This window comes from Falco rusticolus, chromosome 2, assembly GCF_015220075.1.
Source record: "Falco rusticolus isolate bFalRus1 chromosome 2, bFalRus1.pri, whole genome shotgun sequence".
Lineage (NCBI taxonomy): Eukaryota > Metazoa > Chordata > Aves > Falconiformes > Falconidae > Falco > Falco rusticolus.
The window spans coordinates 30,453,868-30,717,116 of record NC_051188.1 but is presented as its reverse complement, the minus strand read 5'-3'; the positions used below and the strand labels follow the sequence as shown (position 1 = coordinate 30,717,116).

At 41.7% G+C, this 263,249-nt stretch overlaps 3 protein-coding genes across 10 annotated transcripts; all 3 read left to right on the top strand.

The window, feature by feature from the left end:
• Positions 1 to 20,363: 20,363 nt before the first annotated feature.
• On the top strand, positions 20,364 to 32,801 carry CYSLTR2 (cysteinyl leukotriene receptor 2). Of its 2 annotated transcripts, XM_037375958.1 has the most exons (3): positions 20,364 to 20,641; positions 26,416 to 26,597; positions 29,501 to 32,801. In XM_037375958.1, exon 3 carries the CDS (start codon positions 29,527 to 29,529, stop codon positions 30,448 to 30,450), a length of 924 nt encoding a protein of 307 aa, XP_037231855.1. In that variant the 5' UTR covers positions 20,364 to 20,641; positions 26,416 to 26,597; positions 29,501 to 29,526; the 3' UTR covers positions 30,451 to 32,801. The 2 variants fall into 2 exon arrangements, with proteins under 2 accessions (XP_037231855.1, XP_037231854.1); XM_037375957.1 differs by lacking the exon at positions 26,416 to 26,597 and having other exon boundaries at positions 20,366 to 20,641.
• A 96,827-nt stretch (positions 32,802 to 129,628) lies between these two features.
• FNDC3A (fibronectin type III domain containing 3A) lies at positions 129,629 to 256,743 on the top strand. 7 transcript variants are annotated; one of them, XM_037375912.1, is made up of 26 exons: positions 129,629 to 129,777; positions 148,622 to 148,750; positions 173,325 to 173,400; positions 199,894 to 199,970; positions 204,598 to 204,835; positions 207,382 to 207,654; positions 209,736 to 209,794; positions 220,561 to 220,718; positions 221,899 to 221,958; positions 224,039 to 224,177; positions 224,793 to 224,846; positions 225,465 to 225,589; positions 229,738 to 229,912; positions 230,541 to 230,627; positions 236,303 to 236,441; positions 238,184 to 238,252; positions 239,582 to 239,700; positions 241,648 to 241,753; positions 241,856 to 242,031; positions 243,115 to 243,228; positions 246,059 to 246,208; positions 246,292 to 246,575; positions 248,509 to 248,718; positions 250,109 to 250,275; positions 250,917 to 251,044; positions 254,251 to 254,571. In XM_037375912.1, exons 2-26 carry the CDS (start codon positions 148,649 to 148,651, stop codon positions 254,563 to 254,565), a joined length of 3,600 nt encoding a protein of 1,199 aa, XP_037231809.1. In that variant the 5' UTR covers positions 129,629 to 129,777; positions 148,622 to 148,648; the 3' UTR covers positions 254,566 to 254,571. The 7 variants fall into 7 exon arrangements, with proteins under 7 accessions (XP_037231809.1, XP_037231811.1, XP_037231807.1 ...); XM_037375910.1 differs by having other exon boundaries at positions 129,630 to 129,827; positions 254,251 to 256,743; XM_037375911.1 differs by lacking the exon at positions 129,629 to 129,777 and adding an exon at positions 129,879 to 129,992.
• On the top strand, positions 256,052 to 262,818 carry MLNR (motilin receptor). Its single transcript, XM_037376577.1, is given in 6 exon segments — positions 256,052 to 256,058; positions 257,005 to 257,287; positions 257,289 to 257,554; positions 257,557 to 257,650; positions 257,652 to 257,698; positions 259,558 to 262,818. Coding segments are annotated over 6 exon segments (1,014 nt in total). The 3' UTR covers positions 259,875 to 262,818.
• Positions 262,819 to 263,249: the final 431 nt, after the last annotated feature.

The following is a 263,249-nucleotide window of genomic DNA, read 5'->3' as shown; positions in this document are numbered from 1 at the left end:
TGGAGACTTGTTTTTCAGATTTTTCCCCTCTGCCTACATGGAGATATTATTGAACTGGAGATCTGAAATGCAAGCACCACTTTATTAAGTCCACCATCCACCTTTTTTGCCCTTTAAAATCAAACTGCCACAGTTTAGTTTTGTTGGAGCACTCAAGCTCTGTTGAGGGTTCAAGGGGCTGCAGGACTCCTGGGCTCCTTTCTGACACCAGTAGAAAGTGCTGGCTTGAAGACTGTCCTTTCTGCCAGTCAGAGACTTGTCACCTCTCAGATCATCCTTGACATATAATATCTCACCCACAATAAAACTAGCAAAGCCCATCACTCTTCATTAGCACCTGGTAAGGAGAGAGAGCAAACACTTAATAAATGTTTGTGACATTGCCCTCAAGTCTCACTGTGATGGCTTGGGAGCTGACATGTTGGACACACTTATATTTTTTATATTTTATATTTTATAAAATTACTTGCAATAGAATGGAACTGGAGGGACTATTTAAGGTGCCATATAATTTACCCATAGTTAATAACCAGAAACACCTGCATTTAAAATGAAAATACTGCATTTGAGAACCAGCATCCCTACACCTTAACTAACATCTCTGTACTTTATAATCTTCATCTCCCTGGATACTTCAAGTAGGCAGTGCTGTTACCAGTACACCAGACTGTGGGAAAGAAGTGCTGTAAGTGAAAAGTCTTCTAGATACTTCCTTAAATAGATGTATTTTAGCTATTTCTTGGTATTCTCCAGACTTTTTTTCTATACCTTTATGAGGATGACCATTTAGTAGAAGTTCTTTCCACTGGTAGTCTGGAAAGGCAAGCTCTACAAAGTGCCTCAAATACTACTTTCTTCTGGCATACGATCATTAGAAGGGCCAAATCCCAACTAGAACTTAATCTAGCTACTGCCATAAAAGACAATAAAAAATGTTTCTATAAATACATTAGCAACAAAGGAGGGCTGAGGAGAATCTCCATCCTTTATCGGATGCGCTGGGCAACATAATGACAAAGGATGAGGAAAAGGCTAAGGTACTTCATGCCTTCTTTGCCTCAGTCTTTAATAGTAAGACCAGTTGTTCTCAGGGTACCCAGCCCCCTGAGCTGGAAGACAGGGACAGGCAGCAGAATGAAGCCCCCATAATCCAAGGGGGAATGGTCAGTGACTGCTACAGCACTTAGACACATGCAAGTCTGTGGAGCCAGGTGGGATCCACCCAAGGGTACTGAGGGAGCTGGTGGAAGTGCTCAAGGAGCCACTTTCAATCATTTATCAACAGTCCCAGCTAACTGGGGATGTCCCAGTTGACTGGAGGCTGGTAAATGTGATGCCCATCTACAAGAAGGGTGGGAAGGAGGATCCAGGGAACTAAAGGCCTGTGAGTCTGACCCCAGTGCCAGGGAAGGTTATGGAGCAGATCATCCTGAGTGCCATCACATGGCATGTACAAGATAACCAGGTGATCAGGCCCAGCCAGCATGGGTTTATGAAAGGCAGGTCCTGCTTGACGAACCTGATCTCCTTCTGTGACAAGGTGACCCACTTAGTGGATGAGGGAAAGGTTGTGGATGTTGTATACCCAGACCTTAGTAAAGCCTGTGACACCATTTCCCGCAGCATTCCCCTGGAGAAATGGGCTGCTCATGGCTCGGGCAGCTGTGCTCTACACTGGGTAAAAAGCTGGCTGGAAGGCTGAGCCCCAAGAGTGGTGGTGAATGGAGTTGCACCCAGCTGGTGGCCGGTCACAATTGGTGTTCCCCAGGGCTCAGTACTGGGGCCAGTCCTGTTCGATATCTTTATTGATGGTATATTTTTCTAGTCTAACATATTAAGTTTAGGTATATACTTGCACTGTTACTAAAACACATCCTGAACTACACAGCTTCAGACAGCTTTCTCTCCACCACAGAGCAACCACCAAATACTCAGCGACACAGGATCTTTTTTTAACACTGTGGTTGTAACAACTGACTTCATCTAACAGATTCATGTCTGCCTCGGGAAGCACCAGCGCAGGAGCAAGACTGTGCTCCCAGTACCATCTCAAACTGGCTGATTCATGCTTGGAAAGAGATACAGGGAAGGCAGATCTGGCTGGGAACTTTTGCTACCTGTATGTGCTACAGGCAGAGGCTGCCCATTTGGGGGTGAAGTAGCAGAAATCTTTAGTGGTGGCAGGTTTGAGTGGCCTTTTACAGTGTGGCTGTAGCACTTTCATAGGCCTAGGGCACAAAAATCCTGTGTAGCAGCCCTTGAGGAGACACAGTATAGCCCTAAAAATTAATGAGAAGCCAAGGAAATAGTTTTTGTTCCCCACCCCTGCTAGTGAATGGAGTCACATCCAGCTGGTGGCCGGTCACAGGTGGTGCTCCCCAGGGTTCTGTGTTGGTGCCAGTTCTATTTAATATCTTTATCAATGATCTGGATGAGAGGATCGAGTGCACCCTCAGTAAGCTGGCGGATGACACCAAGTTGGGTGGGAGTGTTGATCTGCTTGGGGGCAGGCAGGCTCTGCAGAGGGATCTGGACAGGCTGGACCGATGGGCTGATGCCAATTGTATGAGGTTCCACAAGGAGAAGTGCCGGGTCCTGCATGGGGTCACAGCAACCCCAGGCAGCGCTACAGGCTGGGGGCAGAGCGGCTGGGAAGCTGCCCGGTGGGAAAGGCCCTGGGGTGCTGGTCAAGAGCCGGCTGGACAGGAGCCAGCCGTGTGCCCAGGTGGCCAGGAGGGCCAGTAGCATCCTGGCTGGTACCAGGAACAGTGTGGCCAGCAGGACCAGGGCAGTGATTGTCCCCTGTACTGGGCACTGGTGAGGCCACACCTCGAATCCTGTGTTCAGTGTTGGGCCCCTCACTGCAAGACAGACACTGAGGTGCTGGAGCGTGTCCAGAGACGGGCAGCGGAGCTGGTGAAGGGTCTGGAGCACAAGTCTGGTGAGGAGCGGCTGAGGGAACTGGGGCTGTTCAGCCTGGCGAGGAGGCAGCTCAGGGGAGACCTTACTGCTCTCTGCAACTACCTGAAAGGAGGGTGTAGGCAGGTGGGGGTCGGTCTCTTTTCCTGAGTGAAAAGTGATAGGACCAGAGGAAATGGCCTCAAGTTACACCAGAGGAGGTTTAGACTGGATATTAGGAAAAATTTCTTCACTGCAAGGGTGGTCAAGCATTGGACCCGGCTGCCCAGGGACATGGTGGAACCACCATCCCTGAAGGTGTTTAAAAAATGTGTAGATACAATGTTTAGGCACATGGTTTAGTGGTGGACTTGGCAGTGCTGGGTTAATGGTTGGACTTGATGATCTTAAAGGTCTTTGTCAACCTAAATGATTCCATAATGAGACAACAGTCCAAATTTGTTCCAGAATTAATGACCTTAGATTTTATTGACTTTCATTATTTTCCCATATGGTGAGGCCATGATGTTCAAGTGTACCAGAAATGAATTCATACTGATTCACTTCAAAGAACCTGTGTTACTGCATAGGTAAGTAATTTTGCCTTAAAAAGAGAGCCTTCCCTGTTCAGCCATGCATACACTAGACATCTGCAGAGTTTTAGCTTTCTGATTGCTTAGATCAAAGTCATTAAGCCGTTTCCTGAAGGCTTTTTGTTGCTTTTGCTAATAAGTTGCTAAGGACAACCAGCCTTCAAACAAAAAACATCCAGGTGGATTTCAGTAGATAAAGATTTGGTTTAGAGTAGGTAGCCCAGCTCCTCACAGTCAGATGCACTCTAAAATAACTCAGGCTGGTCCTTCAGCTTCTTTGGGGAATTTTACAATGATTTATGTAAGAAAGTCATTTGCACCTTGTAAACTTGGGGTTTTGCACGTACCCTGATTAGTGAAATAACACTCCATCACCTGACAAGAGGTGCAGCCACAAAGACAAGGCACAGAAGTGTTAGTTCAAGCCTTGCGCTGGAGTCAAAATGAATGTTACATCAATAAAATATGTGGTCTTTCAGATTGGATAGGCAAAGATGGATGGGTTATAAGTCTAGCCATTACTTTCCTTTGTGCACTTTTTACTAGTACTTCTGGGATACCTTACTCACCCCAGCTCCACAGGTTACCTTGGCTCAGGCAAATTATTCTTTAACTAGACTCCAAGCAGTGCCCTGTGTCAACAGACAACTGTTTGTGCATCACCAGAAACAAAGTATAAACCAGGCACCCTTTATATTAACAGGCATATTGTCTACCAGTATCCTGAGATTGTTGTTTTCTTTGTTGCAATGGAATCAAACAAGGTCATAGCCCTGGTGGTGGTCTCCACAAGTTCATTGCACTAAGGGTAAAAGGGAATAGGGACTCACTAATTCATTCATCACCATTGATTTGACATGCAATTTATTAATGTCTGCCACAAAAGCTTTGGCTGAGTATCTCCTCTCCTGGACATCTCCACATAGCTTTTCTCTCTTTTGCCTTTAATAGGAAATGTTTCAACCCCTGTTACTGCTGAATCAGTATGCATACTGATTGTGGTTTTGATGGCAGTGGTTTTGTAAAATCTCCTTGTAAACTACCCCTTGGGCAAGGTATTCATACTAAAAATAGGAATGCTCAGTTTCTTACAATTAGTGTTGGTGCCTTTGCTTGGTAGGCAATTGTTAGTACATTTTTCAATACCTTTTTCCTTTACTTCAGGAGCCACCCTAAACTGGTTTTGTGGCCAAGGAGCCTTTCCTTCAATTCAGATCTGCCTGTTTCCTCAGAACTCATTTTTTATTTACTCAGAAATCTGCTGTTTACCAACCAGATTGTGCTTCAATTCTTGTCCTGAATCTTTGAGTTACGAGAGAAGATGAGTCTGTTATATTAGGCTTTAATCATTCCTATTCTTTAGCTCATTTCCCGGACCTATTGCAATTCCCATGGCTACAGCTATACTAGTAATACGTGCGCTGAACCATTCTCTCATGCTGAGCTGAATAGCCTAGGTCCATTCTACAAAACTTTAACCCCTTCAATCTTTCTGTCTTTTCCAAAAAGCCTGTTGCAATGACCCTAGTAACTTCCAAATCATGCATGGAAATAGGGAGAGCACAGGTTGGCACTCCCAGTACCAGACTGTTTTAACCATTGAATACTGTAGACCATCTGGGAACATTTCTGGTGTCTGAGAACATCTCTGTGTATGTGTTATTTCACTCATAATTGTAGCCTATATTTCTTAAAATAGCAGTTTCGTAGACTCTTGCTCTTCCTAGGGATTTCTATTTGTCATATTCCTCAGTGGGGATTTTTCCAGTAAATAACATCTAAGTTTTATAATTTTTCTACTGTAAAAACTACTAGTATTTACTGCTTTTCTCAAATCTTGAATACACAGAGCCATTGGTGATTGCTGCCAGAACCTCCTCATCCTTGTATTTGAGAAGATCCCAGGGATGGCTTTCAGGGGGCACAGTACACTGAGGACCCTGTTGTCAGTCTTCCCCTGTCTCAGAAGCTGGGGATATTTCTTCGCTCACTGGATTCCCCCAGTGTACCCAGTCCTGTCCAGTTTACATGTGCCCCCACTGCCAGTCAGCGACACCATCATCTAGCATGTGGTGGTGGAGTCAACGCAAGGGGATCATTTCCTTTTCTCTCCAATGAATCTCTGCTTCTCTCCCCACTGGGCATCACATTTTGTCGGGACCTCCTTTAACAGCAGACATCCTTCCCTGCTAGTCTCTGCCTAGCTGCTATTTTCTTGCTTCTGCCTATGTGTTGCAGACTTTCTTTGACTACCTTCCCAGAACTGGATGAAATCCATTAACAAAACCATTCTTTCCTTTGTTTCCTGATTTAAGAAGTCACAAATCACCATTTACATGCCTTGGGTCTTGTCCTCCTGGGGGCTGAATTTTACCAGTGCAGCAAACAGATGCTTAAATGCAAGACAACCTTCAAAGGACCTGACTCTTTCTCCTTATGGATTAATCTGGGCACCAAAGGCCTCATCCTCCCCCAAGACTATTTTTCATGATAGAGTCCAAGGTTTTGCCAAGCCCAGCTTCACCAGCCTAGGCCCTGGAAAAGAAACAAGCATTTGAAATCGCAATAATCTTTCATAGCTGTGTTAGCAGCAGTCCACCTCTTTCTATTGCTGTCCGCATTTTATTCAAACTTTTCCAAACATAAGTGGGCATCATTGCTATGAATAAACCATAATTCCTACAAGAGAATTTCTCTTCTCTGTCAGTTCAGGTCTTAGTGTTGATCTGCGTGCTTTACTGTTCAGCCTGGAAGAGACACCTGCCTACCTTCCAAACCCTTCCAGTTACGGTCTGACAATTACTAAACATGTCTGAATTAATCATCTTGTGCTATTTTAAAAAAAGTAAATACACCCTTTTCCATTGATCCCTTTTGCCTCTTCCTGCACTTCATGGAGACCCCCTGCAGCCTTTCAGAAATCTCCTGTCTTTCAGAAATTCCCTCATGGCTTCCTTCCTTTTATTCCATGAAGTTTTAACCTCACTTAGGAAGGCATTTAATTTCCAAAACAGACCAGGTGTGGCCTAATAGTGCTTCTATAAAAAGAGATTCTCCTGCATCAGACATACAGCTTTTAGGTTAAAATTAATCCTCTGGCCTTTAAATTAAGGAATTAAGTCCTTTATTAAGTCCTTAAGTAAATCCTTCAGAGGTAACTTAATACTGAAATATTTCTATTTTAAGGTGGAAACCACAAGAAGTTGAATCTCTTCCCAGGGGTGCCCTGATATTGTATTTCCCTTCCTAAGCAGAAGGCAGTAGGTGCCTTCCCCCTCTTCCCTTCCCCAAGCTGTATATCTCAGAACTAGACTGTTTGCATAAGGTTAACCTGCTAGGGCAGAGATAACCTGCTATAGGGAGGAACTGCTGTAGCAGTGGTCAGTTTGCTCATCACCCATATAGACAGCTGAGCTCATAGCAGGGACTTGCTTGCCCAGTGAACCTCAAAATGCATCTGAATCAGCTTCTAAGAAATACTGGAGAGGTGTTGGTACTTGTGACCTATGTTTGGTAGGAAGCTAAGTATCAGGATCTCTCTGGCTGTACTTTCCACAATGCTCCTGGCACCTTGTGCAAGACCAGAAAGAGGCAGAGATGTACCAGAAAGAGGCAGAGATGTAATTCCAATAATTGTGTGAGAAAATGGTATAAAGAGGGAGCATAAAAATTCATTGGGAATAGAGGATACTTCTAGAGTAAAGGGAGCACATGCCAGACAGATAGACGTCATTTGAACCGTATGGTAATAGTGCTGTTGGCACTTAAGAAGGTCACAGATCTGTATTTAAATGGAAGTGCACATGGTTTGAGATGTAGGATCCAGTAGAGGAAAAGTCATGGGAACTCTGTGTTACTCAGTAAAGGGCAGGACAGAATATTGTAATATTCAAATAGGAACTGTGGAAGAACAACTGAAGTCTGGAAAATGGGACTGAGAGGCTAGGGTGGAAAATTTCCATGAGGATATCAGTATAATAGGTATATTAGAAAACTGACAGAACTCATGATGATATGGGAGGCAAAGTATTCTTCAAAGTTGAGGAGACCTGCGCTGATGGAAGAGCTCTGCTCTATATTACAGAAAACTGTAATCATGTTTACTAAATGTTCACAAAGCAAGATGGAAAATTTGTGGATTAAAATCCAGGTTTATGAAGAAAAACTTTAGTATTAGCATGTAATATATACTCATATTATGAGTGTGGTTATATTCATATTACATTATTTTCTGGTATATTAATGTTATCACATAATATTACATTATAAAATCACAGAACAGTTGTGGCTGGCAGGCACTTCTGGATATTCATAGAATCACAGAATGGTTTGGGTTGGAAGGGACCTGAAAGATCATCTAGTTCCACCCCCCTGCCATGGGCAGGGACACCTTCCACTACACCAGGTTGCTCAAAGCCCCATCCAGCCTGGCCTTGAGCACTGCCAGGGATGGGGCATCCACAGCTTCTCTGGGCAACCTGTGCCAGTGCCTCACCACCCTCACAGGAAAGAATTTCTTCCCAATATCTGATCTCAATCTACCCTCTTCTAGTTCAAAGCCATTCCCCCTTGCCCTATCGCTACATGCCCTTGTACAAAGCCCCTCCCCAGCTTTCCTGTAGTCTCCTTTCAGGCACTGGCAGGCTGCTATAAGGTCTCCTTGGGAGCCTTCTCTTCTCCAGGCTCAACAACCCCAACTCCCTCAGCCTGTCTTCATAGGAGAGGTGCTCCAGACCTCTGATCATCTTTGTGGCCCTCCTCTGGACTTGCTCCAACAAGCTCACGTCCTTCTTATGCTGGGGGCCCCAGAGCTGAAGCCAGTTCTCCATGTGGGTTCTTTCAAGAGTGGAGCAGAGGGGAAAAATCACCTCCCTCTACCTACTTGTCATGCTTCTTTTGATGCAGCCCAGGATACAGTTGGCTTTCTGGGCTGCAAGCACACATTGACAGGCCGTGTTGATTTTTTCATCCATCAACACTCTGCTTAGCCTGTATTTGTCCCTGGGGTTGCCCTGACTCATGTGCAGGACCTTGCACTTGGCCTCGTTGAACTTCATGAGGTTCACATGAGCCCACTTCTCAGGGCTGTCAAGGTCTTTCTGGATGGCATCACTTCCCTCCAGCTTATCGACTGCACCACTCAGCTTGGTGTCATTAACAAACTTGCTGAGGGTGTACTCGATCCCACTCTCCATGTCCCAATATGGACCACTGAGGAACGCCACTCATCACCGGTCTCTACTTGGACATCGAGCCATTGGCTGCAACTCTGTGTGTGTGACCATCCAGCCAGTTCCTTACCCACTGAGTGGTCCATTTGTCAAATCCATGTCTCTCCAGTTTAGAGACAAGGATGTCATGTGGGACAGTGTCAAAAGCTTTGCACAAGTCCAGGTAGATGACAGCAGTTGCTCTTCCCTCATCTGTCAGTGCTGTAACTCCATCATAGAAGGCCACCAATTTTGTCAGGTACAATTTACTCCTCGTGGAGCCATGTGGAAGATGCAGGGAAGAAAGAGCAGCAGACAAAAAACCAAATGTATTTGTACTTTTTGGCTCTGTCCACTAGGGAAGAGCCTGGATAGCTCTTCTTGCAGAGGATTTATCAGTGGACAGGTCTCAATTTTAACTAAAGATGTCTTGGAACAAGCAGACAGAATTAACATCATTGAGTCCGCATTACTTGATGTTTTTTATCCAAAGTGCACCAAAGGAGCTCCAGGTAGAAACTGCTGAATTTCTCACTGTAATGTATAACTTTGCACTTACAGCTGTCTTAGTACCAAAGGAATGGAAGGTAGTTAATGTGAAAAATGGAGCCACTAATTTGGAAACCTGGCATGTGTACTGGGCAATTTACTCGTAATGCTATTAAGGAACCACTGAGAATTAGTGGATAGGTGCATAAACCAGACATAGGGAGGAAGAACTTTTTTGTAGCAAGGAAGAACTTTTTTTTATAGTGAAGAAGAAATTTTACAATGGGAATTTTTGTCACACAAATATGTTGGACTCCTCTGAATGAAAAATTATGAGAATAAAGGAGATCTGGATTCAGCATACCTGGCAATGTTCAAAAAATACTAATCTAAATCTAAAGGAACCTTTAAAGCATTGAACAACTATTGGATAGAAGGGAAGATCCCTGTGTAATAATCAGGAGAGAGGGTAGAAGCAAATGATCAATTTTTAAGCAAATGATCAATTTTGAGAGCGAAAAAAGGTTGCTACTGGTGTGTTTCAGAGGTTTTTTCTGGGACTTTATTGTTCCACATAATTAAATAATCTAGAGAAGAAGGTAAAAAGTGAGGAGGTAAAATCTGAAGATGATATGCCAGATACTTTGCTATTCTGTAGAAAACCCAAGATGAGGGTTGACTTTGAAGAATTGCAAAAGCACCATAGAAGTATGAATAACTGAGCAATTAAACGACACATGAAATTTAGTAGAGACAGATGCAAAAGGATTCACATCAGAAGCCTCCTTGTCCAGCAGTTTTACCTTTAAAAATAAGATGGGGGCGGGGGGGCGGGGGGGGGGAGCTCTGAGCTCACTGCTGCCTCTCAAAAATGAGAGCTCATTGTATGAAGACCTCAACTTAGAGTTCAGGAGCAGACAAAAACCCCATGCTACTATACCACTCTGTAAATCTATAATGCACCAGTGTTTTCAACATTCTGTGCAGTATTGAGCTCCCCTGCTCAGTGAGTATTAACTCGGATAAGATTTACAGTTAAAAATGCACAACCCAGCATCCATACATGAAATTAATGTGTAGGCTGGGACTCTTCAGCCTGCCAGAGATGGCACAGGGATGTGGCAAAGGTCTACAAAAATCCGTGTGGCCTGGAAAGGGTGAATACACATTGACTGTACTCACATTGAGTTTGCAAATAAAAGGAAATCTTTCATGTATGGTAATGCCAGAAACCTGTATGTTGTCTTCCAAATGCACTGTGTTTTTCTGTACAGGCTCAAGGGGCCAACAAATGAAGTTAGTGGGAGCCATGTTCAGAATAAACAAACAAAATTGGCTCTGCTAAAAACAGTTGTAAGGTGGGAGAATACTTGGAAGTAGCTTGTAAGTTTGCTTAGTTCCTCTGCTTCTCTGTCAGCCCCGCTGGAGATTGGCTGCTGCTCTAGATATATCCTCATTCTGAACCAGCCAACATTTTCTTTGTATCTAGGAAGGTACAATTTTTTCCTGCCCTTCTTCAATACAAGAAATAAGAAGTCTCAAAGAAACATAACAGCCAAAAGGTTCAACAAAGTTGAAAGGATGTGATTTTCATGCAGGTAGTTCTAATGTAACCATGTACATATGTCTAACATACATGATCTAATTCTGCAGCACATATTTTCTATTATACATACTTCTGAAAAGGAACTTTTCTGTGCAAGATGTGGTTGCTAAAGGTTGACGTGGGCAAATTCATTGAAGAAAACCCCATCAAGGGTTATTAAATCTCCAGGCAGTTCTCCTGTCACAAATCCCTAAGCAAGAATTGTTGACAGCAGAAAGACTATTATGGGGAAGCATCACTACATACTTGACTTTTTATTGAACTACTTCACAGACATCTTTGATATGTCCCTGTCACAGGCAGGGTGCCAGGCAAAGTGAGTATTTTGACTGATTTTGTGTTGCCTTTCTTGGCATCTGATTTTCTTTTGCAACGATGTGAAGAATGTGTGTGGTACATCCATGGGTTTGATCCTCCAAAACCTGGCCTCCAAGACCTTTCGTTTGTTTCCTAAACAATGAGCTGACACCAGTATACTGGCTATATCAGCTCTTACAGTTTAATTTCTGACACCAGGAAGAGTTATTTCCAAGGTATACACAGGTGGTTGAGATGCAAGTCTAATTCTTATTGTACAGCTTATCATTCTCCATAGTTTAAATAAGGCTACCATTGTGCATTACCAGTTTGGTCACTGCTTTCTAGCTATGGTCTTTCATGTTGCTGGTGAACACAAGCATGGTCTGATGGTCACCCTACAGTGTGTTGATACATATTGGCCAGCTCTTCATCACTAGTTCCATTTTTTTTTTTTCTTCCATTGAATAGTTGCATAAAGGAAGCAAACTATTTGTATTTCTACAGCTGTGGTGTGCAAACATGTTGTATTTTATCTCAAGAAACAGTCAAACATAATTTGAATGGTATCTTTATAGATGTGAAACCTAGCTGTGGCTAACATTTCTTATGATGAAGCAAAGGAAGCTTTCATTTTAAAATATTGTGTTAGCTTTACTACAATTTGCCATGTCAAACAGAACAGAGCCCCTATCGCCAGTTTGCAAACTCTTGACGTAGTAAAACTGTGCTTTCAGCTTTTGGCTAATTTTAGCAGTTTAGTCTCACAATTCCAGTTCTACTATGTTTCAACAGTACAAGTAATGGATCTGTACACTAAAGAGATGAAAAAAAAATAATTAAACAACCCTAAAGGGGGAGTATGCAGTTCCCACAGCCAATTTGCTTACACTAGCAGATGTTTTCAGGATTGTCTGCAAAGGGAGGCCAAATTTTCTAGGGATGTGTCTGGGTGATATTGTACATAATGCTGCTAACCCTACTGAAGTATTTAAACAGAGGTGCAAGCAGAAGATACTTAGACCTGGGAAGTTAGCTTGACAAAAGAGTGTGGCACTGCTATACTGATATGAAGAAACTACTCTATAGCCCACAGAGATTATAGTGACCATGCTTGATTACCAAAAAAGAAAGTAAGACATGATACTATTGTTAAATTAGAACATTTGGGTTATTTGCTAGAATTGCCTTTGATTAGTGGTAAAATCAAAGGTTTAAATTGTAATGTAATGATGCTAATGTGATATAAGTGCTGAAACAAATTTGCTAGAAGTAATTTAGATAGCTCATAGGAATTATACTTACTATCCTACTGAATGCACTTAAGAGATGCTAGGAAATGGAAGTGTAGAATAGAGGAAATTAAGTGCAAAAGACTTATTAAAGATGTTCTTTGGAGCTTTCCTTGGGGTGATTTTTTTAGAGAGTGTGTCATGTAGTTCTATCAATGTTAAGCCTAAGGTTAAGATCCAGAAGGTAAGTAGATGACTTGATTTTAAAGCTTATCAACTTTATCTTGTTTCCTCTTTACATAAGCCTGTGACTTTTAGCATCACAAAATAACCTGGTGAAGTTTGAGCATCTCAAACAGATACAATGGACCTCAGTCTCATTCCTCTCAAGGGCAGGGGTACTAGTGATTGTAGTAACTAAGAAAAATTACATTGCTCAGCACTGAGAAATACAAAAGATCATTTTGATGGTCTGAGACATAATTTACACTGGTAAGAACCTTCCTCACCCCAGCACAGTGCCACATGTAGCACGTGTGGGCCAGAGGTCCCAGCAGACTTGGGAGGGGACCTCTGGGTTTGATGGATCTCTCCCCACATCTGCTTGGCAAGTGATGTTCTCATTGTGTGGAAATCAGTCTAACACATGAGAGATTCCTGTGGCAGCAATGCTTGTCTGATGCATATGAGGATATCATTGTAGGAAAGCACGAGATTTGTGTGAAAAAAGCTGTGAGATTTCATCTGAATTGGAAATCTGCTGATGACCTGCTGTGTATTTTGCTTCGTGTCTACCAACCAAGCAAGGCGTTATTAAAACCAGTCTAGTATGTGGAAAGCAAGGGTGGGAAGAAATGTGCTAGGCAAACACAGCCTTAACCCGGGAATCCAGTATCAGCCTTGTTGGTAGCCGAGTACAGCATGATGCCATGGAAAAGGAATGGTTACAGAAGATGTCACCAGTAGGGGAGACTACACTGACCGTTCCCATGGGAACCACTTCATCTGCTTGGGGATGTGGTTTTTATGGTGAGGCAACACAGATTGCAAACGTGATGGAGCCACACAGGAAGACATTTTGGCCCATGTCTCCACTTTGGAGTGGCTTCTGCTTTGCAGCCACGAAAGCGTGGTAGCTGGGCTTATGAGGTGCCTGGGTAGAGGGGAGGAGACTTCCTTCCATTCACCAAATTCACGAAGTACCCTTATGGCCTGGGAATTTGATAAATTCCTTGTCCTAAAATTAGCTATACCAAAGCTTCAGTTGCCTGGTTCTGTGGAGAGTCAAGCACAGCTCGCTAATTGTGGCACAGACAGTGAGTCCTGCTGCAGCTAACTAGGGCTAGAAAAAGTACATTTTCATTGTGTCATTCTTTTTAATGAGAAGTTAAATAAAAGCTGATGCAGGAGATCCTGGACAAGAAAAAGCTTTATTGTGTGTAAAAACTTCTGTACTTTTCCCCCAGTCTATTATGTGAAAAATGAGTCATATTTTTGACAGTAACGGATAAGAAAAGTTGTGGTTGAGGGACTTTGAGTACAAAGGGAGGCAGATGGACGGGTGTTGGAACATGCTGAACAAACAGCTTACTTAATTTTGTTTATTCTCTTCTAAAGTGCTTAGTTGCTGAGTATTGGGAATATTACATGAAACTAAAACCATTGTGCCAATTCTTCTCTGGTGGCATGCTCTGGATTTCAGGAGAATTACAGCTTTGGTCTTGTAGCAACAACAACAAAGTGGAAGAAACATCTCTGCTGAACAAAACTGAATTAAATCATGTATTTCCCTTCATTTTCTTCCTTCAGTAAAAGACCACAGCCTCTGCCCAGCTTGTCCTTATTCCTCATTGCACTGAGGACTCTGAAAGGAAAACATGAGATAGTTTAATCAAGACGGAATGAGCTATATCCCCATTTTGCTATAAAACCCATGCAAGTTTGACTGACGGTCACCCAGTTGCATAGCCAGCTCATGTCATGCTGCTCAGAACTTCCCAGACTGGTCCCAAGTACTAGCTGTGCTGGTGAACAAAGTCACCTGGTGACAACCAGCCACAAAGATGGGAGCTGAGGTGCCCCTGGGCTTGGTGCCTGGGCACATAGTGGGCTGACAGCACAGCCTGGGCTTGTGTTCTGCAAAGAAACCAAGAGTACAGACTTGAGCGTCTAAGGTAAAAGGTGACAATTGCATTCGTCAGCTCAGCATGGCAGCATTCCAGTGTGCGCGGTAGGGTGGGCTGTGTGTGGGAAGGATCCCCACAGCACTGAACGATCCCCATCCCATAACGGTGGAGGAACCCACTGCTGCAGAGCTTCCCCCTCCTTCTCTCACCCTCGTTACCACCGCATCCAGCCCTGCTCAGACAGTTCTCTTTTCAGTGTATGCCCGTAAAGAGGATTCCATTAAGTCATGCCAGAAAAGCATCCAGTCTGTGACAAAGATGAGCTTAAATGAATTCTCATTTTTATGTGGGAGGACACTAGCTGCAAACTAATTACAAAAGAAACATCTAATCTAAGCAGTTTTCAGGCCTGGAAATTTCATTTATAAATGGACATTTTTTACAACATATTTAATGACCCTTATACTTGGGCACTTGGATACTCCCCTAAAATTCTGAGCATAAAACAGGGACAAAAGGTCATATTTATATCTTCTTCAAAATCACATATATAGACTATCTTTACATGGCATTTTAAAATACAGTTTTAAAAGTATCAAATAGCACACAATGCCTTAAACCATTTCCCAAAGCCAGTAGAATAGAAAATGTGGCCAGTGAGATCTAACCCCACCTGAGTTTTATTTGAAGAAACTTTGTTAAAATACAGGACAAAAATTTAAACTTACTGTGTCAGGGACAGCCAGTGCCTGGAGGAAGAACCTCCCATGTGCTGTAGGGAGAGGCATCTCCAGCAGATGAAAGCCATCAGCCTTGGATGAAAAGAGCAGGGAATTTGTGTCCCCCACTTATTCCTATGGGTCCCTAAATTCTGGCCAACACAATTCAGCCTTGATGATCAAGTTCAACCTTTTTATCGAGCATGTGTATGTACATATACATTTATATTATAAATGCACATGCATGCAAATGGGTTCTCTGTAAGTGCTTGCATCTAAATGCACTCTGTGAGTGCATGCATATAAACGCATACATGCAGCTGCATTTATACCAGTTGTATATGGACATACACTCCAACACCACCACCACCACCCCCTGCCCCTACAGAGAGAGCACGTAATAGCACTGGAAACGCATTGGATAAGAGAGCAAAAGGACTACAGGAAAGAAAGAGAATTGCATGAAGATGCTGGGGTTAGGGAATGGAGCTGCAGCGGGGCACATTGTTGTCTCTGGTAAAGTTTTTGCTAAGTATTAATGATGATTACATTGATATGAAAGTGGATTCGGTGGTTGTTGGAGTTTATGTGGAAGGACTTGCAAGTTCTATCTTACAGTTGTGTTTAGTCATTGGATATAAGATGCAGAGCACCTACATCTGGCCATTCTGATTTTAGAATGTTGTGATTGGTTTTTATCCAGCTGTTGGATCAGAGGTATTGTAGAAGGGTCAGCAAAAAGAAAAGGAAGAAAGCTTGTTTTGCTTTGAGTTTCTGTATTTGTATGAATGGAGAGTTCAACAGAATAACGCAGGATTCACAGAACATTTAATATGACATGAACACAGACCAAACCACAAAGCTGTGTGCATGGGAAAATGCAGAACTGCATACATGTGCCTACATATGCAAATTACAAGTCTTTAAGAGACCAAAACTTAAGATAGAGATAACTAGATTTGTTGCCAAGTCCTTAAAATTATGCACTTCCATTATCCCATCAGTTTGCAATCCTGTGATGTCTAACACAAAAACCAGAAATAATACAGGTTGCAATTGCAGACTGTGCAGTTAACCAAAATACATAATGCAAGCAGAAAGTCATTTCAGCATCATGGTGGTTAGTAGGTGAAGAAATGGCTGCAGAAGCAGAGAGAGAGAGGTTTTGAAAGGTACACTACACAGAGAAGATAGAGTATACATGGTACGCTGACAGCCTTGCACGTGTTAGATCTAAAATGCTTTTAGCTGGTTGAAGAGGAAAAAAAGAAGGAGTTCTTTTTTTCCAGTCACACTTTCTGAGGCTGTCTTATTTAGGTTTTAATCAAAAAAGGCACTATTCTTTCCATTGACTTCCACGGACTTTAGATGAAGGCCTTAGAAAATGTATGGTATTTTGTCCTGCTCTGATTCAGTCTTTTCAGAGTCAAGGGTTGGATCGATTATTCTCTGGGAGGACCATTAATGCTTCCAGCTGCCATCAGCCTCACAGCTTTTGGAAAAAAAATCAGTTTTTCCCAAGGCCCATAGCCACCTTTGGAGGGGCTGGCAAAAACATTTCCAGTTTTAGTACTTCATACTTAAAAAAATAGTTAATTTTGTATGAAGACAACATCAGATGTCTTTTTCCATCCCACCTATGTATTAACATTCCTCTGCCCTCAACAGTATGTAATGAGAAACAGCAAACAATTAAGAAAGGACCACAGGCAATTAAAAAAGGTGTCATTACTAGCGTTGCAAAAGAAACAGCTTGAAAACCTTCTGTGCTTTTCCTTTCTGAATATTTCCTCTTAAAACTGGCCCTTCTTCTCCCCCCTGCTTCATGCAGCCATCACTTTCATCTTCCCATCTATCCAACCTTATAGCTGACAGCAGGTGAGCTACTAACACGGATGCTGTTTTTTTCTGGATTGCACAGAAAATGAATGTCAGCTTTGTAATTTTAGTCTCTGGAAACAGATATGTGTTAGTAGGCTAAGCTGCCGTGCTGAAGACGTGCAGTACTAAAATCCTCAGTGGAGGCAATCCCTTCTGTTTGTTTGACAGATCCATTTTTACCAAAAATATCTTGGCATGAAAAATGTGAAACTCTGCCACTGGAAGTTTGTACCTGCAGACAGTAAAACATTGATTGAGTGACTAAAAAAACACTGGAAAAAATACACAGGCTCCTTCATCTGGGTTGCCTGGTGTCTCACCGCAGCTCCCCTGGTGCAGGGGATTGCCATGTCTCCCATGCACAGTCCCCATGGCTGTGGGGCTGCTGAGCTACCTGAGCTGGTGTGCAGATGCATCCGTGCCACATGGCCTGAGGAGCTTACATGAGTCTGTTGGGCTGTGCACATGCATCAAGACTTGGGAGTCTTTCAGGCAGCTCTTGCCCCCCTCTGCTGAGTTGTGAAGTGGATGACAACCTGCCCAGCGAGACTGCAATGATGGAGGGATGCTCCAGGTAACAGACTGTCCCCAGATGCAGCTCACCTGACTTTAGGGTGACACAGTACTGCTGTGGGGAGAGGCCCAGCCCTATGGAGTACATCATAGCATGATGTGTGTTTGTGATGGCCAAGGTGCCCTATACAGGGAGTGTGGGAGACAGGCTCCTTGACTGGCACTCCCACCAGGTAGTGTTCAGCCCATGAGGACACTTGAACTAGCCTATAGGAAGTGCTGAACAGGGGAAGGAGAGTCTAAATTTTCGCTTCTACCTGGACTGGAGTGCTTATTTCAGATCTGAAGTTTGGCTTCTTCATGCATTTGGAGCCTGCAGTGGTGGCTTTGCTTGCCACCATGGGCTGGAGACCTCCTTTGTGGTGCAGTGCCCCTGGGCAGGGCTGGATAGGAGGTGAGAGTGTGAGAAAGGGGAAGAAAAAGTATGAGTCATCCCCTCCTGTCTTGAAACTGGGCTGTCATAGAGCCAGTAAGGTAAAAAGGAACAGAAACGGAGGCAAGATGGAGAGTAGCTGCACCCAGCGGGGTGGTTTGCACTCTGCTGCGTCCTTGATCCCTTTATGGGACTCAAAATTCAGAAACAATCTAGGCTCTTAGCTGTTGAATATGCGACATGCATGTTGCGTCTTGTGATGAAAGTCTTTGATTTTTCATGATATTCTGAGATGTCTTTTCCAGAATTACTGAAGTTTTTATTAGTAACAAATGTAATAAACTCCCCTCGGAAGCTGAGTCATCTAGTGACTGTCTCAAAAAAATCCCAAGCAGTCACTCTGGATCTACCTCGTCAGGTGCAGGGTGAGTTGGCAGCCAACCTCATTTATTCAAAGCCAGGGTAAAAGAAAAACTACAGAATTACTTTATAAAAGAGAGGAAACAGTACCGTCCAGAAAGCAGGGCTTTTAAGAAAGTGAATGTGAGGAATTATCTAATCAACAAAGATAACCATATCATACAGTGAAAGAGATGTTCTCAAAACACATTCAGGAAAATAAATTGTGATCAATGTCTAGCTTTTCCACACATTTTTGTGTCTGACCTTGTGTGACTGAAAACAGCCTGCCTATCAGTCCCAGAGCGATTATCGCTGTGTGCCATGCTATGGAGATGTCATCAGACTGCTGCTGCAATGCCTAAATTAGCCTCTGCCGGTTGCAGATAAGATGCGGTCTGAGTTACTTGGGCATCTCCGAAGCGAATGCAGAGGCCGTAGCTGTCCTCCGCCATGGCCTTGCTGAGTGAGGTGGTCACACCCCACGCTGCTGTGTGCCACACGTCACAGCTCCCTCCCAAAGGGCTCTGCCCCTGAAATCTGCCCCCCAAGCTGCTCATGGGGTCATTTCTACCTTGCTGCACTCCATATGGGCTGGGTGAGCAGAGACCTCCCGTTTCAGGTGTCTATGGTACCTACCTCAATGACCGGGCTGGGTTAGTGAGCACACACGAGCCACTCTGCAGGCAGGTGTTGGCACGTAGGGGAACAGCTGGGGTGGTGACCAAAGTGGCCAGTGCAACCACAGCTGGAAGAGGACACCTATCTACGGGCTTAGGTGCCATGACAGCTGGTAAAATCTAAGTTAGGTACCTGTGGTCTCAGGAGGATCCTAATTCACCATCACACTGCATCTTGAAAATTCACTTGAGGTGGATCTTTATCAGGGAGCTTTTTAAGCTTACTTTGCTCTGTCGATGCAAATGTAGGCAAATTTTCAAAAAAGACCACTCATGGATTTTGTGCTCACCCTGGGGACTGAAGGTGTTAGACTAATTCTAGCTAAGCTTTGTTTCCTATGTCCTTTTTTATGCCCATGCTAACCCCCTCCCCTCGAGCGCCTGCAAGCTGCATGTACCTCCTCTGTGGGCACAGGGATTTGGGAGCTCTGGTGACACAAGTCTTTGCAGCCACTGCATGTTGCCACCATGACCCTGCATGAGGAGCACACCTAGAGAACTATTCTGCCTGTTCTCAAATCCGTGTGTAAAACCAAAGTGAAGAGTGATAGATGAGAATCAGGCCAATGGAGGAGAGATTACAATCATTATCTGAAGCACTTTGGGGCATAGACAACTACAAGTGTGGGTGGCAAGAAGGTTTTTTTGGAAACTGCCGATCCACTGAGGTGCGGTAAGCAGCCGTTTGTGGAGTCCTAACCTGCAGCTGATATGAAATACAGCAGAGCAGCCAGAAAGCACATGACTGCTGCTGGTCCACCTGCATGTTTTGAAAGCATGGAGGAGGAATAACCAAGCTGTTGTTCCTGTAGTATGTATAGATACCTCTTTCACAATTGCAGCGGGCTCAGAGCACTCATCTGTGAAGTCAATGTTGCTCCACTGAGAGGTAAAACATTAAGGGGGAATAAAGTGTTCACTGCAGCTGCTTGCTTATGGCCTAACAGAGCTATGTATTCTGTTCCTATCAAAATAAAAGGAAAATTAGTCCCTCAGCTCTGTAAACTCAGCCTCACACTATGAGCTGAATGAGATTATACACCAATTCCTAGAACCTGCTTCCAATTTTGTTCTTCCTGTGATTTCTGCATGGCAAATCTGGGAAATAACCCCAGAACTTGCCCTTTCCATAATTCCAAGAACGATATCTCTAATGATTCATGTGAAGCTTATACACAGATGCCCTCTAATGTTCTGAGCAACCCTGATTATTAAAAGCAGATATAAAGAAGCGTGGGAGCAAATACAGACATCCAGAAAGCTTCCCAACATACCATGTAGCTGCAGAGCCTTTCATTGGATGAAAATTATGAAAGATTGCCATGTGATTGCTAGCACCACTCCTTGAGCTGAGAACATTTCTCTTTTAAGAAGATCTAAGATCTTTTAATCAGAATTTACTTCCCTTTCTTACCACTCATTGCTTTTCTGTGGCTTCTGCATAAATAGCACTTGGGTCTTGCATCAAGTTTTTGGGTTTTTCCTTTCCACTAACAAAACTAAAAGTTGTGAGCAACAGCAAGCAGAAGGAAATACTGAACACACCAGAAGGCACACAAGCTGAGGTAGGACAAGATTTGTCTGCTTCTTCTCGTGTAGGTAAAAATGGTTGCAATGATTAAAATACAATCTACTTATATTTCTTATTACTCGCAATAAGCTTTTTCCTTGCCAGAAGCTGCAATCATTGTCTAAACTTCTATGACAAAGCCAGTCTTGAGGTTTTTTTTTTGGCAGATAAAAGGGTGGATTTATGTAACTAGAAATGTTTGCCAGATGGAAGATAACAATCAAGTTGTGGATGTGATTAAGCAAGTCTTGTTTTTTAACTAGGTGAAAAATATATATTTGGTTTATGGCAAAGATTTAAAATAAAAGGTGTTAAATGTCAGGCTCTTGATTTTCCCCCCTATTATTGTGTATGTAGAAAGGTTAATAACATGCTATGTTTTGATGAATTTAAAGTTAATTCTAAATATTACCTTCTGTTACATTTACTCTTGGTAACGCTGCTCCTGAAACACAAGGTGAATGGCAGAAAGCAAGCCAATGGGAACTCTAAAAAAATGACAACTTCTGGGTTTTTTCAGAAGTGCAGTGGCAAATGCAAGTGATCTCCTTGCGTTTATGTATACATATATATATGTCTGTGTAGATATACATATATCAGTGATATATTCCTATTGGGTAATGAACACAAGACTGTGGTGTCTGGCATCCTCTTCAGACAACGGGTTATTGTGATAAATGCAGAGACTATTTTTTTCCTGGCATACAAGAGAATGTATATATTTATCACTTAACATAGCAAAGAACTATTTTTTGAATTAACAGCCTGATTTCCTTATTTTACTTTGTATATGCAGAACACTTTATTAAAAATAGGTTCTTTGGTAGTTCCTGGTGTTATAGTGAATGCAATGTTTCAGAGAAGTGGACCCAAGATCAGGAGTTTGGAAACTTTCATATTTACACCTTCAGCAGCAGCACCCCTCCACCTCATGTCTTCAAAAGAAGCATGTCCTTCTCTCCAGGCATGGCATAGAAATCGATCCTATTGTCTGTTGAGATGCTGGATGACTTGACTGCCATCCACTAGAACTGGGGGTAGCCCAAGGCTGCTGACAATTGCCACTTTCCCAGTAATAGCTTTTTGACATACAGGCTGGAATCTCTGTATTAATATCACTACAGGCATCGCTTTCACTTCACCAGTAGGAATTAGAGGTAACACAGTGAAGTCAACCGTGGTTGTTACACTGCTGGGAATTAGGAGCAAATTGTGACTGTAAAGAATGTGCTGGCAGCTCAGACTGATGTCCATCTAGCCCAGTATTCAGTCTCTGATGGTGGCAATGGGAAATGCTGGTTAGAGACAACACAAGAGTCTGATCACCTTCCAGAGTGCTTTCCCCTTGCATTTCCCCAGCTTCCTCACTACTGTCCATGGGCACTGAATACGTCCCTGCCCGGTCTTTTGTTTCCCATTTACTGTCCTTGCATCTGTCTGATCCTGTTTTGACCCTGCTGAGCCACCTGTCTGCACTGCCTGCTGTTGCAGTGAGCTCCGAACTCTGCCTGCTCCTCTTCCCTCTTTTATCTGTTTGAAAGCAGATTCTCAACAACTCTGCTGAGCACCCCACGCCTCAGTACTGCAAGACCCTATAAATAGCAGTGCACATTCACACTCTCCACCACCTTCATGACTCTGTAAACCCTGACCACATCCTTCTTCAGCCTCCTCCTTTCCATACCAAAGAGTCTCAGGCTTTTTAGTCCTTGCTGTGTTTCCTTGATCATTCACTTGCCCCTCTCTGTACCTTCTCTAACTCCGTAATCTCTTTTTTGGATGTAGGCACCAAAACTGCTCACTATGGGGATGCATGGAGATTTTATACAAGGTGATAACCTACTTTCTCCTCTATAGCATTCTTGATGATGCCCCTCATTTTGCTGACATTTTTGGTTGCTTCAGCTGCTGCAGCCAATGCAGAAATGACTTCAGTAAATAGTCCATAATGCCAATGCCAAATGCCCTTTCCAAATGTAACAGCCAGTTTCAAGTTCATATCATGTGGGCATGGTCTAGATTATTTTTCCTAGCATGCATCACCTTACATTAAAATATACTAATTCTCATCTGCTACTCCTTCAGCGTGGCATCTGCCAACCTGGATAACTGTCTTCTACAGGTTATTGATAAAGATATTGAATAAATCTGGTCTGAGTACCACACCCTATAGGACCCCATTGCTGATTCATTAAGCTCTACACTTCTTACCCTTCAGCCAGCTTTCAGCCCACAAAAAAACCATGCCTTCTAGGTCTCTGGCAACTTAGTTCCTTAAGAAACCCCCAGTGCAGAGCTTTGTCAAAGGCTTTGACAAATGTGGCTGTATAAATGCATACATATCCGTATATACAATATAAAATGACCATGGAGCCCCCTTCATCCATCATCCTCACAGCACTTCAGCAGGCGGGTGGGGCAGGATCTCCCTTTTCAGAAGATGTGCCGACTCTTCCTCAGCATACTGGCCTTTCAATGAGCTCAGTGCCTTCATTCTTCACTAGAGACCCCCCACAATGTACCAGAGGTGGAAATTGGTCTCAGTGGTCAGTAGCTCCCAGCACTGAGACAACCAGCTGATGGCCCTTGAGTTGTCCTCTCAAGCCCTTCTTGTAGATGAGAGCTGCACTCTCTGGTGGTGACACACCAGTCCCCTGGCACAGCACCTGATTGTAATGGTGGGTTATGTGCCTTGGCCGACAGTTGTACAGTTGCGATCCTTCAGGATACTCATATGGATGCCATCTGGTCCTGATTACTTATTGGCCTCTCCTTATTTGGTCAGTTTAATAATTCCTGTGCACATCCATTGAGTGGAGCTGGCTTCTCTGACCTGTTTGATGCATCAGACGTGAAAATACTCCAACATCTTTGGTGGGGAAGAGTGAATTCACCGAGTTTCTCTGCTATAGCCTTGTTGTCCCTAAGAGATCTTTTGCCACCAAGAAACTCTGTCAGTTCCCTAACAGTCTTTCATCTTTCAGCGGGCTTACAAAACTCACTGTCAGCCTGATCATCCTTTACCACGTGGTCTTCATGTTCGGTTGTTTTTTTTTTTTTTTTTTTTAATGCTCTCAGTTTCCTCTCCATATTTGATCTGCCGTGATGCAGGCTTCCCTGTTCTCCTCATTTGGACACATCTTCTGCTTTCTAAGTGGTGATCTTTTCCCTATAACAGTCTTGCTAATTGTTCTACTAATGGACATATGGACATCAGGCTTCATATTTATTGAAGTACCTATTTCTTTTGGAATGTAGGCTTCTAACACAGGTTCTGTTGGATTTTCCATTTGTTTTTCTAAACAGCCCACAAAATTATGTAGGCTTCTTCCTTCTGGGATTTCTTCTCTGTCCCACAACACTGCCAAACCTAGCTCTACTGTGATTGCCACCACAGGGCTGTCTCCACCAAAACCTGCTTGAACTAGGACTGGTGCAGCACTAAAGACAAAATGTAGAATAGCATCTTAATTTATGGATTTATTTTGAGGACCAATTATTCTAGGAATCAGGCATTTTTTGCATCTGGACATTACTTACTGTTCTGCAGCAGCATTGCATCTTTATAAATGCACACAAAATCTCCTGCTATTGCTGCCTGCTTTCGGCTTCCTGCTCTCCCTTAACATTTTCTAATTACTGTCTTCATCATGATGAAGAGTTTGGTGGTATGTTTTCATTATTGGAGTAAGGGGTGTCTGCCTACAAGAACCCTGTAGTGCTTCTCTTTAGCCATATTTTTATGCTGTTGCAAGTTGCATAGTGCATCATGCACAGTGGCACTCTTCCACCTGTGCATCCTACACTATCATTACCATAAAGCTGGTAGCATGGCAACTCAGGTTCCCATTGATTATTCTCTCTCCTGTGTGTCTCTGAAGTTCCCCTTGCGCCAGGGTTGTCTCATGCCAAGTCTGCCAGCTCCCCTATCTCGTTTTCAGATTTGAGCATGGGTGCAGAATTACCTGTAAGATTTGCTTTTGATCAGTCACTCAAGATAGCGTGTGTCTGGATTTGTGGGCCGTTGGATTTGCCTTCCCTGGTTATTGCAGTTGGGCTTTATTTCCCTCTTGGCTTTGTCAGAGGTGCACTGGATTTGAGTTCACTGCTCTCGCAGGTCTTGTCAGTCCTGGCCATTTGCTCTCCCATGCCCTTCAGCTCCCCTGTTGCTTCTAATTAAATACTCCTCTGCAGACCTTTCAGACTGCAGCACCAGCAGCTTGGATCCACTCTGGGTACAGTGCAGTCTCTTATTGCTGTATCGCTTGCCTTTATCCAAAAAGATCCATCAGTTCCTTACACACCTAACTTTCTTCCTTCTACTGCCTCATCCATGCACTGAAACACTGGGTCTGACCTGGGCCTCTGTCTTGCCTCATAGCTGAGCCCTGAAGAACCCACCTTCATCCTCGGTGCCCATGATGACCACAGCCACCACCAGCTCCTCTCTTGCGTCCCCAAGCGATCCACGCAGACATCTCATGAGGTCTGCTCCCTGGGCAGGCCTGCTCCTGCTGAGCCACTCCTGCCTGGAGACAGCCAGCCTTGTCCTTCCACCCCTCGCCTTGCACACACATGCACAAAACCTGGCCCGGAGGGGCGACCATACACATCACATGCCAGGCAGTTTACAGGGTAGCCCCTACTCTGCTGCTAGACTGCTACCTGCATCCCTAGCTTAAAATACAATCGTTCTGAGGCACCTTTATTAGTTAAGTATCTCCTCCAATGAAACAAATCTCCTCTTACTTTTGGTCTATCGGTTCCCCAGCTGGCTTGCACACCCATCTCTTTGTTAAGGGTGTTGGATTCACCTTAGGCATGGAATGTCTTTCTCTTATCCCCTAACTAAATCACACTCAAGCCAGGCTAAGATAAAAGACAAAATATTTCTTCATAAGAAGTATATGATTGATAATATGTATGTAATTTATAATGAAAGGTAAATATTTATTTATAAAGTTCATACTAATCAAGCTGTAAATATTTCTAAAAGACTTCATAGAGGTGAAGAAAAGACAAAATCCCACCCAAACTCCACATCTAATCTGCTTACATAGCATTTTTTTCAGAAAAGCCTCCCCTTTCCTTGCTTAGCTGATGTGCTCTCTCTTTCCTGTCAGGGTGGTTGTCAGAGCCTCAGGACATGCATCAGCTGCTTCTACTTGGTAGTTTCCATCAGGAAAACTCATATATAGAAAAAATCTACTGCTAGAGAGTTTCCATCAGAGAAATCTTGCAGTACCACTTCAGAGAGATTCTCATTTCAGATTGTTCCTTTCTCACACTCTTCCTCAGAGGGCCGTTAGATCTTAGCACCAATCTCCCTTCTTTTGAGGGACCCTATAGTTTCAGTCTCTCACCTCAAGCCCACCCTGTTCATTCCTCACCCAGGAGACCATCTGGACACTTGCTGAAAACAAAGTTTATTGCCTGTCCTTACGTATGTAATTTCTTCTGTTTATGTAGGAGTCATCTCCTAGCCTTAGCTGTCTAGTAAACAGCTCTTGGCTTCAAGGAGGCGTAACATTGTCCCCTTCCCCTCTGTGGGTGCTTGAGGTACTCCTGTGTGAAATGTATCTTTCACTGCACCTTCCTTTCTACATTGATCTGGGTGTTTGTGCTGGTTTCAATGGGATACAGTTAATTTTCTTCTTAGTAGCTGGTGCCATGCTGTGTTTTGAATCTGGTGTGAGAATAACGTTGATAACACACTGATGTTTTTAGTTGTTGCTAAGTAATGCTTACACTAAGTCAAAGACTTCTCAGTTTCTTAGGCTATGCCAGTGAAAAGGCTGAAGGGGCACAAGAAATTGGGAGAAAGCAGAGCCAGGACAGCTGAGGGGATATTCCATACCATAGAACATCACGTTGAGTATATAAGCTGGGGGGAGCTGGCCAGGGCCTGCTGATTGCTGCTCAGGGTCTGGTTGGGCATCCATCAGTGGGTGGTGAGCAGTTGTATTGTGCATCACTTGTTTTTTCCCCCCTCCTTTTGGACTTTATTCCTTTCCCCTTCTCTCTCCTTTTCATTACACTTGTCATTATTGTTATTTTATTTTTATTTTAATTATTAAATTGTTAGGATCTCAGCCTTGAGTTTTACCTTTTTCCCGATTCTCCTCCCCATCCTGCTGGGGCAGGGGTGGAGTGAGCAAGTAGCTGAGTGGTACTTAGTTGCTGGCTGGAGTTAAATCACGATGGTGTTATAACACAGTTAATAGAAGCATCTACATATAATTGCATGGGTTGTTCTTGGCCCTCAACTGAGGGCAGGCACCATGGTGGATAACAGCTTTCTGTTGAGGGCTCCAGCTTCTTTCTCTTAGACATCCCATAACAGCTTGAAAGTTTTCTTTGGACAGTTTGGAGGGGAATCTGAGAACTGGCTCTCTTGCTAGGTCTAAGGGTGCTGTGTTTTCTCAATTACACTTGTGCATCTAGTTTCCTAAATGTCTTTAGCTGGAAGGAGAAACAAGGAGCACAAAGTAGCTTTAATGGTAGTTGTTAGCTAGATAACCTCATATGAAGAGCCTGAGCAAAGTGCCTCAGCCTCTGTGCTTGTAGTGCGCTCCCCAGGGTGCAGGGACCCAAGGGATTTTCATCAACTGCATTTTCACTGCCCTAATCCTATCCTTCAGCAGACAGTGTCAGGCCACAAGCCATCACTCGTAGGGCTCAGCAAGGCTTTAAATTTATCCACGCTCCAAGTTCTTCATCCTCATTTGATTCCTCTAAGTCACAGGTTTCACACACAACAGGAATGCTTCAACAGGTGGCAGATCACTGGTATTTTCTTGTGTTTTGGAGTTTCTAAAGGCAAGGATGCTTCCAACACAGTCCTGACACAGTCAGGACTCTTCCCTTTGTAGTACTTTGGGTTGTGATGTTTCCCTGCAGAATGGGGAGATCAGATTCGATCACGAGAAAAGCTGCTCCTTGATCCCACACAGAAAACACCTATGTTAGACAGTTGCTTTGTACACAAAACCAAAACCCATTCCAATCTCCTCTGATTACAAAGGGTTTGTTCTTAGGAAGTATACCTTGTCTCTCCCTTCCATGAGGAAAAAGGATCTCAAATAGGATTTCCTTTAGGAGCACATGTTACGAAGCCTGGGGCTTTGCTGAGACCCAATATCCAGTTTGCCCACTTCCAGTCTTAAGCACTCTTAAGCTCAATAGATACGACTATTTTCTGAAGAGTTAATTTCAGGCACTGCAAGGATGGGTATGATGTTGGTGTGAGTGAATGTCCCCATTCCCAAGTTGCCATGCTCCCATCTCATGATGGGAGGGGTAAGTCTTGCTTCTTGGGAACCCAGTCTGGGCGATGCACTTCCCATGCTCCCTGTCACAGTTGGGCTGGATAAAAGGCGACTGCTGGGACACATCTGGTTGCTGTATTAAGGGATACAGACTCTGAGGCGCTACGCTGGAGATACCATGGGCTGCTCTGAACATAGCTCAGGCTCCCACAGCATGGCTCGAGTTAAATCAGCTGCCGTTTACAGCACACTGGGAATACAGCACTGAGTAACTGTGAGTCCAGAGCACCCACATCTAGAGCCCACTTTCCCCCCTAGGGAGACTCCACCTGTGCAAATAAATTAATTTAGATTTGTGAAGCCAGTGAGGTTCAGAATAAGAAAGGCAGTCAGGTATCATCAGCTTGTTTTCACTCTCACTGGGGTGAATTAAAAGCTTCTTTTTCATGCATCTAGAAATGCTACGTAGTTGTGGATTCTAGGCAAAAATTTTTCATGCTCCATCTTTAGAATATGTTGGCAGATGCAGACAGGGAATTGGTCCCACTATTAAACAAGCAGCAATACTGAAACCTTCCTTTCAAAATACTGCTAGCAGCGGGTCAGCTGAGGGAAGAAATCAGGAGTTCAGCAAGGAAATGGTTTCTAATCAGAAAAAAAAAATATTATTTAGAGTGTTTTAGTGATGAGTCGTTTTGATTTGATTGAATTACAGCCTCATAGGAGGAAAAATGTCACACTGTGAATACAGCCCATTTTTTCACAGGCCATTTTCATTAGTGCTGTAAATGAGGGCTGCCCTGGAAGCTGCAGTGTGTGTAGATGACTGTCTGATGCAGAGCAGTTGGGCACTAAAGAGGTTGAGAAAGCGGCAAATGCAGCGAATGCCCCACAAAAAGAGACATAGAAAGCCATGAAAAACTCAGAAGAAAGAAAAAATACAGTATAAGGAGGAAGGAGTTAAGAAAGGAACCATGCATAACTAGCACAGTATTTATGCAGTATTTAAGGTCAAAATGTCCTTAATTTATACATTCTGACATATACCAATATACCTTTTGTATTGCTCAGGAAAGTTCAGTAACATGCTGCCAACAACATACCAGAAAAATTTCACTAGTTCCAAAGGGCAAATCCACTTCTTTTGGCTTTTCATCCTAATCTGAAATGCAGACAGTGATCTCTTCTCTGACTGGTTTTGATGTTTCTGTGGCAGGTAGCTGGGAACTCAAAACCTCCCTGCTATGAAACAGCTGACAGCTAGTTGGTTTGTTTTGCGCAGAGCAGGTTAGAGAACTGCCATTAAAACACACACATAGCGCTCATCATTAAAAGGCAGCACTTTCATAGGCTGAGACAACAACCAGCTGCTGTAATACCAAAACTGTTTAGAGCCAACATGCGGCTTTACACCTCAAGTTGTGTATTTACTGGTACATCACAAGGAATTACTCATTAATGAACCTTTAATTTCCACTGCTGTCTGCATCTTGCAGTTTCTGCCCTCAGCAAAATGGTCCCAACTGACCCAACTCCCTGCCCAGACTGTAACCTAGCACTCACACCACTTCTTTTTACTTTGGCAGAAAGACGGAGAGCCTGACTCTAGACTATGAATATTTCCAAGATGGCACTAGATGAAAATTTCACTAACTCCTTCAACTGTACGATTGACAGCTTCAAGCAAGTCATTTACCCCATCATGTATCTCTCTATCTTCTTCTTGGGTGCTGTTGGAAATGTCCTTTCCATTTATGTTTTCTTCCAGCCTTCGCAGAAGAAGACCTCAGTAAACATTTACATGCAGAACCTAGCTGTTTCAGATCTCATGTTTGTGAGCACTTTGCCCTTTCGGGCCACATATTTCCTGCTGGGATCACGTTGGATATTTGGTGATATCATCTGTAGGATCATGACTTACAGCTTGTACGTGAACATGTACTGCAGCATTTATTTTCTCACCGTGCTCAGTGTGGTTCGTTTTATAGCCATTGTCTACCCGTTCAAACACTGCAAAGTAACCAACATGAAGTATGCCAGGATAATATGTGCAGCCATATGGGTCTTCGTGCTGGCAGCCTCCAGCCCTCTGTTAGACAAGGGAATTGCTGGGTACAGCAACCCAGTCAAGTGCTTGGACCTCCACCCCTCCAGCACACGCAGGCTTCTGATGATGAACAGTTTTGTCCTCATCGTGGGCTTTGTTCTGCCATTTTGCACAATCATTGTCTGCTACATCTTTGCCATCAAAGTGTTGCTCAAGTCCAAGACTCCACAGCGCAAGAAGGCAGTCTGTCACAAGAAGGCACTGTCAACCATCATCATCACTCTCATCCTCTTCCTCCTCTGTTTCCTGCCATATCACATCCTGCGAACTGTCCACCTGATGCACGGCAGCTGCAGCTGGGCCAACCTGCACAAAGCAGTGGTGGTCAGTCTCTGCCTTGCTGCCATGAACAGCTGCCTCGATCCCATCCTCTATTACTTTGCCGCTGAAAACTTCAAAGCAAGAATCAGAAGTTTGTACCACAGGTAGCTGATGCAGAATTGCAAAATTATATATGTATATGCAGTCCTGATGGGACATCTAGACAGAGTCCATTCTATCCAATGACAGAGGCTGTGTGGTGCTAGCCAGCCTGTGGCCGTGCTGCTCAGCAACAGGCATTTCTCGAGCAAAAGTGTCTTAGAGGGAGCTCATTGGGGATGGCCAAAACTGAGGCAGGATGATCAGAGGTCAGGTCCCTGGGTGTGATCCCTGGTCCTCTTCTATTTAGCAACGTAGATATACCTCTAGTGTTCACCCTCCCCAGGACAAGGAATTGAAATGGATTTACCTTGCTACTAGAGGACTTTTATTTCATTTCACAATACTCAACCAGAGACTTGAAGGCAAACGGCTCACCTGACCACCTCAGTGATGGCATCTGAACCTCTCTGTGCTCCGCTTCCCTCTGTGTGCAGAGGTGCATGGATCAGACACTGTGACACCCAACAGATTCATAGCACCCTGTCAGTTCCCTTTGCGAACATTGGCTAAAGATTTGTGCATAACAGAAATGTAAAGCATCGCTGGTACTTTCTGCTGAGAGCCAAACAGGAGCTGGCATTGGCTCAAGCTCAGGCTGTTCAGAAGGCATTAATATTTCTAAATTCTCTGCTCTGAGGAGGCCACCAAGGTATTTTGCTTAACATTTCACTGATTATCAAGTGAGATAATGATTTCAAAAAAACCCAGCATCAGCGTGGAGTCCTATGAGTAAAATGACTGCTGGCAGCAAGGGCAGGATGTGGGCACGTGGAACACCAGGCTGCACCCTGCAGCTGCTCACGTCTGTGCCGATTCCTTCAAAGTCAGCACGTTTGGGCTTATGCTCATCATTGCCAGTGCTCTTCTGAAAGCTGAGGTTAGGCAGCTCGGTTCCCATGCAGGGATCCAAAGACAAACTTTAAAATTATTTTGGTCCAAACAGGTAGCTACAGAGTGGCTTCCTCTGCACAGGTAAACCAGCCTGACAGCAAATTGCTGCTAAAGGCATCCCTAATCCCTCACTTCCCGACTGCTCCCAGGAGGAGCAGATCCCTTTTTTCCCTAGGATTAATTTCCAGTTGCTTTGAACACCCTGACATTAAACATGCACCAATGCAATGGGGAAAGCAGTAAGGCAGGAACAGGAGGAAAGATGGGCAGCAGAGGAGGCGGAGGAGGAGGAGGGAGGCTGTTTTGGAAAGCAATGGGGAGCTACACCTATGTGTACTTTGGAAAAATCTCACCACGTGGCTGCTTGCATTTTTAAGTCTCTGAATATTTTCTAAAATACATTTCCTAAAAATCAGACTGCTTGCAATTCAGTGAAAACAGGCTCCAAACTCAGTCTGACCACATTTAGAATTTGGTTTTATTTACTTCATTTTTATGTCATTTTAATAAAAAAAGACAAGAAGTTTTGTCATATTTTCCAGGAAAGCAGCCTGTCCCATATGAAAACTAACAAAAATGCTGAAGGCCTTCCCTCCCTAGGAAGTCCATCCAGACTTCTGTCTGTGAAAATATTTTCTCAATGCTCTGAACTTCTCCAGAGAAAGCACTTTATAAACTGAACACCCCAAACACATTTTTTTGGGTTTTGTTGTTGTTGGGTTTTTTTTTGCTCCCAAACAAAAATAACTGTAGCTAGCTATTTTCAGCTCTGTCTGAAATATGTAGAAAACAAATCATTGCTGGTCAGGTGAAAAAGTACTTGACATCACTGGGGAAGTCACATTTTTCTTGGTTATCTAAGGCTTATGTTCAATTGCAGAGTCAATCTATTTTGCTCACTTTGTGCTGCTTTGATGTAAGCACTAAATTTTATCGTAAGTCTTCACTAAAGTTAATGCTCCAAATCCTTATTTCAATAACTCAGTGGCATACTGAGAGCTGACCTAGTGATGCCATGTGAACTCCTGCAGTGCTTGGTCCCATGCTGTTGAAGGAAAAGGAAATATTACCACTGCTTTGCAATGGGAATGGCATCGAGATGGCAGACTGTGCAGAGAGATAGTGGACAAATAATTGGAAGGAAGGGGGCAAACTTTTTCCGTGGTTTTCCCCTGTCAGGAGTAGACCGGCACAGGGATAAGTGACAGTCTTGGAGCCTCTGATAAGATACTGTACACCTTAAATACTAAAAGGGAATGGAAAATACTAGCCACAGTCTAATCTCACTAACGTGTTTTTGTTTGTATCCATCCAGTGCACCCTATTATCAGATAATTTTGCATCTAGAGGATATAAGTCTCTCACAAGGTCACATTTTCTTTGTATTGACCAAAATACAACTTTGTTAGCAATTGAATTCACTGTCAAACCTGTGTTTTAATAAACTAGATTTACTAGTGGCTGAAGATATGTTTTTTATTGATTGCACAGCTAACAAGGAAGCTCCTCAGAGTGCAGGGGGAAAAAGACCAAGAAACAGATACTGAGTTTCTGTAAGTGGGCCATCATTTTACAACAAAAAAGTGTTTTTAGAGGTGTGAGAGCATCCAGCTGCCATCTTTACTTCACCAACAAAATAGGGGGAAACATCAGCCAAACTTTGTGGTGCAGATAAAGTAATAGATTTTTAAATTATGATTTACTTGCAAAAGGATTCAAGACCATCCTTGTTAGTGATCATCACATGCAGCTTTAACAACACTTGCATAACATGCCACATTCCCATTTACGGCCATTTCTCCATTTGGTATCCTGGCATGTCTCTACTCACAGAACTGAAGACCAGGGTTCTTCTCTGTGCAAGTATCATAGTAAAAAATATAGTAAAAAAATAGACAGCGTATTTATTCTGAAAAATAAACCTCCTGACAGTTAAAGTACTAGCAATGTCTCTAGGTCTCTCAAGGGACCACCTACCCCTTAAAAAGTATTTTGATATGTTTCCTCAGTTTTCCAGGAGACAAAATCTAAGAATAGCCATGCACATAGAAAGTAAAAGTAACTGTAAATGTTTGAGACTGAAGGAGACATAAGAACAGGAAATTGAGTTTTCAAGTGGCTGGTACCCCTAAGCTACAGCAAATGTTCTACCTTCATATGTGTGTTTTCCTGCCACTCATGGAAGCCCTGGTATTCCTAGGCAAAGGTAATTTTTAAAGTCTAAAGCTATACCAGAGACATAGAGACGTTTTCTGAAGTAACCTCACTGCAGCCTCAACCACTTGACCCTCAGCACAAGGAAAAGACATTCTTCACATTTGCTTTTTAGCCTTGGTTCAGGCTGATGTGTGACTATATTTGCCTCATAGAGTGGTGTTGCATCAGTCAGGGGAGCATCACATGACTGTGATTCTCCCCCTCTGCTCTTGTGAGACCCCACCTGCAGTACTGCCTTCAGCTCTGGGGCCCCCAGCATAAGAGGGACGTGGGCCTGTTGGAGTGAGCCCAGAGGAGGGCCACCAAGATCATCAGAGGGCTGGAGCACATCTCCTGTGAAGACAGGCTGAGAGAGTTGGGGTTGTTGAGCCTGGAGAAGAGAAGGCTCCCAAGGAGACCTTATAGCAGCCTGCCAGTGCCTGAAGGGGGCCTACAGGAAAGCTGGGGAGGGGCTTTGTACAAGGGCATGTAGTGACAGGACAAGGGGGAATGGCTTTGAACTAGAAGAGGGTAGATTGAGATTAGATATTGGGAAGAAATTCTTTCCTGTGAGGACACTGGCACAGGTTGCCCAGAGAAGATGTGGATGCCCCATCCCTGGAAGTGTTCGAGGCCAGACTGGATGGAGCTTTGAGCAACCTGGTGTAGTGGAAGGTGTCCCTGCCCATGGCAGGGGGTTGGAACTAAATGATCTTTCAGGTCCCTTCCAACCCAAACCATTCTATGATTCTATGATTTTTATTTTAAGCAATGCATTTTCCCATTCGTTTTCATGATATATCCTCTGTCTTCCTCAACATGCCTCCTGTTACCATAACTTATATTTTGGTTTTGCTCCTAAAAGTGTCTGTAGAAATGGGTATACATTTTGCTGCTCAGCATCTCCTTCTGAGGTGCATGTTCCTCTATGCTACAACTGCATGTTGTGCTGGCAGCAGAGCAGGCATCAGACTTTCCTCCCCTGTCTGAGGGCTGTTGATGCTTCTCTTAGTCCTTTGGGATGGGCAAGATAGAAATGACCTGCTCTCCTCCAGCTGATAGGAGTGGAAATAAGATTCATCAAAAATAACCAAATCTAAACATAGTCAGGAGGAGGCAGATGCTGTTTCAATAGTGATACTATCCTTGGGCTTATATTTTGATTTCCTGTATCATACCTGAGCCAGTTTAAATGATGGCCTGTGTCATATGAAAGCACACATTCTAGGTGACATCCGTTATTATATACGTAAGTGCTGGTTGCATACAATCACTATCCACCCAAGGATATCCACGTAGAGATATGCCTACGTGCAGCAGAGCACCTTTGCATCCAGTTCACACTCCACCAAGCTGTTTATTCCCTCCATGTTCATCTGAGAAGGTCTCTTCTTCCCCCATACTTAAGATATGGGAGTCTTTGGACACATTCGCCATTGAAGACAGGTGTGCACAGAACTGAATTGCAGGTGAGCTCAGAGCACTGCTTTTCAAGGCATAATCACTCTACAGCCTGGTTGGTTTGGGGTTTTTTTCCACTTTTATCTGAAAGGGCCCTTACAATTCCCCCCTTTTTTGTTTGTTATATTGGATAAGGTTAAGGCTGTGTGAACTGGAACCATCATAGCTTGATGGACAGCCTTTTATCATGGCTCACATCAGGTTTGTCAAACACAGTATACATATAACAATGGCCAAAACCCCTAGCAATATAATAAACCCACACATCAATATTTTTTGTATCACATCCTAACTTACTCAATGTGCTTAAAGCTTGTACAGCAGCAACACCAGGTACAAGGAAAGAAGCAGCAGGAAGATCCACATTATTCTGGCTTGTTCTCTGGCTCATCATTGGTAGGATGCTTGCGATCAGTTGGTCGAATGAGCAGAGCGAGGATCCACCAAGGGCCTCTATATTTTTCACGTTCAATAAATTATCATTTGTCTGCACAGTAGCTCAGTCCCAGTACTCCGTTACCCAAACTGTATACTGCATAGAGGTAAGCGTCATATAACACAGAGCTTTACAATCATATGGGGTCATAACATATCCTTCTGCAATGGCAGTGTACAAATTCACGGTAAATGCCGATTTGAGTCCAAAAATCTTTGGCTGAGCATCTGAGTTCTTTTACAGCTTCATATAGGAGTTGTTTTCACACAATTTGTTGCTCTACCTGGTAATGAACAGGGAATGCACTGAATAATTCCACACCTCTCTTTGCGTAGCCTCCTGTCTGCACTGATCTAAAGCACTGTATTATACTCTCTTTCTCCTGCTTTCAGAACTGCTTCAGCTCAAGTCTTTCTTCAGGTCTTTACAATAAAATGCATAGTACAATTTAAACCTACAGATCGAATCACAGTTGCAAAACAGCACAGAAAAGATTCAGGTTTTTCTCTTGCTCCTTGCTGCAAATACATGAATGAAATTCATACAGCCTCTACTGGATATGATAACCTACTGTTGCAAGAGGATAAATATGATTACCAAGGGAATGTTTGTTTCAAAAGACTAATTTCAGACAACCCACCAGAATGTGACAACTCACTCAGTTTTGCCCAAAAAGCAGAATCTGTGGGTGGGGGTGATTTCAGCTGTTTCAGTCCAAACATCCTTATGATTTTTCTGTTCCTGATTTTTCTATTCCCATATTAATAATTGACCCATGATTCTCAGCCATTCACCTACCACACTGCAGTGGGGATGAGAGCGCTCACATATGCATCTTCACATACCCACCTTCTCTGGTTCAGCTGGACTATGCCACTCTTTTGTTTGGGTTTTCTTCCCTTTTCTCTTTTTCTTCATATACCTATTCAGGTGCCATTTGGGGCATATGAAGGCACAGACCCCAAGTGAGATCCTTTATTGCATGCATAAGTGCTGGTTATATATTATACACAACCACTTATCCACCCAAATTCTGCCCCAGAATGTGCTTACATGCAGCAGAGCACCCTTGCAGCCAGCTCACACACCGCTGAGCTGTTTGCTCCCTCCATGCTCACCTGAGGAGCTCTCCTCTTCCCAGGTCAGTATTTAAGCTGTGGGAGGCTTTGGGCACACCCCCCATTGGGAGGCTTTGGGCAGCCCCTCGTTGCAGGCGGGTGGGCACAGAACTGATTTGCAGGTTAGTTCAGAGCACTACATTTTAAGGCATAATCACTTTACAACCAGGCACCCAGACAATGAACAAAGCCTTTTCTCAGAAAGAGCCCTTGCAAAGGCCTGTTTAAAAGGCAGTGTAAATGAAGCGCAAGCGCAGATTCTCTGGGAGAAGTTCAGTATTGTTTGAGACACTTCAGCTTTCCAGCCACCACCAACTGTGACCTACCAGATGATGTGACTGTCCCCCTGCGGCTATGCAGTCCTGTACCTCTCACACAGTTGTGCTGTGTATATACAGGAATCTTTCTGGACATCTGCAAAGACAAGCAATATATTTAATTACATGCAGCTGATGTTATATAGTTACATCTGTTCATCTACCAGTCAACAGCTTAAGGAGGTCAAAGGAATTAAATAGCTTCCTTTGTCCCAGATTCCCTTCTCTCCTTTCAGAAAAACCGGCCAGATTTCTACCACCAATTCTCCTCCTTTTGATTCTACAGCTGAAAGGATAAGGCTGTCTAATATGATGGCCAAAGCCTGGTCACTCAAGTCAGATTCCTGCTCACAGGAGCAAAGTTTGAGCCTTTATTTCTGAAGCTGAGAAATAAAGCTCTGAATCTTGGTCCACCACTAATATCACCCTATGTAGGGCTTGAATACTCAGAGGAGGGGCTGGCAGGTTTGCTTGTCATGTTTGCTGTCTGCATTTCCAGACATCGAGATGTTGAGCATGTTAACTGTTGGATGATATTATGTCTTCTTCTGAGCAGCTGTGGTAGATGCAGCTGGGGTGATTCACTCAAAATGGAGCTGTGTTTCATGACTTACAGAATTTTGGGGAAGGAAATCCCTGAAGAGGGATCTGCACTCTGTGTAGATTTTTCTTACATTATTGCCAGCTTTCAGTTCTGAAGGCAGGGAGTCTGACCATCTCTGGCCAGGCCAGCTCCAGGCTTCTTCTGAGGTCCATCCCAGAAAGCCCTCCACAGCAGAGAAATCCCTTCTTAAGCTTGGTTTCTCCTTGCAACTAGTCTCTCAAAAATTTCAGGATGTTTAAGGGTGCTTTGCTCATTGCTGAGATACTGCTCGTATGCTGCAAGTTAGCTTTATTTTTTCTTGTCAACTACATGGACAAACAATGTAGGAAGAATGAGAAAAATAATCCAGCTCAAGAGCCATCATATGTCTTCTGAAGGCCTTTATTACTGCAGCTGGAGCAGTCTCTTCTGGTGGTCACTCACCACTAAAAGAGAAAATATAAACCCACGAGAGGAATGTGAGTATGTACAGTGCTCTCAGATGGGCTTTTCATTTTATTTTTTTTCTTTCTTAATTTTGAATTTCACTGACCTGAAAGAAGACTTGTAAAGGACAATTCCCTTTATAAAGCTGCTAGCAGCAGCACAGGCACACCTACATCCTCCAAAAGTGGAGGCGGTGTGGAGAGGACACAGCTCAGTGCTGCTACATGAGCCTTTCACAGGTGCGTAGTCACTTGGGCAGTCTGTGGGCCTGGGTAGGAGCATGCATGTTCGTGGACCGTCCTGTTCCCTGGGCACACACTCCAGCTACACCTGACTCCATGCCAGCACAAACCCAGCCTGTGCATCAGCCCTTCCCACACCTTTGTGTCCTGGTTGCCATGGAAAGGAAAACCGAATGCAGAGACCAGGTGGGAAGGACATGCTCCAGCAGGTCACCAACGTGCATGACAAAGGGAGCACACCCAAGTGGTGTGTCTGGGCATACTACTTCACTGAGTTGTTAGTACCAGGTACAAGTTGATGTTGACCTCTTTCCACTTCCTTTCCCTTCAAATTTCTGATTGCGCTCAGGTAGTAATTTACGCTTGAGCTAGTTGGGCTGTGTAGGTGGAAGTTGCCCTGGGAAGTGTAAGAGTGGACGGGCAGATGGCCCAGCTGGGGGTGGCATAGGAGAACATGTTGCTTCATTCTTAGAGGAATGGGACATTCAAGGCAATGCTCAAAAACAGAGAGGCTGATGTCCACCTTCTCCAGGGTCTCTTATTTTACTTTCTTCTTATTTTACTTTCAGGGTCATCACAACTCAAATAGCAGCCTGTGCTCTCACAGGAAGAATCTATCTACAAGCTTGAAAGGAGCAAGATGAGCTCAAGGTCTGCTGACGTGGGCTGTAGTGCCTCCTCCTATTTTCTGACCACCTGATCTAAAACTTGCATGCCCTGTCTTTCTGGAGGGGTCCTGCAGATCTGACTCAAAATCAGCAAAGCTCAGCCACACATAAGGGTGTGACATGGGCAGCCTGGAAATGGGGAGAAGAATGTCTTCCTTGGGTTGTGCTATGGGAGGGGATATATGTGGCAATGCTGGAGTTTCCTCAGACACCAATTCCAGTAATCCATTTTACACTGGCAAGAGCAAAAAAGCGTTATTGTTGTCTCCCCCCAAATTATCTTGGGCTTCTCCAAAGCCATGAGCAAAAAGCAGTCCCTCAAAGCCACCTACCACAGAGCTCTCCCGTGGCCTAAAGCTAAGGCAGCACTTCAAATGCCCCTGGGTGGATGCTCCTCCTAGCCCATCACCAACTGTGCTGACATTAAGGCCACCAGCATGCTGATACAAGGACAGACAGCATCTAAACAAGCCTTTCCAAACACTACTCCCTAAGTACGACTTTTTCCCCAGCAGTAAGTGCCTTTAAAAAGCACAGGATCTCTTCATGAAAGCTCTTAGGCAATTGTGCCCTCTCAAGTCTTCTTCTAAAGCAAGACTGCACAAACAGCTACTCATTCAACCAAACCAGTAAGATCAATGTAGAGAAAACTACCCATAAACGGGAGCTCCCAGACCAAAATGCCCCCTTACCTATGTCCTCTCTTGGGCTAGTACACCTTGTTTCCACCCCTACAGTTTATACCCCATCTAATGACAGGGCCCATTGGAAGACATGGCTTTGGACACATGTTGACAGAGGGTTTGTATCTGGTCAGAAGATAACGGGCAAGGATGGCAGTCATTGCACCTCCTGGGCAGCTTGTGGGGCCAAGGAGCCCCTGACATCTGCCTATCTTCCCTGTGCCACTCCCCACCCAAACAGGCATGTGCCAACTTTCTTACCTTGACAGACCAATGGTTGGAGAACCAGAGGGAAGATTTTAAGCCAGGCATGACTAACACTGACTTCAAAGTGCACACAACTGCCAGTTTCATAGGGAACCAGGGTCATGGGGCAAAGAGAAACAAACAGTAAGGGGAATAATGCCAAAGACTTTCTCAGAAATCAGCAAAAAGCAATGAACTTACGCAATCTCAACCAAGAATAGATAGTCATGGCAACAGCTCTATTTCAGGACTAGTATACCAGGAAGAAGCCTCAGAAGTCACAAAGGAGTATGTCCCAGTCACTTGGACCATGCCTCATAGACAAGAACGTTCTTCATGTTTCATATTCATTACATTTCAAGATGTTCAATTTCTGGCTTGTAATGGTGCTAGAATGTATTTGCCTTCAGAGTGCCCATCCCGATTCCTAATTACTCAGTACACATTTATTAATCTTAGATTTTATATTTAGCATCCAGTACTTAAAGGCAGCAGCAGAAAATTAAAATACCTTAGCCATAATAATTAAGAGGGGTTTCAGTCATGTAGTGCATCAAGAAAAAGCATGTGCCTATATGTGTGTGTATATACATACATATGCAGGCACATACACACACTCACATTTATTTATTCATTTATTTTTATATGTTTATATATCTATATACATGACCATAGATCTTAATTTTCAAAGTCAGTGAATATATATTTGGTAATCAGTGCCAAACTTCTCAAAACTAATGTCTTATATAACCCTATTCCATTAATATCTCAGTAATGGATTTCAAAAAAGAACACATTCAGGACTAGACAGCCAATCTTACTTCACAATGAAATTGCAATGTCAATCTGAATTATTAAGAAAGCAAAACTTAGTCCCCAAGTGTTGTATCAAAATTTGTACCTGCTCTGGTGAACCCAGTTGCTCACTGGGGGAAAACACAAAAACAAACCCCAAAACATCTTGTCCTACATCTTGCTAAATTTTGCTTATCTTTAATAAAATTTCTACTTCCAGTTTCATCAGGACTCCCACTTTGGCCTGAAGTGATAGGTAAAACCTTTGACACGCTGTCTTTTTTAAGAAGTTGACAAGCTGTCTATTTTTCACACACATGAAAACCATGTGGAAAAAAATTCAAAAATCTCTGCTGACAGCTGTGAAATTAAGAACATACTTTTGGCCTGATGCTGGTATAGTAAAACAATGTTTCTTGCCCTATGGTGTGCAGACCGGTGAGATCCATAGGTCCTTCCAAGAGGCTACAGCACTGAAGAAAAAACATCAGATCTGCTGTCAATCAGATTAAATGTGCTATTGGGTGCTCCAGAAGAAAGCAGAAAGCTGTCATGAAGCATCATTCCCAAATGTGGACATGTTGCTTCCCCAAATTAAAATGCCGGTGTTCAGCACGTGCATTACCAGCATGCATAAACAAAGAGTGTAGAAGCAGCAAGGCTGAACATCAGGTTTTGAGAATTCTATGCAAGCTCCATTGCAGAGTGACGCACCCTGGCTGGGTTCCTGAGCACTGCCATTTGTGTCACAAGAAGAAAGAGATCTAGGAAAATGTCAAACCTTTCAATACCACACCAAAGAAAGTAAAGGGATTCTGTTGAAATATTTAGGACTTTTAACCTAAACCCACTCTTTCCCATCAAAGGCAATGTTCCCAATTACAACTAATTTATCATTGTGGAAGGCATCAGGAGAATTCCAATTTTTAAAGTAGAATGAAGTGATGAAAATGTGATACTCAAAAATAAATATGAAATAAAATTATATTGAAGACTCATAAGAAATTGAAATTGATTTGAAGGCCTATATAATCTTCCTCCAGTAGAAGACAGTATTATATCTTCTTCCCATATGCAAATGTATAAGAAGCAATCAAATTTTATTGTTTCAGAAAAGATGTGCCATAAGTGGAGACTGTAATAGAACACAGTCGGATTGTTCTGCTGCTCTGGGGACTTCTGCTCATGCACTGTGGGATTGCCCAGCTGCCTCTAGCAAATGTGGAAAAATATACGATGCAAACTGCACTGATGCTATATTTTCAAAGTCCAAGCAGGGTATTTAGTTAAGTGCCCCAAACCAGGCAACAGCAAAAAGGATGTTAATAATTATCTTAATTTCTATGGGAAAAGACAGGCAAAAAAGTAAATCTGAGTAGGGGGAGAACTGAGTATGAGGACTATCAGAAGGTCACATTCATGTGCATGGAGCTATGTCTTGGTGAGGCCAGATGCTTTCCTGGCCTAAGTAAGATTAATTAAAATTAGTAATTATTTAGACCTCAGTATTTCTGTACTGTACTGTGGTGTAAAATAAACCTGTATGGGATGGGTGTGGAGGCAAAGTCCAAAGTTTGAACCAGGACTGTGTAGCAAGCAGCAAGACGCTACCTTAAACAACAGGGATTTCCATCTTACAAACCACGCTATGATAGAAATCATAGCAGTGCAAAGTTCAGAGAAATATAACGAGGTCACATAGTGAGTATGTACATTTAAAGCATCCCAAGTACATCTGTCTATGGTCTGGTACAAAACTCCAGCACAGAAGATTCATCTTGGCTAACCTTGGCTGGAGACCTGTGTCCCAAGCAGGAGGGCAGTGAAGAAAGCCCCAGTATATTTTAAGAAAACATTCAGCACATTAAACGTGATATCATTTCCTCCCATAAAATATAGCACGTAATGAGGCAGAAATAATTTCCCCCAGATCTGCGTTGCAAGAAACCAGCTCCAGTTCCTTGACATTTCTCCAATGTGCCTCGTTGCAAGAACTGCTTCACATCAGGTCTCTCCCTCCAAGTGGATTTTGCTCTGTCCTTGTCGAGGTTGATTCCTCCTTCCTCCACCCATCCACAGGTTTGCTGCCTGCCCTGCGCTGTCTGCAGCCCCGTGGCTGCTGCTCGGCCAGCCGAGCCTCCCCGGCGCTATCAGCTGGTGCAGGTTTCCTGTGCAAACACCGGCTACAAGGGACAGATATTAGGTTGGCACTAGTGTCAGTCAAGATGTCTCCACCTGCTCCGTGAGCCATCCTGCAAGAGGAAGGCTCAAGAGTTGTCTGTATTTCCAATATTTGTGGTTGCTGGTGGTTTCCTGGTAAGCTAAGGGAAAATCAGCAGTGCTGTCTCCATTTGGCTGTAATTCAGAAAATTTCTTCTGGAAGCACCATGATGCATGAACTCTTTCTGTTCTGTCAGGTCAGCCCACAGGCAGACCCTGCTTTGTTGTGCCATGGAGCAGTGGTGATTGCAGATGGGTGACTTTAGCGATAGTTTCTTTGCAGAGCCCCTGTCTAAACCAGCTCATAATCATGGCATCACAGAATCATTTACGTTGGAAAAGACCTTTAAGATCAATGAGTCCAACCCAACTCTTTGCTCTGACTACACCTTGTGAAGGGGGTACTGGCTTACTGTGGGATGACTGGAGAAACCAGCGGGATTCACTGGGCTTCAGATGCCTGCAAGGGAGATGAAGAAATCTGGGCATGTCCCTCTCTATTCCCTACATAATTAGCAGAAAGAGATAGGTATTTCCCAGTGCTGCTTTGTCCCACCCTAATGTAGAGGATGTATGAGTTGCCCCTGTTGACATTAATGGTGGCTCAGCATAATTAGCTCAGTCCTTTTTTCTTATGTATAGCTACACTTGGGCAAAACAAATCCCAACTTCAGTCTCTCAGTTCTTGCTCATGAATACCACAGGGACACAGCACCGGAAGAGATCTGCTGGGAAATGGTGCTGTTCTGTTGCTCACAACAACATCACCGTATGTCCATGTAAGCAAACTGATCAGAGGCACCTGAAAAGCAGCTAGACTACTACAGGAAAATACTGGTTTGACAGTCTTTTTCCACATGATGGTGCTTTGATGGCAAGAATCAGTTTTCCAGTTTCCAATCTACATGTAGTCATGGTTGCTTCATTCATGTGTTGACACTCCCCTGTGCTTTGCGTAGCTGGTTTTCCCCATCTGAAGGTTATCTGCCAAGATATATTATCGAGGGGAAACATTTTTATTTTGGTTTTTTTTGTGAGGTTAAACACATCACATACTCTTGGCACAGTGTCTCCAGTTTCCTGATCACCCTGGTCATCCTTCCCTGCACCCATTTGAGGCTGAGTGCATCTTGCTGTACATGCATGTTCAGGACTGTACATTCTGTTTCAGCTCAAGTGAAATAAAAATCAACAATGGCAAGTTCTCCTGCCTTTACTGGGAAGAATGATAAATTACGGAACTGATAAATCTCCAAACAACACTGGATTTTTTCATGGTTACATGGTGCTCCCGGGGCTCATATTTGTTTGCCCTGTGGTTAGCTAGGATACTTCTATTCACCCTTTCTTTTATTTTTTTCCACCAGAGGAGGGTCATGTGTCTGCTTTTTGTCATGAGGCTTTATGGCAATGCCTATGCGGCTGGATAAAGATGAGGCCAAGCAGGCTGGACCAGCTCACATCCACTATCATGTAAAAGTGCCCTGGAGAGAACCAGCTGGAGCCCTCCAAAATGCAGTTGGGAGTGAAATAACAGGCTTGCAGAGAAGCAGATAATCAGATTCTGGGTTTAGCCCAGACTTCTTTTATCTAGAAATGTGGAGATACTCAAAAGAGTATGTGGTCTCATGTTTTGCAGTACTGAAGTTGCTTCTGATTTCCACTTCCCACAGGCTTTTTGACATGACGCAGGAGTTCTTTGCTTTATTTTTTTTACCATGTGCCTACTTTTAGCGATAAGATTTTCAATAATAAGGTAAAACAGGGTGAGTTTCAGGTCTGATTCTGGAGGACCCACAGTACAGCTCTCTCCAGCTTCTAGCTCCTTCCTCCAGCACTACTTGCTGTGACCTTTCTTCAGAGAAGGATAAATGACTTAGTTTTTCACTAGCTCCGCCTACCTACATCTCTTTTTCTCCCTCTTAAGTAGTGGTACTGACCAAGAGCTGATCAGTAAGTGTTCCCCAGCTTGAGGGAAATACCAAGGCTGTTTGCTTGCAAGTGACATCAGAGGATGTGGATGCCATCACACCAACTTAAGGAGCCTGAAATAAGTTCAAGCAGCAACAGGTCTATAAATTAGCTGGCAGGGACTGGCTTTGTGGGAAGACCAGTATGATCAGCAATGTTGAGGGGGGACTTTCCCATCTGCTGTACCAGCATGTGCACAAAATAAACGGTGTGAAGACAGAGAAGCAGGGGACAATGGAAGAGAAGAACATTCAAGATAGGAAAAAACAGTGGTGAGGAGAGGGGGAACTAGGAAAGAAAACAGAAACAGAAACTTTTTAGAGGAATAACTTACCATAGCATGAGCCAGCTTGTGATAACAGGCCTGGACTTTTCCCTGGGACAGCTCTCTTTGGCATTCCACAGTCTTGCCAGATGAGAAATGGGTGTTAGAGGCTGCATGAATGGCCTGTCCCAGGAGAGGAAGTGTGAGGAGTTGGCCGGGCAGACCCTGGTTCCTCGCTGTGACTGCTGGCAGCATGGGAGAGCCGAGGGTCAGGACCTGGCCTCGAAGAGCAAAGGGAAGGAAAGCATATCTTCCATGTGCCATACATAGGCATGGAAATGAGAAGTAGGGAAAAAAAGAAACAATGGGCGATACAGAAAAGTATGAACAAAAGAAAAGAAAAGGGACGTAAGAGAGACATAAAGGGAGAGAGAAAGAAAATCTTACTGATGAAGTCCGAGAAGGAAAGCCATTCAGTGACAGAGAGGACGACGCATGGTGCAGTTAGAGAAGCTGTATAGAGAAGCTTAATATATGTCAGTCTCACTATGGCTGCTACATAAACCCGGTATAACTCAGCACTTACATGATGGGAAAGGGTTGCATGTTAGAGGGGTAGAGAGGGCAAGAGAGTCTGAGACACTAGTCCAAAAGGGTTTGCTCAAATAGGAGCAAAGAGGAAGAGAGTTTAAGCATGGGGACTACTTGGTCTCAGAGTGAAACAAGAGACCCTGAACTGTTCTCTTTACTGACACAGAGGTAGATCTGTGGCATCTGGGAAAGGTTTGAGTTGAGGTACTGGTTACAACGGATATTAAAGTAAGGAGAGATGAAGCTGTCCTGGTGCACTGGCAGCCTACTTTGGACTATACTCATCACTATTCTGCACTGAGAAAACTCTGACACTTCTCCATTGTGTGACCTTAAGCCACTCACTTAAACTTACAGTGTTTCAACACCCCCATAAATAAAATGTAACAAGCACTGTGAACAACTGCATTACCTAAAACAGCAGCTGTAACAGTAATATTCCCATTCTTAATCTGCAAGTGTGGTGAAAAGGGTTTTATCAGTGTTTGGAGGATTTCAGCTGGAAGTAGAGCCCTGAGAGTATGAATAATTTTTTGGTCTTTTGTTGGTGCCTTGTTGCACCAATGTATAAACTCAGCGTAGCTCCACAGAGGTCAATGACTGCTTCAGATTTCTATAGGTAGAACTGAATACAAAATGTGAGCAGCCTTGCAGAATTATGAATAAAAATGAAGCAAATCCTGCTCCATCACTTAGACATTTAGATAGACTTCATACTAATAACCACTGCATGCAATTTGGTGTTGCTGAATAGATTTTTCAATGAAGCAATGCAAGTTTTTCAAATGCAGCCATCACACAGCAGCTGACAAGCAAACTCATACAAGTAAATCCCTAGGTACAGATCACCAGGCTCTTTAAATGATAAACTTTCACCTTTCTGAGCCAACACAAAACAGCCTATCTTCTTGCTAAAAATAGACTGCACCAGCAAATAGCATACACTCAAACTACACATTAATATGCAGAAAGAGCCCTCTGGGACTTGAAGACAAATACAGTCCTGTGCCAGTGCTGACTGATTTAAGGCTGTTAAAGTGATGCTCTTAAACAATTAAAAATATCTATGAGTCCTGTCAAGAGGTTCTGCCGAGCTCTTGCAGCTCTCACTATGTTAGAGCAATTCCATGGTGATTGGATGATGCTGATGCACAGTGACATATGGGAGTGGAGGTCTGAGCTCTTGCATTTCCAGTCCCCAGCACTCCAGAGAAAGGACAAGAAGAGAGGTAGTTGCTGTCAGTCAGAGTCCTTGCACAGCACAAGACTTGGAAATGTCAATGCACCCAGAAAGATAAAAAGAGCTGAAATGCACAGAAAGGACTCAAAACTCAGGCCACATTTGAGGAGGCAGGTCTTTCAGGATGACTATGGAGGATGAGCATCATAGTTTCCTGTGACACAGCATCAGCATGTGTTGGCTTGGATTTATAAGCTGCTTCTTTTAGAAAATTGTCCCAGATAAGTTCTCAGTGAACAGGGACTCTGTCCAGGCACACCCTGTAAAAATGGTCCCGTGCAGCAGCAGGAAGGTGAGATGGTGTGGTATTATCCAGCAAAAACATTCAGAGCTGACCCCAGCAGCCTAATCCAAGGACTACCAGGTGCCATGAGGTTTGGACCCAAAATATCTAGGCGAGGGTGCTGTGGGGATCCTGAAGAGCCTGGGTTTCCATGTTGCCTGCTTGCATTTCCAAGAAGCTAAACTCCTGGAAGGCTGTGAGGCCAGAGACCTTGCTGGTCTGTTTTGTCAAGCAGCCTCCACAGTAACCAGCAGCCGAATCCTGAGGGACCATTATGTTCAGGCTTTATTTCTAAGAAACCCTGTCTGCTTGTGCATGGCCTTTTTGCCTTACATGGAAATGAGCAAAATCGATCCTTCAGCAGAACTGGTTGCCAGAGGCATCAATAATGTGACCTTCCACTTACAGGACAGCACCTTAGCCTGACATGGCTTTCTTTTACTTCTTTTATATTATCTATACACATATACATATGTCTGTATATAAAGAAATTAATTCCCTGTGCCCTGTCCTAGCCTTTCAGGATTTGCAGCAGAGGCAAGATGCAGAGTCCACAGGACTCTGGCCACAAAGAGCAGCACAAATCTCCAGAGCTCCCCACTGACAGCAGAAAGAGGAACTCAGGCGCTGGAAAACCCCAATAAGCTGGGATGTGTCCACAGCTGAGGTCCCTCGGCTGCCTTTGGGGGCCATTCATTGCTATCTCAGAGCTCCCAAAACAGCAGCAGCGGAACTGGACTGGATGGGGGAGTCAGGCACAAGGGAAAGAGGCTGCACAGGGAAGCGAGACGCCATTTAATGTGATTTACTGCATTAAGTACCAACTCGTTGCAAGGGATATAGCGTGACCTTGCCTGCGGGGGAAACTAGGGTTAGCTGCGTCAGCCATTGCCCGGTGGAGCCAACGTGGGAGCTGCTGACATGTTTCTGGAGGGAGAAAACATACTTTTCAACTTATTAGTGATGGATTTCTTAATAGGCCAATAGCTGGAAAAGCACCCAGGTGAATAAAGAATCTTCATCGGAAAATTAAGTGAATGGGGGAGAGAAATGCACTGTTACTGTCCCTTCTGGGGTCATTTTGTTCTGGTGCTTTCAGTCATATGCTAAGACACTCTGCAAGGAAGACATACAGCTTAAATGTATAAGGCAATGAATTACTGGTTATCACAGACAAATCCCATTACCCACAGAATACTACCCTGGAGGAGAGAGGAACAGGATGAGCATGTTAGGAAACAGAGTTGAAGGACAAATCCTCAGCTGCTCATAGGTGACTCTTGTTACCTGCTCACAGTCTAAGGATTTTGAGGATACTCATGGGTACTCCCCAGCTGGAACCTCATTTAAAAGACGATCCAGTGTTTGAACACAGCTAACGGAGGGTGCAGCGGGCTGAAGGAGGCATCTGAGCACCTGCTGCAGCTGGTAACTGCATCCCAGGAACTTCCAGAGATGATCCAAGCAGAGGACCCAAGAGACTTATTGATGGGATCCCCCAGCAGCCTCTTTGGGCTCATTTTTTTTTCTGCTCTGACTGTACTACCAACACCTCTGTTTCTACCCAGCAGTATCAGCCCAGTATGTGCTTACCATCATGTGTATTTTTACTCTGCTTCACTATGAAAACAAAGTTAAAGGACCGTATCATCCGCCTGTCATCAGCCTGTCATTTCCCTGCAATAACTTCTGAATGTGAAAGCCACTTTTGACCACATTTGGCAACAGGGGATGAAGATTTTAAGAAATGGGTCTTTATATTAAAGGCATGTATGTTTTATAATGGTGTCGGGGAGATGAGAGACACCCAGATTCACTGCCCCATGGAGCAAAAGGCTGCAGCAGAGGCTGAGCAGTCACTTGTGTTGCCAGCTAGACCATCAACATGCTGTATAGTAAGGGAGACAGAAGGGTGTGGGATTTTTGTACTGGGAACAGCAGCAGGGGTACAGGAATCTGTAGATGCCACGGGAAAAACAGAGAATCAGTGTTTCTTCCTATTATAAAACTTCTTGTTTCCCCAGAGTACAAGGAAAAGCGACTACCTGGTAAAAAACTAATTGGGTGGAAAGTCAGGATGTGTTCCTGCTTATTTGGGATGCCACTGGATTTGGTGGGTGGAGGAAGCCTGGAAGGAGTTTCTCCATAGAGGTAGTGTGGCAAGGTCTCAAATCCTCCCCTTGCTCCCCAGCATATACACACACGTTCATATATAGACATACATACACAGAACTAAGGTCTCATAAGTGACAGTTCAAAATGTGGTTGTTGGTTGTTTTTTTTTTTTTTCATTTGTGGTGTATGGTTAGAGTCACACACATCTCAATATGCCTCAGCCATTCAGCATGTCTCTGTATGTTCCATCTTGCAAAGACCTGCCCACCTTCCAAGGACCAAAACTCAAGAATTCAAGAGAATAATTTGTTTGTGGTCTAAACAGAGAGAGTAATCAATAAGATCCTCTTCAAAGGAGAATTCCCTGGTTCTTAGAAATGTTTGTATGTTAGCCTCACAGCTTTTTCTCTCTCTTTTTTCTTTTGCCACACCCATGTACACATGTATACATGCCCTGGCAGTAGAATTAATGGAGACTTCCAAATTAAATTTATAAAACCAGATTAAGAAGCACTAACCTCCCAAGGAAACATCTTGGTTGCATAAAACAAGTGAACTAGGCATCAAAAAACCAAAAATGTCCAAATGTGCTCAGCTAAGCTTTTTCTATGGATACTTATACCCAGGTAAGTTCTTCACCTGCTATGAAAAGGGTACTTGATAATTCAACATGTTCATTAACTTGAAAAATTGCTATATGTGAAGGAACTCACAGCTCCAGATCACACCACACCTGGCAGATGAAGTGGCACCCAAGCTGAAAAGCTGCTGCAAACCTTTCTTGTATATTAGGATTTTCTAGGTGCTGAGTGAACTCATGTAAATGTCCATACACAAGTGCACGCTACCTCCTTACAGCGGGGAAGTGCACTGCCAGTCACAAGGGAGGGAAAGAACACAGCAGAGCAAGCCATGAAACAGGCACGGCTGGGCACTCCAGCTGCAGCCAGCCATTTCCCTGGGCACCTACCAGCCACATGGACTGAGCTAAGGAAGTCTGAGATGCCTAGGAAAAAGTTGTTGTAGACAAAAGGTTTCCTACAAGCATTTATTTCACTTCTTATTGCACAGCCATCTCCAAACTACCATGTCTAAGACAGGCATGGGACAAACCTGGCCTGCCAGAGACTTTTCAGTGGCAGGAGAAAAGTCTCCTAGGCATGAACCCATTCCTAAACAAGCCTGATGGTGCTCACCTGCCTGGTCATAGAGCTGTCATGTGGGGTTGCCAAGATCTCAGGGTGCAGGAAGCCCCCTTTCTTAACAGGTGCACACATGCTCAGTGCTCTCCTCCTCTCAGAAACAGCTTGGGTAGAATGCAGATCATTAATACAACCAGGCAAGGGTGTCTCCATGTCAATGAGGTCTAAATTTCCAACAGTGGTGGTACAAGGGTCAATTTAGTCACCCATACGTAGGGGTCTAGTGCCACTTAGAGGTCTTTCAACGTCATTGTGGGGCTAATAGACATGACAATAAGTCTTGGGATACCCAAGCTCATCCCGAATGGCACCAGGCATGACGGATGCTAGCAGAGACCCCCTTCTCACAACTGGTCAACTCAGTGACTCATTAGGCCTCTCTGGCTGTACTGACACGGAACTGTGTTTCATTTGTCCAAACATCCCTATGGAGTTATTTGTGGTGTCAGCTTGGTGCTGTTTTAAATGGTGCAAGATATCCTGCCTGGCTTACCAGGGCATGGGTCTACTGTTATTACTGTCATATCTGCCAGCTCTGACAAAGTGTCGTGGGAGCACAGGGCATCTCAGGTGGCACCAGGTGACTCCTGCACGTGGCTGGGTCTGGTAGCATAGGCACCTATGACATCAAATGGTTAAGGGAATTAAAATCAAATCTATTGTTAAAAGTTTTACTTTAGGACAATTGAAACAAATGAGTTATTAATAGTTAATTCAAGATATAAGTAAATTTGTGTATTTGAAACAAGTGAGTTGTTGTAAGCAGTTTTGTATATCCTGCTAAGCGCTTCGTTAAGCACCGATAAGTCCTTTGTCCAAAAGAGCCACTTCAAAAGGAAGCACCCCTACAAGATAGGTGAGCTGACTGGAAGCTCACCATGAGGAATAAGCTCAGCAAAAGCTAGGGGGAAGGTAAGTCTGGCAGGGGGAGATCTCGACCGCTGGACTCATTGGCCACCGACTCAAGAAATCCCCCAGACCCAAAAAGAAGTTGAGACTGAGCGTGCAAACTAATTAACATGAGAAGCAGGAGAATAATTGACAAATAGGAAACTGAGTACTAAGTAACGAAGGAATTAGGTAATTTGTAACCAATGAAGGATGATGTCTCTGTATGCTAAACTGTATATATAGCGTAAAGTTTTGACAGTTGGGGAGCTAGGCGTTTGTGGGTTACCTCCCAGCTCCCTACTTTGTGCAAACTAGAATAAAGGAGTAGAAATACCTCGACTTGGTGTGTGAATTGGCACTGCACACCAGGTAATGAGCCTGCCAGCAGGGCAACGCTTAGGCAGAGGAATCTAAACTGCATCTGGATTCCCCCCAGATATTTAAATCACAAAGAAATTTGCAACTTCTGCCAGTTTTCAGTACAGTTTAATCAATATCAGCAGGGCCTCAATTCAACCCAGAAGATGCTCAATCAAGTACTTTTTCTTTTACTACTTTTATTACATCCTTCCCAAATTAAAATCCACCAAATTGGATTGGCAAATTGAGCCATTACCTGCTAAGACAAAGAGTGAACAGAGGGTTTTGGCATTTGACCATCCAGGATCCTTCCCATGTCATTTGAGGAGATGAGCACATAATAGCAATATATAGTCACATTTTGTATTTCAATCACTGTAACAAATCACTGATATTACATCTGTATAGGTAATTGCTTTAATATTGATGTGTGCAACCTACCCTGCTCTGCCTGTACAAAGCTTCTATCGTTTTTACCCTTACTTTATTCCAGGTGACCAAATAAACATATCTAAAATAATTTTTGCCACACTAGTCCTGTCTTCCTCCCCTGCTAACTCTCAGTACCTGTTATTAATAAGCATAATGTTGCCTGTACAGTAATATCAAGTTTTATACTCATAAGCATCAGGCTTTCTGCTGAAATTGTGATCCCAGTACTTTGTGCTAAAATTTTGGTGCTGATACTTTGTGCTAGTTATGTTGCTCCACAATTACCACCCAACAGGAGGGTTTGGTTCAGTATTTCAGCACAGTCAAAGTCTAGTGGGAGATATTTATGTGCACCTGTTCTTGGCAAAATATCTTTCCTTCAGTGACTTTCTGTATGGCTGAGTTATGGCTCTGCCAAGCTCACATAGCAAATCCATTTCCGTCTTGTTCAGGGGACTCCTCAGGTCTTAGAAGTCCCCAGGCGTTTGCACTGAGTCGGGCCACCGTGGCCATGCAAAGCTCTCTAAGGATGTCTTTAATATGGGGTACGACAAAAATATACATGGGGGAAAAAGTACAATAGTCTGGCCTGCACAGGACAGTCTTGCCCTTAACTGCCTCCTTGACCATGTCTAAAAGTCCTTCAGAGTCAGAAAGGGTGAGCCGAAGTATAATGTAGGAATTTGCAGCAGTGGGAGGGTTAAAGTGAGTGTCTTTTCCCTCAGATAAATGAAAAAATAACCAAAAATATACAAAGATGTTGAAGTGTAGTTTGTGTTTAGATGAGACAACTGGGAGAAAGACCCTGTCCTGCTGCCTGAGTGGAGACCCATGTCACCCACCGAGAGGTGGAAGTGGGAGGCTTACAGCAGCTGGATGGCCTTTGCAGCTGGGACGGACAAGGCGACAGCCCACAGTTGGTTCTTGTCAAAGGCCGAGCTGCGTATAGACAAACCCATACAGGCTGAAGGAAGCAGAAGTAGCCCGCTGCCTTTTCTCACTGTACAGCACCAAGGATTTGGTTTTCCTTTCTTATGTGGGACTTGCCACAGTTGTCTTTTCTGCCACCTCCCCGCTGGAGAGTGCCAAACAGCCTTGCATGAGGATGCGACTGAAGGTCACATGGAATTTTTAGGTAGTGCAGAATGTACCTCCATGGCTGATCAGTAATGCTTCCCAGCTGGTGCTTTCTTTATTTGCTGTCTAAAAATGGGACTAACTCCTGCTGCACTTCGAGGTACAGGAGGTTCAGTCCAGCCAGCATGTTTTTTATTTATTAGTTTATTTATTTATTTATTTAACTCTGGCCCTTTCTTGTTGGCGTCCTCTGTTTCTAACAGCTTCCCTCTATACTTAAGAAACATCTTAGGTGAAGACATTCCCAGATCATCTGAATGGCTAGAACAGAAAAAGCCACAGGGCTTCTTCCTCTCCTCCTTTAACGGCTGCATCCTCCCTTCCTTTACAGATTTTTCCTGCCTTCTGATTTCTTCTCTCATTTCCCGGTTTTCTCCTCTTGTATATTCTCTAATGGCAACTGTACCTTCTTCCAGAGTTTCAGATACTGTTTCTCTGGCCAAGCGTCAAACCCAGCTCAACTCCTTTTCAACTTTGCATTTAATTCCTTTGACATTTGTTTTTGCATGTCCAGCCGCCATCCCAATGCAAAGTCTTTAAGATGAAACGCAGATCTTTTCCCTTTGGCCTTTTCTGCATCATCTATCATTGTGGACAACTCCATTTTCTTCTCTCCGTCTTGTAATCTGGACTCTTCTCTCCTTCAACCACACTAAATCTTGTCTCATTAAATCTTGTCATTTCTTTTTTAATATAATCAAGATCAGTCTTTTAATTTCTATCTCCAGTCTTAACACCTGATTCATTTTCTGTCCTTGTGACAATAAATTCCTGTAGTAGATTGACAGCTGGAATGCTGCTAGAATATTTCAGTAAGGGAATAAATCCTGCTGGTCTATATTTTTTGTTCAATCTGAATGATTTGTTGCTCCATCATAAACTGACTTTGTTTCATGGACAAAGCAGACCTCAGACACAGTCCTATTCTGTGTGGCTGTTAATTGTATGGTCAGTACTACTTTCAACCTGAGCTACCATTGAGCAAAATATCATATGGTATCTTGTATGTCCTTTGCTACTCCATTGCAGAGTCATCTGATCTGTTTTCTGCTCTACAGTAATTTCATGCCACTCATATGCGAACAAATTAATTCAGCTCATAAGGTCTGACTCTTCCCATCTAAATACTTTCCCCAATGGACTGTTCCCAGCTTGTGTTCTCTGAGCCACTGATGGGAGATGCCTACATGAAGAGAAAGGTCTTCTTTCTTTACTGGCAAAGTGACTCAGTGCTAGCCGTGCTCAAATGGGAAAGATGAGGATTTTTCTATGCTACTTCTTTGAGCTCTTCTGTGTGCACAATCTGTCTCTCTTCCCCACGTATTTTGTGCATTGCCAATTTAAACCTTTAATTATCTGAAACTCTATTGCTCGTGCTCAGTGGGTTTGCAGTGTGTTCAGTAGGAGCCACCTGGAAGATGTGCCAGTCATCACAAACACCTTTGCTTTTCAGTCACATCACTTACAAGCCAGCTCTTTAGGACCCCATCCTCACCTTCAACTCTTAGAAGCCCAAAGATCCCTGAATCTCATACATTTACATATGTATGATGTTATATCCTGCAGAAAACTAGTAGAGATGCTTCCCTTTAGGAGGTTTAAGTCTTCCTCACTGCAAAGTAGATTTATTTTTGTAAGTACTGGGATGGATTTTACTGTTTTGTCTCCTGGGAAACTGCAGCGACAGCAGGGAGGGAATGTGCATGCTGCTGCACATAATTGTGCATGTATATTTTTTGTGTACACACATGCACATATATACACATGTCTGTTCCTGCCAGAGGAATCTCCACCACATCTGACCAGCACAGGACCCACAACAAAAGCTGAACGTGCCTAATTCCTCTGGTTCCTCCCAGCAGAGGTCAGTGGTATCTTAGTTGCAAAATTGTGTCCAGTCTAACAAACCTGCACAGGGAAATGCTGCCCTGCAGAGGGGTGGTTTGGGCAGATTTTTACACCCATTGTTGGGAAATTGGGTATCAGTTTAGGGCCATAAGCACTTTACATATAAAATACTGCCTTAGCTTTTTCCTGAGAGGTGTATTGTACTTTCATTTTAGTAAATAATACTTTTGGTGCACAGCAGCCTCCCTTTCTCACTGGTTCTTTTCTCTCCTTTAAATTATATTATAAATATCACTTTGGCCATTGTGGCCAATTTAACATAAAGTTAGGAATTCTCAGAACAGTTTTATTTGGTACTGAGAGTGCATAATCTATTAAAAACTGCTTCACACAGAATCACAGAACGGTCAGGGTTGGAAGGGGCCTCTGGAGATCATCTAGTCCAATACCCTGCTGAAGCAGGTTCACCTAGGGAAGGTTGCACAGGGTCACATCCAGGCAGGTTTTGAATGTCTCCTGTTCAACAGAGGAGACTGTTTCTTTTCATGTTTTCTCTTCTTTTTTTTTTGCTGCAGATGTGAACTACGTAAAGTATGCTCTCTCTTTCATTATTTTCACCCTATTTTTATGCCTCAGCCCTCCTCCAAGGCTCATGCTGCCAATATAAAGTGTATCTCAGATACAAGAGGCTAGAGACCTTGTTTAATAAAGTGCATTGCAGAAGATAATTGTGTATTGTATTTTCCAGTATCTCTTTTTAACTCTTTCTGAAAAGCATTGCAAGCTTAATTTCACATTAGCTTTCAGTACAGCCCGACAACCAGCTCTACAACAGAAACAGCAAAGTACAGGTAAACGGGAACAAACTTCTAATTAGAGCTCGGTTTACCACTGTTAATTTATTTCAGATTTACCAACCTTGAACCACTTGATATATGGCAATGACTCTCTTGTAATTCACAGTTACTCATCATTTAAACAGCAAAAAAAGAGATGCGGAGTGTTTCATAGAGATTAACGACCATTTAGAGACCTGCCAAGACCCAATAACCTTGATTGATCATAAATTCGCAAACAACTGCTTTAGCTAGAGTTCATCATTGTTATTGGAAGCTGAAAGGCATGGTACCAAAGGTAAGATGTCTGTTTTCTCCCCACAGCTGGGTTCTGCAATGTGCATACCCTAAATTGCCCTGAAAATGCTGGGAACTGTCAGGGAATTGACTTCCCTTGTGTTAGCTCACCATGTTCCATTTTTATATCCCAACTAACTCATTTCTCTAATTTAGAGAATAACTTGCAGTACACTGTAGGATTATTTTGCCCACAGACTTCAACACACATTTCCAGTGGCAACATAAGGCACATGTATTGAAGTCTGCTAGAGTCTTAATGTCAAAACCAAAGACACTAAAGTTTAATCACCTATGGGTTTTTCTGCTTTCCTTCTTTGTGTGCTTTCCTTTCTGCTGACTTATATCTGTGTGGTGCTAGAGCTTCAACAGATGAGCTACCCTCCCTCAAGTAATGAGGACACTCAAGACAGAGCAGCCCAGGGCAGGCATAACCCTTGGGGACTAGCAGAAGTGATGCTCACAGCTGTCATGCAGCACATGAAGTGACCTCTAAATTAATGATGGTATCAAGAGCCATGAGGGAATCTAAACACTTCCTTATAATGGAGATATCAATAACCCAATGGCATTGGTTTATAAGGAATAAATCACGGAAAATCTCCTGAGTCCACTGTTAGGACAAGGGAGCAGCACAAGCTCAGGATTGTATTTTGGCGTGTCCCATGCTGGTTTTAGTAAGGCTGGTCCCTATGATGTCAGGTCTACCTAAACAAGGTGGAAGATCCTCTTTGTGGGGGCTTATACTGCAAATGCTTCTGCATTTGGCCTGACCAAGACCCTTCCTAGCAGAGGCTTCAGAGGAGCTGATGAAGGAGGAAATTCCCCCAGCAAGCTCCCTCACTTGCTGTTTTATTGCACCCTTCCTGCTGAACCCAAGGGAGAAGCAGAGACCACCGAAACAGAAAGAGTCTTTCAGTGTTGCATGAAAGAGCTGGAAAGCAGCTGGGAGAGCAGGGAGGTTGCTGGGCAAAACCCATCAAGCCCAAGGAGAAGCTAAAGGAGCAAAGGCCTGGTGAGAGGTAGGGAGTGTAATGCCATTGAATTTTGGTCATGCTTTTGGGGGAGGTGTGGCTAAGAAATCATGAGGCATGCAGGAAGGCAGGGAAGATGGTGAAGGTTGCTGCAAAAAAAATGGATAGTTTTATACCAACATCATTTATTTGGCACTGTTTAAGTGTTCTTGGGGTATCCCATATTTTATTGCAAATACACAACCAGTCAAGTGAATGGAAATGTGGATCAAGTGAAAAGAAAATATTTACTTATAATGTCTTCACAAAAAGATTTACTGGCCTGTAGTGCCAAAACCACATGAAGCAGTAAATGTGCAAAGTCTTATTTAAATGTTTCTCCTCAGATACACTCATTTGTCAGACTTAATATTGTGTAATCTCTCCCACATATACTTCTGACTCCTAAAGGAGCACAGAAGTTGCACCTGGAAGATTTAACCAGATAATCCACCTGAGCAGAATTAATGCAGACCTCTTCCCTCCACCATTTGCTAGCACCACGTTTATCCTTGTGGTACACATCCTGAGGAACTCTGAGAGATGGATCTTACTGTTGAGACGCTCTTTTCCCTCACTTGGTCTGCAGTTTCTTCTTCATTGTTACAAGCTTGGGCTAGGATAAAAATTCAATAGCAATGTTTAATAACTCAACAAACTTCAGCAGCAATGGAAGACTGATGGACAGAGCCACCTCCCTTCCAAACCCTGGGCTCAGCACCACTAAAGAAGGGAAGACACAGCCACCAGCTTCATGGAAAGAAGGACTTTGAAAAACAGCCTATATGTCTTCCCCATATACTGAATTAAGGTCCCAGCTATACAAGTGTGAAACTGGAATAGGCTTCCTGGGGAAAGTTCAGCCTTTTTTGGTTGCAGCCCCTGAGCTGTAAGAGCAGTGAAAAGATTACTTTTTTATCCATGATCAAAACTTCATCTTAAACCATTTAGGTTTCTTATCTACATGACTTCTGCTGGAAAGCAGAACTCTCTTCCTGTTATTTAATATACCTGCTTGAAAAAACACACCAGATGAAAGATTTCAGCAGAATTTCCCTCCAAGTTATCTTTTCTGACTCTTTCCTAATATTTCAAAAGGTGAACAGCAGCACTAAAACAAACTGAATTTTTGAAAACCGCTCAGCCAACAACTAGGTGTGTGTCCTCTTCATATAGTCGTCCCATCATAAATATACTGGCAATACAGCATAAATCAGAGAGGAAAGGGCTGTCAAAAAAAATCTAAAAATAGGATTCTCTACTATCAACAGTTTATTACAGCTGCAACTGTACTCCTTTTTGGTTGTTTTTCTGCAAATATTTTTAGGGGGTTTTCTGCTTGTGTGGATGGATGAGTAGTTGGGTGGATGGGTAGACAAATGTCTGGAGAAGGAATTTTATTCAAGCAAATGGAGATTTGGCATGTGAAAAAGTACATTCATGCCAGAATTGTTTTCTTGTCTTTCGTGGATAGAGACATAGACCTAAATATAGGTACAAATATGATTATTGGCAGAAATGTGAAATAAAAATGAAGGGAGTATCTTTCAGACTGATAGCATTGCTGCTTTGTCAGGAGGAAAAACAGTTATTTAAAAACTGGGACCAGCATACCAGGGAAATATAATGCCCTTTGTTGTGGGAGGGAAAAAAAAAAAAAAAGATTAAAACATTTTTTAATGCTTTGATTTTTCCTAGGCTTATTTTTCAGCTGTCTATATCTGAATCTGCAGGGTAAACCCAAGCACCAACATGACGACTAGTCCTGAGACTGGGGAGAGGGGAGACAGCACCTGTAGTGATTCCAGCGGGAAGAGTGGGTGATCCAGACATACCAGATGGCTCCAGGGCTGTGCCTTGCTGCACATATCCCTCAGTGCAGGACAGACTCAGCTGGGTCATTGCAGCAGAGGATCCCGCAGGCAGCTCCCACTCCATACCAGATTATGCCACCTGCATGGCCTTGCCTTACTCTGACAGTACAGCAACAAGTTCTCATGTGAACAGCCTGTCTGTTGGATGGCAGAAATGACAACAAGGTTGTTTTCTTGTAAGAAAACCCTGTAATAGCTTGAATGACCAGAATGGGGTAACCCTTTCTACAGACAGGGTGTGCACATCGTGCTGTGCCTGATGGGAGGCCAGTTTGGTGCTGCACAACTTAAGGTCCCCAGCATCTAAAGAGGTGTCAGGTTATCTATACTATTCTCTTTTTCTTTATACTATTAGGCCTAATAAATAGCATTTTAAATGATACTTCACAGAGTTTGAGTGCCTTTCTTACCGGGATCATAACAAACCAGCTAATGTGCAGGACAGGCAGCCACACAAAGAAGGCACCATAACGCGCACTGCAATAAACACACGGTGCCAACATGAAAGGGGCAGGGGACGGGGGCAGCTGCCTTCGCTGAGAGCTGGGCTTCGCTGCATGGTCGTGGCCATGGAGAGACGGGAAACTAGAGCCTGGCCTGGGAAGATCTCTTTGCTGGGGCTGGTCAGGGCATGTCCCAGCAGCCTTTCTCTCTTCACCGTCCACCCCCTGCGCCTGGGAGCAAGAAATCCTCCAGCCTTTTAAGCACTTGTAAAAGACATAAGGGCATTGCCCTCTGCTGGCTACTGCCGGCCCCATCGGGGGCCTTGCTCCCATGGACACCCACGGACCCACAAAGCCCCCTTTGCTTCCAGCCCTCTGCCTCAGTCTGCTGCAGACCTGGACAGGTCAGGTGTGGGCGGCCACCACCTCAGCCACCAGGAACTCCATGAATAATGTCACCCTCTGCATTTTATTCATTTATTCATTTATTTTTCTGTATTTTTTTATTTATTCTAAACAATATGGTTTTTTAACTTATTCATGGTTCACATTTGCTTAATCTGCCTGGGCTGGCTCCTCAAGTGGTGGAGCTGACGGATCTGGTGAGCACTTGATGCTCTATGGAGAATCTGGGCTGTGCCAGTTTTGGTCAAGGGTGTTGCTCCCATTCCCTTTTGTGATGAGCACGGCCCTGTTCATCAGGAAAATGGCTTGAGTATTGACAGAGGGAATGGGAGGATCATCCTGCTAGGAAGAAACAGAACAGGAAGATTTAAAAAATGAAGACTTAATTGTTTAAACTGCAACTTTATCCAGCTCTGTTCCCATATGGTAAGTGCTTGTGTGCCGACATGTCAGAAGCATCAGAGAAATGGTCAGACTCTGTCCATACTATATATTAATTATTTATAGTATGATATTTATAGCTATATACTGTTTATATTATTGATATTATTTATAGTATTTGTAGTTATGACATTCTATTATTTGTATTATTATAATTATTATTTTATTATTTATTATTTAATATTATTATTTTATATGTTTCTGGCATGGCTTGAAACAGGGGTTCTGAGAGCTCTGTCTCAGCTGTTCCCAGCAAAATCTGAGGCAGATAACAAGGCCGGAGCTAATACCAGAGCACATCCACATCCACTCAATCATTTAAAATGCTCATGGACACAGAATAGATAAGGATTGAAAACACATTTTGAGTGAAATAAAAAATGACAGGGTAAATGCCTGCATTACTCTGCCAGCTCCCGCACACAACCTGAACAGGGTGACAAGTGCCCCACCACACAGATTTCGTGAACAGAACCCACCTGCCAAAGTGCTAAAGCCAAGACCTGAGTGCACTGGGCTGGACTTAAAATGCAAATGCAATAGCAGCTGCAATGCGTTCTAAGCAAGTTGTACCAGCCTGCGGGGCTCTGTGATGCTGCAAAACTGGCAAGTGCAGAAGATCATCAGAAATAAGGAAAACTGGGAGCAATGAAGGGGCATGCGCCTTCTGTTCCGCATTCAAGGCTTTGCACCCACGCAGCCAGGCAGTTTGGACCAAGACTCCTCCACATTCATATACTGAGAAAACATGTATTTGTGGGGATGCACTTATGCTGGGGAATGTGTTTCCACATCAGGATAACTGCCTGCTGCAGTTTGTACCAGTTCACCTGCATCCTAAAGCAGTGGATCCTTTGAGGCTCAAAGTGATACTGAGGTTCAATTTTCTTAACCTGCCAAGAGCTTTTCCTCAAATTCATGCAGAGGTCATCAAGGAAGATCCTGGGAAGTTAAAAAAAGCAGTTGTTGGTGCAATATCTGTCTGGGCTCATGTTAAATCTGATTCTTTTGATTGCAGGTTTAAAACACTGGTGGGTACTAAAGCAAGCCGAGATCTGAGACATGCTCAAATTATTCTTTTTTGTCTGGCATCCCATGAAGCCCAAGGAGGTGCGTTCAGGTTACAGGACGCTGTGAGAAGCATGCTGCAACAAAGTGCCATGGTGCAATTATTGCTAACAAAGCAGCAGGCTCTGAGGGGCTTTCTGTTGGATTTTGCAGCAGATGTCCGACATTGCACATGCTCTGCAGTTACGGGCGGGGGGGCTGCAAGGGTCATTCCAGGTACCTCACAGGACAGCTTTTATTAAAAAAATCCAGTAGTAGCTGGGACATAGTATTGTACATGCTGTTCTTAAAATTATTCCTAGAAGGTATTCACGGTTGCTCACTGAGGTGTTGCATTTGCCTTACAATCACAGGTTTCTGAGCTCATATACTTCACTTTGTGCTAGGAAAAAGGTCTTGGTGTGGTTTACCGGGGAAAGCGCGCAGTGCAGAGGCCATGCCTGTGCCTTCTTGTGTCTTTCAGTAGGTTGGGGACAAAATCCACCCTGATACCAGGGGCATTGCCCTTTGTCTGCTGGGATAGCCCCCATTTAAAGCCCTCATGCCTAACAGGGACCTGCCACGTTGATTTGGTTTTGGGGCTCTGCCACGTTACTCTGCTAAGCCTAGGGGAGCAGGCTGTCACGTCTGCTGTCATTTCCTTTAGTACTGCTAGAAAAACCAAAGAGGGAGCTTCATAAAGCAAGCTGATCCCCAAAGGGCTGTGGTTTGCAAGGTATTTTGGTGCTGTGGTACTGGGATATTTTGCTTTATGGTGCAGCCAGAGCAGGTACTCTGCTTCGGGGAGAGTAGCGGGGCAAGTTAATTGAATACAATATTTTGAGCCCACATGCTCCTTCCCTGTATCTTAGTGCTTTCCAAACATAAGAATACAACACCTAGAAATCTCCCTGTCAGGAAGTCTTTTTATCCCTGTTTTAACAGCTGGGGCTTAATAGAAGAGCATTTGAGATGCCCCAATGAACCAGACCTGCCCCTAGCTTCTGCCCTGTGACCTGTGCCACTGCTGTCATGCCAAGGAGACATCTCAGACATGCTGGGACACTGAAAACAGGATCCAGTGCCTATGTTAGTGGGCTAAGCAGGGTGTTCAGCTCAAGGGCTGAGGCACCAGGCATTGGGTACCCTAAGAAGCAGAGCTCCCCACCCTGCTGTTCCCAAAGGGGGCAGAGGCTATGCTGGGACACTAGCAGAGACCACCTCTTCTCCCAGCACAGGGCAGTCAGGGCAGAAAATCTGCCTCCCCAGGGAAGTTCATTTCATCCACCTCATCTGGGCAGCAAAATGCAGTTTTGCATAGAGCACTATGAAGTCCAGAGCCAGCTCTGGAAGACAACCCCAGATGTACCACGTGAAGGCACATGAGCTCATAGAATCACCAGCTTTTGCTTTCCATCTACTCTCATTAAACATTTGTGACAAACTGGCTGTACACTCCTCCAGGAAAATGTATATTTTTTAATCTTGATATTGAAATAAAACAAAAATGAGAATGCAAACCTGTTTGAGAACTGGGAGATCAAAACCATGCATTTTTGAAGATGAAGTCCTTTTCCTTTCCAGTTCCGTCCCATCCCTCACCCCATCCCTGCCGTTAGTTTCTATACAAGGGGAAAATTATCTTTGGAATCAAGACAGTCCAGTTCCTTTTCAAATGGACACAGAGTACAGTGCTATTTTAATCTTTCAAGGTGTGCATTGTGAGGGGAAGGCAGGCAGAGCCCCGGCTCTCACCTGGCCCAGCAGCCCCTCTGCCCATGAGAGCAGAGACCTCCCTGCCTCCAGCACAGCTTACCCCTTTGGCACCCGGGGGACACTGTGGCCAGCGTTTTAAGGAGGATGCTAGAAAAGGCTGTGAAGTGGGTGGCCAGCCATCCCCTAAGCCATCTTTCACTGCTAATACCAGTATTGGTGAGAGCTCAGCCTCGAGGGTGTATAAAGAGGAGCGACGCTACACACGGCAAGCCCCGTGTGCCTTAGGTAGGGACACTGTATCGCTGCTGTGTATTAGAGACATCAGGTAAGAAATGAGCATGATCGATTGTTTCTAAATCAGGACTCCTCTGGGAGCGCTGTTCACCAGCTGCGATATGAGAGCCCTGATGCGGCATGGAGGCTTTCACCAGCCCCTCTCTGCCCAGGGACTGGTGGATGCCACTGGGCTTCACGATGAGACCCAGGACCTTTGTCTGCTCCTTCTGTCTCCAGCCCATCAGCCCATCCGCTGGTAAAGAAAGCTGCCTGGAAATTAGTAGTCAAAGTTTCTGCAGCAGAGGAGAGGCTGCTCTTGTGGATTTCCTCTGTGGTTTCCAGCAGCCTCTTGTTATGAATGTCAAATCCCTGTTTCCCGTGAAAAGAGCTAACAAAGCCTTCACATGGGCTGTTTGTTATTCCGCTGCTTTTTACATCCTTTTCTCCTGCCCTTTTGAATGGATTAAGAAACTGCCAGATACCCGTACCTGAGGGAAAACTTGGCGGCTCAGCTTATATGCAAATTCCACGTGTTTGTAATTCAAACTGTGTTGATTAGGTACAGTAAATAAGTATTGATTCCAACTAGATCGTTTATGTAACTAAGCAGCACAGCAGGAATGAAACATTGCAACTATTACAGCTGCGTGTGCAAATTACAGAGCTCTCATTTATTGGAATAGTTGAAATGAACTGCTCCTGCTGTGCTGATTAGTTAAATAAGCCATCAAATCAGAGAACATAACCATGTGCTGTAACACCATGCACAATCTGGAATTATGTAGTGGACTGTAACATTTGTGATTCATACAGTCTAGCCAACTCAAGGCAAAGAGCGATTTCTCTTATCCCAAACACATAAAGTGATATTTGTTCTCCACAAATATTTAAATGCAGTTAGCCTGTGGTGACTGGCTAGGGCTTTAGAGCGTTCGTGAGCATGAACTGCACAGATATTAAATGCCAGCAGAGAGTAGGCAGGAAAGATTTTGCCAACAGAAGCCACATCTAAATTCTAGGCAGGGCCAGCCATGGCCCTCATCTCCGCCAGATCTGAGTGCTGTCACATCTGTCAGGTGTGGCTGGTCCCCTTGCCCAGCTGGTCCCATAGGAGAGAATTGCATTAGGAACCCATGGTGGTTTTTGTGGGGGGTTTACTTTCAGCATTTTCATAGGCTTTAGTTATTATACTGACACAGCATGTTGGGGGAAAAAAGGCAGCAATACAGTTTGAACGCAGGAGTATGAAGATTTTTGATTATCCCTGCTTTTGTGTTCTTAGATGGTTGTTTGCTGAGGTGGGATTGCTATGGCCTCCAACTGGGCAAATCTTCTGTCTTTGAGAAGCTGCACAAGGGGCTGGCACCCTTGTGTCCTCCCACCCTGGTTTTGTGCTCTTTCCTATGTGTCCACTTCCTCCTCCATCCAGAGACCATTGGAATTCCTGCTTAGATGGACCTTTGGTCTGGCCCAGTAAGGCTGTCTTTATTCCCTCTTGGACTGTCTCATATGGAAACTGCCCTCTGCCACTTGCAAAACTTCCAAGTAGGAAAATGTGGAGAAAAGATACAGGGAACTGTAGAGTTCTGCATGGTTGGGTGACATTGGGCTGAGGACTGTGGGTTGCAAGAGGGACCAGAAATGGATGTAAGTTGGTATTTTAGGCAAAACTGGTGCAGAGAGCAAAAAAATGACCTCATGGGTTGTGCACAGCCCTAAGGAATGTGCTGGGAAATGCGCTGTCATGGCACACAGGCTTACCTGGGGGTTGCAAAGCGATGAGCTCCTCCTTCAAGCGTATCCTCCCTGGTTATCCTTCGCCCTGGGCTGCATACTGTCCCATCAGCAGAGGACAGAGAGGAGGGCTGAAGCACTGGAGGCCAGTGCCAGTCCTGCTACAGACTCAATGCTACAGAAGCTACTCCAGCAAAGCTGAGCAACTTGTTCCTTCACCTGGGTATATTTGCGTCTTTCAGGCATTTAACTGGATAGCCCACTACATTAAGCTTGGCAGCATGCTTTAGTAGGCTTTTGAGGTGATGCCCAGCAGTCATTGCACAGCACATGTGGGCGAGGCATGGTGTTGCAGGGCTGGGAGCAGTACACACTAAGCCACAACAACAAAACCATAAGGCTGGATCTGATTTTGCAAAATCTGCTGAGATATTTGGTTTAAGCCTTGCAGAGCAAGATGCAAGATGCAGGCTGAATATCAAGTAGAGCTGAGTTATATAATGTTTTACAATGACTGGTAAGATTGATGACCTGGAAAATAGGATTTGGCACTGCTGCTGGCAATTGGTGAGTGTGCTGCCGCTGTGTGCAGGTAACGGGGGGCTGTCTTGGCCAGGCTGTGTCTACCTCAAGTCTTGGCCTGGGTTTGCTCCTTCCCTATGCTGACATAACTCCTGATTTCAGACTGATGTCCTGTCCATGCTTGGGTGTTTTCCCCCTTTCTGTAAGCATCCTGTTGGATACCTCTCAGTGGCCCAGAGAAGGGGGTAAGACTGCACACCCATCAAGTTTGTGGATGGCAAGGAACTTCATTGGGAGGATGTGCTTCAGAGGTCTGCCCCAGCCTGAGCGCTTCTCTGGCTCAGTAATACTTCCCTTGCTGTGCAAAATAAGAGTTCGTATTTTGCAAGGCAAATCAGTCCTATCCTAATTGGAAGTCCAGATCACCAGGGAATAGGTCAAGCTTTACTTCTGAGATTCTCTGGGGAATTCTGGGGTTTGCCTTCTAGTCCAAGCCCATTTCCAAAGCAAATCAACTCAGGCTTAACCATGGGTCTGCACCCTAGAGTTGACAGGAAATGTTAACTCCTGATTTACATTGCCACAACCAGGAAAAGGATCATGTTATTGGTCTGTCAGCCAGGCTTCATGGACTACATCCGGACCAGATGACCTCCAAGAGATCCCTTCCATCCTGAACCATTCTGTGATTCTGTGATTGTATTTATTCAGTACCTTCTCACAGAAAGCACTCGCGATACTGTACAATACTGTTACAAAAGCCCAGTGCAAATACCAACTCCTGGATTAAAAACCAGAGGAACAAATGAAATGGTAGAAGAGACAGAGGTGAGCAGGAGGGTTTGTAAAGGGCTCAGCACTAGCAGATATTTCAATGTCAGTGAATTTCTATTACTCACCCTCAGTTCAAATCTGACACCAGAGCAGCATAAAAATGCACATCAAAAATCCTATAACTACAGTTTTGCCATACCCTTCAGAGTGAGCTTCAACACAGGTACCTCTGTATAAGGAAGCTGTTACAGGAGCAAAAAGTTGGAAGCAGACAGACCATCATTATTAACCCCTAATTACTGCCATGAATAAATAAATACTACAATAAAAATAAAGAACAATTTCTATCTAAAAGCATCCTCCAATTGATTTTGGCCATAAAAGTGTATTACAATCACGTAGATAAATTTGTAAAGGCAGAAATCCTGACTGGACCCTACGGGGAGCTCCATCTTGGGATGATCTGCCAAGGCACCTCAGAGCCCTTCCGAGCTGAACTGAAGTCAAAGTTTCCCACAAAGCATGCAAAAAAGTCAAGTCACATTTGCCTCTAGGAAGAAAAAAATAGTGGCTTTAGGAGTGAACTCTTCGCTGTGGCTAAAGCGAACAAGTTGCTGAGGGGGGTTATGTGAGGGCAGGAGCTTCCAGCTGGACGGAGGAAAGGAGAGGAAATTTCTGACATCATCCACCATTTTGGAGAGACTTGAATGAAACTGGTTTTGTGCCTGGATTTCCCATGGTCTATGAGGTGGAGGTGGCCCTCTGAGCTGTGCTGGGAGCCTGTGTTTCCTGGTGGTGGGGTGCACCCCCTCCTCAGCAATATGCAGTGCTTGAAGCACAGGCATGTGGGGGTGTCAGCAGCCATCCCAGCTGCCCGTAAGGCCAGTGGCAGATGTGCGCAGCAGCTGCACATCTGGAGAACTCCAGTGGGCCCCTCTCTCTGCTGCTCTGACTCCCAGCACAGCGTGGGTGGGAAACACTGTGGTAAGGTCATGGCCTTGCACCCTCTGTGCTCTGGCATAAAGCAGCATAAAGCACTTGGTAAAACACCACAGGCAATGCATGAAGTCAACAGGCTTATTTCAGGTAGCTAAAAGCAAACCTTGCTTTTGCCTCCAGGCATGAGCTCCCTCTCATTTCAGGGAGCACAGAAGAAAGACATGAGTCAGCTGCTCTCATCTCACATATTGCAAAATCCATATTATTCAGAAGGATGTCACCAGAGGAAAGCCATTTCAGAAACACAGCCCAAGTAAACCCTGGGCAGGGGGTTAGAGGCACGGGGGCTTTGAGAAGCAGAGGCGTTAAGGGGATCATGTCTGAGTGCCTCCCATGTGAGCCCAGGGGCTGCCTGGGGAGAAACAAACATAAAAGAGGCTGCCCACATAGGACCACTTTCCCTAGCCACCCTCATCCCTTCCCCTGCCACTATTTTACCACCCTTTCACTTTTTGCTGACTTTTTCACTTCTGCTTCTGACCACAGGACCTTCCTGTGGCCCTGCCTGCTGTATTGGATTCAAGCATCTAGGTACTGACTGGCTGCAGTTAGGCTGCCATCTCTTTTGTAGAACTGTGATCCCTAAGCCCTGCTGTAAAAGGGTGTTACGAGATACTGTATTTATAAAGAAAAAAAAAAAAAGAACAGGAGAAAAAAGCAGAGTATATTACAGTCAAGAAAATAACTTCAGAACTGTATGAATTCCTCAAGAGGAAGGTGATGATCATTTTAGTTTCACTAGTATTGCATATGCTTGCTGCCTCTATTTAGAAAGTGGTAGGGGGTGGCCTTGTCTCCTTTGCTATTTGTATTACCTGAGCATTTCCTACAGAGCAGACGTAGTTTTTCAATTTCATTTTACTTCTCATTTTTCCTCCCTGGCCCACTGGGAAATCAGTGCAGAAAGCACACAGCTGCGCACACGCGCCCAAGCGCAGTACACGGCGGGCGGCCGATGCCAGCCCTGCCCCAGGGCCAGGGAGCGGGGGCATCCTGGATGATTCGCACCAAAGGCTTCACCTTCCCCTGTGAGAAAAATGTTCAGCGGCAAATTAAATTCTGGAGATGGCAGATTTAGCCAAATACAGGCCCCATTTCAAATGGCTGCAAGAAGATCATGCAGTAGCTTTCCTCTGCTAGCATAAGCCACGGCATATCGCCTAGACCTCAGGCTGTATCCAGCCCTCTTGATCTCTTCCCTGTGCTTTTGGGGGAGTTTTGTGGAGCATCTTCCCTACAGAGAAGGAGGAACAGTATCTTTTGGCTTCTCAGGTCAGCTGCTGTTCCCAGAAAAGCAGCTTGTCCTGGACTGTGGCACCACTTGCAAGATTTCCCACAAGTGCCGGTTTTGCCTGGTGATGCATAGTGGCAGCTCTGGCACCCTCTCAGCACCATACCTGGAAGACAAGAGGTGACCAGGACTACATGGGTGAGGAGTGGGAAGGAAGAGAGATCCACAGAATGGTAAAGGTGACAGCTGTGGAGTTCAAGCGTGCAGCCACTGCTGTGGCACCCTCTGAACACGGGGCTGGCTCTGGGAAGCCGCTGAGCAGCCAGGCAGTGCAAGCACCATCAGCAGGTCTTCTGCAGTCCTCTTCCTGCCTGGTTCCTCGGAATATATTTCTCTACAGTGTTTTGGACACTACCACCTCCAACTTTTCTGCAGGGCACACAATGCCTGTGTTACCTAGCCTAACTGATGCCACACACAGAGCTCAGGACCCATGTGGTGCTGTGCAAAACCAGACTCACTGAGCAAGCCGTGACTCAGGAGGGTTTTTGCTTTTGAAGCTATTCAAAATCATCACTTCAAATGCCATCTCCGCAGCTGCAGAAGGGCAGGAACATGGGACTAAAGAGGCCATATGAAATCCAGGACAGCAGGTTGACATCTCCTGTTCCTTTACAAGGCTCCTGGTATCTTGGACCAAAAGCAGCAGGCTGCTGCTTTCTGCATTGCTTTCTCCTCTATCTTTTTTGCCTTTCACACACACTCTCCAATGGTGCAGGTTCCCTGCCTCTGGCTACCCCCAGCAGCCCTCAGGAAGCCCCAACAGCCACAACTGGCATCTGACAACCCTAACACTCCAGATCCTTATCTGCTGACTTTTATTGATTCTTCCAGCACCATTTCTGGGGCCCCAGAAATAATAATTGTGACTTGCCTGTAAGCAAAGGAGCAGTGTGAGGATTTATTAGGAAAAACTTTGAAAACAGAGGCAAAAAAAAAAAAAAAAAAAGGTCAGGATGTGTCTGCTAGCATGTAGGACAGAGCCAGATCTTGCAGAGGAGCATGGAAACTCACAGTGGGAGCTGGCAGAGGCAGCTGAGTTGCAAGTGTCACTAGGTTGAGTGGGGTCCCAGAGCCACAGCAGACCTGAGGTGACTCCTCCAGTTAAGAGAGGTCTGCATGAAGCATGAGCAGCAGGTACATAGGCTGCAAGTCCTGGGGCTCCAGGCTGGCAGGCTGTGAAGAGACTGAGTGTGCTGAGGATGGGCATGGAGGAAGAGGCAGGAGATATCACCCTCACTAGGGGCTGATCAGGTCCCCATCATCTGTGCTGGCTCCTGCCCCTCCCATCCCCAGCTCAGCACGTGCTGAGGTCCAAGCAAAGGTCTGATGCAGAGATCTAGTCTTTGGCCACCATTCAAGTGAAAGAAGTGCTGCAGGGGCCCAAGATTTTATGGAAGGGTGGGAGGCAACGTGTGAAGAGACACCACGAAGGAGGAAGGAAAATGCAGGTGAAAAGCCTGTGATAGAGCTGCAGGAGGTCAAACTGGGGAAAGACAGAGTCTGCAACAGCAGAACTGGCCCAGGCTGAACTGCAGGAAAATGATCTCTCAAAGTTAACCCAAGTTAACTGCTTTGGGGAACCACAGTCCCCTGTCATCAGTATCACTGCATTAGGCACAACATTTGGGTCCAAGGACTTGCATCTTTGCTGCTCTGATTTCTCTACTTTAAAATTAAATGTAATTATAAGTGGATGTCCGGTTAATTTCTCACATCACATAAGTGTTTTTTTCCCATGGGCTGCGTGACATTTACTGTTGACAGTGAGTTGTCCCCTCCCCAATCCTGCTGGTATTGGAGCAACGAGGAGATTTTGCCTCTGCTCACTTTACAGCTAAGGCAGTCGGATTTTGTTGGCTTCTGACACTTGGTATATTCTCAAGGCAAGTCATTTTGAGGGCCATGCTGCCTTTGAGTGGGTAAGTATGAAAACTTCCATTCTCCCCTTTGGTAGGAGCTTACTGCAATGCAGGACACCCTGACTTTCAAATAATAAGGTAATTGCATCATCACCTAATCAGTTGCCTTAGTAACAGATTTCCTAAATTTCCCTGTTGCATTTGCATGTTCATAAGTATGAAAATCAGACGTGGGAGAAGGAAAGGAAACAAAAGAAAATCCAAGGCTTTGTAGGATGCACTCCGTGATGGGAAGGCACCTGTAAGGCTGTTTGCTCATCAGCCTGCGCTTGTTTACTCACCTTTGTCGTGGCTGTGGCCCCCTCAGTGACACAGCAGCAGCTGGTGTCAGCTGAACTGGGGGGGGGGGGGCAAGCCTGGAAAATTACTGTCATCCTCCCTGCAAGGTTGGGTGGCACAGAAAGAGACACATTGTCGACAAAGCTTTATATCGGCAACTACCAAGGGAGAGCTAAGGCAGGGCTGGGAATGCAGCAGATAATGAATGCACAATTTTAAGAAAATATGGGGCAAAAAGGTAGGGTGCCAGAGTGCTGCTTATTCAGTGATGCTCAATTCAGCAAAGGTTACCTCAGCAGAGGTCATTTCCTTGGAATTTGCAGCAAGCTTTCCGTATCAGCTCCCTGCTCAATGCAGATTCAGATGGCCTTGTACAAGACTGCTTGTACACTTGGAGGAAGGTCTGGAGGTGATGCTGCTTGCTGTTTCAAGGGGTTTTCTCCAGGCAGATCCACTGGATCTCAGTAACTAGCAGCGTCTCAAATCTAACACTGAGCCTCAACAAGCAGCTTCAGCCTTTCTTGAACTAGCAGTAGATGAGGGACCATGCAGCCTGGACCTGGAAAGGCTGATTTCCTTCTCCTTCCTGGCAAACTTCACAGCAGAGATGTGAGTTGGGACTGACCTGGAGATAGTGGTGGGGGAGAGGGTGAAGTGCCTGAGCTCAGCACTGGGTGTGCACAGTACCAGCATCCAAGCCAGCTGTAATGGCCTGGAAGCAGCAATCCTTGGGGAAAGATGGGAGCTCATCCATGTGGGTACAAGCCCTGCTTATCCTGCTGAAGTCTGTGCCATGCCTGGAGATGGGGTGACAGGCTCCTCCCTGCCCTGGACACCCACAGCTCCAGCCCTCTAAGTCTGCGGAACCCCTCCCCTTCCCTGCTTGTCCTTAAAGCACACACTGTGTAGAGACACTGGAGGAGATTTTTTAGTATTCTTCAAAATTTTTGGCCTAATCTGCCTTTGAGGAATGAGCTAAGGGCACCAGTGAGGGACTGGCCAGACTCCCTACCTCACCCACTGCTGCAAGCACTTAGCTTTGAGACCTCTGTCATTCAGAATGAGCAACTCACAACGACCACGGAGGTATGTCTTGTTGTGTAAACGTGTCACAGTTGATAGGGCTGAGAATGAGCTCCAGTCACACATTACTCGAAGCAGTCATCTTGCTGCACCCGTCCTGTAGCCACCCAGTGCTGCTCACATGTGGGACAGGAGCAAAGCTGCAGTGGGAGGTCGGCAAATGCAGCAGAAACACAGCTGGCACGATGTGGCTGTTCTGAGTCTTGGTTTTGAATTGTAAGTTTAGTCTCAAACTGAATCATGTGCATGAAAATTAAAACATACCTTGCTAAAAGGTGCATGTTGAATACAATGAATTAAGAAAGCTCAGTATATAGAGACCACCGTAATTATATCATCAAGGAGTATCATGTACACTGTGCAATGCTATGATTCATGATGTTACAAGTAAATAACAGGAGATTAAAAATGTTCTTGGGTTCTCATCTGTAATGTAGCCCAGTTTAAGGTTATACTTATCAAAATTATCAGTGGAAAAACACTGTATTTCAGAGCTTCAGTGGAAAAACACTGTATTTCAGAGCTGAGTCACAGACGGTTACGCCGAATGAGAAATGAAGGTTTTGCTGGGAGAGCTGGGTGCTGAGACCATGAGCAAGGTCCTGGGGTATATCCAGGGACTTCCAGAGATTGAAAATACTGGGGAAAACATTACTGGATCTTTTGGGAACAGCTGTGGGAGTCAAGTTTATCCCCATTTTACAGATTGATTACTTGAATTCCTCAAGGGAAAATGGCAAGGTACTCCATGAGCCAGGAGGCCAGTGGAGCATATCCCTGTCCCTGCTTGGTCTGGCAGAGCACGCTGCCTTTGGTGGGTACCAGTACCTTCCACTCGAACGTGCAGCCCCCTCTCTCAAGGCATCACTTCTCTTCTCACACTGTGCCAGACAGGAATGAATTTTCTTTACATTTGTAAAGAAATGCTTCAACAAACAACTCTGTGTCAAGTGGCAGGAACTGTCAACTCTAGCAGTTGCTTTAGTAACTCAGGCATATACACAGGGAAGTTGCCTCACACAAAGATAGGAGGTGGAAAGCAAAATCCTGAACCTACTCACCTATTTCATCTCCCAGCACTGGAAATTGTAAGAAATCGTTTCAGTAATCCAGGCACAAACTTGTCATATAAAAAAGACAAAGTGCAAACACAGGAAACCTTGATGATAGGGAACAGGATTTCTCTGCATATTAAGCTGAAGGAGAAAGATGCTATACACACAATGGTTAATTTCTGAAATAAGGCCAGAAATGGATTTGTGTGTAAACAAAGGGAATATTTGTACTGGATGTTTAAAGAAACTTAATATTCTTATGATTTTTTCACAGCTAATTTCACAGAGGTAAAAAACCCCACCTCTCTGCTTTCATCCATAACAGCAAGGCATGATATCGAGAAGGGGAAGCAGGGAGCTGGCATGCAGGTGGACGACTTATCTGTGTAGCACCTGCATGAAGTCTTATGAGGAGCAGTACTGGCAGTGGGGAGAGTACTGATGAGCACTTTGCAGCAATGTCTATGGGAGAGCCAGAGATCCCTGCCTACGCTGTAGCACCATCCCTGTGGTCACTGCATGCTGGCAGACAGCCCTGCTGGTGCTCTACCTTCCCACATGGTAGAAGAGGCACAATGAAAGAGGACCCCCTCTCTACGGTTGCCAACATTCAGATTTAGACATCTGATTAAGAGTTTTCTTCCTGCTGGAGATGTTCACTACTCACTAGTGTCTGTCAGGCCTCTGAGTATTAGGCATCTTTAATAAATCTGAGCTCTTGTACAAATTCAAGGTGCTTAAAGGCACTGTTGGGACAGTGAAATGATCTCCTTTAGTGGCTATGCTGGCTGTGGATCACTGGATCCTTCCTTACCATCTTGATCTGAGGTCTACCAGAGTTGATTGAGAAATTCAGTGGGGTTTTGACCAGGTCTCATCATTGCTATTGCCAACACAAGTGACAGATATTAAACTGGTGAGGTGATGTTTTTAGTCTGCTTACAGCTATGGGTAACATGTTCATGCAAATAGGCCATAGTATTTGTGGACATGTTAAATCCATGAGGAAACTAGCTAGCATAACTGGGCACGTTTGAACTAACAGCTGAGACTGTCCTTCTAGTCAGCAGCGGGGTGTGAGGTCTGGGGCCAGGCAAGCATGGAGCAAGCAAAAGTTCTCTGGTTCCCCCTAGATCTATAGGGTTAAATGTGCCACTGCTGCTGGCTTCATTAACTAATGGAGACTGGGGACACCGCTCCAGCCAGTACAGTGTGCTGCTGAAGGTATGCAGCTGGGAGCACATGGCCAGCAAGCTGTGTGGTATGCTCCAAGGAAAGTCTTCCTGCCTTTTCCCTTGCTCCCAAACTGACTTACCTGTGAGATCATGCAGGTATCAGAAACTGGAACTCAGCAAGAGCCCACAGAGATTGTCCAGGAGAATGACTGTCTTCCCAAGTGCAGCACCATGACTGGATAGCCAAGGCAAGGCTGTCCCAAGTACAAAAGTCTTTCAACTCCGTGCAGCAGCTGTATTTGACTAGTCTTGACCTGAGGACAGCAAAAAGAACAAAACAGCAATAGGTTTCCTTGGGCTTGGGTAAAAGCTTTAGCTTTAGCTTTAGCTTTTTTTTTTTTCTGATGGAAACCAGGCCAGTTAATGATGTTACAGAGAGTGCTAACTTTGATTTCGCCTCCAAGTTTTGATTTCAGATACTACTCAACGTGTTGCTGCAGCTCTCTCTGTTGATAAGAAAGGACTTGGGGCCAGCCAGTGCTGCCAAGTGAACACTGAAGGACATTGTTATTTAGCTGCTGCTGACCCAAGGCTCTGCTCCAGCTCTCTGTTATCTCACCACAACCCAGTGGTGACTGAGGAAAATCTTGCTCACCAGAAACCTACCAAATAATGCACTGGAAACATAAAAGTGTTTGTCCTTCATGCTATTAAATGATCAGGGGAAAATCTCTTTTTTGTACACAAGGCAATTAATAGTTTCTGTATTAAACCATAAAATAAAACAAGAGTTTGATAACTAAAGTAATTTACCAACGCTCATTATTGTTTCATATACAATAAAGGAGATTACCGTAGAACAAATGCCAATTTGGAAAAAAAAACCAGAAAGGGATCGTTTCACCTTGCTTGTCCTTTGAAGAACAGCAGGGGTGAATTGACTGTTTGGAGGTGTCCCAAGCCTTCACCATCACCCAGATGCAGTTGCTTTTGGGAAGAGATGCCACAAACAACACAGCTCTGAAGCAGAGGATGAATGTTGCTTGGTGCTGGGACAGTGCTGGGAGTGGTGCACAGAGGCTTGTGTGCAACAGAGACAGCTCTGGGGTATTTTAAAAACTTTTCCCAGCTAAATAAAAAAAAACCTTGGAAAGGGAAGAGAAGATTCAGTATTCCTTATGTCAACCGTAACATCCAAAGCAGTTTGTATTAACCCCAGAATATTACATTGAACAAAAAATTCATATCCAGTGTTGTTGCACTGTATATGTATGATATCCACTGCTGGACTGTCATCCTGCTCAGCCAGAGAGGGGAACAGGATGAGGCCACTGGTGCTGTTTGTGTTTACGTGAGTGCTGGCCACATCTGCCTGGGTAGATCAGTGCATCCAGCTATGTGTGTGTGTGTTCTATAATGCGTGCTTCTGTGTGTACCTATGGGGAATACACGCTCAACCTTGTTACTTGCTGGACCTGGGCACTTGGACCTGGGACAGCCTTGCCTCTGTTGGGCTGCTCCCTAACAGCTTATACATTCCCCTTCAGCCTTTCCTGTAAACGAGAGGACTTTAGTGTCCCTGTGGATGTCACACATGGTAGTTACGTGTCCTCTAGGAGTGCCAGGAAAAAAACTAGTGAAGACTTCCCTATCGGAGGGGAATCCTAGGCCATGTGGCACACAGGTGCCTTCGGATGCTTGCCCCCGCTTCATGCAGGGAGCACCCAAGGAGGATGGAGCATCAGCGTCCCCTGCCAGTCCCCTGCCTGGCATTGCCTCAGCGCAGGAGTCTCTTTGGGCCCCTCTGAGCAGCTTATTTCTGACAGTCAGCAAAGTCCACGTTTGGGAATGGAAGTTTTAGTGAGGTCAGGCTGCAGCGAAACTGCTTTTCTGTTCCACACCACACAGACGCAAACTGACACGTGCTGCAAAGGATCCTTCCACTTTCCCCTGATTTTTTAGTGTTTTCTCCTTGGTTTTATCACTTGAAATAAAATTCTTATGGTAGGGGGGAAATATCAGTCCTATGCCTCTAAACCAGGCCTCCAATGCTGTTTGAAGCCATTCTGTTCCGTGATTAAATCTGGGATGGCTATTTTATTCATAATGAGCACGACAGGCTTTTTCTGTGATGTTTGTGCTTCTCCCTCCTCAGGCCCTCCTCTTTCAGGGCACTGACGTGGGTAATGATTTCCTCTCTGCAGGAGCAGAGTTCATAGCTTCATACTAGGAATAAACATGAAGTTTAGCCAAAGGTGAATTCATGACTGTAATTCATATTCTGAAACCAGGCAAGTCTTTCGCTTATAGACAAGCAGATCACATGGTTTCAATTGAAATTTAGTCATCAAAACACTAAGCATGACATTTGCAGAGTGGGATCCTAATAGAAGTGATGAAAAAGGAGCTGGGCAAGAGCTGAACCCCTCTGTCAGCTCCCTGCCCAGGCCATGCCTTTGCCAGTAGTGTCCTTGCCATGACGTAACCCTGCACCGTTTTCCTTGTTGAACACGTGGACTTCTTTATTTTGGTAAGTTTAAAAAGGCATGGAAATGAGATGCACTCCGTTTGGCAGGGAAGCTTAGGAGCTGCAGAGGCTGTTGAGTCACTTTGAAGAAAGGAAGCATGAAAATGAAAAGACAGGATGTTTCATCAGCTGCCAGTCACACAGGGATCCTGGGAGCACCTGAGCGGGATTACATATTTCATATCTGCAAAAAGGTGAAGTGTGCGTGATGCACTATGGAAAGACCTGAGAAGGAAGGAAATACCCTGCAGGAAAGGAGATGTAGCTTTGTCCTGATTAATCAGCTTATAAAAAAGGAAAAGTAAGAGAGTTTGGTAGAGGGAGGACACACAAAGAGTATCGAAAGGTTTCAGAGCCCTAGACTGTTGCACAGAGCAGTCTCATTCCTGCAAAGACACACAGTTAATGTTAGAAGTTGAGCAGCCCCAACAGACAAACCTAAGAATGCATTTATATACTCCCTGCCAGACTACAGCATCTGTTTGCATGCTTAAATGCTACCTCGGCAGTGTAGGAAGATGGACAACAGATAAGTCAGCATCTCCAGAAACCCAGGGTTGGGACTGATCACTCTGTGCTCCTGCACAAACAGCAAAGCTTCCCAAAGAGGCCTTGATCTCCTCTTACACTTGGATAGGTGCACAGAATAAACAGAGGCATGCACAGCTTCAGTAGTCACATCAAATCCATGTCTGAAGTAGCTCACATCAGGATGCAGGTAACAGGCAAAATCAGCCACCTACCATGAGATGAATCCTTTATCTGGAGAGTTACCAGGATTACAGATGCAGGTGTTGCCAGGTGAGCTGCAGACACAGGGAAGGCGGCTTTAACCGAACAAATGTGTCCTTCTTCCCCTTGCCTTTGCATGGCAGTGGCCCAGCTTCCCAGTGGCCTTTAGGAGATCCTCCCACAGGCAAGAGACAGCACATGTTGTTTCAGGTTTCAAGTGTCCCACGTCCCGATTACCTGATGAGTAAGTGCATGTCCACCACCCACTTGTCTGCTGCCACAGGGTACCAACAGCTGGATTTGCCCTGCCCTTTCCTCCACCAAGAGGTGTGTTGGTCCTTCCCCAAAGGGCAGCCAATTTTAATAGCACTTGTAGCATAATTCACTCTGAGACCTCCATCCCGCCATCAAACTGGACTGAAACAGGACAGCAGGTTCACAGGGATTTGGGGAGAAGGGACAAATGGGACCAATAGACAGCCAGGCAGATGGGCAGCCTCATCACATCAACCTTGTTGCTTTAACAAACCAAGCTAAAAATAATTACAGTAGGAGACAGACGTTTGAGAAGCTGAGAATAAGTCACAAATGTCATGTGAATCATAGGGCCTAACAGATAGCTATCTCAGCCAACTGCATTGTGTTATTCCTTTCATACACCTTCCTCAAGGCTGGTTTGCTCTTTCACTCCACCTACTTAACAGAAAGCTTGAGTTGCGCCTTTTTTACCTGGTCACTGAACACACCATCCCACCTTCCAGCCTGAATTTGTGGTGTTTTCTTGGACAACTTAATTGAAACAAAAAGTTAGACTGTGCCTCTCAGACAATGTGCTTTGGAAGCCAAGGCTGGACTACCACCCATGTTTCTGAAACCCAGTCTCACAAACATTGGTTCAGGGGTTTGCACCCTTTCATTATCTGCGGTACTGATGATATTTCTAGTGTAACAATTCATTAACCCCTTGCTCTGGAGCGAGGTCCTGTCCTGCATGGTGCTGGGGTTAGAAAAAGAGAAAGACTACTTCACTGGTCAAAATTCCTTGGTTGTTGCAAGATGGCTTAAATGAAGAATGAGGCTGAGGGTGAAATAGCAGTGAGCAAAGAACCAGAAAACATTCTGTGTATGCTAGGAAGTACTTGCACAATGACTTTTCTTATCAGCCTTTCACTTGGCTCCTTGAGACAAGAGGCAGTTTTTCATGCAACAGTCACCACCTCACTGAAACCCACAGCAACAACAGAGCTTATGTGTTAGTGCTGCATAACAGTCCTGACCGGTGCCTGGAGGAGACAGCCCCAGGGCTGCCCTGCAGGCTGTTAGAAGACAGCTATTACTGCATGTCAGGTGCATGCTGCATAGTGAACACACAAGCTGCACCAGCCTGTATTTTGATGTGGATCAAAGAAGGCACCTTTGAGCCACAAACGGCAGCAGCTGGACCTTGCTTTCCCTCTTACACTCCACAGCAGTTTGTTTTGTGGTTGTTTTGTTGACTGGAGGAAAGGAGGAAAGGGTCAGGTTGAAGGATCTTATCTAGAAGGTGCTGTAAAAACACAAATAAAGTCTGTGCTGCGAAAAGCTCACCAGTTAACACATCAGCGCACTACAGATGGATGAAATGTGATGAAAAGGGAAAGAAAATGGTGAAGAGATGGTATAGGAGCAGGAACAGAGAGATTAATTTAATTAAAGCATTTGGACGAGGACAAATAGGTACCTCAAGAGAGTAGTCCTCACATCCTAAGATATAGCGTACAACATGTCACATGAAACACTTTCTAGGCCACCTCTAAAAGGACCTTGGGATGCCAGACATCTGGCTGAATTAGGTGTGATGAATTGCACCTGCAAAGTCAAGTGGTTTAGTTGAGGGCACAGTGTGGTGGTTTCAGCCTTGTGGGATTTGGGGTGGATTATTAAAAAAAAAAAAGTATCAACAAGGGATTTCATGGTCCCATGACAAATTCCTGGTCCAGGGTTTAGGTATGACAAGTAGGTGCTGTGTTGGTCGAGGACTTTCCCAGGGTGGAGTAGAGCCACCTGAGGAGACTGAAGAGGATGTGCTATGGAGGAGAATATGGCGGGGGAAGCCCTGAAGGAGCTTCTGGAGCCCGTGACCACATCAGCAGCACTGGTCTGGACCTACTGCAGTGGCTATCTGGCAGTGGATACAAACCCAGATTTGCCCAGAATCTGAGGTTTTCATACAAATTTTCTTTTAGTTAATAAAGTGCCCAGCACTAAGCAGCGGTCCCTCCCCAAGCCATGATGACTGCTTGTGATCAGGAAGGGCATTGCATGCGCTTCCTAGAAACTGGCAGTTCCCATTAGAAACTAAAGACCCACTTTTTCGTTTCAACATCCCAGTGGCACGTGCACAGATGGGGAGCAGCGGCAGTGCCGTGCCAGCAGCAGGGGGTGAGGTGGAGGGAGCAGCCAAGCATGGATCCTAGGGAGAAACCTGTGGCCTTTCCCAGACTGACTTTTGTTTGCGTGACAGGACAGAGGAGACAGGGAGAGGCTGTGGTGACGTGTTGCTTTATTATCACCTGTGTGTGAAGGGCCCTCAGAGAGGCCAACAAGGTGCTTTGTCAGCAAGGGCAGGTCAGTGTCTGAGTTTGCCCACATGCTGTAGTCCGTTGGCATTGTTGCCTCTGCCCAGCTGTAAATGCCAAGCTGGCCAGGCAATAAGCAGGGAAAAGGTTCTTTCACCCCGAATCAGAGCATGTTGTGTCTGCCTCTGGCATGCAACCTGCAAGCAGAACTGGACACCCTCCCTGGACTCCTTGTTGCAGACAGGGCATGAGGTGGTCACCCACAGATTTTTGGGAGTCAGGCAGTGCTTTTAGGGTGGAACAGGTCCAAATGCATTTAGAAGGTTACCTTAGGAGGAGAGGACCTGCAGCCTACGATTGCATTTATGCCTAATGTGAAGGGAGCTGATGGGCAAATCCTGCTTATTGCAGGTGCAAAGAGAGAGGTGGGTCCCATCTGCAGGCACCACCAGTGTGCCCCACCACCATTGACCTATGCAGTGCCATCCCCACCAATGTCCCACAACTCTGACACATCTTCCTCCACAAGTGGATGTGCTGATGCAGGCCTGCATATCCATCACTTTGCCGCAGACCCTTACATCTGAGGAACCCAGAAAGCCTTTACCTGGCATCTTCCTCTAAATAAGGCATTGTCCACTTGAGGGATGGGAATGTGACTGACCTACACTGTACAGTCTAGTAAAGCAAAGGGAAGAAACAGTCTCCATATTAGGTAGATTCTGGTTTTCTGTGAAAAGAAAAATGAAAATATCCCCTAAAGGCCTTTCTTTGGTCAAAAAATAATCAGCCACTACGAGTTCCTAAGTTTCTCCTTTTTCTTTTTCCCCCAGAGGAAATACAGCTGATTCACTTAAATGTGAATTGGATTTACAGAAGTGCAAGAGAAAGGTTTTCTTAATGGTTCCTGCATATTTTTGTGTCTCATTGTAAGGATATCTTCTGCTTCAGCAGTAACTATCAAAGGACATAAAGCCAGAGATACAGCTGTGTGGTGCTTTGTCAGTTCTGTAACTCTAGTTAACTTCGGATGAGGGCACTACTACTGAAATGTAATAACAAACTACTGGGCAACATGACCTCCTGTTTCTCAAGTGATCAAACAAATCATTCATCTTTCTAAACTGAACCTAAACTGACAGCAACCTTTTCATTTAAAGCTAATTAAGGATCTCCGACTATCTAACATGGATGATGATTTTTTGTTGGTTTTTTCCCCCTTAATGAAATGAAAGTGGGTTTTATAATTTAAACATTCCCACACACTGTTGAATGAATGCAAATCTTTTCCATGATTATTCATGCAGCACAGCAGCAGGCTGAAACAGCAGTGTTAATTCCCCAATGATTCCTCCTGAACATATAGGGTGCATACAGAGAGTTACAGTAGCTCCTGGAGACGTGCCACAGAGGGCCTTAGTGCGCCAAGTCATGCACAGAGTAATAGGAAATGGCAGTGTGTGCTCCAGAGTTTCCACTCTAAAGCAGAGGCTTAATGTGATGGAGAGGCTGGAGCAACAAGGGGATGCCCTCCGTCCCCCGTCACACGACCCCGCACAGTATGCGCCTGGTGACGTTTGAGAAAGCAAAGCCTGGACTGTCGCACAGCTCCTTTCCTGAGTCTCCACTGTGTTTATGTCCATCCCTGCTGAGTAGCTGGATGAGGCAGCACAGAGGAAGGAGGAAGGTGGAAGAGATGGATAAAGACATGAGACGTGCCATTTTGAAAGTGGCAGCTCTGCCTGATGCAGCTTTGAGAGGCCAGGGAGCACCCCATCACTGGGAAGGCTGGGATACAAGGGCTAGTCACACCACAGGGCACAGCTGCCAGGAGGGTCATCATGAACAGAGTGCATCTTGTGTCATTGCCATTGAGTGGGTTTTGAAGAAGAGGTGAGGCTGGGAGGACAAGTGTGGGTCCTGGCACTACTGGTCTCCTCTGCTGGAGACCTCCATGCTGAGACACCACTGACTACACCAATGCTGGTTGCCTGGGTGGGATGGGGTGTTGAATGTCCTTACATGCAGATAACGTGATTTTCCCCAGCGCCATGCAAAGAGACACGAGCTCCCTTTATGGGCGGTGGGAGATGAGGACCGTACAGGTGAGTGGCTGAGGTCCCCCATCCAACTCCTGCAAGGCTGTCTCTCTCCAGGGTGCCCTAAGGAGCCTTGGCTCCCTGTGGCCCTTCCTTTAACATGTCCCACCACCCACAGGACTCCCCAAAACACCATGTTCTCCCACGTGTGGCAGCAGTCCTGGCGGGCATGGCCACCTCCCAGCTAGTCCCGTGGTGTCACCCAGACAACGGCAGGCTCTGTTCTTCTCCAGCACACCACCACACTGCCCTGGCTTTTCACATTTCAGCACTTCCAAATCTGCCCCCAGCAGAGACATCCAGCTTTGCCTTCACTTATGGCTTTGGAGTATCCATCTGAGGCAGAAGAGCACAGGCACACAGAGATTGTGTGTTTGTGGGTGAAAGGAGGAAGCAAGGATCCCACACATAGGTCCACCCCCTTCCCTGAAAAGAAGAATGTGATTCACTAAGAAAACAATCCTGGTGAGATTGCCCAGGTGGCATTTCCCCTTTCACTAATGAAAATCAAAGTTTTGTGTGACCACCTGGTCCAAGCTACCCAAGGGACATTGTACCTGTCATTTCTTTCATTTCCTATTAAATATACTGTTCCCTGCCCCATGCACAAAGCCAGACTCATGCAGCCAAGAGAAGGAGCTCTCTGCAGCTGGCCTGTGAGCCCAAGAATCCCCAGCAAAAGGATCAGGATGAGAAGAAACACAAGGATGTCCAAAAAAACCTGCATAACTGCTTTCCTCAAAGGCAGCTCCCCCATGAATGATGGTGGGAAGTATGGAAAATATGTGAAGAACTGTAGAAATGGGGGCATTCACAAGAGACTCGTCTTCTTGGTGATTTCTGCCAAAGGCGGAGTGTATTGGGTTTGTGTGGCAAGGTTTTGGTAGCAGGGGGCTACAGGGGTGGCTTCTGTAGAGAAGATGCCAGAAGCTTCCCCCTTGTCCGACAGAGCCAGTGCCAGCTGGCTCTGAGATGGACCCAACCACTGGCCCAGGCTGAGACTGTTAGCAATGGTGGTATCACCTCTGGGACAACATATTTTAGAAGGGGGAAAAAAACTGTGCAACAGCCTGCAGCTGGAGAGGGGAGTGAGAGCAGGTGAGAGCAATCGCCCTGCAGCCGCCATGGCAGGCAGGAGGGGCAGGGGGCTCCAGGCCCGGAGCAGAGGTTCCCCCCAGCCCGCGGTGAAGCCCACGCTGAGGCAGGCTGTCCCCCTCAGCCCGGGGAGGCCCACGGAGGAGCAGATCCCCACCGGCAGCCCCTGGAGGCCCCACGCCGGAGCAGGTGGGTGCCCGAGGGAGGCTGTGACCCGTGGGCAGCCCACGCTGGAGCAGCTCCTGGCAGGGCCTGTGGCCCCGCGGGGAGAGGAGCCCGGGCTGGGGCAGGTTTGCTGGCGGGGCTGGGGACCCCGGGGGGGCCCAGGCTGGAGCCGGCTGTGCCTGAGGGACGGCACCCGTGGGGGGACCCGGCTGGGGCAGGGGAGGGGTGTGAGGAGCCGCCCCTGAGGGGAAGGAGCGGCAGAGGCAGCCTGTGAGGGACTGACCCCAGCCACATTCCCGGCCCCGGCGCTGCTGGGAGCGGGGAGAGGGAGCGGGAGTGAAGTTGGGCCCGGGGACAAGGGAGGGGTGGGGGGAAGGTGCGTTTTAAGGTTTGGTTTCATTTCTCATTATCCTGCTCTGATGTGATTGCTAACAAATTAAGCTAATGCCCCCAAGCGGAGCCTGCCCTGCCCGTGAGGGTCACTGCCGAGGGATCTCTCCCTGCCCTCACCTCGACCCACCGGCCTTTCCTTACATTTTCTCTCCCTGCCCAGCTGAGGAGGGCAGCGGTAGAGCCGCTTTGGTGGGCACCTGCATCCTGCCAGGGTCAGACCGACACAAGGGGTTGCCGGACTTCCTAAGCAGGAGATTTTATCTGCAATATCACACTTAATAATCACAGTCAGAGGTAATTTGATCAGTCTACCTTGAATATCTGTATGGTTTCCACCTTCACAATTACCACAGCCATCAGTTCCATCATTTTAGAGGTACTGTGTGAAAAAATACTTTCTTCTGTTTGTGCAAATTTGCTGGTGGCTGGAGTCCCTCTGGTTCTTAAAAAGTTACAGTGTGAGAAATTGTGAAGAACCTCTACTTTCACCTTCTCTATGGCATCCCAAATACGATGGACCCTGACAGGATATATAGTTCTCTATAGACCCTCAGCTGCCTGTATCCTGAGGTGGAGACTCCTGGCCCACTTTGATTCTTTTAGTTAGGAAAACATTTTATACTCATTTTTGTCTTTCTCTGAACACTTTCTAGCTCTGAGACGGGCGGAACAGAACTACATCCTGTATTCACAATTACACTGCTCATTAAGTAATACAACAACATTTTCTGCCCTATTTTGATTAATTTCCTAAAAACTACCTTACAAAATCTACAAGCCCTTGTGCAGTAACACTGCCTTGACTTTTGGTAACAATTTCAAACTGCATTGCCTAATACTGTCTCAATCCACAGGAAACTGTGATGTGACTTTTCATTGCTTCCACAATTCCCATTGAAGTTTTTCTGCCCAACTTTCCCCTGTAGTGCAATCAGATAAAGATACCTACATTCCTCTAGGGAATTAACCTACATATTTCCAGTAAGCAAACAACCATCTGTCCCTATCTGAGATATGCACACCCCAGAGCATGCCTGACTGAACCCCGGGGTGGCCCATGACTCCCCTGTGACAGTCCTGAGCACTGGATATCACCACACTGAGGATGAAGCACTATTTTACCCCACAGGCACCTGTTGGTTTCATAAATATTAGCCAGATGTTGAAAGGAGTCCTATCCATTAAAAATTATAAATTAAATTCAATAAATGTATTTATTTATTTATTTGGAAAAGGAACAACATCTAAGCAAATGCGTCATGAGTTGGAATTAGGCTTAATGGTAGTGTTAACCTTGGTGATTGACATCTATCCTAGTACACTGCAAAGCCAGTCAAGCTTGCTGTGTCCACATCCATGCCTATATTTCCTTGTGTGCTCTGCTAGGCCATCAGAAGAGATAAATCCATGTTTTTCTGTGCTTCAACAGTTGAGCACCTCTGGTTCTTCCCCATTCAACTGCAGGAAAATGCTTTTGCCTCCCTGGGTAGAGGAAGGGGTCATGGGGAGGCACTGGAAGTCTCTCAGTGGTCTTTCGTGAAATACACCTTCCCAGTGTGAGGTCAATGTCTTGTCTCTGAGAAGGGCTGTCAGGGACTTCAGAGGAAGAAGCACGTAATTACATCAGACCATTGCGGAAATACTGTCTAACAGAAATCACTCCTTTGCTTCTATTTATTTGGAGCACAAACATGCCTCATACTGAGGATCCTCAACCTTTCCAGAACTCACAAAGGTTTTATTTATTTTGTAATCTTTGCTAATAAAACTAAGTATGCACATTATCCTGAAAAAAATCCAGTTTTCTTTGGATTCATACTAAATGCTTGGCCACAATGATATATTAAAGTTCCTAGAATAATGCAGCACAAATGTTGAAGTTTGCTTTGGAGTAGAATTTTGTAGCAGGGACCTACCTCACACAAACGTTCACAAAAAGCCTACGCAAATGATGCATAGCTCTTACACAGCACTTTTCCATAGACCTCAAGACTATTTGCAAAAAGGGTCTACATCATTTCACTTTTCTTTAAAACCAAAATGACTCATTTTTATCTAATAAATTAGGAATTCTATGTCAGACTTCTGGTTACCAAATATTCTACAAAGCAGATGAAATTATGGACAGTGTGACCATATATAGATCTCCTAACATATGTAGATCTCCTGGACATCTTTGCGGCGCGCAGCCTTACAGTGCATCCGCGCTGACCCATGCCATATCACTACTGGGTACTCCTAAGCAGTTTGTGCCCTTGTGGGAAAGAGCAGCCAAACACTGAGCTGTGCTAGCAAGAGTTCAGCCCGTAAGTAAAGGGAAGTTAAGACTTATCAAGAGCTTTTAAGTCAGTTATAATGTGAATTTTGCAATTTTCCCAGGTCCTCCCTGTTAAAGGTAACTTCCATATTGAACTGAGGGGCACTCAAAATACTTCATAATCTAGGCAAGATGCCCAATGCTGTATTTAGCACATCAGTTTAAAGGCAGTGTGAGCCCAATCTGTCTTTTATATAACCCATTGTACTAAATCCCAAAAGGTGGAATGAGGCTACTAGAATCAGCTGATACTAAGTGAAAATGTGAGTAATGCTTGAATGTTTCAGAAAATATATTTTTTCTCCATAGTTAGCAATGTATGAGTCACTCAGGCTCCCTAGCTACTGCACTGCATGAATGACTCAAAAATCCACCGAGAACAGAGGCACAAGCAGTTCTCTCTTTATGCCAGATTTTCTCCTTTTAAATCACTCTTGCTGTATCTCACCCACTTCAAAAAAAAAGGAGAACCTCTTTCCCTGTTACTTCCTTCCGTCATCCCCATGCAAGCCCAGATAAAACATCATGCACAAGGATGGTTGATGCTCATTGTCATTGAGAAAAGCACATGATATGATGCACTAAAGTGAACTCAATTCACCGTTTTTAAGAAGTGAAAATGTACATAAAGTAGTTGCTTTGCTGTGCTCCTCTAAAGTTCTTGGATGAGCAAGGACACTGCACTTTTAATCGTGTTGGACCCAAATTTTCCTCTGCAGCAAAGTTCAGAGGTCTTGGGGTCTTGGGAATTTTAGTCAATCCTTTGTTTGGGAGCAAGTTTTGAGTTCAGTTAATTGTGGCCCTTGAAACACCTTAGTCCCTGGACATCTGTATGATTACAAACTAGTAATCACTGCTTAGTTTAAATGGGATAAATTGCTGCTGAAAGGATCCATTTTAATTTGTACTAGGTACCTCCATCAGAACAACACTCTCATCCCCATCTTTAGTGATTGCTGGCCACGTGCCTGAACCCAGGTTCTCTCTGCAGAGCTCTGAACAGCTCTTCAGAGTCACAGGCAAATCTGTCTGTGGTGTCACGTTCCACTGTCTCATCACTTGATGCATCACAAGTCATTTTCCAGGGACTGAAAAATGGAGAGGGAGTAATCATGCTGGTCTGTATATTAGATGTCACTTGAAAAAATTTGCTGCATAATCTGGTTATTGCCCATTACCTCACCCCTAGGCTGATTACCAGCCTCTTGTTCTCTGGGTCACAGCTCTGTTGCAATGGCTGTGGGGTATTCTGGACAGTGATTGTTTCCTCTTCTCAAAATCCTTCTGTCATAAGACCAGTCTGACCCTCTGGTCACATAATGAAAAGAAGTGTACATGGTCATTTGTTAGAGCAGATCTCAGTAAGATGACCCACTGGTTTCAGTTCTGACGTTTGTTTCCTATTTACGAGAAAGTTACCAAGTTCAGAAGTAATTACTCTGATTTGTTTCCATAAGCCATTCTTCCCATTACGCATTTTTAATTCAGCTTTTTCAGAAGTTATTTGAGTTTAATACTCTTTGATTCTGCTAATCTTCAATGGATCAGATACCTAGTGGTCCCTCCCACCAAAAGCTTCATACTTTACCAGAGTTTGAGGAGCTTGTGCTGTCATTGAAAAAGAAAGGTTCCAGTCCTCAGGGCTGCAGCTGCTGCCTTCTGGATACAACATCTTTATACAGAGGGAAACAACAGCTGTCCAAGAGTCATGAACTCTTAATGCTGTTAACACAAAGTCTGTTTGCTAGGAATTTTACTTTGGAGTTAACCATTTCACCACTGGACACTTTAACCATCTAGAGCCAACAAAATGATCCAAGAATGAGGAAGTCTGCTAATTAGGCAGAAGCCTTCATGGCCAGACAAACTTAGTTTGGACGAGTCCCTTCAGCTTGCATAGAGCCTCTTCTGTTGCCACCACAAAACACAGCATTCTTCTGGGTCAGTTATTCTTTCTTTTACCATGGAGTTTCTGAATCAGTTTTTCTTCACAAGTCTCAAATTACGGACAAAGACCATTGATTTTGTCCTCTCTCTTGGCCGACCCAGATTAATTCCAGTGGTGTTCAGACATCTAATTCCGGGCTCAAGGTTATACTATAGTCAACTGAGAAAGCAGATAGCCAGAAGAAGCATGTGGATATATGAGGAGGTTGGGAAGAACCTCCACAGAAGAGGGTGTTGGACTTGTTCAATGTGAAGAAGAGAAAGACTGGAGGATTGTAGAGGAATGAAGGCAGTGGGTTGATTGACATGGATGATGTGCAGCTGTAGCTCATTCCCACTAATTGGTTAAATAGCACTGAGGAGTGTGAAAGGAGAGATTGGATGAAGGAGGAGCAGTGTGGTCTGGCCTCTGGAGGAAGGAGAAACAGCACAGACAGTAGAATCTGACTGATGGTAAAAGCCTTGTTGCAGCTTGCTAGTTTGCTTGTGCTGTAACATTTGGTGCCCTGTGTGAGGCAAACTGATTTGGATTACAACTACAACAGAGGATCTTACTGCTGACCCCAGCTATGTAATAGTATGATGCAGAGAAGATGGAGACAAACTCTTCTCAGAGGTGTACAGCAATAGGACAAGATGCAACAGACGCAAACTGCAAAAACAGAAATTCCATTCATATTTCAGGAAACATATTTCCACGATGAGGATGGTAAAATATTGGAGCAGGTGTTGGAGAGGCAGTGGCATCTCCATTTTTGGAAGTATTCAAAACTTGGCCAGACAAGGTCCTGAACAACATGCTATAACCGGATGTGCTCTGGGTAGGGAGTTGGACAAAAGGACCTCCAGAGGCCCTTTCCAACCCAGATTTTCCTATGGCTCAACAGTTCTGTGAGTTTGCAGGATACCTCAGATACTGAGCAAGAGTCAAAATCACCCTGTTAAGCTGCCTTTCACTATATAGTTTAAGAAATCTTATGCTGGTGATTTCCATACCACTAATAATGAGTTCTTCAACAAGCTAGTCGGAAGACAGAAGTTTAACTTTGTTTCAGGTGAGACCTATTTACTGTTTAATAAAAGTACTTTAGCCATAATGCTACCTGAAATCTTCAACAAGGTCTAAAAATGCTCCTCTCTTTCTTTTTAGCTCTCATGTGTCTCAGTTTTTCCTTGCTCATCATTGTACCAGTTGTATTATTTTTATACATAATCTCTTCCATTCATTAACTTCTTCTTGCCTGTTGGCAGCAAGGATATTTGGCATTGAAAATTGACAGAATACCAGTATATGTGGCCTTTTAACATGATTAATTAGTGTTTGGAAAGAACTTTATAATCAGTCAAGGGAAAACTGCAAGGCTGTGAGGATTAACAGAGAGGTCTTTCCCCTTAGTTCTTGCTTGATTTGTTTTACAAACAGTGACGCAAGTAACTACATCAGGACTCAGATTGGAAAGCCACTTCTTACTGTGTTGGATTAAAGGAATAGATCAGTGGAAGGATTTTTCTTGCTTCTTGAAAGATACAACAGCTCTGGCTTTCTCTATACATTTGCAGGCAACTTCATTCTCCATCAGCCTGTATTTTTTCAGTTAAATGCTTATCTGAAACACTTGACCAGCAATCTTAGAAAACGATGGCTTTCTCACTACTGTTGCTTTCAAAGCAAAAACTCACACAACCTTGTTTGGCATGTTATCTCCTATCAGCTCTTATTCAGCTGTGAAAAATGGCTTGAAAAACAACAGGAAACCAAAGAAAACATGATAACAAACAGCAGTGTGTCAGGGTTTAGGAAAGTGTGATTACAAGCACCATGGAGACCATTGTCAGGTCAGATCTGTCTTTTTTAATTAACTGAAATAGAAGGAAAATAACATGTTAACAAGATTAACAAATGAAATTTCAAATTGTAGGTGTTAATATCAGTATCATTGCCTGTTTTATCTCGGAAGATATCAGCCTAAGAAATAATCTTCTTTTCATTTTTAGTATCTATGTTTCTCCCCCCTCACACACACACACACCCTGCCCCACATCTCACAGAGGTTTGAAAATGTTCTGTGAGAGCCTCCTGAGAACTGGACTGGAACCGGCCTTCTTGTACATTAGCTCAGAGATCAGTTTCTTTCATGGGGAAGAAAAACAGAGCTTTTGTCTTTTCCTAACATACAAACGTAAAGATGTCCATACTAATTTGTTTCTGTCTCTAGAGCAAAATACTAGGCTACTACATGAAGCTTCTCTATTTCCTTTTGACATTTTCAGAATCAGATCATGGCAAATTTATTTAGGGCCAGGATGAATAAATATGTTTTTATCCCATTTTAAAGCTTCTTAGGATCTTCCCCTGGAAAGATGGAAAAGAAACAATCTTGGAAAGAGAGAGCAGATACATATTTCTGTGCGAAGGAGTGGGGTAGTTTTTTTCAGAATCTTTATTAGTGATTTGGAGGTATCTACAATCACTGTTGGCAAAAATTATGACTAAGCCGAGCACTGACTAACAGGTAAGTAATGAGGCAGGCAAGTAAGTAATGAGGAAGACAAAGCTTGCCGTAGAGACCAATATGAATTGATCAGCACATCAGTAACATTAAAACATCATTTCTAATACACTATAGTGAAATTAAAAGATAAGTGTGTGTTATTCAGTAAGAAGACAGATAAACCTCTTTCTGTATTGAGAAGTTCTCTAGTCACTATACATTTATTGGTAATGTTCATGCTTGTAATGAAAAAATAAAAGATGCCACTTGCAGCACTGTCAAAGACTGCAGTCCTGCCAACATTTATATGAGCCAGTGTGGAAACACTGAAAACTACAGAGAAGGAAAGACTCCTGCCCCTTTGATGTCTCTGCAGCCTTGGCCATGTCCTTAAGCACATGTTTTGGTGGGACTTTGTAGTCAAGAGCAGCAATTCTATTTCAGTCTCATCCACCTTTCCTATTCCTTTATCCCAGTTGGAAACAACTGGCAATTCATAACATCCTAGAAAACTTTGGCAATGCCCATGTAGATGCTAGTAAGTGCTCTTTCCACACATGCAACCCTGTTACAAACAGTCCCCAGTAAAAATTTACTTTCCCTGTGCTTTTTATAGTGCACCTGACAAGAGCTTAAGCAAAGACAATGTAAACAGCTATGACTATAAATCACCAAATTCCCCTAAATTAGAAGTCTTTTCTCCTAACTGGCTTCCTAGGGCAAAGGTATGTAGCAGGCTGTTCTCAGTATCAGAGAGTTAAATGCCTTCCTCCACCATGCCACACTCCCGATCCTCAATATGAGAGACACATGACATATACAAATACAGCACGCAGAATGTCTCATTGAAGCCACTATGAATAGAAAATGTCCATATGCCCTGTCAGTGTTTCAGTATTATTCAGAATCCTTGCAAATACTACAGGAACAGCCATGCCAACCAAATGCCAAAACATTACAGAAGAGGTCTCATAGCTGGAAGATTAATAAAGGCTGCCTCCTTCAAACAGATTCAGTGGCTGGCCAACACAATACCAAGCCTTTTCCAAGCCCTCAACCTCAGCATAAATACTGTAAAATAGATTTTCACACTATCTTCTACTACACAAGTGGGTTTGAAATAGACATCCCATCCCAGCAAAAAGTTCTAGAAACATTCATCTGCTGCCTCTGCTCCCTGGGCCCTGGCTTAAGGACATCACTAAGAAACTTCCTAACCTGGTACAGCCCTCAGACTGTTACCCATTGCTGCTCATTCATGGGGGTGGCCATGAAGCTGCAACACGTAGTCCAAGGGGAATCAAAAGACACTTCAGGGCCTTGGGATGGTTGGTAAGGGAATCTGGAGCACAGGTTATTTTTCCTCTGTCTTTTCAGTTGTGGGCAGTGACATCTGAAGAAACAGATGGACTCAGTCTATTGATACATGGCTCCATGGCTGGTATCACCACCATGACTTTGTATTTTTCAATAACAGGTTGGCTTACATGGCACCAAGCCTGCAGGGATCAGATGGGATTCACCTTTCTCAAAAGGGAAGGAGGTTCTTTGCTCATGAACTAGCGGGACTCACTGACAGACCTTTAAGTTAGGCTTGAAGGAGGAGTGGAGTAATATGAGGCTTGCCTGTGACAAGCTGTGGGACAACACACCAAGGTTAGAGGGACAGGATGCTAGCAAGGGCCTTCAGCCTGTTGCTCTGAGATGTGCTTTCTACACTAGAGCATGCTTGATGTCTTATGAAGATGAGCCAGGGGCTTCTGACATAACAGGAGGCAACAGGGAAACACCAGTGAAATTCCTCAAAGCAATTAAGAAGTGTTCCTCTAAGAAGATGACACAGCCGACAGCCCAACTGAAGTGCCTCTACAGCAATGCATGCAGCATGGGCAGCAAACAGGAGGAGTTGGAAGCCACCATGCTGATAGAAAGCTAGGACCTAGTTGTTATTACTGAAACTTGGTGGGACAAATCCCGTGACTGAAGTATGGCTAGTGATAGCTACAGGCTATTTGTAAGGGACAGGTGAGGAAGAAGGAGAGGTGGAGGGGTTTCCCTCTACATCAAGAATTGGATAGAGTGTAAGAGCTGTCTCTGAAGGATAGCCATGAGCAGGTTGACAGCTATAGGCAAGAATTAGAGACTGAGGCAACAAAAGGAACCCTGTGGTTGGTGTCTGCTACAGGCCACTTGATAAGGGGAGCCTATTGGTGAAGCCTCTTACTCCAGCTACAGGAGGCATCAAGCTCACAGGCTCTCATCCTGCTGAGGGACTTCAACCACTCTGATATCTGCTGGAAAAATAGCACAGTGAGCTGCAGGCAATCCAGGAGACACCTGGAATGTATCAGGGATAGCTTCTTAAGCCAGGTAATAGACAGCCCTAAGAGGGGATGCAATACCGGATCTGTTGGTCACCAACACAAGTGCACTAAATTAGTGATGTCGAGGTTGGAGGCAGCCTGGGCTTCAGTGATCATGCACTGGTAGAGTCTGCAGTCCTGCGGGATGTGGGTCAGGCAAAGAGTAAAGTCAGGACCCTGAATTTTAGGAAAGCAAAATTCTAGATGTTCAAGGAGTTAGTCAATAGGGCCCCAAGGGAAACTGCCCTCAGGGACAAGGGAGCAGAAGAGAGCTGACAGACCTTTAAGGATGTTTTCCATAGAGCACAAGATCTCTCAATCCCCAGGTATAAGAAATCAGGAAAGGAAGGTAATAGGCTGCATAGCTGAGTTGAGACTTGCTGGTCAAACTAAAGGGCCAGAAGGAAATGCACAGGCAGTGGAAGCAGGGACAGGTATCCTGGAAAGAGTATAGGGACACTGCCTAGTCATGTAGGGGTGGGGTCAAGAAGCCAAGGCACAGCTGGAGCCAAACTTGGCAAGAGATGTAAAGAATAATAAGGGCTTCTATAGGTACATAGCAAGAAAAGGAAGGTCAAAGAAAGCGTACACCTCTGACTGGCAAACTGGTAACAAGCAACAAGGAGAAGGCTGAGGTACTCAACAACTTTTTTGCCTCAGTCTTCACTGACAGACTCTCTTCCCACACTTCTCAAGTAGATGGACTGCAAGATTGGGAGTAAGGGAACAAAGTCCCTCGCACTCTTAAGAGAAGATCAGATTCGTGACCACTTGAGGAACTTGAACATACATAAATCTATGGGACCTGATGAGGTACATCCCAGAGTCCTGAGGGAATTGCCTGATGAGTTGCCAAGCCACTCTCCATGATACTTGAAAAGTCATGGCAGTCAGGTGAAGTCCCCAGTGACTGGAAAAAGGGAAACATTGCATCCATTTTTTAAAAAGGTAGAAAGGAAAACCCTGGGAACTACCAACCTGTCAGCCTCACCTTTGTGCCTGGGAAAGTCATGGAATAGATCCTTCCAGAAGCTACGCTAAGGCACATGGAGGACAGGGAGGTTGATTTGAGACAGCCAGCATGGCTTCACCAAGGGAAAATCCTGCCTGATAAATCTAGTGGCCTTCTATGATGGAGTGACTACATCAGAGGACAAGAGCGGTGGATGTCATCTATCTGAAATTCTGTAAGGCCTTTGACACAGTCCCTGACAACATCCTTCTCTCTAAACTGGAGAGAGGTAGATTTGATGGAGGGACTGTTCAATGGATGAGGAATTGGTTGGATGGTTCCATCCAGAGGGTAGTGGTCAATGGTTCAATGTCCAAATGGAGATCAGTGATAAGCAGTGTCCCTCAGGGGTTTGTACTGGGACCAGTACTATTTAATATCTTCATCAGTGACATAGACAGTGGGATCAAGTGCACCCTCAGCAAGTTTGCAGATGACACCAAGCTGAGTGGTGTGGTTGACACACCTGAGGGACAGGATGCTGTCCAGAGGGACCTGGATAAGTTCAAGTGGACCCATGTGAACCTCATGAGGTTCAACAAGGCCAGGTGCAAGGTCCTGGACCTGGGTTGGGGAAACCCCTGGCATCAGTAAAGGCTGGGAGATGAAAGGACTGAGAGCAGCCCTGAGGAGAAGGATTTGGTTGTACTGGTGGATGGAAAGCTGGGCATATGCTGGCAACACATGCTTGCAGCCCAGAAAGCCAGCCGTATCCCCAGCTGCATGAAAAGAAGCATGGTCAATAGGTTGAGGGAGGTGATTTTGCCTCTTTACTCTGCTTTGGTGAGACTCCACTTGAAGTACAGTGTCCAGCTCTGGGGTTCTCAGCACAGGAAAGACATGGACCTGGTGGAGTGGCTCCAGAGGAGGGCCAGAAAACATTCAGAGGGCTGGAGCACCTCTCCTGTGAAAACAGGCTGAGAGAGTTGGGGTTGTTCAGCCTGGGGAAAAGAAGGCTCCGGGGACACCTTATTGTGGCCTATCAATACTTATAAGGAAGATGGGGATAAACTTTTTACAAGGGCCTGTTGTGATAGGACAAAGGGTAACAGTTTTAAACTGAAAGAGGGTAGATTTAGACTAGATATAAAGAAGACTTCTTTTTACAATGAGAGTGGTGAAACACTGGCACAGGTTGCCCGGAGAGGTGGTAGATGCCCCGTCCCTGGAAACATTCAAGATCAGTTTGGACAGGGCTCTGAGCAACCTCATCTAGTTGAAGATTTCCCTGCTCATTGCAGGGGGGGTGGACTAGATGACCTTTAAAGGTCCCTTCCAACCCAAACTGTTCTATGATCCTAATATCTTGCTGGACTGACTGAAACTGAGAGCTCCCCAGTACAACCTCATGTTTGCTCTCCATGTCACATAGCAACTTACACAAACCCATAACACCTCACGCAAAGCTTCATCTCTGCTACTTCCACACATGGCTGAAATTTCTCTAATTACGTTCCTGACAACTTCATGTCACTAATTGTGCTTCCCATTCTAATTCCAGTTCCGTGCAGTGGAAGAACAGGAGCCACCGGGCACAGGAGCCCCTCTTTCATTCCTAGCCTCACAGAAAATATGAGTTGCAGAGGTTTCTCAAAATGTCTGGGGAGTCCACATGTTCCAAGGGTATTTCAGGGCATTGAGTCCTCACAAGAGTCACTGTACTATATGAAAGCAATATAATACAAGAGATTTGAGAGCAGTACATTGAGTGTATGGGGACTTCAGGAGCAATGCAGATGATGTCAATTAATATGACTGCAGTCACCACCACGGTGGTGACCCAGTGCACCCACCTGCCCCCAGGGTGAAGGAGCAGACTTAACACACAAGGTCACCAGGAGCAAGACAAGTCCTTCATCCCAGAAGAGGAGCTATTTGAAATGATCTTTCCTCCATGCCCTTCACTGATGATCCTCCTCTTCGGTGGCTGCACAAAGCTTAGCCCGGGATTTAAAATGAAGTCAGAAGGGCAATGTCCTCAGCTCCACCCCACAAACCACTGGCTTGATACACAAGGAATTGTGTATGAGCACATGTAAGGCACTTGAATGAGCCAAGCAGACACTCCCAGCAAAGTCTCCTAGTGCAAGCTCACAGCGTCCCACAGAATGACAGAGGAGGTGGACATCTCCCAGAGCTCTGGCTACCCAAACCGTGAACAGTTTTTCATGGGTGGATGGCTTCAAGACAAAAAATTAAGTCTACCTTTCTAGGTTTTTTTCCAGGTGAGTCTTTACTGATACATAATCTTTCTCCTCACAGACTCACACAGCATCTTGCACCTTTGCTTTAGCTTCATTCATTCTGAGCAGCATGTTTTTTCTTGGTTTGAACACACCATCCTTGTCTTCGCAGTTATTGTTGCCCTGGGACTCCACCACTGGCTTAGCTCTCATCTAGTGTTACAAAGGCACCAACTCTGGTTATGGCTTTATGGAAAGGAAAATGACTGACAGCTGCTTCCTTGGAGGCATTTTTGTTTTAGCAGGCTGGGAAAAATTCCTGAAACAAGTGTTCATTTCTTTATTACTAAAGTCAGCCAGTAAGTTAAGTGCTTCTACCAGTAGCTGTCTCCTTATTTCAGAAAAGAAGTTTTTTAACTTTGAGAATGAAATTCCATGAGCAAAGCATTTTTGGTAGCCTCATCTAGACACAGTCTTCTCCATGTAAAGCTTCTTTTTTTAAAAAAAATATAAATAAATAGGACCAAATTGTTCTCAGTTCCATAATTGCCAGCTGCCATTGAAATCAATAGGAATTATGTTTATATACCTGAGGAAAAATGTGGCTGTTGGTTCCTAGAAATGAGAGAAATTAATTAAAAATGGATTTTGGATTAAAAAGATCACAAGGATCAGCTGACTACGTGCTATAAAAAGGAAAAGAGCTGACTTAGAAGGCCTTAGGAATCAGGGTTATCACAGGAATTCTGCCAAGGCATTTATCTATAGTGGTAGATACTGCTATTTTGACTTACAAACTGTTAAAGAAATATAAACTGCTTTATTCCCTTGTCCCAGTTAGATTAGTCAAGTACTTAAGCACTTTATCTTTTAATTAATTGTATCAGCTAAGTGTATTTAAAAACTGAACTTCTGTGCAGAAATCCCCAACACGTTCATCACTTCTCGTACACCCCTCTTCCATCCACAGCCTGCCAAGCACTGAGTCATAGCTCCATTTTATTCTTCTATTCTTTCCATTTCTGCACAGCAATTACACAGTCTATGAGAAAATTGTATTTGTTGTTTAATCATCAGGGGGACCAGCCATTCATAAAAGAAAGAGACAGTAGCCTGTGCAGAAAGAGGATGATTTAAAGGAGGGTTGCAAAATGAGATTTGGTTAAAAATCTACTAAACTTAGTAAACAGAATATTTGGGAGCCATGGTGGAAGGTAGTATCTTCTGGCAGCTATTTTAAAAGAAAAATTGTAAAGGAAGAATACAGCTGCTCATCTCATGTTCATGGTGCCAACCTGCAAATTTTTTATTTTCCAAAACTTTGCTAGTCTAGAAGAAACAGAAACTGCATGTGACCATTGTTGTGGGTTTGGGTTGTAAAATAAAACTCAAAGCAAAGCCTTCCTAACCACATATCATATTGTTTGCCCATTGTGGATGGAGCACTACCAGTGGCTAAACACAGGGATGATTCCAGTCAAATGATTTCTCAACCTCATCCACACACTGTGGGTCTGTAGCAGCTATGCTTCCTCAGGCAGCTTCCCCAGAAACATAACCCTGAACTTATCCCTATTTACCACTGCAGGGTAATCCCTCCCTCCTGAGCGCTCGAATAGGAACAGAAAGGGAGATAGGAAAGTCTGGGCACACGATGTTCATTTTAACAAATGTTAAATATATAAAATCTGTTTTCAAAAGCTCCAAGGTTGGACAAATTAAATCACAACAAATCTGCTTTAGGAGAAGTGCATATTGCCTTGATGAAAACATAGGGTTTCAGGTTGTGTTTCACAGACACAAACATCAATTCATCCTAAAACTGTTCCTGACTAGACAAATCAAGTGCCCTCAGATAATGGCCCAAAGGAACATGCCCAAGCCATTCTGCAGGGCTGTGCAGGCAAGGCAAGCAGCACGTCTTGAAGGGTTGTGCTCAGGCTGTACTTGGTCCGTGATGAAGCACAGTGGAAGGACTGTACATGACAAACAAGTAAGCTCTTTACCTGGAACTGTCAGTGGAGTCACATCCGGGATGTGACTGCTCTCTTCAAGCCAGCGCTTGGGACGCTGTTGGGACTGAGCTTGCCAGACCTACCTGGATTCTCTCCCAGATGGTGCGGTGATCACCCCTTTCCCTTGCCACGGGTGCTTGCTGCATCCCGGCAGTGAGGGGTACGGGCCCCCTGTGAGCTATCCCAGTGCTGAGGGCATGATGGAGAACGGGCTTTCAGTGCACGCTGGAGGGACACGGCCCCGGTCAGACCCCATGTGTCTGGGAAGCCTGCTGCAGATCCATAGTTTCTTCAGCCGCTAGGATCGTGCAGGTTTAAGGTATTAGAGGTCACACTGCTATGGCTGGTTTCTGAAAGCACCAAGTTAGGACTGGGGTCAAGGCAAACCAGACAGGAGGTATCAGGCGGCGACAGACTAAAGCTCTGGCAGCCAGGTTCTTGCAGTTACAGCTTTAAGCCAAACTACTGACTCATGCTGGATGTGTGAACATGAGCAATGCAGTTGGCTTCTTGCTACCTAAATCAACGAAGCTGGAAGACTGAGTCATGGCTGGACCTCCCAGAATCCAGATACGACGTCTGAAGTGACCTTTCTAGAATAAATAAGTACAAGTTAGCCCGTTGCCTTTAAACTTAGCATGTAAGTGTTAGACTGTGCTAGAGAGCTACAGCGAAGAGGATGGGGAGAGAATGACATAAACTTGCCTTTCCTCAGCACACTGGGGAGCTTCTTGTAGAAATGAATGAGGACTTTTCTCTCTTACACTGTGGGAATGCTACTTTCATAGGGGCTTGCACTCAGCTTGTCTAAATATATACTGGCCTATAGCACAGAGCACATGAGTGTGTCCAGGACATTGGAAAGCGAAAAAAAAGCACAGAATCATGCAAGAACAGAGCCTGAAGTGGCCTCTGGAAGTCACTCAGGCTGACTTCTCTCCTCAGCCCCCCAGGGTTATCTTCCAAGTTAAATCAGCTGGCTCAGGGCCTCATCTAGTCAAGCTTTGAATACCTTCAAAGGCAAAGATTTGTGGGCTTTTTGAGCAACCTGCTGTAGTGTTTGACCACCTTCAATGAAAATTTTTCCTTAAGTCTAATCAGAATTTTCTTTGCTGCAACTTGATTTTCATCTTTCTTTGTGTTCCCAGAGAACTGTCTGGCTCAATTCCCTTTTGGGTTCAGAAAACGGCCCTTAGCTTTGTCTTCCCCAGTCTAATTTTAGCCCCCTGGCTATCTTAGTGGCCCTCGGCTGGACTTGCTCCAGCTTTTCAATATCTTTCTTGTACTGGAACCCTAAACTGGACACAGTAATTGATATGTAATCTCCCTAGTGCCCAGTAGACTAGTCTCTTCCCTTGGTCTGTTGGCTGTGCTATGCTATCTTCTCTTGCTATGTAGTCTAGTATTCATCCATCTCTACAAGGGTATGCTGCTCACATATTCATCTTGGGGTCCACTAGGACCTCAGGTCCTCTTCTGAAGAGCTTGCTGTCTAACCAGTCAGCCCTCAGCTTGAACTGCATATGGGTTTTCTGTTGCAGGTGCAAAATCATCAGGAGTAAGTCCATACTAATCAATATACCTATTGCATTGGTCAGAGGTGGTCCATAGTTACAGCAAGCTTTGGCAGCCAAGACAAGCAGTCATCCAGGACAGCAGACTGCAGGGAGTCACAAATGGTCACAATCCTGCTGCCCATTTTGTTTTTACTAAAAAAGCTTTGGAAACCTAGGCTCACCGCTGCTGAAGTTTGAGACATGTACATATGTGTGGATGTATGACTATTGCTAGGCAAGATGGGACTCCTCTAAAGTTACTTCATCTCCCGTATGCCTGGTGGCACCAGGAAGAGCAGGTGCCAGGGCTTTGCTGCTGGGACTCCATCCCAGCACGGCTCTTCCCCCTAACAGGGGGACTCATTCTCCCTGTGGCTCACACAAACCTATTCAGCAAACTATAGTGATTTAAATTATTATTGTCCAACAGTAAAATAACAATGTATAGATGCAGCGAGAAAATATATTCCAGATTTAAAGTTAGTTCTTCTAAATCTGCATTAAACAGCCATCTCAGCAATGCTGAACACTGTAAGTCCACTAACCTTGAAAAGTGCTGCATATGCTCAGCTCTCTAGATAAGCTGTGATATTCACTGAACTCTGCACAAAGCAAGGATTGTCACAATGAACTGCATGTGGAGGGCAGGGAGACTCAAAGATGCTCCTCTCTGCTGTTACTAGGCAGGGCACAAGGGCACTGAAATACAAGGCTCTGTCTGGTGAGCAGAGACATGCTTGACCCATGATCACAAGAAAGGGGACCACAGGTCAGCTGGATCAAAGATTTCCAGTTTTAGTGGTCCAGCTGGCTCCTGACTCTAGATGGGCTCCTGAGAATGACCCTGGGACTACCTGTGGCTGAAGCTGCTCCTGGAAAACAGGAGGAAAAGTCTGGGTATCACTCTACATCTGCTCCTCTGGAAGCTGAAATCCCTGTTTTACCCATCCTCAAATGAAACAGCAAGTCTCAGAAGTGGAAGAAATCTCTGGTTACTGCTGTGACCTATTACAAATTTCTGTTTACCTTCCCTGTAATGAGTCAGCTGTAGAGGTGGTGCAGAGGCAGAGTTTTGACACCTGGACTGTGGGTGTCCTAAGTGGATACAGATCTCAAGATACAGTCTCTGCTAAGGGATATACAGCAAACAAGTGGGCATTCAAAGATGCAAGCCTGCCACACACTGAGAATTACAGACAGCTTTCAGCATCCTGGTGATCTTTAAGACAGAGAGGGGAGTTATAGCTGGCTCATATGAAGCAACATGGGAATTAATTTCTGCCACAAAAGCAGGTGAGCGTGTCCTGCCAGCATCCAGTCAGAGAAGACTTGAGGAGAGGACTCTCTGCTGCCCATGGAACACAAGATAACATGAAGATGCTGGTGGAGATGCTGCCTTCTCCCTCTGGGCACCGTGAAGGTCTCCCTTTATCCCCTGTACTTTTTTTTCTTGAAGTGTCTTATGTAAATCAATGTTATGCTCCTGCTACAACCTTTAAGTCTCACAGTTAGATTACAAGCACCTGGGGCAAATTCACATGAGCCCTGCTCCTAATGTTAAGTCAATTAAAATCAAGTAATGCAAGGAACACATCTGGTCCTAGATGTTCATGATAATAAAGAAACACCATTATGCTACTCGTAATATAATTACTAAATAGCAATTCTTGAGATCACCATGTCAGGAAGTAGCCTGAACCACAAAATTAAGACCTTTATTTTAAGGTGGATTTCAAGCCTTTAGGGTCTGTAAATAAATAGACTCAATTTTCTGTTCAGCTTATTAAAAAGCAAGATCTTAAACACAGTACTGAGCCATACAGTCAGCTCTGCACTTTGAACATCTCCTCCCCAGCAACTCTACCAGAAATCATTACAAAGGCGGCACCTGTGGTTCTGGTTTGGAGGAACGATAAAATTAGGAGTGTGTGGAAGTGTTAAAACTGGGATACATCAATTCAGTAACACAGAGCAACACATCAACATCTTAGTGATCTGAAGCAGCTAGCTCAGCCTGATTCTTGTGAATTTAACTTAATTTGCTCACTTTGAGCTTTTTTTCCTTTTTGTAACATCTATGAATCATTGCGCCATCCAGAATGAATACCGACTGAATGCTTCCCTGGCTCAGAGATAACAGAGTTCCCTGCTTAGTCAGGAAAATGATTTCAGAAAAATCAATGGCTTTGCTTTGGTTACAAAATAAATTTTAAAAATAACAGGGTAAGAGCTAAACAGCTGGGGTGCCAGCAGAGGGATATTTCAGTCCACTGCCCTTTTTATACCAAGAGTTTGCCTGACAGCAATTAGATAAACATGTTTCTCAGCAACATCAAGTCTTAGTCAAAGTCCTACAGTCGTTTTTTCATCACTAAAATATAACAACCAACCACATCAGAGACTTCCTTGGGTCGATAAGAGAACCCCATGCACCCTTGCATTAAGCATCCTAATACAGGGCTTTAGCTAGGCCTGGCCTAGATCTGAAGGCCAGATGATCTTGACAGAATGATGCCATTAACTTTCAAAATGCTTACAGTCATCTACAGGGTGGAATGTGGGCATTGATAATTTTTCAGGCTGAGGCACAGTTCAGTCCCGCCCATAGACATTGACCTTGAGCAGCACGTGCAGGAATTCCGGGTTTCCCAGGTCAGGGACTCCCATGCTTTGTTTTTGGGGTGTCATGGTGTGGTGGTGGCAACACAGCAGTACTCCCTATCCTCCTCCTCTTCACTTCGTTTGATTCCAACTGCCAATATACTGCAGGAATATATCTGCAACACACCTTTTCCTTCTCGACTCTGTAGGAGGACCCTGCCAGCATTTATTTTTGCCTACACCGCTAGCAAAAGCAAAGCCTGGTGGGTTGTCTCTGACTCCTGCCCTCTCTTTAGGAATAAATGTGGGCTAGGAAGTTGTTCTACTTCCTCAGTACATATTGATTACACATATTGTTCACAAGAGGTTTTCTCCATTCTCTATGAGTTTAAACTGTGAGTCAAAATCACCTCATACTGTATGAAACCTGGAGGAAAATACTGGACATAAAGGAGGTCACACAGCTCAGAACAGGAGGCACTGCCTCCTGTGACTCTTCCTGAGACAGGTCTGCACAAGTGTACATGTGAGAGTACTTAAACGAGCACAAAACTAGTGCAACATAGGAGAGGAGACTTGACATGTAATCCCAGCAATTCCAGACACTCCTGAGGCATGAGATTGCCTTTCCTTGCTGAGCAGATGTGCCTGAAATTCTTAGAGGTTGGCATATAATAAAGGAGACACTCATTCCCTCCTCTCCTTACCCACATACAGTTTCTCACATGCTCAGGTGCATGATCACACCTTTGCTATGCACATAGAAGTAAATAAATGACCCAAGGTAATCTACCCCAGGGCTGAAATACCTTTAAGAAAGAGATCCAGCAGAACTAGTGATTAACACTTCTCAGCATCAAAGCATTGTGAGAGTTAAGGTGATGAGTTAAGCCTGTATGAAGCTCTGGAAACTGGTTGCTGTGGACAGAGCCTCTGTGAAGCACCTGAAGAAGCATCCATGACAAAGTACAGCAAATCGTGGAGCATTCAATAAAGATCTCAGCTGTCTCATAGGTTAAGCAAAATCTATCATTTTTATGTTGATTATTTTTCTAAGCAAACACAAATTCCAGACTTACACAGCAAAATAAATCCTTTTGTATGCCAAGTTATCTGGCATGCAGCTAAGAAAGGTCTGTGTTTCTCACAGCTCCACACCTCTGATGGAAGACTGCAAACAGCCTGCATAAGCAGCCTCCTTGAGCTCAAACGGGGCTGAAGGAGGGCACAGACTCATCACTGTGCAATCCCTGGCCTTGGACTGCCCCGCTTAAGCCATTCAGAAATGGCTCATTTTTGTCATCATTTTGTCTGAACACAACACATATAGAAGGCACTGGATTAACACCATCCTCTGGACTGTGCAGGTGATCTGGTGTTAACGCTGGCATCAGAAGTTCCCTCAGCTTGCCCTATAAGGCTACTTGCAGTCCTCGATCGGAGGTATCACTCCAGAAGATAGATCCACCCCTACTGTAATTCACTTCATTGAGGTCAACTGTGGCATTACCTTTCACCACGAGGTCACTAGCATTTCAAATGAATCACCTAGGCTCTTTTAACATAAGTCACTGAGCAACAGTAACTTGGTAAAATGTTCAGTCACAACAGATGTGGGCAGTGTTTGGATTAGTCATGAAGGATGAAAAGGCATCGTCAGCCACTTACCCTTAGAAATGACATTTCCATAGAAAATAAATGCAACTTAAAAAGCAATTGATTCCTTATATATGAAGGAAAGCCTCCTTCTAACTGAACTTTTGTTCATTGTGAGCATCAGTGAAGCCTTCACTGAAAAACAGCCTGCTTCATGCCCAAGGCAGCAAGCACCTCTCTTTGAGAAGGTTTCTGATATCCTGAAGTTGTCTTCTGCTTCCAGTGGGTCTGCATGGGAGAGCCAAAAAGGAAGGAAATGCTTGGTCCACTAACAGTAATCCAGAAAGAGCTGCCATCTGAGGGAAGCAACAGCTGAGCTAGCAGAGGTCAGCCCCAAGGAGTGATTATATTCCCATGATTTTACACACACATTCCCTCTAGAGGAAGCCCAGCAAAACCTGTCAGGGTACCCAAGGACAGCAGGCTTTTTGGAGGAATGGCAGGACTGAAGGGAAACAGAAACAAGCCTGAACAAGCAAACACATCCTTAAACTTTGATGCCCATGTTGATGCATGACTGAAAATGGACATCTGCACTACTGTGCTCAAAAACGGAGGAAATAATAATTAAAACCCCCCAAAACAACAAGAAGTTCCTGATGAAGTCTTGGCTGAAGCGTTTGCCAGCTGTTCACTCAATACTGGAATAATTGTTCCTTGCATGTCTTGGGCACAAACCCACCCAAAGGGGACTGCAGAGCAGGGGCCACAGAGAGTGGCAATGCACCAACCTCTGGCAAGCGTGTCCATCTGACCGCAGGCCCCTTGACATTTCAACACCCCTGTTGCTCCCTGCCTAACACAGAGATCACAGCACAGGGGCTATCATTTCTGTCTCTGAGCACCTCTATGCCACAGCTGCTCCCACAGAGGTGTGCCCCAGGAGAAAGAAAATTGATGGTGTCCACCCAGCCTATGTTTGTAGCCCACATTGATAATCATGGTGTGGACCACAGAGAAATTTCATCTGATCAGAAGCTTTTGCTCTAGAGGTGCCTAAGGCTCAGTTTTAAGTGGAATTTAACTGTGCCTCCTGCCATTAAAAAAACCAACACCAAAAACAAAAAGAAGAAGGACCACATGGACTCTCCAGGTGATCACTGCAAACTGGATCCTGTGAAGAATTCACTGGAGGCAGGTGGACATCTATAAAGCAAAATCATGGCTGGGATCTCACCCTTTGTGACCCAAATATTCAGTTAAAATGTTTTGAATGAAAAAAGTTATTGGCTTGCAGACATCAGTCCACTGTGGATTGAGGAGAATCTCCAGTGGCAAAAAGAAGCTTATTAAACAGATGCTACAGAATACAGCAATATGGAGCAGAAAGGAAAACAACATTACGAAATTACTTCTGTCTCAGATATCCCATACAGTCTTTACTGAAGTCAACAGGAATTGCACATGCAGCTCCAGGAGCAGGCACAGCCCATCAACAGAGTGTTAAAGCACAAGCTATGGGGAAAATAGAAAGGTTTGAACTCTACAATGACTAAATAATCACAGTCCTCACTGCTTTTTGCCAACAGTAAGACTTGCAGATCTTATGTGTGCAAAACCCCAAGCCTGACACCTCAGAAGAAGAGGGATTTTGCACCATTTCCTATGTGGAGAGGTGCAGCAGACACCCCACAGGCAGTCCCAGGCAGCAGAAGCAGTTTGGCACTTCCTCCCCTAATAGAGAAGCAAACACAACTATGTAGATTCAAACAAGCAATAAATAAAGCTTGCTCCGATTTTTGCATCTCAGACAGGGAAGGTTTATATTTCATGTAGTGATACTAGATGGCTTTATGCATTTTCTTTTGGGTTTTTTTTGTTTGTTTTTTTTTTTTTTTCTCCAGAGCAGAGGAAGTATTTATGGAACTTTTGCATTTAAACATCCATGGACTATGCTGACTGACACAACTGCATTAGATAGCGGTCATGTGTCATGACAAACTTCACAGCACTTTGCAAGATTAGCTGCACAAAGAGATCCTTTCACTTAGCACTGAAACACAGCCTTCTTGCATTTCAGCTGCTTGAGAGTGCAAGCAACATTTAACCATGACCTCGGATAATAAATGAAACGCACTTCCGTAAAACTGCCAGTAGAGCTACCAGCATCTCCAGTAGAGCTACCAGCATTTTCTCACACCACGGCGCAGCAGAAGAGCTGTGAGACTGCAGCATGCTCCTGGCCCACTCCCCTGGCAAGTAATGCCACCCAGCATTAGCTACAACTAGGTCATATCACCTCACTGCAGAAGATGACAAGGTCAGGGATATAGCCGTGCATATAGATGACACCAGCTCAGCTGATACATGGTAATTAATGAAGCCATCGAGGGAGCTTATATTCAGGGTCCTGGTTAGACACCTGTTTAAAGAACCACCTTTCTGCTCTGTAGGGAAACAGTGGCCCAGTGAAAGGTCTGAGAAAGAGACAGGGAGTTAGACACCCCTCTCTCCCCTGCAACAGAAACTGGAACAGCCCTAAGCTTTCCACACTGCACAAAATGACTTCATGAGTCATTCAGTGCTCCCTTTCAAGGACTCCCACCTATTTAATGCAATGAAAGGCAAACAAAAGTTCTCACTATGGTTTAATGATATCATTGCACAGCTAATTTGTTTGCTACAAATTTTTGCAGGCTTTACATTTGCCATCTAAGTTCATACCAGGTTTGTAATTCAGACTGTTGAAAGGCAACGTCGACTCATACCAGTCAGCTGAGTGTGTCCCAAACGGAGGACTCCACACGTGTAGCAAAGAAAAAGTCCCATTAACACAGGGAACTTCTGTTGCTATGGGATTTCTTGTCTCGGGCATAAAGAGCTGCTTCATTGGGAGTGTAGCGCAGCACTTGTACAAGGACCCAGAGACACAGTGGCATCTCCAGACCTGAAGGTTTTCAAGATTTGCCTGTACAAAGCTATGAGTGATGTGACCCAGCATTGATGATATACTTGGCTTCAAGTCAGACTAGAGCCCTTTGCAACCAACATTTCTATGGTCCTGTGAGCTCTTCCTGTAACCTCAGTATATCTCTGACGCAAAGAATTTTCCACACTAAAAATGAGAGTGTGTGCAGATTTGCATGAGATGGAAGTGTACTTGATCTTTAAATGATCTTTAAATTAAAATGATGGGCATTTGAGAGGGACGTATTAATGGACTCGTGCAGCTGTGCACAATACTGAGGGCTGTTTAGGGACAGACCCTGAGAAGACCATGACTGCTCCCACATGCAGTGATGCCAGCTCTCTTACTAAAGAAGGGAATGTCAGAGAGGGACAGTTGACCTTTAAGACGCCAGCATAGTTGTGTTAAATTTCCCTTCGCAGTGAGAAGCCAGTCAAATGTCACCATTCATTGTAGAAATGGTCAAAGCACAGGGCAAAGCTGCTGCATTTTTCACATTAGAGCTTTGAAACAAGCCATTTTTATTTTTCATCTCTCATTCAGGCCAGCAGTTTTAGCACAAAGTCTTCCTCTGCAAAGCAAATTGAGCTGTAGAGTCTTTTATTCATCTTTTCCAACTTCACATGCTTTAAGATTTCCATAAAGGAGAAAACATCTGTATGAAGACTCTGTCCATGATGGAGATAATTTCCAACATTGAGTCACATGTTATTTCACATGATGAGGGGCACTGTCATCTTAATTCAGTTTCATACACCACAAATTGATTTCTATGCAGGAGAGGAACAGTTAAGTGTTGTGTACTCTTTCTTGTCAGAGCTGTCCCTTTTACCTTCACATTGAAAAGTACCCTCTGTTAATCCAGGTTATGAATCAAGCCTCATATTAGTCTTACCACACTGCTCTGCACCAGTGTGACTAATACTTGCCCTTTAAATATCCTGTGACACTTCTAACAAACTTGCCTTGTACTGACCAAATTCAGTTTGGGAAAGGCAAGCCTGAATAGCCTTCACATCATAAAGCCCTTCAGTATGTGTTCAGTTCCCTTCTCATTCAATTCTAGGGTTATTTAGGTCTGGCAGCTTCCAAAAACTGATGGAGAGGGGATTCCTGCAGTGCCACCAGTAGGATAGCAGCAGGGAGCCAGAGGCAACCGACCCCAGGGTCCTACAAGCCAGGGCACCCGGAGTAGGGCTGCTGTAGCTGTGAATCTCTCCAGGCTGCACAGAGACATATAGGCAGCTCCTACCAGGCTGAAACGTTTTGCTCAGTGTGGAGCACAGCTCTAGGGAAATACAACAGGACCTCTATTTCCCAAGGGAAACAGAACAGGACCTGGACGCAGATACATTCCACAGACACTCTCCAGCCTCTGACTTTTTATTTCATTACCAAATAAACTTTTTTTTTTTTTTTTTTCAAAAATATCTTGTATTATTTTCTTTTCTGAAACTCAAAGTCTTTCTTTGTGGTGGCTTTGGAACAACCTCAAAAAATGAAATGTAGATGCCTGATGCAGAAATAGCTGGAGTTAGCAAAGCACCTGGAAATGAAGTTTTTGAATTTTAGTTTCAGCGAGTGCCCAGTCGGATGCCTGTGATATTTAATTGTCAGCATCGTTAACAATTTCTCAGCTCAGAGAAGGGATAAGAATTACAACATTGAATTTCCCTGCTAGTCCTCAAAATGTGAGTGTGCATACAAATGTGTGTGTATGGGTAGAAAAAGAAAGGAAAATGAAATAGATCATATAGGCCACCACCATATGTATAGTGAGTTCAGCGGGTGATCTGTTTGTTTTTCTGTAGGGATTTTTCTGTAAAGAAGGGGCTCACCATTTAAGAAGCTAGCTTTTAGGCAGCTTTGCCATTCACAAAACCTGGCGTGAAGAGTCTCAGTAGATGTTATAAACTAACAGCTTCAGAGTGGGGGATAAAATTGGACAAAATCAATCTTTCCATCCCTAAGAGCAGACACAGAAGCAGGTATGGGTAGGGACTGAAGGTGCACTGCAAGGGAACACAAACAGCCTAAAGAAAACACCTTCCAAGGAATAATGATATCATATCTCGTTGCCAACATTGACGTAATGCTCATGCCATCTGCAAAATCATTAAGTTCCAAGCAATCCCTCCTGAATCCTAGAAAAGAATAGGCACTGAGAAAAAAGAGAAACTTTTATTTTAAATTTTCTTCTGTGTGGAATTGGCTCAGTTCTAAAACTAATCACTATGGAAATAGGCCCTATTGAAAATTTCTAAAAAGGAAAAACGTCACCTCCAATTATTTTGCCATGTACTGAAAATATCTTGATCCTAAAATATCTTGAGAAAGACCCTGGCTGAAAAAGTGCCTTTGCTCTCCCCATGTGTCGGTGGTGCTTCTTGTCCCTCACTTTGTGAACTCCAAATTCAAAGAAAAATCTGTAAGCAAAGAAAAATGATGACAAAGACATCAATACCCTGAGAATCATCTCTCTGCTCCTCAAGGAATGTCGCTGTGAAAATGTCCACGCTGATGTCAACTCAGAAGAAGGTAACAATTGTGTCCTCTTTTGGTGCTAGCAGATACCACAGTGAAGAAATGTAAGCTCATTGATTTCTGCTACACTGATGGTGGGTGTGAGATACCATCTTATCTTCTGTATTCATTAGTGAAGGTGGTTAAAAAAACTGTATCTTCACAGCATCCTTTCTGTAAGACAGGTTATTATTCAGTTCCTACAAGGCCAAGAGAAAAACATACTAACAGGACCAGTTTACAAAGAGGTTTTCCTGTGATGTAGTGGCTCATCCTTAGGTGTATATGCCAACACCACATCTACTGATCTGCCTGTAGTAAATCTCATCTTTTTCTTTGGTTAATGATGATCTTTTAGGTACACTGGACTATGTAAAAAATTGGGTGCAATCTCATACCTACCTTGCCCTGTATCTACCTTGCAACATTTCTATTGGGAACATTTTATAGTGTTCAGAAAAGTATTTACTGGACCACAGGAGACATAGAAAGTGGCTATTTCTATAACTTTTTGAGAGACAGCCTGATAAATGCATGTAAATATTTTCATAGAGAGAAACTGAAGATGCATTTTCTCATTGCTTGGCGGATATGTGTGTGCCTTGTTAAAGGGACATCCCCAGTCAGAGAGGGCTGTGTCTGGCCTTACACAATATATCAGCTCTTTAATCTAGTGGTCCTGCTAAATCCTCTGGACACAGCCTTGTTACCTGGGTATGGAAGACCCTCATAAGAGTTAAGTGCTTTATCTTTGGCCAGCAAGAGCCCTGGCTCCTATTTTATGAGCTGTGAGCTGAAGTACAGAGAAACTCCAGTAAGTTAACAGTCAAAACTCACGGAAGAAGTCGTAGGGAAGTGGAACCAAACATGACTAAATGAACCCAGTGTCCAGATCACGAGGTACAGCCTTAAAGAGCTTACACAGCTCGTAGCAAAACAAGCAAGGATGACAAATATTTATGTAATGGGTATTTGGAATGGAAATGGTATGCATTGGGTAATGCGTGGCAAAAGTTCCCTGTGATAACAGCAGGGTTTGCTTAAGGGTATATGGATACTCATTCCATAAGGTAGCACCTACCACAATTTTATTCCACATGCATTCTCCTGCCCTCTGAAGTGCCCCTCCAGGTACATCTGACTGTCACTATAGAGCTAGTAGGTAAAATAAAAGCTCAGCCTCTCACTGCCACTCCATTCAATGAAATTGTTTGGATTTGGTCATTGGGTTTGCTTGTTTTCAAAACAATGATGTGACTGTTATTGGAAATATGAGTCAGTGAAATTAGTTTTGTCATTCTGGAGGTGAGGATTATTGGCTGCTTTTTAAAAAAATGTAACCTCAAAAGGCCTCAGGGCAGCCTCTGAACCAAGTTTTGGTTTCATGCTCTAACATTATCCTCAAAAACAACACATATCCTAAGTCACCTGGTGTCTGTGTTTAATAGACCTTTCTCTTGCCTCAAGTGACAGGATTTTGTTTGATCAAAAGCAGGTGAATCATAAATATATAATACTAAACTGCATTATTTCATAGTAGAAGAGTAGGTAAGCAGCAGCTTACTTGAGCACAGGGTAATGCCAAATTTGGCTGGTATACTTTGCTATTTTCAATCTCCACAATATTAGCCACGTGACAGGCAAAACTTCCTTTCCCTCCGCACAGCCCTCTGGAATCTGAGAAAAAGGAAGCAGTTAAATACCAAATGAAAGAAATTACTTCTTAAGTGGGCATCATTGTTAAACTGCATGCTTTTAGACTAGAAGGGTTTTTCTTGGACTGGAGTTACAACACTGAATGCAGTTACGCTAAAATGGAAATGCCTAGAATTTGAAAGTTTAATAACAAAGTAGCTACAGAGATTTTTGGACATTTGCACTGTCTTGGTAACCTTCAGGGTTCTTTTATCCTCTTACACACATAAGCTGCAAAGCCTGTGTCTCTGCTGCAAAACCTCATGTGGGGTACTGTGAGTGACTTCAGTCTCACCAGTACAAGAGAGACACTGATACGCTGGAGCAAGTCCTGCAGAGCATCACCAAGGCGTCTGGGGTTGGAGCACTGATTGTGTTTTGGAGGTGTGCAGAGGCCCCTTTCCATTTAAATTATTTTATTATTCTTTACTTTTACCCTTCTTTTTCCTTCTCTGTGGCCAGTACATATCATCCTGGTAAGCCTATTGACTTCATCCTACTTTGGCAAACAATGTATGTAGCCCAGGCAGTGATTTGACTTCACTGCGTTTCTCTTGTAGTTGTGGTTTCAGAAAGTGTTTTTGTACCTTAAAACCTGAAACCTGGCCCCTGCGCTGGCAGAGAGAAGCTTGCAAAGGTCAGTGAGGCTTAGCTGCTGGGACTGCCAATTCAGAGCCAGCATCTCCCCTTCCTGCTGCAGAGCTTCAGCCAGCACCACTGACTTCTAGGGTCAGGCAGATTAGTTTCCCCAGTCCCCTCAAAGTTCCCCTGGTACTGTCTGTCCAATAAATATTAAAGATATTTTATAGCAAAATAGGTCAGAATCAAGCTTGCTAGGGCATAAAAATTATTTCCCTTGACTATGTTCTCCTTTTCTTGTTCACTCTCCTTTACTTACTAATTCTTCTTTCTGCAACCTTTTTTTTCACTCTCTCATTTTTCTTTTTAATACTTTACTAAATTTACTTACTTTTTGATCTCCAAGAACATTTCTTCAACCCTACTTTTCTTAGAAAATCCCTCTTCTTCTAACTCTGTTTCTGGTTTTAGCCTCTTTCTTTACTGCTTCCATTTCTGCTCTTATCCTTTCTTCTCCCTCTTTGAAAATAAGTAACCACATCTTAAGTCCCTTTCGCTACCTCTCCCATCCTCCCATATTTTCTCACCTGTGTCTTCTGTCTCTTTTTGTGCTCCAAACTTTTTTTCTTTCACATGGCTTCCCCATCACTCCATACTCCAGACCGTTTCTCCACTATCACTTCCCAGTTCATTTTCCCTGGCATTCACCATGTCCCTAAGTAACTGCCTGAGAGTTTGAAGCTTTTTCCTCTTTCCTCCTCCTTGGACAATGGTGCAGGGAAGAACCTGTCCTTCATCCCACCTGTTGGTATTGGCAGCTTGACATTATTCTTTTGCCACTGAATTACTTCTAAATTGTAAGTGAAGTTGCTAAGACATTCCGGAGGTCTTTCACCTTCGGGAAACTCCACTCTCTACTGCAACTTTACTTTTCCCTTTCTACCTACAGTGGTCTTGTCAGTAACCTAATGGTATCTCCACCTGCCTCCTCCTTTTAGAAGCTGCTGCTTATCATGTTCCCAGTGGCCACCTTTAAATAATAATTAATATTATTTAAAGCCTTCCTAAAGACTCCTGAGCAAACCACACAGCCACCCCTCCCTACAATATGGTAACAACATGGTGGGTTTTCACCAGAAAGAAGATGAAAACGCCCGTCCCTGTTGCCCTGCAAGACAAGCCAAACACAGCACTTCTGCACAGGGTGCTCCGAGGGAGGAGCTCAAGCTATCCTCCCGGTATAAATCATGTCTCACATAGTTTTTTCAGCCAGTCATTTAATTATATTTCCAGAAAAGCACCTCAGAACAAGAAAAAAAAAAAAAGACACCAGAAAAATAAGCATTTAAGAGCTGTGCTTTGCTTCCTGTCCAAGGTTAACTTTTGGATTCTCTGAAACTACAGACAGATGACAAGAAACACAGAATATTGAGAGAGTGTAATAATCTTGTGCAAACCTCTCGTACCCACGCACTCTCCCTTTTCTGGGTCTGACTGACTCATACAAGTCAACTTCAGGGAAAAAATTACTTTAAAAAAACACATACCCCCAGCAGCTAATCTCTCCTGGATATAGGGAAGATGCTGCTTTGATCTCACCTTGCTATGACAGCCAAAACAGCACTGGCAGGTACAAATGCAGAATTAGGGAAAGAAAGTCTCTCTCAGTAGCTGATCCCTCTTCCTCAGGTGTATTTGTTTTTACATGCAGTCAGGGTTCAGCAGCTGCAGTAGGATTAGAGAGTGACTGGAGTAAAGGTTCACGGGAGTTTGTAGACCATCTGCTGTGTACCTTTTTATGCCAGCTGTCTTATTCTTTCTTTACCCACCCTGGCAAGATCTGTAAGCAAGTTCCCTTATGTCAAGTGGTAATGTTTAAGTTGCTGGGTAACTCCATTACAATTTGTTTCCAACTCTTAAGGAACAAGGCATCATTTTGAACCTGGTGAGCCACTTTCTGTTAGCTCCTACCCAATGTTTTTACATTAAAAACCTGGGGATAATATTTCTGCACAATGCGGCTACATGCATAGGGGATTCTGGTGCTGGGATCACCGAAGCAATCCTGAAAACACCACATCTGGAGCAAGGAACAGGGTAGATGCACCTGCAACACTGGTTCCAAAAGATGCACAAGACACTTTGGAGGTAGCACTGCAGGTTCTGGGCCTCAAGCTAATGTCTCCTCTTGGCATCACACTGGTCCCCGTGCATGTACCCAGCTACACAGACCTAAGGCAGGGATTTTTAGCACCATGAACAGCCCATACATGCCCTCAGATGTAGCCAAACCCCTTGGCAAACTTTCTTCCTCTGAGTTGAAAATTCTGGTAAACCCATGTGTGTGACCTCTGATCTTAAGTAAAATATCAGGATATGTCCAGCAATAGCTAATAGTAATCAGTTACACAGACCACCATTTAATTGTATTGTGAGAGATTTAGGGGAAACTCTCAGTAAACGCAGACTTTAATAGTCATTGAAGTCTTCAAAGACTGTTTTCTCTAGCAACCACAATGAACTTTGCAGGGTAGAAAAGACAGGCTTTCTTTTTCTTTTGCAGGAAAACACAGCTTTCAATTAAGAGTATCATTGTCATATAGATTTGAAAATGAAAATGGAAAATTGCTTTCCATGTTCATTTCTTAGTAATGTCTTCCATCCACCTCTGTGCTTCCCTACAGTAATGGAGATAAGCAATCTCCTCCTAGGCAAGTTGGGTAAACTCAATTTGTGGATCAGAGCATCTTTTCCCTATAGGCTCCAAAGTGCTGGCAGAGAGCACCTGATCAGAAAGGCTACCATGGGGATGGGTGTATATCTTGCTGCATTTCACCCACAGGGGTGAAATACCAATTCCCATGAATTCAGCATCTGAGAGTTTGGTAGGCCTGAGATGTCAGCTCCAATTTCCTGCTCAAAGCTTGACGATTTCTCATCAACACCACTGCCAGTAAGTATTTACTGACCAGCACATCTCACAGGCAAATTCACAAGAACAAACCCATTACTGTGTCACCATTCCTGTCTTACCAATTTTTGGTACCTGACTTTGGTGCCTAAATTAGAAAACCAGCCTCCCTGGCTCCCTTGGCAGTCAATAGAAAGGGGAAAGTCACTCCCAAGGACAACTCAGAGTAAGGAACTAGTACTCAGGTGTGTTCTCCTTCACTAATTGTATAGGAAGATGAAGATCTTGTTCAGATGTCCACACTCAGGTTCTCTGCCTCTCTTCTCTTTGCCTCTAATTTCTTGCCTGGAGAGGAAGTCTCTGCAACACCAATAACCTGACAACCTGACTGCCCTAAACCACCAGCGCTGAAAAATTATTTTAAAGACGCAAGAACGTTTTACAGCTAAAGCAAAACTGTTGTCAGTATTGATGCTTCCATTCACATGTTTAGCAGCTCTCCTACAGACCAGCAAAGCACGAGGTCTGAAAAATCCCCAAATCTTTCTCTTTGCAGTTAGACAGGAGAATCACCAGGAAGCCTTGACCATACTCTATGCAATCAACATGGTGCAGCTGAGCTTAGCCTGGACTTGTGCATTCCTCATAACTTGTCTGTATCTCCTGTTTAGACCCAAACCAGACTGGACTGCTTTAATTAAGCACTCAGATACAACAAGGGAAAGATAAATCAGAAAAAAATTGAGTTTATAGTAAAATCATTTATGACTTAACTAGTGGACAATTGTATTTAATTAACCAATTGCTAAATCTTAAAACAACATCTTGCCTATTAATTACTATATTTTAGCCAAATAACTCTATCAAGTATATTTATCACTGAGAGAGTCTGGACTGAAAAATCAATATGGGAGACTATGAGTAGAAGCATTGCTTGAAAAAATATAGAAAAGCCATCAAAATTTTGATTTTTTTCTTCCCTGCTGGGAGAAATTTTCCCCCATAAAAGCTGTGAAGGAGAAAGAAAAACATCACTGTCCTATTTTAGAAATTCCTCGAACCAAACCCACTATTTTACGTATGATTTTGTCAGCAAAAAATTGCTAGAAGGACTGTATAACTAGATTTGCACTAAAGCAACTGGAGAGTAGCTATTTTGTCTGCAAGACAGAAATTAGTTCTCTGTTTAGGAGATGGTTTTCTACAGAGGTTAAACATTCTTTTCCTGATACTTCCCTAAAAGGACAATTGGAGAAAACAATGATTTACATATAAAGTAAGATGAATAAAATGCTGTGGATTTAATTCAGGTTAGGAGCATATCAGAGATTCAAAGCAAATAAAAAACCCTAACCAGAATGATTTTACAAACCACAGGTAATAGAAATCAAAAGAACTCAGTTAAAGTTAAAATGAGGAAACATATTTAAAAAGCTCTGTGCTGGTCTCCTAGCAAACATGATGAAGGAAATAAATTTTCAGATGCAACTTAATTTACCACAACTGATCATATCAATACATCAGCGACCATGAGAAAAGAGAACATTTCCCTTTTAATTATATGGTCATCACAAGCAATTTTGGTCTTTATTAGATGTCTAAAAGAAGATACACTTGGCAAGTTTGCATTAAATAGCACTCTGCAAATCAGTATTCTTATTCTTCATTACTTCATTACTTCTTATTCTTCATATATTGTGACTGCTGACAGTTTTATAAGAATGACTAAACCCAGGGTACGAGTTTTTACATATGCAAATCTCTGAAGTCCAGGAGATCACACAAATGCACTGACAGAAAAAGCAGAGGCAGGTGGGATGAAATACACTCTGTTTCCAACCAGTGTAATGCATGCAAGCATTTACAAATCATCTAAGTGCAAGATTGTCTCTACATTTCAGCATACCTGTGGTGCAAAGCTTGGGGTGAGGGAGGAAGCCATGAACCCGGTGAATGCATCTTTGTAACGACTCCTTGTCTATTCCCAGCAAGTACAACGTCTGGGCATTGCACCCCAGTCACTTCTGGATGCTGTACCAAAACTGTAGGCAGGTATCACAGCTCTGAGGGGTTTTGAGCTATGCCAGGAACTGGGCAGGGATTGACTTCAGGATCAGGGAATGAGAGAAACTCATAGGCAGAGGACTCTTGACTTTCCTTTTACAGTTAGAGTGCAACCCATCCACATCTTTTATACCTCTGTCTTCAATGTGGATGAAATGCGATGAAGTGCCCATTCCTCTCCACTGACTGTAAGGAAACCTGGAGTGCCTGGCTGGTGTGTACAATAAGCACAGCATTGTCAAAGGGAGCCCTATCAAAACATCCATGGAAAGGTGACCTTCAGAGGCATCAACCGTTCCTATTCATTATTCAAAGGGACTGGCCACTGTTTCCCAGGTTAAGGACCTACTTTAGTTTTTGTAGGGTTTTTTGGGTGGAAAATTTACAAGAAACAGAACTTTTTCAGGAACAGTGGGAGGATAAGTATACGTTTAAAATAGTAACAAATGAGGAAATGAGTCTCATATGTCATGCTAACTGTGAAATCTTTCATTGAAGAATTCTAAAAAAACACCACTTCCCTTCCTAACAATGAAAATAGTCTCAAAAGCATTTTGAAATCCCAAATCCAGATATAACAAAGACAAAGAAGTCTGGAGTTTGCTGATACACTCAGCTGAATTGATCAGAACGTTAGCACTTTTGCACTATAGGAATTAATCTAAAAACTTCAGAAATGGAACAGAAAAGATAATTTCTATTAGCTTTTACGTATCTTCCTACAGAATTATAACACAAGATAAAATAAATATTATCTTTTGTAAATTTTTTTAAAGGACAAAGTATAGAAAAAACTAAAAAAGCAAAGAAAAATACAGAAATGGTATGTACAGCTGTATTACATCATCTCAGAATGCTGTCTGTGGGTGACAGACTGGAGCCATAAATAATGTTTCAAAACCTTCTGTGGCAAATGACTTCAATAAGTTGGCTGCAAAGTGAAGAAAATATTACAGCTGAAAGAGAATACAGTGGAGAAGGAAATTGTCACCATATAAACAGATATCAAGCTGAAAGCCAGATTAAATAATTTATTCTATGAAATGTGTTTATTTATTTCTTTTATAACAAGGAATACCTAATACATGAAACCAAAAGATTTCTTTTGGTCTCCAGGGATATTCGTGTGCGCTTGCATCCTCCAAAGCAGAGGAAGAAGGCCCCAAGTGCAGGCAGGCCTTGTGGTCTCTGTGTGATGTTATGTACCTGTCACCATTTCAATTGTAATTAATCTGATTGCAAATCATCTGGCTGCTGTTCCACAAAGCAGCCAGGCATTTTAAGTCCCCTTTAAAGTCAGTCAGGCATTTTGGGGATGTATCTTGATATACCAACAGTTAGGTGGCAAATGCTGGGATACAAGCAGGCAACACTCCACAACACATCATGTTAGCATGTGGGCAAATGGCCTAAAAGTGTTTATTTAATGATATCTATGCCCTTCTCAGAATTAATTCATCTCACGTAGTCTTAAGTAGGTATCAGAGGTATAGGATGAAAACTCCTGTTCCAGGGGGCTGCAGATGAGAGGCATCTCTATTTGTAAGTTATGGCTGGAGCAGTGAACACCCCCACTGAGAAATGAAAATTGCTGTTGCAGCTAATGACCTGGCTCACACTTTTTGGAGAAGTGCTGCTCCACACTGAAGAGACATCGCTTGGAAATGAGTGGGAACCCAATGCATACAAACTGGGTAAGCAACTTCTTCTCTGAGTGTGAAAAAAGGTAATTTGATTCAGCATTTTGAGCCAAAATAATACAAATGCATATCCATATCGAAATCATGACAAACCCAGACACTGCCAAGAAAAGTCAATCAGATAGTAACAAGGAGGTGAGACAATATTAAAAATGTAAACAAATACACATGATGCTATCGGGAGAAACTAGCTGAGATGTTTCATAAAAGGGCCCATAGACCATGGGTGGGTTCCACCCAGCACCCTGGGCAATGGACCCCAGGGCTCTGCTGTGCCCGAGCCAGAGGAAGGGTCTTGCACTGCGGGAAGCCTGAGCAGGGTGATGTTGTGAAAGTTTCATGCCTCAGCACTTGAGACCGGGAGGTCTGTGCAATGTCATTTGCAACCACTGTAAGGCCTCTTGGCACAGCCATGTAAATAAGAACCAGATCCTTTGATTTCAAAATCGGTATTTTTCAAACGTAACAAAGACCCTCTGTGTGAATGACTGAGTCCACGATAGCTGTGCTGTGGTGAACACAAGCTATTTTGAGTTATTGACTGCATAAACCCATAGGAATATATCTATATTTTTAAAGAGATGCTACTTCTCCAAGCAGCATAATGGTTCAGGAGAGTTCATTTTAATGTTTCATGTGGAAAATAAATCCACTCTGAGAGAGATTTAAGTATGGAGAGGACTGAGCAAGAGAGTAAAAAATAAGACTCCTGTGATTTAACTGTGGGGTGATAGCTACAACCCTGTAATTAATCTGCCTAATAAAATAAGAGATAAAATCCCATATACTTTTACCACCCAGAGACACAGCTTTATGGGTGTACCAAAGCCTTTTCTTACCACATACCTCAACTTTCATGACTCAAGCTTTGCCATGCAGCCCAAAATGTATGTGCTATTGCTAACATAGTGGTGGCAAATAAGAATCATCTGATACAGAGGATCAAGGAAAAGAGGATGCTTTCCTTGTGAACAAGATTCTTCCCAGTGTTTCAGAGAGGGTGCACAACATAGCCCTCATATTTACCCCTTAAAGCAGATCTCGAGTTAATATCTCTGAAAGACTGCACTAAATATTTTACCATTTAAAAACCAGCTGAAGCAATTTTTAGTCAGTTGGGGATATTTTGTGGAAAAAGACAGCAGGTTTTCTCATACTTAGAGGATTAATTGTGTTTTTCCACTTTCTGCACTGATGGCTGCTTGATGCCCTATTCATGGGTTATCAGGAGGTGTTCACTTGCTGTTGTCCATTCTGACAATGTCCCATCCACTTTCTATCTCCCCAAGTCAGGGCAGACAGGAAGGTGAGTCAGTTGCTCACTCATGAGATAAGTGCCACAGCAAAAACATAGGAGTGTTTCATTGCTCTCAGATGTTGTACCAATACACTGGTACTAAATTTGGGACCGTTCCTTCAATTTGGCTTTTGTTATCCAGGGTGGACAGGATTTAGCCTACAGTATTTTAGGGAAAAAAACTATTAGAAAACTGTCTCCTCTACACACAAAGCTCTGATTAAGTAAGTTAATAGATATGTATTCAGATCAGCAGGGAAATTATTTCCTCTTATTTCTTATGCTCATATATGACCAAAAAAAAATAGTTTTAGGACAGCATGGTCTGAGACATTTGAAAAGGTGGTTTAAATTTAGAACAGAGTAGACCTGCAGTTACCAAACAGTGGTTCATCTAGCAAAACACTGTCGCTGAAAGTATTTGGACTGAGATATAAAGCAAAAAAATCCTGTAGTAGACAATCCTTAATAGTGTACCTCCAGGGGAAGTGTCTTCCTGACCCTAAATAGGAAGTGGCTGACTTTCATCCTGAAACATGAATTTTTATAACCTCTTGCATGCTATTTTCTATTTAAGGTATCAGCAGAAATTCTTTTTTGACTCCTCCTAAACATTTGCTTGAGTAATGAGTTCTGAAAGTCTCTGTGCTTTTTGGAGAGACACATTTAATCCGTTTGAGGTGTATTGCCATTTTAACCTCACCAGAAACTCCCTTGAGCTCATGCTTTTGCAGAACCTAAGGAAGAGTTTGCATATACCTACCGCATCATACCTTGTTTGTTTCTTCACAGCATCCAACAGCCTGACCTTTCTGTCTCTGCCTCACACTGCAGCCTATTTTTGTTGCTTCCTCTAGAACTTTTTCTGCTGTATTCTTATTTCAGAGGGGATCAGAGTTCAACACGGTGACTCTATCACTTTCCAACAAGGTTTTCTAAAATGCTGCTGGACATATTCTCCCCTTGCACTAAAAAAAGACTCCTTGGCAGACTGTCTGCAGGCAACAAAAATGTGCCTGGAAAAGTGAAAAAGTGGTCTAAGAGGTGTGTGTAAGACTATATGACAGGTTCTCTGTCTAACAGCCCACAAGTCTAGTCTTGTGGATATTTGGGGGTTACTCTCATGGTATGCACAAATCTAACCCAAGAGAGGCACTGATTGATTCTGCAACAACATCGTATCATAACATCATAGACTTTAGTATTCCTGACATAGCCCCACATCTTTTTGTCACACACCTTGCATCAAATGCCCCTGCAGCCTGAAATGTCAAAACACCTGATACTAGAATAAACATAAATTCTTCAGCTATTGCACAGCAAAATTCTTTAGAAGGAATACATAAAACCTTCCTCCACTGAAAGAAAACATCTTTAGTGAGGCTAGCAGCCCTGAGTACAGGACCTAAAATTCCAAACAAACTACAGTTTGTAGGAGGTTGTGAGGCTAGAGGAGTCTGACTGCTCCTCATAAAAATCCTTGAAGAAATAGCATGTCATCACTAAAAATCTAAACATGGACTAAACGATTGGAACAGAACTTCAGATAGGCAGAACAATCTTATCATGTGTGCTGAGACAGATCTGTCTAGACTGCTTTCCTTATCTTGCAGCCAAACCGTTCTCCCTATAGCAGTCAGTTATACCTTTCAGCGGGCTCTCTGTCCAGACACACAAAAATATCAGGGGAAGAGCTCTGTAAAAGCACATATTCTGTTAGGCAAAAGCTATTGGACCTGTGTCACCAGATAAAGATGCTTTCTTCCAAGCACCTTGGGTTGAAGTGGTTAATGAACGTGCCATTGTGCCAGCAGCAGAAAGAAATTAAAGAAAATAATCTTAAGTTGAAGACTGAAACAAGTGAAGGTCCCAGAGGAGCTGAATCTCTACAGATACATAGAAGGCAACAAAAAAAGAGTCATACGTTGCATCATTCTATAACTTCAGTCAGTAAGTACCAGTGGAAAGAAAGACTGTAAGAGACTTTTATGTCTGACACTAGCCAGCTTGGGTGGACTTGGTCTCTACCTTTTCTCATTTAAAGTCGGAGGGAAAAAAAACCCATGGAATAGGAAAAAAAATGAAGTGGGCTGCACCATACTGAAAATAAAATGTAAGAATAGTGTCTATACCAAAGGTACAAAAAATGATAGCAAAATGAAAGGATCCATGACTGATCTGAGACTGAAGACCCAATATCCTAGAGGAAAGGAGGAGAAAGAGTTAACCAAGTCTACGATGACAGGCCATGATGTGACTAAAATCTGAAATGGGGAAAATCCACATAAATCTCACACCTTCTACCAGGAAACCCAAAATTAACATTTCCCCAGACATCTCAAATTTTGCATGAAACGAATTGCTCACTCCAGAATAAAGTTTCTGTAGTAAGGACCATGCTTTAATACCCTCAGCAAGATGAAAACCCCAAAATACTACATGAAAAGAAGTCTGAAGCAAACTATCTTTTTTTTTTTTTTTTTTCATTTTAAGTGTGACATTGATGCTCCACATCAGTTACTGGTATGAAGAACATGGACTTACATTTAAAACTTAAACTTAAACAATGATGAAAACCAGAGGGAGGGCGGGGAGCATTACTTAAGAGGCATTATAATAATGATGAAGTTTCTATATTTTTGAAGTTCCTATGTCCATATTTTAACAAATGCTCATTGAAGTACTTACCATAGAAAAAAAAAACCACTCATGGAGAAAACATGTAAAAGATGATTGCTGTTTCTTGTAGGTTGTGTCTCTGGACTCTTCTCACTTGCCAGGGCCTTTGGAGTGGTGCTCATCTGCCCTAGAACAAATGAGGGGTGATTCCTAGACCATGCAGAAGAAATACCATTTTCTCTTTTTACACCATCATCATTTCAAGCTGTGTGACCCTCATTTCCAAAAATAGATCCTTCCAGGTAATGCAAGACTGCTATCATTTGGAAGGCCAGCATACAAGAAATCTGCTTGAGTTATGATCACCGAACATATCCATTACTTGGATTCAAAGAATACTTGAGTTAAAAAATATTAAATAGAAGCTTGGACTATTTCTTTTTATTCCTTTATGTTTCTTATTTTTAATACTTTATTAGGGAACACTTGCCAGTTGTATATTTCTTCCTAGGAACATGCAAAAATAAACAGAAGCTGCTCCCTTCTACAGTCAGTTGTGTCCTGAGTTGCACAGAAGTATCTGCAGTAGTATTCAGAATCAGCCACGCACAAGGTTTAACTACCTACCATCTCTGCTTGAAGTGTGTGGAAAGATTACAGGTTACCTGGGGAAAATGAAAGCAGGATTAAACAGCTTTCAGTGTTAAAACAGAATCAGCTAGAACCAAAGAGATGCTTCAAGGAAAACAAAAGGATTTCACTTCATTGAGCAATTTTTCCTGGCACGAATCTAAGACTGTAGCAGGTACTTATGTTTTGTGGTCATGCCTCACATATACTAATGTTCATTACCAACTGTATCAACTATGTCATACAGAACTGCACAAAACCTTGGCTGGGGCCTTTGATTTTAAAGGGGTAGTTTTTCCTTACAGACTAACACAACATAATTTAATTTCTTTATAGCCTATTCTTTGTTACAATATTTTTGCACAGACAAAATATAAAAGCAGATGTAGATGAGAACAGGCATAGTGTAAAAGCCCGCCTTCCTGTCTCCAGCAATGGTCAAGAGCAATGCAATGGGCAACTGCATGGTAATACTTCTCTTGAATATTTTCCCAGCCCTCAGCAATTCGTGGCTCAGAGACTCCTAAGCCAGAGGTGGTGCCTTTGTTTTTAATAGCCTTTCATGACATAGGTTATTCCCTTTCTTCATCCTGCCATGTTCCAAACTTTTCTGCAACAAAGGCAATTGCATAAACCAAGTGACCAGCTAAATATTTCAGTTTGCCCAAGAGTTGTGTGTACATTAGCCAGTACCATTCTTACCAAATGAGCAGAGACCACATAAAAGCAAAATGTGTATTCTCCAGGGGCTAAAACAAATTCACTTACAACACATGATGATTAAAAAGGAGGAAACTACAATTCCAACAACAATAAGGACAGCTTCTACTGCTTGTAGCACTGAGCTGCCTCTGCTATTTCCTGCCACAGGAACCAATTGCCAGTTGCTTGACACTGTTAACATTTCTGAGACACCTCATCAACCATGACTTGAGCTTTTTCCTGCACAGAACTTCAGAAAACAAGACTGTTCTTTGTGCTCATCCTGGTTTGAAGATTTTTCAATGGCTCCATTATTCTGAAGCTAGGGAAGTATACTTGATTTCCACTGTCGTGGAGTTTTTAGGTGCAAACAATATTTGTCTAAACACACAGATGATGCTTTCACATCGTCTGGATACTTCATTTGGAAGAAAAAGACTTGAAATAAATATGAGAGGAACCAGCTTTCTCCAAGCCACTGCAAAGCAGTTAAATTCTTCCAGAAAACCACAGAGAATGTTGGCAACATGCTAAATATTCAGTCTTCGGGGGGGGGGGGGGGGGCGAGAAAATAATCCAAAAGAAAAGAAGAAAACAGGAAAATCTGAATGAAACTACTAATTAGTATTCCATAAGCACATTGAACTCTGGCTGTTATCTTGCCAGACAAGGACTTGCACTGCGAGGCCTTTTTACTGAACAAGCTTGAAATACACCCTTATGTGAAGAGGTTGATGAAAACTTTCTTCAACTTCTTTGTTTGCAAGCACAACATGAGCCTGGTATTTCAAAGGGCTGGAAAAAAAAGAGTCATAGCAGAAACCCCAAGCCCAGCATTTCAGGATGAGATAATGGAAATCTTGTGTGTCTCAAAACTCCTCAAGTTAGAGGCAGAGCTGCTCAAATAGGACAGGTAACTTCCTTGCTACTCAACTAGGTCAAAAAGTCCTAAGCATGGTTACTCCATTCTAAACTCTGCCAGGTACAGCTTTTTCACCAAAAGAAAGTCGATCTTCCAGAAAATTCACACTTGACTCTCAGTGGCCCATCAGATGAAAGCTACCATTTACCCTGAGAGCAAATCTCCTGGAAAAATCTCAACTTGGGTATGATATTCATGAATATTTAGGAAGGGAAAAGCTCCTAAATAAATGTGGAACAGTAACCTAGTCACTTAAATTCTGCATATTGATTTTCTAAGTCTTTCTTTTTCCATACAATTGGTCTTTTAATGTCTTAACTTTTCACCATGTTTTGAAAAGGAAGGCTACAAAATTATTTCAAACAAACTCCAAGCAGAAGCACAAATTCAAAGTATGCTCCTGGTAAACATTTTGATTACAACCAGGGCTAACTGATTACTCAGTTTTGTCTTTTGCAAGCCAACTGTTAACTAGGAGATCACTAAAGACAGTTCAGAGATATCTCGGCTTACAAAGCCAAAACAAACACAGTGTGTTTTTAGAAGTGATGAGGCTGCCAATAAATATTGCTTTGTTAATGCCTACAACCACTGCTTTAAGTATTGTTTCAAGGCAGTAGATAATATGAAATCACAGCTTTAATTCATAGTGGGAAAAATCCAACTAGTGACTGATTTCGACAAATACAGCTTTGCAAGGTATAAAATGATCATTTGCAAGAATGTCAAGGTGAACATCATTGTTGGGCATTTTTCACCATTTCTATTTTGGTTTTTTGACTTGAGTTTGAAAAGTAACATTATAACATGTAGGTTTGTGACATTCTTTCTTTTGGGTTTGGTTTTTTTTTTTTTTTCATTTTAATAATGTAAGATAAATGAACTTGGGGTCTAAACCATGTAGTTCCTCTTCCCGTGCATGTAATCCCTGACTCTATTTTGCTTTTTCAGTTGGCAAATAAACATATCATAAATTAAATGCCACATAATTAGACTGCTCTGTCAGCTCAGTTCCAGGTACTGTTTTTGAAGTCTAAATCTTGGCACCAAGTTTGAAAATTTTTAACTAATTAATATTTCTTATAGAGTCTGGTTTGGTTTAGCACCTGAACATATTACGTGAGCAATCTGCCATGCCTGTTCTTGTTAAGCAACACCCAGTTCTGTAAGTAATTCAGTTGAAATGGGTGGAATTTCTTCCAGAAAATGAGACGAATCAGAAAGCAGGAAATGACAGATTCCAGCTCTCCTCTGAATTCAACAAACTGCAATTTCCCTCAAATTCCTGATACTGTGTTAGAATTACTACCGTAATGCAGGAACTGAATGATTGAATTTTGTTGTCTCTGATGGGATTAGCATTTTTATCCATTTAATCCTTCCATTCATTTTGGTACCATCATTTTAAAATTTCCGCTGGTTTAAGCCTGTCAGAGAATGATTTACTTCATCATCTGTGTCCTGAAAAGCAGGGAAAAAAGCCAAAGAGTTGTGGATTTGTGTCTATTTAAGGTGTCCAACAGCATTTTGAGGAAATGGTAAAATATATCATACAATATTTATTCTTTAAAAAGTGTCAAAAAATAGTTGTAGACATGATTAATATTTTATTATATGTCATTGCTCAATGTGTTTTGAGTTCCACTAGTTTTCCAAATTCTGTAAAAACACAGCTGATCATATCAATTAAATCTCAGGCTCCTTTTTCCCCAGAAACATGTATTTTACTGTTGAAATGAAGCATGTCTAGCTTTAAACCATTCTCATCAAACTTTGATTTTGATACATCATTTTGATATTACAGTGGGATTCTTAGAGTTCAACTCCTTTCATACAAACCAGAAACCAGCAAACAATTTATACTGATTGGCAGACTCTTTGAAAGCAATCTGGACAAATATGGTGAGTGTTATGCAGCTCAAGTGAAGACACAGTATACTTGAAATGACATAGAGGAATCAGTAACTCAATTTTTTTATAATTAAGTTTTCTGTAATTTTTTACCAATACATCAAAATGAAACCTCACTCATAGTAAAGCTACTATGATTTTAAAGCTTTTTTATTTTAGGGGAACTATATCCATGCATTAGTTACCTGTTTTAGAAAATAAATAAAACATAATTTCTCTAATCATTTTGTATTACACAGATGCTACTTTTCTGGTAGAAGACAGCAGTGCTACTGACCTTATGGCTTTCATAGTCCGTAGTCCAAACTGCTGTCCCTGTGGTGTGTGAGACCATGGTGAATGTTCCCAGTAGAGTTTCCAGATGATTTTTGAATGATAAATATGTTTCTTGGTGGTACACAAGACACTGTAAAGTTTGACTGTGGGTCTGCTGATCAGCAAGCATTTGGCAACTAATGCCCTTACAGGTTTGGGGAGCTCTGTGTCACGACTACCAAGAGTAGTCTCTATTCTCCCTTCTGGCACAGGTACTACAGGTGACCTACAAATTCAGCTGAGGTGTAAAAACAGGTCACTCACTGTGGAGGAGGGTGCTGCTGTGTGTAGACTTGCTACACTTTCCTACTTAAGCCACATTATTTTAACTTTAGAACTAGAAGTTTTCCCGTTTTCATCACAGAATGGTTCATAGAATGGTTTGGGTTGGAAGGGATCTTTAAATGTCATCTAGTCCTGCAACAGGCAGGGATGTCTTCGGCTAGATCAGGTTGCTCAGAGCCCCATCCAACCTGACCTTGAATGTTTCCAGGTCTAGGTCATCTTGTAAGGATGGAGAGAATCAGATAATTGGATCAATTGATGTAGATTTTAAAAGTAGCATGAGTTGCCCAGTTCTGATCCCAGCACTACATGGCTACATACTTTGCTGAGTAAATACAACTCAATGCAAACATGAAATGATGACTGTTATAACACCAGTTCTTCACAGTTCTCTGGAGACAGTACCTTTGTTTGAATGAACAAATGAGAGCCACAGTAAGGGGCGTATTACTATACAGTCAAAACTATGACTTAAGAGGGTAGTCTGCAAAACATTCCCCTGATGGATTTCTCTCCTCACTCCTCCTCTACTGGGTGTAGCTACAATATCAATTTCCTAAATGTTTACCATTAGCACTTGGATGTATATCTGGTATGATACCGTAAAGAAATTCTCTCTCCATGAGTCCTTCTGTGAAGTTCTGCAATGGATGAAAGCAAGAGCATTTGGTCAGTCATCTAGAAGTAGCTGAGATCTGTACAGGCAATTTAGACTAGTAAATAACTTCAATCTAGTTTAGTTCTTTTTTTAGAAAAATCTGTTTATACACATGAGCCCCTAAAAGGAGATAAAGAGGTCACTATATTGGTTCCCCCATGCCTTCCACCCACTTTTAATATTATTCAGAATGATTTCCAGGTGACTTTAATTGGGTTTCCAGCAGAAAATGGAATTTTATATACAATTATTTATAGATCTATGACCTAAAAAGGAAGGAAGCAGGTGAAGGACTGTGTCATGCAATACAAACTTACACACCACTAGGACCAGTGTTTGTATGGGGAGAAGAGCCCTAAACACTCGCATCTTTTCCCTGTCCCAGCTATACGTCTGCACCCACACACCCAAGACATTACACAGATTTCTTAATTTCACCTGCAAGGGCTGTGAGGGAGCAGCATCCCTGAGAAGTCAGAAGAAGGCATGAAGGACACGCTCTCCCAGAGCTCTCAGGCAACAGGGCATGTACAATCAGTACATGCACCAATACATAACTGTATGGTCTGACACAAAGCTAGGATGTGGGGCTGCCTACAACAATCTCCACGGCCACTGCTGCCGTTGCCATTCCTGACCCCACCACCACTGAGTGGTGCCTGACAAAAGCAACGGCTGAAATCCTTTGCTATATTCCACCAGGACGCCTGGCTAATTCTCAAAACCTGAATTGACACTGGAGCGAGGTAGGAAAATCAGTGATCTCCTAACAGCTGCAATTGGCAAAGATCTCCAGTTTTATGCCCATGGATGGTACAACCCACAAATGCTGTGCAGTGGCATTTGTTCAGCCCTGACTCATAGACAGACGAATGCCACTGAATGAATCACCAGCAGCACTTTCCGCAGTCCCTAACGAGGTAGCTCATCCAAATATTGATCAGGCCCAAGTCTCTCTAGTTTTTGAGATCTGACATATCATAGCCTAGACTGCTATTCACCAGTGAAATTATGAGTTTTGGAAAGGGGGCCTATAGCGAGCAACCGGGATGGCAAAACATCGGTTGGTGCATCCTCTGTTGATAGGAGCTACCTTCTGCGCGCTGTTGAGCTGTAAGAACGATACGAACACTGCTGAAATGCAAGAGAAATAGCACCTTATTATCTTAATAGCACAGAACTTTAAGGCAAATTAACAAAACCACTTTATACAACATCTCATTCTGTTCAGTCCACTGCTGCAGAAGGTCATTAAGCCAAAGACTGTAGTAAAATAAATTTGGTCCATAATGGTTGAAAGGACAAACATTAAGCAAAGGATAATTGCAAATTAGTATTCAGGACATCAGCTGAACATTGCAGGTGTTGAGGGAAGATGGTTCCTCCCTGCATAAGCCCCTGGAAAAGCACATTCCTTCCCCTCCCCCCTCAGATATTGGACACTACATGCTTGGGCAGCAGGCAGGGGACGCCTCAGGTGCTCAGTCATGGACACACTCCTGGGGCTCTGCTCGGCCTCAGGGCAGGTGGCCTGAAAGCCCTTTGACTTTTCTGTGTTAATGGTTGTCTCAGTGTATAGGGAAGGGGCAGCCCTTCCTACCCTTCACTCTACCCAGCAAGGGCCCAGCCTGGGCCAAGCCCCAGCCCGGGACCCAGCCCTGGGCCAAGCCCAGACCCCAGACCCTAGACCCCAGACCCCAGGGACAAGGCCCCGCTCCAACCCCAGGCCAAAGCCCAGCCCAGGGCCAAGGCCAGGCCCAGGCCCCAGCCACCACCCAGGCTCCGCCCCCGCACGGCTCCCGCACCGCCCTCCCCGCAGGCCCCGCCTCGTGTCACCAGCCACGCCCACAAGCCTGACCACGCCCCTCCAGCCGGCGGACACCCCCCCCCCCCCGCACGGAGGCTTCCGCGCAGGCGCCCGGCGTGCCGGCGGCAACTGCCCCCTCGCGGCCCCTCCCAGCCTTCCACAAAGATGGCGGCTGCGCGGCGGCGGGCGAGGTGGTGGGGATTGTTGAGGCGACGAGGCGAGTGTGGCGGCAATAGTAGTAGCAGCAGCGGTGGCGGCCGCGGGAGACAGTGACAGGTGCGAGGAGGGGAGGAAAAGGCGGCGGAGGGGCGGCGGCCGAAGCGCAGGTACCTCGAGTGGGCGGGTAAGGGGGTGGGGGAAGCGGCCGGCGCGGCGCCGCCCCTGCCCGAGCTGCGCCATCGGGAACTCCCCTCAGCTCCCCGCCCTGGTGCCGCTGCCCGCCGGTGGCGGAGACCGAACCGTTAGCCGGGAGAGCCGGCGGGGCCATGGCGGTGAGTAGGCGCGCTCGCCGCCCCGAGGCGGCCAGCTAAACCGCCCCTTTCCCCTCAGCCGGGTGGGGAGAGGGCTCCGAGGGAGGGGGGCAGCGCCTCTACCTGCCCCCGGTGCCGGGCGCAGCGCGGGCAGCCCGACCCCTGAGGAGACGGCATTGCCCGCGCCTCTGCCCCCGCTTGCCCGAGGAGGGCCGGGGAGCCGGCGCCGCCGGCCGGAGCCCCGCTGAAGAAACTTTCTGTCTGCCTTCGCGGGCTTCCCCGCCGCTCGGAGATGCCTCTGCCGGCCGGGGCGGCGGTGCCGCTGTCAGGGGGGCTCCGCGGGGCAGGGCTGTACGCGGCGGCCGCGTAAGGAGGGCGGTTGTTTGGGGAGAAGCAGCTGCGAAGCGCGACCAGAACAGCTGAGCCGGCGGTGACAGGCGGGGAGGAGAAGGAAGTGGTGGCTTTCAACACCTCTTTCTTTTTCTTGTTGTTGTTCTCCTTCTGCTAAGCTGTAAAGGCTCCCTCGGAACTCCCAGCTGAAGGGATTGAGCCTGTGTTTCTGTATTTAGACAACAAAAAATCTTCCCAAAAACACCGTAATCGTCTTGCCGAGTGCTAGCAGGGGCATTCGTTCAGCGAGATTCGTGCTCGATTCCTCCTTTCCCGAGTATTAACCAAGACTGTTTTTAACCTAAACAGAAACTTTTTGTTGCTTCCAGGCAACGAGAAAGTGAAACCAACTAAAAGCAAAAATGAAACTTTTCAGCTGATTTTTGTTGTGCAGAGTAAAGAAAATTAGCAGTAGAAACAAGGCAAAATATGTTGGTAGAAGCAAGTTGTGTTTTATGACTGGCATCTCAAGACATGTTAGTAATTTGCTTAACCTTGTCAAACGCAATTTATCAACTACCTTGGATGTCGCATGTTATTCCAGAGCATCTCACGTCATGAAGTAATTTACATTAAATATTCTTTTTGTTTTTAGAATTTAATTCTGCATTTGATCAAATACATATCTGTATTTGTATTATAAATGACATTATAAATGTCTTAAACTGTATGAAGACTTCAAATATCTTAATTTTTTGCTGCTGAATACTTGGTAGCTTCTGTCTTAGAAGCTATAGGTCCCACTCCTGCTAAACTCTGACCTTAGAAGAAGCTATTTTGTTGTTATGGCAATGGGTAACTTTCTGCTTTATGCAGCATAGAAATTTAACTGTAGCCATGATGTGAGTCTGCATCCACAGATGTGTTTATATTCTGTGTTGTGAAATAGTATGGATTACAGCAACTCAGCAGTCCTTAAAATCCAGAAAGTACAGTCAGTTAAATTTTTTCTGCTTTTTTTTTTTTTCAGGAAGTGGTGTCAAATAATTATGAAATTTAATCACATGATGAATGGAGAGGTTAACAAGCATTCAGATAGGGAGAAGGCTGAGTATGTATGTGAAAGTTAGAAGTAGCTGAGTGTCTATAATGCTCAACGTTAAAAATTGGGTAGAGTTCTTAATAGCTTATGTTCCTACTAAGCATGGAGGAGCAGGAAGGATGCTGATTAAGTTTGGAAAGACAGCATCTAGTTGTAGATTTATTCTGTATATATAGAATGTATGCAAGTCATCTTGACATATGTGAACTTAATCTGGGACTTGTTAAGGCAAACTACACCAGCATATTTTTTCTGGTGACTTTGGGGGGGGGGGTGTGTGAAATTGACATGCTGAATCAGTTACATTGGAGCATCAGACATTGATTGTCATCGATAAGGCCTTAGGTAAGAGCAGATCCTTGTCCTCAGAAAGGCCGGGACATGGTGATGATTTGTTTAGGTCGGTTGGTGAAGATGAGGGCAATCTAGTTTTAACAGTGTCACATGCTGGCTACTGTACGTGATAATATTAAAACAAAATTAGATGAGTGTCTTTGCTTTTTCAGGGCAGATGGAGGTCTTCTGAGGCTTTTTGCTGTATAACAACCTCTAGGTATATGAGTTATGTGATGCTCAGGTAACATGTGACACAGAGTATCTGATTTCAATCCATTAGTGGCATTTCTACCTTTTTCAACTTGGAGTTTCGACTAGTTTGCGAACTTAAAACTCAGAAGCTTTTGATTTTTATAGGCAATAATGTAATGGAATTGCAGAACTTTGAATTATGATTCAGGCTAATAATTCATTTTCTTTGCGCTGTGAGTCCTGTGGATCTTGGGATGCTTTTTTTTGTTATTCTTTGCCTTGTGGCCATTTAATTTTACTTGAATTTGGACTTACATCAGCTAATACAGTGTTATGCCGATGATCATTTTGGCTCAAGATACCTCAAAAAGATCCTTCATAATTATTCTTGCAACTTTAGCTACTTAACTGGACGTACTTCTGCAGTGTTCTGTCTTAGGACTTACTAGGAAGGAAGACCCTTAAAGCCTGACTTCAGGAGAGGTACAATTTTTCATCTTTGTCAATACAGTTTCCTAAATGGTTTTAACTTCTAAATGCTTTTAGCAACGCACTAATTTACCTTGCTGGCAGGTCCGTTCTGAAATAGTGTATGCTATTGTAAATGTGTTGGTCTCTGGAAAAATTGGATGCTTGGAAGGTGTTAAGTGCTGGTGTTCTGATGGTCTGTTGACACCTCTGTCAAACTGGCAAATCCTATAACCTAGCCTAGTACCCCTTTTTGGGTCGATGGGAGAAACTGGCAAAGATACAGTCTTGTTCATTCCCAGACAGACAGATGCTAAAGAAGACAGTTTTTGTGAGGCTGCAGGCCCCCTTCCCAGACAGTGGTGTTGTCTGCAGCCGTTAATGTTTGTTGTCAGTACCTCCTGGAACCTGAGGAATTCTTATCTTCCTCCAGCATCCAGCAACTCTGTACCTTTTTTTGACCTCCAGCTTCTAATTGTTAAGGGATTTCTAGTTCAGTGTCTGCTAAAATGTCTACAGGTAACAGGTCTTATTTCATCAGCGTGTCTCTGTGACCTAAAATATGAACTGGAATATCTCAGTTATATCTGTCAATAGCACTCTTCTATTTTATAATCCATTCTTTAAGATTTTTGGCTTGGGGAAATTCCCAGGCAATTTGTAGCAAAATTCAACTTGGCTGTAGTTTATAGCGCACGAGTTGAATTGTGAACCATTGCTTTTCCTGTAGGACCAGATCTAGTAAAAATAGATTTGACTTGGACTGTCAACCCTTTAGCTTAACTAAAAGATACTGTCTGTATCTCAGGAAAGTGATAATAGTTTGGAATGAGTACATTGCTACTTTTTCTGTTCAGCAAACTCAAACAATGTTTATGTTGCTCATGGGGCCAATGTTTCCTGAGCTACAGAAATGACCAGTTTTTTGGTTGTTCTTTGCCATACACAGTAAGCTTTGAGCTTCCTTAATGCTGATGTTCACTTGATGCCAGTAGAAAAACATTATTAGCCTTTTTCTTAAACTTGTCTATCCATAAAGTTTGGTGGTTTTGTTTATGTCTGGTAATATTTTGGATTGCCATCCCAGGGCCTGTATATTGTAGGGTTGATGGGGCAGAAGGGTGTTTAGAAAATGTCTGTAACACTTAATATTACTACATGTTTTTTGTAGGTTGTGATCTTTAATTATTCCAGTTAATTTACATTTAGTTTCAGATGGAACAAATTTTTTTGAAGTTGTTGTTCTGTCTGCCCCCCAGAGATCTGGTCCTGTTCCAGCTGCTTACATACTCTTGAGCTTGTAACCAGTGAATATCTTCAGACTTCTTTGCTAAGCTGTCATAGATGACTTTAAAAAAGTGTAAATTTAAGTAGAATTTGCTATGCCCTTTTGTCAATAATTAAATAGAATTTTTAGCTCCTGTTTTCATGCTGGACTGCCCTGTATAATGTTCTTTTTATATATACTTTTTATACTCACCTGCTAGGTCATGCACCCTTTTGTGGTTGTATTAGTGTCTGTTTTGGTTAGAATAAGTGCTGCAGAAACTGGTGGCCTTTACTTTGATGGCACAGTTGTGTAGAGGACTATGTTAGTACTCTTCTTGGATGTACGGGTTTAGAATGCTTTTCTGTTTACAGTTGTGGTACCTCAGGAATAGAATATCTTTGTGTTTTCCAAACCTGTTATTTAAACTTTTAACACCATGATCATTGGTGATGTCTTCACAGTATCTCTCAAACTGAGTTTGACTGGACATATTTTGCCCTCTTTGTGTTCATAGCTCCAAACAAACTTTCACTATTTATGTCTAGGCAAGCACATTTGTTGGTATCAGTCTCACCAGACCTGCCCGTGTATGTACCATACACATATGAATTTATATTTTTGTCTCCCTGTAAGTTTTTGCTTTCTCAGGATGCCTGGACCCTCTTCTGGTCATACTGTTCTGCAAGCAAAGCATCACCCAGGCTAACATTGGTACCCTCTCTTTCAGTTTAGTATCTTGGGTGCCAAACACCATCCCAATGGCAGTTTGCAGAAGTCCTGAATAAACCTATAGTTTACCACCCCTACCCCCCCCACCCCGCTTTGCTTCAAGAATTGTTCTGAAGCATTTAGGACAAATGAAAAGATGCACTGCTCTTCATTTATAGGCAATGGCAAATGTTGTACTTTGTTATATATTTAATTATGTTTGGCATAAAGAGTTGTCAAAAATGAAAATATCTAAAAGGTTTTAATCCCAGTTTAACTGGTAGACCTCATTTTTATAATCCATTAGTAAGAGAGAAGCACAGCACATTCTAAGATGTGATAAATGTCTTCTGCTTTCCAGAAGCACTAAAACAATGCCTTCCAATTCCTGGCAACATACAGGTTTCTATAATATAGTGTCCAAAAACCTGTTTCACAACTGTGAAAACTGACAAAATTGAACCAGTGCACACCATGATTTGAAAAAAAACCTATTCATCAAAGTCTGGGAAATTGTCCACAGGGAAAGCGACAAGGTCCAAAAATACTGTAAAGGTGTGGATAGATAGTAACTTTCTTCAGTAACTGGGAGTGAAGAGGAATATGTGATGCAGAAATATTAACTTTACCTTTTGCATTGCAGTTCTTTTTTAATTTGCTTTGGGGTTTTGTATGTTGGTTGCATTTAAATGTGTGAAGCTCAGTTCTTAATGTCTTCTGATCTTGAATAGCTTCAGGTGAAAATTAACAAACCTAGAACTTTAAAGTTACCTACAGTATAAAGTAAAAAACCCCTGTAGTTCACAAGTGCAAATCCTGTCTTGTGAATGTTACTGAGTTTCCCCAATGTGCAAATCCATGTTTGTGCTAAACAAAGTCCAAGTTCTTATACAAGATTCTACAAGCATGGGCTACTGCCAAGCTGCTGTCTCATTTCCCCTTGCTAACATAGTATACACAATACCATCTCTTACTCCTTTGATTACAAAATAAAGCTTTCTCTTAACTTTCAGTTTTCAAATTGCAGGGTTTTGTTGTTCTTTTTGACTGGAAGAACTGTATATACTAGATGACTTGACCAAAGGAAACTGAGACACAAACAACAGAATATCAAGTGGTTTAGTTTTACTTTGGGGCAGAGGAAGACATTTTAGATGGTGGTAGTAATGATCTGCAAAAAGTGTGCATGTAGCTGAAAACTAATCTGTAAGCAAGAATTTAATGGATAAGATCCAACAGAAAAACTTTGACTTGCAGTGCCTTGGCAGTGAGAGAGAACTGTAACTCTTCACTAATGTTTCACAGTATCTTTTGATAAGCTGTTACGGGACTTCCTACAGTAAGAGTAAATATCATAAGCCACGAGAGTTGCCATGCCTCTGCAAATCCTGTAGAATCTATCAAAAAGGTAAATAGAAAAAAACGTATTTTAAGAAAATTATTTAACTATTTTGTCTAGTGTGAAGGTAGATTGAAGATGTTGTAACAAAGTACTAAGAAATGAGGACTAGAAGAATCTGCAGGAGTGGTGATTGTTGACAATTAGTTGCAGCTGAAATGTACTTTGTTTAAATTTCTTCAGGCTTGCTAATAACTTGACAGCCCACATGTAACGATATTAGTATATATGCACGTTCCACTCTGGCATTTCAATGGTGAGGATAAATTACCTCAATTCAAGTAATATGTCTTAAAAGTACTCCAGCACATTTAATTATGTACATCATGGCGATACAGCTCCAAACAGATTAGTTTCTCATGTTGTTATTTCATTTTTGTTAATGAATTGACAACTATTCATTTTTGTTAATGAATTGACAACTATTCATTTTTGTTAATGAATTGACAACTATTCATTTTTGTTAATGAATTGACAACTATTCATTTTTGTTAATGAATTGACAACTATTCAGTGTTGCAACTTCATATGTAAAATAGGAGGCTGAGAGCAGCTTTGTCCTCTTGACTTGATTGAGCAATCAGACTAGTTGGTCCCATGGTGTTTTGACTGACTAAAACTTTTCTTGGAGGATGGGGTGGAGCTTGGGAGAAAGGAGTGCTGGTATCGTCTGAGAAGCCTGCTCTTGTGCTGTTGGTCTTCTGTCTTCCCCTTCAGTAGCTGCAGACTCCTCCAATGGAGAGCTCTTGCATAAGTAGCATACTCTGTTTTCAAGGGTTGCATTTAGCTTGAGATGCTGTTTGACTATCCTGTTTTAATTTTTTTTTTATGGTATGGAAGCAACTGCTTCAGTACCATTGGGACTTAAGTTTAGTATTAGGGAAGTGAAGGGTGACTGCCTCTTGACCTTTTTTACTATTGTGGTCTGTAGCTTCATGAATGCTGTGCATTAACACTGGAAGAAGCAGGTCCTCTCTGCTTATTCCTATGCTTGGCATTCACTTGTGTATTTGCATAAGTGAAATGGATCAGGCAACTGTTTATGTTAAAACTGTGATTTTTATAAGAATAATTTTAAACTATGTCTGTCCTACAGTTTCATTTGTTGTGGTGTTGACCAGTTGCTTGCAGTGGTGCGAGTGGGAGCCGCTAGTACAATTTAGCAGAACTGATTCACAGCAGTTTAAAGTCTTAATAAAAGAACATCTTTCAAATGTGTGTGTGAGGCCTCAAAACACTTTTTCTTTTTTTTGGTGGATTTGTGCTCTTGGGAAGTAGTTTCTATATGCCTGTCTTGTCTTGTCATGTTCTGTGCTATTATCCTGTTCCTTATGGAAGCAGAGACCTATAGGCTTTCCAAAATAACTCAGTGGAGAGAAATTTTAAAATCTGTTAGACTTGTAGCCCCATTGATCCTATGTCATTTTGCATTTAGATAGCATAGTTTTCATTTTTCACAATGAGCAAGAAAAATCTGTTTATAAGAGTTCTTTAAAAGCTGCTTGTTCTACTTGATTCATGCACTCTTTGTAGCAACAACACCATCAGCTGTCTCTGCAATAAATTTATCTCACTGACCAGTTGCATCACATTAATAAAAATATATCCATGTTTTTAGTTTGCCTTAAAGGAATCATAAAAAATTACTTTGCAAGTTTGTCCTTCCTGCTCATAGCTACCAAAAAGGGGGAGTTAGTAACAAATGGGGAAGTAGCTTGATTCTTGGCTTGTTTTCTCAAAAAAATGCATGTTCTTAAACGGAAATGAAAGCAAGAGTAATGGTTAACTGGGAAGAGCCAAGCTGGTTTTGAACCCATGTGATTTGCAGAAAATAAACTGAAGGAAATCCAATCCTGGCAGAAGCTTAGAAGAATGTAATTTAGCTGGTATAAAAGTAAAAGTGGGAGGGTTTAAGGAAGTTTTTGAGAGTAACAGGAGTGTAAAACAAACCATCCTCATAGTTTAGATCAGTGTAGCATAAATAAACTGAAATTGCTTTGGAGATCTTTATAAGCGGTGCAGAAAATACACTGTGTGGTTTACTCTCCTCATTTCTTTTTGAGGATGCTTCCCAAGGGTACCTAAAAGGAAGTTGTTCCTGCAAGGCAAAGGAGGCTACAGTATAGCTCACAAACAACATGTGGCAGTGAATCAGACTGATTGTACCTGCAAAAGACTAGGCATTAGTTTGCACCCCGGTGCTGTCCGTTTCATCATTGATTTTAAAATGCTCACTATCAAATTAGTACTGAGTAAAATGAACAGATTAATAATTCTGATTTGTGGTATGGTTGCACTTACCACTTTCTAAAAGTTATGAAACCAGTTTAGGATTCTTCTCTTTGAGGAGGGAGGGGCAAATAGTAAGTAGTGAATTGTTATGCAACAACTTCAAGTTACATATACTTCTTCTGGGTAAGGACTGTAGGTGGTTGGTTTTTTTTAAGAATCTAATAATAGCAACAGTAAAACCATAATGCAGTGTTTTCAGGCAGTCTCCATTGCACTGGTCCTGTTATGTACCTCAAGTATTTAACAGTCGTACCAGACCAGATGAGGTGACAAGTGTCCGTGAATGTACTGTGCCTTTCAGGGTGACTGGTTTATCAGTGTCTAGTTCTTCTCTGTGTAGTCTTGACCTTCAAAAATTTAGGTTTTTACATCAGCTGCAGGTAAGAGCTTAGCATCTTTGGCACAGGTTCAAAAACTGTTGGCTCGTAAATACAAACGCATTAAACCTGAACAGCTGTAATGTTTTCAATTATCTACTGTGCGTTCTCATATAGGTTATAGTACCCATGACATGAATGCATGAACTGCATTTCAAGCTGCATCTAAATCATTGTGGTTCACAACCTGGAATATGAAGGTAGGCTGAATAAGTATTAATTTACTGTAACACGCTGAACTCCTGCAATGCTGAGGTGTATTGCTGGGTAGCTGGGCCATTCTTGCTTTGAGAAGAACAGGCAGTAAGTATTGGGGGTGAGTTAGATCCAGGAACCGTTTTGGCTGTTCAAGTGCAACTTGCATTTTCTCATCAATCAGTGTTTTTTTCATATTAGTATTGCATTAATTTTACAACTTTTAGTGTTCACCTTCCAGTGGTAACATAGTATGAACAGAGATGTGTATTGCATTTCTCAGACTTCTTTGGAAATTGTGTTTAGTGTCTGTGACACCACTAGAGAGCTACAGTTGAAGTATTTCCATATTTTGCTAGAGGTTGCAGTTTCTTATTTCCTATAGGGAGTTCCAGTGCTTATCAAAACATTTTGCTTATCTTTGTTTTTAACTGTTATGATTTACAGTTTCTAGTAATGTCAGACTTTGACTTTGTTGATTTACTTTATGAAACTGTGATTTTTAAATTCTCCTGTATTGCCTATCTGCAACTTTAGTATTATGAACTTGACTGAAGGAAATAGCCATTTCAGTTTCACTTTACTTAAAAGGAGATTGCCAAATTAGTGAAAAAGAAATACACCTTTCGGCTAACAAAAAATAACACTTCTCTATTCTGTTGGAAAATGTTTTATGTAGTTTTCCAGGAAACACTTTTCTAAAACAGGAAAAATACTTTATAAGGAACAAAGCATGTGTTTTAAATAGATTACATATTAATTAGTTCAGAACTGAAAAAATAAAAACACCATACCATAATTGCCACATCCAAAACTGTGTGATTAGAAAATATGGTAAATTGGGGGGGGGATTACAATAATTCTGCTCAATTCTGATTCTTAAAAACAAACACAAAACTCTTCAGCATGCTTCATAACTTCAGTAGCTCAGCTACAACCTTATGGATCTCTGGGTAATTATATTCTAATACACTTCTATACCAGCTACATCACTGTATCTGACATTTTCCCGGTAGTGCATTAAGTGATATGACTAACATCTGTTGCATATGCTTTGTTCTTTCCTCTTCGCTGCAGGGATGCATCGGTGCATTTTTTTTTCTAGCATTTTCCTCGTTTTAGCATATTTGTACATCTTGGGCCTTTGTCTACTCTTATCTGATGACTTCTGAACTGAATGGCAAATTTGACAGATTAGAAGGAATTGTGATAGTTTTTGCAAGACTCAAATTGGCAGGCAAGAGATATCTTTTAAAGACTGTAGGAAAGAATAAATTTATCTCACAGTAGGCACTGAAGAATGGACATGGTGAGTACTTATAATCGCCTCAATCAGGAAATGTTTAAATAGTAGCTTGCATCTTCTTGAAAAGAGTCACTCAGAAGTGAGGCTCTAATCTAAGTAGTATAGGGCTTTATTACTTCAGCTGTTTGAAAGATATTTATTTTTAAAGTGCACCTGCTATCTTCATGTTGGAGAAGACAAAATCAAAGCATTTCCCGTATTAAGATTGGGTGATGGTTTTATGGTGGTTTTGGTTCTGTAAGTTCATTCCTTGGCCTTTGGTAAAACCTAGAAAGTGTTGTCTCCTGTTCAGAGAAGCTTTTCCTTCTTACTGGAAGTTTTATGGACCATGAGGATGAGACTTGCCTGTGGTTCCTGGGGAAGCGTAGCTGCAGGAGCACCTGGGTGAAGGAGGAATGCACACCTGCTCTGCTGTACTGAGCCCACTGGGAAAACACACCTTATGGCAACCTTGAATTGGCAGCTGTAATGTGATACAGGCTGAAGCATGTATGAAACTGTATTACTGGCAAAGAAACCATGGAATAGCCCAGTTTTTGTCCACTTGCCATGTAATAGCAACATGCAGTTTGGAAATGTTTCAGTATTGATTTCATTGAGCCTGTTCCTTATGCTGCACCTTTCTGTATTAGGCATTTCTGTCTTGGCTTAAACTTCCATCCTCGTGTTGTATACAATCAAGGCTCTTGTGAACAGCCCTGTAGTAATAAATCTGTTTATATCTGGTCACCAGATTTGACAGAATTTGAATGTGAAAGAGTATCAAGTTGCTATAAGTATTGTGTTAATAAGTAGGTAGATAGAGAAGAAGCACTTTGTAAATCACAAAAACTGAGGAAAAAGCAGCAGTGCAAACTCCTCCTTCAGTAGGCATCAGATGTACCACTGTAGAGTGTGGCCTTGTAAGTCCCTCAGTTGTGGGAAAAACAATTAATTGTTTTCTGTATCAAACTCGATAACCAGAAGCAGTGAATCTCTAGGATAGGAGGAGTCCTTAAATATTTTTTTTGCCCACAGCATTGTTATTAGCTGTCACTACATTTATCAGAGTAGTGCCTGCAGTCCAACCATAATGGGAAGCCTGTTTGTGTTGTGTGCTTAATACAAAAGTATAACTTTTTAATTTGTAATTATCCTGTAATGCAGCTTTCTTAATTTTCTTAGGAGAATGGCCAGAGCATAAAGTAATTTTGTTACAGACAGTTCTACGAGTATGTCTTCCAAAGTCTGCGAGTTTTGAATTTTGATTAGCACTGTCATTGTTACCTTGAAATTTTGAATTGAGACTCTGGCAGTTTTTAAGAGCTTGGGGGCTCTACTGTCACAAACTACTGTCCATCTCTGGATTTGAATCTACTGAAAACCATTTAACTTTACATACGTTATATATACATATACCATTGCATGTTGTGTTTTGGTTGGCTAGTACTCTGGAATTCACAGAAGAATTCTGCTTAAAAGGGCCTTTGGAGATTGCCTTCTTCAGCCCTTTGTTAAGACCTTGCGTGGTCAGGTTTTGACTTTCTACAGCAGTGGTCTCCAAACTTTTTCGATCATGCACCCCATCAGTAAAGATGTTTTGAGCTTGCACCTCCAATATATGTACATTTTAAAAATTATATGCATATGTGTACTCTACCAATATAGTATATATGCTATAAAGCATACACGTAAAAGAAGGGATGAGATAAAGATGAAAACCACTATTTAATGGTATGTTTTATTTATCAATGATGAAACCTGTTTTCTTCCCACACCCCAAAGGATTGTCATGCACCCCTGTTTGGAGACCACTGATTTACAGGATTGTGTTTTTTGCAGCATTGCAGGGCAACTTATGCCAGTGCTCCACCACTGTCATTGTGAAGATGTCTGTTGTCCATCCATTCCCCTCCCTTTATGGCCAGACAGAATTTCCAGTGGTGCAGCATATGTCCATCACTTCTTGTACTTCTGCTGCTTACCTCTAAGAAGAGTTTGATGTAAGGCTCTCAACAAGCGTCCTTCAGGTAGTGGGATCCAGCAAGTTGATGGCACCCTGGCTACTCTAGCGCTCTTATTTTCTCCTTGTCTTTCATGGGCTAAGCCCAGTAACAGTCTGTGGCATCCCTCTTATACCAGGGAGGAGGTGGTGGCTGGGAAGACCAAAACTGGACACGGTGTTCCAGATAACACCTTATAAATGCTGAGTAGGGGAGAACAATTGCCTCCCTCACCCCATCAGCTGTGCTTCTCTGCTAATACAGCCCAGTATGCTGTTAGCCTGCGTTGCTATGAGGATGCGTGCTGCTGACTCCTGTTGTTTTACCTTGGTGATCCAACTGATTTAATGCTGATGTGTTTTTCAGAGGCTTTCGTTAAGATCAGCTGCTAGTCTCTTGGAGATGGAAACACTGATTCTTTGCATGTGCAGAGGAAATGTGCTGCCCAATGATCTCAGCCTTACAATATTCCTTAACCCTTAATGAACAATTAACTGAGGAAAAAGCAGAGTCCTGTATATCTTTAGAACATGAGAGTAATGCTACAGAAACATTAAAGGGCCAAATCTGAAAGCATTTAAGGATTGAATTAAATTGTCATTACAGTTCAGGAAGGCAAACTTGCTTCCTGAACTATTGAGTGGAACTCTGTCTTTAAGCCTTAACAGCATTTAGCCTTTTGGCTTGTTAGTGTAATCCATTCCTTCATGGTTCCTCAGGCGTAAGCCCTGGAGTCTAAATGAACTATGTCCAGTAAATTTAGATACCTTTACTTTGCTTCAGCTTTGATAGTCTTCAGAAAAATCTTTCCAAGTCTTTTCAAATAATAAGGAAAATGAATAGCAGTTCATTTGGGAGTAGTGGGGAATAGGTAGTTTGCTACCTAAGTCTTGTACAAAGTGTTAACCTACCCAACTTGATTGAAATCTCGGGTTTGTACTTACCTTGCATCCTAGGACAGATTCAGTGCAGACTCTGAAAGAACAGTGTCAGCTGAGTTAGCAATCCTGAATTACACTTTGAATGTCTCTGACTAGTTCAGTATATTCAGTAGCAAGACAAGAAATGAGATAGCTGTTCATACAGCAGTTGTGGCTGTGCACAAGTCAGTATAGATTTCTAAATAACTGTGCCTTTAATGCACCACCAGTAGAAAATTACTTCTCAACTTCTGTGCTTAGCAACAGTGTATTACCTATCTATTCATCGAATGTGTCATCTTTCTTGTCTGGTCCCTTTTAACATGTCCACAAGAATGGAGTGAGTTGGCCTTAAATAAACCCTTAGATTTATCCCATGTGTTATTTAACCCCTTCTGAAGGCTGTGCATGCTATTAGTTTTTGGTGGTGTAGCAAATCTTGACAATAGCCTAGTGAATTGTTTGTAGCAGCTCTGCAGGCTGAGCCTTACCTGTTGTCCAAATGCCAGTTGCTTTTCTTGTGTCCTTTTCAAGATGGCACTAAATCCTGAGTGTGTTGGGAAACTAGATAGTCAGAAGACAGTTATATCATCCAGAGTGGTTTTTTGTGGAGTAAGGCTGAAATTATGGTATGCATATACTTCACTTTCAGTATTTTCAAGAAGTTATTGTAATTTGTACTCTTCTTTTGAACAGGTATCAACAACAACTTTGTCAGCAAATTGGAGACAAGCTTGTTATGTTACTCCAGTAGAGATAGTGATTTGCAGAGAGGCAGGGAAAATATCCTCCTTGTTGCTAAGTGAGGTATAGCTGTTGGTATAATTGATACAGCCTTTTGAGGAGCTTTTGTTTGGCTGTCCATTTCTATTATTTATCCTTTTCAGAATCAACTCTTCACAGGATTGAGTTAATTATTTGTTTTAGAAAGAACAGCTTTACCTTTATGTATTTAAACCTTTTGTTATGCGTAGTTTTTTAAGCTATTCATGCCATTGTAGTGAAGTGACTCCTATCATTGTCTCTTATCATTGTCATGGTGTGTCATCTCCAGACTTCCTTCTGACTTCCTTTTTTTTTTTCCCCACTCTCTCTGACAGCTCAGTTAAAAACATGTTTTGTAATGAGAAGCCAAGAACTGATACATTCTCTTCCTGTTGGAAACTCATGTACTCAACAACTCTGTATTTACTGTTACTAAAGGGCTGTCTGTCCAGTTTTAATCCATGTAATATCTCTTCTGTATTTTCATTGAAAAGAAATGTTGTGTGCTGCTAAATAAAGTTTAAGATTGTTTTTTCCAGTTCTCTGATTAGTACCTTTATCAGGAATATCCATCACCAGAAGAATCTCATCAAGTTAATTGGATAAGCTTTTTTCCATCAATCATACTTGTCTTTTAATTCTTTACAAATAACATCCAGTGTCAACTATCAAATTTTATTTGGTCTCAGATCACTGTTTGCTAACAGGCCTAGATCATTCCATTCACCCTTTTTCAGCAGAGTATTTAATGCAAGACTTCTGGTTTTCTTCCAGACCTCCAAGACTTCAACAGGACTCATGTTATTTGCAAGTCTTTTTCAAAGATCTGGATAGATCTCTTCTTCCCGAAGTCTTGAATGCAAGCTTATCTGGATCTGCTGATCTAAAAGCTCTGTCTGTGCCCATTTGATATCCTTACATCAAATGTATTTATTTCCAAGATACATTTATTGAGCATTTCTGCTTATTTTGAGGCCAACCTTTTGTCCATTTTGGCTGACTTCTTCCGCCACACAGTACTTCTCCATTTTCAAATTCCTGTCTCTTTATTAGTCCTCATAGCTAAAAAGAAAAGGCATCTGCAACTGGCAGACATACCGTATCTTACTGTCTGACCAGATTATGCACGCTGACTTGTACAAATTGCTGCCTCTTGACTACTTATATTGAAAAGGCTTTTGATGATACATGTAGCATAGACCCACATTGGTGTGAAGTTCAAAGCTTTAGTCTTCAAGACTAGTTCAGTGACATTGCAGAGAAATCTAATAATGTGCTGTCAAGAAAGCATTGATTTATTTTTTTTTTGCCCTAGATTGACGATGCAGTCTGACAGGCAGCACTTTTGTGGTAGAAGGTGTCATGAATAACACTATACCTAGTACCTCCTGTCAAGGTTTATCGAAGAGCAGTGTGCTTCATCTTCAGAATAAATCAAACACTTGCATCACAACATGGAATTTAGTTGTGTCCTAGTTAAGGCACTGAAGGCTATGTGCCAAAAGTGGGCTACCTGCCTAAGCACTCAAGTGCCTGTGAGAACCTAATTTTTGTACAAATTAAATCATTAAACACCTGTGCAAGAGAACAGAAAGTTGCCTGGTGGAAAAGGACCCAAGGGTACTTGTTGATAGCTGTCTGAACACGAGCCAGAAGTGTGCCCAGGTGACCAAGAAGGCCAATAGTGTCTTGGCTTGTATCCGAAATAGTATGGCCAGCAGGATGAGGTAAGTGATTATCTCCCTGTGTTTGGTGCTGGTGAGGCTGCACCTCGAATCCTGTGTCAGTTTTTGGCCCCTCACTATCATGACATTGAGATAGCAGAGCGTATCCAAAGAAGGGCAACGAAGCTGATGAAGAGTGAAAACAAGTAATAGGACAAGAGGAAGTGACCTTAAGTTGTACCAGGGGAGGTTTAGATCAGGTATTAGGAAAAATTTCTTCACTGAAAGGGTTGTCAACCATTAGAACAGGCTGCCCAGGGAAGCAGTTGAGTCACCATCCCTGGAGGTATTTAAAAGACACGTAGGTGTGGGACATGATTTAGTAGTGGACTTGGCAGCGTTAGGTTAACGGCTGGGCTTTTTAATCTTAAAGGTCTTTTCCAACCTGAATGATTCTATGAACGAACCTGAGACACAATGTTTGGTATGTCCGTGTCCAGAGCTACTCGTGTCTTGGAGGGGCTGAACAAGTTGTCATGACAGTTGTATTTGAGTCAGTTTGGGTTATGTTTATTTCTTACAGTTTGATAGATATGTTTTGATTTATGCCTAATAAATGGTGATAGCAGTGAGTATATCATGTTATAAATTCAGTCAAAAGTCATTGTATGTGATAAAAAAGGTTAGTGCTTTCTTATGAGACTAGTCGTTGGTGTGGTGGCTTGGGGATAATGAGCCAGATTCAACTTAAACCTGGGGAAGTTCAAGCCAGCTTAGTCTGGGAGTATGTTGTTTTATAGCTTGGAATTATATGTTGTATTATAATATAGGAATTACCTTTCTGTCTGTGACAGTTCAGATAGGAGTGCAAAATATTTGGAGCTGAAAGACCAAGAGATGGCACAAGAGTAAGCCTGGTTGTAGCTATTGTGGGAAGAAGGGATGTCTTGATTCTAACCTCTGCTTCCAGGCTCTACATTCATTTTAAATCAAACAGTCATTGGATAATATCCTGGGAAGCTTATCATCAAACTTGCTAGCTTGAAAGATGATCCAAGTAACTTTCATCAGCCCTCTGCCACCTGCAGAAGTGGTGGAGACTGACTGTAGCCTGGAGGATTTTTTTGATGAGTGGGAAAGCTTTTAAAGTAAGGTAGGAATATAAAAAAATTCTGTCCTCAATTGCTTGGTTAGACTAATTAGTCTGGCTAAGGAGGTGTAAATGACTTGGCATAAGCAGTGATGAATTCTTAAGTAATCACAGCCAGGTTTCAAAGTCTTTTAACCTAAGGGATTATATTCCCCACCCCTAACTTTAATCTTTGCAGAGTATACCTGGAAAGTAAATGAAACCTCTAAAATAACTTCAGAATACTTTTTTCTGAGTTCATACTTTTATAACAGGACAACCTTCAGTATGGGAATAGCTAAATCATGCTATCTATATACAGCTGTACAAGAGGCTTATAGTGCTCTGTTAACGCAATTTCTAGAAAATGTGAAGCCTTTGTTCTGCGTGAGTCTTCTTGTACTGACAGCACTGTACTGTAGACCTCAACCCACAGCAGATGTACAGTATCATCTGCCTTAAAGGGGCAAACAAGTACAAGCAGTCAATTGGGTGGGATGGAGATAGCTTAGAGAATGTTTCTGACGTCAGCTCTTTAAGTTAACCAAATATAATCTCTAGAACGTCTAGAACTAGCTGACTTTATCACTCCTTGAATTTTATCAGGTATCTCTTCATTTAAAGCAAGTTACAAGCTGTAACTAGTAAGCATCTCTGTTTATGAGCAGACAGTATATCTGTGTTAAAAGTGTAGAAGTGTTTGTAGAGAGTTTCATTAGGCAGATGGTATCAAGGCAAAGATTTAAAAACCTGTAATATTACTGACCATCAGGCTGTGTAACTTTAAAGATGTACCTACTTATTTTCACTAGGCTACTGTGAGTACTGGCTAAGAGAGGCAGTTCTGCTTCAGAAATACTGTACAGGCTTGTTCTTAGCTTAATCTTTATGCCTGTGTTTGATGTTAAGCACTGTTTTCAGATGCAAAATGTGATTAACTTGTGGGAATTCTAAATGTACCATTCACCTCTAGTGGATTCTTTCCATCTGTCTTTCTGTTTTGTTAAGAAATATCAATTTCTTAATTCTCCTTGATCTTTTTTTTTTTCCCCTGAAAGCTAAGTGTACTGAGTCTTGCTGGGATGGAGTTAAACCAATACACTAAACCAGTATAACATAGTGATTTTGGTTATTTTGTAAGAAAATGAAATACAATTTCAAAAGCAGCTTATTAGACTTGCAGTTTCCAGCATATTTCCAGCATGAAAAAGTGGTAATCTTAAGCTTTTCTGGTCTTAATTCTTCCATCCACTCTTCACATAGCACTAACATGCAAAATATTATAAACACATTACTTACAACTTGTTAAAGTAATTGAAAGGAATATTCGGTTGAATTCTGCTTTCTGTTGTGCTGTTACTCGTCAGAGTTGAAGTGGATCACTGCTTTCATGGGCCTCTTGTCTGCCTGGCTTTTTTTCTTGTCTTCAGATTTCATGTAACTTTACAGTATGCGCTACTGATGGCTTTTTCATAGTATAGTTATAAGGATTATAATTCTGTGTGCAGGCACTGCCTCCCCACCCCCCACCCCCAACCAGTTTTAGCTGCTGATGAAATTATTAAAGGGCCACTGGTTATCAAAACAGCACGGCAGTTAATTCGGGGTCTTTAATACATTTTAAAAGTAAAAAATGTCAGATTGTTCAGAAGATACTTTTTTTTATTGTTCATTTGTCTCACTAGGACATTTACTAGTAACTAGATGTTCATAAAATGTCTCATTTGTTACAATATTAGAAAAGTGGGTTGGTGATTAGAAAAAGAAACTATGTCCCTGTTCATAGATTGCAGGTTTTTACCAGTTTCATATAAACAAAAACTTACATACATAGTATATATGTAAGTTCTAAGGCAACTGCTTCTTTCCCTTGCCCCACCTCAACAGGCATTTTGGCAGCAGTGCCAGTCACTTAGACAAAATGTTGGTTTGTAATCAAAATTAAAAGATTCAGGTTTGTTAGCTCCAAGGCTGTGATGTGTCGTCTTCTAACGTTCAGCCACTAGAGGGGGTCTAAACCAGCCTCTGTAAATAAGGCTTATACTAGCTGGCAGCACACATCTACAAGTTTATATGATTGCTGAAATGTTATGGAAACATACTTTCTAAAGGTGTCTAACTTCATAATCTTTTTTTTTTAAGTGAAGCTATTTTTAGGGATAATTATTCAGAAATATTTATATAGTTTAATCATTTGAGTAACTTTTCTTTACAGGTGATCTTGTGAATTAGTGTACCATCAATGATGGCAGAACATCCACCATTACTGGATACCACTTCGATTATAAGTAGTGAAATCCCTCTACTAACTTCCCCTATTGTTAGTGGGGATGGAGCACAACAGGTAAGGAAATGTCAATACATATATATTTTTTTTTTCCTTCTTCTTCTTCCAACAGCATCATTAACACTGTAAAAGACAGTAATCCTTCACTTGCAGTATTTTTGTGAAGCTTTGGTCATGCATGTGTTCTAGAGATTGAGGTGAAGGTAGAACTGGTGCAGATAAGAGATTGGTATAAGGAGTATGAAGCAGAAAACCTGTCTCATGAAAGAACATCTTCATGGAAGGATGGGATCAAACAGCTACCAAGTTGTCTAGCCATGCTTGAGTCTTGATTTGGAAGCTATATGACCTTGTTAAGGTTAATAAAAATACCCCTATGGTAGAGCTTACTAGCTCAGGCACAACATACGCTAACAACTCTGTGGCCTCTAGGCTGATGCTTGCAACTGGGTATCTTGAATGATGGGACATGGTTTTGTCTGTTAATGTCTGCCTGGATACTCCTTCAAATTTTTAATTATATTTTTTTTTTTTAGACAAAACCAGTCAAGGTGATAGAAAAACTTATGATTATGGTTTCAGAACACTTGAGAAAGGTCAGCTCCAGTAAGGAAAAAGTGTCAGCAAAAGCATATGCATTCTCCATATCTTTAACCTAGGGAGAATATTTTAACCCCATAAGCACAGTTCTGGAGCAGCTTCTACTGGGAGAAAATGAGTGAAAAATTAGGTGGTTTGAAGTATCTGAATAGATTGAGAGATCACTGCCTGTAATATCAAGTTCAGTCTCTTGCTGATCAAGGGAAGTCTCTTACAGTTTGCTGTTCCCATGTTTGATCTTTATGCAGAAGAAATTATTTCTCATAAAGAGGAGTTAATTTCTAGGGTGAAAACACAGACAAGAGCTCTAAAATGAGACTGGAGAATGCATTGCAACAGCTCAGGAGATAAGATTTGGGTTACAGTGGGATCTTTGCAATGTAGGGGACGCTTAAATACAGAGAAAGAGCTGATAAATCTCTTTTAATAGATGTGTGGACAGAACATTTCAGAAAAAAGGAAAAAGCAATATCCAAACTTGCTTTCTCTTCTGATTCTTCTTCCAAATACTGACAGTTTAGAAGTAGTAATATGTTAACATGCAAGAGAGGAACTGTTACTGTTCCCTTACATGTTCTGCCTTGAAAAGTTCAATTTTAAAGCCTTGCAAACAAGGAAGAACAAAGCATACCTATGCAGAGTCAAACATACCACTGATGTTTCTTTACCCAATTGTGAATATTCTTTCTGTTTACTCTTGTTGTTTAAAAATTCTTATGGATATGTAACAGAACACTTGAGGTTGGGAGAAACCTCTGGAGATGATTCAGTCCAGCTTTTTCTCCACTCAAAGCAGGGTCAACTGGAGCAAGTCACGCAGGACCATGTCCACTTGGCTTTTGTGTATCTCCAAGGATAAGGGACTTCACAGCCTCTCCTGCAGTCTGTTCCCCAGTATTCAACCCACCCTCACAGCGAAAATATTTCCTACATTTTAGTGGAATTTCTGTATTTCAAGTTTTGCCTGTGGCTTTTTGTCTTTTCACTAGGCACCGCTGAGAAGAGTGTGGCTTGGTTTTGTTTGAAGGTCTCCCCACCTTCAGGTATTCATGCACACTGATAATATGATCTCCCCTGGTACATCTCTTCTCCAGGCTGAACAGTCCCAGCTCTCTGAGCCTCTCCTCACAAGTCAGATGCTCCAGTCCCCTCATAATCTTTATAGCCCTTTGCTGGACTCTCTCCAGTGTGTCCATGTCCTCCGTTTACTGGGGAGTCCAGGACTGGACCCAGAACTCCAGCTGTCTCACCAGTGCTGGGTAGGTGGAAGGATCACCTCCCTTGACCTGCTGGCAATGCTCTTCCTAATGCAACCCAGAATGCTGTTGCCTTTTTTTTTGACTTGAGAGTGCCTTGCTGACACATTCAGCTTCTTGTTTGCCATTCTTTTCTGTAAAGCTACTTTCCAGCCAGTCAGCCCGCAGTGTGTACTGGTGCATGGGATTATTCTTGCCTGGGTACAGGACTCCACATTTCCCTGTGTTTAAATGCATGAGATTCCTGCTTGCCTATTTCTTCTGCTTGTCAAGGTCCCTCTGGATGGCAGTGCATCAACCACTCCTCCCAACTTTTTATCACTTGAAAACTTGGTGGTGGTGCACTCTGTCCCATCATCCAGATCTTTAAAGAAGATAGTAAGCGTTACCTGCGCCAATATCAACCACTGAGGTAGATGACTAGTGAGTGGTCTCCTGCTGGACATTCACTGCTGATCACAACCCTTCGAGACTGGCAGTTCAGCCAGTTTTGAGTCCACCTCAATGTCTATGTTCAGTCTGTACTGCATCGGTTTTGTGAGGATGTTACGTAAGATAGTGTCAAAAGACTTGCTAAAGTGATGATAAACAGTATCTGCTGCTCTCCCCTCATTCACCGAGCTACTAATTTCATTGCAGAAGGCCATCCAAGTTTGTTAGGCATGACTTCCCCTTTGTGAATCCATACTGACTATTCCAAATCACCTCTTTAATGTGTTTGGAAATGGCTTCTAGGAAGATTTACTCACTCATCTTCCAAGAGCTGAAGGTGATGTTGACCAGCCTGTAGCTCCCTGGATCTTCTTCCTTGCCCTTTTTTTGAAGATTGCGGTGACATTTGCTTTCTTCTAGTCCTTGGGAACCTCTCCTAATCACCGTGACCTTTCAAAGATCATTGAGACTGAATTACTTGTTCTGTCTTTCCCAAAAATAAGACTATCAAGCTGTGCTGTCAAGCTTACTCTGTAATGGTGCAAAATTTTGAGTCTGATAGGAGCTTAAATGTTCTTTTGGTGATATTTTTTCATTAAAATGTTGTCTCCTTTTCTTCTGCCAAGCAAGATTAAAACAGAAAAACAAGCAAAGAATTTCTTCAAAGAAATGAATTTTGGGGGTTTCTGTTCATGTTCTTAAGGGAAAAACATCATATATGCTGTTGGTGTCCTTTTTCATTAAAAAAAATAAAAAGCAGCTCATTAAGAATACTGTCTAAAGTAGAACTAGTAGTGGTAGTGTTTATTTTAAAAAAGGAAAAAGAATCTTCAGAAAGCATTGGGCAGATTCTCAGTCTCAGTAAAGGAAGTCAGTTTCTTTCTTCATTTCATGACAACTAGCGCTTACAGCACCACGTTGTCTACTGTTCTGTGTTCCATGGTGTCTAGTGGAAGTAGTGGCTTTAATTTTCTGTTCTTCATTTGCATCTGATACATGACTCATGAAGAATCTGCAAATGCATATGTTCAGTGGCAGAAAACTTTACAAGAAACCCTTTTGCATCTGGTGATTTAAAAGCCATCACTAAATAGAAAATACTTTGTGTATCTGAAATATGGGAAATCCAGAATTGCAAGTACTGCTGACTCTGTCAACGTTACCCAATTAAGACTTTAGGCCACAGAAAAGTCAGGCAGGCTATTATTTATAAGGGTCTTAAAATTATTTGTTTGTTTTACATGGTATGTTAATGAAAGGGGTATATACTTCCCAATGAAAAATATTTTAGCCTGAGTATTAGTTCATTGTGTTCTGTGGGTTTGGGTTTTTTTCTTGTATCTTTGAAGCTACAAGAGGTGTAAAGACTTTTGCCTCCATGATGGAGTTGGTAATTTTTGTCCTATTTGCTTAGCTACAGTACATGCATTCTATAGGGGTTACTTCCTTGAAAGACAAAAACTGCATCTACAGTTCTTTCATAACAGCATTGTGGAGGTAGATTGCATAATCTGTCAGCACTACAGATTACGTTATAGAACTTGTGTTCCTGCAATCAAAATTCAGAGCTGTTTGTGTAAATAAATGTATATGTTCCTCTGTCTTCATAGTGTGTAGGTTGGACTGTAGCTATTTTGATTAGTTTTAGTCATTCCTGACTGAAAAGGTATTGAAAACCTAGTAGTAAATTCTTTAAGTAGTTTGTCTAACATCAGAAATATCAACATATAAAACTAGTTAACACTATCCCAAATTTGCAAGTTTTTGTTCAGCTGTAAAATATCTGAGGATTTTTTAATCAATTCTCCCCTCCTTACATCTTACCAGAATTAGCTATTATGATTATTGAGACTTTTGTATATACTGCTTAACTGAGTTACCAAATGAATATAGACCATTCAGTACTATTCTCTAGGAGTTTGTCTCTTCAAGATAACTGCTAGCAGAACTTCAAGTATTTGAAATAGATTAAAATGTGAAATAGAAGTACAAATATTTGAACATGTTAAGATGAAAGGTCATATGCTTCAAATAGTGGAAGTGTCTGATCAGATCAAAGCTGTAACTTTCCACCATGTGTTAAAACAAAATGATCCACATAAGTTAGAGGAATGTGCATGTTCAGGCAGAAAACATGGGAAACTTAAATTGTGTGGATGTTCATATGCTACTCAGTGCTGCTGTGGGAGACTGCCTTGTTCTGTGTCCCCACAGAAACAAGGGGCTATTGTTAGTTTCATAGGACAAGATTGGTGAGAAGGAAAAGCAAAGATCAAGCCCATTAGCTCCTCCCCCTCTACTAAACACAGAAGTACTGCTTTTGTACCTTCTCATCACTGTGTTCAACGTGACTGGGTAATGTACTACTTATATCTCGGTGGTGAGTAAGGTCATGGATAATGTATGGAGAAAATCCATAGGAGTTGATACAAACCAAGTGACACTGAGAAAATGTGGTATGAGGACAGAAGTGCTTGAGGGTTTTTCATGTGAGGGTAACTACTGCAGTGAGGTTTTACTGATTATTGCCAAGGCTGGACAGGAAGGATGTACTTGGTTACGAGTCCTGTTTCGGTGGGAGGAGGTAAATTCATGATTGAGAGGGAAATGAGGAGGCAAGAGTTCAAACTGCTTTCTTTAGCAGGCTTTGTTTTCCTGATATTAGACTGATGTTAAATTGTTTTGGAAAGTTTCTATAGCATCCAGTGTTATTCCAAGACAAATCAGTAAATTGCTGACACGAGGTTGCAGCAGCCCTGAAGTTCTGGACCCTCTCCACACCACACCTACCACACTAAAGCTAACAGTAGCAAAGTGAGACATCCTTGTATAACCTTGGTGTAATTTATTACTAAAAAGGCAGACAGCATTCTCAAAGTAGCCCAGTACCTGTTAACCATTCTTTTTCTTTGGGGAATGGGACACATAGTGTTTGACCTTCAGTCAACTTTATTTCTCAGGAAGGTATAGTGATGAAGTAATATTTGTAGCTTGGGAATCTTACCCTCTAAACTTTTTTTTAGAAGTTTAGATGCCTGTGGGTTTTCCAAAAATCCCACTCTGTATGTATACATATGTAGGATGTGTCTCTGTGTGTGTATATGTAATACGTTGTGTGTGTATATATATATATATATATACTGTGTGTGACTTTAAGTGCAAATTCTTTGAACTGAAATAGAACTTAGCATCAAGTCTACAAGTTAGTATTTCTAAAACCAATTTCTTCTTTAAATATTTAAACCTCTGCTCTCAAAGTTGATATTAACCTGTTATCATGGCCAGAAGTCTTCAGTCAGCAGAGTAATAGATGGCTATAAAAATGAATGAAATAATTCTGAGAATCCCCTTTTTTGCTTTCACATTTTTTATATACATGGAGTCACACAGAAATTGAATGGTGAAGGTGTAAACTAGATTACTAAATGCTTTTCCTTAGTGTTAGTTCTGACACTTCTGTTTCTGAAAAGCATATGGTACATTATGAAGTTCCAGCTTGCTTTGGTTTTGCATTGCTGCTGAAAAATGAGCCTAGCACTGTGTGTATTTCATGATCTTTTCCTATACAAGAAAAAGAATCGGTGTTAAAAGTTGTTTAACAACATGTACTGTTATAATTGTTTTCACTGCTTTCTGTATTGTGCTGTTTTCCTTTTTTATCTGTGTTTTGATTTCAGAGTACAGGGTACATGCATGGCTGCTGCTGTCTTTATTTCGGTGTTTTTTTCTTTTTTTTTTTCCTGTACTTCCCCTTTGGCTTTATTGAATTAGCAGATGCGTCTAACTTTTCCTTTCAGAGATTCATTAAAGTTTGTTTTAGTTGACAATTATTCTTCCATCCTTCAGTGACTTCATAGCATTGAAGCACACCAGAACTGTGTTCACTGGAGCCATTGGAACTCTTCTGCATGTAATGCTGCAGCGCCAGCTTACTGAAGCTGATTATCAAGCTGTATTTTTTCCAGGATTGTTTAGTACTTTTGTGTAGCAACCATCCCTGGAAAAAGCATAATCAATCTCACGTAGGACAAAAAAAATATTTTCCATAGACTTTTTAACTGGTTGATGGCTATAATTTTTAAAAAAACATACCACACTCAAAAAAAAAAAAGTTACGAGGATGTGAGTTTTGATGCCACAAGGTTATTAGATTCTTTCTGTATCTGAGTTAATCATATTTTTTTTTAATCAGGAAGAATGACATTTTGTCTGAAGTGGTATTTTGGCTTGGGTTTTTTTGCCACAGACATCAGAATTTTCTCCTATGTATTTAAACAGTATCCTTGATTGCAGATGCACTGAAAACTTGCAGAGTTTCCTAGAAGAAGCCATCATTCTCAACAGAAAGTGAGGATTCAAAAATCCTTGCTGTATAGTTATGTATGAATACTATGCTGCTTTTGGTTAGCAGAAAGCAGCATCAGATTTATTGCACAATTTATACTAGCATCCAAGTATATTTATTTTGATATTTACTTTCTGAAAATAGAAACAAGAGTGAAGGCTGTATAGTTCATAGCCTTTCCTACTTGTATTTAATATGAAAGTTCATGGAATTAAGTATCCTCTTAAAACTGTTCTGAGTAATCCTCCCTCCTTTCTCTCTAAAACATCTCTTTGCATTGGTGTGGTATGAATCCTAGATTAATTTTGGTCTCCGATATGGTAAATTCTTTCCAAGATACTTGAGGCAAGATTTCCCCTGTTGAAAAATCTCTTCAGAAACTGACATTTGGGAGAATTGGTTGACATGTGAAAATGGGGTTTGAAGACAGTCGCTGTGGGTTGCTCATATAATCAATGGGGAGAAATAAGCATGACCAGAGGATGATCTCCTTTATGCTTTAGGAAGGTGACTAAAGATCTGTGGTTTTCTTCTTTTTAATGAGATGAGAAGGTGCAAGTTGCCTGGAGCTATAAGCACTGAGCTAGCCCAATTCCTTTCTGCAGTCTGCAAGTGGACCTAGTGCCTGAGTCCGTGTGCTCCACTACCAGTAAGGTTTGGAAGGGTAAAGTTATGTCCAAGCAGCGTCCTGGACTCGGGCATGTTCCTTGGTCTGTTTCTCTCCTCTCCTCTGTGCCGCGGAACATTTAATGCCAAGTAAGCCAGGACCTAAATGCCAGAGTCCAAGACCTATGAAGTCATCCATATTGCTTATATACGTTTCCTCAGAGGACAGGAATTGTAATCTCTCTCTCTAAGTTGTGACAAAAATGTAACTGCTTTGCAAATTCACATTTTTAACTACAGAAACTCCAGTCTTAAAATATGTGAGAATTACTTTGCGAACAAGTAATCTAAAGGATGTCCCCTGCTAGCTGAAACCTGTTTTTTCCCAAGGAAGCATTTCTGTAATGAGAGGGTGGTCAAACACTGGAACAGGCTTTCTAGAGGTGGTCAATGCCCCAGGCCTGTCAGTGTTTGAGGCAGCTGAACAATGCCCTTAATAACATGCTTTAGCTTGGTCAGCCCTCAATTGGTCAGGCAGTTGAACTAGATGGCAGCTGTAGGTCCCTTCCAACTAAAATAGTTCAGTCTATTCTACTGCCTGGTGATAGAGAGATTTCTCTATAACAGGGCAAAGTCCATCTGACCTTCTGCATGTTACAGAATTATATGCGCTTTATAGAGCAGCCAGAATGGCATTCTCCAGGAAGAGGTAGACCGGGGTTTACACACCATAGCAAAAAAGGCCTTAGGCTCTAATTTTTCTCACTTTCTTTTTGAAGTAGAAGAGAAAACAGATGGGAAAGAATTGAGGTTGTAGAGACTTCTCCCACCAAGCCCTTGTTCCAGCACTGACTAAGCCTTCCCAATCTGATCAAATTGAGGATGTAGCCTTTAATTTCTCTTCCGGCTCAGGTCCATGTTGTCACACAGTGTTTTTATACAGTGATGCTCAGATTTGCACAAAGCTGAGTGAATAGGGCACTTTGTCGGGGAGAAAAAGGCTACTTTAGAAGTGCTATTGAAACTCCTAGCATTCTAATTATTTTTTTAAATTAAATGCTATATGAAATAACTACAGAATACAGTTTTTCCTTTGGCACTTCCTTTTTTGCTCTGTTTAAGGTAGAAATATTAAAGATGCATCCATCAGTCTTAAATGTTAAGGGCTTTTAACTTGCTATATCACCAAACAGGAGTCTGAGCCATCAGAAGCAATGCTGGAAAATATCAAATTGTCTTCTAGTCCATATACTTTCTAAATCAACAGAATCAACAGCTTATATATTTCTTAAATCTTCTAAACTCTTCAGGAACTGAATGTCCAAATTCAGTTTCAGCTTGCTGATCTATATTTTTCCTCTTAATTCTTACAATTGGGTTTCATTAAGGGGATTGTTCTTAAAGGATATTATAAATTTTGATTTGAGTTGTTCAGCAGAGTTCTTGAAAAAAATAAGAAGGTGGTACCATTTTCTCCCACCTATCACTTCAGCCCTTGAAATGACTAGAAATTACAGAATGCTGCACAGCCAGAGTGAGCTCAGCTGCTGAAGATCTCCACTGCTAGTGTGCTGTTCATGGCACTTACTGGTTGTAGGGGAAAGAAAGAGCATGTCTAACCTGCTTGTTGGGTCCTCTTATTTTTTTTGGTACTTCAGAAGGGTGAAGGAAGTCAGGGCAGTGGCTGCAAGGGCTCTGCCTCAGCCTGCAGAGAGGGAATCAAGTGTAGCTTTATGACCTTTCTGAAATAATGTATTCATCTCTTAGGCCAAAAGTTGATCATGACCACTTTATAATGTTAAATATTGTTTCTTAGTGGATGCCTGACTGGTTGCACACACTTTCAGACATGTGAAGATATTACTGGCAAAGAAATTATTTTAAGTAAAGTACAATTGAGCTGAAAATCTGTTAACTGGTCACAGTGCTTTGTTCATCTTGGCTAGCTTTTGTAATGTTTCTAAGATTCTTCATTTATCACTAGGTATTATGTGGAAGGAAAATACTAGCAGAACTCGTTAACAATGGCACAGCTGTTCAGCTTGTTTCAAATGTGAGATAACCAGGAAACTAATTCTTCCCCTCTTCTCAGCATTGAGATCTTCACAGCAGATTCAGAGAACCTGGAAGTACGCAGTCTGTGGAGGTTTGGGTGGGTTTTTTTCTGTGTAGCTGAAACACCAAGTAAAAGTATTTCATGGCAACTGCTGCTACAGCATGCAGTCAAAGCACACTAACTTCAAAGTACATCCAGTTTAAGTACAGGTGAAAAGTGTCTTCAGTTTGGATACTTAATTGAAATAATTGCAAGGGCATTTTGATTCCACAGGTGTTGTGAAGAAAATAGGATTACTGAAGGCAGAGCAGATTATTTGTTTTATTATTTATTTTAGATACGATATCTAAAAACCTGCTGCAAATCAAAACTCTTCAAAGTGCCTGGCTTTCTTTGAACAATGCCACATCTAGCACTTTACAGAACTTTTAGATTTGATTTTTTTAATTAGATTTATTTTTTTTTGTTATAAATGAGATTTTTGATTTGCTTTAGTAGCATCTTAAGCAACTGGGGGTTTGTGGTTTTTTCATTGTAATTTTCACGTAAGACAATCTTTGTTAAATTACTTAGTTTCCCAAAATTAAATTGGCTGTCTACCTATAAGTTATCATCTAGTTACAATGTAAATGAAAACTTACTCCCTGGTTCTGTTTTGGACTGTTGGCAAGTATGCAGATTGATCAGGGAAAGTGTCTACTGAGGGGACTAGCCCCTGCAAAGTATTAGGTGAAAGTTTAGCCATTGCTACCACTTTTCTCTGCAGTATGAGCTCTGTCCCTCATGTAGTTTTGCTCAGCATTGTAAAGCTGAAGTCCTGTGGACTTCAAACAACAAATCATTGTGAAATGAGAATAATCTGATTGAAGTCTTCTAGTTCTTGTTTATAGAAGCTGATGGGTCTAACCACTGGCCGGTGCCAGATGCCTCAAAGTTCCAGAGTTCAGTGACTGTCACTAACACTGCATCCTTCTAACTCCCTGTAAACAAGGATTAGCTTAAAATTTTGAAGCACAAATGTTTGACTGTTGCATTATCCAGATTATTTGAAACACTTCTGTTATCCTTATGTTTATACTTTTACTGATTTAAAGATATATTAGTGGGATTATTTCAATAGCAAATTTTCTGTGCACAATCTGCTAACCACAGACTGTGTCAATGCTAATGAAACATATTGGGTTTGCTGTAAATGAGACAAACAAAACTTTGCTTAGCCAAGTTGTGAGAACTGAGAATGCAAAAGAGACGAGACAAAGCAGAAACAAGTAGGTGAAAATTCTAAGTATTTCTCAGTAATAAAGAATGAGACAGACACACTCAGGAAACATGCAGTGATTGACAGTGTTACGTGTGGACACTAACAAGTCTTGGAACAGTTATCAGTGAGATTAGATGCAGATTTTTAATGCTTATCTTTTACTGGTTCTTCTCAGAAAACCTTACATTTTTACAAAACAAGGATCCAAACCATCTCCCCCCTGCCCAGTGATGAGCTTTCTGCTGATTGTCTTTCACATTAAGAGAAGGGGGGAAAACGAGTACAGTAAGGATTTAAAAAAACCTTTTCATAAATAAAATCAATTTATTAGCTGGAATTAGAAAAAAAATAAATCACCAATTCTCAGATCTTTCCAACCTGCCTTTCTACAAAAAGCAGTGAAAGCTTATTGAAATCTATCATTTTTGAATGTCAGTGCCAGTGAAAAGTCTAGTCATCTTTCCAACCTTGCTGTTTCCAGTTGTGTCTAGGGTTATTGTCATCTAGGTGCATTCAGTGTTACTGACAGTGTCTTGTAGCGGTGGTTAAAGATGAAATGTTCGCCAATTCTACTATCTGTCAGCTGCCTTCTAGAAAAACAGTGCAGAGTTGCTTACTCTTGCCTCTTCTGAAAATATACATAGGCCTTAGGAGCATATCACTGAAAAAATGTCTGCTTTCTGTCACTTTCTTCAGGACATGCTGCTACTACCTGTGTAAGATGAAATAGTTTGGATTGTGTGTGGTTTTGTCAAAATCCAAAACATATAAATTGTTACTGTAATGTGTTATGTAACAGTTAATTCTGTATGGATTTCCTCCCTAGTCCTGAAAACTAAGATATGTTAATGGCCTTTACTATCCAGATCTTTTCTGTTCTTCATTAGAAAGATGTTAATCTCCATATATGGAGCAGATAGATCCTTCTAGATTATCAGTCAGTATTAGCAGATGCTAAGGTAGAGGATTCTGTAGTTGTGGAAAACCTGTTAATTGGAATTTGCTCAAATAAATTTGGTGGAAAAGAAAAGATTTTAGAACTTTAGTGTTAAGACCATTGCATTGTGTTACTTGGACAAAGATCAATGTCTACAGGACACTTTTTTATAAATAACAATGAGAAGCCTGTTTTCTTGTCATTTGTACTAAAAACAGAAGGTAATTTGAGGCAAAAAAGAAAATTCTGACGTTACTTTTCCTTATAGATAACACAGAAGTGCTGTGTGCTTAGTCAGCTATGAATTGGTATGGTATAGTACAGAGCTCAACCTAAAGTTTTCAGAACTCTTTGTTACTAGCCAACATAAACACAAAGGGAGGAAATCTTTAGGAAGTCTAAAAGAAGATGGAAATAAATCTTATGAAAGATTACTTTAAGGAATAATTAATTGGAAGTAACACTTCTCACAATCTTGAATTTCTTAAATTGTTTAAGACACTTTTAATTCGGCTTTTATTATTGATGTCAACTGTTCCTATTTAATAATCTTACTCTTGTCTGTAATACCTGTTACATATCATAGATCTTTTGCATTTTTCCATTTAATCAGTTTTTAAGTGTTAGTGGGTTTGATCACAGAAAACAGTAGCTCATAGTCTCATTAGCATCATTATGATATGACAGCAGATTTTGAACACACAATCAATGGAAAAATAACTTGTGCTGCGTTTGTAACTGACATCACCTTAGCTGGACCACACATGTGATTTCATCTGGCAATTCCTGTGCTGCTAATGAATAACAACATTCAAGTCTTGCAGTGATCTTTGAACAGTAGCTTTCACAAACATACATACACTGTTGTACTAGTCCTACAAACAGGGAAACTCTGGCATGGGTGAAGGAACAAACCCACAAAACACTGTAAGTCCACGACAGAGCCACAGCAGAATTAGCATCTTGAGTCTGTGTCTGGTTTTCCTTATTCACTGGTCCACTCTATGGAGCTAACCTAATGTAATGTAACAAAAAACTGTATATAGATGGAAAACCACCCACTTTGAAAATTAAATATGTTCAGTAATAAAATATACTGGATATGAATAACTGATAGCTTTTACTTGGTAAAAAATTCCATGTTGATCAAACGTTAGAATTATGACTTCAAGATAAAATAGCGGAAAGTTACTTTCATGTTCTAAGTAGGCTGTAGGTTTGAGTCCTTTTACATAAGCGTGTGTATGTACACTTGCTTGTTACTTTTGAAGTCATTACTGTCCAAGTAAATTTTTTAATTGTGTATACTTGAGGTAACATTTAATCGGTAATCTTATGTTGTGGCATTCCAGATACCAAGTTGTTACAAAGCAATTTCATATGTCTTGCCCGCCTATGCATTAGGACTAAAACCAGAGGGATGCATGTATGGTATTTGAAGTAATTTCTTACAAGTAGGGAGGGATGCGTGTTTTGCCCTTGGTAGCTGTCTTTTTGCAGGTGAGGGTGTGCCAGTGGGTCCCTCCTATTGCTGGGATTAAAGATTGCAGACGTGCAATTGCCAAAACTAATATTGGATGTTTTCAGTTCTTAAGTGGATACTAATAGAGGGAAACCTTTTTTGTCAGCCATCTGAAATACCTTTTATTAGATAATAACATATAAGACAGTTCTGGTTGTGGTAATATTTAGGGCAGACATACAAAATTACAAAGCAAAACAAAAAAGTGTGGGAAACAATTTCTTTCTTTTCATGCCTCTTAATAAATGCATAGTGTAGAATAACACAGTATTTAAGAGAGAGTGCAACAGACTCCAGTTGACTATTTCTTTGCTATATCTTTTTATTCTCTTATAAAGTGGGTCGTCCCCTGTCCGTGTCCGTCTCCCCCCAACCCCCCCCCCCTCCCCCCCTTTCTGGCTTATTTGCAAACTGAAGTCATAAGCTGCATAATAGATTCAACTATGAAGTCAGAAGTTGGTTCATTCTGAGTTAGCGTATCCGATCTGGGAATTGGGAGGCTAAATTAAAAATGCAGTTATAAAATGGCATATATTTGGAAGCTTTGTTCTCTTAAACCTGAACCTTCTGTTGACTGACGTTAGATGATCCAGAAGCAGATGCTGCAGCAGCTATTTGTTGATTTAGTTGCTATGGTGACATGATACATTTGTGTACAGCAGGAAGCTCACTGTACATTGGCTAATTTGATAGGAAGGAAGGCTTGAGGTAGGTATTGCTGACTATATTGTTAATTGATCCTACCTTTCACATCCTGCCTCCACATGCTGTGTGGATGCACAGCTATAGAGGAAGGTAAAGGGAGATGCTCCGTGGCGTTTAGGTTAAGGTGCCCTGTTAAAAGAAGGGGGGGGCAATGCTCAACACATCACCGAAGATTACCTCAGTATTAAGTGAATGGAACAGGTTGGAGCAGCTGGAGTGGTGACTGTTGAATCTTCCTTCATCCTTTGTCACTGTGGTAGCACCAGTTGAATGAGAGAAATAAAAAGGATGCGAGCAACAGTAAGTCAAAGTGCTAAGGCTTTTCAAATGGGTTGCGAGATAAAGCATGTCACTAATTAATATCTTGATTGGAGCTATTAGTGGAGAAAAATGTGATTGTTCTGAATATGTGCTCTAATGACAGAGCATAAATGTGCCTCTGCCTGGAAGTTGTGTTGTGTTATACTCGCCCTTTTCCAGAAATGCACCTTTTTTTAATCTTATTGCAGACAGACTGTTAAAGATACAGTGTACATATTACAAAGAGCTTGGCTGTACCACCCTCTTATCAGGTTTAGTTGAGTGTTAAAATTTTTGAAGTAAGAATGACCAAGAGCATTAGCTGCAGCATTTTCCTAAATTTGTAAAATGTTCAAAAATTAATTTACCTTTGTCCTTTTGGCTAAAAATCTTCTCATCAGTACTGCTGAGCTTATTTCAGTTACAGTCTTTTTAGACAAATGACTACTGTGTTTTTTTATGTTGATGTATATTACTAGTGCATTTAGAAATATGATTTTGGTAAGTCTATCCAATGTTTGTGACTTTTGCTGACAGTCATTTGCTATCGACTCAGCACCCTATAACCATATAATGCTAAATATAGATGTTTTCAGATTAATAAGAAACAAAACTGAAAAAACAACCCCAACCCTGAAGCTCTTGTCTCTTTTCCAGTAAAACATACCAGAAAATAACATCGTTTCTGCTAGTGTAGAAATGGATTTTGATTAGATTCTCTTTGAATTGTGGTTTCGGAGGTTCACGGAAATGTTTTGGAACACTTTACCCTCTTGGTTTCAGAAAGTTTGTTTGGAGGAAAAAAACAAAACACCCTACAACCCCAAAAGAATCACATATCCCCCAAAACCACTCCAGAATGAGAGAAAAACAGAATTCTGCTTTTCAGTAGTACTATTTTGCTCCAATTTGTAATTTTTCTTACTGTACAGGAGCAGCCTCTTTTACTACATTATTTAAGTATGCTTTAACTACAGTTGTAATATAATTACTCTTATTTCTTCGTATTATTTAAGACTTCAGCAATGAGTAAAATTAATATAACATACCCTAGCTTCCCCCCCACTTTCTCCTTGCATTCTTACTTTTCCACTTTTTTCAGTATTTTAATATGTATGCCAGACTATGCATTAATTGGCTTTACTGCTAAAGGATTGCATTTCTTTATTTGTTATGATATATTGAGTGACAGATCTGTTGGCATTCTTGTTACATATATACAGAGGCTTTTAACTTGGTTGGAGAATTTGTCCCAGATTTCACTCATTCTGGAAAAATACGTAAATTCACCAAGCGTAACTTCTTTTAGAGGAAGATATCAAGTAACCCATTCAGTTCCTCTCCCCTTCAGTGGGAGGTGGGGGATGACTGGGGAGAGGGAAAGATTCCAAATATCCCTTTACACTGAAATTCAATCCAGATCCTTTGGTTTTCTTGCCTTTGTGGCAGTAGACAGTGCTAGCCTGTGGAGAGAACAGAGTGCCAGTTCTCATGTGGGCTTATCCCACAACTTCACACATGACACGATAATTTATTTTGGTTTCTTTAACCTCAGTCAGGATTAAAATATTTAACCTTCTTTTCCTCTTCAGAAGGCTCATAGTCCTTGATACTGAAGGATCTGTTTAAGAGCTATGGTATTTTTGAGAGACTGATGTATATAGATTTTTCTTTAATGGGAGTTCAAAAATATTTCTCTCGTATCCCAGTAACTCTAAAACAGTAGTTTCAATCTTTCAGTTGAGACTTTGCTGGTTAGAAATAAACCATAGGTGTTAGGAAGACTAAATATTTTTAAATTATGTTCTGTGTTCAGTAGCTAATAACTTCTACAGACAGAGAAGCTTTTAGGTATAAAAGCATGCATTTGGGCGGTTCAGTTTTTTACCTACTACAAAAGATCTGAAAGTGTGGCTGTGAATACCAAACTTGTAAACAAAATTTTACTTTATCTGAATAAAATACAACTTCTAACTCTAAGCCAGCACAAACATCAAGAGATTTAAATCAGTCCTGTCCTTGTAGAAATACAGGTATTATTTGAACTGTGGCTATAAAACCTGTAATACGTAAGAGCATCCTTATGTGGTAAGGGTAAGACAGACTCTTCCACAAGCCTTATTCAAATCTGATCTGCAAAAATTTCCCCAAATTAGGTACATCTCCACCCTGCTCCATAAAGTTAGAAAGAAGGTTAGCAACTGTCTTAATTCTGGATTTTTCTACTTCAGTCTGATTTTAAACTTCTAGAACTTAAGCAATACATTAAAAATGTTATTTCCATATATGTGATACATTAGCAATAATATTTTGCATGGGTAGGTTTTTTTCAAATGAAATCTCTTTTCCCTTGCAGATCCGCTGCATATGTACTTGATAGAAGTGACCAAAATATCTTTAAGGCACTGGGTTTTTTAGGTGGCTGTATTGTGTGTGTGTGTGTATTTGGGCTTGGAGCCTTGTTCTTTATCCTTGAAGTTTTATTCAGAGAGCTGCTTTTGCACGTGTATAATGGTGAGCAAAAGGAAGAAAAACGTGTCAAACTTTCTATGAGGCATTTTTAAAGTTTGTTTTTAGAGCTTATTGACTTATTTCAGGTTTTACTTATTGGCGTGCTTTTTTTTTTACCTCCATAAGGACAGAAGTAGTTTGGACTTGTAACTGTTCACAGTTTCTGCTACAGAAGGATGTTGCCTTAAAACAGCAAAGTAACACGCTTGGGGATTAGTCTTCAGTGCTTTTGTTTTCCTGCTCTGCAAGTCTTTCACCTCATCTAGGGTTCTTATCAGGGTAAATCCAATTTTGGTATTGGTACTTCACAATAATAATGTCTGTAGGTTTTATTTTGGTCTTGCTTACTAACCACTTGATGAAGAACAGTCATTAATTGGGCAAGTCTATTTATAGTTTGACTTTTTTTGTGACTAGAGAGCACTGGGGAAATTTTCCCCTGCTTACTGTAACGTAAATACGTGTTTGTGATGATGCCACAACTCCGATCTGCCTTTCTTTCCCATCAGCAAGCTGAAATTATTTTGAATCCTGGAAATCTGCTGGTACATCACTACTTCTGTTGGTAGAATGGAAGTGCAAGTAGAGATGATTGTAGAAGTCTGTATCTTACTGACAGAATAAAGGGTCATTTTTATTGTTATTTTGGTGGAGTTAATGGGGCTTTTGGGCTTTAATTATGCAAACAAACCTATTCAAAGCAAGATTAGCTAGCTCTGTATTTTAAATTCTGTTATGTCCCTCACTGTACTCCAATGAAGAAATACCTTAACCTGCATATTTGACTGGCACAAGCAAAATGTTGGGCTGCTTATGAAAGTATTCTGTATCCATAAAAACAAGGATTATTAAGTTATAAATCTGCTACATTTTGTATTGTTGCTGTTCTGCTTTTAAAAGGCATTGCTGTGACAATATTGGTGGAGCAAAATACCTCTAAGATTGTTATTTTGGCTTCTGCAGCCTCTGCTTCTTGCTGATAAGTTACTTCTAGACCTTTCTGGAGATAAGTTAACATTTGGCCTTCAGTTTTCCCTTTTTTTTTTTTTTTTTTTTTTTTTTTGCGCAACCCTTTGAGCTGAGATGGCTGCAGCTCTGACTTGCACAGATTTCCCTTCCACATTTTGTTGTTTGTATTCTTAGTCTTATAATTTCTTTTCTTACTCCAGCTATTTTTCATTTCTTCAGCGTTAGAAATGAGCTAGAGTTAAACTCCTTTCCTGGTTCAGTCTGCAGAAACATCCTGTAGTTTCTCTTGCAGATAGTGACAAGTTCACTGAATAAAAGTAAGAAACATTGAACATTCTCCTCTTTGAATGTTTGTACTGCCTTTGATTTTTAGATGCAAAATCAGAGTACTTTCTCATCCTATTCACACTGATGTAGTAAAGCTAAATCGTATATGAGATCTTCAGATGAAATTATTGTTAAACTATCGTTATATCTCTAGCATGTCCAAATCAATGCTGCATGTCTCTGTAGGATGTGTTCATACTACTTGAGCTACAATAAAATGATATTTTCATTTGGAATTCTTTAGGGAGAGAATATTATAAAATGGTTTTATATAGAACTGTTGTGTTCTAAGAGTGTACTTCTAAGACCAGCTCAAATTGTGATTTAAGGTGAAGAATAGATTTTCAAACCTAATTAAGAGGAGGATGCCCCTTAACTAGGCTTTCAAAAAGGCAAAATGTTGTAATACTCCTTCAGGGTACTGTTGGGAATTGTTTATATATTAGTAATTTAAGTGTGCTCAAGAATGTTCCCAGAGTTTGAGACCAAATGTCATGGAACAAGTCAGTTCTAGTAAACCATGTTCTCTTCCAGAAAGAGTGTCTGTGTGCAGACTGCCTGGTAAGAGTGGTCTCAGGAATGGTTTCCAGTATTGTCTGGGAGAAGCTTGCTTGTTGGTATTAACTTGTGTTGTGGTGACTGTTCCAGCACCTGGGAATGTTCCTAAGCACTGCTTACTTTGCTAATACAGATGTGGGTTTAGGTACCACTGACATGGTCAAGGGGATGAAGCAGCTCACCTAGGAGAGATCAGAAATATTAGGACCTCCCAGTTTCCGCATATTGAAGACAAGGAAGGGGAAATCGCCAAGGCTTAAAAAATATTGAAGGAGGTGGGTGAAACTTACTCAGAACTGTTGTTCAGCAAATCCCATAGCACAGAAACTAGGGAATGTTTAAATAGTAGGATATGGTTTTAAAATGGCTGAAAGGTGAATTTCAGAAACTTGCTGCCACAGGAGGTTGAGGCAGCAATTCCTAGTCTAAGCAAACTGAAAAGAGTTTAGGCAAACTCATGGACAAAAAACAGAGGTGGACTGCAGAAAGTGACTTGGCTTACTTCCTTTCCTTAAACAGCATCTTAATTGATATATTGGACACAAAGTACTGGGCTAGATGGACTGCTGACCCAGACCATGAGGACATTTCTTATGTTTTTATTTGGCTTGAGCAGCTGCCTGAGTTTAAATGGCAATTTCAGGAAAAACATATTTCTTCATATATAGCATGATTCAGTTTTGTTTGGCAAACACCAGCTTCCTATCTGGGCTATGTATCTTGAACTGATGGTGGATGGGGAGTGAAGTAAATGTTTTGAAATCAGGGAAAATAGTGTTCCATGCTAAGAAGGGGATTTAATGAAGACTATTCCTTTTTGCAAGCCTTTCTGTGTTTTTAGGATGGATTTTGCTTTTAATATTGCACAACAAAGAAAACTCTATAATCCACACCCATTTAATTAAATTACTACAAATCTTTGTGTGTTATTCATTTGATCTGGATTTATCTTTAAAAATATCCTTTGTAGAATAAATTAAGTAACATTGAAAAGTATGAAATTTCACTGTTAAAACTGTGACAGTCTTTGGCAGCTGATGTTTCAGGTGTTTCATACTTCAGCCACTGGGCTGGTCATTTTGTTTTATTTATGCAAGAACTGTTTTTAGCATAAACGTATAGCTGCACTCTTCTATTTTCAACTTGTAAGCTAATCTCTGAAAAGAGATTGTGTACTGTTTTTCATAAGGAACTATATGGAGGTCATGTGGATCATCATTAAATAACCGTTTAAAGGAAACAATTTATAGCCCTAGTGGAAATGACACAAAACTAGTTGTAGACCTAATACTTTGATTTCTTAATAGCAATGCCGTAACGTTTTGAACTTGAGAGAAAAATACATTGAGTCAAAGTTGTGTTAGCATTGAGAAACTACACTTCCAAATTTTATTAAGTTCTGTTATAGTTGGTTATGCTTTAAAGGCACTTATATGATTCTGGGACTTGTATTAAGGGCTTGGTGTCTTAAAATTCACATATTTTGTTAAGCTTGTGCAGTCCTTAATTGGTATTTTAAATGTGACACTAAGGTGATTGGTGACAGCCAACATGGCTTCACTAGGGCAAGTTGTGCCTGACAGCTATGGTGGCCTTCTGCAATGGGGTTACAGTGTTGGTGGATAAGGGAAGAGCAACTGACGTCACCTACCTGGACTTGGGCAAAGCATTTGACACTGTCCTGCATGATATCCTTGTCTCTAGACTGGAGAGACATGGATTTGATGGGTGGACTACTTGGTGGGTAAGGAATTGGCTGGATGGTCATGCTCAAAGAGTTGTGGTCAGCAGCATAATGTCCAAATGGAGACCAGTGACTAGTGGCATTCCTCAGGAGTTGGTATTGGGACCAGTGCTGTTTAACATCACTGTTGGTGACACAGACAGTGGGATTGACTGCGCCCTCAGCAAGTTTGCCGACAATGTCAAACCGTGTGGTGTTGTCAGCATGCTGGAGGGAAATGATGCCATCCAGAGAGACCTTGACATCCCTGAGAGGTGGGCCCACGTGAACCTCATGAAGTTCAACAAGGCCAAGTCCGAGGGTCCTGCACATGAGTCAGGGCAATCCCAAGCATAAATACAGGCTGGGAAGAGTGTTGATGGATGAAAAGATCAACATGGCCTGGTGCTTGCAGCCCAGAAAGCCAACTGTATCCTAGGCCACATCAAAAGAAGCGTGCCCAGCAGGTCAAGGATTTTGTAGTGACCTGTATTTCACTCCCATGAAACCGTACCTTGAGTGCTGCATTCAGCTCTGGGGTCCACAGCACATGAAAGACATGCACCTCTTGTAGCAAGGCCAGAGGAGGGCCACAAAAATGGTCAGAGGTCTGGAGCACCTCTCCTGTGAAGACAGGCTGAGAGAGTTGGGGTTGTTGAGCCTGGAGAAGAGAAGGCTCCCAAGGAGACCTTATAGCAGCCTGCCAGTGCCTGAAGGGGGCCTACAGGAAAGCTGGGGAGGGGCTTTGTACAAGGGCATGTAGCGATAGGGCAAGGGGGAACGGCTTTGAACTAGAAGAAGGTAGATTGAGATTAAATATTAAAAAGATATTCTTTCCTGTGAGGGTGGTGAGACACTGGCACAGGCTGCCCAGAGAAGCTGTGGCTGCCCCATCCCTGGCAGTGCTCAAGGCCAGGCTGGATGGGGCTTTGAGCATCCTGGTTTAGTAGATGATGTCCCTGCCCATGGCAGGGAGAGTTGCAACTAGGTGATCTTTAAGGTCCCTTCCAACCCAAACCATCCTATGACTTAGAAACAGAAATGACACCTGAAAAGTGGCTTTGTTGAAGATACCTTCCACTGAGACTGATACATCACAACTTTTTTCAGATTATCATAGTTATCTTAGAGGAGCAGGCAATGGAAAGCTGTATAGAATAATGTGTGTTAGCCCTTGGATAGCAGAGCTTTAGGTGCTGTGAGTGAAGCAATGCAAAAAAAGTTGAGGCATGGGAGGAGAGGCTGAACCATAAGATTTTTCCAAAACTTTTCACTTATTTTGAGCCAACATGAAAGTTTCACCCAGAAGGAGGAGATGAAGGCCTGAAATACTCAGTGTGAAAGATGAGGGCCTTGGTTTTCCTAAGTGCTGATGTCAGGGTTCATGAAGCAGCACGCTGGACAATGAGATGTGCAAGCCTGCACAAAGCCACCTAGAATGCAATGAAAGAGCTATAAATACTAAGCAACCTGTAGATTTTAGTGGCCTGACACACGATGCTGTGAAAGATCTGTGTTACTTTTTCCTTTAGAGAAATTTTCTTGCATCTTTGATTATGTGCAACAGACTTATTAGATAAGATGGAATCTCTGCAAGTGATTGTCTCTCTTTGGTAATACCTCTTCATAGTAGAAAGACCTAAGTCTCTCTCTTCGCATGCACAGGTTTCATTTTTCTTATTTCACATTGTATGTACGGAGGTGGTGTCAAAAAAGTCCTTCTCAAAGCAGCAGTTGCTTCCTGCGGGGTTCAGCAGTGATAAGGCTGGTCCAGCAACTATTGCTGGTCACACTGACACAGGTTACCCCAACACAAAGACTTTTGAAGCCAGCAGTTCTTGAAACTTCTGAAATTACTTCAGCCCTGATTCAGATTCTCTTTTGGCACACTTGGCAACAAATGCAGCCTATCTTGGAACAATTGTAAAATACAAATGTGAGTGCACAACATAAAAGCAAGGCTGAAAGTGGGAGCCAGTGAAATAAATGCAATCAGACTTCAAGCAGACTAATAGTCCATTGACAAAAAGGCTCTATTTCCTGTTCCTGGGAACTGAGCGTCTAATTAAACTGCATTAAGTCCATGAGTCTCCCCACCCTTTTGAGTGGAAGTCAGATGTCCTCAGAGATGTGAAAATCTGATGAAATCCTGTGTGTCGGAGTGGTGCTGGATTCCATCAGGAGGCCTGTTGCCTCGCAGCATGGCTGCTGCTGAACAGTGCCCCTTCTCGCTGTGTGCTGAGCCTTCACCTTCAAACTGTGCAGTGAACAATGATTCTTACACGGGAGAAACTGCGATAAAAGAAAACTGGGAAGCAGAGGGCCCACATGCTGCAGTTAGGCCAGTTCCCCTGCTCAGATCCGCTCTGCTAGCTGGAGTCTCCAGTTCGGATGTCATGCAGCAGAGGTCTGGAGGAAGAAAACAGGCGCGTTCCCTAGGCAACATTATTACCCAGGTTAGCAACCTCAGGCACTCACATAGGAAAAAATGGGAACAAAGCAGGAATACCAGTCAACCCCATTCCCTGTTACTTTAAAAGCAGGAATCCAGGGAGTTATACCAGCTGTTGCCCTAAAACTTGAGGGGTTTGCAGCTTTTCTGCTTCTTATAGTTCATACAGTGGAGACAGAATATACTGAGCTGAAAATCATACAGATTGACATGTCAGCCGTAGCCAGAATGGCTCCTCCGAGGCGTTAAGGCATACTAAATCAGCCAAAATGCTTGGGCAAATGTGGTTATCCAACCCACGCGTAAGAGACAGAAAGTTTTTCAGGAGTACATGAGAACAACTTTTAGGTATTTTTATTCCAGTCTAAATTGGAAGCTGAAACTTTCAGTTGTAGTAGAGTGGAGAAAGTAAATCAATGAAATACATGTTCTAAATGTTATGCCTGCTTGGGGAGTCTGAAAAAGAAAGTGTAAGAAGTCATCCTCTCATATTTCTCTCCTTTGTCACTTTCTGAAACACTTTGGAATAAACTCTGACAATACAATATTTTCTGAAGACCTGTAAGTCTTATTTGAAGTTCATGTCTAGAATCCTCTTGTTTCTAAGTTTAGATTTTATTGTGAATGCTAACTCTTACTGAATTTTATGTTCAGACACACTTTAGGAGATCTGGAAAATGTATTGGCATGATAAAATGTAAATAATGATATAGTTCATTGTTTTTTCTCAAAGAACCTAAAGCTTCTGGAGGCATCTTCCTCCAGTAACAGTATTTTTAAAGCCCGTGCTGAAAAATGACCTAAATCAATATTGAATCACATGAGCCAAGTTTGAAAAAGTGAGTATCTATCATATTTCATTGAAGTTGCAGATATGTTAGGGTAGAACTTGCTATCTTTTCATTAATTTAGAAAGTTGCTCTACCAGAGGGGGATGAATTAATATGATTTCTGCCTCTTCCTCACCCTTTTCTTTCTCTCTGGTGTTCCTAAAACCAGTAACACTCATTTTTTTTCTGGTTTGTGGTGTTTTGTTTTGGTGGTGTTTTGGGGTTTGGTTGGTTTTTTGTTGTTTGTGTTATTTTTTTTGTAAGCAAGACAAATGTTATTTTCTTTCAGCAATTTAACAGAGTAAATTTTTGGCCATAATGTTGAAGAGTTGTGTATATAAAGATTTGTGTCTGATTCACACTAGGAGGAGGACATACAGCGTATTTAGACACATGCAAGGGAGATGGAAGAAAGATGTGTCCAGAAAGGCAATTATGAAATGCATCTGCTCTTCTGTCTATTTTTTCCTTTCTTCATAACTTTAGCTAGGTTCTTCATGTTTACAAACTTCTCTTACAGAAAGTCAGGTTTCAAATGAGAATACGGAAGTCTAAAATGGTAGCTTTGCTTCTGTTTATTTTGGCTGATAAGTGTGCTTTGCTATCAATTCTGTATTGCTTGGGTTTACAAAATTAGGCTAAACAGTTTTCCACAAATAAAACTATACATACATACTGTTTCATGCTGTGCATCTGGTGTGCTTACTTTCTCATGACTTCTAATAATGTTTTATCATTAATGGATGTAAAAACGTGCTTGGATCATGTCAAGAAGGAAATGAATGCCATATTTCCCTTATGATGAAAACTATTTGTCAAGTGGTTATGATGAAAATTCAAACACTGGGAATTCTAGGCTTCCTCCTGAAACTTTATATAATGGTTTGATTAATGCCGAAGTTAATGTAATTTGTTGAAATCATTTAAGCTGTACAAATAGTTTTTTAATTATACTAAGCAGTTGAGAAAATAAAATTTGTATAGGTACTGTTTTACTCTGTTGTTCTTTCCTTGGTTCTTTGAAAAATGCTTGTTTAAAAATATCTGTACTTGTTCTTGCTCTTATCTCTTTTTCTCTGTGGGATGACGGCAGCAAACAGTGTGAAGTGAAAAATAAGGTATTTACTAACCAGAAAAAAAAGAAAGTTGTTTTTTCCCAGTAAAACTTCTCTTTTTCTCACGTACCAGACTTTTGTAACATACTCATGTGTAATGGTTGTAAACACTCTTTTATTTTTAAGGTTATTCTTGTGCAAGTTAATCCAGGGGAAGCATTTACAATAAGAAGAGAAGATGGACAGTTTCAGTGCATTACAGGTAAAGCTGATAAATTTATTTTAATATTTCCTGAGTCTGCATCAGGATTAATAAAAGGCAATTTGTGTTGCTGAAAGTAAGACTGACAGAAATGATTTTAAAGACCTAAAAGATTATGTGCTAAGGATCATTGGATTTAGATTTCACTACCAAAAAACAAAGTACTATTTCTTATATTAGATGAAATTAAATTTCTTGGGGGAGGGGAAGCACGGGGAGGGGGGGGCACAACACATTTTCAGCTTGCGAGGCAAATAGGGAAGCACTGTAGTAGCAACTTTTGACTAACCTCATTTATTATACAGACCTCAGATTAAAAGCTATGGTTGTTACCTTGGTTTGAGTTTATTTTTTTTATTCTCTACTGTCGTGTGGACACTGTTTGCCTGTCCCAACAGTAGCTGTCTGTTATCCCACTACTAGTTTTTCATTATCTCTAGGGGCCAAATTCTGTCCTTTCTGAGTTCTAGCAAGGGTACCTTCAAAATATAAATATGTCGTCTAAGCGTAGCATCCCTGTATGCAATGATCAGTTTGGATGTTGTTTTCTATTCTGAATGAAAACAGCTAGCAGTTAAGCCTATCTACAGCTGCAAGAAATGAGCAGCAGCTGTTGGCTGCTGCTTAGAATACCACTTTATTGTGTTATAAGGGAATATCCGCAGATTCAGCTATAGGGTCACTTTTTTGCTTGTTGTTTTCTGGGCCAATGAATCCTACCTTCTTTTCTTTCTGGATGTTGGCCCAGATGAGATATTTAACAGACACTGTTCTGGGAAGTCGAAGTAAGTATTTTCCAGCTCCTTTCCCCCCTCTCTCCAGTGTGAGAAGAGAGTCTGGTTTCCAGTGTTGTGGGCAGGTCCTTTTAACTGATGGAAAGGAGACCTTGGACCGTAATTAAGTTTATGTTGACAGTTCTTAAAGTCAGTTAGCACCATTTTTCAAAACTTTGTGCTGATTGCATAGTATTGTTGCTTCCTTTGAACCACAAATGGATCAGCAGCTCACAGTTCTGTAGGGTTTATTTGAAACATGTTGTGTAATAATTACTTGGCAATATCTGAGGGAAACACAGTGATTTTTGTCCTGCAATTCAAGTTCAAGAACAGATAAGTTATATTTTACTTTTATTGTACAAAATAGCAAGCAGAGTGACATGCATTGCATTTTTTGTTTCAATTTTTGATTTATCAGGTGGGCTTAGGGGAGGGGTGGGCTGTGTGTGAATTGACACTTCCATTGCATGATCATCTTCAAAGCAGGAAGTGTGTGATGAACTGAAAAAATATGGAGATCTTACCTTTATAGATACAGTTCTAACCTTTCATGGTACAGGTTTTATCCTTGTTTGGTCCTTCTTGCTTCCTGAATAGCCAGCTTGCTATTGCGATTTGATTCAGCTGCTGTTTTCTTCATGCTTTAAATATGAAAGTGAGTGTGAGCAGTTACCAGACAATTGTTCCTGGGAGTCACTAGATGTAATTTGAGGTATGGTCTTTACAACTTTCCTGAAAAGTGGCACTGGCAATCTAAGAACCTACATCCCAAATTAGTTCCACAGCTTTTTGCAAACCTCCTGTCCTACAGACATTCTGGTCCTTCCCCTTTCCAGGAGATGAAAATATTGACCTATAGTTGGTACTAAAACAGGGGTCATAGAGGGTTTTTATATCTGTATGTTCACTAACCTTAGTACAGAATCTGAGTTGCACATGAATGTTGTTTTTCTGGTGTATTCTTGCCCCTCCTGAGACATTTCTGTATTTTATGAGTGCTATGCCAACAGATATTTCTACCTTTTGGTTTCTTGGGTCTGTCTGTCTTAAAGAAAAAATCCCCTTAGTAATTGATGCTGTACCTTTTTAATTATATGTATTGCAACTAATGAGGCATGTCACCTTTCATGTTTTCTGTGTAGGTATTTCTTTAAAGTGAGCAGTATCAGATAGTGTACACTGTAGCGAGTGATTTGGTACCAGTGGTCCTTTTTTGCCCTGCCACTTCTCAAACATAGTGTTTGACCTTGACTTGACTACAAAATGGATGACCAGTCTGCAAAATGGGTTACAGCCACAGGAGGCTATTGCATTAACTCGAAAGAAAGCAAGCTCACATCAGTTCCGTGTTCTTTTCTTCACTGTGTGTGCTCAGTTATTAGGTCAAATCAAAGTTAAAAATGCAGAAATACATAATGAGTATGGTTTGGAGAAAAACTTATAAGCATGGAAAGATGCTTATTTTAAAAAGGCATGAAGAAAGTAAAGATGGCTGAAATTCAGTGGAGATGCAATCAGTGGGATTAATTTAGTAATTATAATGTTTCTTCTTTTTTCCAATCTCAATTTTTCCTGTAAATATTTACCCATCTTTATACTCTTCTCTGACTGGATTGAGTTAAGTGTCTGCAAAAAATACATATTCAGCTTTTTCTGTGATGTATTATCTAAAAAGAAGTAGTATTGCATGTTAAAAATGTGTATACTGCTTTGCAAAACCACAAGCACATATTGCCCACAGAAAAATGTAATTACATACAACAAATATATTGCAATTAATGTTTTGTTTTGTATCACACTCAGAATTCACCTGGACGAAAAGCATTAGTACAAGCAAAGACTTTTCATGAAATGCACTTAGTACTTTGTTACAAGCATTCTCTTATCCCTTTCAAAATGAGGCTTGCAAAGCTTACATTTATAATTCACAACACTTAATTATTTGTGATAGAATGGTAAGTGACCACCAAACAAATATCTCTTAGTTTCTGATGTTTGCTTTCTGGAATGAACCGGTTCTGAGAACTTTATTTAATTCATGTTAATCCTGTATTTTGTGGGAAGTTCAGTATTCTAGAAAAATACAGGGGCTTCAGTTCAGTGTTGAACATAGTACAATTTTTTTTTAAGGAACAGAAAATTTTGAAGTACTACTTTTTAAAGTCTGGATTCTAACTTATACTTAGCAAAATGATGGCTAATAAAAGTATTGTTTCTTTGGAGTAAAGTCTTACTAAAAGATACGCAAGGAAAAAGAGAAATCATTTGAGATTACAAAGGGTAGCAAGCATTTAAAATGTTATACATCGACCAAAGATGAAAACAATAAAATGTAAATTTAGGTTCTTGCAAGGCAATTTGCATGGATATATGTTTTAATTGAAATTATGTAATTATAGTACTAAAAAGGAGGAATGGAAGTTGAGAGGTAGTGAGCTGCTTCTGGATGCACCCAATAGGAGCACTGATACCCAGATATGTTAGTTTGGGTGATTTGGTAAGTCACTGTTCCTTGGATAATTCTAGATCTCTCTTGTGCTTTATTGCTGGTCAGTTCACCTTGAGATTGTACTGTCTGCTGAAGTCAGTGTGCAGTGTTTATGAATCTCACTGTAATGTTAATTGTATTTTCTTGCATCATATCCGTGTCTGCTGGAAACATTGAGATGCTCCATCAATCTTTGTGCTGCTTTTGTCAGTTATTTTATTTGTAAATAGAACTATCCTTACTTTGGATACTCTGTACTTAAGGTAAAAACCTCTCATCCTGAAAACAAGGAGAGTCAGTGCCTCTCCAGGAGAAAGGAGAGGTGTGAATAAAGTGACTATTTTAGAGCTGTCCTTGAATCAATGAAGTAATGAAAACTTAAAGCACCAATTAATGGAAAAGCACACAGTGCTTTTTCTGTGAACTAAGTTTCTGAAGAAAATGCTGTATTTATACTCAGATCTCTGTACTGACTTACTGTCTGTTTGCTGGTATAACTCTCACAGATGATACGTAAAGCTTTGACTGTTTTGGAACTATGAGGTGGCTTCGTAAGTGGGCCTCTTCCATGGCAGTTAAGATGGGGTGAATAGACTCTTCGGGTTTGAAATCTCTTAAGGCTGGCAAAAGAGCAGTGGTGGTGAAGGGACCATTCCTTCTTGGTGAATCCCATTCCTTTGTTTTGGTGGATTTTTTATGACTTAAAATAATTTGTGTATTTTATTCTTGGTATCTTACATTTATCTTTCTGCAAAATAAGAAGCGTGGTTGCTTTATATTTTTGTAGCTAGCAATCTTGGATCTTAATTGGTTGTATGTATTTTGACTTAAATACAGCTTCATGTGAGCACTTCTGTATGCCAATGGCCATTTTTCTGTTTTCATAAAATATTTTCTTTGGTTGCCTAGTGGTTTGTCTGATAGCAATGACTTCTGCTCCCCCTTGATGCAATTTCAATGTAAACCATTTGTCAGTCTCTTACTTTCCAAAGACACTGTGCTTGCTAGGTAGATAGGAAGATACCTGTCTGTGTATCCATGTGTTAGACCAAAATCTTCATTTTCAGAAGAGCACTTTAAAATCTATGAAACTGTTCTTGAATACTAGAAATCCTCACAACTTCTGTGGAAACTTTCCTTAAGCCAAAATTTTCTTGTTTAAAGTGAAATAATCAGCTATATTGCAGTGAATCAGAAAACCAGGTTTGAAATGTATGAATGGGCTCTCTTTGTAGAAGTGAATTACTGCAGATCGCTCATTCATGAATTCATCCTATTGCAGAATAAATGAATGACGATGACTCATCTTGAGCACATTTTATAACAGTCCCAAGTTACAGCTAAGGGCTATTAAATGTTACTTGACATAAGAGAGACTGTGTTCTATATGTCTCTGCAAAGGAAAATTGCAATTTTTTTAATAAAATAAGAAAAAATATGTAAATTAGAATGAGTCATAAATACTTCATTTCATAGCATGAAGTATCAGGTTAGTGTCTGGGGTAAAAGTTGAGCGATCTTAAACTCATTTTTTCCTCTTTAAAATAAGGAATAAAATACTTCTGAAAAGTGTTTTCAAGGAAGTCAAGAGGAAGAGAAGATCACATCAGTTCTGAGACTACAGTTGTGAAACACAAACTTTAGTTTGTTCTAAGACTAACTTAAGCTTTGCAACATCAGACTTACCCATTACCCAGAATATTGTGTAAATAGAACTGTTAGAAAATTGTAAAATGGTCTGGGTTGGAAGGGACCTTTGAAGATCATCTAGTCCAACCCCCCTGCCATGGGCAAGGACGTTTTTTACTAGATTAGGTTGCTCAAAGCCCCATCCAGCCTGGCCTTGAGCACTGCCAGGGATGGGGCAGCCACAGCTTCTCTGGGCAGCCTGTGCCAGTGTCTCATCACCCTCACAGGAAAGAATTTCTTCCTAATATCTGATCTCAATCTACCCTCTTCTAGTTCAAAGCCGTTCCCCCTTGTCCTGTCACTACATGCCCTTGTACAAAGCCCCTCTCCAGCTTTCATTGTAGTCTCCCTTCAGGCACTGGCAGGCTGCTATAAGGTCTCCTTGGGAGCGTTCTCTTCTCCAGGCTCAACAACCCCAACTCTCTCAGCCTGTCTTCACAGGAGAGGTGCTCCAGCCTTCTGATCATCTTTGTGGCCCTCTGGGCTCACTCCAACAGGCCCATGTCTTTCATGTGCTGTAGACCCCAGAGCTGGACGGAGTACTCAGGTGGGGTCTCACCACAGTGGAGTAGTGGAGCAAAATCACCTCCTATGACCTGCTGGCCACGATTCTTTTGATGCAGCCCAGGATACAGTTGGCTTTTTGGGCTGCAAGCACTCGTTGCCAGCTTGTGTCTACTTTTTCATCCACCAGTATCACCAAGTCCTCTGCAGGGCTGCTTTCAGTCTCTTACCTACTGTTATCTGCTGCCAGGTCTCACGTGGTTTTGGTTGTTTTCAGATTGTGTTAGAGCAACCAAACCAAGAAAAAAAACACCCTAGATTTATTTTGTTCTCAGTATCATCCAGTGCTTCGGTGTTGAGTTTTATTTAAAACTAATTTGTTAATATTGGAGGTGGTTTAAGGACCAGTCATAAATTCTGTACAAGTTGCTGCAAACCCCTCAGAAGGGACTTCTGCCCCTCAGAAGGTCCCTGCCGTGGGCCTTTGGGGAGCTCTCCACCCCAGGCTTTTTCAAACCGTTTCAACATTTGGATATTTTGGGCATTTCATTCTGGTACTTTTGTGGATGCTCTCCACCCTGGAGAGCTTTTTGGAGCGCTTCGCCATTTTTTGTTTTTGGGAGCCTTTTAAGTTTTGGTTATTTTCTGGAATCCTACAATGCCTGGAACTTTTGGAGTTCTTTCAGGCTGCGTGGGGTAGCTTTGCAGATGGATAGTTGCAAAGGTCATTAGAAGGTGCTTCTTTCACAAGAAGACCACAGCTTATTATCAAATCCTGAAGCCATTATGTTAAGTGGGGGAAGTGTGTGCTGTCATTCTGTAGTGATTTTAGAATGTACTAGGATACCTGGCACTGCAGTCGTCACCCTTGAAGTCAATTTATGGTATCACATCACCTCTAGAAATACTGCATCTTGTTTATTAAGTAACTTGTTATCCTTCTTAGCACTGGGCAAAGTTTAGGAATAAAAACATTTATTTAAATAGAGAGGTCTGTAGTAATGGAACAAACTAGCAAAACCAGTAAGACACTATTAACAATAATTTTCTTCTTGAGCGCATCTAGTCTTTTAGGTAGCTTAAGAGCCTGGGTAATGAACCTTACATGTAAACACAGATGGGTATTACAAAGTTTTTAGTGTTCTAGTTTTCCTGCTCCCATTAAGAACAGCTTACTGGAGCCACCCAGGGAAGATGATATTTTCTTTCCGTAGCCTAAGAAGAAAATAGGTCTTCATCCTTGTTTCCATTTACCTGTTTCTCATTTCTGAGTACTAAAATGTTACACGATGATGTGTAAGTTTACTTTCCTTTTGGTATTGAAAGACGCTTTACAGTTTTTCTCCACTGTAGCCTTCTGAAGACAAAGATACATGTTTTTATACATCAGTTCATTTAAAAAAAAAAAGCTAAAATAAAAAACCAACCCCCACCCTAAATGGTAAATCATTTCATTTGTCTTGCTCATTCCTTCTGTGTGAGTGCTGTAGAAAGCTGAACATGATATGCAAGGCTGAAGCTGCATATGGATACTTAAGTTAACCTCCTCCTCCTCCACATTAATTTTAGGATCTTAGGATCTCCATTGGAAGTATTTAGAGGACCTTCATAAAAGGCATTCAGGAAAGCGAAGGCATGTCAGCTGAGGTCACAGCAAGCCACAGTGACTTCAAGCCACTTAACTCTTGGTTGAGGTTGTCCTCGTAGAATTTCAGAGCTGAGTCTAGGAGTAGCTTAACTTTAAAGCACTTCTGTTTGGAAATGGCCTTCAATATACACGTTTTAGAAATTGTTTTATAGATTTTTGTATTTGTAGGTAGTTACAATCAAACTAAATAAAAGCATTGGTATTGGTCAGCTATATAGGAGTATGGCTGCAGAGGAGACTTGATTCTCTTCTGATTGCAACAGGATGATGATGAGAGGAAGTGGCCATGAAGCGTGGTTGTAGCAGCTTGATTTGGAGCTATCTTATTTCAAAATAATTTTAAGTAGGAGCTGCTCTTTTTATAGCTTAGAGTGATAAACAGGGTGCATGAATGCCCTTGCAAATTTTGTCAGACTTACCATTCTGCATTTACACGTAGGTTAGCAGAAAAGTTGGATGGAGATATGGCAAATACCTTTCTGATAAGGTAAAGAAATAATGATGGATTTAAGCCATTGCTGGAGTGCATGTAGAATGCTCATGTATTGGCTTTGACACGTAGGAGAAATCTAGTCCATAATTCAAGTGCTATTGGCAGGTAAAACTTGCCTGTAAGCCCTGCTGCCGGAGCTTTTCTAGTACTACTGCTAGTACTGTGCTGGATTAAAGCTGCCACAGATATGTCTACTTGATTCTGTAGTTCCTTTTGCAATAGGGCAGAGGCATTCTTCACTCTTCAGGACCATCTCTCAAATTTGTTTTAGTAACTCAACAAAACTTGCAAAGTAGTGCAAAACAAGGTCACTCCTCTGACTGGAATAAAACAGCAATCCAGAAGTCTGTTGGTTAGGTCCAACTTTTTTCTGCTCTGTGAGTGGCCATGATAATTAGCTTCATAACGGAGCTCCCTCAGCCTTCTCTGGGAACTGACAACTTTTCCTCTGTTAAGTCTGATAACTGACTAGATCTTGGTGGTCCCAATCTCCTCCAGCCCCTAGAGGCAGTCAGCAATGATACAAGAATCTGTTGCTGGAAAAGCTTGCTTTATCATGCTGCTTTTCTGCCAGAGCAGCTTGCATTACTGTTGTGCCCACTCTGTTAGAATTATAAATACTAGATTTCTAAAACATGCTATTCCCAGCATAAACTCAACTTGGCAAAAGTTTTATTAAAAAGCAAACTAGACCTGTTTTATTGCCTTTGCAGCAGCAAATTGAAAAAAACAACAACAACCCAACAACATTAAAAGGGAAATGCATTAATTCAGATCCCTTTTGTTATGTTGGTTGTAGTGCGTTTTAGGGAAAACTTCATTTTCTGTTACTGGTTTCTGTTTAGAATGTGTTAGATAGATCTATTATCTTTATGTGGACAAAACATGTCTATAACATTTTTGCCGTGTTATTTTTCTCATTCTTCTGTTAGATATTTTTCTAACTTTTATTCTGTCTTGACTTATTTCATACATTTTGAGATGTGAATGAGTTCATAACTTACTGTTTGCATTACAAAGTGTTCACTCAGGTTCTCCTTTTCCTCATTTTCCTGTATGTTCTGATCATTTAATCTTCCCTTGTATCTTCTGCAATGTCCTCCTCTATTCCCTCTTTGGACTGCACTGCAAGCTCCACACTGCAAACCCAGCCTGACTGCAGGAAGATTCTGGAGGCATTTGTTTGAAATACCAGTGCTTCAGCTGCATACTGAAGACATCTAATTTTAGGTGTTTAAATGTGTGTTTCTATATGTGGCCTTGGATCTAAGCTGCCATTATAACTGGTGAAGATTTAGTCACTAGCTATAGTACAGACAGTGCTTTTCAGCTGACATCAGTTTGCACCGAATAGCTCTCCAGGCTCCACTGTCTGTACTGACTAGATCTCCACTTGCTGTAATGGGAATTTGAAGTCCTAACTTGCATGCAGACATGTAATTTTAGATACCTAAATGAGATGTCTCCGTTCTGGAGCTAAAGCCTGGCTATTATAAGCTGAAATAAGTAAGGCTGCATCCTGAAAACACCTCATTTGAGTGTGGTGTTTCACAGTCCTACCTACAGTGAATGCCTTTGTCCTCAGGCATTTGAACTCTTTGAACTCATCCATTTCTATGAGCATCTAACATCTCACATTTCACAAGGATGGCACCAGTACTTGGAGGTGCGTGTTGGGAACGGAGTTACAGCCCTAAGTTGCAGCTAGTGAATGCCCCTAAATCTTGGTTTCCATGACTGTTGTCAGTCATGTCTAGCCCACAAGCCTGTGAAGTATTAACTCAAGATGCTGAGATTCAGGTGCTGCTGTGGACTGAGTCTGGAATCAGTTGGATGAGTCTTGTATGAAGCATGTTAAGCTTGGCAGGTTTGTGTCTGGTATCCCCTGGCACTGCAGTCAAGTTCATCAGATTTTGTCCCTGACTATGCTGTTGACGGGAAAGAAATAGCCCTGTATTACTTGCTTTACAGGGGTGGTGGTGTGGGGGGGAACTTGTGTAAGATCTCTTCTTGGTTTCTAGTGTAAGTAATCAGTTTGAGCTAAATCAGAGATGCAGGAAGAGGAGTTTGAAAAAAGATTCTACTTAGAATTTTCACTTAATATCCTAAAATTTAGAATAACTTATGCTGGTAACGTTTTCTGTATTGGATGCAATCTGGTTGATTGAAATAATGAAGTTTCATGCTATGAAAACATGCTAACTTATTTTATTAAATAGAAGGTTTGAAATTTAATTATCTGATTCTTTAAAACAAATAGTGCTTTTGTTTTATAGAAACCTATTCTTAAGTAGAATTGGAACTGGGTTTCAAAAAAATGGAAAGGCTAGAACTTTGTGCATAAAGTACTTCTTTTGTTAGATCCTTTTTCACCACATGTACAGGATGAATACATGCCGGTGTGTCATCTGTTGGAAAATGCTGCAGATTGTTAAATGAGACCCCAGGAAATTTCTTTTAGTTCTACCTTGTGAGATTCAAGTTGTATTACTACAACCTTGATGTATAGCTGTAGCTGTGAAAGTATTCAGGCTTCTATAAAAAATTACTGTTAAGGAATTAATAGCTTTGAATTAATTACTCTTGTTCTAGTTGTACTCCAAAAAGTAGCCGTGGCTGCCTTATCTCGTGGATCACCGTCAGGCATGTGAAGGGTGGCAGATGGACAGGGAAGGAAACCGAAGTCTTTGTCGTCGTGGCTGTGGAGCAGCATTCCCAGCCATTGTTTTTCCACAAGTTCCTCAAGATGGAGCAAGCTCCCCATGCACACCCAGGCTGCCACAGCCATGCCAGCAGCTTACAGGGCCTGACGTTGCTGTGCCTCCGCGGCTGTGGTGCAGACAGAGCACCAAGGTAGCGACAGGAAGAGACCAGGATATTAGTCTTCCTTTCCTTCATTTTCATCTGTGCAAGGCTACTGTGTTGTACACGTGGGTCCAGGTACACTTTTCTTGCCAGAATATAATATCTAACTGAATGTTGCAACTTTGAATACAGGGATTTTTTTTATCCTGTTCTTAGTTTTTCTTTTTTTTCTAATGGATGATTCAGCAGCGCATGGCTTGATAGATATGGCTGTGTATGTGTTATTAATAGTAAATGATTACAGTTGTCTTTTTTTGACTGTCTGTTAAATGGCTGAGATTTTGTCAGCTTGCATGACTTACATGATCATGACACTCTTCAACTTCATTAAAACCACGGTAATATAACTTCGCCTCCCCTTCTTCCTTTTGCAGACATGCAGCAATCTGTTTTACATCTAAAGCAGTTCATTATCCAAGTGAGGGAAAGGAAGAAGAGGAGAAAGCTAGCAAGGTCATTACAAACACATAGACTAGCTGTGCAGCAATATAAACAGCTACTGTGTAATGTGAGTTAAAGACCAATTACAAACTATGTTCAGCCACTTAAAGCCATTAAGAAACAGTGTAATTTACATGGAGTTTCAAGGTTGGAAGAGCCAGATTCACCGGTCTTAAATACAGCTATCCACAGTGCTGTTCTTATTTTCTTTTTGAGAAAGAGAAGCTTCACAGTGCAAAGGGCTTTCCAGTTCTTCTAGAAAATGCAGTTGTCTGGAGCAGGTGCCCCAGGACACCACCATCGAAAGAGCCTCAGATTTTTTTCAAATGGCTGTACAGCACCCTGTAACTTGTAGATGGGTCCTGAGTATTAGCGCTGCTAGAGAAGCTGACTGCACCTTCCTTCCCTTTTGATTAATCAGCTATTCTGTGAGCATATGGTTCATCTCCTGTGCCTGTTGTCAATTTTTTTTTCAGTAGGCCATTCACCAGCAGTTTCACTTATCCTTTCCCTTTGGTGTTCTACATATGGGCCATCTTCATGAACACCGTGTATATTGGGTTTCCCTTGGATGATCTTGACAGTTGTATTCAAAGGTAGAATGGATGTGCCTTCCGTGACAACCAAAAGGTGAGCTGCAACAAGGACTATAAATGCCAAACCAATAGTCTTTATTATTGCTTCATTAATAATTCTTAAAAGGACTTAATATGGAATTCAAGTTTCAACAAGATGTGAGTAAATTACTGTGAGTAGAACAGTGAGTATTCCTCGTGATGACCTCTTTGTTATGAAGTATTGCAACAACCCTAGAAAAATCTTATGAGATACAGACAGGGCATTTAAAATAGGAGGACTGTGCTGAACAAAGACCACAACAGGACCATGGGGCTGAGTCAAAGTCCTAAAATAGGGAAAGCCCTACTTGTAAAACACAGCTTTAGCAAGCCAATTCCAAAAACCAAAAAACCAAACCAAACAACTATAGCAGGTGAAAACAAATTCCCAGGAAGAGGGCATGGAAAGAACCGTTAGGTCCAGGAGCTGTAATTTAATGATACTGCAGCCTTCTCTTCCAAGAATCAGAAAGTAAGCTGAAGATGACAGATAGAAGGAGAAAGATGTGTCTACAGGGAGTTGTCAGCCTTTCTCTGTTTTCCCCATAAGTTGTGTTTAAGATAGTCTCTCCAAAGACAGCGTGTGAGTGGTGTGTTGCTGTGTTACATCACATCCTCAGCTGCTTTAGCCTTGAAGAGGTTGAGCTCTGAAAGGCACCATTCTTGACAGCGCTAGCTGTTATGGTTTATGCAGCCAAGAGACATCTCAGTGAAACTCTTTAAGAAGCAGGCAGGTTTAGAAAATTGTATGAAACATACAAAAGTTAGCATTTATTCTTACTTTTTGTTATGCTTTCCATATATTTTGTGATCAGGGACAAAATTGTTTCGTTAGATTTTTTAAAAAGTAAGTTGAATCTTATCTAGCTTTTAAATTCAATTAAATCTGAAATCTCATCTGACTTCCTACTCTTATTTTTCAAAAGAGAGTACATACAAATAAAGCTGCCTTGCAGGCGGCAGATCCTTGGAGTGCCTAAAGGCCAAGATGAGTTTGGGAATTCAGGAAGCTAAACTTTTTGGTTTTCCTTAAACAATTTTTTTTCTGAATTGGATCGTAAGTGGTCAAAAGCAGAGTGACTACTTCTGATTTAGTGTGACACTACTGGCAGTGCAATTTTGAGGAGTATCTGGTGACTAAGCAATGCACCAATAAGTGAAAGTATTTAGAAAGTTACAAGGGCAGTCTGAGCAACTGGAACCAGTTAGCGTTCTTCCAGCATGAATGATTTTTAAAAATCACTTCCTAAGAGAGCTGAAAAATGAAAATGGGTATCAGCAAATACTCAACAGTGACACAGAGGGGTTGGCTAGTGTAAGCCTGACTTCCACTCACTTCCCTGACTTGTACTGCTGGATACAAGAGGACTAGCAAGCACGAGGTTTTTGAGATTGATTATTGATGTTTTGATGACTTTTTACTGTGGACTTCTGGCCCGTGTTTGTTAGAACGGTGCTTTTCTACACAGGTTCTAAATCTGACATGATGTGTATGTAGACTTTTCAATAAAAGATTTGTAAAAGGTGTGGTTTTATGCTTACTGCACCCTTCTAATTTGTATACAAAGAAAGACTGCATAAAAAGCAGGAAAATGTACCTTGGAAATACCCTATCTTTTCTGTTAATTGCAGCTATATATACACTCTCAAGTTTCATTATGTTCCTTTCCAGCAGAGGTATGACACATACTAGACCAGGAATTTTATTCTTATGCCCCCACAGCTTTATCTGTAGGTTGTTTCCCCAGTTCATCCTCTGTCAGGTCTTTAAAATACCACCCAGAGCACAGATTTGCCAATAATAGCATTCCAACTGTTTGCTATGTTCATAGAATTTCAGTGTGGTGTCACTTTTTTTTTTTCCCCCCAGTTACTGAGCCTTGTCCTCTAATCTGAAAAACAGATCCATTATTTTTGATGGGAAAGAATCTAGTCTCATGTTGGTGACAACAGTTAAATAGAAGGGTGTTGGGATTCGGGTTCTGTTCAGAAGCATGTAAATGTATGTTGCTGGATCATGTTGTATGGTGGCATTGTGTTGCTGGGTCTGGACAAGCAGTATGTTCGCAGGTAAACGTTTCTGTGCAGCTTCAGAGAGCTGAACAGAGGTCTGAAGTTTCTGGGAACATGCCACACAGAAAAAGAGGCTGACTGTCACACAAGGGTATATCTATATAGGATATAGCTTTGGAGGATATGAAAGCCAGTGGGAAATAAATAGAAGGACTGGAGAATGCAGGTGTCAAGAATTGCAGGTATGCAGTGGAGTCTTGAGGCCAGATACCTGCATGTTGTCTCTATGCTGCAAAATTCAAAGCATGGTACAGAATGTTTTTGATCTCTATCTCTAAAGAGCTTCAGCAGAATCAATATAACCTTACTAATTTTCTTTTTTTTAAGGTTCTAAGTTGTGGATGAACTAGGAAGGGGCTGAATGCTAAAGCATGATGCATGCCTAGCTTTGAATGTAAATATATCCCTTCTTAATCACTCAGTAAGCAATGCACTCGGGTATCTTTCAGCTATCAAGATATTCCAGAAATACTTGGCATTTCAGCAAAGCTAATCATCCAAACAACCAATGAGAAATCTGTATTCCAGAAGTGGTAAAAAATCAACGAGAACATGCATTAACTGTCTAAAGGAGCGTTGTTTGAATGGTACCCCTGAACTGAGTGAGATGCAATTATACACAATGCAAGGCTGTGCATAAGATTAATAAATAATAAATGGGGATCTCTTCACTTGAAACTTGATAAGGAGGAGGAAGAAGCAGGCAAGCTATTTGACTCACAAGATAAGTAGTATCTCCAATATAATGTATCTGTAAAGGTTACCGTGATCATAAAATGCATCAGGGCAGTTGTTGCTAGTACAGCTTGGGTTGTTTAGTAGCATTTTACAGGATTCTGTAATTTGCTAATTCATGTTTACAAAAGATGAAATGAAACTAATTTCAGGTGTTGTAGAAAAGAGCTATTAGGAAATTCAAGAGAATAAGGAGCCTATTTTATAAAAGGAGAGTAGAAGAGCTTGGTTGGTTTGGCTAAAAATGAGTTTTGTTAGGTAAGTAAACAACAGGGACTTAAAAAAAAAAATCATGTAAAAAAAAATGTAATAGTTAATGCCAGAGCTGGTTTAGAGCCCAGTTGGATGTCAAATGGTTGTGAATAATTTTTATCTAATTACAAGAAACCTCCTGGCTACATCTAGAACAGCACTCCAGTGGGAAATGTATGGGTAAAAGAACCAACTAAAATTGGTCCTGATGCTTTTATGTAGAATCCGTCTATGATGGATCTTGATGTATGATAATGGAGGAGAGGAATGAAGCTGCAAATGCAGGCAAATAGACTTGATTCATGAGGTCTGTTCCAGTCCTTGAGCCCTGACAGTCCAGCAGCAGAAAATTTAGATCTCCTGCCTCCAGACAGTAGTGAAGTACTAAAAAGGTCTCTGCACGAAGGACATGTTTACTTTCCAGCCATTAAGCAATTTTCTTGTCTCAGCTCCTTAGTAGAGGGATATATTGATCCATACATAATGTATGGTAAGGAGCTCCACCATATGCCTGTGTCTTTTCCTTGTTCTGGTTTGGAATGACAACTTTTGTACGTCTGAGCCAGGTTAGTCATTTCATTCCTGGCCTCTTTATTTGGCACAGGTAAGTAGATTCCTTTCATAGTTCTTTCTGGCTCTGAGTACGTTTTGGCTGCTGAAGCAGTGGGTACGTTACTTTCTAAAATGTATTTGGTTACAGAGCAAATTGAATTTGAAGACAGCACTGCAATGGCATAGGCTTATCTTTGTGTCTGGTCCCTGCTTACTGCTTTATCAGATACTTTCTTTCTGATAATACATATTTATTAACATTGTTGAAAGCTTTTTATCAACAACAACCTTTGTCATAGATGCTCTTAATGTTTGAGCTTACATACTTTCCCTGTGTGGTAATTTGCTTGAGATTTAGAGAAAACGATTCCTTGTTGAAGTGATCTGTAGAGTTTATTGTGGAGAATCAAGGAACCCTTGTCACATAAAATTTGATCTTTTGGGTGTTTTAAATTTTAAAAGCTAAAACAAGTTTGAAAGATTTAAATAACGTTCTTAAAAGTCTTTATTAGTTAGCCTGTGACAATTTTTTTTAAGCTAACACAGATCCTGAAAAACCCTTTTGAATCGTTTTCAATGGTAAAACGTGAGGTTTGCAGTAGGAGTTGGTTGAGGGTGTTTAGTGATCTGTATGATAGTAGAAACATTTCACTACAGAAGAGGCTGCCAGTGTTGGTATTAAGCATGGTGCCTTTCTATGTTGTCTGACTGAGAATGTTCTTTTTTATATGTACCCTGATTGTAGGCTAATGATTTTGGGACCAAACTTTCTGCAAAGCTTTTTGAACCTGAAAATTCTTGTGTGTTGACCTTAACTCATTAGAAAAATCAGAAGTCTTAATCTAAATGTTTAAATATTTATCATGTCAGTTGCAATGTTAAGAATTTTCAAGAGCTATAATTTTTCAGTCAAACTTCCATTTTCACTGTCTTCGGAGCATCTCCTATTGTAGCTGGATTCATAGGCTTGTCTTGTTACTGGTGAAAAGACAGAAGAAAAGTACGTCTGTGAAATGAACTATAATCACAAGGCATCATGCTCGGGGTGTTTGAATTCCACCTTCATTCTAGCTTCAGAAGCTTTTAGCTGCAGAAGTCTCAGATGCAGCCCAGGTCACCCACTGAATTATGACATAATCCGAGCAAGCACATTGACTCAATCATTGCTTCTCCTGTTTTGACCATGGAATCCTCTACATACCTGTAATTGAACAGAACATGAGGCTGCAGTGGGACAGCCAGAAGCCAGACATCAAAGACATGCCAGAGCAGAGACTCTATAGAGACAGTATATAAATGTTACGTTTCTCTCTCTTCAAAAAGAAAGGCTGTTTGTTTACTTGGGTTATATTGTTTATCCCCAAATGCAAATGGTAACAGCAGCAGGAAATAGGTTAACGCACTTGCCCAGAACTGACATCTGAGGTTTTTAGCTCTTTGAATGTACCACATAATCTGAACCTGTACCTCCCCGTTTCCAGCAGAGTCCCCTAGCCATGAGGCTTCAGGGTATTGGAGTTTAGGCTTTTCTCAGTGTCATTTTTGGGAGATGGGCGTTTTCACCTCAAAAAAAGAAAATATTCTAGAGGGGAAACTACACGGGAAGGCAATCTGCCATCTTCTGTTGATGTATTGGGGACTGCTGTATGATTTAGGTGAACTCCTGGGTTCTGGTTCCTATTTTAAAGGCTAGCTCTGTATTTTCCATTTAGAAACTCATGGATTAAAGGAGTTAAATGACTCTAGCAGGGACAGGAGCTTAGTGTGTTGCTTTCTGGTTTCTAGTGGCCTCTCTTCAACAGAGCTGACCCAGATTATTCCATAGTGTGGTGTTCATAGCACTCTCCTAGACAGGAGCAAGCTGTGGGGTTAATCTGCTTGAGCATAGCAAGAATTTAGCCTACCTGCTAATTGAACAGAAGACCTTTTCCCGACAGTAGGAATCTACTCTCAGAAAACTTCATGTACTCTACTGAAATTGGACAGAAGAGTGACTAGAGCAAGCCCGAACCAGGTACCCACTTGAGGGCATGCTGTGTGTGCTTAATGGTTTGTGTCATTTGGTATGAGGTGGCTCCCTGATAAAAGTGCAGAAGCACAGTGTTGTACTCTGGAGGTAGCCAGTGAATCACCCCGCTGAAGCCAAGTGTTTGCCTTAGATGCTGCAAAGTGTAAGGTGTGTAACATCAGTTTTCAGTTTGGCCTTATGTCTCATTTTTGTTGTGCAGTGATTGTGTAATTTGCTTCAGGCTTGTTCCCTACAGTTTGTGTCATAACAGAAGGATTTTGCATTATCAAATGTCACCTTTTGAATTGTCAGCTTTGGGGAGTGTTTTCTTCACTCATGATAACTGTGTAATAGTGTTACTTCAAAATGTATTTCATAGCTTAGAAACCTACATTTGAACATTTTGTTTGTGAAACTGCATGTCGGTGTTGGTAGATTTAAATGAACACCTCTAATACAGACATAAAAATAATTTTATGTAGTGAGTGTGAAGAAAGGAAGTCCTGTAGGACTGTATTCTCTTTCCATTTCTTTGCATTGTTACAGAAGACCTTTTCATCTGACCAGAACAGCAAACTCACTCACCTAATGCAAGAATTGCATCTAAGAGAGTAAAACTTCTGTGGGACAGATCTGTTCCGTGTGAGGGTTTGGGGTTGTTTGTTGGTTTGTGTTTTTTTTTAATAAATCAGCAGTTTTCATTAACCTTTTACCTTTAAGAACAATATTTAGCCCTGGTTTTGCACCCTGGAGGTACTCTAGTTGTGGAGCCAATGTCATTCTAGATTTACCTAGTTTCCTCTCTTTCTGCTGAATCACGTAGAATCCTGGATTATGGGGTTCCTGGAAAGCTGAGACACCCCATGTCCTCCTAATTTAGTTTTATGTCTTCCAGTTAGGAATGACCACTCCCAAATTGGTCCCTTTGAAGAAGAATATGTGTGGTATTTATTTTAGATACTAGAAGGACTTCAGCTGCTTATGATAATAATAATTTTTGTTCTACTTTGGTTTTATTTTAAATGGACATCTGAATCTGCATTGTATTTGTTTATATAATTAGCTTGAAGCCTAGACAACTCAGAGGTTTTCACATTAGAGTACACAATACTAGTAGATTCCAGGGACTCAGAGCAGTACATCTTTAGAGGTATCTGCCTTGGATAGAAATAAGAATCTGAGTTGGGCACTGAATTTTCTTTTGGCAGTTTTTTCTGGTATTAATTTCTTGCTTGACTTTCTGACACTATGTGTCATAATACTCAGTCACAGTTTGCACAAACAGGATTTTATTATATCCACAGTCTTTTATGTATTTTCATCCATGGTTTTAAAATACTTACCCTAGAATTTGGTAAAATTGTTTCAGCATTTATATGTATGCTATTGATTTTCTTAATCAATACATCATTTTACATATATGTATTTATATACATTATAAATGTATATAAATACATTTACATAAGTAATATTCAACATGTCATATTCAAGTCATAATCTGTACATAGGTATATATGCACACCCATATGTCTGTGTATAATAATTTGGGGCAAAATACTAAGAAATTTTCACAAGAGGGCGGGGAGCTTCTCTGAATGCCAGTTCTGAGACAGCAGAACATGCCAGATAATTTTGCACTCTAGTTTCAAATCAATGTAGCCAGGTAAGCATGCACAGAAAAACCAACTTCATTAGTGTCGTAAGTTGAAGATAATGATACTGAAAAGGCCTTTACAAGTAATTATACTACGTAATTTCATTTTTTAGCACAGCTGGGGGGGGTAGGGGGTGGGGGTGGGCAGGGAGTTGAGGTTAATGCTTGTTCCTTCCAAGATCTCACTTCTCTGAATCAACATGCTCTTTTGTAGAAGCCACTGTCTACGCACCAAGAACTGCCAGCTGTGGAGACTCACTTAGGCTGTTTGACGCTTAACCACAAGTAGAGTAGCTATCAGTAGAAGTGCTTTAACTTTTTAACTTCCCAGTCTGCTGCAGTGTTACAGTGTTATATGGGGGTGAGGGGTGGAGGGGTGGTAACAACTGTTATGAATAAAAAATACATTTCGGAAAAACTACGAATTCTAGTGGTAACAACTGTTGGATGATTAAATTGCAGTTTATCCTGAATGTTGTCAATCAAGTGGAGCATGATTAACCAGTATATACAAATAATTAATATTAGTCTGAAAAAGTTGCGGATCAGTACTGCTCAGCTTAAGTGCTAGGTATTTAGGCTCTCCTTGAGGAAAAAGCAAAGCAAATACGCAGTGCAGTTAGATTAGAATGAGTGCAGATTATTTTTCCTGCTAAGAATAAAAACATTTTTGTCAAGGTATCTGTGTTAAGAATAGTGTGTCATATTTGACTCCCTTTGAATTGCAATGATTTATGGTTCACCTGATATTTAAATTGGAAGACTATGAGGGAGAGAGAACAATTTTTTGACATAACTCTTCCACATAGTTACTAAACAATTGCCCTAAGTCTAAACCTAAAACAGCAAACAAAACAGAACAATTTAACAATCTAGGCTGCACAGTACAAAGTCTGTGTTGTATTTCCACATTAATATCTTTGATTCATTGGTACTTTTTTTAACAAAGTAGGATGGAGTCAATTCCTGTGCGACACAGTTGCTTCAGAAAGAATATATGAAAACTTTATTGTTGGAGTATCTCAAAAGAACTAAAATCCTTCTGCAAGCTCCAAAGTGTAACTTTGTGTTGTGGTTTGCACCGTGCAAAGGCATGGACTTGCAGTCTTTTTTTAATCACAAAATTGCACTGTGGTCTTTGTTTAGAAACAGGTGAAATGTAAGTACATTTAACATCTGAACATAGAAACCATTGTCACCTTTTTCCTTTGAAAGTATGTGAGGCCATTATAAAAGAAAACTGATAGCTGTATTAACGATAAAGTGTTACAGGAACCTGTCATCTCTGCACTTTGCCTATGAGAAGGGATTTCATGTCCTTCCCCCCGCCCCCCACCCCTCAAAAGTGTATGTATGGTTTCATGGGAAAGATCAGGATCTCCTCAGGATGTAATCTTTAGAAATAACTGTAGTTAGGCTTCATAGCTTTCTGCTCTTTTATCCATTATTCCAAAGCCTCTATGGATGAAACTGATACTTTTTTCCCCCCTGCTTTTGAAAGGAACTATGTGAACATTTTACCTTCAGCTTTTGCTTGCGTTTGCCAGCTTGCAGTCTACTGATAGATTTTTGTAGCCAATTAATACCTGTAAATGGATGTTGCTGCATTGTCAGTTGCCATTTCCCAGCCTTTGTGGCAAAAGTGCATGGATGGGGGAAGGAATTGTTTGTCAAGGTTAATTTAGAGCGGAAGGAATATGCTAAACTGACAGTACTGAAAACTGAAGTCTTCTGATGGCCTGTGTCCCTGCAGTGTTCACTGTTCCTTCTTGTGCCACTGCCCCAGCTCAGGCCTAACAGTAAGTCTTGCGTTTGCTTTTCTTTGTTAGTACTTGCTTTGATTACATTGCACCTAGTCAATGTAAAGCTGCTGATGCTTTGTGACAATGTTTTAGCGCCCTTTAACCTAAAGTACTAGTTTGGAAGTATTTCCCAGGCACGGCTTACAAACCAAATGTAGACCAATTGTGACTGTTGTTACTGGCCTTTGTAATTAATTGTAGCTGCTGGGAGCCCAAAATAAAACTTTGAAGTCTTAGCCATTATGTAAAAGACAGAGTGGTGCAACTATTTGTGGCATCTGGGACTATTGATTTGCTGCAGCCTGGTGGTGTTGGAGGGCCGTGCTGCTACGTCAGCTGTGCACTCTATTGTTTCAGCTGCCGTGGCCTTTGTGTTTGATCCTGTCAGTGCTTGCGTCAGTGATGCATATCATCGCTTGTGTGATGTCAAAGTGTGGGTGTTCGGTTATAGAGCCATAGTTAACCTAATGCGCTGCAGTAAATCCTGAATGCTGTTTCCTCCTGGGGATAACAGTGATTCATCGCTGTTCACATTAGACTAATGCTAAGTATAGCAGCGTTCATGAGCCGCAGTATCCACGCGGATTAGTATGAAAGTCATTGCAGCTCTCCAAATGTGATGGATGCCAGAAAGTGTGTGTTTGCAGCCAGGTCTGTCTGTACACCTCTTTTCTTAGGTATAAGCTGATTAGCAGTTCAGCTACACAGGTAAATCCTACAGAAGGATCTGGCTGAAGTAATCCTTTATAGCTTAATTATGCTAATTAACGTAAAAGCTTTCAACTGAAGAACTCGCATCGCACCAGCCAACGCCAATCGGTAGGCTACAGTAAAAAAGAGAGAGCACAGGAGTCCTGCGGGACGGCTAACGGGAGCCTTCCTCGCCGGGCTGGCCGCTGGTCTGGCTGCCGGCCGCGGCCCGGCGCGGGCAGGGCGGAGCGGCGGTGCGGGGCGGAGCGGGCAGCCGCGCACCTGAGCGAGCCGCCCAGCCCCGCCCCGCCTGCCGCGGCGCGCCGGGAGCAGCCGCCCGCCCGCCCGCTCGGCCCGGCCCGGGCGCAGCGCAGCCCGAAATGAGCGGTAAGGTCTCCCGGCTGCCCGGCTCGGCCGCCGCGGTGGAACACAAAAGCAGGGCGCGGCGCTGCAGGCGGCCCCCGCGGCTGGCGCTCGTGCGGCGGCGGCGGATGGGGGAGAGCTGAGGTGGCTGGAGAAAGATGTGGGGAACCCGACCGCTGCCGACCCCGCCGGGGGCGGTGCGCGGGCCCGGAGGGGGGCCGGCCGTGCCGGGGGCCGGGCGGGCCCGGAGCCGCGCCGGGAGCGGGCAGCCCTGGCAGGCCGTGGCCAGCCCGGGCGTTACGGGAGCGGGCTGTGGGCGGTGACTGCCCCGGAAGAGCATGGGCTCACGCAGGCGGCCGGCGAGCGCTGCTCTGCGCCGGGAGCGCGGGGTGGTCACCGCCGCCCAGGCCCTTTTATGAGCGACTGAAAATGGAGCCATGCTGGATGCCGGGCAGGCGGTGGCGGCATCCTCAAATGTTCAGGTGTTGCTATGTTTAGATCGGTTTGTCACGGTTCTAGCGAGCGTGCAGTGCTGTTGATTATGCTGCACGTGTATGGTGCCCGTAATGAAGCATGACGAGGTTTTTACAGGCTGCTCAAATAAACGTGTTGGAGAAGTTAAGCTGCTGCTGGTGAAGGGGAGGTATTCCTCCGTTGCTGGGAAATTTTTTTAACGTATTTCCTCTTTCAGGACACGTGTTCTACGTTTTGTGTGATCTTTGATAGGCGCCTTGAGTTGTTATATTTTATTTTTTTTTAACTTAGGACACAGTGCTTACCTAAAGGCAAGTTTTCCCTTTCATAGCAGCGAAATAGCAGATTTCAGGACAATAATAAACAAAGTGTGGTGAAACAGCTGTTTCTTGGGTTCAGTTGAGTTTAGTAAACCTCTCCTGTGTTTGATGAGTCATTTTTGAAGAATAAAACAAAATGTTGCAATGTTTGTTCTCTCTCCCACAATGCTGCTTTTCCACTTCTTACATAAGAGAACTTGTATACCTGAACGTATATAAAAGGTTTGAGACCTTCTCTTACAAAAGCCATCAACATCCATAATACAGTGGTTTGGATTAAGTCACTTCCATTTGTGTGCAATATAGACAACTAGTTGTTTGCTTAACACAAATTTCCTGATGCTGCTGTTGGCTGGTTCTTTACAATCGGTCTCACTTCAGGGTAAAACACACCGGCTTTGTCATGGACCTGTGTAGCGATACCTAAAAGCATGAAAATTCCTCTTGCAGTGTATTTCACTGAAATAGAACAAGATCTTCACAGTAGTTGTTTCTAAAAGGAAAAAAAAAATAATCTGCTTTTACACTGTTTTACAGCATTTTACCTTTACAGGAAAGCTTGGGTTTTTTAAAAATTTTTGCAGGTAGTAATATGCTTTCTGCCAAGAAATCGATAATTTCACTGTAAAAATGGTGCTTTCATTAAAATACATAAAGTCTGCCAACTTTTTTCCCATGCTTTCTGTTTTCTTGATTGTTCCTCTGCAATCTAACTTCACTCCGCAGCCACTTGAAAATCTAATCAGAAGTAAATTGGAGTTCACCCTTAGATCTTTAATATATTTTCATTAATTCTGGAACTTCAAAGTGCTAAAGATGGAATGTGAGTTTTCAGACTACTAATTTGACTCTGTTCTAACATTGCAGTAGTTTTTTAGGTTCATACATTGCCTTTATGTGTTTTATTTTTGTGACTGCCACGTTATGGGTATACTGATAATGGCTTTGTGGATCAACCTTTGTACTGGATCGTAGATAACTGGGGTAGGGATTTTTTTGTTTGTTAGATTAAAAGCACTAAATAAGTAAACTTGAAAAAGATTGTTCTTTAGATATTTAAAGCAAAACAAAACAAAAAAGCCAGACAGAAATATCCACCAGTCCACAAAGAAACAGGCTGTTCATATTAGAGTTCCTTCATCCCCCAAGGACATTGAGTTTGCTGTAAAAAGTTCAAGTAACTGAAGTCTTAGTTCTCAATTTACCTGAACCTTATATAGTTCAAAATTGTGAGTTTACTAAAAGTCACAATGTTTTGTATTCATTATGGAAAAACTACATGTAAGCAATACAAGATACAAGCTGTGTTCTTACGTAAGAATGTAAACTGAGATTTGGTTGAATGGTAGCTTACAATAAATATGCTCCCGTTACTGTTGACATTTTTTAATTTATTGTAAGCTAATGCTTTGAAGCACTTTTTCAGCTTCTCATTCACATCTTTTTTACTTCCATTTCTTTTTAGTACTTCATACTCGGGGAGAAACTTTCACTGAAATATTTTTGAGTTTCAGCTGAGCAAAAAGACCTGAAGAACGTTTGGTTCTCAATTTATAGCTTACTGTAGTCGTTATATTTTTTGCTGTTACACAGTTCAGTTAATCTTTTAATTAAGGCCTTATTATTTAAAAAGTCTCTTCAGCCTCTCCCCCAGTTGTAGGTTAAAATGTCAATAATAAAGATGTGATTTTTTTAGGTAGTAGATTTCAAAACTTCCATATCTTAATTCTAAATAAGTCCCTATAGTACGTGTAATCAAGTTGGATTACATGCTACTTTTTTAAAGAATGCTTTTTGTTCTGGTTCTCTGCTCTTGGCATTTGGACAGTTGTCTTTCCTTTTCTGTCAAGGTAATACTTACCAAAATGATGTATGCTAATCTTATATGCTGCACTTCGCATTTACTTAGTACTTTCCATTTGCAGATCTTAACTGAGTTTATAAAACATTAACATGTAACTGTGAATTCCCTTTTCAGAAGCATTACAGAAATTTCACTAAGAGTTGGATTGGTGCTTTGGTTAGCATCACTACACTGAATTGGAAATGTAGAGGATGTAGCTTGGAGTATCTGAATCCCAACCTTATGCACTTGCCACAAAGCCTGGTCAGATTATATTGTGTTTCAGTTTTTCTTTGATAATTAAACTTCAGCAAATATTGCCTTATGTATTTTTGAATACAGGAATCTAAGAATATCTGTAGTCTCTCCCTCTTGAAGCCTGTGCCAGCATGCTTGCTCTGATAGAGGCTTGGTATCAAATACTAAGGGGGAGAGCATAAGAACAGGGCAGGCACACAGAAATAGCTTTCTTGTTTCTAGCTTTCTGAACCAAAAGTAATACTTGTTTTTTACAGCTCTTAATGGATTACCTCTTGCAGTGTGTTTAATTTCTCCTGAAACTAACCTTTGGTTTCCACAATGTTCTTAAAGCAGCAGTGTGTTACACAGCTGTGTGTTTGAAGAGGAATGAGAAATTCCTTGGTCAGCTTTAGATCTTTGACCTGGTGATTTAATATCTCTGGTCCTTGCACATGAGAAACTGAAAATGATCTATCTTTCCATTTTTAGGCAGTTTGGTTTTTTTAATAGGTCTTTTACTATTCCTCTGCTGCCAGCCCTTTTGTTTTTTAACTATCTTCAGGTGGAAGTATCCTGGTGTCTTTGATTTTTTTTCTGATAAACAGGAGAAAAGCCTGTAAACTTTTTTTTGGGTCATTTTCTAGGTCTGTGTGTTCTTTTTGAAAGGTGGAGACAAACATAGCGCTCAAAAGTATTGAGGTACAGCGTGGATTTATACCATAGCATAATGTTTTCTGCTTGTTCTCTGTTCTGTTAGTAACGATTTTTAATGTTCTTTTTCTTTCTGCAAATGCCACTGACCAACGCTTGGCTGATACTTCCTTAGAAATATATTAGTAACTTCATAGTGTGTTTGTTTATAGCTAATTTATGGCTTATCACTGTAAATAAATACTAGTTTTGTCCAGGTACATTACTTGGTACTTACCAGCAGTATTTCTGCTGCTTTTTTATCAGTTGGTCATTGAGTACTGTGAGATTTTTCTACTAGCTTTCTGAGAGCATACCAAAAATTTGTTACCTCGCTGTCCATTTCCTTTTCCAGTTTGCTAATACATTGAACAGGTTCTTTGTGTGCCCATGGGACTCCGATGGTCACTCTAGGCACTTAGAAAGCTGATCATTTACTTCTCTTTGTTTCCTGTTCTCCAGCCAGTTAGTTAGTTATTCACTAAAAGCCCTTTTCCCTTTTTAACTGAAGACAGCATTACTTCTTTAAGAGTCTTTGAGAGAGATTGTGAAAAGCTTTTGGAAAATCCAGGTATGTGACAGCATCCCTTTGTTTTTTGAAGGTATCAGATTTTCCAGGCATTACTTCATCCACAAATGCCACCTTAACACATTCCCATTGTGTCATACTTATCTAAGTGTCTACGAACTCTGTTCTTTCTGGTTTGCATGCTAGAAGGATCATCAGGGTATCACAGCTTTTCCCATTAGTAGGAGTAGACTTACTGGTTTGTAATACACTGGCTTTCCCCTGGGACCTTAAGTCAGTGTTGTGTTTGCCACTCCTGTGGGACTGAGACTACTTCAGGTGATAAGACTATAATAATAGAGCAGCAATTCTGTAATTTTCTTTACAACTCTTAACTAAATACTATCTGGTTTCAGCAATTTGTTTCAAATATTTTTTTGTTTTGTTTATGTTTTAAAGTCTCTTTTGTTGTCTTTCCATCTTGGGATACTTCTTTTGAATTGTTACCTCTTAAGTTTTTACATAAGCTCTTCTGTGAGCTTACTGACAGAGAAGGGAGAAATACAGCTGGTGGATTATTGTAGTTTCATTTCTGGTGTTTTTTTCCAAGAGTGCCCTTTGCTATAATTTTATCTGTACAGTTTGTTGCCTTTGTTTATCCATGTTATTTTGAATATTTTTCACAGAGATATTGCAGTTCAGTATGTTCTTTCAACTTTGTCAAATGATTATATGGTGCTGTACTGAGTATTTCTGTAACCCATTTAGGTCCTGCTCAGGTTCCAATGATGTCCCCAAATGGTTCAGTGCCTACTATTTATGTGCCTCCTGGATATGCCCCACAGGTATGTCCCTTCATTTCATTTTTACTTTATTTTGATGCAGATTATGGGAGTAGAACCATAATAGCTAATTCAGTAAATTTATGTGTCAAGTTTCAGAGTCACTGTGGTCAAGCAAGCAAGTAAGGAGACATGTCCCATAGTATCTCTGTGATGGGAGACTTCTCATGCTGTGTATGTGTCTGTTTAGTTATGTGTTTACTGCTTACCTGACAATACAAGCCCAGTTCCTTACTGAGTTCAGGATGCCAATGTACTAGATGTCCTTTGAATATAAAATACAATCATGACCCAGATAGCTCATTGTGCAGGACCTGTGCTGATTTCTGTGTTAGCAGATGTTTTCTCTTTCTGCTGATATAATTTTATATATGTACATAGTTCATGTCTGGGAAGTTCCCTGCAGGTAAGGAGTAAAAACAGGTCCATTAGAAAAAGTGTAGCAAACAGGATGGAAAAAATGTCAGCTGTCCATTGGGAATAAATTACCATATAATACATGTTTCCACAGCTTATCTGAAAATGGGCCTCTCGTTTTCTCACTGCTGTGCGATTCCTAATTTAGATGTCTGAAAATTAAATGTGAGCTAGATTACCTGGCCAGCATTTAAAATAGATTAAAAGGGTGATTCCTCTTGGCTATTTTTGACATTTGTATTATAATGAGAGGGTGTGACCTTCTAGGTGGTATCTCTTTCCCTCAGCTATAGAACAAGTCTAAGGGTTAGTAGGTCAACCTGGAAGTTAGAGCAGATGAATAGCTCTCTCCATGATGTACATCTTGAGAAAGAACTTAAAAGAACATCTCATTAAATTCTGTTGTTGTGACCAGCCTACTTCTGACTCAGCATGCATCCCATGGTGTATACTGAGAAGAGACTACAACACATAAAATGCAACCAGAAAACCCACAGTGTCTAGCAGATGTTGGACTAATTATCTGAATGGCATTAAAAAATTGTCCTCTAGCAAAAGAAAAAACTACTGGCTTGGGCAGTCTAATACCATGTGGTTCTAAGTTTCCTCTGTTGAAAGTTGGCTCATAAGTTGATTCGTGTATCCTCCATAGTTGAATTCCCAAACAAGCAGAAGAAAAATTAATTAAAAATAATCATAAAAGTCCATTTAGCTTTAGGTCATAGTAAAAAGTCTTGATTCCTATTAGAATTCATTTTTAAAGAACCAAAAGAATTTTTGACATAAGCGAGATTCTGAATTTTACCGTATTTCTTGAGTACTTAATCTCAGTTGATGAAGTACTTAATGTTTAAAAAGTTGGGTAACCTGTGCCAATCTGAATAATATTTATAAAATGAATTTATCCTTCAAGGACCGCTTGCAGCAGACAGGCTGAAGGACTGGGCCTTGCTGAGGCAGGCTTGTTAGCCTTTCCTTGGAGCTTGTTAGGGCAAGCAGGTGGTGTGCTAACACACCTCTCTGACTTTTGAACTGAAGGTGCCTCACATCTCTCCAGCTCAGAGTACAGGTGGAATGAGCTCATGTCTGCTGTTTTCATCTGAGGAAAAGTATCATAGTCCAGGGAAACCTGTAGTTTATAAGACTTCCGAAGTATTTACTGTTGACAAAACATACCAGCCATTGAGGTTTATGGTGGAAGCTCCTGTTACAAGCGAGATTTGATAGTAGTCTTGCAAACAGGAAGGTCTTAACACTATTGAGCTAAGAGTTATCCCAGATTTAATGCAATCCCAGCCAAGGAACTTCTGTGGTTTCTTCAGCCGTAGTAAATTTTTAAATGACAGCAACTGCAGATGTATCTTGAGAGAAATTAGAAACCAGCTAAATGTCTAAAGCCATCAGTCTGAAAGAACACCTTCAGCATAACCATCTTTTGTCTATCCATTTTCATTTAGTTCTGTTACGCATCTGCTTGCTTCAGTTCCTGTTTGGCAGTGATACAGCGTACTGTCCTCTATTAGAAGTAGGGGATAACTACAGAATAAAGCATATTTATTCTTCTTATATCACATAAATAAAAAGCAGTTCATAAGTTGATTTCCTTTTCCCTTCCTCTTCTTTTGGAACTCTAGTTGTAAATCTCTGAAAGCACATCTTCATTCATCCTCTAAGCTGTCTATATTCCCTGTCTGTAGTGAGTTTTCTAGTGATGTTTGTTTGGCTCACTCAACCAAACAGGCCTATGCCAGAACTGCATGTTTTGCTAGCATAATTAGGATAATAGATAGCTTGTTTACTTTTTTAACTTAAAATTTTATGATTGTCATGATCTCTTACTGCTTTTTGGAGGGTTTTTAGCTGTGTAGCTGCCTGGTAGAGGCCTAACATTGAATTCATGTTTGATTTAGGGGCACAGTTACAGACTTGCCAGACTCTTCATTTTACACTATTAATGTCCCTGCTGCTATGAATATTTTTGAGTTACTTAGGCTACTAGCAGACCCAAGAAAACAAATACATTGTAAACTAAGTAGTCTGTTTTTTTTAATAAAAGCTGCTTCCTACATAATCTGAATCTGCTTATAAAATCATGATAAATTGCAGGTTGGGTTTTTTTTTGTAAGCAAAAAGGACTTAATTAAAACTACATTTCAGTGTTTAGAGAATTTCATTGGACAGCAGAAGTTTTAATTATATTTACTGCTGTTAATATATCCTCCCTTTAGGACACCACACAGCTATGGTTGCACAGACTATAAGAGTGGTTGTTCTGTCCCAACAAGGGACAGTTTCTGTACACTGAAAATAGTCAACCCATTTTTTAAAGTCACACGGTATGTAGGTGTGTTAAAGCTGTGTTCACTTGGATTATTTATATTAATTTCTGGCTCTCTATTAGGTAAGTAAGGGGGGATCAGCTCCATTGTGCACATACTTCTATGGCTTCTGAATGTTATTCATATGCCTAGAATCTTCATTTTGCTGTTACACCAGGAGCATACAGCTGTGTCCACATACTGTCTTTCTCACTACAGCAGTGATGTTTTGAAACAATTTCCTAGACCAGCCTCCCTTACCTTGCATTCGTTAAGCTAGCAGGATAATTTTGGGGTGTACAAATTAGATTGCTGTCGGAGAAAACAAAAGCAGAAACTCCATTCCAGATTGTGTTGAAAGCAGCTTGGCACCAAGTGCTTTGATCTGTTGATTTGCTCCTGTTGTACTGGGTTACTCATTGGTGTACATGTATATGTCCCTACCTCGTTTCAAATGTCAGTGAAAACTTAATGTCATAGGGTTGCCTTGCCCTCTGCTTCTGAATGTAGCCATGACATTCCAGATTCTGTTCTTTTCCCTGTTTTCTAGGTAAATGTTTCATCCAAAACCTTGTATTACAGTCCCTGCTGTGGCACTACTTTACAGCATTTTGCTAGGAAGTGGAAAACAATTTATTAATTGGCATCCCAGACACTAAAGTTAGTGACAGCATGATGCGTAATAGTCAAATTATGCCAAGATCATCTCTGGATATTCCCAGCAGTCATGTATTTTTGTGAATTTGCCACTAATGATACAAACATCTAGAGAGGATAATGATGGCAGTCTTCCCTGTCTGTGATGTGCTTCAGGGAGAGACCGCTGGTTCTGGTCCAGTTGATGATGGCCCTCATTCTGTGAAAGAGCATTATCTGCTTCAGCACTTTCTACAGTACATGCCTTCGTGCCTGCTCTCCACCAGACCCCTACACGCTACAGACCCCAGACATGCTGCATGTACTGTGCACAGCATGCCTCAGCTCCATACATCTTACGTGATCACAGTTACTCTCATCATGGGATTGCATATGCTGCATTTGTTTCTTTGAACTTCTGGTAACATTGCTAAGGGCTGCGCTCGGGTCCCTCGGACGAACGCTGTCTTGTCACATCTCCCGCTTGCCATCTTTGCACAAGCCTCTTTGCACACTAGAGTCTGGCAAAGGTGGCTGCAAAGGCCCCTGCCCTGTTTTCCAAGTAGCATGTGGCTTCCTTCAGGGTGCAAGACGTTTTAACAGGTGAGGGAAGAAAAGGAAGAAAAAATTCCTTATAAAAACTACCTTGAGTTGTGAAGGAGTCTTGAGAGGGCTGGCCACCATCCTGCTAGGTTTTTGCTTTAACAGTTTGATGCAGATGATGGCTGCTGCATGCCTGCAGGTGCAGTATGGCAAGTGCCTCCTGGGGTAGTGTTGGTGGACTGCCTTGGGCACAGAGCAAAGACCTGACTCTTGTGCCTTTCCTCTCACCATTTATGCGGAGTGAGGTCTGTCCACCCACCACATCACTTTTAGGGACCAAGGTAGTCGTTGCACTGTAGAACATACAGAACACACATAGTGTAGCATACAAGCAGTGTGACTAAGGGTGGAAACAGGACCCTGGGAAGAAGCTGGGCTTATGCTGTAAGTATAACTGGTTGCTTATAAGATGTTACAGTCAGATTTTTTTAACAGTATTTTTCCCTTTCACACTGAGAAGTTAATGCCATTGTTGCAGTTAATACACTTAATGAGGTAGCCCTTTCATTGTCCTGTCTTTTTTTTCTTATGCTCTCCTGTTTTCCTTTTCTCAAAGTGAAGGGTGTTACTATTCCTGGTATTGTTTAAGTATCTGTAGAAACATACCTTTCAGACTGTCATTTCTCTTCTGTTGTGTGGTTTCTCTCATTGTACAGGTTATTGAGGATAACGGAGTTCGAAGGGTTGTGGTGGTTCCTCAGGCTCCAGAATTTCATCCTGGTGGTCACGCAGTGATACACAGGCCTCCGCATCCCCCACTGCCTGGCTTCCTTCCACTTCCAGCCATGATACCCCCTCCACCACGTCATATATACTCACCTGTGACCGGAGCTAGTGACATGGCAACGCAGTACATTCCACAGTATCACACCTCACAAGTATATGGGGAGCTGGGTAAGTAGCTTATTGAATATTGCAAGTTCTATGAAAGGAAATAATGCTGTACTCTTTTCCATCATCTGTTATGCTGATATACAGGCTTTATCAAGCAAGACTTACAGCTTGAATGAGAGCTATACAAAAAGTTTTATGAGGATACCATTTTTGTTTACTGAAGCTTATTATCCCACAAAAAGTTATTTTAATAAATTAGACTTGTCAGTTCAGTGATCCATTAAACATGCATATTATTTTTTATGTGTATCAGTTATAGGTTTGCCCAGGAAAGCAGTGCACGAAGTGTTTGTAGTGATGCTGATGCCTTCCCCTGAGTTTCAGTGTTTAAATCCATACCTGAGTACTGTTCTGAGATCTCATATCTTGCAAGTATCCTGTTTGAAGCATGAAACAAGAGGTCTTAGTATTGATTCTGAAAAAAAAAGTGTTCTATTTTTTATAAAACTGTATGCATTTAGTCCAATGTCCATATTGAAGTGCAGTTTGAATAATCAGGTGCCACCAACCTAAACTCAAACTGTAGTTGAAGCTGTCTTTGGTAGTGCTATTGACGTCTGCCTTTAATACATTTTAGTGCCAAAGTGTATGTGTGTACTAACTCTGGTTATGTTGTTAGATAATATTTACATTTCTGGTAGACTTGATTTTCTTTAGATAAACTTATGTTATAAGGTGGATGCTGACCTTGAAAAACTTCCAGAGAGCAACACCAGGTTGCTGTTTTTAGAGGAAGAATTTGGAAGCTGTGGAGGAGTAGATTAAACACAGCTTTGTCATGTCACTGCATATGTGTAGATTTCAGCATTCTATGATACTACTAAAATCATCTAAAAATATCTGCCAGCTAGTTACTGTGCTTAAATACTTGTGATTTACAAAGCTGTCAGATAAGGATATACTGATGTCTTGATCTTCATGGAATTCTTAGTGTTTCTGTATTCTTAAGTTGTACTTCATTTCTTTCTCACACTACTTTGGTAACAGTACATAATTAGATATTCTTCGAGTGCTTATTTATAGTTTTACTAATTTCTTGGTTTCCTGTAGCCGGCAGTTGTTTGCTTCTAGTTTGCTAAATTGAGACGTTGGAGTATGATAATTAAATGCATAAAAGATAAAGGGTAGTTCTTAATGGAATAAGATTTTTTTAGATTTCTGCTGCTAGGTTATATCCCTTTAAATATGAATTCAGTGGTAATTTGCTAAACTGCTAATGCAAAAAAATGTTGATAAAATGGGATTGTTTGGTTTTGCTTTGTTTTAAATATATGTGTAAGATGTCCTTGGATTTAGGGAGAGGATTAGGGATGCTGTAATTTGTTACATATTTGTAACAGATTTTGTATTTAATTCTGGACCATTGACGCTGGCTATGGCCTTCAGAAGTAAAGCCCACAGTTACGCTCCTGTATGAGGAATCTGAATTTAAGGGAAAAAAACAAACCCAGAAGCACTCTAGAGCATGGTAGTTCTCTACAAGAGTTCCTAAATTTTTAATGGTAGTGAAAATCAGATTTCTAAATGGTCGCAGCTTATCTAGTAGTCCTTTGCCAAATTTTCTGGGAACTAAGCTGACACACAAAAAAAACAGAAACTGGAAAGCTCTTTAGTTTTGTGACTTCTATCCTTCTTGCAAGGATGTTTTTATTTGATCTTGTTTTCTATACTTCCTAGCACATAAGAAGTAACAAATAATGCACTTCATTCTTCAGACCAAGTAATCCAGCTTACCTCAAAATACACAAATTCTATGCTGATTTTGAAGGATGTATTTTTTTGAAAGCTTTCCTCATTTGTCATTGATAGCGTTACACTGAGGAAGGAGCTGGTTCCATGTGGTACACTGTTTTAAAGTCTTGAGTCAGTAAGCTGTTACGAGCAGCATAAAGGTGAAATGGATAAAAACCTTAGAATGGGATAGAAAAGTTCACAAATCTGCAGTTTAAGTTTTATTAGTCTGCTACTGACTTTTTACCAAAACCATGTTCAGACTTAGAGATGGGACTTTGGTGATACTGCAGCAATACCTCTGGTTGCTGTGTACAGATACAGTGTACTAGAAGACCTAGCCATACTATCTTCAGTCTTCTCATGTCTTTCAGTTGCACTGTGCTTTTGTGGGGTTTTTCCCTGTTGATTTCTGCTGAAGCACCAGTCGAGTAATTGGGCTCTAGTTGCATTCCAAAACTTAAAACTTCTGTATTTTTTATTCAGCATTAGAGCAAACCTCTTCCCATGTAATACAGTAGTGTGCTGACTTTACCATGTAGCGTACAGCTCAAGGAAGATTATAGAAACATTTTAAGAATAATTTTTAAGTAGAAAAAAAGTGTGGGAAGGAAAGATTACATTTTCTTCCCTAGCACTGTTAATATCCAGTTAGTGTGTATTAGTTCGTCTGCTGGTCAACTTCAGTTTTCCAGTAGAAGCAGAGATGTAATTTTACACAAAAATTTGCACTTAACACACAGAGCGTTTTTAAATATATTTTTAATTACATTCTGTTCTGATTTTTAATTTTTTTCTTCTTTACTTTCATTTAGATACTCTGTCTGCTCATGGAAGATCCAACTTTAGAGATGAAAGGTCTAGTAAAACATATGAAAGGTTGCAAAAGAAATTGAAAGATCGACATGGAACTCAGAAGGATAAGTTAAACAGTCCTCCATCATCTCCTCAGAAATGTCCTTCTCCCACAAGCGAACATAATGGACTTGCAAAAGGACAGGATGCGGCTGGTATAAGCACAGGTTCCACCAAAAGCAAGTCTTTGGGTAAAGGAAGAAGTAATTCTCAGACAGATACAGAAGTAGAAGGTAAGTATTAACAAAAACTATAAATATATATGTGTGTGTATAATTAAAAAAACACGTGCAAGTCCAGAGTCAGGCTGAGCACAGCATTTATAGATAGAACACCACACTGACAACCTTGAAGTTAAATGGCAGCCTGTAACTGCCCTGACTTACATAGAATGGAGTTAAGGGCAATCAACATGCTTGTCACATCAGAACAATGGGCCTAAGAGAACAAAACTAGTGACGTGCAAGTCTTCATGTAGACTGGAGCAAATCTTACTAAACATACTTCATAAAGCTGTTTAAAGAAAATTGTTTTGTCCAGAGTTAGTGGTGCTGATATTTTAAGGAATTGCTGGGTATTGGTGGCCTGTTTGATATTGAAGAAAGCATGAAAAGAACCAAGTGTCTGACACAGGAAATATATAATCAACTTGTTGAAGAGGAATATTTTGTAAAAGAGATCTGTTGTTACATAAAACTCATGTAATGTCCATCCCTATCAACTCATTATTGAAAAGCCTTTGTAGAAAAAGGCTGGTCCTTGCACTAGTCCATGTGAGTTCATGGTTTCTAAGACACTACCATAGGGAGTGTGTTTATTATTAATACCTTTATTTCACTGGAAAGCTTGTGATCTCATAAATGGACTGAATTCACTCGGTCTTGGTCATACAGTAATTTTTGAATCTGATGATGTGTCACTGTGCAACTTTCAGGTCACTGGCATAGCACTTCATATTCAGAGCACAGTGTGAAAGACTGGTCATCAGTCAAGTACAGTTTTCTCAGAATAGAGATCTGTAACTAGTGATGCTGAGGGAAACTACATTTTCTTAACTCAGTGAAGTTTACTTTGAGGTGATGATTTTGTGCCAACATATATTAGACTGCTGTAAACATAAAGGAATGTGAAGAAAATACAGGTAACCAAGACTAGGAAATTGCAACCTACAAGAGCTGTTTCAAAACTTGTGTAGATGATACCCTGTGAAATCTTAGTACCAAGGGATACCTTTGAGATACAACCTGAATTCAGAAGTTGAGAACTGGTGCTCCAGACTTCAATGAATACTTGTCACTATAGTTCCAGAGTGGCATTTGTCTTGGCTTCAGTTTGCTTTGTTGGGTGTTACTTATCTGTGAGCTAACTTTACCAAAGCACAGGTCATAACATATGTAAGCAACAGTACATTTTAGGAAAATTATGTTAATGGTTCCTTAGAAGTATTTTATATGAAAAATTGAAAAGTCCATTTTTCAAAACTAGTTAATTCAAAAGACGCTTGGGAAGACTATGTGCTGTGACTTAGACTTGTAACAACAAACAGAAGTCAGAAAATGCATTTAGTTTCAACAGCATAAATAATCTTAGAAATAAAACGTTGTAAATTGATTTGACCCATTGGGTTTTTTTAAACAATGTTACCAGGCTTTGTTTTTCTTTTCATTGTAGTTTAAGGCAGGTTAAATAAAAATGCATGGCCACATCTTAAAAACTAAGTAGCCTGTTCACTTACACTATTGAGATAATAAAATTTTAATATTGTGTGGGAGAAAGCACATAAACCACCTTCTATAAATGTTGAGTCGTAAAGCTCAACTATACCTTCAGCTGAAACAAAACACCTTAGATTCTTTCCCGGAGATGTAACTGAAGGCTAAGCTAAGGTTTGCCCTTGCAATTGAAGGAGGCCAATAGTGTTACCAATAGTCTTCCAGCGGATGTGCAGTAACGTATTTTAGCTACTGGAACTTGACTGTATCTACATCCAAAGTGAAATCTATAGGAAATACCTCAGCCAAAAGCTTAATTTCTTCATAGCAGTAGTTTGTTTAAAGTTATATGTTAATAAAAGATAACCAAGCTTTCTGTATTCCATAAATCACAGAACAGATTTAGAAGTAGTTTTGTATGAACAGCTTCTTTGGGAGCTTTTTTGGTTTTATGTTGCCCTAGATGAATGCAGGTTGGCAAGGTGTTCTATTTTATACATACTTCAGTCCACGTGTTGTTGAATTTGAAGAGCTATTTCACTGTAAAGGTGCTGAACAATATTCATGGATACCTTTTGTTTGCTTTGATTTTGTTTTTTAAGAAAAGGATGAAGAAACAAAAGCACTTGAAGCACTTCTTTCTAATATAGCCAAACCAGTGGTAAGTAAATAAAGCTTTCTATAAAATTAGAATGTATCTTTTGCTGTTTTACACGGTGATACGTCCTTTTCTCTCTCCAAGTTTAAAGGATCTTTAACTTGCTTAACTTGCAAGTTAAACTTGCAGAAAACTTGCTTACTTCCAGTCACTGAAATGTAAATGACCAAAGTAATTTTTAGTATTTTAACATTTATGAAGCTCAAATTGTCTTGATAGCTATGTGAAATTCTTCTTGGCCACCCTGAAATCTCAGCATTAACAGAATTATAAAAGATAAATAGAGAAAGAGCTTGCAACATTGCCGGTAACACAATGCTGATGCTTAACATAAGATGATGCTTAACACCATCTTTTACTGTAAAATCTGTTCTCCATGACCTGTAACATTGTTTAGTTTTAACTCCAGGAGGCGATTTCACACATCAGGATATCTCTAGACATGGGAGAAGTTTTGGAAAACTTATCTGAAAAGTAAAGAAAAATTATGACAGATTTCTCTTTAAGTGTCTCTGGTGCCTTCAGGTAAGAGACACAAAATTTGCTAAGGAAGGTGACTGTCAGCAGTGGGCTTTTGACCTACCTGCTTGAAAAATCTACCACTTTTTTTTACAGTTTGTAAAGCTGTAATCCATAATTCTGCATAGGTACTCTTTAAAGCATTGTTGGTAAATTCAGTAGTTTCTTGCATTTGACAGCAGGCCTGTGTCCTTTTCTTTCATCATCTGGGCCTTCCCTGGTCCTGACCTTTCTGTGAGGATTTACACAGCTTTTCCAAAAATCTGCATCTCGATCCTGAGGCCACCAGCTTGCCTGAGTAAAAACAGTTTGCGTTCCCTATTGTAAACTACAAAAAGTCTATGCAACTGAAACTCCAGGAAGAGTTTGCCATGGGTTTGTCCAGTCAGCCAGCTACTTCCTCCATAATCAGGCACCCTGCTTTTCATCCTTTGTCAGTCCTAAGCTTACCACAGCACACATGCTTCACGTAACTAATAAAGTAAACTTTTATGGAAGAAAGAACATACAGAGAAAAGATAAGAAGGAAAAAGGATCAGATTGAATGATCATTGGACTTCCAACACTGCCATTCACCAGCTACATACCTTCTCCCTTCCACCTCCCAGACAGGCTGGCCCTGATTTTAGAGCTCCAGTCTTGATTCTTCTTTCATATGTTGCTTTACAGCCTGGCTGGGAGAGGCTGAGAGAGCTGGAAATATTTAGCCTGGAGAAGAGAAGGCTCGGGGGGGATCTTATCAATGTATGTATAGATACCTGCAGGGTGCAAAGAGGACAGAGCCAGGCTCTTCTGAGTGTGCCCAGCATCAAGACCAGAGACAACGGGCAGAAACTGAAATACAGGGGGTTCCCTCTGTACATCAGGAAAAACTTTTTTACTGTGAGGATGACTGAGTACTGGCACAGGTTGTCGAGAGAGTTTGTGGAGACTCATTCTTTGGAGATACTGAAAAGCTGTCTGGGCGTGGTTCTGGCTGGCTGGCTTTAGGTGACCCTACTTGAACAAGGGGTTTGGACTAGATGACCTCCAGCAGTCCCTTCCAGCATGAACCATTCTGTGATTCTGTGTTTCAAGGGGTGAGCAGGGATTGTAATGAATGATAGAGGAAGTCCTGAATGCTTGTTGTCCTGCTGTGTCCAAGCATCAGAATGGGTTAACATGTCTTCAGTGCCCCAGTGTCTTTGGTGGCTAAGCAGCATGGAGGTGGAAGCTGGCTGATCTAGCTGTTGCTGTAGTGTGGATAGTAGCTGGGACAGTCAAGTTCAGCAGCGTTTAACAGGGTGACCTTGGTGATGGGAGCTAGTGGAGGGGCAATAAAAAGAATTTTTGGAGGAGGAACCGGGACTGAAAAGAAAGCTTAGGGAGATAAAAGTGTGAGGAAGGAAGGGAGTGAGTGAAGAAGAGAGCTCTCTGACAAGGAGCACCGGTCTGAAGGACAATCAAGACTTGAGAGATCCTAAAATACATGAGGTGTCTTAAGATAAGAAAATGAGACCAGGAACAAACAGAATTTTAGGTGTGAACTATTGGAAGAACAAGATGGAGAGCAAGTAGCTTTTCTGTTTTAGTTTTACAAGCAAACTGATCATGAAAGGGTGATGGGAGGCTGAACGTCTTACTAATAAGACTGAGAGTAGTGGGGATAGTGGGCAGTAGTAGTAAGAGACTGACTTGAAACGACCCAAGAAAGATGAAGACTGGTGAGACAAGGATACTGTAACTTTACTGAGAGACTAAAGGGCTGAAGTTGGGTGGAGTAAACGAGGAGTACAGACTGGAATGAAGAACTGGTGATTAGGACCAGACTTCAAGAAGCTGGAGAAAAAAGGTGAAAAGGGCTTATGGCTATAAGAAATTTAGTCTACATCTGACAGCACTGATCTTTATCCAGGACCTGGAATGTAATCCAGATTTCCCACATCTCATCTTTCTTCTGACAGCAAGTACTTGTAAAGTCCTACCAGCAGAGGTTTTGTTTTGCTGCCTGTTGTTTCACTGTCCAGCTATGCAGCTCATCTCCACAGATGTTGGGAAACACTTATCGCTTTTACTCTGTTAGATCAAGCAGTAGAGACAATCTGAACTTAGGATGGTGCTAGAAAGAATTTAAGGGAGCTATTTGTTGTTAAAAATTACATACATAAAAATATGAATAATAGATATGCACACACACATTTCCTAGGAAACTACACATCAAAATACTTTTAGAAGAATTCTATTCCATTCTCAAAGTGAAGCAGGAAAGATTCTGTACTACTGCTGGCCCATTGTGTTGAGGATTACAATTACCTTTTGGTTTTGTTTTCTTTTAACACAGCAACGTGCTGTTCACCGTACAAAACATACCTGCTCTGGGAATGGATCAGGGTTGTGTAGCTAAGGGGTCTGGTGTCTTTGACCCCTTTTGGCTCAGAGTAATGAGAGTTTGTCCCAACAAGGGAATGTGTGCCTAGTTTAGCCACATACTGTACCAGAATGGATGCAGAAAACAATTTTGCTGCAAGGTTTGCTTACTGCAAGATAGTGCTGTCACTGGGGTGTGCTGGACGACAGCTTTCTCAGCAGCCCTCAAATCATGAGTGCCTGCTGTCCCTTTCTTAACTTCATGAAAATGTGGATGATCCTTTCTGTCCTGACTGAAAGTACAGGAACCAGTTCTCTAGAAGAATGCAGAGTCTTCTGCCAGTGGTCAGGGCATACAGGATGCCATTCAAGTCCAGATGTCATCAGTGGCTGCACCACCAGTGGGAGTGATAACTGTGAGCTTCCTAGGGTGGTTAGAGTGAGACTGTGAGAAGTATGATCAACAGGTTGTGTGTTCTGCTGTGTTGCTAATGACATAAGAAGCAGCAATAGCGTGCCAGTATTGCTTTGTTTTCTTTCACTTCCTTCCACCCTCAACACTCAATCGTCCATGCCTTTTAGGCAAGCATGTTATTTTCCCTCCCCACCATGTCCTTACTTGAACATCATTGCACATAGCTTTGTGCCTACAAGTGATCTCTTTGCAGACCTCAGAAGACATCACAGGCTTAGGCAGTAGTACTCTGCTACAGACTAGTGTACAGAAGGCAAAAAGCCAAACTTCCCAGCACTTGGAGAGGCTTACACTTTGCGAAGGCAAGGGATTGTCAGGGCTGTGGGTGGGTGGAAGACTAGCTGATGTTGCAGCTTGTGGGAGTGTGAAGTGATAAGAGAAAGGGAGGCAGCATTACCTACTTAGGCCTTGGAGGATCAGAAGCAACCCTCCCACAGGTTCTCCAAGGAAACGTTTTCCTCACCCTCCCACAAGTGAACCAGGAGATTGTGTTTTTTCACACCTTCCGTTTATAGTTCTCATCAGAAATACTCCTGTAGGTTTTTGATTAATGTTTTGCTTGAAGCACTCCTTGCGGGGATTGTGCCACAGTGCTGCTCTTGATGGATCGTCAGTACATTGTTCCCTGGTCGAACTTTGCGCTGGTGCAGGCGATACTGGATACTGGCTGTGGTGGTCACATTCCGTTGCACGATATCCTGTTCCAGAAAATCGGGAGTAATGCTGAAGGCTGTGACCTGTCCTGGGCTGTCCCATTTCTTAATGCTCAGGCCAAGAGCATGCACATCTGAAGCAGGTGGTGGACTCTATGGTGTTCATTCGCTCACGCATCTCTTTGATGAATTCTGTGCAGTATGGGGAACATCAACTTTGCTGCTTCCAGACCCCTATTAGGTGCTTTTATGAGTGTTCTCATTTTCTTAAACTTCTCCCTTTATGGATCCCCCATTCTTTTCATACGTGGCAGTGTTAAGATTATAACATGGTACTGCCACCAGATGACCCTTCTACTTAACAGTGGTCTTGAACTTTTTATATCCATATGTAAGCTGGAGTGGTTCTGCAGATTGCACCATGCTGAGTCCTCAGCATTTGAGCAGAGTCCTCACCAGCTGTCATGTCCATTAACTAAGTAACAATGCAAATAGAAGAAAAGACAAGGGGACCTGAAAAGGCAAAAGCAAAATTAAGAAAGAAGTGCAAGGCTGTGTATTTAATGAGAGGCAAAAGGAACTCAAAATTTGAGGGCTGGTTATGTAGTGTGTAAATCCTGTTTTGTGGTTCATGCATGTTCCATGTATGCTTGCAGGCTTTTAGGTTGTGATGGACCTCACTGTTTCAGCGCACCCTGTGTCACTGAACACAGTCCAGTTTGCACGTGCTAGAACTGCTCTTTTGTTTGACCTAAATGGCATGTGTAATATACTTAATAAGGAGATTCACTTTCACAAGCTGGACTGCTAATGAAAACATGCCCACTTCTTAGTTTCCTCGGTGCTGGGGCCTGACTCAAGTATTGTACTGTGCTTTGGAGAAGCACACAGTGTTCAGAGTTGAGTGCAACTAAAACCAATTACAGCTGCTTGAATAAACATACAAAGTAATAAATAATGCCAAGTCTTCTGAAAAAGCTACTCCTGAGTGTCTCAGGGCACCTACGTGTAGTGGATTCTTCTGATCTTAGTATTTGTTCTTCAGAAAGGCTTTTTTCATCTTTGTATTGCAGAGATTATTTGAAAATATGCTAGTGTTTTGTGCTTGAGAACTGACAGGAGTTTCTGAAACTTTAGTAACTCTTTTCTATAATAGAGCTCTGCCTAGTGTTCAAAAAGTCAAATATTGGGATTTTATGGAACATCAAGGATAAAGGACAGTGAAGAAATTAGAAATTACTGTCATATGATTGCGTTATGTGAAGCTGGAGTTTTTGTGTTAAGATAGTACATGCTAATGTAATAGTAAGACTGCCATTGTGCATATACACAATAGGGGAAAGTTGGTTTTTAATAGGAAATCTTAATTTTAGCAATACTTAATCTTGTAATATTTTGCTTTTGTCCCTTATTAATAGTCTTGTGAGGAAGAATATAACTGAACCTAGAACTGTCTTTTAAGAATTACTTTTTTAGCTGGAAGTTGAATCTGAAAAGCAGTATCAAATGTTTTATAAACAAGTTAAAAAGGACTTAAATTATATTCTCTGATTCTCTCTTGTCAGTGCTTGCAGCTGTGACTTTTTTTTAGCAACTGAGAGTGATTGAATATACTCATTCACCTGTATGTTAATTTCTTGAAAAGCTCCAGAAGTTACGAAATACGTAACAATATATAAAGTGTAGGTCCAGCAGGAAAACCTTGATATTACCCAGTCCCACTCCTGTTGCCCCTCTTCTTTTTGTCTGATTACTGACCCCTCACACAAGGTCCTCACACTCCCCCACTGCCGTTATCTGAGGTTGCAGAAAAGAAGGTAGCAACTTCAGTGGGATTCAGGTATATGAGGAACAGGTCTGAAAATCATTTCCAGTGTTTATCCCTGCTAAAGAGTTAAGTGTTGAACCTATTGTTATGTTCTTCTGCCCATGAGCCTGTTCTCCTAGGCCCTCCAGTCCCTCCAGTATCTGCCTCTTACATCTGCTGTTCCATGAGTAGTTCACTCCCCAGTGCTCCTCAGCAGGGCTTACTAGTTTAGGCTTGGCTTCTTGCAACTCCTTTGTTTAATGTGAGTGTACATCACTGATGGGGAACCAGTGGTTTAACTTGACCTGGTTTATTGCAGACCCATGAGTCTCACTGGGCACCATTTACAGGGCTGAGTGACTTGGGTGTGGGTTGTAAATTTTCTAGTCCAGCAAGAGAGTTACATAAGACGGATAGGGATTTCTGCCATACTGCAAATGCAGGATGAAAATAACATTTTACAGTTTCAATTTCTACATTTCCCAATAGCAGATCAGTGCCTGACTTGAAGCCTTCCATGATAATTTTCCTTTTTAAAAAACAAACAAAAAAGGGTTTTATCTTTAAACCTGTTAGATGTTTTTATTTCATTGAATCTTTTAACTTCTTATAAATTCTGTTAAATAATAGCTTATTGGCTAACATATTTATCCTCTTTCCCCTATGCATATGTGTGTCGTGTGTATGCATAGAGAATTTATATAGGTCTTTATACACTGCAGCTTTTTATGCACCATGAGGATGTCATTAATTCTCAGCTTCTGTGAATATTTTTCACTTTGCATTTCTGATCATGTTCAGTTCCACGCACTGTTGCTTTAAAGTTTTGGCAAATTTGCCAAAGCAAAGCTTTTTCATACTAATCTTTAGTCACATACTCTGTTTACACAAAGTGAAACAACCGGAACAACCTACTTAGTTGCTGATTGTTGGGTGGGTACATAATACTGCTTCATTGTGATATAGTTACTGTGTTAACAGTTTTCATCGATTATTTTAGAAGCCTTATGGAGGGTTTACATGAGTTGACCAACAAATATTGCCCTGGGCTAGTAACTCGGGATAACAATTTTTCTTCTAGTTAGAGATTAAAGAGCATTTCACCCTGTTCTCAGTTAATGCTTGTTGATAATCTAATGATTTCCACTAATACTCTGGGTTTAATTTTACTAGTCAAAGTCCTGTGAATTGTCTGTTACTCAATAGTCTGTAGTGCTGTCTTTGATCTTGCTCCCACTCTTCCTGCTTTCTCTGTACTGAACAGTTGAAACCTCGTAATATTTTAATGTTCCAATAAGACGTGTGTCGGGCTGACCCTGGCAGGACGCAGGTGCCCACCAAAGCGGCTCTACCGCTGCCCTCCTCAGCTGGGCAGGGAGAGAAAATGTAAGGAAAGGCCGGTGGGTCGAGGTGAGGGCAGGGAGAGATCCCTCGGCAGTGACCCTCACGGGCAGGGCAGGCTCCGCTTGGGGGCATTAGCTTAATTTGTTAGCAATCACATCAGAGCAGGATAATGAGAAATGAAACCAAACCTTAAAACGCACCTTCCCCCCACCCCTCCCTTGTCCCCGGGCCCAACTTCACTCCCGCTCCCTCTCCCCGCTCCCAGCAGCGCCGGGGCCGGGAATGTGGCTGGGGTCAGTCCCTCACAGGCTGCCTCTGCCGCTCCTTCCCCTCAGGGGCGGCTCCTCACACCCCTCCCCTGCCCCAGCCGGGTCCCCCCACGGGTGCCGTCCCTCAGGCACAGCCGGCTCCAGCCTGGGTCCCCCCGGGGTCCCCAGCCCCGCCAGCAAACCTGCCCCAGCCCGGGCTCCTCTCCCCGCGGGGCCACAGGCCCTGCCAGGAGCTGCTCCAGCGTGGGCTGCCCACGGGTCACAGCCTCCCTCGGGCACCCACCTGCTCCGGCGTGGGGCCTCCAGGGGCTGCCGGTGGGGATCTGCTCCTCCGTGGGCCTCCCCAGGCTGAGGGGGACAGCCTGCCTCAGCGTGGGCTTCACCGCGGGCTGGGGGGAGCCTCTGCTCTGGGCCTGGAGCCCCCTGCCCCTCCTGCCTGCCATGGCGGCTGCGGGGATGTGCCTCTCATGCATTCTCATTCTTCTCTGGCTGCTGTTGGTCTTCCACAGGGGTTTTTTTGTTGTTGGGGGTGTGTTTCCCCTTCTTAAATACACTGTCTCAGAGATGCTACCACCATCACTGACAGTCTCGGCCTTTGCCAGTGGTGGATTCGTCTTGGAGCCAGCCATCATCAGCTCTGTCAGACATAGGGGGAAGCTTCTGACATCTTCTCACAGAAGCCACTCCTGTAGCCCCACTACCAAAACCTTGCCACGCCATGCAAACCCAGTACAATTATGTACCAAGCCACCTTTCACTCATACCAATCACATTCCTTCTCTGGTGTAAAAGAAGATAGACAGACTAAAGTATATGAAGAGAAATGTAATCTGTGAAGTGTATAAGGCAGTTTGGTATTAGCAGAGTGACAGATAACATGTTATGTGCAGTTCTGGGCAAAGCACTAAAGGTAATAAAACTGTAGGAAATAAAGAGAACAGTGAGAATGATCAGAGGTTTAGATAAGTGGAGGGAGACACAAATCCTATCAGTCTTCAAACACATACTGCAGAAAGGAAGGGAAGATCTGATGTTCAGCTCTGTGGTGGCTAGGACTAGTCAGCTTAGTTGATAGTGAGAGAGGTACTCCCTCGACTTTAGGAAAAAAATATCAACTGCTAAGATAGCTAAACATAGGAATAGATCATCTTACAGTGGACCTACTGATCCCGGGGCACAGCTGGTCCTCCAGAAACCTACAGTTCCATCAGTATCCCATGCTGCCTTCTGCAATCCAGGAGGGAGGGATTAAGAGTATCTGAGAGTGAGTTTTTACCACCCCAGATGCTTCCCGTAACTCCAAAGACTTCCAAAAATGCTAGCATTCTACTGAGGTGATTTGAGTGTTTGTTTGTGACCACATCAAGGTTATAGTGGAATTTCTGTTACTGAACTTTGAATTGTGTTTCCAAGAAGTTCAATGGGTAATCTTACTAGCATTTGATCCCTTTCAGGGTGTGATTTATTGTCCTGTTAGCATATAAGGGCTTAGTGATATTATTTCCAAGACACTGAGGCTCATCGGTTTTGATTTTCCTCCTCCTTTCTACTTGTCTACTTTCAGTAAGTCATCTCCTCTCTGCTGCATTCTTGAAGTTGCCCCATTCAGGCTTTAGTTCAGTAGATGATAGCAATTTGAGCACCAGCTGTGAAGATAGCATTTTGATTCTGATACTCTGGTAGTAGATTCCCAAAAGCAATTATTCCCAAAATAGATATATATTACAGTCATATTGTAAAACTAGTAATTTCATATAGTGAAAAGTTTTCTGTTCTCTTATGAAATTATTGGAAATAATAGGTGGGTACAACATATAAACCACAACAACAGACATGCAATATTAATAAACACAAATTTCTAAACTTCCTTCTATAATGGATCCTAAAAATTTGTAATCACATGCATGCACCTGTGCACTCACCTACAGAAATATGAGCATCTGCAACCCCTTGCAGCATGTGTGGGTTTGGAGCAGCACCCACTCTTCTGGGAGCATGGGTGCCCCTAAGTGCGTGTCTCCTCTGAGAGATGGTGGTGCTTTAGCTTTGCATGTAACTGTGCTGTTCCTTAAAATCTGTTGTTCCCTGCAATCTTTTAATCCACAAGCCATTGATAAAGCTCTCTACCAGGTCACATGTGCCCCCCCCCCAAGTTGTGAGCTCCTGCCTGCTGCACCCTGAAATCCTGTTGTACCAGCTGGGGTGCAGCTACTTGTGGTATCCATCAGACCTGGATGAAGGTGGCGATGGTGGCAGGGCAATTCCTCGTACTGTCAGGCCAGGTTTTGATCATTGCTTTCTTCCACCCCAGCATCTTTTATTCTTGTTAGGATTTTTTGTGATGCTTTCATACTTCCAAAGCTGATTACTTCTTCATTTTGGAAGTCTCTTTGTGATTCCCTGGTTACCATTTAATCCACCAGAGTGCTGCTGGCTTTTAGCCTAATGAGTCTGCTGGGGCAGACACTTCTCAGACAGTTGGAGGTGTTGCGTTTGCAACACACTGTTTATACTCATATTTCTGTCACACCAACTGTTGTTACTCAGGCCTTTCTGCAAAGGGTGGGCTGTGCAGGCAAGCACCACCACAGGAATTATTTAGGATGTTGCCTGTTATGTATATATGTGTAAATGCACACGGACCTTGTAAGCATGCCTTCAGCACAAGTGCCTGAGCTCAAAGTACATTGAGATATGTTAGAATATTCTGTTCCCTAGCGTACTAGATTAGAACCTCACATAGTTGTATCCCTATTAATATCCTGATAAAAAAACCCAAATGTGCTGGAGTAGTTAACCAAATAGGTTCTAATCTAATGGGAGAACCTACTTTTCACAGTCATAATTAAATTCCCAAAGCAGAGTTTCTTCACGTACCTGTTAGAGTAATGCCAGCCATTCTGGAGAAGTTCCTGAGTTTTCTATGTATTTCATAAGAAAACCGAATCACCAAGAGAGTACTAAAAAAAAGTCTTAGTGCCAGTGACATCAAAGGAAAAAATGCCTGAAACGTTATTTAATGAAATGACTGATTTAATGATATATGCTTGCCATCTCTTCTGCTTCACGAATGATACCGTTCGGTTTTCTATAGCCCACTAGGTGGCATTCATTACTTAGAAGTTTCTTTGCACTCAGCCTTGTGCCCTAGGATTAGTTTTCTCATGAAATTTCTTGTATTTCTAGCTTGATTTTACCTGTAAAAACTATTTAGTAGCTATTACATCAGTATAAATAATCTGATATGGTACTGGTATATGATTTTGTTCTCTTTTTATCTGGTCCTGTGTGGCAAAGCAGCATTTATATACAATAGCATTTAAATGGCAGAGATCTCAAAAGTTCTGTTTCTACAGGTATCAGACATACAGGCAAGAACAGCACTACTTACATGGTCCCCTCCATCCAGCGATACCAGAGAAGATGCTGACAAAAACGATGTACCAGAGGTTTACACTTACGAAGTGATGATTTCAAATACCGGAAAAGATGGGAAGTACAAAACTGTATACATGTAGGTGTTCGTTATTTTTATTTAATTGCTGTTGCATTGAATTATGTGGCTTAAAACCTCATTAAAAATCTGTCTCATGTCTGGAGATTTAAATAATCAGCAGTTTTGTTTTAACTTCTATTTTGGAATTAACAACCTTTTTAGTAGAATTTGTTGGTTTATTACTAAAGTCTCTACCATCAATTAGAATGTAAAGACCTTGTTCTTAGATGTTGGTGTGTTTTAATATCACTTAGATGTATTTCAACCAGCTGCACTAGAAGCTATCAGTTCTGAAGTAGTGAGATAGACTGGTGAGAAATAGCAGTTGGTTTTGTAGTTATGTACTTGAGCACATGCTTCTACTCCCAGTAAAGTTATACCTCCCTTCCCTGAAAATGTTCTTAGTAAGAGACAGTCTTACGATATGAAAATACTGGATTCACACAGAACACAACTCCAACAACAGCAAAACAAATAAAACAATTCAATTGTTTAATTCCTAACACAACGTTTTTCCATCAGTTTTTTGCAACTTGGAGAAATACAACAGTAAAATTTACCACTAAGGGTGTAGAGCTTGTAGAGCTCTCTAATTATTGTAAGTCTTTGTATCTAGCTAGTTATCTTAGTCACCTTCCATGGATTTCTTAGGAGCAGTACCTGAATTGCAAGTTGGATGTCCCTGTCCTAGAAATTAGAGCAAAAGAAACGAGCTTTGCTAACTTAAGTTGATGTCTAATAGATGTTACTTAGGCACCTTTTCTGTTTACTAGGTGCTAACAAGTATCCGTATGCAGTCACGTACAGTTTTAGATAATCGTTCTTGCAAAGCTGAACCGAGTTTCTATAGGCCCTGGTACTTCAGTGGGTTTTGTGTAATAATGTATATGTGTACACATGAAGCTGGTCTTACTGCATAAAAAGGAAAGTAAGGATTCTTCGTTAAAAAACAACCACCAAACAAACAAAATAACAAAAAAGGCAGAAAACCACCAGGGCAAAAAAACAGCAATCAAACACAAGAAACCCCTAAAGTTCAAAGATAAATGCATTTACATTTCACTATATGTAACAACAGAGACAAACTGTTAGCGAATAAATTTCTTAGGAGTGTTAGGCGAATAGGTTAGATGATGTGTCTTTTTATAATCATACGGGATTCTGAAAGTCTCTTAAACAAAACTGTATCTCTCTCCAGTGGAGAAGAAAATAAAGTTACTGTAAATGATCTCAGGCCAGCAACTGATTACCATGCAAAGTGAGTATCTCTTTTTCTACTCATTATATTCAGTGGAAATGTTTTAAAAGTTTCATTGTATCTGTGTATTTGCATAAGTCTTCAGAGATTGTCTTTACCACTTCCCGCCCTCCTTTGAGTCACAAATCAACATTTTTGGCTTAGCTGACCACGCAGTCCATTTTGGGAAACACAAGAGAAGATTGTTGTGCCACCATCCAACATCCATGCTCTTTCCTTCATGCCAGCATAGTGACTTTTTACTGTCCTTTGAGCCAGGTACAGATACTACGTGCTTTCTCTCAATTTTCCACAAGCAGCAAAGTACCTTGCATAGGAAGATGCTCATTGTTGGCCACCTGAAGGTCACCTTATGCTGTTTTTGCTTTACTCCAGTAGACCAGTGAATCTGACCTCATATGCACTACAAAATACGTGCCTAGCTCAATGTAATTCTACCCTTCTAGCAGAATTTGCTGTTTCGATACGTCATACTGAAGAAATAACATAGAATTGGAAAGATGTTGTTAGCTGGTGTTCTTCCCTCCATTTTCAAATATTGGAGGGTCATCTGGAGCTGAACTTGGCAAGGGACGCAAAGAATAGTAAGAGCTTCTATAGGTATGTCAGCAAGAAAATGAAGGGCAAAGAACATGTACCCCCCAATGAACATAACTGGCAAACTGGTAACATCAGACAAGGAGAAGGCTGAAGTATGGGAGAGCTACATTCATGGTCCTTGGTGTGAAGGGTTCTACACTTCCTAGTGCTGTTTTCTGGAGTATTGCCCTGGTCGCCGAACCAGAAGGAAAAAGGTCTGTTATTATCACAGCCCTCATTTGATTTGGGCTCCTGTATGGTCTGCAGCACAGGTTAAGGAGAAGGATGAATGGTAAATTGACTCAAAGCTCTTTCGTATGCAACTGTTTCCCTGTGGTTTTGTTCCTATTTTTAGTAGTTTTAATGCACTTTACCCAACAAATGCATGGACCATAAGGGTCAGAGCCTAAGACTTGTTTTTTCCTATGTAAGTCCTTTTTTTATCAGGCTACGTTCAGATTCTTTCTTGTTTAGTTCTGGTTTTTGTAGGTCATATATGGGAATAGGCGGCTTAGCCATGTAAGCTCTTCCTAAGCAGAATTATGCCAGTTGTGAACACTGCCCGAAATAGTGAAGATCAGGAAGTCTAAACTGTGAAGATAACTGATAAATTACATACTTGCAACTGTATGCAAGCACAGCTTTGTGTGCGTCATTAGTCACTGTTCAAATGTTTGTCTCCCTGTTCACAAAATCTACAAAGCCAAATTTCCTGTGACTTGCTGTTCATGCAACAAGAACATATAAGGACTTTTGCATCTTCACAAGCAGGCAACCTAGGTCTCACACCAGTGATCACAGGAAAGTGCTTTTTTAGCTTTTATGTTTTTTCTTTCAAAAGAACAGATAATCGGAAGAAATTAATGTGCTTGTTCACCCAAGGAAGAGACAAGGCATAGCTACACAGCTAGGGGAGCAGGGTGAGGCTGGAAGATAATCCTGTATTTCCTTTTGGAGACAAGCTGTCAGAAAAACAAACCACTTCTTTTTGAGACAGAAGCAAGAATTCACTCTGCTGAAGTACATGGAGAGTTAGCCTTCCTAAAAGAAAGGACAGGGTGAACAGACTCAGCAAGGTCTTGAAGGAGTGCAGAGGATACTCTGTAAGTGTATCAACAGCTTCACTGTGCTCACATGACAAAAGCACTTGCAGGAGAAGAATTATTCATAATATCAATTAATATGTCTATAACAGATAACGAGCCTGCAAGATGTTACCATTATTTCCCAAACAAAGTACAGCAAGTAACAGACATAATTCAAATGTCATTGTGAAACTAAAGCTGACTGACGGTAACGATGTATGTCCAAAGTAAAGGACTCTTTTCTTTTGTGTTACTTGTAGTGACCAAGGTGCTTCTGCCAGTTATTTGTTTACAACAGTGGTATTTTAATAACGAGGTAGCAAGACAAGTAACGTAATTCTGAACACTCAGTTTTCTTTGGAAACTGTATACACAGATTTTGAAGCAAAATGTTAATTGGCTCTTTGCCACTGTAGAATCCAAGTAGAATGCAACTGTGTAAAGGGGAGCCCTTCAGAAGCAGAGAGTTTTACCACAACAAGTTGTGAACCTGAGACTCCAAATCTGCCCAGGATAACTAATCGGACCAAAAATTCTCTTACTCTTCAGTGGAAGGTAAGAATTTGCTTAACAGCCTTTAAAATAAATACTTTAAACTCTTCAGAATTGTTTCAGGTCTGTCAATAAAATGCCAGTTCATTGAAATGGAACATTTTTGTCAAACATACCTATTTCAGTCACAGTTCCGTGAGTGGAAATAGATGTACTGGACTAAATGGGGACTTTAGCAAAAAGAGAAGCGTTCCCAGAAAAGCAAGGGACCTTTGTAGATTAAGTTGATGAGTTCCAGTTGCCTGCTGTACTGTGGAATCAATTCCTTTCCCTGTCATTGAACATAGGCTTGTTTGTGCAAACCAAATGGAGTGGTCTGGAGAGGCTGAGATTTGGGCTGACCTGCCTGCAATCTAGCTGCTCAGAAAAATACTACAGCATTTTACATTGCTGCCAGAATACTTTTTCAAAGTCTAAAAAACCAAACCCATAAACATGGTACAAGCATTCATTGGCTAGAGAATGTACTAGGACTGTCTTGGGAAGAGAAACAGTCATATAAGGGGAGCGTCATTTGCCGTCTGCTGGTCTTGTCATGATTTGCCCCATACATGCATTTTTTCTTTAAGTGGTCTTGTATCTAGTTAGAGCTCTAACTTTCTTCTTTTCCTGTTGCAGGCATCTTGTGATAATGGTTCTAAAATCCACAGTTACCTTTTAGAATGGGATGAAGTAAGCAAGTTACTCTATTTTATTTTTATTTTGTAGGGTTTTTTAGAAGTACTTGTATGTGACTGTGCACGTGAAGTTGTATGAAGATTATGACTTCTGTCTGGAGGCATGTGAAAAATACGTAATTCCTGAAGCAATTATCAAAATATGATTATTGCCTAATTTCTTTCCTGGGGAATATAAAATAGTAGGATCTTAAGGACATGATTCTGCTGCTCTTAATAGTGGCTTTTTCACTTGTAGTCCAATACTTCTTTCAAGAGCTGACACCAAAGGATCATTTTCCTTTAACAGTCTTTCTTTTGTACAAAGGGAGTGGATCTGCTATGCCTGTTTGAGCATCTTCCAGTCCCTACCTGCTATCCTGAAATAGCAGAGCTGCAGAAGCTTCATGGCTTTTTCCTTCCAGCCCTGTGGAGCTGGGAAATGGAAAGGAAGGAAAAAAACCTCTAATTCAATATATACACAAATTTTCATACGCTACTACCTCACTATGTGGGAGAGCCATGAGTTATGTTTAATTTCAAAAAATGAATTTACTTCACATTTGTATGTTACTTTAGTTGATGGGTGCATAGATAATAGAGTGAATAATGTGATTAACTTATTCCTTTTTAGGGAAAAGGAAATGGAGAGTTTTGCCAGTGTTATTATGGCCAACAGAAGCAGTATAGGATTACTAAACTATCACCAGCAATGGGGTACACCTTTAGGCTAGCAGCCAAAAATGACATGGGAATGAGGTAAATACTACTATTACATATATAAATATGGAATGCATGTGCATGTGCGTGCTTGTTTAGGAGAAACATATTATGGCATTTAAAGAAAAAGGTCTTTTGTCTAACTGGAATGAAGTGGAATATAGAATAATTTAGTTGGAAGGGACTGACAGTGATCACCTAGTCCAGCTACATAATTAATTCACAGTATGTGATTGGATTATTTCGTTTGCAGATTAGCTGCATACAATGAACCACTTTACCCTGCTTGAGCAGGGGAGGTTGGACAAGATGACCTCCAGAGATCCCTTCCAACTTCAGCTCTTCTGTGATCCCCAGCATAATGCGTTTTGTCCAGGCATGGAATGGCTACATACTAAAACCACTACGTATATCCATACATACTGTAGAAATTGTGCGAATCTCAGCCCCTCTTAGAAGCAGATAATACAGCTACTTCTGCCAGACTTGGCCTCATTTCCTGAAGAGCTCCTCAGACTTTTGTATGCGATGCTCCTGGAATGGGGAGCACAAGCATGGCACAGACAACCCGGCTGCTCTCATGTGAAATCAGCTCAGGCTGTGCTTGTTTTTTAGCTTCAGTCTTTATAGACCTACATTGATCACTGAAGTTGCTACCTTGGACATGTTTCCTGCTGCTTGTTCTCGTAATAGAATTATTGGCTAAGCACTATATTGTAGAGACTCACACATTCATTGCAGTTGTGGCTTTTGTGTCTGATGTAATAAGCACTTCTACTAAAATTCTGGGGATAGTGCTAAAAGACAAGCAACTCAGCCAGAGGACCAGAAATGAATAGTTTAAATGCTGCAGTGCTTGTGCTGCTGCTGTGCTGACCAGAGGGTACCTTGTACCTTGCTCTCTGCTGCTTTTGGTTCCAGGGAGGTTTGACATGGTGCTAGATCTAAGGTTAGCGCCTGAAGCTGCCGTGGCAATTTTCTAGGGCTTATTGTCCTTCCTTAATTTAGAGTTGTAGTGGTGACAGTATGAAAAGGTGTCAGTAACTCTGCTGGATCAGGAAGTAAGTCAGACGGAACCCCGCTGTGACCTGTTAGGTGTATCTGTATTGTGCTCTTTGACATGTCCTGTGACTTGGATATGTCCCTTTATCTAAGGTGTCAGTCTCCTGTTACCCTGGGAAATGGACAGACTATGACATTACCATAACACTGAATTCTTTCAACATTCTAGAGCTTATTGTGAATGCTTAGGGCATGTGGTTCTTTCTTTAAATTGCTACTTTTCAGAAGTTACAGAGTACCCAACTTTATTTTGATCTTTTGAATGTATGACAATTGACTTCAGTAGAGAATATATGTAAGAACTTGGAGGAAAAAAAAACAAATCATCACTGGTTTCTCAAGTTACACTTGTACTACTGGGTGCATTAGTTGTTGGGAATGCTTCTTGGTCTTCAGGTAAAGCAAATAAACCTGGCTAATAGTCATACTGCCAGGGCTCATCATCTCTAGAGCAGACTGCCAGTGTCCACGCTACCTAGAAGCACTTGGACCTTGAGGTCCTATGTGGCATAAAAACAGGGCTTCTCTAGGCATCAGCCTAAATTTGCTGTTTTGCATTTTTTTTAATTTAGTGTTTGAAATATTATGAGCATTATGATGCAGCTCACCAGTGGTGGTTTTATAGCATGAAATAGAGGGTGTGTGTTGCGTGTACAAGGAGGTGTTTGCGGGAACAATGTCTGCTTGGACAGTGTTGAAGGACAGTGTAAAGAATAAGGAGCCAGACCTGGGGTTGTAGCTCATGCTGGGCGGAAGAAATCTTTGGCAGGCTATTACGTATGTGAAAACCACAGCTGGCTCAGGAGATGAGGTGTGTGTTGGGAGGTTTTGGAGAGTACTTGAGGAATGTGTTGCCTGTAGTGCTTGTTCCTGTGTCTTTCCTTAGGCACCTGCTTTGGGCTACTGTCAGAGGACACTTGTAGTGGGCTAGACTGACTTTTGATGTGCTCAGACACAGTCTTTATTATGTTACTGCCTTCTGGATGATGTTTCTGGAATGGATTATTCTCTGAGTTGCTTTGCCTTGACGATGTGATTTAGTTGGAACTGTTAAAAAAAAATAAAACCTGAGTCGGCTGGCAGTTAAGCAGGGTTCAGTGCCTGGGCTCTCTTCCCACTCCCCTTTTACATCTGAGTGTAAATATACCCTCTAGGAATACCTACATGTACTATAGATTCCTACAGCATAAGCTGGTAGAAGACACTGGTTAGTTAAGTACCCTTCTTAAACTAATCATGCCAAATAGATTTTTTAAATCAATATTTCATAGCCTTGTAAAGATGCATTTGTATTGCCTTTATGGTATTATTTAATTAAGAAGTCTCTTGAAATAATACTTATTAGGGTAGAGTGCCAGATCATTCCTTATGAAGAATGTTGAGAACCTTAGGCATCTGGAGGCAGAATTTTGTCTAAATTATTTTACTGACAAGAACAGATATTTTATGTTTGAGTTAGTCATATTTTTATATTTAATTCTAACCACATATGAAACAGTGGCTAAAGAAAACTGGAAAAATAAAATTATTTCAAAGATAGATAGCATTATTGTACTTCTAAATGCATTAAGAGTCATTCCAATGTGGGTGTCACTGGAAGTCTTAGTTGATTTCAGTGTAATTTGGAGTGGTTCAATCAAGTAAAGATAATAAATCTTTTTAAGGTGTGGGGTTTTTCACCTTGTATCTGCTTGTAAGATGACACTCCTTCAATTGTTTGTCGTGAATAGAGATAGGCTTAGTATTTGTATAGCATCTCTTCATGCTTTCTCTGACCTACCTGTATAATGCTGAAATTAGTAGATACATTGTGTAGATGCATAAGTATGCATCACTTAATCTTCATTTTGGAGATTTTCTTGCTTGTGACTTTTTTGCAAGAAAAAAAATTAGTATTCCCCCCAGATTTAAAAACTTTTTTCTTGTTTTGCGCTTCTTCTCTTCTTGCTTCACAAATCTATTCCACAGTCCGGATGTCCTCACGGACTGCATATCTGCTTTGGATGCTGTTGACACTTGATAATGTGTTGTCTGTAAGATTTTTTTAAAATATTATTATTTTTTTTAATGACAAAAAGACTTTAGTGCAGACCAAAATTTACAGCTTGTGCATTATTATAATGTAGGTTGGGTAGGAAAGAAAGTGAAGTTGAGTTATCTTTATATTGAGATTATTTCAGAAAGGTCAGGTTCTGGCACACAAGACGTTTAACTGGTGCTGTTGTTTAAGCCAGACGGAGAATTTTGTTTTCAGGGCTTCCTGATGCTCACTTAGGTAGTACCTAGCTTTTAGATTAAAATTACATCTTTGACATTAAATTTCATGTAGTTAAAAAAAATTAGACTGGCTCATAAGACTGTAAATGTTTCTTCAGACCTGATGTAGAAGCAGCAAATGCCAGCTGAGAACAGGTGGGGTATTTTTAGTCTAGCTGGATACATATCAGACCATCTGTGAAAACACAGTACCTGTATACTGACTTCTGCGTCCTTCTGTTCCACAGTAGGTCTTTTTATGTGTTTTCATTTCAACACGTATCTAAGCATCATCAGATAAGGTTGACAGTTGTATTAGGAAATTCACTGGTGTACACTACTTAATTTGTTCTGCAATAAGACTTTCATATTGGCAACTCTTAAAATAACATTGAATGAGGCTGTTATTCTATTGTTTTCTGAATCACTAGAGAAACTAGTACTTCACAGTATACTTGAAGCACATAATTGTTGCCTTGGAAGCAAAATTTTTTTTCAGGTCTTCCCATATATGCTTTTATGTTCTCGTGTTTTCATTTTGAATAGGGTGGACACTGTGGTATTAGTACATTACTGCATATAAAACTCCATTGTTTCAGACGAATGACAACATGAAAAAGCAAAATATTTTTGTTAGAAAAACATTGTAACTATATCATATAAAGGAAACTTTCGATTATGAACATGTTAACCTTGTTCAGACCTTTTGTAACTGACAGACTCATAGGCAAGCTTAGTCTTCATGTACCAGCCTGCGATTTCCAGTTGTGCGTATGTCCAAGAAACTGTCTTAGTTGTGTTTAGTAAGAATTGTGTTTTTCTAGATATTGTTGTGTCTATTTAGTTTACATACTGTCTGTTTTAAACAGTGGTTTTAGTGAAGAAGTCCTGTATCATACCTCAGGCACTGCCCCAACCACACCAGCAAGTCCTTTGCTGATTAATGCTGGAGTTACTTGGTTATCCCTACAGTGGACAAAACCCTCAGGAACACCATCAGATGAAGGAATCTCATATATATTAGAGATGGAGGATGAGAACTCAGTAAGTTTAGAATACTTATTTTCAATAATTAAAGAGACTATAATGTGTCTTGTTTGTTTTATTATTGTATTAGGTGTAACAGTGATTACTTTTGCTAGAATATTCTGCAAGGAACTGTATTTTCTGAAATTAAGCTAATGACTTGCAGTTGCTGTGACCAAGCCACATAGCTTTCTCCTTTTTATTGTGACAGTAATTGTTCAGTGTTATTAAGCTCCAATCCTGCAAAGACTTTTAGAGTTTGCATGTGAAAGTTAAGCCTTACAAGAGCTTGTAAGATCAAAGTAATTGCATCATGAAGTGTGGTCCCTGTAGGTGTCATTTCAGCCTAACCACCTTTGTTTTAAAATGAGTCCTCTTCTACCTTTGAAAATGTTTTGAATAGTTCCTGTTTACACTGTGTATATTTTTCTTATTGTTTTTTTCTCCTTTTCTGATGGGAGAATGGTTAGTTTCCCCCTCTCCAAAAAAATACCTTGTGTTTTTGTAAGTAATTGAAGGTGCACTTACTACTTTGTCAGGGGAGCATAATAATTATGGTCTGAAACAGAAACTTATTTGTATGAAGTATGTTACGTGGTCTGGTCTGCAAATATAATGTTTCAAGTAATCCTATATAATTCTGCAGGGATACGGTTTCAAGCCAAAATATGATGGTGACGATCTTACCTATACGGTGAAGAATTTGAGGCGTAGTACAAAATACAAATTTAGGGTAAGATTTTTTCATATATTTGCTTTTGGGATTGGTTTGGGTTTTTGCACCAGAGTAACTTGAGATTGACTTAGAAGTGGGGAGGGCCTTTTTTTAAGGAAAGCCAAATTTGATGCCAGTTTCTTAAAATTTCAATCTCAAAACACCTGCTTCATTAATCATCTCTGCAGGAGTAAGAACTGCTGCAAGGGCATGACAGTTGCAGGTATCTTGAAATTCCAGGTCATAAGTAAATGTTCTTAGCAGGTTTTTTGTTTGGAGTTGTTTTTTCTTTTATTTGGCTTCAGTGTTGCTTATACACAGGTAATATTACTTAGTCCAGCTATGGGGTTCTTTGATAGACTCTAAACATGCCCGCAAGTATTGGGGTAAAGAGCAACCTTGATCAAAAAATCATGTCAATGAGCACTGAGCTCAAGTTAGTAATTCATACATATTACCATGGTGCCGAGCCCATTCTTCTAAGTCCTGAGTGATAAACTTGTTAGCTCAGGGTGAAGTCTGGCTTAACAGTGAGGTTTTGGGTGTGGTTAAAAGCAAAAAAAAAAAAAAAGCGTACCAGCTGTGGAAAGGCAGCCAAATAGCCATCAAGGACTACAAGAACCTTGCTAGGACATACAGAGATGTAGCCAGGAAGGCTGAGGATCAGCTAGAACTGAAATCTGCCAGAAATGTCAAGAACAAGAAGGGGTTCTCTAGGTATGTGAGCAGTAAGCAGAAACACAGGGAAGACATACATGAGCCCATTGCTAAATAGGGCAGGGAAGCAAGTTACTAATAATGCCAGTAAGGCAGAGGTTCTCAATACCTCCTTTGCCTCTGCCTTTACCATCATAGCTGGACCCCAGGTCACAGGATCAAGTAGCTACGACAAGGCTTGTGTCAACCCACCAGTGGTGGAAGAAGGGCTCAACCCACATCAATCTATGGGCTAGGACAGAATCCACTCCAGGATGTTAAGAGAAGTGGCTGACATTGTTGCAAGGACACTATCTATAATATTTGAAAAGTGATGGAGATCAGGGGATATCCCTGATGACTGGAAGAGTGCAAATGTCATACACAGCTACAAAAAGGGCCCAAAAGAGAACGCAGGGAACTACAGGCTAATTGGTCTTACTTCAGTCCCTGGGAAAGTAATGGAAGAGTCCTGCTAGAAACTATTACAAGCCAAATGAAGCAGGTGATTGGGAAGAGCCTACACCAAAGGCAAATCATGCTTGAACAGCCTGATTGCCTTCTACATCAAAGTAACACTCAGTTGGCCTGAGAAGAGTAGGGGGTGTTGTTTACCTCAACTTCAGCAAGGCATTCGATGCTGTTTCCCACAGCCTTCTCCTGGACAAACTGTCAAGATACAAACGGGATGGGTGGTTCGAGAGATAGGTAGAAACTGGCCAACAGGCCACACTGAGGGTGAAGTTCAATGTTTTTTACTCAGGCTGGCAGCCTGGCAGAAGTAGGATTCCCTAGGGATCAATATGGGGCCCCACGCTGTTCATCTTCACAAATGATCTAAACAATGATACTGAAAGCATCCTTACCAAGTTTGCTTGTGACACCAGACTGAGTGGTGAGATGAACATACCAGAAGATGAGATGACTTCATCTGTGTAAGGTGACATCTTGCAGAGAGACCTGGACAGGCTAGAAGAGTAGGCTAGCAAGAACAGTATGAAGTTTAACAGAGATGAGTGCCAGTCCTGCACCTGGGTCAGAATAACCAAGCAGCGCAGTGTAGGCTAGGAGAAGCCTTGCTGAAAGAGACCTGGGGGTCCTGGTGGACAAACTGACTGTGAGCAGTGCAACACTGCAGCAAAAAAGGCAGACTGGGTCCTGGGCTGCATCTGCAGGGGCACTACTAGCACAGATAAGAGAGGTGATCACCCACTGTATTCAGCTCTTGCCAGGCCACAGCTGGAGTGCTGTGTCCAGTTCTGATCCTCACAGTTCAAAAAAAACCACCAAACATATTGGAGAGGGTTCAGAGGAGGGCCATGAAGATGTTGAGAGGGCTGGAGAACCAGCCCTGTAAGGAAAAACTAAAGGAATGAGATTTTTTCTCCCTGGAGAAAAGAAGGCTCATGGAGACCTTGTCACAGTTTTCCAGTACTTAAGGGACAGTTAGGAGGGAGACGCTGTCTTCACCAGGTGCCACATGGAGATGGCAAGGGGCAATAGGTGCAAGTTGCATTGGGAGAGGTTTCATCTTGGTATAAGAAAGAAATCTTTCACAGTGAGAACAACCAGTCAGTGGAACAGCCTCCCCAGGGACACAGTCCAGTCCCCAGACACAACTGGACAGGATGCTAGATAATCTTCTCTAGGCTCACTTTTCCCTGAAAGGTTGGACCAGATGATCTTTCAGGTCCCTTCCAACCTGGGCTGTTCTGTGTTCAGAGTCACTCTTGAACAGTTGCTTGGGTTTTGGAACAAAGCTAAAGGCATGTTCCACAGTATGAAGCAGAGTCAGAATAATCTCATCTGTGTCTACAAGGGGAAAAAATGTTGATAGCTGTTGCTTGTATACACCAAAAATACTATTTCATAAGGAAGGTGGGAACTGCTGAAGAACAGCATCTCTTTGCAATATGAAAGTTTAAGGGTTGATCAGTTTGTTTTGAGTTAACACTAAAACATGTAAGTACTCCTTTTCAAATGATAGGAGATAGTTTGCACTTATGAATGTGATTACTTTCTTAAGCAGAATAGGTTATGGTGGGAATTAATCTTAGAGTACTTGGGGATTTTTAACAGAACTTAATATTTAAATAATTTTAAATATATAGTGTATTCCAAGAACTGTACCAAGCTAGGACTGTTATGGCCATACTTGAGCTTAAACTAAAGAACAGCTGATTAACTTGAAACTGGCTTTTACAGGACTTGATTAAAGTAATCCTGTATGTTAATGACACACATTTCTAGTAAATACATAGTTAACTTAAACATCCTAGGTTTCTCATTAAAATAAAAAAATCAATGTTTCTACCCTATTTTTCTTAACAAAACAGTAAACAGGAGTCTCTCTTCACTCATTCACAAGGCATAAAGGAGAAACAAATGTTGTGTTAATCAGGTCTTTAATTTTTATTGTACAGGGGAGAGACTTAATTAGTAGTAATATTCCTTAAGGCTTTTGAAAGAAGCTTTATAACCATTGGAAACCTTATTGTAATACATAAACTCTAACTGTGCCTGTTTAACTTCATTTATAAGGGCACAATGACAACCAGATGATTGTTAATCTTGTAAACTGTATCAGGTGACTTAGTATCTGAGAGACATGTTAGCTCACATTCCCTTTTCTCAGTCTGTACTAACATTGCTGCTGTCATTTTGATTCTGCTCATTTTTAACAGAAATGTAAAAGTTAAAAACCCTTTTTTAGGTCGTTCAGCTTTTCTCTAGGAACAAATAGGAATATGTAGTTAAATGCAGACACAACTAGAAAGTAAAGAATAGCAGCAATTTGCTTTCCTAGCGTCACAGAAGAGTCTAGAGTGAAAGGGGGTTTGGGGGATCATCTGGGCCAAACGTGTAGAAAGCAGGGCCTTAGGTTAGGCAATTCAGCACTCTTAGCCCTGTTGAGCTGAGACTTCAGTGTTTTCAGCAAGGGAGATTTGACCACTTCTCTAGGCAGCCTGTTCTCCTGGTGATTCATTTTTTTTCTTACATCCAGCTAGACTTTTCACTAACACACTTTGTGCGTACTGTGTCTGTCTCATCATCACAAGTCCTTGTGAAGGCAGAATCTTCATCTCTTCTGTAACTATCTTTTAGGTATTGGAAGGTTGTGATTAGATCTCCCTGCAATGAAACTTCTTTTTTCGTAGGCAGAATAAACCCAAGTTCTTCAACTGTTTTCCTGTGTCAGGTTCTCTAACCCTCTAATCATCGTGCTGACCCTCTTCTGGACTCTCTGCAGTTTCCAAGTGTCTGTCTTGAACTGAGAGGACCAAAACTGGACACAGTATTCCAGGCATGGCTTAAAAAGTGCTGAATAGAGTGGCATAATCACATCCCTTGTTCTGCTGGCAAAATTCTTGCTGATGCACCCCAGGTGAAACAGTTTGGCTTTGCTGCTGCCAGGGTGCTTTGCCGATTCATTCGGCTTGCTCTCCACTGGAGACCCAAGGTCCTTCTCAGCAAAGCTGAAAAAAGAAAAGCTGTCTAGCCAGTCAGACTCCAGACTACTGCTCCTGGGATTATTCTGTCCCACGTGCAAGACTTTATATTGATCTTTGTCAAAGCTCATACAGTTCTTGTTGATGCAATTTTCCAGCCTGTCGAAGTCTGTGTGGCAGCTCTTCCTTCCAGCAGATCTCTCTCTGCTCCTAGTTTGGTGCCTTATGCAAACCTGGGGAAGAGGGTGCAGTCACTCCTGTCATCCAGATCACTGCTAAAGATACTGAATATTATCTGACATTGTATTGACTGCTGAGGAAATCCACTCATGAGCAGCTGCCAATTTGCCTTCAAACCATTAACCACCTAAGCCTGACATTCTGTCAGGCTTTCCACATCCTTCTTGTGATCCATCCGTTCTGGCTATATCCTATGAGTTTTCCTACATGTATGTTGTGGGAGACCATGTCAAACTAAAATCAGGGCAGATGGTGTCCACAGCTCTCCCCTCCTCTATAGAGCAAGTTGTTTCATCATTGAACAACGTTGAGTGCCTTCCAACATGATTTACCCTTGATAAATGTAATTACCTTCTTGTGCTTTATGTGCCTGTATATAACTTCCATGACAACATTTGCCATAATTTTCCCTGGGGCTGAAGAGTTTATATCACCTTTGCTGTTACTTACTCATGTAAACACTTTATCTCTGAAAGTTTTTCCTTAAAAGAAGGTATACAGTAGTATGAGACCTCTGATTATCCAGGTTTCTTTAGCAGCTAGTAAAGCGTCACTTTTTGCTCTCAATTACTTGAAAATATTTTTATCTCAGTGGGAAGGGAATTGCAGTTGAAGTTTTAATACTTCCATATTCCTCCAGTGAAAGTTTAAAAGTGGCCTCTTCACAGTATGTCTTTCTCATCATCTTTTGTTTCCATGCTTTTATAAAGGTTTTTTCCTCACGCATGTATTTCATTATCAATAAATTGCACAGCTCCGATGAAAGAGTTGTTCTTGGACCTATCTAATTTCTGAGTATCTTAAAGGGTTTTAAAAAACCGAAGTTTTCAGATCCTTGACTTGAAATAAAGTGGCTCATGCTATACTGAGCACCCACAGATTCCATTAACGTCACTGAGATTTGCATGTCCTGATTACCTTCTATGGCCAGGCAGCTCTTAAGTGTCCTAAGTAGAAGCGTAACTTTCTGCACCAACATTTGAAACTCAGGGGATAGAGAAGGTTATTTGATTTGTGAAATACCTTTTTTTTCAACTTCACAGTTACCAGGGTTGTTTTCTTTAAAGATTTTTTATTTTGCTGGCAATTTGCAGGAATTTTTAATTATGGTAGAGTGGTTGTCTAACTATGCGACTAATGAAAATGAAAAAGAAGGCATAAAATAGCTTTAGTTCTTGTGATAATTTAATATGTAGCTATCTGTCTAAGTATAAATATAAATTAGTTTGATCTTACCATTAACAGTGAATAGCATATCACTAGCCAGTGTGTTTCTTCTGTTTGTAATTTTTTTTAATGTATTTGCAGGTCATTGCCTACAACTCAGAAGGGAAAAGCAGTCCAAGTGAGACAGTAGAATACATTACTTGTCCAGACAAGCCTGGAGTACCTTCAAAACCTGCAGTGAAAGGAAAAATTCATGCACAGAGTTTCAAAATAACCTGGGGTAAGGTTGTTGCCCAGCTCTGTTTAGAATATGTACTTCATATATAAAAAAATATTTTATATATATAGATCTATACAGAAGGCCAGGTTTTACTTCAGTAACACTTCAGTCAGCTGAGCCATTGTGATTCACTTATAGAACTAAGAGGAGAATATAAATTCACAATACTTAGGGTGGCAGTATAATAGTGTAATTGTGTGGGAAGAATAATACACAATTTTTAATAGAGACTGTTATTGCAGGGGTTATATTTGTGTGCTAAGAAGTTCTGTTTCTTGTGCACAAAAAGTAGGTGCCACAACATTCTGGGTTTTTATTAAAAGAGAAGATCCAAGTTAAACCTGTCTATTCAAAGTGTTTGGTTTTGATAGATCAATATTTTTATTTGCTAAGGATCTTGAGAAACTTCCTTAGGCTCAGGGGTTTTTAGTGTTACGCTGTGAAATAGGAGAAGGTGAAACAGTACTCTGTGATGCAGTACTCGAGCAGAAGATCAAATGGTTAAAGGTTTTATTTATTGTCACAGATAATTAAACTGCTTACCTATTTCTGTTTAATAGTGTGTTTAATTATTTTGCATTAATAATAGGAAAGCTACTTGCAGAGTATAAGTAATACTCAGCAAGTCCAGTCTTGCATCTTTCCAGAGTGCTTTGCTACATTAGGGCCTGATGCTTGATATTTTATGACTGATGTATAATGTATATGAAGTTATTAGAAATACCTAATTTGTAAATTGAAAATTGTCTAAAATGCCTATTTATGTATAAAACCTTTACTAGTCATTATTTTGAACAGTAACACTTTTTTTTGTGAGATAATGTTATAATTTTATTTTTAATTTCAAGTAATTTGTTACCTTCCAACCAGAAGAGGCTGTGTGCCATATAATTTCAAGTAATTTGTTACCTTCCAACCAGAAGAGGCTGTGTGCCATATAATAAGTCTCATTTTATTTAGCAGGTGTGATATGATATGTAACCCTTGTCTAAGAGCCAACACCGTTTCATCCAGCACATACATAATGTGATGTCATGGCAGCAGTACCTTTCTGTGTTGAAGTATCATACTGTCTTCATGTTTGTTTAGAACGTTGTTTTTCAACATCATTTTAATTCTGCTGCTCTCTAAGTCAGCTCTGAGAAAGAGTAGTAGGATTATATGTCAAAGATAGGTCTGTAAGTTCGTATCTTGTACATGAATATTGTACCAGGGAGGATATTGCACTCAATTTCTAGTGATGCATTAAAAATTTAAGAGATTATCAGTGTAGAATTCCTGGCTTCTGTTCTCTCCCAAAATACTGAAGTTTTTGAAATCCTGTCCTTAAATAATTTTGAAATATTCTTCTATGCAAATCAGTATGATAATAGTCTCCTGTCTGTAATCCATATTACAGGACCATTAAGATCTATGTCCCTGAAACCTTAATCAGGCGGCCTTCCATGGCACTTCAGACTAATGGAAATGTTTGCTGTGGCATCTCCCAGGTGCCTGATTAACTTGTCACTCTTCACTGTGGAGTATGCAGTAAGGTTGTGAGCTGGCAGCTTCACGTAGTGGAGAATAAGTGATTTGTGGCTGTCCTGAACTGGGATGCTAGGGCTAGCTAGGATGCTATCTGTCTAAACAATCACCCATCTCCAGCCAGCTGTTGATTTTTCCTTTGGTAAATTTCTTTCCAAAAGCTACAAAACCATTTAATTTACATCACTTAGTTGGAATGTTGCTGTTGTTTATAGATCCGCCAAAAGACAATGGAGGAGCAGCAATAAATATGTATGTTGTGGAAATGTCTGAAGGCTTAAATGGTAAGCATTGGGAGCGTCTGTTGCAATCAGCTGTGGTTTTTTCTGCATGTGTGTGCTTGTGGGAAGAGTAAAATGTGTATTATGATAGGGAAAGTTATTGCAAGGAAGTGCCATCAAAAAAATAGGAATGATGATGCTCATATACATGAGGTTCTTTTTCTCTGGCTTAGAAAGAGGATGCCACAGAACTCTGCATCAAAAGAGATGCTCCATGTCTGACATTAATTAGATGTATTCTGTTTTAGAAATGAAATGAAACATTACAGACATTTTAGGGCAAGATGACAGGGCCATGTAGCTTTGTTGGTTGTATGACAGATGAAAGAAAAACTAGTGCTTCATTTGTCACTTTAAAAGGAGAACAGTGATGCAGTTGGGATAACTGTTTCTGCTGTTTGCTTTTCTGTCCTTTCTTACGGAAGGGAAATTAACGATATTTCTGAACTGGACATAAAGCTGTCCAGCTAAATTATTTAAAAATCCAGGCCTCTTCAGTAGCCTCATTGATTTCAGAAACATAGTCACATTGAGAATGCAAGTTTATGCTTCTCCAGTGCTGTTTCTGGTTGAGACAGCGCACTGTCCCCAAATTGTAATGGCAGCCTGTGTGGTTCTTCGGATAATTAGTCTATCACTTTCCTTACTCCATCATGTGTCCGTATAAAGTCACTTTTGGGATTACTTAATAGAGCCTTTCGTGCAGGTTTAGTGAGCTGTGCATTACATTTCATTCCCAGCGCTCCAAATTCTGTGACGTATTGAGTTGCTGGAGATCTAATTAAAAGTCCCCAGGTTCCCTGCTTAATCTGTTTAATAAGAGAGAGAATGCTCAAAGTTTCTCATATAAGAGTCTGGCTGAGTAAGAAAGAATGAAATCAGTATTTCAGATGGTGCTAGGCCATTTAGGAATAAAACAAATTTTATCAATTGTAAACTGTAGTTACAGTCTGCAAAATGAATGTTGTAATTAAAAGCTTCTTTTCCGTGGAAGATTTTGCTTTCGTATCTCCTATCCGTTTGGTTATGATGTTTGAATGTGCTTACTGGCCCAGTAATAACTACTTCATTAAAAGTACATTCTCTCCTAGTTAATGTGAAAACAAATAATGAAGAAATTTCACTTCAGAATATCTGCATAAATTTACCTAGGAAACTGTCTTTATTAAATGATTGGATTCTTTTGCCAGGAAACTCAAAGCAAGCCTTAATTTTTTTTATAAACATCAGGCACACACTTACTTAATGAAGCAAGGATACCTGCTGTGTCTGGTACTGAAGTGTGGCAAATTACACCTTGGTTCATGGCAAACTTACTCCTGTACCTTTCAGGAAACAAATGGGATACAGTCTACAGCGGAGCTGCGAGGGAACATGTGTGTGACCGACTAAATCCTGGCTGTTCCTATCGGTTACGTGTATATTGCATTGGGGAAGGAGGACAAAGCACGGTAACATGAGCTAATATTTGTATTAAATAAATTTGTCTCTTTAAGAAAATCTGGTCCACTAGTTAATAAGCAAAAACTGTACAGAAATGCCTCGGAAAATAGCCATAATTAGTACCTAAAAAAAGTTCCAGTACTGATGCACAGTGTTTCAAGTTTTTGCCCGCTTCTTAAAGAATTAAATGTGAATGTTCTCTGATACTCTAGTTTGTTTAAAGTGATTTTTCTTATTTACAGAAACAGATGCTATGTCTTTTACTATGTGATACATTGATAGAATGTCATTTCCTAACGCCTAACCCAAGACAACAATGGAAATTTAGTATTTTCCATGTGATCAGTGGAGTATCCTGTCTGAGCAGCCAAGCCAGCCCAGCAGGCAGGGGAGGGCAGTGTTTCCTTAGGCTTCACAGGTTGTGCTCCGTGGGCATTTCCCGTGCTGCCTTAGCCACCGTCAAAATGTTTACATTGTCCTACTTTTCACTGTTTCCAGGCAATTTGACGTGTCATACTATCCTCCCTCATATATACACATTACATACACACACACACTTGCGCTGGCACTTCTGTGGTGTAGTTCAGCCTCCGGTGCCAAAATCTCATGCTGTATTCTTCTCTCTCTTCTCCCCAGCAGCAAGTGTAACAAAGCTAGCCTTGGCTCTCTACAGAATTCCAGCAGGGCTTCACTGTCAAGCTGATCTGAAAATCTTGGTGTTTGCCATTTCTTTCCCAGCCCCCTTTAGTATCTTCCTCCGCATAGAAGTCTCCTGCAAAGATAGCCTTGCCCACAGCCACCTTGTCTTAAGAGTAAATCTGGGCTCCATCAGTGCTGGCTCAGCTGCGATGCTTTCCCCTCACCATAGCTCAGCTCGCTGTTGTTGGGGAAGGGAGAAGGCAGTATACTTCCCAGCCACCTAACCACAAGTGCATGTATGCTGTTGGAGACTTTCACTCTGCCAACCTCCCTCCCCGCAGCCTAACCCCATTAATTTAGAATAAACATTACTGAGTACCCAAGAGAAAATAACTTTCAGAAAGTCCTGATACTTTCTGAAAGTGTCAGAAATCAACAGAAGAATAATAAAGATGTAATTAAACTTTTCTGTAGCTTGTCATGGACATAAGCCTCCAGAGAAACATTCTGCTTTTTAAGTAGAATGAGTTGTTCAGTGCAACAGTACATTTCAAAGGAACTGAAAAGCAGCAGAGCTTCCAATCCACTCTTTCTGAAGCATATGTAGAAAGTTGTGAAATGAGACTCTACAATGCATCTCTTTTGTAAACTAAAAGGCTTACTAACTTCACATTTCTTCTGTATCACACTGAAGCTAATAACCCCGCACTGTCTCTGACTCATTTCTGTCTGCGTCCAGAGCAGTCAGTGCCATCTGCTGCTTGTTGTTACACTATTTATTTTTGCACACGTTTCAAATCAGAGGTGGAAGTTTGTTGCACATTAAGTATTACTAAGCAATGAAAAAGTTGAAATCTCATTTTTTAATCTCTTCTGAATGACATTTCTGCCCACTTCTGCTTTCTGAGAGTTATTGCATGGAAAATATACAGCCCTTAGATTAAAGTTTTAGAAATCATTAAACTGCAGTTTGATGGAAAAGAGAAGAGTTTACATTGAACAAGTCATATTTCAAGCATCTATACTACGTTTGCACCAATAATTAACCACTGTTTTTAATTCTGCCCCCCGTCTGTGTGCCAAAACACAAAAGCAAAAGTGAATTCTGTATATTCTCTGATTACTGTAGCATGTTTTATGTAAGTATCATGAGAAATACATACCAGATCACTTAAGCATCTTCATGTATTTTGAAGATGTAGTTCAAATAATGGAAGATTCTGTTTCTTACTCAAGTATTTGCCTTTACTTGTGGCGTAATTTGATAGTGTTTGTTTTGGCCTAGATGACTTCATTAATCTATCTTTCCTTTGTAGGCATCTGATTCTTTATTGGTGCAGACACCAGCAGTGGTTCCTGGTCCATGCCAGCCTCCAAGGCTACAGGGTAGACCAAGAGCAAGAGAAATTCAGCTGCGCTGGGGTAATTCTATTACAACTGTTAAGAGTGTAAGGGATCTAAATGTGTTATGTGTTAAAATTAAACAAGCTTTTCATTCTTTCTTTCTTTCTTTCTTATTTTTAGGACCACCTCAGGTAGATGGTGGTTCACCCATTACTTGTTATGGTCTGGAAATGTTTCAGACAGAAACCAATGAACACAGGGAAGTTTACCAAGGCTCTGATGTTGAATGCACAATAGGCAGCCTTCTTCCAGGGAGGATGTACAACTTCAGACTGCGAGCAGCTAACAAGGCTGGGGTAAGGAGGCAGTCTGAAACGAAATTAGTTCCAGAGACTGCAATTACTATTAAGGATCTTCTCTTTTAAAAGAAGCATTTAACAGTAATTCTAAAATTGGGATTTCCCATTGTATTCATTTGATTCATGTAGCTTATTGTGTGTCAGAACAGTTAGTTAAACAGTTTATAATAAGAGGGGGTTTAAATGAAGGGAAAAGAAAATAGCTAATTATGTCGTATCTGGATAATAGCATTGGGAAGTGGTTAGGATATGCCAAGTAATTTATCAAAGCATTGTTGCAACTTTAGTATTCTTACGTGAAGTAAAACAGTAAATTGTTTTCTGTATACAGCTTTGTAAATTGATTGACATTCATTTTTACGGCTGTTGGTATTCTAGAACATAATAATTGGCGTTTCCTGACTGCTTTTTAAATTTTGTTTAAGTTCTGAGTACATGTTCTGTCAGATACAAGACTACTTTCTCTATTTGGAGTCTTAAATGTGTTTCAATAAATTGTTGCTGTAGAACAAGCTATTTAATTATGTATCCAAAGTCCTAATTCAAAGACAGAGAGGCACGTCTGCTTGCATTTGTTCAATAACATTTTCTTCATAAAAACTATCAGGACCAGTTGATGCTGTGGAGAGGTCTGCAGCTTAAGGCTTTGAAGCACTGACCTAACTTTTTATCTGCCCCCTGCAAAGAGTGATTTATAGCTCAAGCATTGTTTGAATCCTTTATTTCTTTTAGATAGATATAAATAGGCAGTTACAAAGTGTGTTATGTTACAGTGCAGCCATCATGTAACTTCAAAATAAGGATTTGGACGGCACTTCCCTGTTTTGCCTGAGAGTTTGAAGTGTCAAACTTATTCATTTATTTTATATTGGTGTAGAGAAGAAAGAGTGTTGCGGCTATTCTGGAGAGTAGTCAGATACTGAGATAAATCCTGAATCCACAGTCTGCAAAGCTTTATTTTATAAGCAAGTAATATAAATTTTCAGGTTGCTGTTATATGTCCCTACTATGGTAAACTGTTATTTAAAAAGTAGTAATTTTGTTTTTACAATTTAGTTGTATCAACTCCCTTTTTAATAGTTTGGACCTTACTCGGAAAAATGTGAAATAACTACGGCACCTGGACCACCAGATCAGTGCAGGCCCCCTCAAGTGGCATGCAGATCTGCTGCCTGTGCTCAGGTGTTGTGGGAGGTAAGAATGCCACGTTACACCTGTCATAACACAATTGTCTTCTACATATTATTAAGTTCAACTTTAAAAGCATAAGACTGTATTTTGATCACATTCTTAAACGTACCTACCTGATTATCCAATTCTCAGTAGGTAAAGTCTTAACGTAATTCATCACACAATTATATGACAGCTGTAAGCTGGCAGTCTGCAGGTACTTGAGATGTTACTTTGCTCTTTTGTTGTAAGAGATTTGCTACAACTGCTGCATTTCTGATTGATGCAGGCTCTTCTTAAAATTTTTCTGTAATGTAGTTATCTTTCCTCAGGGCAAATATTTCCACATAATACAATAGATTATTGTGCATTTGCTGTTTTTATAATATGATCTGATTCTATATAATTACATCAGTGATAATGTAGCAAAAGCCTCACAGACTTCCTATAATCCCATAGTATTTAGATGCCTGATTAAAAAAATGCAATACATAAAAATTAAGCTTGTAAAAAGGAAGATTCTGCCTGGGAATACTGTTTAAACACAGCTTTTCAGTGGCTTGAGACAGACTGAAGTATCTGAGTTACAGAACTATACAGAAAAAGAAGATTAAACTGTTTTACCTGGAAGATAAGAGTTCATGCTTTCTACTGGGTATGTCAGAGGAGCTCTCCTTAAATGTCTACAAGGCAAAGGTTTTTGAAGAAGTTTCTTACAATGTTCAGGTGGGATTAATTTGACTGATGTTAGGTGCCTGCTTTATAGATCATGGAGTAATTGAGGTGGACCTCTAGATGTCATTTAGTTCAACCTTTTTCTAAGAGCAGAGCTAACTTCCACTTAGGTCAGATTTCTCAGGGCCTTGTCAAGTTTTACTTATCTCCAAGGGTGAAGATTCTGCAGCTTGGTAAAGCTATCTCTGGGCAAACCCTCTCATGCTGTAGCATTTTTTTTCCTTTATGTCTACTCAAAGTATCCTTTAGTGCAGGTCATGACTCTTGCCTCTTGTCTTGCCACTGTGCCACCTCTGAGAAGAATTTGACATTTTCTTTGTACCTTTCCAGTAAGTCATTTAAGGCAATAGTAAGATCTCCCCTTAGCCCTATCATCTTAATATCAAATAAGCCTTACCTTTTTGTTGTGTGTTGCACTCCACCTTTGTGGCCCTTCACTGGACTTACTCCATTACGTCACTGTCTGTCTCGTGTAGGGGAGCCCAAGATGGGACACAGTACTGGAGATGCATCCTCACAAGTGCTGCGCAAAGGGGAATCATTAGTCCTTTTAGCCTTCCTGCTGCTCTTTTGCTAATGCAGCCAGTATGTAGTTCACCTTCATCAGATATATATTGCTGACTCACAATCAGCTTTCTTACCAGGACACAGAGGTTCTTTTTTGGTGAAGTTGCTCCTCAGCCTGTACCGTTCTACGCCAGATCCAGGACTTTATGTTGCCTTTGTCTTAGTTGAACTTCCTGAAGTTTGTATCAAATGCTGCTTGTTGAAATTCCTCTGGTAGCCATACCCTTCAGCATTTGAAATGCTTTCCCCCAGTTTGTTGTCATTTCTGCACTTGTTGGCTTGGATTGCCCTGCTTCTGTTAAGATAAACTCCTTTGGATCTACAGCAGGAACAGCGGTAACATAGAGAAATTACTCTGTCTTCACTGACAGTTGCACAGCCATCCACAGCTGCATTAGTTCTCTCGCCAAACACATCTCGTTGTAAATGAGAGAAGGGGAAGGGAGTCCTTACCAGCCACAGCTCAAGAGCATCAACTGTTATCTTTTGAAATGCTGTTTGTATTCCGTCACTTAGCTTTACAAAGCCTAAGGCTGGAAATAGCAAATACTTTTCTTTTAAGAGAAGGGTAAAGAAAAAAAAAAACATGTTTTGGAACAATTATTATGTGCACCTGGGTGTGATTGCCATCTTGGAATATTTAATCCAAAACAGCAGCACCATTTTTTTTCCTGTTTCCTTCATGATCTAAGAAATTTTTTGGTGGGGGTGGGGGGGTGCAGGGCAATGTTTGGCTTTTTGGTTGGCTTTTTCTTTATGATTTCATTGACTGCTGATACATTTCTGTAGTCTTGTATCTTAGTCTGGCACTGGTACATGTGATTTTAACTGTACTTCAGTTAATTATTTATAAGGAGTATTAAAACCATTCAACTCCCAAAATTGGGAGGCTAAGTTTGGATTCCTGGGGCAGGTAGTGAGGAAAAACAGGCTACTGGAGCAGGTGTTTCAGTCCAGGTCTGTGGTGTTGCTTAGGTGTCTCTCCCAGTTGGTTCACAGCTCTATCCTGGGAAAAGGCAGAGTGCACAATGCTTCCCACTGTGCTCGCAGCCTAGTTTCTATGCACTAGAGCCATGACACGCTCCAAAGGAAGAGTCCTTTAATCTTGTAAGGATTTTGCATGTTGTGTGTTTCTGCAGTGTGCTTTTGCATATTGTCATCCCTGCGCTGTAGACCCAATAGACCCAGTCGGTGAAAACTCCAGTACCCTAAATCACCCTGTCAAGAAGACCATCTCTTGCCATTGAGTGTTCAGGCTCTTAAGCCAAATGCCATATGCCAAATGATTCCTGTATTTAACAACTGAAATCACAATTAACTTTGTATAGAGTAGTCTCTGCAACGGTAAATAGTGTTTTTAAAGTATAGGTGACCCAAGGCCAGTAGTGCATTCTGATTTATTTGTATTGTACTAAATCAAAAATCTGCAAAGAAGTGGGAGAGTAACATTCCTGTGGGGGAAAAAAACAATAAATATGTGGAGAGTTCAGTTTGTTTGTTTGTTTTTTCAGTCAGTGAATTTAACTTCTAACTGTTTATATCCATTTTAAAGGTTCCAGTAAGTAATGGAGCTGACATCACGGAGTATCGACTGGAGTGGGGTGGTGTGGAAGGATGCATGCAGATCTCTTACTGTGGGCCTGGGCTCAGCTGTGAAATGAAAGGGCTTTCGCCTGCCACTATATACTATTGCAGGGTTCAGGTATGGCGTAAAACTATTGTTAGTGACATTGGGAAATGGGAATTGACCCTGCTGTGGAAACATGGTCTCCTTTGCGTTTGCAGGCAGTGAATGTTGCAGGCGTGGGCCCTTTCAGTGAAGTAGTGGCGTGTATGACTCCAGCCTCTGTACCTGCAGTTGTGACTTGTCTTCGGGGACTGAGTGAAGATGAAGTTGAAAGTCCGCACTATTCTCCTTCCACATGCCTTGCTATAAGCTGGGAAAAACCTTGTGACCATGGATCTGAAATCCTTGGCTACAGCATAGATTTTGGAGATAAGCAGCCAATAACTGTTGGGAAGGTTCTGACCTGTATTATAGATGGCTTACAGCCGGATACTACCTACAGGTATGCCATGCACAGCTACTTGACAGCCTACTGTTTCTTCCTCCAGAGCAGAGTCTTTGTTTGTTTCCTTGTATTTTTTGTTCTCTGCATTACTCTCTGAGAAGCATTAGTACATGGGCATGGAGCAAAAGGAAGTTTTGTAATGATGATCATCATAAATAGATGAGCTGTGCTGGTTTTATTTGCTTTCAAGAACAGTTTATGTTAGTTTTGTATTGTTGCGCCTGTCTTATTAATGTGTCGGTTTAAATGAATTCAGATTACAGATTCAGATTCATAACTTTTTTGGACTGGTTGCTTCATAGATAGATGACCTCTAATCTGTTTGACAAGATAAAATCCATCCAAGGAAGGACCATGTCCAGTCTTTGACTGGATTGTCTGATGTAATGGCAGCTCATCACAACTTGCAATGCCTTTTCTGCAGAAGTAGCAAGTATTTGTATGACAGTCAGCATGAAGAGTGGTGGTTTGAAAATCTGTCAATCATTATTACATTTTTTGAAGAATTTTATTTGCTGAAATCATCCCTTTAGTTTGGCCTAATGGTTATGGGAAAATATGAGTGTAAAAATCAATCATTCTACTGGAGGGTACTCTACATTCCTGTTACCAAAACATGTCCTCAGTTTTAAAACTTAGAGGAGAATGCCAGTCCCACTGAAGTCAGAATTTAAGCCCACGCTTATTTCAGTATAGTTAGGATATCATCTAGCTATGAACTTTTCTGAATCCTTAAAGATGCATTTTTACTTTTTTAATGCTGTATGTAAGACTACAGTGTTTCTGTGTCTTACAAGTATTTAACAATAATGCCAGCAATTTGAAGAGCCATTGCTCTCTGTGTCAACAAACTGAAAAAAGAGAAGCTGCTATTGCAGATACTTCAGTATTTCTACCCACAAAAGTGCTTTTATAGGATACACTGTCAACTCTTCATGCAAATAAAAAATTGCAATTATTAACTTTAGTTCTGTTCTATAATAAGGTAACGTAACATTCAGTATTACAGTAGTGAAGGAGAAATATTTATTCATAAGCCTGCACACACTACTTTAGACAAAATGTTAGTCTGCAAAATGAGATTTGGCACATTTGGCGTTCTATGGCTACATGTGAGATGTGTGAAGAGTCTCAGATTTCTCTCGTTTCTGCTTTTTTTCTTTTAGAAATAGATTTCTTGGCTACTTCTTTTAATTCTTACTTGAAACCTAATTCCAGCATTCTTTTCCATGGAGTATCAAAAAAAAAAAAATTATCCCTGAATTTCAAGTTCTACAGACCCTAAGCCATTTGCCCTTTGACTTCTTCTAGTTTCCCCCTCTCCCTTTCCAAACAGACCCAAGATGGCTTGTGTTTGCAGGCACCCAGAGATGTGTTACCAGTGAAAACAGCAGGAGAGGTGGCTGGGCACCGTCACTTTATTTTCACATGAATTGGATCTTTTTCAAAAAGCCTGTAAAACTTTCCTGTAGTCATCCTTGAACTCACCTGCTGTGATAGCCAAAGATACCGATTCACCTCTTTTGGATGGGGGGGGGGGGGGGGGGGGCGTTACCTTCCCTCATCTCTCCAATGTGTCTTATCAAAAATTTTGGTACAAGGCCTGCAGGGTCAGGAGGATGGTCCACTCTTGAAGTAGCTGATAGAGTTTTTGCATCTTTTCGCTAATGTGAATGATGCAAATTGCTAACATATTTTTATTTTGAATTGATCCAGCTCCTTAAAACGTGGCACGGAAAATGATACTCCTGCATATTCATGACAGTCTATCAAAGCATAATGCTGATAAAAACCTTCATTGTAGAAAGTACCGTCTATTTGGTACCATTAATCTCTTGCATGTAAATGGTGGAAATGATCAGTTGTTTTTTAGAATGAATAATTTCAAGTTAATTTTCTCTCCCTCTCTATGGCTGCCGCCCCCAACTAGAGTACGAATTCAAGCCCTAAACAGTCTTGGAGCGGGTCCTTTCAGCCACACCATAAAACTGAAAACAAAGCCTCTCCCCCCGGATCCACCTCGCCTGGAATGTGCTGCATACAGTTCTCAGACTCTCAAGCTGAAGTGGGGAGAGGGAACTGCAAAAGCGTTAACTGACTCCATTCAGTACCACCTTCAAATGGAGGATAAGAACGGAAGGTTGGTTTGGCATCGCTTTAATCTGCCCTGTATCGCTCTGGTCTGATGCTTGGGAGATGGCAGCAAAGGGCAAAATTCCATATGTTTTGCTGAATTTGCAACAGATACAGGAGGTCATCTCGTCTAGCAAGGCAAGAAGAGCTCTAGAGATCTGTGCTGGGAAGTACAAGATTAAAAACTTCATAATTTTTTATTTATAGTTCAATATGAAGAGTTCAATGAATTGTTCTGTACCAGCACACTTTTCTCTGTTCTGCATTTGGTTAAGTATTTTGTCCAAGTCTCGTCTAATCAGTCTCGTGGATTTTACATACTTAATATTGGAAGGGGTGAATTCTTTACTCTCTGTTGTCTTTATACGCAATTATTTTTAGTGGAAAACAAAACTCACATAGTATACTTTATTATTTTAAGGGATCCCTTCTCTCATGTTAAATCAGAATGTAAGTTGAGATGGTACAGCAAATACCTTTGCCTAAATGGTAAAATGAACAGTACTGCTACACTGTGTCTCATGTCTAAATCTCTTGACTAGCTTTAGCTTGACAGTGAGACAAAATAGATCTGCTAGGTGAAATTGCTCTGCTGTAAGGAGAAAAAGAAATTGGGCTCTTAACTGGAAAGAAATTAATTGCCATTACCAAAGACTAGGACATGTGCAGGTACCTGTATTAAATTTAAAAGAAAAGAAAAAGCTGAAGTAGATGATAACCCCTGCAGAAAGAGATAAAACTTGTGCTGTGTCCTGGGGATACCAAAACTGAAAATGAAATGAGAGCTGCCAAGATCAGTCTTCGTAAGAGTTGTAACATGAAGGAAAGTGGCCGGTCTACAAAGCTCTCAGAATGGGACTTGGATTGTGCTACAACTGTGACTCTGGCCTCCTGTGCAGATTTGAGTGAGCTTCATCAGTCACCCATCTCTGACAAGGATGAACAAGAGCAGTTGGATCATGACCCTTTCTTAGGTGTAGTGTTGCAAAAAGCTAAAACCTAGGTACCTGATTTTTGAAAAGCTAAAGGTGTTGGAGGAGTACATAGCACACAAAAAGAAGCAGTGTACGCAGCTCATTGAGAGACAGGGCTGCTGTCCTTTCCCATTTCTGTTTCAAGCACTGAAGGGTTTCTGAAAATGCTTAGGATCATTTTTGCCAAGACACAATCCGTAGCACTCTGTGTAAAGGAGATGACATAGGAAATAAAAATTCGGTGCTGGAAAGTGAGTTTATTGTTTTATAATAATGCCAGAACATTGTTTTAACTCTGAAATAAGTATTTCTGGACTTCTCCTTAGATTCTGGGAAATTATGGGAATAGGTTGCAAGACAATTCTGTAGCTACTTTGGAAGTCCTTTTCTGTGTTTAAAATAAGCTACTCTTTCCATTTTCAGGTTTGTATCCTTATACAGAGGACCATGTCACACATACAAAGTACAAAGGCTGAGTGAATCTACGTCATACAAATTTTGTATTCAGGCATGTAATGAAGCTGGTGAAGGTCCCCTTTCTCAAGAATATGTTTTCACTACTCCCAAATCTGTTCCAGCTGCCCTGAAAGGTAAAGGTGCTGCTTCTTTCTTTTGGAGGGTGGGGGGATGCCTGGTTGTTTTCGGTATTGTGTTGTACTTGGGGTATTTAGAATGCTAACCCCTTTTCCAAGTGCAGGTAGGGATAGTAAGGGAATGCTCCTTTCATGTAATTGCCTAAAGCCTAAAATATTCGCTCCAAAAATGAGAGACTTGGAGTTGATTCATTCTTTGTTATAAGAAGGTTTGTACTTTGAATCCTTGCTTACCAGGAGAGAGTGACCAGGCTGTTACGGTAATTTGAGGTGAAAATTCTCCCTAGCATGTTTAGAATAATCTTAAACATAGCAGCTTTTTGTTGTTGGTTTGTTTTGTGGTTGGTGGTTTGGGGTTTGGGGTTTTTTGGGGGGTGGGGGCGGGCGGGCATACAGTATACACTTGCAGTCACCAAATTTTACTTGCTTTCTCTTGGATGATACCTAAACTAGCAATAGAGACCTATGTGAATTTGTTGTTCCAGAAAATTTTGTAGGAAGAACACAATTGAATGAATCTTTTGTTTCTCTGAGACAAAATAGCAGAAAGAATACGGAATTTTACAAGATGTTAGAATATAGCATGAAGTGATGGGGAAGGCTGAGCTAGCTGTCACTTCTGTGTTTTCTGCCTTCAGCACCAAGGATAGAGAGAATAAACGATCACACTTGTGAAATCACATGGGAGGTTCTGCAGCCCATGAAGGGTGATCCGGTTATCTACTGTCTTCAGGTCATGGTGGGAAAAGACTCAGAATTCAAACAGGTATGATGTTTTTAAGTTACTGTATTTTCCTTTGATTAGTTATTTGTGGTAACTAGTTTAGATTAAAGATTATTGTGTTTCAGTATGCTAACTTTTTTTACTAAATAATATAAGGTATTATCTCCTAAAATCATTGTCATAGAGAAAAGAGATTTATTTAATAGAAATACTTACTGCAGTAAGTTGCAGGCTCTCTGTCCTACAGTGATCTTTACTAGATACAGCTTGATCCCTCAAGTGGTGAGGAAATTGTCCGCTAATGGGAAGAACTGGCAAAAAGGAAACATCCACCCAATGGTACAGAATTGAGACTTGCAAGGAAAAGAACAAAGGATTCTCTTTGCACTCAGCTGGTTGATGGCAGTGAACAATATTGTAAAAGCTTTGATTTTATCAAAGTCATACTCCTGCACAGAGAACTGCAGATAGGAAGGACCTCCTACTTATGCAAGGTGGACATTCAGGTGTAGAGAAACTTTTTAAATGTAATTCAGCAATTAGTTTTTTACCATAGGACCATTTCAGTTTAACAACAAGAGGTGAGCAGTTGAGAGCGTGTTTTAATTTCAGGTTTGATTATCTAAACATGCAGTTCAAAACGCCAAGCTACAAATTAGTGTGCATTTATAAGAGGATGTGCAGTGCTAATTTTGCTTCCCTATAAACAGTCTGGTAATTGACATGAAATTAGCCCCTTGGAAGCTCTGTTTCACACTATTAAGTAAGCAGGTTTCCTTCCAGAAAGGAAACACAATTAATTCTGGTATATTATAATTTTATTGTAGGTCAATATTAAATAAGTTTTGCCTATGCTTTGGTAGATTATAGGCCTTAATAGTTTCATAATTCAAACTTTCAGTGTTGTGCTGTGTTTGTTATGTCCATTTGCTAAATTTTTCAGTGAAAGGTGAACCATAATCCAAGGTGTTCATTACCTTGCTATGTGAACATTCTTTAATTGTAACTTGAAAATTGTAAATGCAACATTAAATATATAAGTAGGGCATGGTCAAGCATTGCTTCTAGATATGGAGTCAAATCACACTTTGATTACCAATGTGCATTGCTAAAGGAGCTGGACAAGAAAATAAAGGTTACACTTTAAGCCTGGAAAAAACAAAGTAGACTGAGGTGCGTGATTCCTTTTGCGTCTCCAGAGCAGTTCAGCACAGTAAATTGAAATAAAATGAGAAGATTAGTTTGCAAAAATTAAAATTGTAACAGTCAAGAAGTAAACACCATGGGAACGGTCTAAGATACTTAGACACAATGGTGACAGTTTTCTCTGATGCGGACAAAAGGTAAACTGCCTGGAAGTCCACTCGAAGCTGTTTACTACCATTTCCGTTGCAAAACTTCACTCTCCTCCTTCTCCCTGATCAGTCAGCCAAGTTGCTCATGTCATTGGTCCCTTCATGCTTCAGACAAAGTAAGTTAGTAACCTGCTGTTGAGCGATATACATCAGCTATATACATTCTCGAAGATGTTAGTAAGCAACTGTATAAATACCCCAGCAAACAGATTTGAGGGGAAGGCAGCTTCTGGCAAGGCACTGGGGACAAGCAGCTGAGGGCAGCAACCCATGCCAGCTGGAGTAGCTGTAGCTACAGTAGGATGTTTGTCTGTGGCCTGTTTGATGGCGACCAAATGCATGATACAAATTAGCAGAATTTTGAGGAGGCTACGCTTGTGAGGATTTGCCCTGTGTCAGTGTGGGAAAACTTTCTTGAGAGAAAGAAAAGTCTCCGAGTTGTAGATTCCAGCAAAGCTCAGCTGCCTGGCTGCCAGAGGACTTTCTAGGTCTTACAAGTAGCCACAAGCACAGCAAGAGCTCGTCAAACAACAGAACTGGAAGCGATCTCCTGCCTCTTTCATTGTAGCAGTTGGTAGCTTGCATTTGTGAAATGCACTCTAACAGTATGATAACCATAGGGAATGCTTCTGCACGATGTGGGATTTCTGTATCCTGCTACCAATCAAATAAAGCGAATCCAGATAATGGGGTGTCAGGAGAATAGGTGAAGTGGTTTAAAGAGAGAAATCAAATTGTATTTTGCTACCCACCTAATAGCTCAGTACCTATCGGTATACCTATAAACAGGAAATTGCACCTGCATGGGATTTTGTTGGCTCTTACAGGACCTTTATGTAGCTGCAAATTAATTAATTTGAGAAACCAGCATTTAGATTTCACTGAATTCGGCACTCCATGCTGAAGAGTTTTGAACTCAACCAGCCAGCAGAGAGACCCTTGGAGAGCACCCTAAGAAGTCATCTGTGTCTTCGGATCTGATGAAATTAAGACTCACAGAGAGGACTTGTGGCTTTCCTGATACAGTGTTTATTGGGATAAATTATAGTATTTAAAACACACAGTATCTTAACTACAACAGAGTGTGTTGGAATGGATTAGACTTAATGGAGTAGCTCTATACAGAGCTGATTACCTAAAATTCTGTGATAACGATATTGTACGTTACATCCCATGGTGTAGTAGTCACATCGTTAAGTGGTCACTAAAACACCTCAACACTGGGGCTTCTGACAGAGGTTATTTGGTGTGTACTCGTTATGCCATAAAAGCACTTGTAGTTTGCGGCGAATGAAGAGACGGGACGCAGCTTGATGCAAGCAAATGTCAATTTATTGTACAGAAGCACGAGTTTATATACACTTTCAGAAGCTGCGCGTTTTAAACAGATTGGTTCTTGAAGCTAAGCATTGCATACTAGGCAATCCCTGATTGGTGGTTAATTACCATCAATTAACAGCAAGGTGTTACCTTTCCTTGGTGCCATCCTTGGCGCCATCCGTCTCCCGCTCCCCTGTGCTCTGCAGACATGCCTCATCATGTTAATTGTTGTCTAGACAAGCTCGAGCACATTCCCCTCAGCTAACTGATTGCCACGCATGGTCCTAGTTTCCAGCCCGCTCCTGCAGTAGTTCTTTCCTGTGTTTCACCAAAAGAACTGGAGACTTTATCTGGCATTTAAATTGAGTTTGTGAGCTCTTTGTCCACTTCTCATTGCGTGAGTGAGAACACTGGTGAGGAGTCGTCCTTTTTACAGTTACCTTCACCATAAACAGAACCGTACTGAGATACATATGTGTATGTAGGACATTTGTACTGAATGTCTGTCTCTCTTTTTTTTTTTTTTTTTTTTTTTTTTCTTTTTCTCCTCCCCTGCCTCCCCTTTATTGCCAGATTTATAAGGGTCCGGACTGGTCGTTCCGCTACACAGGCCTCCAGCTGAACTGTGAATACCGTTTCCGCGCATGTGCCATTCGACAGTGCCAAGAGCCAGTCGGCCATCAGGACCTGGTAGGCCCCTACAGTGCACCAGTGCTATTCATCTCTCAGAGGACTGAACCGCCGGCAAGCACCAACAAGGACACTGTGCAAACCACAAGGACACAGTGGTCGCAGAGCGACCAAGTGTGTGCTGCTGTCATCCTTGCACTTTTTGCTATCTTTTCCATTCTGATTGCTGTTATCATTCAGTACTTTGTAATAAAGTGAAGAAAAGAGATTTATTTTAGAATGCTGCCCATTACATTTTACTTTCCCATAATCTAAAAGTAATTCTGTTCTCTTGCTTTTACGAAAAACAGGCATTTAGCACCGGCATTGGGACTGATGCAGACCTTTTCAGCCACTTGAAAATGCTTACTGGTAGGTATAGGCTGGCACGTGTTACTAGAACGCAAGCCACAGAGATACAATCTTTTCTTTAATATGCCTTCTTGCAGTACAAACTCTATATAGGGCAGGCAAGCAATGTTTCCTGAAAAGGGTTTGACCAGTAAATAAGAGTGTAAAAATGGTTTCCTGGCCCATGCTTTTAAGGGTTGCTACCATAACAGGGAAGAATGTGTAGATCGCATTTAAAACTTACACTAACAAACTTGTGCTGTATACAATATTAATCTGATGCTGTGAAAGCAATTTAGCGCTGTATTTCTACCTCCTCATTTGTCTTAATTATTTGGGAAGCAGGATCTATGCTGAAAAACAGAAGGGGCTTTTCTCAGGCAGCAAATAATAAACTGGATGGAAGAGTATGCATGAAGGAAGCTTCTTATCTGATAAATGTGGAGTTCTTCACTGCAAGTAGATGTTTTCGAAAGACTGCAAGGGGATGGCACAAGTGGTTTATCTTACCCCCAGGATTTGATGTTTACTTAGAAAAATGGCCTCTTTCACTTCTTAACGAACATAGAAGGGGAGAGTATGACAGAACTTCTTAGACTTATTATTTAAATTGAAAAAACACATTTCCGAACTTGACCTTTCATTGGATGCAGTTTATACAGATGTCTGTGCCCCCTGATTTCGGCTAGTTAATAGGTTTTTGAGATAAAATTCATGACTGAATTTTTGTTGTTTCCCCAACATTCACTTGCCATATCCACCAGAATCAAGCACTGCCTTTTTTTCGTTTTTCTGTCTTTCTTTCTTTGGGGCACCAAATCAAAGACGAAGTGTAGTAATTTGCACCAGAAAACTTAAAGCTGCTTTTTTCTTGAGATCCTAATGTTTAATGTAATGTCTCTTTGGATACTGTACCAAATTGTTGATTGCATGTGGTTAATGTTGCATTAGAGCACTTTGCAATTGCATAACTCATCAATGTTTTGTGAGCTTGCATTTGTGAGTTACTGAATGACCAGACTGAATTTTTCAAGTATCCCATTGAACATCTTGCTGGATGTCAACGATTGCCAGTGACACAAAGCTTGTAGTGAAACTATCTTTAAAAAAAAAAAAAAAAAAAAAAAAATCCTTGTCTCATCACACTTACGTTATTTGTTATACACTTTGTAATTAGCTATTTTTAATTTATTTGAGTTACAAGATAGTGGATCATTAATGACTTCTAGTTGTGTTCAGTTTAGCATTTTTAATGGTATTAAACACTTCTGTCAGTCTTAATAATAATAAAAAAAGGAACCTCTGTCTTGTGCTTTGAAGATCTCTGAAGAATTTCTCTTATATTAGAACGGGCATGTATCGTACTTGTTTATACGTCCAATGATCTGTGCTGTAGAATAACGTTGCCGAGTTTTGTTTGGTTTTTTAAAAAAAAAAAAAAGAAATGGCAAAGAACTTGGCCTCCACGTGGTGAGAACGATCTGTCTTTAAAATGTACTGTATGTTTACATTTTATTTTGAATTTGTCATTTGTACGTATAGGCTGATACCTTCCCGCAGGATACCGCGATAACTGATGTTTTCTAGAACCTTCTTAAAAGTGCCATGTTTGGCAGTGCAAATGAGGTTGCGTGTAACAGCCCAGAGATTTCTTACGGTTGAATGTCTAAAACGGTAAGATTTGTTACTACAGTTAATCTGCAGTGACTTATGTTTTTCATAGTAAAATTCAAATGAGCTCCTATTTTTGATAGTCATTTAATAGTGTATTTGCCATTTGAGCCTCAGTGCATATTACTGCATTGAAGACAGTTTTTAATGTAATCTTAATTTTACCTCATATACTGTACATTCCAAAAACAAATTAAAAAAAGAAAAACTCTAAACTTTTTAAAACGTTATAGATACACTACCAAACATATCACTTTACAATTGTACAACGTCGGACTCCATGAAGACGAACCTGTATAGTCTGATAGAAAATACATAAACTATGTAGCAAAGTATCTTTAAAAATCTGTGGAAAATAAAAGTATCATTCTTTTTTGTGGTGGTCAGTCCGTCCTGTCTGCGTGCCGCACCAACACTTCGTCAACAGCAGCCAAGTTTGTAAGTAATGAGCCTCAGACAAAACAGCTCTTCCCTTGCCACGGCGGTGCTGGTGGCGGGGACCCTGTGGGGCACAGGGTGGGCTTGGTGGCCCAGGTGGGGCACAGCCACCCCTGCTGTCCCCTCGGGGGGGGATGGGGATGGGGCAGCAGCACTGCCCGGTGGGGTGCGTCCCGCCTGGCAGCTGCAGGGGCTGAGGCGGCCATGTCCCCTGGCACCACCCAGGGTGGCAGTGGGGTGGCAGCGGGGGCGAGCTGTGGCCACTGCTGCCCTGCAATGAGCGGCTGTGCCTGGCGCTGCCACTGTGGGCACTTGTCCCTGTCACAGCCGCCTGCCTGGCACTCTGTGCAGTCAGCGTGGTGGGCAGTGTCCTGATGGTGCTGGTCAGCTGCAGCTACTGCTACATGAAGACCACCACCAACCTGTGCCTGGGCAGCGTGGCTGCCTCAGACCTCCTCATCCTCCTGCCGCTGCCCTTTGACCTGTGCCACCTCCCACTGCCTCAGCGAGGGCTGCACCTGCTGCACCGCCCTCCACATCACCTCACCAGGGACAGCTCCCTGCCTCCCCCTCAAGGCCAGTGTGGTTGTCACCAAGCGCCAGGTGAAGGCTGCCATCAGCATCCTCTGGGCCTTCCACCTTCTCTCCGCCAGACCCTTCCCGGTCAGCATGGAGCAGCCTGACAACAACTTCAGCCGCGAGTGCAAGCCCACCCTGCAGGCCCTGGAGTCAGGCCTGCTGGCCACCATGTTTGGGTCACCACCTCCTACTTCATCCTGGCCATGATCTGTCTCAACATGTACAGCTTCATCAGCCTGGAGCTGTGGCAGAGGAACACCCACCTGCAGCGTCCTCCGGAAGAAGGGGCACCGCCAGATGGTCAAGGTGGTGGGTGAGTCCCTCCTCCATCCCCCCTCAAGCCATGGCTGGGGCCAGGACCAGGGCTGGGGAGCCACGGCTGGGGCCAGGACCAGCGCTGAAGTGCCCGCAGCTCCCGGCTGGGGTAGGGGTAGCACACGGGGACTATCGCAGCCACACCACCGAGCCCTCCGGTGCTCCCTGCTGCTGCTGTGGCCGGGATTTGACTCTCACAGCTGAGACGTCCCCTGGTGCAGCACTGCGCAGCCAGCAGCACGACTGCCTTCTGTAGAAATGCCCTTTTCCTGAATTTTGCCGGGCAGAACTGAGTACAAGGGAGTCTGCAACTTCAGAAAAAGTGGGGTAATATCAGTGGTCTCTTCCAGTGGGCAGCAACACCTCTGGGTAGTAAATTTGTGCTTCTGAAAAATAAGTTTGATTTCCTTAGCAGTCTTATGTAGCTCTCCTAGGGCTAAACCCCCTGGTTGCCCAAGCAGGCTGAGGAACGGCAGCTCAACCCTTCCGAGCCATTTGCAGACAAATCCTGTAACACCAAAGTGCTTCTGGCTGAGGTAGGATGCTGTTCGGTTTCAGTTCATTTTTCTGACTCCTATGTTCACTAGCCTAGTGTCAGGCTCTGGAAAGTTAGAGATTACATCTGCCCCAGGGCACTGAAGTTTGTAGTCACTGATCTGAAGGAAAAAAAAAAAGGAAAGAAAAAAGGAAAGAAAAAAGAAATCCAACTATTGATTAATAAGCATAAAACAAAATGCCCTGGTCATTTGGGGTTTTTCCTACTTCTTTTACCAGGGATGTAATCAGCTGAATGGAAACAGCATAGCACAAAGAGAAGAAACTAATAAGCCTGGGAGAGTACATTTTGCTAACTTACTTGAGGAGGGTATTTACATTGGAGTAGGCAGGAGGGTTTCCAACAGAAACATCCATCCACGATCCCCTCAGAATCCACTGAGCCAGCCCAGTTCCCCCTAACAGAGCCAGCAGCTCTATGCACATGATGTATTTCAGGCATAAACTTGCTTTGGCTATATCCCTTTTGTTTAAACTTTAAGGGATGCTCCATAAATGATCATTTGTTTTACTTGTGTGCATTTATAAATAAAAATAATTAAAAGATGGATACAGTAATACGCTTATTTTATTGTTCCTCATCTGCCTCTGCTATGTTGCCATTGCAAGAGTGTTTGTATTTGGATTTGTTTGTATGTGCTAAAATGCACCAGACTACAAGAACAGCTGGAGTGCCTCAGGCTGGAGATTGTCCAGTCAAACATCTGTCTCCAGCAGTGACTGGGGATACATGTAAGACCTTCAGTGGAAAAAAATTAATAGACCAACAGCACTGCAATGCTTTACGTTAGCAACCACCCCATTACAGCAGTGCTAATTCAGTGGGAGCTCAGGCGACATGTTCAGCATTTAGACTAGTCTTTTTCATTAACGTAGATATGCTAAAGAACAACTCTGTAGCGAATGGAGCTGCTGTGTGCTCCCATAAAAACACATCTTTTTCTTCTTTCATTTTCATACCACATGCACAGCATTACAGACATTGCTGAGGGGAATCTTTGTTGTGCCTGATGCTATTCCACGGATGTGATACCACTGTCAGTTGTTTACATTTTTCTCAGAAAACTCATCTCACAGTTTGGCTGAAGATTTTAGTAGTTATCTTTTAATTCAAAGACTAACGATCAGACTTCATGCTATTCCCATTTTAATGGCACCAAATTGTTGGAAAACCATGATTTCTATGTAACATTTGTACCAGTTAGAAGAACCTGCAAAATCAGCCATGTAAAATTTAGATTACTGGATGGTTGAAAAGTTAACTCACTCCTTAACTATTGCATGTGTTATTTTGTCTTATAGCTGTGGTGGTGGTTCTGGCCTTTGTAATTTGCTGATTGCCTTTCCACAGTGGCAGGATCATATTTATAAATACCCAGGGCACCAGGATGATGCTGTTCTCCCAGTACTTTAATATATTTGCCTTGCAGCTTTTTCACCTGAGCACATCCATCAACCCTATCCTCTACAACCTCACTTCAAAGAAGTATAGGGCAGCAGCCCACAAGCTGCCATTGCCACACCAAGCTGTGGAAAGGGCTTTCATGGTAACAAAAGACACTGGTGGCTGCACAGAGAGTAGCACTAGCACAAGAAATGAGTACGCAACCAGCTTCTGAGACTGCGCCCCACACTTCTCCAGCATTCTCTGCAAGGGAAGGGAACTTGCTTTTCACAGGAGAGTCACAAAAGGATGGACAGTTTGTCAGGGCATGTGGTATTTTGTAACCACTTGTATTTTTGTTAACAGAGCAAGCAGGGACCATAAAGCAGTGAGAATGATGCACAACTCATGAAAGATAACTCAGCAGGAAAAGCTGGATTAAGTTGCCAGTAAAACTGTGGTTTCAGTTTATTACATGTCATTGATCACATGTGTTCTGTGCAGTTTCTGGTATTTTCTACAAATCATAACATCAAGGACCCCAAAAGAGGAGGGAGTTTGAGGTAGCTGCTCTCCTTAGGTGCAGTAATGGGTAAAACTCTCGGACAGCCCTTGCATTTTAAAATGGTTTTCTTATAAACAAGATTTTACAAAACACAGCCTTGTAAGGAGATGGATGCAAAAGAACTCACCCGCAACCTGGAACATCCTTGTAAGAAGGGAGCATATATTTTTAGTACCTGGTCTTGTCATCACGAAGGGGAAGTTTCCCAGGTAGTGGCACTGACTCTTCCCTTGGGAAAGGGCATCCTCCGTGCAGCAGCCTCTGGGCTTAATCCTTTTGGTCCGACCCACGCAATCAAGTAAGTTCTCTTATTTATATACTAGCAACCAATCCCCTGTATCTGTAAGAGTTTAGATAATCCTGATCACTTCCTCGTGATAGACCCACAGTGTCTGGTAAATGTTAGCGGTATGTCTCCACTGCGTTACGTTATGTACTGCACTTACAAATAATACACCAAGTTAACAATCTCGCCACAAACAAGCCCCATCACTGAACATGCTGGACTGCACCCAGGACTTACTGCACTGAGAGTCAAAAACCAGTTCACTACCTTCGCTCCAAGGACTTTAAATACAAACTTAAACTATATGATTTAGGAAGGAGCCTTGTTGTGAGAAAGAGCTAGAAGGAGCTGCAGTATCGGTTTCTCCAGAGGGCCATTTCACCTGTGCATTTTACCTGTTGCCTTCCTGGCTCTAGCGATATAAATCTGGACCAGAATCAATGAAGTGGGACTGTGACTCACAGGAGCATCACTGGTGGTATGTCTGCACCTGTCTTTGGTTACCATCAACGCTGCAACCCCATCACAGAAACCCACCAGATCTGTCAGGCACAATTTGCCCTTAGTGAAGCCACACTGGCTGTCACCAGCAGATGAAATTCAGTGTCTTCCCTTTCCCCGCGACACTTCAAAGCAAACTCTGGGCCAGCATGCAAAGTCCCTTCGACTCAGATGGTCTCAAGCAAGGGCTTCCACCTTTTCTGTCACCAGAAGGTCTCAGCACAGAGCACTAAGGAGCACAGACTCAGGACTCCTCCTGGGAGCAGATTTGCCTCCCTCAATATAACCTGTTGGGTTTAACTCTCGGTGTCACTCACTTTGACTCGTTGGACCCATTTTTCTTTCTAAAAAGAAATTAAACAGATCTCACTCTAGGATCTCCCCAGTGGACAACCAGCTGTGCGTCTCCTTGCCCCACCCCACAGCCACCCTCAAGCCCCAGCACATCCCCTGGGTGCAGCAAGGGACATACCCACAAGGTTATTGTCCAGCAGAGGCTGAATCTTAGCATCCCAGCTGCCGGCTGCTGCATGGGGAGGTCTCACCTCGTGCTCTCATGCTGTGAGAAGCCAGCTGGAGCATCCTGAGGTACCCAAGGCTCAGAGGCCCTCAGTCTCCTTTCCCTCCCAGCCAGCACAGCTGAACTCACCAGCCCCAATGACAGACAAGGGTCTCATGGCTTCCCTCACTTCCTCAAAGAAGGGCTGTCTGGCCTCACGGGGAAAGTCGTCCTGACTATAGGACACCCTGTAACTCTGGGTTACCACTTCTTCAATGATTGTACTTTGAGATACATCAAGAAATAACCGGGCAGAACATAGTTTTAGGAAAGATGCTCTGAGACTCCATGGACCCTCTGGGGAATCCTCGGAGAGCGATGAAACATCCCCCGAGCACAGCAAAAATGTGAGAAGCTCTCAGCCAATTTCTCAGACAAGTTTAAATGCAATAGGTTATTTATATGATTGTGAGAGAGTCAAAAGGTAATAGATACACCTCAATTAAGTGGGCAAGAACTGAGCCCCTAAAGTGCTGTGAAGAAAATTTAAGCCAAGAAATTTGGTCACCCTGGCACATGTGGAGGCATAAGTCATGCTTAATCCACAACGAAACCGATGGGGACCGAGGACTGAAAATGCAAACGCTAAGTAAAAAAAAAAATTAAAAAAAAAGCAAAAGCACAAGGCATGAAAAGCTCAAACTTTAAACTTGTTCAAGGCTCTTTCAGGCTGTCTTCCTTCTTGATGTCTCCTTTCATCTGGATGCTTCTTGCATGAATCCAGTCCATGCAGAAAGTTTCTACAAAGACCATTTTACCAGCACCTTCCTAAGATCATTTCACCCTCCTGTCTGCCCTCTTCCACTGGATTCCTTCTCCCAGATGCAAAATTTTTTCACTCCGTCCTTGCCAGTCATCTCTTTGCTCTTCAGAAGCTGATGCTGCTGCCAAGCATCCCACAATGTCCATCTCCATATCCATATTTGCTGGGGTCAGAAGGAGTTCCCAGATTAGAGTGTGGGCACCCCAGCCTGCTTGCATGGTTGGGAAGACGTCTCCCCCTAAATGCCCTCAAAGCTAGTCATCCTTCAAACCTCTCCTTAAGAGCTCACCTTACTCATGATGCTTACTGAAAAATCTCTAAACCAAAGCCAGAGCTGGGTACAAATCAGATATAATGTAACGTGACAGTCTCCTAAACCTGGGGCTTCACCAAATACCACTGTCATTAGCAACAAAGGGCCCAACTTCAGCACAGGGAACCAGTCTGAAAGGCATCATCTGCCAGTCACCAAAAGCAGTATGGAGTGGCAGAAATACAAGCCAGATGAGACTGCATATTTACCTGGAATGGAAGGAGAGCCACCGCCAGCGTATAGAAGCTGCGCAAGGCACTCTGATCCCTCTGGAGCGTGGTGCAGTTGCCGGATCAGAGAAGACAGCTACCCTGGCCAGAGTAGAAGATAAAAAGCCACAAAAGAAGTAACTTTCCCCCGCCTCATTTAAGGTATTCTACGTGACAAGAAGCAACAAGGCAGAACACAAAGGATGGTGGGATCCAGGCACCCTCACACCCTGCCCTCCCAGGCAGCAGCCACTAAGGGGTCTTATAGTCACCAAAGCAGATGCAAGTCCTAAGTGACCTCCACGTCAGCAGTCTCAGAAACTCTGCTACGATATCAGATGAATACAAACACTTACGTTCCTGTTCAGCAAGTGTCATGGAGCCCATGACAGCCCTACAAGACTCAGTAGCTGC

Excerpts from the sequence above, each read along its gene's own strand:
- CYSLTR2 (XM_037375958.1), top strand. The coding sequence starts at position 29,527 with ATGAATATTTCCAAGATGGCACTAGATGAAAATTTCACTAACTCCTTC.
- FNDC3A (XM_037375910.1), top strand. The coding sequence starts at position 148,649 with ATGATGGCAGAACATCCACCATTACTGGATACCACTTCGATTATAAGT. Across the intron at positions 199,971-204,597 it reads CTCCTGGATATGCCCCACAG|GTTATTGAGGATAACGGAGT; the intron begins GTATGTCCCTTC and ends CTCATTGTACAG. Across the intron at positions 243,229-246,058 it reads GTGCTCAGGTGTTGTGGGAG|GTTCCAGTAAGTAATGGAGC; the intron begins GTAAGAATGCCA and ends TCCATTTTAAAG.